This window comes from Gobio gobio (assembly GCF_949357685.1).
Source record: "Gobio gobio genome assembly, chromosome: 5".
Lineage (NCBI taxonomy): Eukaryota > Metazoa > Chordata > Actinopteri > Cypriniformes > Gobionidae > Gobio > Gobio gobio.
Window position 1 is genome coordinate 14,112,624 of NC_137101.1, and position 288,358 is coordinate 14,400,981.

The window sequence follows — 288,358 nt, forward strand, 5'->3', positions numbered from 1 at the left end:
ACAATTTGTACCAGGCTGTAAACGTGTTTTTCTGCTGTAAAGTTGGGGCATTTTAACATGGACCTCAATGAGATTCTGCTCCCGTCAGGCCCTTCTCCCATCTAGTGGCCAGTCGATGAATTGCAGTTTAAGTCACTTCCGTATTGGCTTCAAGAGAAACTGCGGGAGGTTGCTGCTTGGCAAAATTGCCGCTGCCTAAATTATTTATCCTATCCACTTTAGGCAGTAATGTGTCATCTCATTTTGAGGAATATTACTAAATGCAAAAATGCAGTAACCAGTAATATTAACTTCTCAATTGTTGTTCAGTAGGATGTAGGATGGTTGGTTGGTGTATTATTTTTCCCTCCCTTCCTCCACTGTGATTGGACGGCTGGGTAAAAAGGGACGTGTTGCTTTTTTAAAATTTGACTTGATAGTACGGGTACCTTATTGTTGGGCTCGCCCCTTAAATAAAAATATCCAATAGGAGGTCATGGTTGATTTTTGTCAACACTAGCATATAAATATTAATCTACAATCTGTTGTTAAAGTAAAAGTGACATGTTATTTGGCAACCAAATATGAAGGCAAACCAGGGGCCTATACCATGAAGCCGGTTTAGCTGGCTAGCCAGATATGTTTAAGCTTAGTTTGTGCCAATCCTGGGTTTTAGGTACCATTAAAGTGGTTTGGCTTTTAGCCGTGTTCATCTCCAATAGTAACTTACTCTCCACGGCTAACCTGCTCCAGGGCAGGTTATGTTCTGGATAAGACATCTCAAACTGAAATTGGACCAATCAGCTGTGAGCAAAGTGACACGCCTCTGATGCAATAAAGTCACTCCCTCTGTTTCTATCCAAAGTAAAGGTCACTATAGCAAATGGTTTTTAAAGACCAACGTGTCTGGCTTTTAACAATGCTTATTTATTTATAATAATACTTTTGAATGATTTAGATATCATTTATGTAATTATACCCTTATATATTTTAGTTAATCAATAATTAATAGGCACTTAGTTAAAATTAATATTAATAGCCTATATAAAGGTCATACAAATAAGCTTTAAAATCAATAAATAAAGCAATAAAAATGACTACGTGATCTTAAATGTTCAATTCTCTCTATATATCAACTAAACTAACTTCATAACTTTTACTTGCATTGACGTATAATATATTTCTTTAAGTTATCCTCTTTCATAGACAGCTCTTTTCTTCCCGTCTGTTTGTTTAAATTCTTAATATTTTTCAATCATGTAATATTCTGCAGAAGAGAGAAATGAATCTCAGTTTCACTGATCCACATCATGTGATTGGCTGTTCACTACTGATGTCACAGCTAAACTCCTAAACTCAGGATCAAAGCCTGTGTTGACAGAGAAAGCTGATGATCAGAATCATGGGACCAACAAAGCCTGAATAGATTGGTTTGGTTTGGTTTGGTTTTGTCAACTCAAAACTAATCCTGTAACCCTGAGTTTGTTAAACTACCATCATGGTACAGGCCCCATATATCTTCCATTAAGGATTATCACAGACTTTGTTTACATGCTGCTCATTTGCTAAACTCTCTGTCAGACCTTTAAAAGAAAAAAATCAGTACCTTATATTCACCAGTGATTTAGATTAACTTTTAAATTGTAATGTTTTAGATATTCTATATGTATTAATGTCTGTGTTTGTTTTTTCCCTACAGAATACGGGATGTGTTGGGTGTCATCAGAAGCAGAGCTCTGGGACGTGTGGACAGACGGTCACTGTAATGATGGACTTCTGCTCATGGACAGGTAATGTATATAATGTGTGAATGTGGTGCTAAACATGTAGGTTACCATCATTTTCTTTTTGGAGGGTCACCCCTTTGAAAAGCAAATGATGGGAACCTAAACAGGTGGGGAAGGGACGGCGGGCCCAAATTTTTATACAGCTAAAATTTATTTTCATTGTATAAAGAAGCATAACCCCTGTTGGACATTGTGACGGGGTTCGGGGGGGGACCCGAATCATCCCCGTCCCTTCATGCATACTCCATTCACCCGTATCGCGGAGATCTGGCTGGTATCGAACCAGCAACCTCTGAAACCGTGAGGCAGCGCTCTTACCTGTGAGCCACAGATCTCTTACTGAGACATGTGCTGGAACTTATATTTCACTTTTCACATGGAGGATTTTACAGTAAAACATGCTGAGGTGGGGTTTGAACCAGCAACCTCTGAACCCGTGAGGTAGCGCTCTTACCTGTGAGCCACAGATCTCTTACTGAGCCATGTGAAGGAACTTATATTTCACATGGATGACCCCTGTGATTTTACAATAAAGCATAGCATGCTGAGGCAGGATTTGAACCCGTGACTCCAGCACAACCTATTCCACAACTTATGTGTGTTTAGCCACTTGCACCACTGTGGCTTCCACACTGAGAGCTGGTGTTTTGGCCACTTTGTTTGATATCATGGCAACAATTTAACATAAGCAATAGTGGGATTTGAACCCATGTCTCCAGCGCAACCTTGGCATCAAAGAACGTGTGTTTAGCCACTTGCCCCACTGCGGCTTTCATGCTGAGCACTAGCGTTTTGGCCACTTTGTTTGATATCATGGCAACAATTTAACATAAGCAATAGTGGGATTTGAACTCCGGTCTCCTTGAATAAAGCCCATCGCTTTATCTACTGAACCATTGAGTCTGCTATGTTGAAAGGGCAGTGTGGAAGGGAATTTATTAAAAGGATTTAGTTGTTTGAATTAATGAAAAACATCAACAAGAACATGATTTGAACCCATATCTTCAGCACAACTATATCAGCAGACAATGTGTGTTTAACCATTTGCGCTATCATGGCTTTCACATTGAACGCTGGTGTTTGGGGCACTTTGTTGAATATAACATGAATTGATTACAATTGAATGTAAGCAATAGTGCACCAACATGCTGAAGTGGGATTTGAACCCATTTCTCCAGCACAATCCTGTTCACAACTAATATGTTTAGCCACTCGCACCACCATGGCTTTCACATTGACAGTTAGTGCTTGGGGCACATTGTTGACTATAACAACACTCAATATCAAATTTTAACATGCTGAGGTATTAGCAGAGGACATGTTTTAGCCACTAGCACCACCTTGGCTTTCACACAGAGTGGAGGTATTTGAGGTACTTTGTTTGATTTATTTACTAAAAACATAAGCATTAGTGGGATTTGAACATCTCTTTGTCGTTTGAGCCACTGATGTTTGCATTTTTAAAGACATGGATTTCATACATTTCTTAGACATTTTCATTTTTAGCATCTAGCTTAGTCAATTTTTGCATGTTTATAATCATTCTTATTTATAAACATGCAAAAATTGACAAAGCTAAATGCTAAAAATTAAACCGTCACCTAATCATTTCTAGCACTAGTTGATTTGTATGACATAATGTCTTTGTTATGACTGTATTTGAGCAAATTTTTGATGTTTTATGTTTTTATTTATAGGAAACAGCACAGATGGGAAAGTAAGGGAGTGTGAGCAAGACATGTCGGGACTCTTTACACAGGTGAGTCTACAGCTCTTAAACGTAGTGATGGACACTTTTGGACACTGCTTTATGAAGCTTTGACCAATGGTTTGTTTGAATCAGTGGTTAAGAGCAAATATCAAATTACCATTTGATTACATCAACTGCTTTGAAACATTTCTCTGTTTCACCACTAGGTGGCATGACCTGGTGAAAATATAGGGTTTTAACTGATCTCAGGTCAGTTTTATAGCTTAGGTTCAGTTTTAGTGACAAACTTGTATACATTAAAAATGGAGAGTGAAAGTTAATTGTCTCTTACTGGGCTGATTAGCCAAGCCCTCTTAAAAACACAAAACAAGCCTTACAACTTAATAAAACAACACAAATTATACAGACACTTCATTTTTAATGGTATTTAATGATTTGTACAGTACTGTACATTAACAATGGAAACATTTGCAATCGGTTTGTAAAAGGTGTCATTACATGTTTGCACTGCATTCTTGTTACATTTACACCATGTGACCAGCAGCTGTCGTCAACTTAATTATTTAAAACTAAGAACCATCCCCACTTTCCCACTAACTACCCTTTTTGTGTTTTCAAACAGACATTCTCCTACGCCCTGAGTTAGAAGAGGTCACGGCCAATCACTCGACACATTCTAAGCTGCGAGCGGTAAGAACATCTTGTTTTTTGCAGACGCTGTTTAGGCAAATGAACAACCTCAGTTTAAGTGACTTACTCAAGTTCAACCAGACATCATCAGAAGGTGACATGCTAAAATATTGCCTGTCCCAATACCAACACTTGAGCCTGATGTATTTCCTGTATTTGGCCCAAGTGTTTACGTTTTTCTCAACATCTGGTGAATTTGGGCCATGCGAGTTCCAAAACATGATGAATGATGGGATACGCTTCAAATATCGCTCTGATGTGGTATTAGATATAGTGTGGATTTAGTGTCCATTAAGAGCAATGAGCTTTGGTATTTATCAGACCTGGGACAGTCTTGTGCATTTGACTTCCTGTCAAGTGGCCAAAACGGCAAGTGTGGGTATTGGGACAGGCCTATAATCAACTTCAGGTGGTAGGTTGTGAGTACAGGCAAGACTTCCTCAGTGAGGACATTGTAAAGAACCACCTTCCTCCACCCATACCCCTTTTCCACCAAGGCAGTGCTGGTTTGGAGCCAGAGCCTAGTTTCAAATCGGTTCTTTGTCTCTCCACACCCAAAGCACCAGCTCCGAACCAGGAAAAGTGGTTCTTAAAGGAACACTCCACTTTTTTTGAAAATAGGCTTATTTTACAAGAGTTAAATAGTTGAGTTTTACCGTTTTTGAATCCATTCAGCCGATCTTTGTATCTGGCGGTAGCACTTTTAGCTTAGCTTAGCATACATCATTGATTCTGATAAGTCCATTAGCATCTCATTCAAAAGATGACCAAAGACACTTTCAATATTTTTCCTATTTAAAACTTGACTCTTCAACAGTTACATTGTGTGCTAAGACCAACTGAAAAGGCTGATGGCTAGGAACTACTTTCTCATTCCTGAGTAATAGTCGCAGATCTTCGCGGCCGTACCATGGCTGCAGCGCCGCAATGATTCGTTGGTATTCTGTGAAACATGGTGGTAGTTACACCTTCTACTTACTATCACAGCCCTTTACAACACACAGAACCATGGCTAATCACACAGCTAAATCCACAACACAATTTGTCGGCTGCAAGCCTGAAACTTTCTCTGCAACTACACGAACTTAGTGCCGGTCACATTGAAAGTTACCTAGCTGGGGGCTACTTTCAGGCGCTGTAATATCATTGCGCCGCTGCAGCCATGGTACGGCCGCGAAGATCCGCGACTATTACGCAGGAATGAGAAAGTAGTTCCTAGCCATATAGGTGTAGAAAATCGAAACTTTTCATTTTCAGTTGGTCTTAGCACACGATGTAACTGTAGAAGAGTCAAGTTTTAAATAGGAAAAATATTGAAAGTGTCTTTGGTCCTTTTTTGAATGAGATGCTAATGGACTGATCAGAATCAATGATGTATGCTAAGCTATGCTAAAAGTGCTACCGCCAGATACAAAGATCGGCTGAATGGATTCAAAAACGGTAAAACTCAACTATTTAACTCTAGGGGACTTGTAAAATGAGCCTATTTTCAAAAAAAGTGGAGTGTTTCTTTAAGTAGCACCAAAACATTGCTGGTCTAGAAGTAAGAACCGCTTGCGTCAGGGTTACCGTGACCAACAAGACGAACACAAACTTGTGACCGCCATTTTTGAAATAGCAGCTAATCGAGCTAATAGCTGCTTGATTGTAATCTCCGTCTATACAAATTAGGGCGAGCTGCGTGAATGTGTTGGATTTGCTGTTTTGCTGCCGATGTAGGATCGTAAAGCCATGTGCATCAATAGTAACGCAACGTTCGCCATTGTTGATGGAAGGTTTGTTCGAGATGCATCGGTGCTGCGCAGACCGATCGCCATATGACATCAAAGTACAACGAGAGCATACGACTCCTTATGCTTTTGAATTGCGTTTTTTGATATCATACGTTGATCGCATCTCAAACAAGCCTGGTGTGTTTGTGTTTCCCGCTGCCTTGCTAGCATTGCTGATAAAGATGAGATAGTATACAGTGACGTAAGAACTGGCTCTGTGGTGGCTCTCTATAGCATGTGGAAAGGCAAACTGGTTCTTAGAAGGCTTGTCAGTCGAACCAACTCCGAACTGGCAATAGCACTGGCTCTGAACTAGCACACGGTTCATTCTGGTGGAAAAGGGGTACCAGAGATGACACACTCATCCTCCTCCCATGATTCAGTTCTCCTGTAAACCTGTATTTCTTGATCCTGGTTCCAGCACTGCACATTTTTGTCTCCCTTATTTAATACATCTGATTTAAATCAGCAACATGCTCTCAGAGATGAGCATGAACTGAACGGGATCTATCAAATAAGAGAGACAACCAAAATGTGCAGCAATGTGGGTTCCCAGGACTGGAGTTGAGCACTAAAAATAGTCACTGTAGATCCATTCCAACAGAAGTCATCTAATAAGAAAGAAAGAAAAAAATATATAAAGAGGTTATTTACCAGATGTTGCATTGATTTGAAACGGCATGATCCCATAAATGCAGTATTCAGTGTGTACAATTTATCATTCATGACCCGTTTGCATAGTACTTGTCTCCATGGCCAAACATTTACTTTGCATCGACATATATAAAAGTATATTCTTCATAGAAATTGAAATTTTAGGTTGTTTACTGTGTTTGAATGCGGTCACATGATTGGCCTCCAAACTAATTAGGAAATTTGCCAATCTGATCTGATTGTCTTCTCATAGAGCCACATTCTCTGCCTGCAATGGCTAAAGGAATCATGTTTTAAACATATCAGTTGAATGAATGATTATTGAGTCACTCACCTGTTTAGTTACGGAATAAATGTAACTTTATCGTCACCTACTAGCATCGATGTAACCTCCAGAAAGAGTCGATGTAAAATCCCCACCACCAATAATCGGACAGTTTGTCTGGAACACAGACACATGGAGTGAAAAGTCCCAAATGCTGTTGGACTGAACATCAACTTTAGAACTAACTGATGTATTATATAATTAATCTAAAGTGTGTAAAAGTATACATGTCAGTGCATTTCTACCCTTAGGGCGGCAATTTAGGCACATTCCCACTGAAATGCATTCTCTTCTACATTGAGCTTTTACCACCTGCAGGTGTATAAAACCCATGTCCTCCTCCTGCTGTTTTCATATATTATTGCAGATACACTTTGGCCCCGTTCACACCGCAAGTCTTAATGCTCAATTCTGATTTGTTGCTCAGATCCGATTTTTTTGTTTGACTGTTCACATTACCTTTTAAAATGTGGCCTATATCTGATTCCAGTGTGAACTGTTTGAGGTTTCAAACTAACCCGCATGCGCAAAAGAACAATAACAATGACATCAGACGCAGCACGCTGTTGCACTAAAGTTCGGGAGGTTATGGAGGAAGCAAGCATTTTCGCTTTTATTTCAAAATGTTTGTGTAATGGAAGCCGTAACATTAATGAGCAGGTGCTGAAGAGGACAAGAACGAAGAGAAAGAGAGCAAAATTGGTTATTTTGGCCTTTTGCAGGTTTAACGGCTGACAGCTGGGTTTATCGCCCATAACACGGCTAATCTCGTTATAAAATGGGCAGGTGATGCGACCACGACCGCTTTGGTTGTTAGAATCATTTGCTTCTTTAAATTAACCTTTAAGACTCTTTACCTTCCTTTGGCACTGAAGCCACGTTCTTCTGTGTCCCCGTTCTTTCATTTCGTGTGCTATTTTTTTCAAAAACGGAGCGATTACGGTAGGATCCTTCTAGTTTAGCTTGAATTGAAGTATCTCCCCATATACTAATTAGGGCTAACACCTCACTCTCCCTCCAGTGACTCGCTCCATCGCTGTTCTCCATATCTAGTCAAGTTTTTAATGTTACTGTCTGTGTCTGTTGTGTCTAGGGCTAACTCGCCGGCGCATAATTGTGACAAATGTCGACGTAGATTGACAAGTCGCATCAAATCCGCCTTGGTTGTTCACACTGCGGCCGCATTGAAAAAAATCAGATCTGGGTCTGATTCAGGACCACATATGTATGTGGTCTGAATCTGATTTGAAAAAATCAGATCTGGGCAAGATTTGAGTGTTCACACTACCTCTGAAGAAGTCTGACCTGGTCACTTGACCCCAAAAAAATCAGATTTGGGCCACTTTTGCCTGCAGTGTGAACGGGGCCTTATTGTCCACAAGGGAAGCTGACACACTGATCTGATCTCATGCCTGTGCCTTTTGTGTTGATCTGGCCTGTATTAAATACCCAATCATAAATACTGCTTAAACCTGCTTGAACTGACACAACACGAAAGCATTGTTTAACTGTGAACAAACATGATGCATATCATTTTAAATAACTAAAGACAAACAAACAGCTACTTAAAACTTACAAAAAGAAGAAAATCGGAAGAAATTTTTTATGTGTTTACTCTTTGAGCACGTGCCTTTGAGTTGCACACATTTCATCTGTTTTACCTCATCAGTTCTGGTTCATTTTCACTGAAACTGGTAGATCCGTGTTGCTCTGCTGGTCGAGACCCTAACCAATTTGTCGGGAAACATATGAAATGTACATTTCAGTCTCACCTACACAACACCTCGCCGCCACCTCGGTTTGTCGTTTCAATTCTTATTGTCGATACATTTATTGACCACAAGAGGGAGCTGACGATCACCTGTTTGCCACTTGCCTTTCACACATTTAACCAAAATAAGGACTTTTGGTCGAGTATTAAAATGTTAAAATATGCGTGACGTTTTGGAATATACTCAGTGACCCAATTTGAGTATGTTGGCTTTATAATACGACTCGTAGAAACTGAAGTGCAGTTTTTCATCCGCTCCTCTAGGGGGCGTCAGCGAGTTTCAGGTTCAGTCTGACAGGCTTCGGGTGCTTGTCAACAATGACGCTTGTTACAGTCGCCAAAACACGTGCAGACCGTTTAAAATACATAAACTGCAGATGACAGCTCAGTGGCAGTATTTTAATCTCACTCAACAACACATATGTCAGCTCATAATCAAACAAATCCGACTCACGCTGCGATAAAGAACAGGAAGCAAAGATGCCACGCGACTCACCTCACCTCACCTGTAATGTAAGTAACTACAGATAAAGTGCTTTTCTCTTGCATTATCTTATCAGTCATTATTATGTGCTCTTAACTTAAGTCATTATTTAAGTTTTTAAATAGTTATATGTTGTTGCTTTCTCCATACATTTTATAGCAGGTCTCATATGTCAGTTTATGTGTTGCATTTATTGTGACTATAAAGTGAAGGAACATGAACTAAAACGCACAACACGTTCTTTTTGTTGTGGTCTTTAACATAAAGTCTTGTTGTTTGACAGTTATAAACTTCTATGAAAGTTTATCAGACTTTGTTTACATTCTGTTCTCTTGCTGAACTCACTCTCAGGCCTTTAGAAGAACCAATGAATGGGTTGTTTTTGCATTGCCTTTATAATCTTTGACTTAATATTGATATTCATATTAAAAAATGAAATCATGTTTTTCTTTGTTGTTGTAGTTTACTTTAGGTAATAATCTACTGTTAAGTACATATGACCTGTCAAGGGAATAGTTCACCCAAAAAATTAAATTCTGTCATCATTTGCTCACCCTGAGTAGTTGTTCCAAACCTGTAGGAGATAAACAAAGGAAGATATTTGGAAGAATGTTTGTAACAAAGCAGATCTCGGCAGCCATTGACTACCATAAATACTATGGTAGTCAATGACTGCTGAGATCTGGTTGGTTACTTACATTCTTCCAAATATCTTCCTTTGTGTTCGGCAGAACAAAGACATGTATACAGGGTTGGAACAACTACTCAGGGTGAGTAAATGATGACAGAATTACATTTTTTGGGTGAACTATCCCTATAACACTTCTTTATTTAATATATAATTAATTGATTATGGTGAATTAAAATCAGACCTTAACTGTAAAAGTTCCAAATAACTTTTAAGGTTAGTTGTTAGTTCAGCAGTCACGACTGAAGGATGGGTGTTTGTTTCTATGCAGTCTTATAGTTCTGTGGCCTGTAAGAGGGTAATTAAATTAAAAGAACAGTAGATTGAACCAAAATAGTATGACTGATAGCATTCATAATATATGTATTATTTCTTTTACACTGTACAGCTTTAGGACTTAAATTTATGATGCTGTCGATTACATTATTACTATTATTTAGTCTAACTTTTAAATTGTGATGTTTTAGAAATACTATATGTAGTAATGTCTGTTTATTTATGTTTCCCCTACAGAATACGGGATGTGTTTGGAGCGGACAGTCATCAGAAGCAGAGCTCTGGGACTTGTGGACAGACGGTCACTGTAATGATGGACTTCTGCTCGTGGACAGGTAATGTATATAATGTGTGAATGTGGTGCTAAACATGTAGGTTACCATCATTTTCTTTTTGGAGGGTCACCCCTTTGAAAAGCAAATGATGGGAACCTAAACGGGTGGGGAAGGGACGGCGGGCCCAAATTTTTATACAGCTAAATTTATTTTCGCTGTATAAAGAAGCATAACCCCTGTCGGACATTGTGACGGGGTTCGGGGGGGGACCCGAATCATCCCCGTCCCTTCATGCATACTCCATTCACCCGTATCGCGGAGATCTGGCTGGTATCGAACCAGCAACCTCTGAAACCGTGAGGCAGCGCTCTTACCTGTGAGCCACAGTTCTCTTGCTGAGACATGTGCTGGAACTTATATTTGACTTTTCACATGGAGGATTTTACAATAAAGAATGCTGAGGTGGGGTTTGAACCAGCAACCTCTGAAACCATGAGGCAGTGCGCTTACCTGTGAGCCACAGATCTCTTACTGAGACATGTGCCGGAACTTATATTTGACTTTTCACATGGAGGATTTTACAATAAATAATGCTGAGGTGGGGTTTGAACCAGCAACCTCTGAAACCGTGAGGCAGCGCTCTTACCTGTGAGCCACAGATCTCTTGCTGAGACATGTGAAGGAACTTATATTTCACTTTTCACATGGATGAGCCCTGTGATTTTACAATAAAGCATGGTGAGGTGGGATTTGAACCCATGTCTCCAGCGCAATAGCAGCATCACAGCACATGTGTTTAACCACTTGCACCACTGTGGCTTTCAGGCTGAGTGTTGGTGTTTTGGCCACTTTGTTTGATATAAAGGCAACAATTTAACGTAAGCAATAGTGGGATTTGAACTCATGTCTTCAGCGCAACCTTAGCATCAAATAACGTGTGTTTAGCCACTTGCGCCACTGTGGCTTTCACACTGAGAGCTGGTGTTATGGCCACTTCATTTAATATAATGGCAACAGTTTAACATAAGCAATAATGAGATTTGAACCCATGTCTGCAGTGCAACCTTAGCATCAAATAACGTGTGTTTAGCCACTTGCGCCACTGTGGCTTTCACACTGGGAACTGGTGTTTTGCCCACTTCATTTGATATCATGACAACAATTTAATGTAAGAAATATTTGGATTTGAACCCATGTCTCCAGCGCAACCTTAGCATCAAAGAAGGTGTGTTTAACCACTTGCACCACTGTGGCTTTCACACTGAGGTGTGGTGTTTTGGCCACTTCATTTGATATCATGACAACAATAGTGAAACTCTGGTCTTTTTGATTAAAGCCCAACGCTTTATCTACTGAGCCACTGAGCCTGTGGAGTTGAAGGGTGTTTTGGATGGGTTTTTATTGAGCGCTTTATTTTATTTGATGGAAAAAAGTCAGCAGTTGTGGGATTTAAATTCAGACTTTCATGATAAAAGGCAAATGATTATCCTCTGCGATACAAAATGTGTGATGAGGCATGGCTTGTTTTTGGGTCCTGTGTGAATTTTTATTGTTAAGAAAGGTAAATGATTACTGCATCTGCGGGATTTGAACAGATCTCTGTTGTAGTTTTGTTCTTCAAAGACTGGTGTTTAAACAGCACACCTTCATGGCTGGCATGTAAAAAAAACTACAAGGCTTTGTCTCACTCTCAGCTTGAAAGGGTCATTTTTATTCCATGGAAATTAAGAAATGTGTCATTTAAATTCAGAATTTAATGTTTGAAAAGTAAAAAGTTAGCCTCTGCACCACAGAGCTAATGTTTTGTTGTTGTTGTAATGTAATAAACAATTTTTTCAAGCTTGTTCAGTTTTAAGAACATAAATTAATTATTCCCTAGCACAATAACTGTGTGTGTATGTGGTGCTTTTTTGCATTTATTGACAGAATTGAAGTTAAACTAGTTATGTGTTTTAGTGATGGTCACAGCTCGCCGTGCCACAGCTACCCATTAAAAAAATCAGCTAGTCCAAGTGCTTATGATTAAATCTGCATCCTTTCAGCTAAAGCTATTTATTATCCACAGCTTGAGGATCCCACTGACTTCATCAATGCTCATCTCAGCTTATCTATTTATGTAGTCGATTACATTTAACTATTATTTAGAGTAACTTTTAAATTCTTTTAGATATACTATATGTAGTAATGTCTGTTTATTTTTGAGGCTCATATCAGGATGAGCGAGAGAGACACCCAGTGCTCTGTGTTTGTCATGACAGTTTACAGGGGTAGACGCTGACAACTGATCATTCTGAAATAAGTGGAACATTGTCCCAAATAAGATATAATGCATTCATAAAGTCATAGTGATACCATTGTCAACTAAAATAAGTTTCTAAGTAATATAAATGACCATTGACACAGCTTTGAGATGTATGATTTTTATTTTGTTTTTTATAGTACAACAGAGAAAAGGTCATGAAAATCAATTAGTTGAGCTTGTGACTATTTAACTGAAAAAGAAAAAAAAAGTGCTTAATGCAAAAACATCACAAGGCAAATCGTTTAAAAAGGACACATTATAAAATGATATGGTAACTTTATTTTCATATGAACATTGTGTTGTGAAATCCAAATGTAAGTTTTTTTCATGTCACAAAAAATAGCAGATGTAAGATATTGCGTCGCTAATTGTGTGTATTTCACAGGCTTTACAGGCAGGTGGCAGGTCAAATTCATGCAAGTGGGAGGAGCCACTGAATCTGCAGCTGTGACAGGTCAGTAAATTTCCCAGGATTCAATAACCTGAAACTCTTTAGGATAAAAATTGCTTTTAACCATAAAACCTTTCAATTCCATTGAGTACTAATATGAATGGGCCACATATTTATTTAATATACAGTAAAAATGGGCTCCTGGGTTACAAAAAGCAGCTCGTTTTTCAGTAAATGTCCAGATCAATGTCAGTATTTGGCGAGTACATGCACAGCGGAGACCGTAGAAACACCGTCTAGGGCACTGGAATGTGTGCAGCACTAAAAGTGCGAACAAAGCTTTCAGTTGGAACAATACATGTCTTCAAAAGTCATAAAATCACACTCTGGAAAAGTTCCCTAGGTCTTAATGTGTTTTTCAATCCTGTAAAGTTACTGCCCCCTTTGAAAGCATTCAGATGACTTGAACCAGGCTACAAGAATCTACACAACCACAGCTACACCTCTGAACTGAACAACTCCGCTTATAAACAAGATTGTATGAATGGACTACATAAATGGCAGATATCTGAGGGAGTTGTCTGATATGGAAAGACTGTGTTGCTTTACAAATCCAGGCATATAATAGACTTTAAGGGTTTCGCCAGAGTGGAAAGAGGTCAGTGGGAAGGTGTACATGGTCCACAGGCTGGGAGTAAAACGACGGGTCAGCGTGTCGGCCAACCTCAAGCGCAGGTTGCAGCTCGAGCACACAATGTGGTTTGGGCAGCAGGACTGCAAGGGTGCCCGCTTGGGTTGGTTTGAGGAGGAAGGGGAGGTTGAAGGCAGTGCCAAAAGCCTGTTGACAGCACTTCGGCTGCCGAGGCGGTCCAGGGATCTTCTCAGCGCTTGCTGTGTACCTTGCGCCCCGGCCAGCTCCCGCTGATACTGCACATCCAGTGCACGCAGGGTCCGCTCTAGCTGCATGCTCTGACGCCGCTGTGCGTTAGCCAGGGAGCGCTCTGAGATTGACATGAAATAAAAACAAAAACAAACATGCATTATGTCCATAACTAGCAAGCTCATGAAATACTTCAAGATTTTACAACACAACTCACTTTTCAGAAGTGTAAAAGAGTATACTAATGGATTAATGAATGCAGTATCATTTTATTTATACTTCTACCTCGTTCATTGTGTCTTTTTATTCCTGACAGAGAGATAAAACTGGACATCCCACGCTCGTCTGAAAGAGATGGAGATATGCAGGATCCAGAAAGTTGAGAACTCACATCATGTTTTACATTCCTTATAAATTGAGCAGTGTTGCACTACATTCAGTTTTTGAGAAAATATATGCATACACTACATTTATATATGAAATATATTGATTTGCTAAGGTCCATCATACATGCACCATGAATATATCAGACACTAAATAATATATAAAATCTGGAAAACAAGCAAGTTATGAATATATTCACTTTCCTTCATTTAATTTAGACTTGTATTTACTTACCCATGGATGTTGCAGCAAGCATTTAGTGTCCAATAGCTTCCAAAATACAAACTTTTTTTTTTAAATCTAAAGACGGAAAAAGGCTTTGCTGTTACTTAATGTAGGTTAGGTTACCTAACTGATGTTCTACTCGCTTAAGTGACAAAGCATCTCTTCTTAAGAAATGAAAAAGGATTTGGAGGGGCCAAGTAAGAAAAGAGTGGGCAGAACTAGTGAGAGAAAGGCAACTCCTCATAAACTTTCCAAAGGTGCTTTTACAGAAAATATTTCTTAAAAATCAGATAACACGTTGTAAGCCAATAAAGCTAGTTTATGGGTGAATAGTGTCAAGATCAGTGTTTACTGTGACACCTTGTAAAAGCAAATGGTGCTTCAGATTGAATTTCAAATGAAAATAAACGCACAAAAGTATTACAGTTTCCATGCACTTCTTTAATATATCAGTTTTTCATATTCACAACAAATACATTAAGCTCTTTTTCCTTTTATATAATACAGTCTTAAATATTTTTACACAGAAATATTTTCTCAGAATTTCATCTATCAAAATGTCTTTTCTTAACCTTTATTTCTTAAGTTGAAACATTTGAAGTCATTTCATTGTTTTTTTGTTTTTTTTATCTCCATGCCTCCTAGCAAACGGACAGTACTTCCTTTGTACAGCTATTTACAGATGAAAAGAGTCTCCCAAACATATGTATGATAGTTCTCACTTGAATGAACTTGCACTGGGGTGGGGGTTTAAAGTGCAGGCAAGGCAACAGAAAGGAATGTGATATGGACGTTTTTGGTGAAGGCTTTAAAAAGCAAATAAAAATGGGGTTTTGGGGAGTGAAAGAATAATGGTTTTAGAGGATATATATATCCTCCCCGAGTTGTAATTAAGTATGTCCCCAAGTATTCCAGTCAAGAAGGATCAGTCCTTCGCATGTCAGACCTCTTCAGTAACATTCCCATAGAAAATAAATACAGCACTCTTAAAATACACCTCTGCTATCTCCATACGCAACCCATGATAGGTTTTCCAGCTTAATCTGAGAACAAGTCCATTCACGTCTTGTCAGAAACTATACATGTGAAAAAAAGTGACCACTGTCACAACCAACAGGATCCATGGAGCTCCTCTCTCCTTAATGGCAAGTTTAAGTGGCGGAACCAATTCACAGAGCATCGTCCTTATAAAAATAAAAAGAGACTCAAAATAAATAAATCAATCCATCTCAACAGAAGCAAGAAGATGGTGCGTGTGTCCTCGCTTTTGTAACAGAGCACGAGTGGTGAACCAAGCGCAGAGCCTCAGTTATATGTGCAACATCAAGCATTTTGTGGAGCCGAAAGCAAAAATGCGTCATTTCGTACAAGAAAAAAAAGGAGGTGGAGCCACTTTTTTTCAATACGAAGAGGCCGAAATAATGAAAAGCATTCCTACGAGGCCACTTCCACCGTCCACAGTGTCTAGGCGAACTTCAGGGCTACACAGTGCTAGTGTCACTACAGCCCAAAGCTATGCTAGAGGGTTGACGCAGAAGTCTTTGGACCAACGTGAAACGAAGAGCCGCCGTTTAGTCGCACTTTGCGAGCAGGAACCGAGGAAGCCAGTTTGAATCATAGGGTGAATCGATTTGGTCGAAGATCCAGATAACCGTTCTCTGGCAATGGCAACGGTGGACACAGATGGCGTTAGGAGGTTGGATTAAGCTTTGGTTTTTAGTGTCCTATGGCCCTGCCTGCTTTTGAAGTGGATTTTCATTCATTTTGCAATCCGATAACCATGCTTTAACCTCTTCATATGACAAAATATATTAAGTCTTTAAAAAGGCAAAATTGCTTATCTGCATCAGTCATTTATACAAAGTGCACAGACAAACTGCGTAATGTCCATTTCAGCAAATCACAGAATGAGTGAGATAAAATGTGTGTATATGTATATATATACACACACACAAACACCTCTCCAAGAGTTTGAAACAACACTGAACAAAAAGTAATCAAATTAAAGCAATATAAATTAACGTAACTTTGCAGGCCTGCCTGTCTATAACACAAGAAAAACTATATGAAAACAACTAAAAACAAAAAGCTATGACCCGTGAACAAACATTTTGGAATGAAATCCAGCGGTGCAAGGTCCAAAGAGTCACATGACTTGTAGATGAAAAAAAAAAACATAATTTAACCATTATGACCTCAAAGGAATGGCTTCTAATAACAACAGTTAACCATAAAGTTGTAGTGAAAAGTACAGAAATACATCTGAAATACGCCCACATCTGAACTCCGTAGCAAGGCTTCATGTTTGCTTTATACAGTGGGTTTTTTCTACAAGAAACTTTAAATATGACCTTTGACTTATTCAGAAACATGACGTCAGCTACTATAAGGCTGCGAAACAAAATAAAACTGAATAAATCACATTCTCTAGAAGCGCAGAAAACGCTTTGATTTTGCCCACCTCGGAAATGTCTGATGGAATTTGTGCCGATCCAAAAGAGGCTAAAAACATTTACCCAGGCTTCTTTGCGTGGGGCATCCGTGGGGATGTGAAATGTAAAATAAAAGATACTAGGAGTTTGCCTTGACAAAAAATAAAAAGCAAAGAACCTACGGAATATATTTATTTAAAAAAAAGAGGTCTTTTCAATGGTTGCTTCATTTACCCCTGCTCATAAACTGACTGTAAAAAAAAAAAAAAAATCTGGGTCTGTTTATCTACAACGTATGACCCTGGAGAAAAAAAAAAAAAAGTATTATTAGCAACTCCAGCCATAGGCAACATTATGTTACAAACTCGTTGCAAGAGAAAGAAACGTTTCTAAATATCATTCAAGTTATCTCCTGACATCCAGCACCTCCACAACTGCGACTTGACGTCCTTGCTCTTATGCCAATTTTTCCATGATTCCATGCCACTGATCCAAATATGGACCCTGTTTTCTGATTGGCCAATGCTGTGTTCTTCCCCTACAGGGGTGGAGTGAAGGCGGGGCTTGTGCTCCAATATAATTCATCCCAACCCCATTGATCCTTCTTCTCGGGGTAAGATTTTTATCCCCCTCCGCAATGCCGTTTTTTTTTTCCAGTGACCAGGCATTGGTTTCTCACGTCGGCCATTTTTTGTTGTAGGCTGCATTATCGAGTTGTCCTATTTGATGTTTATGACATTTTTGTAAATTCAGCAATGACACCCTGCAGAGATCATTTTATTTTAAAGCAATTCCATTGAGGCCGTAGCTCTTCGGGTAAAGAGGAAGAAAAACAGCACATTCTTTGAAAACTAGTCCTTTTCTGTGTTATGGATGAACCCACCGTAGGAACACAAGACGTCGTAAAAACTGACAAGGGATGGAGTTTTAGGATTTGCAGCACTATTTAAACGCTGAGAATTCTCCTGAAGGGGGACACAAAGGACCGATTTGTATCAGTTTTCATACTAATTTATGCAATGCAATTCAAAATGCACAACAATGTTTGTCTATTTGTACTTGCCATAGCCACCAGCCTGAATGGGTGTCTTGGGGGAAGCGCAGGCGTACAGGCTGAAGTCCTCTGTCTGGAAGCCAGCGCGGTTAAGGGACGGTTCAGAAGCGCTGCGGTGGATCTTGGGCAGAGAGCGTGCCAATAACTCAATAGAAGCCAGGATCTGCCATAAAAAGATGAGAGATATATATACACATAAGAAAATAACAATATATTACAGTACCGGTCAAAAGTTTGGAAGCATTACTATTTTTTATGTTTTTTCTCATCAAGCCTGCATTTATTTGATCAAAAATACAGAAAAAAACCCCAGTAATATTGTGAAATATTATTACAATTTAAAATAATGGTTTTCTATTTTAATATACTTTCAGATGTAATTTATTTCTGTGATGCAAAGCGGAATTTTCATCAGCCATTACTCCAGTCTCACATGATCCTTCAGAAATCATTCTAATATGCAGATTTATTATCAATGTTGAACAGCTGTTCTTTTACCATTTTTATTCATCAATGAATCCTGAAAAACGTATCACAGGTTCCAAAAAAATATTAAGCAGCACAGCTGTTTTCAACATTGATAATAAATCAGCATATTAGAATGATTTCTGAAGGAGATTGAAGAAAATTCGAGTTCTTTTCAAATCAAACTATATCAAATTCAAAGCTGCATTCTGTTAATGACACTCTGATGCCATCTTGTGGCAACATTCTTCAACATGCCCTTGACAGATGGCAGGCAAATTGGAGAAAGCAGAAGTCAGACAGGTGTTCAAAACATTACCTGAGGGAAAAGAGGTCTCTCCTCCCGCTTTTTCTTCAAACAATCTGCCATAAGTCTCTTCATGGCCTTTGGGCAATTACTGCGCACTTTGCTCAGGTCAGGGGAAAGGTAACCCCGGCCAACCATAAAGATAATCTGGATAGGATAGATAAGCGGATTACATTTTCGAATATTCAGATATTTGCTATAATCTATTTATGTCATAGACACGTATATTACACATACAGTACATTAAAAATGCAAATTGATGATAAGGCATAAGTACAACTCATGATTATGTAATTTGGGCAAAAAAAGTCTCACTGGTCATAAATTTCGACCTGGTCATCTGAACTACTAAAGGGATAGTTCACCCAAAATACACCGATAAGTGGTTCACCTGGTCTCTGTTGTTTATGTTGGAATAAGGCAGAGCCCCTGACATGAGCTCATAGAGCACAATGCCGAACGCGTAGACATCTGACTGGAAACTGTAAGGGTTTTTATCCTGCAGTCTGATAACTTCTGGAGCCTGGAGAAGACCAATGAGTCAGTCCAGAAGCAAATATCAGTGCAAAAGAAATACTCATAGCTAGTGCCTTCACTCACCATCCACAAGATAGAGCCAGAAAGCTGCTCAAACTGGTGTGAGCCACTCCAACGGGACTTCACTGTAGCCAGACCGAAATCACCGATCTTTACCGTTAGATCCTCATGCAAAAAGATATCTAGGGAGGGGGTGTTAAGGCTAATATAGAAGCGCATGTACGTACACATAGGACAGTGATGTCCAAGCATATCAATAAAGACATTTTACAACGACAAATCAGTCCAAAGGATACTGTTACTCTTCAGATCTCTATGAATGATGGACTTGGCGTGCAGATAGCTGTGAATAAATTAATTTTAAAAGTGTTAAATTCATGCATTATAACCTGAACAGTTTAGTTTCATGATGGCAGTAGGTTTCACGCTTTCTATTGAAGCCAGAAGACTAAATGGATTCTTTATTCCTAAACATTACTCAGCTATAGTGATCATCTGTGATTTCTCTCTAATCGATCCAGTGACTCACTCCATGCCCTGGGCCGTCTGGCGGGCAATGTCAATCAGCTTGATCATCTCGAACTTGGTCTCGATGATGTGCAGGTGATGGTAGAGACTCGAGCCTTCACACCACTGTGTAACTATAGCCAGCTGGGGTTTGGTGGTGTAGCCCATGAAGAGCAGGATATTCACATGGCGGGTTTTCCTGTGGGAGATAAAGAATTTTTAATGAGCTATGGTAGAACAATGTTTTGGTGGCTCTAGGGGCTGTCAAAAGTTCAGGTACTTTGGTACTACATCGATACTTTAATTTATTTTACCTGTAACCAAATACTGGGTCAATCCGGTACCTGCTGATACCTGCTTTCAAACGTTCCTGTGCGTATTTGTGTGTTTTTGCTTTGGTACCGAGAGCCATGAAATTTGACGGTTCACTAGGGGTGTTGAAATTAATCGTTTTTTCGATGCATCGCGATGCACACAAGGACGATTTGGTATCGGTTCAGTAATAGACCATAACCGATTATAATGTACTGGCGCTTTTCTGACGTCATTTGTCACGTTTGTGCGTTGTCGCGGTAGCATACAATGGCAGAGGGAGGCGAGACGCGAGTCAGAGTAATTAAAAATGCTCAAACTACTTTAAAAGCAGACATCTCGGCACATTTTGGCTTTTATGAACAACCTGGTAAGCACGACCTAGAGAACGCGCGCTGTGTGTAAATCATGTCACGCACAAAAAAAATGTGCATGGGGTAATAATACCACTAACTTAATAAAACACGTCTGCCGTATTCATCGTGAGCTGTCAGTGCCAAGGTGGACCCAGCTCAGCCAAAAATTTATCAAATTATATCAGCGTTACAGTTCTTAAAGGATTAGCTCACTTTCAAATAAACTTTTGCTTATAATTTACTCACCCCCTTGTCATCCAAGATATCCATGTCTTTCTGTCTTCAGTCGAAAAGAAATGAAGATTTTTGATGAAAACATTTCAGGATATTCCTCCATATAATGGAAGTCAATAGACCCCAAACGGTTCAAGGTCCAAATGAGAGGTTCAGTACAGCTTCAAAGGGCTTTAAACCACATCAAACGGTACCAGACGATCAATAAGGGTCTTATCTAGCGAAACGATCTGTCATTTTTTTTTTTATAAATAAAGTTTAAGTTTTATAAGCACAAATGCTCACCTTGCTCTGTTGCGCCATCACATGTCGCCCAAAGTGTTGCGCGCTCGCGACGTCACGTAAAACCCAATTACGTTGAAAAGGTCACGCTAGACGCAGGCGCAAAGACGTTTGAATATGTGGATACGGTCCTCCTTCTGCTCATTTGTAAACACTGACTCGGTACTTCCGCCTGCGTCTAGCATGACCTTTTCAACGTAATTGCGTTTTACGTGACGTCACGAGCGGCTATCACTGAACCGAGCAAGGCGAGCATTTGTGCTTATAAAACAAACTTAAAAAAAAAACAAAAAAAAAAAACAAGACCGATCGTTTCGCTAGATAAGACCCTTATTGATTGTCTGGTACCGTTTGATGTGGTTTAAAGCCCTTTTGAAGCTGTACTGAACCTCTCATTTGGACCTTGAACCGTTTGGGGTCTATTGAATTCCATTATATGGAGGAATATCCTGAAATGTTTTGATCAAAAATCTTCATTTCTTTTCGACTGAAGACAGAAAGACATGGATATCTTGGATGACAAGGGGGTGAGTAAATTATAAGCAAAAGTTATTTGAAAGTGAACTAATCCATTAAAGGGCCTCTTTACACCTGGTCACTTAGTGCGTTTTTACAGGTCAGATATTTATCTGGTTTTTCAAAAAGATTTCATTTACATTTGGTCACATAAATGTATCTCATATAAATCCGATCTCCAATTCCCGCACTATATGCAGATTTATTGGAGTTCACGTCACCGAAAACAACAGATATGAGCTGCATTTTATTGATCATCAGCTAATTTCAAAATCTAAGACCGCAATAGGAGAGCGCACGGCAACAGCACTGGTAAGATCAATCGGTTTCTTTATTTTTCATGAATATGATTGTATTTTGAGCACCTGCGACTTGCTTTCGGTTTTATTTGCGGTAGTTTGTGCGCTGGCTTGTTGAAGAGATACGCTGCTGCTCGTCTGCGGCGATACTTGCTTCAGTAGTGCTGTCATATCTGGCTATAACATGTCATATAGCCCATAACGCTCTCACACGTAAATTTTTTTTAGCATTGTTGCGAGGAGTAAAATGTACATATTTGGTTTCAACAACCAGGTGCATTTAGACTTTAGTTTTGACTGTAATGCAGCCAGACCACCTCCTGAAGTGGCTTTTAGTATATTGTATATTTGTTCTAAATGCTCCTGTTGTCTTCTGTGCCCAGACTTAAGTTTTGTTTGATACATTCAAGAAGCGTGTTTTCTTTGAGCAGGTAAAATTAAAGGTTCAGTTCATATAACTGACTGACAAAATTATATACATGAGGATGCAGTGCATCGTGATATCGAACCAAATCGATGGCATGATAATCGTAATCGAACCGTGAGACCGTTGTAGGTTCACACCCCTACGGTTCACATATGCTAATTATTTTGTTTTATTTTGTAGAAACCATGGAAACACCTAAGACGGATTAAAGGGTTAGTTCACCCAAAAATTAAAATTCTGTCATTAATTACTCACCCTCATGTCGTTGGACACCCGTAAGACCTCCGTTCATATTCGGAACACAAATGAAGATATTTTAGTTGAAAGCTGATGGCTGAGAAAGGCTTCAGACAGGCCTCCATTGGCATTCAGTACATTGACACTTCCAAGATCCATGAAAGGCACTTAAAACGTCGTTACAAAATCCATCTCACCACAGTGGCTCTACAATAACTTTACGATGCGACGACAAAATTTTTTGTGCGCAAAAAAAAAATCAAAATAACACCTTTAACCAACTTGTTCTCGACTTCCGTGTGTGCCTCCACGACGCATGCGCGAGAATTTGACGTAGCGCCGGCGTTCGGGAATCCATGAAATACACACTTTAACCCCATTTTGAGAACTACGCCGAGACCTAAAGCACGATCAATGTAGAATCCAACAGCTTAGACACGCGCGTCTTCCTCTGCTCGTAAACAAATCGCTTCTGGGTCATGTGTCCGAACGCCGGATCTGCGTCATATTCTCGCGCATGCGTCGTGGAGGCACACACGGAAGTCGAGAACAAGTTGGTTAAAGGTGTTATTTTGATTTTTTTTTGCGCACAAAAACTATTGTCGTCGCATCGTAAAGTTATTGTAGAGCCACTGTGGTGAGATAGACTTTGTAACGACGTTTTAAGTGCCTTTCATGGATCTTGGAAGTGTCAATGTACTGAATGCCAATGGAGGCCTGTCTGAAGCCTTTCTCAGCCATCAGCTTTCAACAAAAATATCTTCATTTGTGTTCTGAATATGAACGGAGGTCTTACGGGTGTCCAACGACATGAGGGTGAGTAATTAATGACAGAATTTTCATTTTTGGGTGAACTAACCCTTTAATATATTATGTGTTTTATTAGACAGGTGAGCAACTGTTTATATACATTCATCAACAGAAAACCAATCATTGTTATAGCTCAACACAGTTAATCTTACTGTTTAAATCTCGTTTTCATGATTTACCGCGAGTACCATGTTTTACCATGCCTAATATCAATCTAGCTGACTGCAGTGTGCAACAAGTGTCTCATAGTAGCCGCCGAGCGAACGCACAGAGTAATATTATAACATAACTTTCAACACACTCAAATGTATCAATGATAAAACAGCGCTGCGTTATTCCACATACACATGACTGGAAGAAGCGGAAAAGCTACACCTTTGTTTTGAATAAGCGACCTCTAGAGTCGAAAAACTACATAGTGGCTTTAAGTTAAAAATTAAAATGTAGATTGTAATTTATAAAAATGTATTTTAAATGCAATAGCATTCGTAATTAAAATAACAAAAAACTACATCAGTTGACCACAATTTGTACAGATACAGTCCCCGCTTTAAAATCATGAGCAATTTTAGGCCTTATCTTACCTTAGGACACCCACTTCATTTTTAAAGGCCTGTAGCTGCTGTGGAGTGGGGGCTGTGACATTCAACATCTTTACCGCCACATCACCTGTGAGGAAGAGGAAGACACATTTAGCCTTTTCAGTACATTCCTTGTTAATCTGAGGTCCAAAGTCCGTTAACTTTCTCACAGGACCTACCGTGCCACTTCCCCTTGTAGACTGTTCCAAAGGAGCCAGATCCTATCCGCTGGCCCAGGGTGATCTGACCTTCTGGGATCTCCCAATCATCACTTGAGTCCCGTCGACCCAGAGTTTTCTACAGAGCAAAATATTTGACAAATAGATTAAAAATGACCCTTGGCCTGGACTAAATGTGCCAAGTTAGGTAAAAAAAAAAAAAACGTTACCATTTTATTGCGGTCCTCAGATGAAGACGATGGCTTCCGCTCCCTTGGTTGGCACGGCGATTTCGCCACCTTCACATTGGGCAGGGAACCAGGCAGGGAGGCAGGAGGTGTGGCCGACAGGCCTGTTGTGGAGCCTGGCATTGCGAGAGGTCGAGAAACAAAGTTACTTCAACAGGAAAGGTGAGAGCCAGAAAACAGAATAAGAGGGGAAGGAGACAGAAGGAAAGGAATAAAATCTTGTGTAGAGTCACATGGGGGAGAGAAAGAGAGGAAAGGGGCACATCACAGCCCATGCAGTGTATACAGGGGGCTGTGAGCAATGTATGCCTCAAATATAAGTATACTATCAAATCCTGTGCCACATTCAGTCTCTTTCTGAAAAGACAAAATCTAAAAGTAACCCCAAAAATATCTCCCACATATGTACGGAAAAGTATTGTAAGTAGGGATGCACTGATATAATAATTCTGGCAAATACCAGTGTTGTTATTGTTAACTGAATATAGTAAAAATTATTTTTGTTAATTGAAATAAAATATAAATATAGATTAGATTAATTTAGCTACTAAGTAAATAAGTTGAAGTACTAAATATGGTAAATCTGAAAAAAAGAAAAAAGCTTAATTGAAACATTAACAAAAAAATGACAAAAGCAATTAAAATTATTAAACTTTTATTAAAACGAAAACATATATATGAAAAAAATAAATAAATAATAATATATATATATATATATATATATATATATATATATATATATATATATATATATATATATATATATATATATATATATATATCTAGAATAGATCATATATAAATAATTCTAAAATAACAGTGACCAATACAATAGGCTGATAATTGTTTTCAAGTTATGGTTAATAATTAATAGAAGGCTCATATTAAAATCTTAAATGAATTTTTTTTTAATTAAATACCAAAATGCTAAATCATTTTTTATTTTAAATCATAAAATATATATATAATATACAGTATGAAATGCACATTTTGTGATCTGCTAAAGATTACATTTAATAGTGTAATTCAATTATTTTTTGTTTTCTTATTCCAGATTATCTGGAAGTGAGCTTTAGATAATGGCAAAGGCGGTCTAAATTTAAAAAGGATGAAATATGTATGCACATTTAAATATACAATACTGACCATTATCATTCAAAAAAAAAAAAAAAAAGAGTGACCTGTACTGAAATGTCTAAATTTGATGTATGTACCATTTTGGCCTTACTAAGTGAGTTTGTAGTGTCGAGTTGAGGAAAAGTGAGTGGAGCCCATGTCAGTAAAAGCGTGCGTGTCAGAGAAGTGTCAGACAGAGTATTCAACAAACGAAGAGGAGTGAAATACATCAACAAAACACACAAGTGGAAGACAGACAAACAGACAGACAGACAGACAAGCAAAGGACGAGACAAGGTGTGGGACACGGCCACGCACAAAGGCCTATCTACCTCTGAACACTGGCTCAGGCTCAAAATCAAAGACAATGTCATTGGGGTGGGAGGACAGAAGGGGGCTTGAGGTCCGTGTTCGGTTCTTCCTCAAGCAGCGGGCTGGGTGTTGCGAGGGGGCTGCAGGGGGGAGAGAGACAGACACGGGATCACTGGCCCCTGAAGCTCAGGTGCACTTCCTGTCACCAACTACAAAAATCCTGTGTCTACTCTCAGAGCTTGTTCAGAGATGATCAAGTGAATTACAGAGCCAGTTTTTATTTACTCCTGTATACAGTCAGTCCTTAAAGGGATAGTTCACTCAGAAATGATAATGATGTTATCATTTATTCGCCTCGTGTCAATTCCAAATGGCTTTGATTTTCTTTTTTGCTTTTAAATGTACATTTGTATGATGGAAAAGAGCAGCTTGGACATTCTCCTAAACATCATCTTTTATGTTCCACAGAAAAAAGAAAGTCGCACCGGTTTGGAACAATATGAAGGTGAGTAAATGATGATGTTTACTTATAATGTTCTGGGACATGTTTTGAAACAGAAAGGACAGGGGGTAGGTTTTGAGAACACTGATTAAGAATTAGTAGTTTACAGCAGGCCGCTATTGATAAAGAAAAGGGCAGAAGCAATTCACAAAGCGGGCAGGGGACAGAAAGGCCTGTTTGTCAGCTTTACTAGCAGGCAGGGTGAAATGGATCAGCTATCCCAAACTTCTAAGGCCAATGACACAGAGAGAGCACAAAGACATGGGATGACGGAAAGCCATTTGAATTCAGTGTCTTAGTGTATGTTTTCTGTTTCGGACAGCCCTTACCTCCATCTGACCTCGGTAAGCCATGATCACGGATCAAATCCTGAACAGGAATAACACAGATTAGCAGGGACTAGGGGAGTCCGGGGCAATTGCAACTTTTTTTACACTTGGTGTTATAAGAAACATTTATATTAACAAAAGACTTAAAATAAACAAGATAAAAAAAATTCCATTATGGAGGTGATGCAGTGGTTTAGGGCAACTGTAACACTTAATATAAATACATTTATTAAAAATAATATTAATTTAAAGAAATAATATTGATATAGTGCATCTAAAAGAAAAGCACGCATCGAATATTATTTTGTTAATATTTAGTAATATTACTAAATAGTTCACCTTTATATAATACTAATTTTGTTTGATTCAGGAAGTGGGACATACATTATAATTATTTAAAATGCATTAAATCTCTTTGGCTAAAACGTATTTATCAGCTGTTCTCACATCAATGTTGACCGGCTCGATGGTGTTGATATGGACGTTAGGGGCCGAGGAAGAGCGATCCCGCTGTCCAAACTGGTTGCGGTGGTCCTCCTCTCCAGGTCTGAAGGACTGTGGGATGGGGATGGATTTGGACGGGGACACAGAAGGATGGCACAGAGACCTGTAGATAAAAGACAGGAGAACATAATTAAATTTTGCATAGTGCATGATTAAAGTCACAAAAACACTGCAGTATATACTTGAGGCGACCCATGTGATTTCTTAACTAAAAGACACAGCATTAAAAGGTTAGTTTCCCCAAAATAAAAATTCTGGATGAGACGTTAAACCGAGGCCCTGATATATATATATATATATATATATATATATATATATATATATATATATATATATATATATATATATATATATATATATATATATATATACACACACGTCTCCTCTCCATCAATCAGCTGGTGTGTGGTGGGCGTTCTGGCAAATATGGCTGCCGTTGCATCATCATCCAGGTGGATGCTGCACATTGGTGGTGGATGAGGAGATTTCCCCCTTCTATGTAAAGCGATTTGAGTGCCTAGAAAAGCGCTATATAAATGTAACAAATTATTATTATTATGACCTTCGTTAACACTACCATACAGAAGTTTGGGGCAAATAAGTAAAAATGTTTTTTATTTTTAGATTTTTTTTAGATTTTAGACTCTATTAAATAAGTGATATTTTTTAACTTTCTGATTATCAAAAAAAAAAAAAAAACCTTCCACAAAAATATTTTCCACAAAAATATTAATCAGTTAATTTTTTTCAAGATTGATTAGGGGTGTAACGGTACACGTATTCGTACCGAACTGTTTCGGTACAGGGCTTTCGGTACGGTGCATGTGTGTACCGAATGGTTCCGAATGCAATCTTTAAAGGAACACTCCACCTTTTTTGAAAATAGTCCCCTAGCGATTGAGTTTTACCGTTTTCGAATCCATTCAGCCGATCTCCAGATCTGGCAGTAGAACTTTTAGCATAGCTTAGCATAGATCATTGAATCTGATTAGACCGTTAGCATCTCGCTCAAAAATAACCAAAGATTTTTGATATTATTCCTATTTAAAACATGACTCTTCTGTAGTTACATCGTGTACTAAGACCGATGGAAAATGAAACGTTTCTTGAGCAACAAATCAGCATATCAAAATGATTTCTGAAACATCATGTGACTGAAGAAGACTGGAGTAATGGCTCATGTGTACATATAGTCAATATAGTGCAGATGTGGACTAAATTCTTACCCAGTGGACTCGGATGGAGGGATGGAGGGGCACATCTCTGAAATGGGTGTCGTGCCCTCTGATGACGCCTCCTCCTGGGTAATGGGGTGGTGCACCAGAAATTTTGACGCCAACAGTAAACTGAACAAAAACATAAATAATAAGAAGAGCAGTACAGATATATTATGTATAATGAATTACCCACAGCACAAAAATATACATAAGATGCAAAATATTCAAAATACATTGAAAGTTAATATAGGAGAAATAAACTTAAGCAAAAACAGATTTAATATTTAATTGAAATATTATTTACATGCTTTGTTTCACTGCGCATTATGTGTGGAGCCAATTTCACCCTTTAATGGATAATGCAGAAGTGAAAAAAATTCCCAAGAGCACTCACTCCAGCTGATCGTAGTTGACACACATGAGCGGGACCTCTGTGCTGCAGCGCTGGTGGAACTTGTAGCCGCACGTCTGGCAGCGGAAGCCCTGAAACAGCAGCTTCCGGCAAAAGTCACAGAAGGCCAGCGTGAAGAAGGTCTTTCGCACCTGTTTAGTCACCGAAATAACCCTCAGAGTTATTACGAAGAATCTGGATGTTTCCAAAGCACAATATATTACAGTCAAGGTGGATGAGAAAGAGGTCAACGTATCTTTAAGGCACACTTTAAGAAGAGTAAAATCAAAAATAGAAATGACCTGTCGGCTGTTGACTCTCAACTGTTGGCTCGAACTTCCTCTTTGTCATTTCAGATTTATTTTAAACAGGACCTATTATGCAAAATTCACTTTTACATGGTGTTTGAACACTGATGTGCGTCCACAGCGTGTGTAAACAACCAGCCTATAAAAATCCACCCACTTTTTATAATCCCAATAAATTAGAAGCAGTCTCTGAAAATACACTGTTCCAGATATCCAAGCCCCACTCATGACTGGTGACAAACTGCCCTATTAGCATAGATCCCGCCCTGAGAGACATGCACATAGTCCGCCATGTTTATATCTTCGCTATAGCACCTATTGATATGATGTCTTCACCACATAAACATTAAAAATAGATTCAGACCGGCATCTGACCCACTGAGGACACAGTGAATGAATTTCTTTTATGAAGGAAATGTGCCGAAGAAATTAGGTCTTATATGTTTGATTCTGAAAGATGGGTCGATAACAACAGCTCAAACATCATATCCAGAACAAGTAAGCATCGCACTTCATATTTTGTGAATGTTTCCAAATCGCGTTTCTGAATATGCTTGTTAACATGCTGTACGGCTTATGTGGCTAAAGATGATTATATAAATTAGAACCGTAATTAAACAAAACGATACATGTTCTATGCATATATTCTTTGGCTCTGTAGGCATTCTACTACAGTTCCCACATGAGCGCCTGTACAACAATTTATAGATGATCATGATGGAACGTGTCAATCGATAAGTTGAATAGAGTTAACTCTGCAACAGCTACATAAATTCATCTAACCATTCAGAAATGTCCTGTTGCATTCTAAAACTTGCAACTCCTGTCTCTCATCTGTCCGACTCCTGTGAATACTGCGACTAACAATTTCTGACATTTTGGCTGTGTGAGATTCTCCAGTTTTGTTGTTGCCTGAGTATCCAAGGCACGAGCTGTAAAGGCTCCGCCCTCTTCTGGAAAGGGGGCGGGGAGCAGCAGCTCATTTGCATTTAAAGGTACACACACAGAAACTGCGTGTTTTTGCTCACAACCAAATAGGGGCACCATACTGTAATAAATTATCTGTGAAGTTTTTTGAGCTGAAACTTCACACACATTCTGGGGACACCAGAGACTTACTACATTTTGTAAAAAGGGGCATTATAGTTCCCTTTTAAGCCACAGCTTGTGGTCAGTTTCCTCATACTCACAAAATTATGGGTTGTCAGTGGCACATTCTCTAAAACCTCAACATGGAGCTCCTCCCCCGTCAACCAGGAAATGTCTGTGTCCCAGCCAATAGGCTTCTTCTCCCTAATGTGGGCGGGACAGACATTAAATGTGAAGTACGACTGGCAGTGTGACATAACCTTGTTATTTGTTTTGTTTTTTGCACAAGTAATGGTTAGAACAGTTATTACCCATCCTGAACCCTGTAGACCGCACAGCATTCTGGGATCAGGCCTCGCATCATCAGAGCCTTCTTTAAGGAGTCTCTCAGAGTCATCCCACAACGAGCTGGAACCTGAAACACACACATAAACCACTTACTCGAGTAACTTTCATCTCCTTACAGTGAGACTGTGGTTACGTCTGGGCACGTTTGATTTCTTGGCTCCTACTCATATGGCCGCTTCTCTTTGCGAAAACCAACAGAGACAAGCTGAGCAGATAATCAAAATAAAGGGGGTCACCTATATTTGCTCATTTCCCATGGACTCCCACCGCTCTACAATTTGGTTGGAGTGGAAATTCTTTTTAAAGCCCTGCCTGAAACCTTACTGTAAAGCAGGGGTGGGGAACGTTGATCCTGGAGGGCCACTCTCTGGCAGAGTTTAGCTCCAACCCTAATCAATAGGGATGCACCGATTGTTCGGCAAACTAAATTATTTGGTCAAAAATAGCATAAATTGCACTTTCGGTGTTCAGACAAATAAGTGCAAAGACAGAATAAATTTAACCGAACAATAACTTTTTTGATGACACGATCAAATATAGCAACCAGCGCGTGTGAGAGAGAGGCGCGCACGCTTCTAAATGCAGCAAACATGTCAGAAGTGTGGACGCATTAAAGTGTCCGAGATAGACGCAAATATGGCCGTTTGCAGACACTGTCTAAGCACCCTCAAATGCAAGCAAGAGCACCCTCAGTTGATACTGTAATAATATATTGTCTGTAGAACGTCAAATGTATCCATTTACAACGAGTTTCTGCAGCAGTGACAGGCTCGCAAAACCTCTCATGAACAAACAAACAAAGTGTAGACACGAATCGACGCAAGTAAGATATTTATTGTGCATTGTTAGCAGCTTCACTGAACTTTGTACTTTGTGAGATCGCGATGAACTGACATAGCGACAGCGTTTAGTGATGGAGTGGTCTTGGCTCGCTTTCGAGTCTGCAGTTTATATAATCCATTTAAATAAAACTAGTGTTTTTCATGTTGCAAAAAGGATTAATGACCAATTGCACGCTGCAAGGTTTGTAAGTGACATAGTGAAATAGTAACACATTAAAGCAATGTAAAGGCAGACTAATAGAAAAAGATATTTTTGAAAGTTTTTTGAAATTCTAAATAATGTTAAATCTGTCACTGTACACTCACTGCTGTGGTGGAGCCACTGGTTAGCCTACATCTGCACTTTAATAGAGCACCCTCAGTGATTTGATTATGATACCTGTAGGCATAATAGGCCTAAGATAAGATAAAAAACATTAAAAAAATTATATATATATATATATATATATATATATATATATATATATATATATATATATATATATATATATATATATATATATATATATATATATATATATATATATATATATATATATATATATATATATATATATATATTTTTTTTTTTTTTTTTTTTTGTGCTTTGTTTGTATAATGTCTGCTGGAATGCAAAAATTTTTTCAGTGTTAAATATTTTTAAATTATAGTTGTAATTTATTTTTCTTTTTTAAAAAAAGCAAGAAAAAATAGTAAATTTTTACTGTTTAATTTATGCAATGGTGAAAAAATTGGCAAAATAAATGGAAAAAAATACCGTTTGGTATTCGGCTTTCGGCCAAGTGTTTTATTATTATTATTCGGCTTCGGCCAAGAATTTACAATTTGGTGCATCCCTTCTAATCAAACACACCTGAAGCTAATCAAGGTCTTCAGGATTACTAAAGTTACAGCAAGGTGAGTGTTTTTTTCAGGTGTGGAGCTAAACTGTGCCAGAGAGTGGCCCTCAAGGACCAACGTTCTTCACCCCTGCTGTAAAGTATTGTCAAAATACCATCTCCGTTCGAACTTCTCAAATCCAACTGTGGGCAAAACATTACAGACATAACTTACCCCACTTTTCAGATCTCTTAACTGATATTCTGTCATAAGGCCAGTATTATATTAGTATTATTTACATACTATTATTGTATTTGTATAGTTGTACGGACAATTTTGATGGTACTTTTTTAGTTTTGCATGGAAGAGAATTTTAGACAAGCTTTTATCCTTATAGGTTTTTACTAGGGCTGTGAATCAATTAACATGTTATAATAAAATAATTACATCATGGCGATTATTGCCTATTGTATATATATATATATATATATTTGTATATATATATATATATATATATATATATATATATATATATATATATATATATATATATATATATATATATATATATATATATATATATATATATATATATATATATATATAAATTGCACAAACTTTTTACAAATAAAATCTAAACAGTATTCAGCAACAAACAATATCCAGCAACAACTCACCACTGTCCTCTGTTTGTTGGGCAGGAAAACCCTTACGATGGGTTTCTGGGGCGAGCGGGGATTCCCTCGTGCTGCGTCAGTCGGGGTCTGCAGGACCGCCAAGGTGTTTGGGGCGATGGGGGCACTCTGGGCGCCCTGTCCCGTCACATCCAGCTGGGTGGGTGTCGGCGAGGAGCAGAACTCTGTTCCATTTCCAATGGCCTCCAAAAGCTGCTGTTCCCGTTGCTGTAATGCATCCAGCTTACTAGTGTACTCCTCATAGGCCTGTGGCGTGGAGGAAATATATCATTAAGACTTTATGAACGTTTCGCATAAAAGCTCATGTTTTGAACCTATTAGAGGATAAAGATCTGAGGTTATGCATTAGCTGTTATTGCATACACAAGAGAAATTAAGAGAATAAATCCCTAGATAGGTAGCTAGCTACCCATCTAAGCAGCATCTTAACTGTCATGGAGTGACAATGTTCTGTGTAGGCAACAACACTCGTTTCATTTTCCACTGACATGTTGCTAAGCTAATGACACTGCTCTAGTAAACACAGGAAATATTGGGAAAAGTTATTTTTATTTAACTATTGGATCATTTCAAATAATTTCTTCCACTTAGTCCACCAACTTGCATAGATTTCTGCACTAGGTTTGTTGCAGTGCATTATGGTGTGGATACTTTAGATGCTGCCTTAGAATTTAACCAAACAAGACATCTTGAAGATGCCTAACTTTTAGAACAGCCTTTGCATTGGGAGTGTGCCTATGATGCCTTAAAATGCTGACTATTTAGGCAGCTCACTAGAGTTTGGGACAAAGCTCAAAGCCCAAGTTAATTGTAACTGTAGATGGAATCAAAACCTTTCACATCACGCCAATGACCGCAGCTCTTTGTCGGCCCAACTCACCTCCAGGTATATAGATGGCGGATTGTGTTCTCCACCAAATTTATCTAAAAGGGCTTCTAGGTGCTCCTGGGTTAACTTAATCATCTGTTTGATGTTCCATATCTGCAAAGAAATTGAGAGTTAGCAAACCAAAATTTCTCAGCTTGCTTTTTATGAGAAGGTTCCACTGATTGGGCAAGTGTTTGAGCAGATGCCTTTGAACTTCACCATAGAGGAGCTCATGACTGTGCTAAATCTAATAAACACAGAATCACTTGCTTGTCTCCACTAAGCTGTAAAAACTGACACTGGACGGCTGTCTCTGGCCCTGCCCACAGAAAATGTGAAATATTAATTAAGTCTGAGGTGTGAAGTAAGTGAAATATAGACAGTCCGCTCTAGCAAAGAAACTGCAGTGCACAACATGGCACTACCAAAAGGCCTGTTCACCCAAAGAGCGATAGCAATATTAGCGTCCACATTAACACACAATATTAATTTATGATAAGTGTTGTCTTCCGCTGCTTTAAAGCAGGATCAATTTTGATTAGCAATTCTGACGTTTTTTTAACGTTCATCAGCTAGAAAACAGCTAGTTTTGGAAGTGATTCCAACAATATTGTTTCTGTGCTGTTATCATTATAGTTATGGTGTGGACTGTTTTATTTTACATTTAGAATGATTTTTAAAATTGTATATTTATCGTTATCCTTGGTGTGAACTGAACAGGCCTTAACTATGTTTGCTTGAGCATCACAAACAACACTGGCTCAACCAATGGTATGCATTTGGGGGCGGGACTATCCTTGTGTCCAACCAATGGAAACAGGGGAGATCTTCTGGAAACCTGTTTCATGTCCTTTAAAGGGATAGTTCACCCAAAAATGAAAATTCTGTCATCATTTACTCACCCTCAAATTGTTTCAAACCTGTATGAGTTTCTTTGTTCTGCTGAACACGAAAGATATTTAGAAGAATGTTTGTAACAAAGCAGATAGAGCAACCATTGACTACCACAGTATTGTTTTCCCTACTATGGTAGTCAATGGTTGCTCTATCTGCTTGGTTACAAACATTCTTCTAAATATCTTCTTTTGTGTTCAGCAGAACAAAGAAACTCATACAGGTTTGAAACAACTTGAGGGTGAGTAGATGACAGAATTTTCATTTTTGGGTGAACTATCCCTTCAAGGCATAAAAATCACCTTTAACAGTCGGATCTGATACTGTAAATACACTATATATGCAAAATCTTCTGACGTTCACAATCCTAATGTTAATTTATACATCTGAGACTATTTGTCAGGAGATGATTCGTCTACAAATTTTTGCTGTTGAAGATCAAAGCACATTTTTAAAAAACTTATGGCGTGAATAATGTCATGTTTAGCTAGGTTTCCATCCACATATTTGTATGTAAATTTTTGGATATTGCAGGAAAAAAAGCACTGGATGGAAATGCCAAGAAGTTCATAAAATTCTAAAAATGTACACGTGTGCTCAATTGAAGCGGATATATATATTTTTTTTATCCAATGACTATGATGGAAACACATTTACCGAATAAATCCTCTAAAAACTCATGTGGCTTTGCCTGAACAGAGGATGTGATTGGATAACTGGACTAACCAGCGGATCAATCTCATTGCACAGCATCTCAAATGTTGGTTTGGTCATTCTGATATGCCTGAGACGATGTTTGTCATAAAAATGGTTGGGTGTAATGACCTCCCAGAACTGTCTCGCATGATTGCGTTCCCAAACACCAGGCATTTGCCTCAGAATGCAAGATAACATAATAGCGTTTATTGCGTTTCGTCTGTGCACTCTGAAGCGCAAGTAACTTAAGATGTAGGGGAAAAAGCCACAGTGGCTTCCTGGATTGCAGATACTGTATTTTGCGGCAATTTCCCAGGAATTAACGATTTTGTTCTCTTGAACACATTGGGTGGAAACGGTGCCTTTTTCGCAAATGTTTCAACTTTGCGCATAAGTTCAATGGAATCATATTTAGTGTTGGCAATTGCAATTCGAAATAAAAAAAGTACTACTATATCCAATATTATAAACGTTTCACTCATAATTCATAGCCTATTTTGCAAGCATTCGCACAAGGAAACATTAAAGCAAAGTGCATGTCCAAAAAGCCAATAAACATTTTTCAATTTTGCCAAGCAATACAATCAGCATCATAAAATACTCAGTTCACTGGAAAATGTCCCAGCCGAGTGAACAATCTGACAGTGCTACAAAGCTTTACAAGTAAACTTTATTATGATCCCCATTTGGAGACACATTTTTTTCCAGCAGAATGTCAAGAAACTTGGAATGCCTTTACACCCCCTTGAAATAGCACATTTAAGTGCATCTAACTTGAGTTCGGATGAAAAATCCTACATTTCGAGAGTCAAGCTGCCACTTGATTCCTAATCAACGGTGCAGATAAACTGGCTCTACTAGTCAAATTAGTGCAAGAAATAGCTAAAGGCACCTGTGACAAGGGACTTTCTCAGTAGTCTTGCCAGTATAAACTCCTGACATGCAAATATTGCTGACAGTTTCTTAAACAGACATTTGTTACAAGGCAAACCAAACCTCATGTGGTAATATACTCCGTGTTTCCAACATGATGCAACATAACCAAGACAGTTTAAAATAGCTCAATACATAAAATACTTGCAGGCATTCACACAGCTATTCTCCAAAGGGGCAGTTCACCCAAAAATTACAATTCTCTCAATATTTACTGAATCAGTATACACAGAATCAGACATTTTGAAGACTTTAGCCAATGAAATTGGTTATTTTTAGGTTAATGATTCCTTCAACATTCATGTCAGCAATGTGAAAGCTTGTTGACAATAAATATGTAGCCCAACATACAAGATTCTAGGTCAATGTAAAAGTTGGAGAAACTGACACCGCATAACCCATGTTTATTGGGAAGACATATGGCGTACCATTCGTGGTTATGGCCCTGACCATCAATAAAACTTGTAACTAGGTTTATGGACTGTTCAATCAGATGAAATCATGCTCCACTCTTTTACTTAAGAGCAAATTCAGTGCTCAAAACACAGCATGAGTAAAAAAAAAAAAAAAGTAAATATATAGTTACTATTATAAAAGAGCAAGACACGTCCCGTGTATAATCAGACCGTACAACCTTGTTACAGCAGCCAGCAGTAAAATTAATCTAATTATCATTTAAGCACTCCAATAATGATGATTTACACAAGCTGCTCTTTAATCCAACTAATCTGCCAGCAAAATAGGTAAGCCGTTTCCTGAATAACCACGTTTGTGACCTGTTCCATGACGGTGTAAACTTTTCTCTCTTTTTTTTGACTTTCCGAATTAAACAGAATGAATGGATGCCCTACTGGAAAATCCCTCTTAAGTCGGTAGCAGTGTTTTGAAATCTTGAGAGGACAGAAACCAGCTAAAATGTTCCACCAAAAAATAAAAAACAAAACACAGCTAGCAGTTAGTCAAACTGTTTTTGGAACATTCTAGTTGTTTTCTAGATTGTAGACAGCCAACAAACCAACTACCAGCTTAAGGTGGTTTCTGGAACATTGTAGATGGTCAACTAGTACATAATAACCAGCATGTTCCTAAACACAAGTTAAGCTGGATTTTGCAGCAAGGTGCAGAATGTACCCACGAATACCCCAGTGTGCAAAGGCCCCTTATTTCAGCAGCATAGGTGATTTGTGCAGACAGACAGTTGACAGCTTAGACGAAAGCAGCATAATGCAATGCATTTGCACGGGATCAAAAAACTGAATATAGAGCGCTCGCAGGACTCAATGCATGAGCACAATGACATCACTGCAGATTTAAATGTAAATGTAAATGTAAATGCATTCGAACGCAGACTCGCGCCAGCTGGTGACACAAAGGAGATAAAACAATGCACGCGAGCAGTTAATTTATTCCCCGTTGCATCTGTAGTTTCCCATTAATATGATGCATCGCAAGGTGAGATACGTAGCATGCATGCATTGCAGCGGGGTCTGGGGAGGAGGAGGGGGGGGAAGCCAATGAAACACGAACAGGCCTTCTGATAAACATTGGCTCAGAGAACTGCAATGAGAGAATTATAAATGGCGTCATTCGGAAATGCACCTTGCGAAAATGCATAAGCGCACGATATAAGATTTGGTCAATTTATATATTGGTGCATCATCCCGCTCCCCTGCAATGCATAGCATCCCCCCTACGATCCGTATTACAGCCGGTGTTTCCTGAACATCTCCATCCAGCCCAGCTCCGCTCAACAGCCAAGCTCTCCTTCAACCCTGACTCCCCCATTGTACCTCCTCGGGAATGTCCTGTTGACATTCGGGGATCGCCGCTCCTCCGGGACAGGCGGGTTCGAGTCCCGCGCCCAGCTCGTCCAGTCCCGGGTCCCGCTCCGGATCGCGGTTCATGCTGTCTCCGTTGAAGACGGGCGGTGGGGACTCGGCGCTGCTCAACGCCGCCATTTTAAACCACGAGAAACTGAGTGGAAAATAGAGGAAAGAAACAGAGAACGAGACAGGAGGGGGAGACAGATTCACCAAATGTAAACCCGTGGAGGGGTAAATGGGGATACTGGACGTCGACCAGTGCACTAATATTAAAGTGTAAATTCTCAAACGAATAAGTCCCAATTTTGTTTCTGCCATGTCTTTCATTCTACTTGAATTATGCTATCTTATATATATATATATAGTTTATCTGGTTGGTTGATTAAAAAAAGAAAAGAAAACAGTCATTTAAAGACTGTTTCATCTAGAACCCGATTTTAACTAAAGCTCTGCATATAAACTTGTGTATTACCTATATAAAGACTAAACAGAGTGCATCTAACATTACTATCATTTGGCCAGATGTGTACAAAATATTAAGAATACTGTATCTTATTTGAAACACAAATTTCTTTTTTTTAGGTATTTTAATATTATTTTTTTTATATTCTTACAAAGTAAACATAACTTTAGCATTAATTTCAAGATGAACATTTACTGAACAGAAGCAACTTTTTTAAAGGAAAATAAAAGTATTTTATTTGTCTCTCTCATATATTACTGGGAGATATAGAGTGACAACTGATATTTCTATGCACATTATGTAAGTAGTCTGCAATAAATATCTAATTGATTTATCTTACTAGCTGTCAAAATTGTATATAAAGAATGGCCATATAAATAACAACTGCATCAAATTGCATGTTTTTGTTCAGTTTGGGCCTCAGAATAAAACGTATGAGTTTTTTCTCTTTGAGTATAAGCTCCATATATCATGGTTTATAAATGCCTGATGTGTCAAATATAGCAAACTAAGCACTTATGCATATATTTTAACCTTTCAACAAAATATTAAATAAACTGGCCCATTTCACAAATTAGATTTTTCTGAATATAATTTTATACGGTATAGCTTTTCAGGGTTAAGAATGGGTACTTTGTCAAAATTTTACATAATTATCTAACCAAAAACATACTTGAAAGTGTATATATATATATATATATATATATATATATATATATATATATATATATATATATATATATATATATATATATATATATATATATATATACACACTCACCTAAAGGATTATTAGGAACACCTGTTCAATTTGTCATTAATGCAATTATCTAATCAACCAATCACATGGTAGTTGCTTCAATGCATTTAGGGGTGTGGTCCTGGTCAAGACAATCTCCTGAACTCCAAACTGAATGTCAGAATGGGAAAGAAAGGGGATTTAAGCCAGGCATGGTTGTTGGTGCCAGACGGGCCGGTCTGAGTATTTCACAATCTGCTCAGTTACTGGGATTTTCACGCACAACCATTTCTAGGGTTTACAACGAATGGTGTGAAAAGGGAAAAACATCCAGTATGCGGCAATCCTGTGGGCGAAAATGCCTTGTTGATGCTAGAGGTCAGAGGAGAATGGGCCGACTGATTCAAGCTGATAGCAGAGCAACTTTGACTGATAAACCACTCGTTACAACCGAGGTATGCAGCAAAGCATTTGTGAAGCCACAACACGCACAACCTTGAGGCGGATGGGCTACAACAGCAGAAGACCAAACCGGGTACCACTCATCTCCACTACAAATAGGAAAAAGAGGCTACAATTTGCACAAGCTCACCAAAATTGGACAGTTGAAGACTGGAAAAATGTTGCCTGGTCTGATGAGTCTTGATTTCTGCTGAGACATTCAAATGGTAGAGTCAGAATTTGGCGTAAATAGAATGAGAACATGGATCCATCATGCCTTGTTACCACTGTGCAGGCTGGTGGTGGTGGTGTAATGGTGTGGGGGATGCTTTCTTGGCACACTTTAGGCCCCTTAGTGCCAATTGGGCATCGTTTAAATGCCACGGCCTACCTGAGCATTGTTTCTGACCATGTCCATCCCTTTATGACCACCATGTACCCATCCTCTGATGGCTACTTCCAGCAGGTTATGCACTATGTCACAAAGCTCGAATAATTTCAAATTGGTTTCTTGAACATGACAATGAGTTCACTGTACAGTGTGGGGGGCCACAGTGTTACTGTAAAGTGGCCCCCACAGTCACCAGATCTCAACCCAATAGAGCATCTTTGGGATGTGGTGGAACGGGAGCTTCGTGCCCTGGATGTGCATCCCACAAATCTCCATCAACTGCCAGATGCTATCCTATCAATATGGGCCAACATTTCTAAAGAATGTTTTCAGCACCTTGTTGAATCAATGCCACGTAGATATACATAGATATACATACATATATATATGTATGTGTGTGTGTGTATATATATATATATATATATTATATATATATATATATATATATATATATATATATGAATGAATGTTATTGGCTGAAAAGTCAGCTAGGAGAGTAATTGATTAGGAAAATGGATAAAAGGATGTAAGTCATGGCGACCTGCAAAAAATTTCTTTGGAGGTCTGTACAGAATAAGAAGTATTTTCAATTTCAATATTGCATGAACATTTTTCCGATTTTTATTACAATTTAAGTATTATTACAAAACTAATACTTAGTAATGAAGTATTGTTTTCTCAGTTATTTGTGTTGCATGTAGTCGTTCTCAAATCTTGTAGTATTGTAGCGAATCTTGTAGTTGTGGTATTTGTATACTGTGTTTTCTTATGCAGTATCATCTTTTTGTGTATGCCTACAGCCATCTATTGTTGTATTGTACTAATGTAAAGTGTCCTTGAGCTTCAGAAAGCCTCAATATAATTAAACTCATTCATACGTTTGACAGATTAGACCAAAAAATAGGAACTCAATCTGTTGAACAAGAATATTTTAGTGATTAAGGAACGAATGACCCTTTTATGTCTGTGATTCTTGGAGAAAGATTTTTTTAAGGAAAAAAATTATATTATCATATTGGACATCATATTCCATATTTATCATATTCCTAAATTTCCATTATGTGTTAATTACAATATGTGGTGTATTGATTTGTGGGCACAAATCTAACAATTGCATAAGAATTAATTTATGTATCTAGGTCTAGAAATCATCTTTTCTTTCTTTATAACAGTCCATAATCTGAATACATATGGACTAAATGTAAATGTTGTCTTTTTATGCTGCTACGCATTGGCGTTTTAACGTGCATCTGTGTGTAAAAAATAAATAAAAATAAATCCCTTAATGCTTGTACACTAATATAATTCTATTCTTCCAGTTTATTCTTAGAAAAAAAACAACCTAAAAGGTGTTGGTGAGGTAATTTGATGATGTTCCAAGATGGAAAACTGGCAACACTCCATATAAGGCTAAATGAAGATGCAAATTTTACCCCCAAAAAAATCATTTAATTTACATCACAAACAATGTGTCTGTTTAGTTTTTTTTTCTTTCTTTTTTTTTTTCACAATCATCTCTGCTAATATGATGTTGCCACTGTAATAAACAATGTCCTGTTGTCCATACAGGTACAGTTTTTTCATCAGGTTCCAGTGTTCGTTCATAAATAGCTGAAATGTGTTGGTCTACTTCTTCTTTGTGGCTCTCTTCCCTTCTCCCTTCTTAGGTTTTCCTTTCCCCCGTAGTTTCCTCAAGCGTCTCATTTCCTCCTTGAAATCCTGGTGCTCATCCCTACCAGAATACCAGAAAAAAGTCATCAACAAAAACAGAAGAATTTAAAGATAAAGTGTTTATAAATGCACTATAATCTTGTGCCAGAGCCTACCTGAAAAGACCCAAATATCTGAGCTTCTGGGTCATTGAATAGTAAATCTTGTGTGGGGGGTACCAGTCATACACTTCTTTTCTCTGGGCCGGAGGGGGTTCTTTAAACAGCTCTACTACTCTCATAGACTTGGAGTCTGTATGACGGGACACATCTCCAAATATTCGGGCGCTCAGACGGGCCATGCGCAGGGCATAGCTAGAAAGACCAGCCATCTTCACCTGACCGAATACACAGATAAATGCATTAGTTAAAAGACTCGTGCATGCATTAATGGACAAGACAGATAAACAGGCAGACAGGTTTCATTAACTAGCTTTAAACAAGTGAGTTAGATACCTGGCAGATAATCGATCCAAATGTTGTCTGCTTACCCTTTATTAAAATCCCGAACGAAGCAGGTGAGGTCCAAAAATATAGACTTTAATATAAAGGCATGTGGACATTAGGTACCGAACAACACAGACTATTCAGTAATAAGTTTGAATACTCGTTTATGGTTAGTTGACAGTTCAACCTTCATACGCTCAAACACACATTGTGGACCATGAAAGATGCGCATGCGCGGAGCAGGTCAAGCGCTTCCTCTTATCTTACGCTCTCGCAGGTCCTTAAAACAGTAATATGTGACGTGCTATTTAATATATCAGGCAACATTCATTTTATTCACTTATAATTCCCCGGGTGAAATAGTATAAAAGCTAATGAGAAGACCTTTCTGTAATAATACGACTTATTGGTGCTACATATTTCATTGTTTATTTGTAAAAACTACACGGCTTAAAGGACCTGGCCATTGACGGCACTTCATTACAAAATAAATGAGATTTCGTGTAGTTAGTCAGTGATTCGTGACTTAATCTTAACAGAGCTAAATATTAAATTTAATTGAGTCGAAATACCATTTTAGCGTTTTTTATGTAACCTCTTTACTGTGGAAAGGGTCTTTTACGTCACAGGAAGTCGTACGCCTGCGTAATCATTCCGTATGCGAATATTTTAAAAGATAAAGTTCTTTCTTGGTAACTGCTTTACATAATCACCACACGTTTATGATTATGTTATGTAATCATTTAGTACCTTTAAATAACTTTTCTTTATATTTATTTAAATTGAACATGAAGGTATACACAGTTTCTTTATAGCTAATGTGTAAACAAGTTCATCTAGCCTACCTAAAACCATTATCAGTAAGTGAAGTATTAAGCACGGGGTTGTTATTATTATTTTATTCAAATGTATCTTAAATTATTTAAAATTAGTATTATTAAACCAGCCAAGGGATGTGTGGCGTACACTATTTGCGGTGATATCTTTGTTCACTAGATGGCGATATAGCTATGCATTAAAGACGTTCAAAAAAGAAAGAAAGCGCTGAAGCTGACATACATATATAAATAAAGTAATTGATGGACAGCTCTCTGGATTAGCATGACAATCACGTTTTTCTTTTCCTTCCAGAGGATGTATCTATTAACACAATTCTGGGGACAAAAAAAGGAACAAGATAACACATCCTCAAATATAGCACAAGACAAATTGCCTTGTGTATCGGCTGCATTTTTTAGATTACATTGTTCAGTTTTCACTGTTAGCAAATAAGTTCCAAACAAACTTTGCCTCCCTTAAAATGTAATTAAAATTTAGCCGTCAAGCTGTCATTCATACAGAATTCAATAAAGAAAATACATCTTAATTGGAATATGTAATAATAGTCATCCAACGCATAGCAATAATATGCAGTTTCAGACCCATTTTGCCAATTATGTTACATTCAATATCTGTCAATAGTAGCTATCGCCTAGAATGTGGCATAAAGATCCACTTAAATAGTTTTCCTCAGCTCTGTTCACTTCTAGATTTGAAGGATAAGTACCTGACATTATGTTCACTGAAATTATGACTTTTAAACGCATTTCATATATATTTTGTAATGCAAATAATGTTCTCTTTCGTTAATTTTATTGCATGCTGTTTTAGTGAGAAAACAGGTAACACTTTACAAATAAGGTCCCATTAAAGGCAGGGTAGGCGATTTGTTCCAGACACATTTTTGTTATGCTGGTTGAAAGTCTCTCCGCATCCTAATAGCAATCACTGTCGTCTGTGGAAGGCGTATGACCATAAAATGTTTGGCCAATCATTGCATTCGGTCTGAATACGATGTCCTATACCTGCCTGTCAACGTATGTGTTGTTTCCATACCTCTGCGAAATAGATGTCTGCGAACCGAGCCGGGCGAGCCCTTTTACAGTTCCTCCTGAACCAAAACAACAAGTTTATGCTGCAGTCATATACTGTCATTTGGAAGAGATGGAAACCTGTGACGTTATATTTGGAGCGGTTTGTGACTCGAATTTATGCGTTTCAATGGCAACACTTAACGTTGAAAAAGAAGTCAGGTGGTACAGGTCAGTGCTCTTTAAGTTGTTTATGTTCATTATTATTGTAATGTTATGTGCTTTGAGACACGAATGCGGTGTCTTGTCTCGTGAGGGTTTGCAAACTCAGCTGTGTGCGTTCATGTGTTTTGAACGAGGCGTGGCTTTGGAGACGGTCTGAAGGGTGGGTGGGATCTCATACTTTCAAAGCTAGCTTGCTATTGCTACTCCAAAAATTGCCTACTTTTAACATTAGTTATAGACCATCACACATTAGTGTGTAGTATTTATGAAGATCTATAAACAGAAATGCAATATAATATCCATAACTATGTTTTCAATGGTGAATGTACTGTACCTTACATAATGAACCGTTATGTTTTTATTACCTTAGAATGAGCCATTTCTATCTACATACACCGCAGGTCCCCTTACAGTGAAATCGCCATTTTGCACTGGCATGTTTCTACAGTAGCCTCAAACGGACAAACTGCTCTATCGAGCGCTAGCTACTCTCTATGGTCTTCGACGACAACATTTTTGTCTTGTGTTGTCCACCGTAGCTTCTCTAAGTGCTTCGAAAGGGAAGGGTGACCGGTTGCAATTGGCAACCTCACAACTAGATGCCGCTAAAATGTACACAGTGCACCTTTAATGCAGGAAACAACATTAACAATGATAAATACATTTGTTCAGTATTTATTGATGTTTGTTAACATGCAGTTTTTAATTGTTAGTTCATGTCCATTAACAGATACAACAATTGATTTGAATAATTTATTAGTAGCCTATACACTGTAAAAAATGATTGTTGGGTTAACTGAAAAAAGTAAGTTACCTGGTTGCCTTAATTTTGAGTTCATTGTATTCAATCAGAGTTAAAACAATGAAGGATATTGGTTTAATAACTAGACACTCAAAATATTATGTTATCTGAACCACAATAATTATTTACGTCGATTTCACAAAAGATAAATAATTGTGATAAATCATGAAAATATTTTTTTACAGTGTAAATGTTGAGATCAATGTTAGCCTAAATAAAATTAAGAAATGCTTTAGAACTTTTTTCATTGTTAGTTTATGTTAATTAACGTAAGGGAGAACAAATTGAACCTATTGTGTTACCAAACATTTACACTCTAAAAAATGCTGGGTTAAAAACAACCCAAGTTGGGTTGAAAATGGGCAAACCCAGCAATTGGGTTGTTTTAATCCAGCGAATGCGTTGCTGGGTTAAAAACCCAAGTTCTGTTGGAAATGGACAAACCCAGCAAATTGGGTTGTTTTAACCCAGTGAATGGGTTGTTTTAAAACAGGAATGGGTTGTTTTAACAGTTGGGTTAAATGTTTGCTTAAAACAACCCAATCGCTGGGTTTGTCCATTTTCATCCCAACTTGGGTTGTTTTTAACCCAGCATTTTTTAGAGTGTACTAACCAAGACATTGCTACCATATGTGAACAGTGTAAACATTTAGGCCTGTGCATACATTTAATAAATGGCCTAACCGTTGGTGTTCCATTATAACTGCCTCTTTACTAATGTATATCAATCTCGTATATATACATACACCTACACACAAAAATGTAAAGTACACAAAAGACCCAACATTATCTGAACCTTGTGTGGGCAACCCAATAAAACAGAAAACGTGTACAAGGGCTTCACCGACTGTGCTCACACACAGATGCCACCACTCTCATTCATTATTCAGCAATATACCTGACTGCTGTTGGTTCTGGACAGTGCATAGTGGTTTCAAATAACAACCCTTTATGGAAGGCTTTTGGTCTGGTGTATCGTTTTATAGCTCTGATGATGCAGAGCGACAAAATGAAAGATTCTGCAACCTTTGATTATTTATTCATGAAAGACACTAGTTTACTTCAGTATGTGTAAATCTAAGAGAGAATGCCAGCCAGGCAACTCCAGTTACAGTTCGACACGGAACCGAGAGCAGTAGTGCGACTCCTTTAAGAAGCCGCTTTAATAAACAATGAACATCTCATATTGACAGCATGACATCACCGCTGTTTTTCCCAGACAGAGGCAACATGCACGGAGGATGTTGGGGCAATATTGTCCGAGGAGGAAGATGCACCATCTGCCAAATGTTCTAATATCGATAGTCTCATTTAAACGTGAAGATTTTGAGACGCGGTGTCGTTGAACGGTTTAATATTTCCTGCGCACGGCATTTTTAAACGCGTGTCGCTGTTGAATGGGATTATTTGGCAGTGCACATCCTGTATAGCGTATCATACAGTCACTGCAAACGCAAAATGGGCTGGAGATGCATTATTGGAGTGGAGTGAACCCGTTTGGTCAGTTTTAATTGGGGTGAGTGCATCAATTTAGCTACTTTATCAGTCAAAGGGGCCCGTGCAATGGATGATAAGAGCATAGTAGCCTACTATATTCTTAAACATTCCTTTACAGGACTGATCTACTATTGTGATCATAATTAGCCTAGTATTTAAATAACACTTAGTTAATTGATTTAATGTCGAGTCATCTTAATGCATTTTCTCTTTAATAGCCAGCAATGTGATAAATGTTTTGTCCAATGCATCCTATGATCCTACATATTCCAGAGAGAATATGAGAAAATAAATCTGAATGCGATGGTGTAGGCTATTTCTATGAAATAGATATGTAAACCGGAAAGCAAAAAAATCTATAGTCTGTCAGCGCCTAAATGGGAAGGGTTGGGAACCGAAACGCTGTTCTTATTCAGACCGGTTTGATTGAACCTATTTAATACCGGAACCGATCCGTTTTCATCCAATTCTGTTATTTTAACGACCCTTCAGCAATGAACGTAATTAGAATTAAAGTAACGTCGTTAATTAGGCTGTTCTTCGGAACTAAAGTACTCTGACAGACAGTTTCCGCATTAATATTCGCTGAATTTACCGAATCGGCGCGCGACCAGTGCAGTCCGAGACACAGGAGCCGGTTCTTTTTAGTGAATTAAAAACATTAAGTAGCCTAGCATACCAAAAGCTGCCGAACTGAGTTGAACTGAATTGAAAATACACAGCGTGATCATTCTAGTCCGATTCCCAAACGAAACGAGAACCGAGTCGGTTCTTTTTAAATGAATCAAAAGCACTTGGTGGTCATTGGTCAACTTCTTAAAGGCATTTTTATAGGTAGAGCAAGTTGGAACGCATATTGTCATTTGACCACTAACGTTATAGCACAGTTAACAAATCGACAATTAGCTAAGAAAATGACTAATTAGACCCCTACGTTTTCTCTTTGGCTAACGTGGGATGTACATTTATAATGACGACAAATAGCCTACTATCCTGGTTATATTTGTCATTTTAGATGATTGCAATAGAAATCGAATAACTGTTGTTGCTATGGTTACCACGATTTCTCTAGCGTCGGCCACGGATGAAATCCCGCGCGCTCTGACAAACTTATAATGTAACTTTTGTGGTAACTAAAACGTTTGCAAACACAACTGAAACGTATAGGCTACTTGAAATGGTTAAAAATCTTCCTCTGCCTTTTTTTTAAAGGCTTGGTTCGCGTGAACGAGGACTGGACTTTAATCGTCTCGTCTGGTTTCATTCACTGGTATTGGATGGGAAGGGCTACGGATGAACGTTAAATAAGGCTTATATTTTCGGTCGGGCTTCAGCTCGAGGTCTTCAATACAAACAAATTCCACTGCACCGACTGATATCAGTTCTCTCTCTGTCCGCGTGCCCGGCGGGATGCGGGTGCACGTCAAGGAGCTCTCCAAGCTGTTGTGGTGCTGACGCGGCTCTGAGCGAACGCGAGCATGGCTGCTGGGAAGTTGCTGCTCTACGCCGGTCTGTCTCTGTCCCTCTGCGCGCTCGGGATGCTGGCCGTGGCTATCTGCTCCGACCACTGGTACGAGACGGACGCCCGGAGGTACCGAGAGAGGTGCCGAAGTTTCTCCAGCCGCCGGAAGGACCCGGGCTTTATTTACATCCCCAACAACAGCCTCCCTCTGCGGGCGAGCCGCTCGCGCCTGGACCGCTGGGAGGAAAAGCTGCTGCTGGCGCGGAACAGACGGCAGCTGTTCGCCATGAGCGCCGCCGATGAGTGCAGCAGGCAGTATAACTCCACCAACATGGGGCTGTGGAGCAAATGCCATCGGCTTGGATTTGATCAAGATATCGAGGACCTCATTCGAAAAGGTAGGACAGGGATGTTTTGTGTCTATCAATGTGCAATGCAGACGTGATATCAATCTTATATTTCTATTAGAGTGTTTGCAAGGCAGTATTGTACCGATATTCCTTAAAATTCTGGATAAGGTTTATTCTGAAGCGCTAACCCTAAAACTTAAGCAATTATTTCAGCCGGAATAGCTTAAAAGACTATTTGAACTACGGAGTTATCCATGTCCAATTTATAAACAGTATATCTAGATAAACCAATAGGCTGTTTCACCAATATTTTTAGCATATATTCACAATTTTAATAATTCAGCTATGGGGTCAACCGATAATGTATCTATCAATCAACATTTTACATACAGCCATTCGAACTTTAATCCAACAACAATAATAATATTATAAATCATTATTATTAACAACAACTTAATCATGAACGCCTGAATTTTTTAATTAATTAATTATCGGTTGACCCAACGTTATTATTTTGATTATATTGGTTAATATAGTCATTATGTATATTCTACTAAATTATTTAAAAAAAATACCTAGTTATAGGCCTATTCCTTTTTTGTTTAAATAAAAAAAAAATCCGTTTTGCGTATTGTCGTCGTTTACTGGATAACAAAAAACATTACAAAAAATTTGGCCATAAAAAAAATATATATCAGCTGATCTCTCTTTTGTAAACAAATTTGAGACTAAAGTTTTATAATTTGCCATTGACGTACACCGAGTTAATCAAATATATTTGTGTCCCTGGACCACAAAACCATAAGTCATAAGCCGCACGGGTATATTTGTGGCAATAGCCAACAATACATTGTATGGGTCAAAATTATTGATTTTTCTTTTATGCCAAAAATCATTAGGATATTGAGTAAAGATCATGTTCCATGAAGATATTTTGTAAATGTCCTACCGTAAATATATCAAAAATGTATTATTAGTAGTAATATGCATTGTTAAGGACTTCATTTCACTTAACTTCACCCTCAGATTCCAGATAGTTGTATCTCAGCCAACATGTCCTATCCTAACAAACCATATATCAGTGGAAGGATTTATTCAGCTTTTTTATGATGTACAAATCTCAATTAAAAAAAAAAATTTACCCTTATGACTGGTTTTGTGGTCCAGGGTCACATTTGAATATTCAGCATTCAAAATGCGATAGCTGTGATGGTGTCATTGTAATATTTGCATTCTGAATTGTGGTTGGTTTCGAAATTCTTGCATTTATTTCAACAAAAAAAAAAAAAAGACAGTTTGAAACTTTAGTAGTACTACTCTTTGCTACCCTGCAAGCACTTGTACTACTGTCAGGAACAGCATATCTAGTGCATATCTCTTTGCAGTGCAAGATTTACTAAAACACTGAAACGTTGTCATCCATATACACACATTGATGTCAGCCTTCTAAACTGGAGACCCACACCATAGACAATACTGCCCCATTCATGTGCATAGACACGAATAATGTGCAACAAACAGAGATGGTGAAAAAAAAAAATGGAGAGTTCACCACTCATGAATTAGCTGATGAGTCCTTTTCACATGAAGGTGCAAAGCCCTATGGCTTGTCTCACATTCTGGGACTTATTATCTCCCACCAAACTAAGTTAATTTACTCCTCAATGGTTAGAGGCATAATGAATATATTAATAGCTACACACACACACACACACACAAGGATGTCTATAAATATATCCCGAGCCTCAAACTATGTCAGCCCAAACACCGTAGGCTGTGCTTCAGTCAAGTTACACCAAAACAACAGGCCCAGAGTTGCTGAGACTCGCGTACTCTCCGGTTACACGCTAACCTCTTGTCTGCAAATGTGCGCATGTTCTGGGAAAGTAACAGCACAAAATGCCCTCCAAAAAAATCAAAACAAGCTCAATTCTGCTTATTTGAGTCGTGTCACCACCGCTGGTACCTGTGCCTAATGTGTGTGTGTGATTACGTAACAGGGATTTTGTGGTGAAGAGGTGCCCCTGTAGTGCTGTGTGTTATGGCTGTGTGCAGCACCAGCCGATTGTGTATTGCACCATCAGCAAAAGCTCATTTAACTCTCTCGGGCACCTGCCAGCCACATACTGCGTGTTGATTCGGGGTGGGGGTTGCATTGACAGAATAATGCAGTGTTATTCTACACCATCTCTGCCATTCACCTTGGGCGATGGGTGATGATGCAAGTAGCATTTTGCCTGTGTGTCTGAGATATAATGAGGAGTGAAGAACAATATGTCATTAGCTGACGGCTGTTTTTTTTTAATTTTATTTTTTTTTGAAAACATGTATTGCACAGATAAACAGCTGTTTCTTTATCTGCGCATGCTTTGTTTGGTAAATATTAGTCAATAGCCACGCGTCTTTATAAATAAATGTGTGAATGCTACCGTTACGTTTCGTTTTTTATGATTATTCATATCATTATCTAGGTTGCAAGCACATCGTTTTATGAAATGTGCTGACTGTGCTCATAATGGCATTGCCCATCTCTCAGAGGAAGCTTATTCTCTGTCTCTACCCAGGATCCTCTCATGGGAGAGAGAAGGAGGAATAGAATGATGTATGAGAGAGAAAAACAGTAGTGCACAGATAAGGGGTCAGAACCTAAAGGCTTAAAGAGGGGAACAGTCATTCATTGGGAATGAAAAATGCTCCATTTAATCTTGCTATTGTATTTTTTGTGGGAATTTAAATTGAATTATTTTTTGACAGACTCCAGCTTAATTATTAGCAAAGATAACTAAAAGTAAGCCATTCGAAGAATGATTCCTCTTAATTAGGTTAAAAAATGCTGATTGATGAACACATCAACAGTAACAAAGACAAGATGAAAAATGCACATCTAGATTTTAATTATACTGTTTCTGAAAATATGACAAGAAAAAAATTGTGCTGTCGAATTAATCATGACACACAAACACACATGCATGTATATATTTAAGAAAAATGTGTTATATTTATATATATGTATTATATAAATGATATAAATATATATACACATGCATATATTTCTTAAATATATACATGTATGTGTGTGTATTCAAATATACATAATAATTATACACAGTACACACACTTATATTATGTAAATACAAACTTTTATTTTGGATGCGAGTAATCACTTAACTGCACTTAAATGTGTGTGTGTGTATGTGTATATATATATATATATATATATATATATATATATATATATATATATATATATATATATATATATATATATATATATATATATATATATATATATACAAACATAAACATACAGTATATAGAAAATTATATTAATATAAAATATAAGTCACATTGTGAATCTTATAACAATGCATGCACTAAAATACAATGAAAAACTGTTTTCATATGTTGTTGGTGAAATGCATATACAAAATATTTTGTTTCATTTTGCACTTGTCAACTAAAATATAATTTTTGGCAACTGAAATGACTTTTAGTCAGTATAAAACTTTAATTAAATTTGTTTTAATTAATATACAAAATGTCTGAATATTTCGTATTTACTAAAATGTAATTTTTTTGTTGAAAAATTCTTGAAATCTCGGTAAAAAATAAAATGACTATAGCATTCTTATTCTCACAATAGCAGTTGTTTGCAGGTGAATTGTGTAGAAATTACAGTTCACTTTTAAGAATTTATTAGCACCATGCTAGTGTTACTTTTATCACCGGTATTATTGAAGATTTCACATTGTAGCACAGAGGAAATTATTTATGTTAGTAGTTTGTAGAAAGACAAACCTGCGCGATGGAAAGGAAATGATGCGAAAGATGGCGGCATCTGGAGTTTGTGGAAAATTGAGAAAGGCTGTCTGAGTGAGAGTGTGAGAGGAGAGTGAGATCATGCAGAAAGAGCCAACCCATCTCATTGTCCACCATCTGTCCTTGCTTCCCAGAGGGACACCCATCAGGGATGATGAAGACATTTTAGACCTAGAACACAATCACAACGACAGGAGAGCGAGATCCAACCTCCCACCATTAATACAGGCGGTAGGGAGAGGAAGAGAGAGAGAGTAGAGATGGGAGAAACCACAACTCATATGCAGTTAGCAGCAAAAACGTATTACGGACTGGGCCAGTGTGACTTTTAGATCTCAAATGAGACTTTATTTTGCGCATTTGGACATTAAATCTCACCTGTAAGAAGGGCCCTCCAAATCCATTCTTGGTTAGGCTAGAGCGAAGACAAGGATTGTATTATACGTGAGTTCTCAAAGGATCTGGCTTCCTTGTTTTCAGCGTTTAAATTGGATGCCATGGGAGGAAGACGCCACACCTTCACGGTTTAAACAGTAAGCCACACCGGGACTCGGGCGCTGACACTAATCAAATATACAGGTGTTGGTGTGGGATGCTGGGTACATCTTCTGGGAACAAGGAATACACTGTGCAATGGAGTTTTTATTGCTTTGAATTTCCTCTTACAATGATTTTATTCCAATGCATATTATATCACAGGAATTGGGTGTGACTTTCAATAAAGTGTAGAGAAAAGGGAAAAGCGTTCAGTAATTTTAAGGCCAGGAGGCATTCAAGATCTTTGGAGGAAATACGCTGAAATAAATGAGGTATCCAATAACCTCCCTTTTCATTTTCTGTTACGGCTTTCATTTCCAACAAATATCCGTATAGTAAAATGCGACTTGACAGAGTGCCTGGACTCAGCCCACGACCAGCAGATTATGATTTGGCCTCAAAGTGTGTAAAGCACCCTCATTAGTGAGGGGAGAATATTTCTCGCTTAGTTCGAATAAGACGTACAATTGTGCATTTAAGATATGACAATTGAAATTAGCACCCTGCTTGATAACAGCTTGAGTTATATCACTTTTCCCCTCCTGTTTGAAATTATGCTAATGTCATCATTGGCTACTATATCGACATTTTCATCACACCATGAAAGCTCTCCAACCGGGGAGATGTCACATGGTTCTTCAATGATTTAGCATGTGATTTGAGTGTGAGTGTGTGTACTAATCAGAGACATTTTGGGGGGGGTTTATCACTGGGTTTCTGCTAAAGGACTAGCCTAATATGCTTTAAAAATGCTCCTTTTTCTATTCAAGGCTATTTATGAACATCCCAAAATGCAACATTCAGGGTTATGTAACGTGAAATACACATCTATTGATTGATATATGTTATGATGACAACAAAATTATTAACTTGTTGAAAAAACATCAGAAAAATGAGAATATTAAGAATTACTTGATGGACGTCAGTGCATCGAGAAAGTAATTTAAGGGTACGTTTACACTAGCCTGGATGCTAGCCGAACTTAGCCCCACCCACAACATTTGAGGTTGGGAAGTTCGCTCTGGACTTGATCTGTTGTGGAGCAACTATGCTCGAACCAGAGCTGTTCGGACCAATCAAATTGTCAGGGCGAGCTTTATACGATGATGGACAGATGATCAAAAGTAACTTAATCATTCAAGTCACCAAAGAGCGTCAACTATGTGTCGCTCCATTGTTTTGATTGGTTGTAGGTCTATCCAATTGAGTGGAGAGGCATTTTCGTTCCTGTTTAGGTAGAAACACGCCTCATAATCACAGCCCAATGGAGCAGTATCAGACTCATATTCTGACTAGAATTTAATTTAGAATTTACATGACAATGATGTACTAAAACTGAAAGGTTTGTCCTTTGCATTTTTAAAAAGTTTCGCCAGTAACAGTAACTGACTATGCTACTTTGTAAAGGAAAACGACACGCCTATAGACTGAACACGTAATACGCATGTGCATGACATTAGCGTTTTCGCTAATTTACACGGAGACGATAACTATTGTTTTTAAAAACTTGCACTTTTAAACCCATTTTCAAAAGTTTGCATCTTCAGTCCTCCAAAACAGTGTTGTGGTGTAAATGAGTGGCCAAAATGCATAAAAACGTCTGTTTTTAGTTGAAAACGGTGTCATGTAAATGCCCCTAAGTTATTTTTTTAAATTTTTTTATTATTTAATGTTTTTTTATTAGTTGCAAAAATAACCAAGTAAGCCATTTGAAAGATAAATTTTGTTTAAAGTATGATTAGTGCACTCCATGCAAAAAGTCTCTAGCTGTGTCTCATTTCGAAGGCCTCTGGGAGGTCGAATTTGTTGACCGCATACGTCGTCAAATATGAATAATTTCAAAAAAATAACCATTATAAAATAGTTATCATTTCTTTATGACTTTTGAATGTATCTAAACATCAAGGGCCCTATCGTATATCCGGTGCAATGCGACGCCGCAATTGTTTTTAGATAGTTTCAGCCCGACACAGTTATCATTTTCACGTCCAGCGCCACATGGTTTAAATAGCAAATGCACTCGCGCCCATTTGTTCGCCCATGGGCGTGCTGGTCTGAAAACGAGGTGTGTTCAGGCGCATTGTTGGCGCGTTGCTATTTTGAGCAACTGAAAACGTCTGCGCCATTGCCCAGCAAAAAACCTGGTCTAAAGTCAATAGTGCAGTATTTTTTGTGTTATTTAAAGGGCGCATTAGTAACATGCACCTATAGGCGGGTGCACAGCGCGCGTACACTCTGCTTATTACACACACAGGGACGCGCAGCAGCACACAAACATGCCAAATATAAAACATAAAAAATAAAAGGATTCTTCTCTGGAGAAGCGTTCAGTCTTTCTGCTCGCAAATTCCGCCATGGTGCAAGTGCAACTGGCTTTTAAAGTGAATGAGAGATGAGACTCTGGTTGGTTTATTGCACATTACGCCCAAAACACACCCATGACTCATTAAGAGACTAGGGACAACCCTTTTGAACCATGCGTCTGGCACGCCGACCATTTTTTCCGTCGTTAAACTAGCAAAAGTGGATTCGGACACTCCCTAATCGCTCATATCATTAAAACAAGGCCCTATATCACATGGTTTAAGATGACATTTAAGATGACAATAAAGTCAGCATGAAAGAAAAATGTACCCTTTTTTAGTCTATTAATCCACATTCCTGGTCTTATTATGCAATTCATCGGAGCACATTATTCAACATAAAAAAATGTTTGTCTTTCTCCAAAACTTCTGAAATGACTTTCCTCTTCAGGTGATGTCACCAAGTCCTTTTGTTTTTATTTTGAAACCCTCTATCCTCCAAACATACGTCAATATTCTGCTATGTAATGCCTACTCAATCCTCATTTTCTGATTAAAAAAACAACGAATTCACCCGATAATGTCACATTACACAAGATTTGAGAATGTCATTTTAGGCTGACTTTAAAACGATTCCTCGATAAATCTGTAATTTCACAACCGTGCCTGGAAATCACTCTGGAAATAAGCCACCAGAATACTTCTTCCTAATTAAAACGTATAATTATTTTCCTGTCACATCGCTGTAGGGCTGTTATAATTTGTCCCTGAATGCTAGAAAGCACAAGCCCTGCTGCTAATATTGAGCTGACAGCCGTCTGTGTTTCCACGGGTCTGATAAATGTGGCCGTTTCATGTGGCGCCACACCGCAGAATTGATATCGCCGAATGTTGCGCGACCTCAAGTCATTGTGAGCCCTGTTGTTTGTCTTTCTGTTTTCCCTGATGAAGCCTGGCACAGGTCTCCTTCTCACAATCAGCCCTGCGAGGTGAACAAAGCGGAGGCGTGGGGGTTGCCGCGCAGGGAAGTGGAGGAGGATGGTTGGAGGCAGTTGAGACGCTGAAGAAATACCAGTAGTAAGGCTGCACCTGAAAGACAGAGAACAGATGTGAGAATTGCAGTGGTACTGTTGGTAAAACGTCCAGTCAGATGAATGCGACTGCTTTGTGCAATTACAAGCAGAAGTGGAGGGATAAAGAATAGACGGCGAGGGCTGTTAGTCAAGAGGAAATGACACTCTGTCTTCCCTCGCCCCTCCCCCCTCGTTTCGATTCGTCTCCCTCCTTCTTGCAGCCCAATTTATATTCTGGCACGGAGATTAGTCTCCTGAAAATGGAGTGCTGATGATTTCACCACCAAAGGATTGTACACTGCAGTGAAGTGAAGGATGGAATGAGGTAAAAGAAAGACCAAAAAGATGCGTTTGACTCCCTCCTCATTCACGTCCACCACCGTATTTGGAGTTTCCTTTTACAGAAATCATCAAGAGCGTTGCTATTTCACCCCCGAATCATGGCATCTCTGTGGTGTTTAGTTGCTAGTCTTGGATTTGCTGTCTGTGGGAAATGTTCTTTTGGAGCAGATCAATCATAGGGAATCTTTGTAAGCTGAGCCATAAGACGAGTAATGCATTTGAAATGGTGAGACAGACATTGATCCATTCAGTTGCTCATTAGTTTGTCATTGAATTTGGGAGAGTGTGATAAACACCGGATGATCTTCACTCAATATGAGAGGGTCAATGCCAAAGCGAACAGCCTTGGTGCCGTTTAAAACATGAAAAAGTCTAGGCCAATCTCCTGCATTTAGATGTATAATATGAAAATGAAAATGCAAATAATATTTTTTGCCTGTTTGGCGATTCAAAGTGAATGAAACCATACCAGGGCAATGCAAAATAGGTCATTTGAATATGATTAACCAAGCTGGTAACCGATGTTGATTTCAAACACACCCCTATTTTGATAGCTCCACCCCACACATTCGTAACCCAGGCAACGACAATGGCTGAATCTGCTGTGCCAGCCGGCCGAGGGTATGATGTCATCAATAAGTGAAAGCAATGTGTGTTACTATGGTAGTCCAGGTCCTACTTGGCGATTAAAAGTGAATGAAACCACACCGTGGCAATGCAAAATAGGTCATTTGAATATGATTAACAAAGCTGTGGTAACCTACCCCCTAGCAGTTGAGTTGTCAAGAGACCATTTCACTTGTTGATACCAATACTATTTGTATCATTCTATCATTTATCATTAAAACCACAGCAAAAACTAATATGCTTTGGAACTTACCCTCTATTTAAAAAGAAAAAATTGAAGCAAATGTTGCCTTCGAGTGTTATTGCTTTAAGTGTTTCAAGTAATAACTCAGGTAACCAATGAGTAATAAAAAAAGGAAAGGAGTGATACACCCCCCCCCCCACAACCCCCCCTAAATATATTCATTTGATAATAAAATTAAAGATATAATAGACATCTACAGGTACAGATGCTGTAGGAAAAATGTTAGCATCAACTTGATATTGAAGTACTGTTAACATCGCTACCAAATGACAGCAAACACTAGTACGGTTACACTAATAAGTCAGTAAAAGCTTAATTGTGTATTATTTTCTAACTTAATATGCAGAGACAACTATAATTAATCTCTAATCTCTATGTGCACACAATTTATCATCATCTTCATTTTCTTAAGTATTTTATTTACCAGTAAAAATGTCCCTCAAAACATCATTAAAACAAGACAAATTCGCTTGAGAAGCAAAACTCTTTAAAATAATAGGATTATTAAAAAGATTTGTTGTTTGTTTTCTCAAAATCTTGATTGAATCTTGATTGATATTTCATACCCCGCTGGCAAAGTATTTTAAGGCCAAACTTCAGTAAATCTTGTCGAATTTATGCTAGAACAATATAAAACCATAACAGCCGCATATAAACTGCAAACAACAAAACACTAATTCTCTAAATTTACATATTAATGTGCATTTAAATAAGGTTTTATTATCTTTTTGCAGTTCTCCAGTAATTCTCCATTAAATGTAACTTGTTTTACAGACGTGCAGATAAAATACCAATTAAGAAGTTTTTTTTTTTTTGCCCTCCTCAGTCTTTACTTCCTGTTATTGGCTATGAGTCTAAATAGGGTCGATTGAGCGAAAGCTGGAATCCAGACCTGATCTCTGATGTATAAGCTCTCCCTCCTCCTGGTGGACGCCCTTCCTCTTTCTCACCCCTTCTTCCTCACATCCTCTCATTTGATCAATGGTTCATCAGAAGGGCTGGACTTCAGTTGGGTTCAGCTCATGGTGCAATGACACCAATCAGCGATCCATTCAGGCCCCAGAAAGACAAGACGCTTGTTAGAAGCACTGTGGGAGAGAGCAGGCCGATTCTAATGAGAACCACGTCCACCGCAGCTGCCGGGTTGAATGAGAGCTTTCAGGAAGCCAACAAAGCAAGAATTATGGCACACGGAGGAACCGCACAGCTGCTCTGCCTCTTGGGCCGAGCGTGTGAAGGGCGTGCGAGGTGTCTCAGCTCGCCCCGTGGACCGCGCGAGCCATGTTAAGGTGTTTTACGCTGTGAGTGACGGATGGAGGCAGTTTGTTTTTCTTTCCTCACTGAGGCCGACAGATAAGGCACAAGCAGAAGGTTGAGTGACGTCATCTGTCAGGATGTGTGGAATAATTCTCTTGCTTCTGTTGTCGTGGCAACGTGAAGACACCTGACAAATGCTATTCTGCTCTCTGATGCAAGCGTTTGCGTTTTTTCTTTCTTTCTAATTGCTTTGGTATTTGCAGAATGGGCCTGGAGAGACAGGAAAAGACGTGTGTGTGTGTTTACTTTTCCCTATGAAAGGTCAAACATCTACCTGAATACATGAGTTTGATTGTTGCACTATCAGTGCATTACATCAGAAATGGGATGTCATACCGCCAACTACTGTCAAACCTTTTTTTTTAAGATGATACACATCGCCTACTATGTTTTTACTGTGTGGGTGAATCTTATGAAGCCTGTCAAGAACATGTCTGGGTCATGTTTCACCTCAAAATCACAAGACACTAGAAATTATTTTTTGCTTAAAAGAAAATGAAGCCTATTTTAAGCCCATTATGATTTGTTTGGGTATCGTGACATTATTCTTTATTAAAATAAAGTACATTTTACCACAAAAACATCGTAATCAAAATGTATTTCATGAATTACACACATACATACATATATATATATATATAGTATGTATATACACACACACACACAATTGCATATATACATACTATATTTGTTTTGTTGGGGTTAGTTCACCCAAAAATGAAAATAATGAAATTTATTACTCACCCTTATGCCATTCCACACCCGTAAGACCTCCGTTCATCTTCGGAACACAAATGAAGATATTTTTGTTGAAATCCGAAGGCTCAGTGAGGCCAGTATAGCCAGCAATGACCTCTCTCAAGATCCATTAATGTTCTAAAAACATATTTAAATCAGTTCATGTGAGTACAGTGGTTCAATATTAATATTATAAAGCGACGATAATATTTTTGGTGTGCCAAAAAAAAAACGAAATAAGGACTTATATAGTTATGGCCGATTTCAAAACACTGCTTCATGAAGCTTCAGAGCGTTATGAATCAGCGGTTCGGAGCGCCAAAGTCACGTGATCCGAATCATGATTCGACTCGCTGATTCGATACGCTCTGAAGCCTCAATATTGAACAAACATATATTAGGAGTACACTTTGGTAGCTGACGCTTGAAACAGACAGTGGAGGAGGTTTAGACACTCCAGGTGTTTAGGAGATTTAACCAATCAGCGGCAAACTTATCGGTGACGTCAAAAAGGACGCTAGGTGGCGAGCTAGAAACTTCCCGAACAGTCAGCAAGCGGAGTTAAGAGAAATACACACATCACATCTTCCTGTATCTAACCTTCAAAGTTTACCTTCTGTGTGTGCGTTCATGATAAAATACCACACTCATACTAATACAAAGTAAAGATGAGAATATTCTGAATCCTGTGATGTGTTTTGATTGACACCCTGGGGCGAGCACAATCTCCTGAGTACAAACTTCTTAGTACAAACTCCTTTACACCAGGCTTATACGGTGTGGAAATGAATGGGTCTTTATTATAGCTGAAGTGAATGACAATATAATTGCAAATGGACAAGCAAGCGAACATGACACATGAGCATATTCAAGCAAAAGCCAGCATATATTTGTTCTATGAAACAAAACAAAATCAATGTTACTCGCCTATCGAGAAGAAATAAAGCAACCTTCGCTCCTTGAGTTCTCTCCAGCGCTGGAAAGCTGATACTTCTTGCCTGATCGTAAGCCTTCTTTTGTTCCACAGACATCTTCCAAATATTTTTTCATCTGCCATCTCTCTTTTTCTGTCGTCGCTCGGCTAATGTCCGTCCTGTGTCGTGTCTTTTGAATAAAGACGTGCACGGAGCGCTCTCTTCTCCCTGTCATTAGTAGACACGCCCCTTACTGCTGATTGGCTATACGTTTGTTTTGGTCCTCGGCCCTAGACACTTTTCAAAAGCATTTTTGAAATACCACTTACCTCACCTTTAAATGGAAAAAAACTTTGTATTATAGCACTTTTTGATGTGATGCAATTTCTATTTTATTAAATGCAATGCAATGTCATGTTACAATAAATAGCATCATCAAGAACATCAAGAATTATAACAAAAAAAATATTAGACAGTACGTTAATGAGAATTTGTGGAGAGAATGTGTGCAATTGTCATGACAATCATGTCAAAATAATATTTTTTTAATGGGTTAGGCTTCATTTTGCTTGTGCAAAATATAATTAAAAAAAAATTATAATGATGAAATGTGATCAAGACATGTTTTTGTGAGTTTCACCCATGCACTACTGTGAATATACACATTGATGTTAAAAAGTCACAACACAGCAGAGTGCGTATGAATTTTGATCAACATCTCTGAGAAGATTTTACTTAGATAAAGCACAACATGCTGCTTAAATAATCGATAGTTGACTAGTTGTCCAAGAATGAATGACCTATCCTTACTGTGATATGAAATCTACATTAAGCATTCATAAAAACACCCTCCATCCACGACTGCTTCTTTATAGTTATTGTATCACCGCATGCTCAAAAGGTGTTAGAATGAAGTGAGGTGGGAAATCGCCCCAGACAAATTAATATGCTGTGTTGACAAAATCGAGCTCGAACCTTTTTCACCCGTGTCACTGTTTAAACGCTCCTTTATACTTCATTTACTTTCATTTTGACTTTGTAAGCACATTTTCAAGCTCTTTCCGCCACTGCAGCATCTGGTGCTGTTGTAAGGCACTTGATAAATGCATCCATACAACTTTCAGTTTTCTAATTATCAGCTCTCACTTTGAAGTCAACAGGAAATCAGAACTGACCCTATTTACTTTCTCAACTCATGTTCCTGGTCTAATAGTGCAGTATTCATAATTTCACGTTATTCAAAAGAAAACAATGTTTTGCCTTTGTAATCTTTAATCAAAATCTAATAACTTGCTCTGCCTCTCAAACAACGTTCCATTTCGGCTGAAGTCACTTTGGCTGTGTGGTTAATGTTAACCTATATCCGAATAGCTATATAGATGTTGTTTTATGCAGCTTTTTCAAAATCTTACTCATAGTTAGCACAATCATTAACACAGTAAAGTGAATGGCAGTAATATGCATTATTTTGATAAGTGGAACTTGACCTTTTACCTTCACATCCCAATCCCAAACACAATCTCGATTCCCAACAGATAGGGAGTAAGGCCGTAACTATATTTTAGACATTAGGGAGAACCAAAGTTTTGTTTTGTGTTTGCTTTGGGAGGGGGTATTGGTCTTATTGGTTTATTTAAAGGAACACGCCGGCTTTTTGGGACTTTAGCTTATTCACCATATCCCCAGAGTTAGATAAGTCCATACATACCATTCTCATCTCCATGTGTGCATTAACTCTGTCTGACCGCTAGCCTAGCTTAGCACAAAGACTGGAGGTAAACAGCTCCAGCTAGCCTACTGCTCAATAAGCAGTGTTGGGCACGTTACTTTAAAAAAGTAATTAGTTATAGTTACTAGTTACTTCTTACAAATAGTAACTGAGTTAGTAACTGAGTTACATCATTATAAAAGTAACTAATTACCAGTGAAAGTAACTAATGTGTTACTTTTTTTTTTCTTCAAATGTTCAAATATGTCAAATAACTTGGATGCCCCCAATATTAAATATGTTAAATGAATGAATTGGACACTAAATAGAATAAATTATTATTATAAAACATTGTACATTAATGTACACTATTGTAATGTTGCTGTGGGACAATGTGAGAGACACCTATCAAATTCAATATATTATTGTAAATATTATCAGTAGACCTACTATAGTGTACATATTGTGTAAATATTATCAGTAGACCTACTATAGTGTAAATATTGTGTAAATAGTATCAGTACTTCTTTACTACTCCTCTGGTAGTGGAGCTCACGTTATCACCTGGGTTTTTAGCCACTAATGTTGTGGCTGTGATGACGTGAGGCTTCATTAGATTAGAAATAGAATTACTTGCCACTGACGTGGAGAGACTCTTTCTTCCTGGGCATAAGCTGCACGTTACATAAACATTCTTACCTTTCACCTCAACGAGGGAAAAGTAGCGGTTTTACTTTCAGTTTGCGAAGCTACCTTTGAAGTCGTTGGACTGCCATCGCTGACTGCATATGCGTGTGCGTCATAGGTGTGTGTGTGAACTCAACCTATCAACCTCAACCTTGTCTCCAACCCACCAATCATCATCAGTTATGTGTACCACCCAACCCAACCCCCAACACGCATGGCTGGCGCGCACACACACACACACACACACACACACACACACACACACACACACACACACGCGCGCGCGAGCGTTGCAGGTCCGACTGACAGAGAGCCTGTTCGGATGAAAACCGCTTCAATGAGCTCAATTATAGTAACGCCGCATTTTTTTCCTCAGTAACGCTAACGGCGTTGTAACGGAAGAAACAGTAATTCGTTTGATTACTCGTTACTGAAAAAAGTAATTCCGTTAGTAACACCAACACTGTCAATAAGTGACAAAATAACGGCAACATTTTCCAATTTACTTGTTGTGATGTTTATAGTTACATTGTGTGCTAAGACCGCCGGAAAATGGGCTAACTTCCGTCAACATAACCAACGTGACAACCCACTTGCACAGAGAGCGTGCTGGGGATTTTCAGGCGCTGCCTAATATCATTGCGCCGCTGCACCCATAGTACAGCAGCAAAGTTTCTTGATTATTACGCAGGAATGAGAGTATAATTCCTAGCAATATCGGTCTAGAAAATCGCAACTTTTCATTTTCCGTCGGTCTTAGTACACAATGTAACTATACACATCACAACATGTAAATAGGAAAATGTTGGCGTTATTTTGTGACTTGTTGAGCAGTAGGCTAGCTGGAGCCATTTACCTCCAGTCTTTGTGCTAAGCTAGGCTAGCGGTGGGTGCTAAACTAGGCTAAGCTAGGCTCCATGCGTGCCATAACTCAGACAGAGTTATGGCACGCATGGAGATGTGAATGGTATGTATGGATGGACTTATCTAACTCTGGGGGATATGGTGAATAAGCTAAAGTCCCAAAAAGTCGGCGTATTCCTTTAAAGGAATTAAATTATTAAAGGATTAAAAGGAATTCAAGGAAATAAAGAAAAATAAATAAGAACGGTAAAAGTTCCAGTTCTATTGTAGTTATGAGGTAAACTGTTTGCAAATAATATATTTTTTAAATATGCACACATTCACTCTTATTTTCGTCTGCCTAATATGTAAAAATGCAAAACATATCTTGTCACGTCAAATTCAGTTATGATTTACATAAATAATGTCATATTTTCAATTCAAAATGGTGAATGTAGCTACTCTGATCTGAGACGCGGTGAAAACTAGACATCAACAGAAACAACAGAACACAGTTTTACACACAATCCCACAAAAGACACAAAATCAAATAAAGAAATACATAAAATATTAACTCTTTTACCGTGTTTGCCTGGTAACCAACAGTAGAATAGTCAGGAGCTCATGTATATCTGAATTCACGTTCGCCATTCTGTTGGCGCTAACACTTCCGGGTTAAATAAGCCAGGAAGAGTCGCATGACAATCGATTTAAACAAACTAGGTAACAACAAAATCCAAAACCACCATAAATAAAGAAATTGGCACACATGCACATAAATACACATTTGAATCATAAAGAAACTGAATTAAACATGAACCCCTGAAAACCACCAAAATAATCATACATAACCCACAGCTGACCTACCAGTGTCAGCTACAGCGAAATTTCATTAAAAAAATGTCAAGTAGTTTGCATCACTTGATATTACTGTTGGCCGCTGAACTTTTTTTACCGTAAAACAGTTGTAAAATGTTTAGCTACTTAGGACGCACTCTTTCACTGCTATAACTAAAGTGTCACGTTGGAATTCGCACTAACAGTAAGCCCCGCCTTCTTTGATTTGATTGGCCATCTCACTCATTCTGACAGTGACGAGTGCTGTTAGACCACTGAGGCAGACCAACCTAAAACGTGACATTTTACTTTTGTCATTCTAGCGACAAACAAAGCGGTGTAATGGAGTAAGTTACAGCAGAGCAGCATCAACAATATAAAATATTGGGGGGACTGTGTTGGTGGCCCTGATAGAGAGTCAGAAAAGTATAACCCGATTCCTGGGACCAAATTCCGTTTTCTCTACAACTGACTGCAAACTTCCATTCAGCACTTAATTCTGATATGGAATGGCCACTTTTCATGATCCAATTATTTCCCAATGGATAAAATCCTACCTTACAATTTTTCTTTTTTACTTGAAAATATCACATTACAGAAGTAAAATTCCGGATGTAGTTTCAGGTTGAAACAATGTTAGCCAGTTCAGTTGTTTTTCCTACACTATAGATGACATCCCGTATTCCATATTAAGCCTAGAATTTGCAATAGACCTTTTAGGTCCATGTCAAAGCATAAAAGAATCAACAGAGGGCAAGCTCGCCAACAAACCCGTCTTTACTATTCACTTGGGTGCATTTAAGCTTCTCTCCTCACTGTCTGAAAAGGCCCATGTAATCAACACCAGGAAGCCGGATAAGTAAAGCCAGCTTTCTTCCGTTTCTTTTTGATGCATTAGCGATAGCAGCATTAGCATTTCAAGCTTCCTTATAGAAGAATGTGGCCAAGAACACGGCACGTACCCCCTTTAAATGCGAGCAAGCGCCTGATAGCTACCTATTAAGGATCAGAGGGACTTTGATCTTCTAAGCAAAAGCACAGAGAATCCGGTCTCCAACCCTCTTTGCTACTGTAACTCAAATAAGCCTTAAAATTCAGGTCGTCAGCCTCTGATATCCACCCTCCAAGGCCAAAAGTGACTGTCATGTATTAGACATTATCAACATTATCAAGCGGAAATGTGTGAGAAATTATATTGTTTGACTGCAGTAGTGGCATAATCACTAGTATCTAGTATCTATCTTCTCCAGTGCTGTCTGAAATCAAGACGTGTGATTTAAAGAGCAGGGAATTCAGTTAAACCTTTTATACAGGGTCAATCTAGCTAGATTGCTAGATTACATAAAAACACTATTTGGGGGGAAAAAAAGCATTTTTCCCCATTGATGACAATTCAAAAGTAGCTAGGACCTCTGAAATAGAATTTAACTTGAAATTAATTAAAAGTAATTAATATAATATAAGTAATATAATATATGTAATATAATATAATATAAGTAATATAATATAATATATTTAATACAATACAATACAATATATATATAAATATATATAATATAATGTAATTCAATGTAATGTAATACAATATAATACAATACCAAAAACATATTATTATTATTATTATTATTATTATTATTATTATTATTATTATTATTATTATTATTATTATTATTATTATTATTATTATTATCATTATAAGCCATTTAGGCAATATGTTTTTTTTGTATACTTCTTAAAAAAGAGAATAGCCTGTTTTGAAATATTTCTGGATTATTATATTATATTATATTATATTATATTTATTATTATATTATATTATATTATATTTATTATATTAATTATATTATATTATATTATATTATATTATATTATATTATATTATATTATATTATATTATGTTATATTATATTATATTATATTATATTATATTATATTATATTATATTATATTAATTATATTATATTATATTATATTAATTTGATTTATTATATTAATTCGGCAATTGTTGGTGTAAAAGCCTTTATTTAATTTATTCATTTAAAAATAATCAAATAATATCAAAGTGAAGTAAACTGTAAAACGTTTTGCTACAAACCAGCGTGTTTATAATTAAGACAATACATTCAAATAATATGTACAGAAATAGCAGTTTGCAATATCAAGCAGAATAACGAGCTGTTTTGTACAATAACTGTAAGCGAATGACACCGGAAGCCAGACGCATTAAAATTACAAATGGCCATGACCACTCTTACCTGAAAAATAATGTGGATAGTGGGCAAGTTTTAGGTGGACTCGCATGATCATTTCTTGGTTCTGTAAAAATGTCTGCGTCCAGACAGAGGGTAGCAACAAATATGTGATGAAACGTCTAAAACAGGAGACAGTCAGTGGGGAGTTGATGTCTCGGCACACCTTTATCAGACGGAAAGCCTCAGGCGAAGAGCAGACCACTCAGATGAGCAGACGACTTACGGATGTGAAACTCTGAACATCCACCTTTTTTTTCTCACATTCCCAAAGGTCTGCTGTCCAGAGGGCAAACTGACAAGCAGAGAACAAGAAAACAGCAGAGGATCGATATTGCACGACAAATTACACCACAACGCATGCGGCAAAGGGATTTGTGTCTGTGCAGAGTTTGAGGATCGTAGAAAGTGTGGACTAAATAAAAATCAAGAGCACAGCATTATGTTTCCATTTTTACCTGGAGAGACGGAGGAGGAAAACAACGAGAGTACTTGGAGAAGGGAGATGGAATTCTCTCTCGCCTCAGGGAACTGCCATTAACTCGTTGGGCTGTAGGCAGGCGGTCATACTGCTGTTGCTAGGTGCTCGCTTCTCCTCTGCACGTGAGAGCAAACCTCCTGCTCCAACTGTCCACTATACACTAAAATCCATCTTTGTGGGGCGTGCTCATACTTAAGGATAGTGATTTTATAAAACCCCTAATTTTAACTATTAGAGTATCTTCTTTTGTGGACTTGGAGGTTTGATCTTTTGACAAGCTAGAACACCCTAGTAACCACCTAGCAACAAAGAACCGTCTGGAACACACCAGGAACCAAATAGCAACATCCTAAAACCGCTTAGAACACCTGCTTAGAAACACCCTGACAACCAGCTATAACACATTCAGATTGTGGTTGAGAGTTTGCACAGGCAAGCACCACACCACAAATATAATATAGAAAATATAGAATCATAAAATATATATTTTTAAAAAGTTTAAATATACACTGTAAAATAAAAAGTTGCTAAAATGAAATACTACACTGAGCAACACATTCTTTGAAAAGCTATAATTGCAGAAAAAATAACACCTTACAAAATGTATTATTTACCTCATTGTCTTTTGCAAAGTGATGCATTTCCATAGATTGGCAATAATATTGCTCAAAAGTTTGTGTTTGCACACACATACATACAGCACACATACACAGTACACACACACACACACCTTCCTGTTGCCTCATTATGAGGGAAAATGTTGCCCTCACTCTCTTTCTCATTTGCTCTGCGGGTCCCCAGCTGATACATAATTGAATATACGATGACGAAGTTCGTGAGAAGGGCAACCAGTGACATCCACACACCCAAAACTGAAGTCTCAGGAGGCCAACAGTCTCCTCATCACTGCTTATTTAAAGGCTGTCAGTCAACCTGCAGTGAACACCTTGGGGATATTACTGCTGTTTGCACATCACATAAACCAAATGATCTCTTTTTACCTTTTAACAACAAATACCAGACATGCAATTCACAATAGGATATGAAAACAGTTTAATATGGGGGAATGGTTTAATTACTAAAGCTGAGAGCCAATGACACAAGTACACTTGGCACATTCAGTCTAGATCCTCTCACAATATAGTACAGGTCAAAAGTTTGGAAACATTACTATTTTTTATGTTTTTGAAAGAAGTCTCTTGTGCTTATCAAGCCTGCATTTATTTGATCAAAAAATACAGAAAAAAACGATATTTTGAAACATTTTATTACAATTTAATATAAATGTTTTTTTTATGTGAATACACTTTCAAATATAATTTATTTCTGATGATGCAAAGCTGAATTTTCAGCATCATAACTCCAGTCTTCAGTGTTGCATGATACTTCAGAAATCATTCTAATATGCTGATTTATTATCAATGTGGGAACAGTTGTGCTGCTTAATATTTTTTTTTGGAACCTGTGATACTTTTTTTTGAACATTGTGATACATTGATGAATAAGAAGTTGAAAACAGCATTTATTCAAAATAGAAATCTTTTCTAGCAATATTTACTATCACGTTTGATCAATTTAACACATCCTTGAAGAATAAAAGTATTAAAGGGGTCATGAATTGAGAAATAAACTTTCCCTTGAGCTTTTGATTTATAAAAGGTCATGGTAATATAAGAATATCCTGTAAGTTTCAGAGCTGAAAACTTCCTTGTTAGTCAAAGAAAAGCTTTTATTGACAGCTGGCTCAGCAAACGATCAATGTACAAATGTGCGTACAAATTCTGTAGCCCCGGCCACCATGTTATAGATAAATAACATAGGCCTACATGGAGCGAAACCAGATCGAACCTCCAAGCAATAAAGCTTATGGCATGTTTCAAACAGCTTCCTTCGGATTCCAATATTAGGAATGCATGGTTGAACTTTATTTTTACTGAAGATCCAGCTCACGTGGGGAAGACATTGCATTTGTTCGCTTCATTTCACTGTGGATTCGTTTGTTAACAAGACTGGATTTGCTGACAGGATGAGATTAAAAAACGATGCTGTGACTTCTGGATCTGACAGGAATGATGCAACACAATTATGTGATTAAATATGTTTTTTTTATATGAGATAGTATTGCATTGTTACGTTTGATATCTACTGATTATGTACGTGTCTAACTAAACATAACTTACCACGCTGTCACAGGCTGGAGTATCCTTTGTATTTGAGGTGTTGTTGGTTCATTGTTCTGCGCTTCAAAAAATACAAAACACAATTGTGGAAGTTTTGATCATGCTGATTTGTCTGAGGTGAAGTTTTGCTGATGCACGCAATACATGGCTTGTGGGTGCGTGTGTTTGTGTTTGTGTAAGTTATGCACGGTTCGCAGTTATATCCACCAATCGGGCCGGCCAAGTAATAAAAAATAACATTCCAATTCAGAGATAAATCATTGTGTTTGTTTGATAAAGACATTTTGCGAGCCCTGGGGGCGAATCATTCCGGTTCCCGTTTCTCCACATTGTGTAAGGGAGCCGTAGCTCATTATAATATGCAAAACTCTTATCCAATCATAGCAGTGGGCATTTACTTACAAGTCTTCAATGCGACACGCAAAACCGAGCGCTTAAAGAGCTAGGCTCAAAATCAGGGTAGAAAACTACCCTATTACTATTACTTATTCATTATGATGTTTTTGAATGTAAAAACCACACGAACGTCATAAATTGACCACAGACAACAGAATAAAAATAAAAAAGCCAGTTCTTGACCCCTTTAATTCCTTTCAAAACTTTTGAATGGTAGTTTATATTGTTACAAAAGATAATATGCCTACACCTAACAATAATTTAACTGATTTGAATAATTTAAATTAATAATGTTCTATGTGTATGCCAGGTTAAAGAGATGCATTTTAGTCTAGATTTAAACTGACAGAGTGTCTGTTTCCTGAACAATGCTAGGAAGACTGTTCCAGAGTTTAGGTGGTAAATATAGGAAAAGGATTATCAACTGGCCAGAATTTTGAGACCACAATAAACGTGAAGGACTATAATGTTTTAACAGCTCTCTCTAGTACTGGGGAGCTAAAACATTTAATGCTTTGTAAGTAATTAGCAAGATTGTATATTATGTATTAGGGGTGGGCGATATCTCGATATTTAAAATATATCGAGATATTTTTTAAACACGATATGTATTTTGACATATCGTATATATCGATATATTGTTTATATTTAATTCTGATTACGCCACTTTGCTTGTTTGCCTTCTCTGTGCTGTGCTCGCCCCCGCTCGCTCGCCCCCCGCCTCCTTGCTTTTGTTCCCCCTCCCCTCGCGTGTTGTCATGGCGGCGTCTGCAACCAGCTCGGAGGCTACAGAACTCGTCTTAAAAACAACTGGCTCCATTATATGGAGATACTTCGGTTTTAAGGCGTCAGACGAACAGCAGACATATGTCTACTGCCATGAATGCCGACAGTTGGTTCTCAAACACTTGATCCAAGATACAGTTTACCTAGGCGGCATTACTTTGCGAGACAAGAACTCCCGCGACTGTACACTACGGAGAGAGAGCGGCTTGCTTGCTGGAGAAGGTTACTTACTATGCCCTTGATTTGAGTTGTTTTATTTTTGAATGAAAATTCATTATTTGCATGCGTTTTAAAGCCTTGCGCGTAGGGCACCATGCGCTTTCCTGAGCGCGCGCACTAAAAGCCTGTCAAACAAGTGATTACTGGACTAAATCTTACTGCGCTAATACTGTCAAATACACACAAGGTTAACACAGTCGGTTATGTCTAAAGTGAAAGTAAAATCGGCGTGTGTCTGAATATTAGATGCGTGAAAGTCTTAAATTGACAGCAGGGCAGCCTAGTGAACACACTGCCGCTTGTCCTTAAAGGGACAGTTCACTCTAAAATGATGTCATTATTTACTCACTCTAATGTTGTTCCAAACCTGTATTAATTTCTTCTGTTGAACACAGACAGCTGATGGTAGCAATTGACATTCATATTATTATTTCCTACAATGGGGACCAGCAACTGTTTGGTTTCCAATACTCTTCAAAATATATGTTATGTCCAACAGAAGAAAGAACTTTATTCAGGTTTAAAACAACTTGAGCGCGAGTAATCAATGACAGAATTTTCATTTTTGAGTGAACTATTCCTTTAGTGGTTAATAAAATAACAAAAGACAAAATCACTCACGGTTCTTGACTGAAAAACTAATACAGTAGCTTTAATAAGAATCAATGTATATTTTATAGGGAAGTCTATGTAGTGTTTTATTTTTACATTTATTAATTCAATTTCATACTTAAATGCTGCTGTACAGCTCTGAGCTGCCAGTGTAAATCTTTATAAATTTATATTTATTTTATATTATACAGTACACTAGGAATGTGTACAAGGTTTTTTAAAAGTAAAGTTTTAAGTTTAAGTAAGGTTTTTCAAGTCTTTTAAGTAAAATAAAGAAAGAGTATTGCAATAAAAAAATAGTATTTTTTCCTCCTTAAGCTCTTGCTGTTCGGCTAAGAATAGAATAGCAAAAATCTGATTCAACTAGCCATCAGAACCGAACCGAAAACCGTGGTAAAAAAAACGAGGTATGTATTGAACCGTGGACTTACTGTATTGTTGCATCCCTACTTTGTTCCTACATGAACTGCCTACCTCTTTGCACTTCAATAAAAAAAAAGACTTTGTGGTATTTGGCATATTTGTTTTTGCAATAGTTTTTGGGGGTTATTTTTCCTGTAAAGATATCGAGATATATATCGTATATCGAGATATAGCAAAATATATCGAGATATATTTTTTGCTCCATATCGCCCAGCCCTATTATGTATACAGAAAACGTATATTATGTTTAATAGGGAGCCAATTCAGTGTTGACAGAACTGGGCTAATATGGTCATACTTCCTGGTTCTAGTAAGAACTCTAGCTGCTGTGTTTTGGACCAGCTAGCGTTTCTTTATTAAGCGTGCAGGGCAACCACCCAGTAGAGTTTTACAATAATCTAGCCTTGAGGTCATGAACGCATGAACTAACTGTTCTGCATTTGTCTTTGACAGCATATGTTGTAATTAAGATGGAAGAAAGCGGTTTTGCAGGTGCTAGAAATGTGGATTTCAAACGAAAGACTGGTATCAAAGAGCACACCCAGGTTTCTAACTTATTTGTAATTTAGGTCTGAATGTGCCAAGTCTACTAGTGTCATTGACTTTCAGCTTTAGTATTTAAACCGTTCCCCCATTGCCATCTCCAAAATCTCAGCACTACACCGAAAACCAGCAGCTATACTCTGTTATTACACCGGCATCAAGATCAACTGGGAGCGTCAGATATAGAAACTGATTTTTATGTTGTTTCTGTTTGACCTCTGCTGTGACAGCTATAAATCTACCTGTGAAATCAGGGAGAAAAAAAGGAGAGATTCATGCGAGAGAATTCAGGAGAGGGTGGAGAAGTTTTGCAGGCTGCCACAGTAGCGGTTCTCTCTTCGCTGGTGTGATGAGGGGAGAAGCTGATAACTGTCTGGCGGCTTGTATCGCTCAGAGACTGGCTGCAGCAGGGTGCCCTCTGGGTAATTGCCTTTCCCCTGGGCTCTCTATAATGCCTCTGCTGCTCTCCATGCATGAACATGAGCGCAAAAACACACTTACATAAACACTGACACACAACCACTTGTGACGGCAGCAATATATTCAGAGTTTTAATATAATACAGAGAGGTTCAAGGACACGTAACAAAAACTAACAAGGGCAGATTGTGATAGGCACAATGTTAATGAGGTTCACAGCAAGAATTACAGCTTACAAAATGCTCTTGGAAACTTGAAAAATCTGACAATTTAATCAAGAGGTAGCGTAGGCGGAAACTCAGAAAAAAAAAATCAAAGCACAGATGAAACCAGAAAGCAGCCCAATGACTGTTTTCAATGGGATGGATTTGGATCCAATCTGCAAAAATTCACAGGCTCGGCTCGGTCTAAGGTGGAGCCCAACGGAAACGACAGACTGCCAGTGCTTGGCTAATTTGGTCTGATTGTGTGTTTTGCTTTCATCAAGTGCATTTTGCAAAGGCACTCAAAACACAAACACATTAGGAAACCTCACGCGTATTGTGAGCAAACTCTCCCTCTGAGTGCCAAGTCCATAATTATCAACAATCAAAGATTACAATTGCCTATCTAATCTGGAGATTATTTATGGACGGCCATTAAGAGTTTTGTGGCATAAATTTGGCATGTAATAGGCAATTGTTGATGGCAATTTTCTTCATTTTTGTTCAATCAATCAGCGATTGGGCTTTAAACCAGACAAGGTCCCTCACTCCACTAACAATACATTACAAACCCGATCAACGCTATTAAAGTCACATTGGTTCAGACTAAAGAATCAGGGGACACAATTAGGAGGAGGACAGACTTGAAAGTTGATGATTTTGATGATGGTCCCTGATGGACACAGTCCATTGATTTTGTTTAACTCATTTCACTTTTGCCAGGAGGAGCTGTACGTGATCTGAATGGCCACCTGATGCACATAAATCTGGCCCCCGGCACTGGGGAAGTGACTTTCAAAGTGTCCTAATTTAACAGTAGAACTATAGTCAAGGTATCCTTAATTAGCTACACTCAGTTAGTTACAAAAACTAGTTAACTACATTGAAACTATTTAGGGAGGATATCTTTTAAGAGAGAGAGAGAGAGAGAGAGAGAGAGAGAGAGAGAGAGAGAGAGAGAGAGAGAGAGAGAGAGAGAGAGAGAGAGAGAGAATATTAAATAAAGCAAAGTAAAATTAGTCATCTGATTTATATTAAATAAGCTGTATTAGTAAAATCTAAAAAGGCTAATAATTTTTTTAAAGAATATATATACACTTTACACACTTTAAATCAGGGTCCAATTATCACTATTAACCAGAGCCATCACAAGGGCTGTGCCAAAAGTGAGTTAAAAGACATAGCCAAAAGTGAGACTGTGCGTATTGTGATGCTGTATTATTCTGTTTGTTATGTATTAGTAACTTACAGTAACTTACAATACTGCTCTTAACATTTGCGTGTGACTGATTCATGCTCATACACGTCAAGTTCATCGAGAGCTTTATTCAGTCCATTTTAAAGGGCACCTATTTTGCCCCTTTTTACAAGATTTAAAATAAGTCTCTGATGTCCCCAGAGTGTGTATGTGAAGTTTCTGCTCAAAATACTCCATAGATAATTTTTTATAGCATTTTAAAATTGCCACTTTTGGGAAACGTGCCATTTTTGTGTGTTTTTGTGTGTGAGGGCGGAGCTTCAAGAGCTCATTCTTCGGTGTCAGGAGTCAGGACACACTATAATGTCAGAAACTGCAAATATATGCTGCATGGAGATAGAATGTATATTTTAATTTAATTAAGGTTATAACTTATGTTGTCTTTTATCCACTATATTAATACAAGCCTGTTGTACCGGACCCCATCCGAATGATGGCCAAAACTTTACCAATTTGACGTTTATTGTACTTCACAAAAAATATGAAGCGTCCGTTCTCTTACGAGAGGTTCTCTCGTATTGCGTAAGTTCCTTACGCTACGGGTATTCTTTCTTCGAGATTTCTGAAAAACCCAAAATTATCCTTAATTTTCTAACATTGTCAACGCAGTGCGGCAGCCTGGCAGACCATAGCAGGCTATTCCAGCGTGCTATTGGCTGCTCTGCTGGCAACTGCAGCAGCCTATCGGTGAGCCCGCGTGACGTGGCGACCAATGAGGGCGCTTCGCGCCCACCTGGCTTCATTTGCCTACAGGTGGGGCGTGGCCACGTGTATATAAGCAGGGCTCACGGGCTGCATATTCGATTTTCTTTTCTTCAGCGAAGCCCTTCGCATCGCTGGATCTGGAACCCGCCGCCGTGACCGCGCAGACAAGCAAGCAGAGGACAGCGCCTGAGGAAGCCGGTAGCATCGCGCCACCTTCAGCCATCCGTGCCTGCTCTGCTATCCGGCAGCCCATATCCTTTACGCTCAAGTGTTGTCGCTGCTGCTTCACACTTTTCACAAAAAGAGCCGAGCGTTTGATGCAAAATGTCTCGTTCCACCTGCAGCTCGTGTCACGCGCAGCTCAGCTCCGGGGACCGCCATGTGATCTGCGCTCTCTGCCTGGGCCGTGATCACGCCGCCGCCGCACTTCTCGCCGGCGGATGCCAGGAGTGCGAAGAACTGACGATGTCGACCCTGCGGGCTCGACTCGTCCTGTTCGACGATGATATCCCTCCAGTCCCTGCTACGCCGCGCAGAAAGAAGCGCCGCTCGCAGCGGACTCCGGAGTTCGCCGAGAGAAGCTCGCCGGAACCTTTCCCGCCCGCTTCACTCTCGCCTTCCCCGCCCCCACCCCAGGCCGCCATTTCTGTTGCCGCCTCCGGGGATGAGGCGGATGCGGCCGCGGAACGCGCCGACAGCTGCTCCATCATGGCTTCCGACAGCGAGGACTGGTCTTCCGCGACCTCTTCAGTCCGGGGCTCCGGACGCTCTCGAGCGGGTGAGGACGCCGAACTTTTGCGCCTTCTCACCCGGGCTGTCGAGCAGCTAGGCCTCGAATGGGCCCCGCCCAAGGTGGCAGCGCCGAACCGACTTGACGGATGCTTCCTAAACAGTCGCCGCCGTGCGCCCACCTCCAGGACTGCACCCTTTCTGCCAGAGCTTCACGAGGAGCTCGCAAAGTCCTGGAACGCGCCATTCTCCGCGAGGGTCTCGTCTCAGGCTTCTTTGACGCTCTCACAAGTTGACGGCGCGGCTGAGAAAGGCTACAACGCTATCCCTCCGGTGGAAGAGGCGGTCGCAGCGCACCTTTGCCCGCCTTCCGGTTGGCGCTCAAAGGCTGCCCTCCCGTCTAAGGCCTGCAGAGTGACGTCATCGCTGATCGGCCGCGCTTTCGCTGCCTCCGGTCAAGCTGCGTCTGCTCTGACTCTATGGCCGTGCTGCAAATCCTCCAAGCTAATCTCCTCCGCGACCTGGACGAGAAAAGCTGTGACGCTGAGTTAATCACGGATTTGCGAAGCGCGACGGATCTCTCCCTTCGCGCCACCAAGACCGCAGCACAGGCCCTCGGACGCTCTATGGCCTCCCTCACGGTAGCTGAGCGCCACCTCTGGCTCACGCTCGCGGACATGCGAGAAACAGAGCGCGCGGCCTTCCTAAATGCCCCGCTCTCTCTGTCTGGGCTCTTCGGACCAGCGGTCAAGGGGATCGTCGACCGTTTCTCCGAAGTGCAGAAAACGACGCAGGCCATGAACCTTTTCCTGCCTCGACGCCCCGGTGCTAGCAATAGCTCCGTTGCTCGCCGTCCTCGTGACCAGCCAGCAACGAGCTCCGCGCAGCGCCCAGCGCGGCCCCCCTTCGTCTCAGCGAAGACCGAGCGGCCGCCCCAGATCGCGCTCTTCCAGCCGTGGTAAGCCGCCTCCACCTCGGGGCCCCCGGCCTAGGATCGCGCTGAAGCCCGAGCCTCCAAAGTCCTCCTAGCCAGAGGCAAGAAACGACGGTTAAGTCCCGCCGCGGCCGGACCACCGTCAAAACTCTCTTTCCTGTCAGCCCCCACCACTGTGGCTGCTGCAGATGGATTTCACGCAGCCAACGAGCCGGCAAAAACGCCTTCTCGCCTGTCAATAACCGCCGTTTTTACGGCGAACCAGAGAAATCACAAAAGTTGCATTATTTCTGGTTGCACGGCTCACGCCGTATGTGTTTCAAATGCAGTAAATGTGCCCACTTTTCTGTGTTCACCCCTGCACACAAGCACTATAAACCCCGTGTCCCCCACTCACATAAAGCGGCCACCGGCCGCTCGAGTGCTAGAGTTAGGTCACGTGTCCGCTTGTTTGCGTCCACGACTAACCACCACACGCGCTGTCACACAGCCACTCTTAACCGGTCATGTTCCACGCGTAAGAGTTGTGCCCGCTCAAACGCGCTCACACATTTTTGCGAACATTATGCCTCAGGCGCCACGCGCCGCGCCACACACCATTTGTTTTCCGTCCAGGGTGGCCGGAGCGATGAGTGTAGGGCCGCACACAAGCCACTCCCCGCTCGAAGCGGCAGAGATGCAGTGTGTAGGGCGGCAGCACAGAGAGCGCGCGCACTGCGCCCACCCCTCCTATACAGGCCGTCAAACCCGCGAAGCGCAGCGTTTCGAGCCCGGAGGCCATTCTATCCTGTGTGGCGCACGCGAGAGCGTGGGAAGCCATTCCAGGTGTATCAGAATGGGTGCTGAAAACAGTGAAGCACGGCTACACTCTGCAGTTCGCTCGCCGCCCTGGCCAGTTCCGCTGAGAGCAGACCTTCTCTCTCAAGCAGGAGGGTCAGTTTGGCATCCCCATCCAGAGCGATGGTCTCTGCATGTATGGGTGACCAACGGATACCCGTTGACCTGCCCGAAGGGGTTATGAACACGATTTCACACTCTAGAGCCCCCTCGACGAGGCGGTTATATAGTTCTAAGTGGTCGGTGTTCACTAAGTGGTGTGTTTCCAAGGGATTGGACCCACAGCAATGTGGGGTCCAGCGGGTGCTCTCCTTCCTCCAAGAGCTTTTGGAATTGGGCAGGTCCCCTTCCACGCTCGAAGTGTATGTGGCGGCTATAGCAGCGTTCGCTCAGACGACGCTAGGTAGCACGCTAGGAAGGAACGAGCTCATCATCCGTTTCCTCAGAGGAGCCAGACGGATGAATCCCCCGCGGCCCCCGTCGGTTCCTATATGGGATCTGGCCTTGGTCCTAGAGGCCCTGAAGGCTCATCCCTTTGAACCGCTCGAGACTGTGGAACCAAGGTTCCTTTCGCTAAAAACCGCGTTTCTGATAGCTCTGGCTTCAGTGAAACGCGTGGGGGATCTACACGCGCTCTCAGTGAGCCCGACGTGTATGGAGTTCGGTTCTGATGACTCTAAGGTCATTCTCAGACCGAGGCATGGTTATGTCCCCAAAGCGATCGGCACTCCCTTCAGGGCGCAGATTATCTCCCTCTCGGCTCTGCCAGCATCCGATGAGGGGGACGGTGGCAATATCCTCTGCCCTGTCAGGGCATTGAGGGTTTATGTCACACGCTCCGCCGCCTTCAGGCGTTCTGAGCAGCTATTTGTTTCGTTTGGTGGGCGCACTAAGGGTCTCGCCTCCTCGAAACAGACCCTGTCCAGGTGGATAGTGGACGCGATTGCAACTGCATACGCTTCCAAACACCTGCAGTGCCCGCTAGGTGTCAGAGCACACTCCACCAGAGGCATGGCCTCTTCGTGGGCTTGGGCCAGAGGGATTTCCATCCACGATATCTGTATGGCGGCAGGCTGGGCCTCCCCGTCTACGTTCGTGAGATTTTACAATCTGGAAGTTCCTGCCTTACAGGCGAAAGTGTTATCAGTTCAATAGGGCTGTTGGTTCTGCCCAGTGGTTCTGCGCAGACATAGCTCACATACTGGTAGTAAGTTCGGTACTAGGCTCATGTGAATTTGAAGGAGACCGGCGGTGCCGTTCCCTCATTTACGAGACGAGCTGTTGTGAGTTTGAAGGTGACCGGCGGTGCCGTTACCTCACTCATATAACAAGATATTGTGAATTTGAAGGCGACCGGCGTTGCCGCTCCCTCATTCATGAGACAAGGTGTGGTGAATTTGAAGGAGACCGGCAGGTGCCGTTCCCTCATTCATGGGACAGGGTGTTGTAACCACCCGTCGGAACCACCCGTCAGTTCGAATGAAGTGTCTGTATATGTGGTGGCCCGTTTTCTTTACCGGCCACCCTGCCCGAGCAGTGTTTTTTCCCCGGTTCCCTGGGATACATATGCTGTATGCGAGGCGCGCACGGCGTTGACAATATGTTCCCGTAGCGTAAGGAACTTACGCAATACGAGAGAACCTCTCGTAAGAGAACGATACTCGGACCATCAGTGAAAGCAATGGTTCAGCAGAACGAGTGTACCCTTCTCTATCTCTAGATGTTTTTTTAACGTTTTTAAATCTGAAAACTCTGTTTTACTGACTGAGAAATCACTTCAGATGGTTCAGTGAGAGAGCAGTCCAAACGAATGCGAGTGGATTCAGACCATTTTCCAAATGCGTTTGACCAATTCTTAATTCACAACATAATTTAAGCGTCAAAAATATGTGTGCAGTTCAGTTACACAGCTGTGTACTGAATATACGAAGCAAAGCAAACTTTTTTTCTTAAATATCCACAGCAGCAGTAGTGGCCTCGCACAAAAAAGTCGCACAGGGCCTCGCACCCCTCCTTGCCTCAATAAACTCCTAGTTACTGCTTATAAATAGTTAGTAAGGTAGTTAAGTTTAGGTATTGGGTAGGATTAAGGGAAGTAGAATATGGTCTTGCAGAATAAAGCGTTAATATGTTCTTTATAAGTACAAATAAACTGGCAATATCCTAGTAATATGCATGCTAATAGCTAAGTAGTTAATAGCGAGAATTGGACCCCAAACTAAAGTTTTATATATAGTCTTAAGTTTGTTTAGTCTTTTTAGATTTGACTAATTTGTCTTAAAATTTAAACAAATGACAGCTACAGCCAAACAGTACCTCAATTACATTTAAATACATTTAATTGAAATATAAAGGCAACTATTATGAGTTATTATTATTATTAAATAAATTATACAAAATCATTGTGGCGAAAAGCAGCATTTAGATAATATTTTAATACTTAGAATGTGTGCAATTTTATGTTGGGACTCAGCGAATAATTTTGTAAACAAACCAATTAGCTAAAATGTTCACTTAACGGTGCTATAAGCAATGTCACACGTTTTTTTAGGCCAAAACATTTTTTGTCACATAGAGCAAACATCTCATTATCCGCTAGCTGCCTGTCCCTTGAAAACACTTTAAAAAACGCGGTCTCTGTAGTCAGCACAAGCTCCAGAAATGGCAACAAAAACAAACTTTGGCAGTCTGCACAACGAAAAATAATAAACAGTGCTCCAGCCAATAACCAACAATAATTATTTGGGGGTGGAGGTTCGCGGTTAGTGCACATGCACATGAAGGGGGGTGCGTAGAAGAGAGAAGCATAAAGAGCGAAGTTCGAATTATTTTGATATGGCCGACAGCACACGACCAAAGAGATGACGTTCTGATGAACGACTTGCAACGAAAAGGGAAAAGGAGAAGGAACGCGCAAAGTCCCGAATTTACATCGGATAAGCCTTCGAAAGGTGGCGAGAACTCCGGCGGCAGAAGGGCTTCCAATCAGGAAGCACGGAGGGGAGGGGGAGGAGGAGGAGGAGGAGGAGGAGGAGGAGGAGGAGGAGGAGGAGGAGGGGTCTAGCTAGCCTCTGTTTTGTTTGACAACACTTTGAACGTCAACAAGAAGTTACTCCACCTGGGATCGCTTAGAGCATCTTTAAGTTAGCAGTAACTTGTGACCTGCTTTCTGGGAAAAGTACCTTGTTACTAGTTACTCAACTTCTTTGTGTGACATGATCAGCAGACAACCTTGTCTGTCAGACAACTTACTCAGAAACCTGAAGCCTTCCGAATCTCTCATAACCAGCATTTTCAAGTCACCCGGTCAAGCAGCCTATACATTACTTGTTTAATTTCCTTTTTCCAACCTCGGTCTCTGATGTTAATGACCTACGCTAGAAGCAAAACAGACTTGATAGATTTTAGGTTACTTGAGCCTGGCATAGTTTCCAACAGCAACTGAAACAGAATCCACATTCGGCATCCTGTCGGCAGCCACCGGCGACACTACAGTCATTAGGAGCTGCATACTTTCCCGATCTTGTTGAAAAAGTTGAGTGTTTAATGCTTCTTTCCACCTCTTGAGTTTCCCCAGGAATGAGATTCATTAATTTGAGCCCAGTATGAAGTGATCGAGAGAGTCTCAGTCAGCCGGTCGCAGCTTTTTCTCCATCTCCACATCGGGTCTGTAATTGAATTCCTGCTCCTAACAGCGGGTACAGGGGTGTGTTAATGTGGTGTGTGCTGTGAGCTGAAGTACACTGGAGTGTGTAAGATGTGTTATGGAAGAGCACAGAACTGACACTGCATGACGGATACAGAGGAGCAGAGAATATGGTCTCTATTTTCAGTGGGATACAAATTCATAGATCTTGTTCAGAATGATTGCGGATAATTAACTTCACAGGGGGACGGCTTGTGTTTTTTTGATGGAAAAGCACCTAAAGTAGGAAAGAATTGTTCCTCCATCTTATTCTCCAAATTTTTGAGACAATCCTTCTGGGTTTCATGAGCACTGTACCTTAGTTTCCAACTGTCGTCATCCATTGACAGCTCAGTCACTCTCTGGGCCAGTCATTAGAGGTTTCTCTTCCTCTAGAGTTTTCAACCAGGGCTCTATGGAAAAGATTTATAAAACCATATGAATTTTCAGTTACACTTACAATACAGTTAAACAATTTTAAGAGGCCATATTATGCCCTTTTACAAAGTCTTGGTTTTATTTTTGGGGTCTACTAGAATAGGTTTTCATGCTTGAATGTTAAATTTTTCACATATTTTACATTATCTCTGAATCTCTATTCCCAGTCTGTCAGTAACACTCACAGTAACAGTATCTATAGGGCTTTTCACACTGTGCTTAACCCCCGGGTTATCGTTGTTCTAAACACCGTTTTCAACCCCTGGTAAAAGAACGTTTCACACTTATAATTTAGGGTGTGTTCACACTTGTAGCTTGGTTCATTAGCTCGCGACCAAAAAACCCCCCCAAGAACATTTAGTCCTGGTCCACTTAGCATTCACATTGGCACTGAAACCTAAAGATAACCTAAGAGAACCTAAAGGCATAGGGATATGTTCACAACCTGATTAGTAGGCTTTTATTATGTATATTTCGCGACAGAACTTACCGAACATCCAAACCAATGCTGTGTGCTGGGCTAAATCACCTCGTTGTATGTGCTTAGCCTTCGTATGAGGATATTTTGACCAGCAGTGAAGTGAACTCGTGAAGATCTTATAAAATGTGAAAAGGATGGGAAGTAATCCCTCCGTCACACCCAAAAATGAATATCTGATGCCTGTCCCTAACTGTGATGGAAAACATCATGACTATAGCCCTATTCGGACGGTAATTGTTTCTCGTGAATGAATCCAGAATGTCAGTGTTTTTCTCACCACCACCACCCGCGTAAAAATCCCAGGCTGAATGTTTTTAGACAAACACCAAGGTCGTTGGGTAATTTAATTGCTGTCCGAATCCACATCTCTGAGTTTTCAAGAATATATCACATCAAAATTCACTGTTTATATCCTTTTTGACCACTGCAGAGCACCGTACTGTTACGCATCACTGTAATTTGGATGCATTTTAAAGATCTAGACTTGTATTACTGAAATGCTGGCAAGTATTTACAAGAGCAATATATTTCATCACCGCTCAAAAACTAAAAAGAAGAAAAGCACGTAAAGATTTGAAATGGGCCGTTAGTACGGAGCAATTATAAAATAACCAGGCAGCATTATGTTTACCTCATGTAAATAAGAGGCTGTTATTTCAGCTCATTTCCTTTATTTTGAGATAAAATACAAGACAGAAAACTATTTTAACTGTAATGTGCGTTTACATATCTGTAAATCATATCATGTTATTGACTACTTGAGCAGCGGGTTCCCATGTGCGCAGGATCGCAAAACTCGCTTTTCCACCGTGAATAAATCACCATCCGAATGCACAAGTTTTATCACTGAGGTGATATGCAAGTTTATTTTTACGGACGTCCACATGAGAAACAATTACCGTCCGAATAGGGCTTACGATGAGAAAAAAACAGGTATGCGTGAGCATTCTGTCCTTTTTAGGGTCGCATCTTGTGACGTCATGTCCCATTTACGGTTTGTTTACATGTCTTTGGTTCATGTTGCTTTCATATTTCATTCAAACCGCACCAGAGTTTGTTTAGAAGTGGACCAAGACCCACCTTCTCGGTCCAGGGATCAATTTAATCTTACCAAACATGCCAAGTGTGAACACACCTTTAGAAGCGGATTAGGTTGAAACTATGCATTGTTAGAATGTTACAGCTAGATGCTTAGCAACAGAAAACCAATCACATACTCATATTTGTGTGCTTTGTACAGTCACGGAAACACATTGTACAGGTGCTGGTCATATAATTAGAATATCATCAAAAAGCTGATTTATTTCACTAATTCCATTCAAAAAGTGAAACTTGTATATTATATTCATTCATTACACACAGACTGATATATTTCAAATGTTTATTTCTTTTCATTTTGATGATTATAACAGACAACTAAGGAAAATCCCAATTCAGTATCTCAGAAAATTAGAATATTGTGAAAAGGTTCAATATTGAAGACACCTGGTGCCACACTCTAATCAGCTAATTAACTCAAAACACCTGCAAAGACTTTAAATGGTCTCTCAGTCTAGTTCTGTAGGCTATACAATCATGGGGAAGACTGCTGACTTGACAGTTGTCCAAAAGACGACAATTGACACCTTGCACAAGGAGGGCAAGACACAAAAGGTCATTGCAAAAAAGGCTGGCTGTTCACAGAGCTCTGTGTCCAAGCACATTAATAGAGAGGCGAAGGGAAGGAAAGATGTGGTAGAAAAAAGTGTACAAGCAATAGGGATAACCGTACCCTGGAGAGGATTGTGAAACAAAACCCATAAAAAAATGTGGGGGAGATTCACAAAGAGTGGACTGCAGCTGGAGTCAGTGCTTCAAGAACCACTACGCACAGACGTATGCAAGACATGGGTTTCAGCTGTCGGATTCCTTGTGTCAAGCCCCTCTTGAACAACAGACAGCATCAGAGGCGTCTCGCCTGGGCTAAAGACAAAAAGGAAAAAAATTGGTCCAAAGTTATGTTCTCTGATGAAAGTAAATTTTGCATTTCCTTTGGAAACCTGGGTCCCAGAGTCTGGATGAAGAGAGGAGAGGCACACAATCCGCGTTGCTTGAGGTCCAGTGTAAAGTTTCCACAGTCAGTGATGGTTTGGGGTGCCATGTCATCTGCTGGTGTTGGTCCACTGTGTTTTCTGAGGTCCAGCCGTATACCAGGAAGTTTTAGAGCACTTCATGCTTCCTGCTGCTGACCAATTTTATGAAGATGCAGATTTCATTTTCCAACAGGACTTGGCACCTGCACACAGTGCCAAAGCAACCAGTTCCTGGTTTAAGGTCCATGGTATCCCTGTTCTTAATTGGCCAGCAAACTCGCCTGACCTTAACCCCATAGAAAATCTATGGGGTATTGTGAAGAGGAAGATGCGATATGCCAGACCCAACAATGCAAAAGAGCTGAAGGCCACTATCAGAGCAACCTGGGCTCTCATAACACCTGAGCAGTGCCACAGACTGATCGACTCCATGCCACGCCGCATTGCTGCTGTAATTCAGGCAAAAGAAGCCACAACTAAGTATTGAGGGCTGTAAATGCTTATACTTTTCATGTTTATACTTTTCAGTTGGCCAAGATTTCTAAGACTTTGTATTGGTCTTAAATAATATTCTAATTTTATGAGATACTGAATTTGGGATTTTCCTTAGTTGTCAGTTATAATCATCAAAATTAAAAGAAATAAACATTTGAAATATATCAGTCTGTGTGTAATGAATGAACACAATATACAAGTTTCACTTTTTGAATAGAATTAGTGAAATAAATCAACTTTTTGATGATATTCTAATTATATGACCAGCACCTGTATATAAACAGTAAATTCAGCTTTTGAGAGGGAAAATGTCAAATGCTGGCAGAAGTCATGACAATTTGACATTCTTACCTTTGAACTCACCCTGCCAACATTTTCACTGGCCTCACCACAAAATATAAATGTTTATTTTCAACACATTCTTACGGATGCTTTCCTCATCCATATTAGCCAGATAGATGATGAACATGATGTAGAATATGTCACAGAAGACAAGACAAGGCCTAAAAATGAATGTAATGCAAACTTGGAAACACACCTTTACACAAAATCCTGCAGTATTTGCTACCTATAGCTAGTGAGAGCACATATTTCTAGTCACACAGCCAAATATATGTTCATTTGACAAGCAGGCAGCTTTTGCCTTCAGTGAGATGGTAATCCGTGAAGTAGTTACAGTGTACAAATGGACTGACAGCACCGTAGTAATTGCCCATCTGTGAGGTGACATACAGGAAGGAAGCAGTCATACCAGATTGTGGATAAAGATGGCACGCACCATGGTGCCAGCCTACAAAGTCACTGTGTTTATGGATAATTTTTTTCTTTCTGCTATTCCTACACCTTCCTGCTCAGAAAGCCCAAGACCAAGCAAGAAAACATGAACATATTGCTGCATGTGTAACAACTATGGCGGTCAATAGATTAAAATATCAAATCTCCATAAATCACTTGACTTTCTTGGCATTCACACGATTCATCTCAAATCGTGAAGTTTGCAAATATTCATGCTGATGTGTCCCCTCAACATTATTACCGTCCTCTAACCTCACCACAAATAAAATAGGAATTATGAATGTAATGCTTGCATATGACATGTTAGTTGCAATTAAAAGAAATTGTCATTATAATTATAATGAGACCAGTGATGCAAAAATCATCAATTTCTGATTTCCCGTGCAGAAAAAGGGAGATTTTACATATAATTTAAATTTTTAGCGATTAATTAGGTTTTAAGGACACATAATCAGCTATGCAGAAATCTTGACAAATATATTCAACTTTGGTGTTTTCCATCATTAGGTTTAAATATAAATGCGTCTTTATAAAAAACAGCAATGCTTTTAAGAAAATGTTTGCTTGTAAGCAATGCTTGTAAGAAAATGTTTTTAGAATGTGGGACATTCTGAAATATTATCAGAGCCCAAGAAATACCCATTTAATTTACCACAGAAATAATATTAACTTCAGCAACTAATAAATTCATCCATGTAAATAGTGAGAAAATAAGCCAAAACGTTGGATATTTTCCCATTTTATCCATTTGATTTGATATCCACTCTGCAAAGCTTTCAGTTTATTCTCTTCAATAAAGCTTCTTACATTTCATCATGTTTAAAGATGCTAATAACCGAGATTAAATTAGTGCTTCTCGTCTAATGAGAGAATTGTAGTGAAACGCACCAGCAGCATCTGCCATACCTGTTTAGAGACTGGTGCGAGGCTATTCCTCTCAGGCAGTCAGCAGGGACGCCGAGACTGAAATAACTTGATTAATGTATGGCACTGCTGTCCGCCAAAGCCTCCTGGCAATGACGTATTTAAAACAAACAGCATTTCTTCTTGTTTCCCCCTTTTAGCTTCCAAGACTTGGCTTTGTGGAGAGACAGACTGGCATTGGATTTTACTCATCTTGTTTGCACATGCATCGATTGATGATTTTCACTGTTATTGAGTTGTTTTATGCTCAGGGCCTGCTTAGCTTGTTATAAACCCAAATTAGTTCAGCCAGAAAACTGATATCAGTGGCATCACCACGTCGCGTGACATTCAGCACAGTGTGTCTCAAGCTTTAATTGCTATCGGACACCATTTTTTGCTGCTGCCGCTCACTCAGAAATGAGTCAAAAGATAATCTATGGGGCGTTTTGCCCTACCGCCATTTTAAAGCTGTTATTTTACATTACAGCGACTAACACGCACACTCTGATAGAGATGGATGTGCCGAGGATCTATTCGTCCTCTTCAGGGGGAAAGGCGCACGGCTGTAGTTCCCAGAAAGGCTTCATTTCAAATGGCTGCACCCGCACCGTAAGAAGGACTTGGCAGCTTTTAATTAACAACGAGGTTTGCTCTGGGAAAGTGGAAGATAACGTACCACTCAAAGTCGGCGCGAAGCATGCAGAGAAAGACGGATGGAGAGAGTAACGTTCTGTTCACATTAATTAAACGGCTGGCCGACCCGGCTTCACTAAAATAGTGAGAAAGGAGCAGATCAAAAAGGAGGGAACACAAGCTTTCAAGCTCTAGGAAGTGGGGCAAAAAGGCTCAGGGCGGGTTTATGCATACTTATTGACTCTCAAACAGCTTTTAGCTTTGCATAATTCAGCCTGTATGTGTAACACGTTACAGTATTAAAGGTGTATGCAACCTTAAACACTCATGGGGTTTTTATTGGCATTGAACGATAAGATGTAGAGATTAATATTAAATGTATGTATTTTTGAAATGCTCAATTCCCCTGCAGTTGCATGCCAAACTACTTGGTGTAAATCCTTGCTCATCCTTGCGCACTCTGCGGCAAACTTATGGGATTTTTGGAGGGCAAATGCTCTAATTGAACCAAACAGCACTGATAAACCCATTGGACAAACTGTTGGACAAGTAAACTAGTTATCCAGGGGGTCGCTCAGTGCCAGCAACCGGTGCACACACCGGTGATGTAGTTTGGTCTGCCATTTTGCGATCGCTTTTTTCATTATACAGAAAGTTCTATTTTTGCTGTCGACAAGTGATTATTTAGCATGCAATGACAGTTATACAACAAAAAAAGGGGATCCCTGACTTCTTAATGTGCATAAGTGTATTTACACAGGGATCAAAATAGTGGAAAATGATATATTACAATCATTTTATTAAATACCATTTTAATTTTTATGAATATTTAAGAATACTCATTCCTTGAAAAAGTAATTAGACCCTGAAAAATTTGAGACAGATCCTCCCAGGAGACAAGCTTGGCCATCAAGTCTTGTAGTAACGTGACTCTCAGCAGAGTAATTGATCGAGTGGCCTCCCCGACTCTCTTGCCCTGGAAATTTGCAAGCCAGTCAATCAATTAAAGATCTCAGTGGGTCGACGGACCTCGATCGGAAAATGTGTATATGCGTGCTTTGCTTAACACATTAGGCTTAAAGTTCTTTTCAACATGGCTGGAAAAGATTTATTAGAGATAGCTTAATTTCTCTCTGGCTACCAAATTCAAAGGACTCTAAATTGGCCTTGTAAGTGCCTAGCAGATGTAGACAGCAGTCGCATGCTTTCTGGAAATATGAGATTTAAGCTCAGTGTCTAAATCTAATGAGCATTTTTAGGCCATTCTCCTGATGGAAGGAAGTACGCAGTTCGAAAATTTCATTGTCAAATTGGACAAAACTACTTTTTAATGAAACTTATGCAAAAGAGTTTTATGGGTGGTAAAAATGCATTTATAGGTGGTACATTTTCTTAATTCATCCGACATTTAGCAGTTAATTTTGGACCCTGCTGCTAACTCTCTTTTAATGGCATGATGGCATTTTTGCAATTATATTGGCATGACAGCATGGCACACTGTGCAGAGGCAGCCCATGTTGTTAGGCATGTATTAGTACTTAGGAAGGACGCCAAGAAACTGTCTGTGGGACTAAGGAGCAAATATGCCTTGCTAAGAGAACACATGTTGACAAGACTTGACCCAATGCTGCTCCTTATTTCCACTTAATCAATTCATGTGTAACAGTGCAGCGCTTCCAGAATGCCGGCTTACCATTGGCCGACGCTGTTCATGTGAGCACCACGACGCATGCGTATGCGCCACTCTGCCGTAGAACTAGGAAGCGCTGCACTGTTTACACTACGTCAACAGCGTAAGAGTCTGACAGACTAGAAGAAATTGTTGAATAAGGTACTTATTTTAGTTTGTTTTTTTGCGCACAAAAAGTATTCTCGTCGCTTCAAAAAATTAAGGTTGAACAACTGTAGTCACATGGACGATTTTAACGATGTCTTTACTACCTTAAAACTGGGACCAAAAACTAGAGGAAGAAGACGTTGCAAGTGATTGCCTGGAGCAGAGAGTGGACTTTCGGGATATACAAGACACATTCTTCTAGATGGCTAGTGAAATGGAAGTGTAGGGTGAGCAACTGAGATGTGTTTCTGTCTTTGCGGCGTCCATAGTAAGCAGATGGAACGGTAAAGCACTGGATCCTGAGGCTTTTGATTTTCCCTGACCCAGATTTTCATCTCACTGCCTGATTTAGGTGTGCTGCGCTAATGTTTGAGTCATAATGTGTCAGCTCTCTTATATGTCAACCTTTTGTGTAGGTTTTACACTTCAATGATCCCAGTAATGTTTATTTTTTCCAAAATTGGCTTAGCTTTACAATGCCACAGATCAAGTGTGGCTTCTAGAGACATCACTTTAGCAATGGTGTAACTTCAAGTCTGACGTGGTCAAAGTAAAATGCTCTGGCAGGATCGCAGCTCAGCAACCCTGCGTATCTATCATGAATACATCCACCCCCACCTTTCCAGCTGCTCTACATGCACCTACAACTCTGTTCCTGCTTCAGATGACATCTGTGTGTGCCTAGTGAATGGAATATATTTGTTTATCCTCTCCGCAGCCTCATAACCCTCTTGGATCAGAGCCAGTGCAAAAATCCAGAAAGACCAAGCTAATGTCTGCATTCTCTCGATCTCTCTTAAAGCAAAGCAAAGTAAATTGCACATATTTATGGACACAATAGGAAAAATGTGGGTGTTTGGAAAAGCAGGAACGAAAGTTAGGGGAGGTAAATTGCCTCCGGTTGATGTGACTCTTGAACTAAACCTCACCAAAGGTCAAAAGTGCAGTCCCTTGCCTTTTTCCATAGACCTCATTCAGGCAAATCCCACGTCTATCTGGAGTTGAGATTCGAAAGGTTGCCTCTACCTAAGGGCCAGGTTTGACATTTTCATCCCCAAAAAACAGGAAATATCCCACTTCAGTCTCCTCAATGCATTTGGAAGTGTGGCTAGTTCTGCAATCCTGGAGTCTATTATGACCAACTGAGATGAAAGGTTTTGCCTGGAATTAGATTTGACTTCCTGTGAGCCTGCTTTATCTACACACTGCCAAATACAGGACTGCTCCCGGTCTGACAATTTGTGGACAATCAAATGTGCACTCCTGGCAGGGATTTTCAAAGTTTAAGCTGAAATTCAAGAGTACTGTCTTATGAAAAACAGACAGGCAGAACATTACCAGTAGTCTCAGGCTTAGTCCCGCCTTAGACCTTCCCATGCACATGAAAATGGAAAGCACTTTTTCAATCTGGCAAACTCAGATCTTACTGACTGACTTTTTGCAACGAAGTCGTGCTTGCAAGTTACTGGGTTGAAGTGGGAGGCTCAAATAATAACCGGATACGCAAAGTTGTCGGTTACTGAACCCTTAAAAGATATACTATATTGCCAAAAGTATTGGGACACCCCTCCAAATCATTGAATTCAGGTGTTCTAGTCACTTCCATGGCTCAAGGTGTATAAAATCAAACACCTAGGCATGCAGACTGCTTCTACAAACATTTGTGAAAGAATGGGTCACTCTCAAGTGAAGTCAAGCGTAGTACCGTGATAGGTTGCCACCTGTGCAATAAGTCAATTCGTGAAATTTCCTCACTACTAAATATTCCACCGTGAACTTTTTGTGGTATTATAATGTTAGTGGAAGCAATTGGGAACAACAGCAATCACAGAGCGGGGTCAGCGAAAAGTCAATAGCTACAGACCTCCAAACTTTGTGTGGCCTTCATATTAGCTCAAGAACAGTGCGTACTGCGTAGTGAGCTTCATGGAATGGGTTTCCATGACTGAGCAGCTGCATCTAAGCCTTACATCACCAAGTGCAATGCAAAGCATGGGATGCCGTGGTGTAAAGTACGCTGCCACTGGACTCTAGAGCAGTGGAGACGTGTTCTCTAAAGTGATGAATCACACTGGCAATCCGATGGTGGTTTGGCGGTTTGGTGTTTGCCAGGAGAACTGTACTTGCCTGACTGCATTGTGCCAAGTTTAAAGTTTGGTGGAGGGGGGATTATGGTGTGGGGTTGTTTTTCAGGGGTTGGGCTTGGCCCCGTAGTTCCAGTGAAAGGAACTCTTAATGCTTCAGCATACCAAGACATTTTGGACAATTTCATGCTCCCAACTTTGTGGGAACAGTTTAGGGATGGCCCCTTCCTGTTCCAACATGACTGTGCACTAGTGCACAAAGCAAGGTCCATAAAGACATGGATGAGCGAGTTTGGTGTGGAGGAACTTGACTGGCCTGCATAGAGTCCTGACCTCAACCCGATGGAACACCTTTGGGATGAATTAGAGCGGAAACTGCGAGCCAGGCCTTCTCATCCAACATCAGTGCCTGAACTGAGAATGGTCAAAAATTCCCATAAACACACTCCTAAACCTTGTGGAAAGCCTTAGTTGAAGCTGTTATAACTGCAAAGGGTGGGCCGATTCCATATTAAACCCTACAGATTAAGAATGGGATGTCATTAAAGTTCATGTGCATGTAAAGGCAGGCGTCCTAAAACCTTTGGCAATATAGTGTATCTAGAGTTAAGTTTGACCCACTTATTAGTAAGTTAACTAAACAAAAATGTGTTATAAAGGCTATATGAGACTACATTACTGTGAACCACAGATCAAATTCATCTGTCTAACACCACACACACACACAACACAAACTACCTTTTGCTTGCAAAAACGTTGATGTCAAGGATCCATGAAACTAAGTGACTAAAGGAGTGACGCCACAAAAACAACCTGTACACTCCAACCATGAACACCACAAACATTCAGTTCATTCAAAGAGACCATTAAGATCTCCACAAGATGAGTCCCACAGGAATAACCATCTGCTCGTTTAACAAGTAGATAGCAACAAAAAGAGAACACTGCCCTCCTGACCTCTTGATTCTGAACACAAAGCTCAGCAATCCCAAAAGTGGCTTTATCATTAGATCCCATGTAAAGTGCTTCATCAATAGACTACTTAACATATAGATTCTAAGGCCGGTGGCAGATCATGCCCGCCTGATTGGCAGAAATCCAGGTTACCTTCTCATATAAACTTTCACCACCACTTAATTTAGGCCAATGCCAATCTTGAACTGCAGTGTACATTCTCATTTATTATTTACAGGCAATATGCAGCTTTTCTATTTGCTGCTCTGTAAGAAAAACACAATCTTCTGTCCAAACAATCCATTTTTGGACCTCTTAATTGTACTCTTTCAACAATAATAAAGGGTTTCCAGCCACTTGCTTTCTTTATTTCTTCAAGAATTTCTCCAGAATGTATATGCTCCACAGTTTTATCTTTTCATAGCGTGCAAACAGGACTCAAAATTAACACTCATCAAGCACCTCCAGAGAGATAAATTTAGCTTTGGTGAGTAAATACAATCTGGCCAGTTGGCTGGTACATTTATTGGGAATTACTACATGGTTCAAATCTTAAAGATGCAGCCAGTAATTACTTTATAATGACACCTAGGGGTGTAGATATGGCATCACACAAAACAAAAATTTTCAATTAAAATCTTTGATGACATTGTAATCTTTTATATTTATTTATTCCACACAAAAAAAATCTTCAATTACAAAAGGTTACCAGGATAAAGCAATTAGAAATCCAATGGTCATGTGATCTCAAAATGGCATTTTGCCAGCACGGGTCACATATTTAAAAACTCAAAAGTGCTATTATTTTATTGTGTAAAATGCAGGGACATTGTGGGACAATTTATAGAGTACACCTTTAAATGTAAGAACAAGATGATTATAAAGCAGACTTTTTAGCCAGACAATTTGGTTTCATGGCCAAACATGCTGAAAAAAAATTCAGCTGCAACATTTACCTCAGTGAAAGTAGTAATATTTTTGGCCAATGAACATAAGAAAATTAATTAAACAATGTAAAATATAGTTTGTGGCTGATAATCTTCACCTGGTGTGGAAAAAGGTTAATGTAACTTGTGCTATTGTCTGTTAGCATCATTAGCATCCCCTATTCTTCACTTTTTTGACTATCTGGATCCCCCCAACATCATTAGATTTCCTCCGGTGTATATATAACTCTAAAAAGGAGATGTAGAAAAGAGATGTGACAACTTTTCAACCTCCAGACAAAGGCTCCTCAAACTAAATGCATCTCACGGGAGCCTCGAGTTAGCATTGCGAGTACCATTATCTATTTGCTGCGCACGTCAGCAAAAATATTTAATGGCAGTGCGAGGTTTTCTCCTACAGAAGTGAAGGACAGTGTGTTGGCAGCCATTTTCAGACCTTTAATTAAGCAGCTCTGCGACAGTGTCCAGATACTATCAGTCGGTAACGTCTGCCTTCACTTCCATCTCCTGCTCACAACAGATAATGATAATGCTTCTTTTTAATCGTCTCGTTCTTAATTACATGCAAACTGACCAAGACAAAGACAGCGACTGGCATTCACAACACCCTCTAAAAGCTTGTCAAAGACTGAAAATTGACTTTAAAAGAGTGACAATTAACTCTATAAACAAGGTAATAGCCTAGTTAAAAAATTAATACCATTATGAAGAGAATGCTGCATGCTCTAGCATATTGTTTACGACTGATTAGAGCTATTGCACGCCCACAGACTTTGAAGATTATATTGGCTATTTATTTATTTTTCCACTGGATCAGAGTGAGTTCTGCCATCCTCTTTGAGTTTGAGCCGAACAGCCGGCCAGCGTAGACCACACACCAGCCCGGATTCATCCATCTTCATTCTCTAACGCAGTGGCTTGAGGGCTTCTGCCATACTGATTCTGGTGAATTACAAGAGACAAGCCACTCCTGAGGGAAGCCTTCATGGCGCTTCAAAGACAGCATGATGCTGCGGAGTTTAAAACTCTCAACATGATCCATAGCAAACCAGGCTCAGTGTTCCCTATTATTACCTCCTGACGGCATGCCGCACTGTTTTCCGATGGATCTTCAATCGCAAAAGCTGAATATTAAGAGTACAGTTGTGTATAGGAGGAGGTTAATGTGTACTCAATATGGATATGGGCTTAACATTAACACTGTTCCAGTACAAACCACTAGTCTATTCAATTGAGTCATTCTTATGAACCGATTCTTTTTGATGATTCGTTCTTATCATTTCACTTCATTGTAGAACTTTGGAAATAAAACGGTGGGGCATGCAAAAATGTACCATATCAAAAGTTGCAACTATAGTTATAAAACAATAGTTATTGATGATGGACAAGAACAATTATTTATTCATTATGATGGTACTTTGGCAGATATATAAACTATGGTTCAAAATATGGGGTTTGGAAAGAAGTCTATATGCTCACCAAGGCTGAATTTGTGTGATCAAACATACAGAAAAAACAGTAGTATTGTAATACCATTTTTAATATATTTAAAAATGTAAGTTATTCCTGTGATGGCAAAGCTGAATTTTCAGTCTTTAGTGTCACATGATCCTTCAGAAATCATTATAATATGTTGATTTGATGCTCAAGAAATATTTATTAATGAATATATTCATTTTTTTTTTTAACTTACTGACTCCAAACTTTTGAACAGTAGTGTATCTATGAAAAATGTGATTTACAATAAAAATGAAAAACACAAAAGGACAAAAAGATTTGTAAAGGTATTTACACTGTTTGAAGAACATTAATTCATTCATCATGCTTGTACACATGCCTAATAAAATGTAGTTTACTCCAAAAAATCATAAACATAAAATGCAGTCATTCGTTTGGCACTTCTAAGTGATGACTCAAAGGAATGATTGAAACGAACAGAATCAAATGAATGAAATCACCTAAAAAAAAACAGCACAGAAATGTATCACAATCACAGGAAACTGGCTCTGATGCTTTTCGCTTTTAGTCTGCAGTGTGGGTCAGTTATATTGTATAACTTTGGAGGTTCATTTTATTTCAATTGGTTAATTTATTAGACTCTTTTATCAAACGCTACTTGATAATAACACAAACAGGTTAGTTACTTGGTCAGTCCCTCGCGGATGACAAAACAGCTTTATCTTCCAGCCATAAAACAATCAGCTATATTCAAGCTTACTGTAAGTTTAAAGGACATTGCTGTTCTCCAGCATCCACTGTTAACTGTAAACAAGATTGTCCTCGATGACATCTGCGCACTGGCAAAATTAACTGCACATTACATACATCATCATGTCGTGCTCAGCCGCTGCATGAAGCATCTCTAAATTAATTTCACTTCACTTGTAAAGCAGAGACAATCTATCTGTCACGTTCCCTGCAGCGACTGAACTACCTGCACAAAGCTTCCGCTGATGTGCTGTGTTGTAATTATGGAGACAATGAAACATCAGCTGGGTCAGTGAATACATGACCGTTATAACACCCCCCCCCCCCCCCCCCACCCCCCTTACAACCAACCAATGCACTTAACTGGTGTGTCTCGCTGTTAATCCAGCCTGGTTTGGGTTTTGGAGGGATGGACCTCAATCTGGGTCACCAAATAATGAGGTCAGGGCGCGTACTGCACCGCAGCGACCATCTGGCAGCCCCACGTGCCCGTCTCTGCCAGCGATATACAGGTCTGGAGGAATAAACAGAGTGGGCACAAAGAGACATGTTACTCTGCTCTGGAATCAAGTGTGTGAGAACATTTTTGCCTTTGGAAGCATACTATATATATATATATATATATATATATATATATATATATATATATATATATATATATATATATATATATATATATATATATATATATACACACACACACACACACACACTGATCAGGCATAACATTATGACCTAATATTGTGTTGGTCCCCCTTTTGCTGCCAAAACAGCCCTGACCCGTCAAGGCATGGACTCCACTAGACCCCTGAAGGTGTGCTGTGGTGACACCTTTCTATCAGAACCATGCATTAACTTCTTGACCAATTTGATTTATATTAGCTCGTCTGTTTGATCGGACCACACAGGCTAGCCTTCGCTCCCCACGTAAATCAATGAGCCTTGGCCGCCCATGAACCTGTCGGCCGGTTCACCACTGTTCTTTCCTTGGAACACTTCTGATAGATACTGACCACTGCAGACCGGGAACACCCCACAAGAGCTGCAGTTTTGGAGATGCTCTGACCCAGTCTTCTAGCCATCACAATTCATCACAATTGTCCAATTCACAAACTCGCTCAAATCCTTACTCTTGCCATTTTTCCTGCTTCTAGCACATCAACTTTGAGGACAAAATGTTCACTTGCTGCCTAATATATCCCACACACTAACAGGTGCCGTGATGAAGAGATAATTAGTGTTGTTCACTTCACTTCAGTGGTCAATTATATATATACATTTTTTTTTTTTTTTTTTTTTTTAATAATACATTTAATATTTAAGCAAATTAATAATAAAAACCTCTAAACTATTTAAAAAGTAAGCCAGTACAGTAGAGGTGTTATATAGTAACAGTAAATGCCATAATTTTCTGGTTTTCATGAATGCGTCCATATTCGTTTTAGATTAACTTATGACAAACAGATATACAACAGATGTATTTGCCGCTTGGTTAATCCATTCAATTTACATAATTTATTTTATAATACATTCTATAAAATTCAATTTTTTTTCCATATTTCTTTTTATAGACTTTTATGATTTAAGTTAAGTAGACGGTGCACTGAAAGTCCCGCTTAGCTTGCACAGAAATTGCAATAAAAACAAAAAAATCCAAGGGAAATTAACTCACATGCACACAGTCATTAGCACTGTGCTTTTCCAGCTATGCTCCTAACTGAAAAATAATAAAGCCACACATGCATTATGTCAGCCATTACACCGTGGGGGCAAAGAGAAAAAAAAAACAGATTGTATGATGACACGGATCTTTGAAGTCCATATGCACGTGGGTGAAGCAGAATCTTGACTCATAGACAGAGTTATGCCAAAAGCTCTCAGTCTTTATCAACAGCCGTTATCTTGATCATAAGGACAGAGACCACCATGAGGCACATTTATAATTAGATTGTGGAGTGTTGGGTCAAACACAAGAGTCAGCTAGATGATAATGCGGCTCTGGGACTGTTAGTGTCAAGCATGGCTTACCCCAGCTTTGATAAAGCGCTCATATCATGCCTTCTGTTGATCTTTTGCTACAGTATGTCACAAAGGTCTGTTAATGCACAATGTCTTATGAATTGCAACACTCGTTCTCTGCTTTTTATAAGACACTGTGCAATTAGAGGAAAGAAAACATAACTACTAAAGGTGAAAATAGTAAAAAAAAAAAAAAAAAAAGTTTGATATTCATAGTTTGAATATTTACATGATTGACTATCATTACTTTTCTAAACACTGGTTGGACATGAGACATGTCGAATCGGCTGAAAAATATCCGACGAGGACCAAAGTCAGCCGACGGTGCGGAACACACAGAAAACTTAGTTGGCCGACGCACGAAAACTGCCCGACGGCCGACCGCCGGCTTGGTGTGTTCCGGGCTTTACTTCAGTAGAGTGCTGAAAAAAGACTGTTTACTTAATCCGAAGTTTCCTGATAATATTTTATTTCTTTTAGCTTTAGTACATTAGCTATTTTTCCATCCAAAGTTGCGAATGTAACTTATGCGCAAAATTGTAATATCGCATAAAACATTTGCGAATAAAGCACCGTTTCCAGTTGAAGAGAACGTAATCGTCACTTTCTGATAAACTACCGCTAAAAATCACTTAGAAACATAGGAGAAGCCACCATATATAATCATTTTTGTATATAATAAATTGGTTGCGAAACTCGTGCGTTTCAATAAACTTGTTGTCTTACTTTCAGAGGCAGATGCTGCTGTTTGGGAACGCAGTCATGTAAGACAGTTCTAGGAGGGAAATATACAGAGCATCTTTGACAACAGACTTCTGAATGACCAAAACAGCTTTTCAGATGCTTTGCAAACAAGATTTTTCCACTGGTTAGTACAGTTATGCTGTTACATCACGAAAGTCACATGAATTTTTTTTTTAATGCGCAATGAGAAATTTATGGATTTCCATTGTATGCATAAATGCATTTCCATTGTAGTTTATGCGCATGTTTTCGTATCGGATAGAAAATGTATCCGACTCAAACGAGTGCATACGTTTTTTATGCGCATCTTGGCTACTAGCTACTAGCTAATAGCTACTAACAGTACAAACGCCAATTAATTAATATTTCGCATTGGTCTCACCCTCTATAAATGGACTTGTACATGAAAATAAATAGCTGCCTTTATATTTTGGGAAGGGGTTCCTAAAACCATCACTTTCGGCGATCCTTAGCATCATGAAGTTTGTTTAGTGTATATCCAGAAAAGGGAAGATTACATGGACCGTAATTAGAAACAAACCCCAAATCTATCTGTCATTCTTCTGAGAAACAGCTTTGGCAGTGTATTTGACTCGAACACTAAGGCAACAGGAACAGCGTAATGATGACTAATGCTTGCCACTGAACAAAGGGAATTGCAGCACATGGCAGCAGCACGGCTACAGGCCTGTAGCAGAGGGGGAGTTTATGATTAATGGAAATAAATATGAAAAGCATCACATCAGCCCCGGCACCTGATCACTCTCGCCTCCACAACTGCGTTACTGCTTAGCAAACAACTACATCACTAGAACGGATAAAGCCCTCAGTTCAGTGTGCACACTACACTCCTGTAGTGTCAGCAGCAATGACGCAGAATATCTCCTGACAGAGAGGTCAAGACTCAAGATTAATCCACTGCTGTAATTTTACATGCCTTTTTTTGACTCTCTGAAGGCCTAACCTATAATAAAGCGGTCTATACATATTCAATATTTTATGGGGATGTACAATTACATGTCAGATGTTTATATTAATTTATTACACAGGTCTTTGAAATACTTGATTCTGATTGGTCATATGTGGCTTTCTGTGGGGGAAAAAATGTATCACCAAAATGAAATGTAAAAATATTTCGCTTAGATTAGCTTGATGTACTACAATAACTAAAACTGAAATAAAAGACAATATAGACATGTTTTATTAAAATAAAACAAAATTACTAAAACTTTAACTAAAATGAAAATGCTAAATATGAATAAAAACTATAAAAGTAGCTCAATGATACTAAAATAACTCAAATAATTGATTCCCTATTTGTTTACTTATTTGTTAAGTAGCCAGTCATTATCACTAAAATAAAGTTAAACATTAAATAGACCTATATGTAAACAATTTGGTTAATTTTATAGCCTAGTACGAGTTATTAAATATATAAACAGTTGTGCTAATTGTGGCACACGGTTTTGTTATCTACCGTTTTATAATGACATGTTAGAGCATATTAACTTCTGCTCTTATATTACATAAAAATTAATGTGTTACATAAATCTCACTGTGCCACTTTCAAAGAGGAGATAACGTTAATCCCTTTTGCAATATTAAAGCTGCAACACTGGTGACTTTGCATATACCTCAGTGATATTATGGTGCACCACACAACATTGATCCAGTTTACATGTAATACATACACTGGACACATCATTGATCCCAGGCCAAGTCAGAATTCAGGCTATTGTATTTGTAATCTGTTACCTTATTGACATGCAGTTCTTCCTCAAGTTGAACAGTCCTATCTTAAGGAGTTGTCAATATTGTGTATCGGAGGTTTTTCTTGGAAAGGTTTTGCTCATTAGCAGGCATGCATCAGCCAGAGGGTGTGAAAAAGGGAAGTGAAGGGCTCATGAATTATTGACAAAGACATTGGAGAAAAAAAAATCAGAGAGTGACATTCCAAAGGAACCAGAGGAAATTCAAAGATGAGGTTCAAGGGTGATTCATTTTGTGACGGTGCCTCCGCACTTCAGTTGGCAATGTGCGAAACGTGTCGCAAATGGATTATTTCAAATGCATTTATTTATTTATTTATTTTGAAATTCGGCTGAGCAGACACATTAGTTGTGGATAATGGCAGTGATTAATCCTGGAGTAAACAGCTGAAAATGCCCTTGCAGGGACAAAAAAAAAAAAACCTATCAGGGAAAAAAGAAAAGAAAATATAAATGTCCTTTTTCACTCTATGATAGTTAGAACAAAGTGAGACAGGCTGGAGATTCATAAATAAGTAAGAGACTCATCCAGTCTCCCAAAGCCCTGCATGTCTGCAGACTTTAGATTAGTAAAATGAGTAGAAAAGCAGACAGCACAGGAGAGTTTGCCAAAGAAATAGTAGCCTACTTGCTGAGTCTCTCTTATACTGTATATAAAATTGTACAAAATTAGGCTGCCCTTGTAGAAATATACACACATACTAGCCTATTTAACAATTGATTGATTGATTTTTAATTATTAATTGTAATTAAGGCAGTACTGAAGGCAAAAAGTCCAAAGTACTGTAGCAAGGTATACCTAATAAAGTGACTGGTGAGTGTACAATAGAAGATTGGAAAAAAGTTGTCTGGTCTGATGGGTCTTGATTTTTGCAGCGATATTCAGTTGGTAGGGCATCAACAACATGAAAGCATGTATCCATCCTGCCTTGTATCAATGGTTCGGGATGCTGGTTGTGTAATGGTGAGGGGGACATTTTCTTGTCACACTTTGGGCCTCTTTGTACCAATTGAGCATTGTTTAAACGCCACAGCCTACCTGGGTATTGTTGCTGACCATGTCCATCCCTTTATGACTACACTGTGCCCATCTTCTGATGGCTACTTCCAGCAGGATAACACTCTCTGTTACAAAGATCAAATCATCTCTAACTGGTTTCTTGAACATGACATGAGTTCACTAAACTCAAATGGCCTCCACAGTCACCAGATCTCAATCCAGTAGAGCACCTCTGGGATGTGGTGGAACGGGAGATTCGGATCATGGATGTGCAGCCGACAAATCTGCAGAAACTGCGTGATACTATCATGTCAATTTGGACCAAAATCTCTGAGGAATGTTTCTAGCACCTTGTTGAATCTATGCCACGAATAATTAAGGTAGTTCTGCAGGAAAGACTCGGGAGAATTATATCGACAATAGTGCATTTAATAATAGCTCAGCAAGCTAATAATATACAAAGTCAATTTGGCGTAGGCCCCGTCCTTAGGCATAATCCGAGGGTATCGGATCTGCAATTCCTGCCTGAAGACAAGGGCAGGGGCGCAGCCGACCCCCCGGGAGGTATGGACAGGACCATCCTGGTGGTGGTGGGGAGGATGGGGGTAATCGTCGCTTCAGATCTGCGTAATCGTCACTTCAGTATCTGCAAACTCAAACATGTGTAAGTACCAGGCTTTTATACGGTGAGCATGAGAATATAATTGGGTTAGAATGAAGGCAATAAGTGACGTAGTAATTGAGTCTTCCCAGCAGAACTTATGCTAGAGCTTTCATTTCTAAAGGCAAAAGGGGTCCAACCCTGTACATATATACAGTATATAGGCTATCTAAATTAATTCAATAGTGTATTATGTAATTTAAATGTATGTAATTTAAAAAAAAAAATGATTGACCTAATATACAAAGAGGAAGACAGACAGCAACTGCTCTATGATGCCCAAGGAAGAAAAACTTAAATCCGCCAGGCTGCCAAAGACCTAAAAAACATAAATAAAAAATAACTCTCTCAAAAAAGATCAAAAACAGCCCTGGTGCTAACATCGAAAGACGTCAAGTGACCTTTCATTGACTGGCTCATAGCAGGATCGCAGAGAATGCTGTTAGTGTAACTTAGAGTGTAGCTTAACATTAACGTAGATTGTTCTGTAATTTTTTTACTTGACAAAACACAAACAATCTATTAGGTTTCCACTACCATTTATGCAATGTTAAAGGTGTAAAAAGGGATGGAAGCTCACAAGTCAACAATCCTAATTGAATTGAGCAACTCTGTATTTGAGTCACACATCCAAATTAAAGTAAGTACTGTGCTCCCAGTGACACTGCCATTGTGCTATGCCTTTAGATTTCTGGAGTGTTTAAAATCTATTCAACTCTCCCAGGCTTTAGCCATCCAAAAATCTATACCTAGGAACACTGCTGTCTGGTCAGCCTGGAAGAAAGATTGTTTTGGTTTACACTCGGTCGCTGACCCGATCAGCTTCTGCTCCACAGGGATGCATAGGGACAAGAACAATCTGTCTTACAAGCCTGCATAATGGGAGATGTTCGTGGAGTTGCTCATTAAACCTAGTGTAAGCCGTGTTTAATGATGAAATTTGTGATTTTATTTTGATGTTTAAAAACCCTTTTCTATCCCACATAATATGCAAAGACAGCCTGTAAGTAAGCCATTGTTGATAGATTTTCCCACAAGGTGTAAATACTGTGGCACTACACATAGTAAGTTAGGAATAATTGACGACGGACAGTTGAATTATTAGAAATAATAAAGCACACCCGAGGTGGTAACCACTGTTTGATTTGAAACAAAGAACTTTGTAAATGTTGAAAAAGCTCCCCGGGATGCTAAAAAATGGGATCTGTACTTTCTCAAAGAGAAGGAAAAAAGGGAACAAATGGTGTGAAAGTGTGAAGATTTGCATTCTGATCGTGCTAAATACAGTGGAATGAAGTGAAAATATCTAGGAGGAGTGTGTGGGATGTATATCTGGGAAATCTCCATTGAAATCAATACATCCTCTTCTGTTGTTCTCCTTGTCAATGCAATAAGTAGACTGATGGTTTCTTGTTATATTTGTCAGCAGTGTTTTTAGATTTTATTTTGACGTTTAAAAACCACTTCTTATATCCCACATAATATGCAAAGACAGCCTGTAAGTAAGCTGTTGTAGATAGATTTTCCCACAAGGTGTAAATACTGTGGCACTACACATAGTAAGTAAGGAATAATTGACGATGGACAGTTGAATTATTAGAAATAATAATGCACACCCGAGGTGGTAATGTGGTCACGATGCGAAGCGGAGTGGCCGTTACACCTCAGTGGGCATTATTTTTCAATAAATCAACAGCCCGGAGTGAATTATTCTGCTTATACTACGGTTACCACACCTCAAAACATTGTTCAGATGATTTATTTCAAGACATTTGTCAGGTTTTGTCTAATTTCTTACACATCTAAACCCAAGCCTCCGTTGCTAATTCTGAGACGTCATTTTAGAGCTAGTAACGAAGGCTTGAGCCATTGATAGCAGACTAATGCAGTTATTAATGCAGTGAGTTATTAGAGAGAGAGAGTGCGTTACCGCAGTTTCAACTGTGTTCGGCAGCAGCGTCTACTTATACGAAACTGTAAGAACAGTGCCGTTAATACCTCGCTAGTGAGAAAGGTCATGCAGCGCTGACAACACGTTTCTGTGCAAGTGTGTTGATACTGTATGTGTGTGCGTTTGAGTGGGAGAGCGAGAGAAAGGGAGTATGCGCTTTCCTTACATAATAAAACGTAAATTTTGTGGCAAAAAACATTGAAATAATTTTCGTTTTTATCCTATTGTTTACTATATTTATTTTCTTAGTCAGTGTTGTTGTGGGTTTTTCTGTTGTAGGCTGTAAAGACATTTGAAATAACTGAAATCATTTGGCTAAGTGATATGGAACTGTAATGTGGTTAAGACCTGCCTGGAACTACTTCAGTGTTTTCCCTGACAAAAAATTGCACATCTTAGAACGTTCGTCAACCAATCACATTCAAGCATTCAACAGCCTCGTAGTATAACAACAAATATGATATTAGAAAATATAATAGTAAATAACAAATATTATATTAGTAGAATATATATATATATATATATTAGTGCTGTCAAACGATTAAAATATTTAATCGTGATTAATCGCATTAATGCCATAGTTAACTCACAATTAATCACAATTAATCGCACATTTTTTTTAATTCTAAATGTCCCTTGATTTCTTTTTGTCCCATTATTTTTTCTTATTTTAATGCTCTTATCAACATAGAAAAGTGGATCGGCTTGCTTTGTTCAAATGTTTGTTTTATTGAAAACAACATTGGCATACTGTAGTGTTCGATTTCACACCAACATTCTCACTTGAAGCAGTCATTCACACTTGGAGCAAATAATCGCTCACACAATGTAACACTGTCCATCAATAAAAGGGTGAAAAAAAATACTTTGTTGCACAAACAGCCCCTTCAACAGCCCTTTCTAAGGGATCAAAACAGGGTGATACAAAATAAAATTACAAAGTGCACATGCAAGGTAAACTAGGACTCCGCCTATAGTGCAGTTAAACCAGGGGTCGCCAACTAGCGGACTCCGGTCCAAATCCGGACCGCGAAGCCTTTTGACGTAGGCTAATGAAACAGTTAACGTTGCAATGCTCACTGTTGCGTTCAGACCCAGACGCGCGGTCAAGCATGCAGGTGCGTTCACACCGGACGCGAATGACGCGACATGCACGCCGCTTAATTCGCGCCGCAGAATGTCTATTTGCGTCTTTGCATTGACTTAAATCACTCGCGCAAAACGCTTCATTTGCGTCCGGTGTGAATGCACCACCAGAGCAGAAAGCAGCGCTCAAGACAAGCACTTTTAGTTGAAGACCCCTGAGTTAAACCATGGCATAATACGTTTCTCATTTCGGCGTCTCACGCTTGCCATCCACGTCTACTCTTTTAATGGCCCACAAGTGTGGGCAGCCGCAGCGTGCCTGATGTTTTGTTTCCGGTCTAGCTACATCCGGAGTGGTGTTGTAGTTTTTCTAACGTTACTAGTTGCTGCAACAGCATGTGAAAAAACTACAAAGTTTGTTAGACCAAAAAGAACGTTAATCTCGCAATAAAAAAATTGACGCCGTTAAAATAGGTTTGCGTTAACGTCGTTAATAACGCGTTTAACTGACAGCACTAATATATATATATATATATATATATATATATATATATATATATACAGTGAGGAAAATAAGTATTTGAACACCCTGTTATTTTGCAAGTTCTCCCACTTAGAAATCATGGAGGGGTCTGAAATTGTAATCGTAGGTGCATGTCCACTGTGAGAGACATAATCAAAAAAAAAAATAATCCAGAACTCAAAATGTAAGATTTTTTTTTTACTATTTATTTGTATGATACAGCTGCAAATAAGTATTTGAACACCTGAGAAAATCAATGTTAATATTTGGTACAGTAGCCTTTGTTTGCAATTACAGAGGTCAAACGTTTCCTGTAGTTTTTCACCAGGTTTGCACACACTGCAGGAGGGATTTTGGCCCACTCCTCCACACAGATCTTCTCTAGATCAGTCAGGTTTCTGGCATGTCGCTGAGAAACACGGAGTTTGAGCTCCCTCCAAAGATTCTCTATTGGGTTTAGGTCTGGAGACTGGCTAGGCCACGCCAGAACCTTGATATGCTTCTTACAGAGCCACTCCTTGCTTATCCTGGCTGTGTGCTTCGGATCATTGTCATGTTGGAAGACCCAGCCTCGACCCATCTTCAATGCTCTAACTGAGGGAAGGAGGTTGTTCCCCAAAATCTCGCAATACATGGTCCCGGTCATCCTCTCCTTAATACAGTGCAGTCGCCCTGTTCCATGTGCAGAAAAATACCCCCAAAGCATGATGCTACCACCCCCATGCTTCACAGTAGGGATGGTGTTCTTGGGATGGTACTCATCATTCTTCTTCCTCCAAACACGTTTAGTGGAATTATGACCAAAAAGTTCTATTTTGGTCTCATCTGACCACATGACTTTCTCCCACGACTCCTCTGGATCTTCCAAATGGTCATTGGCAAACTTAAGACGGGCCTGGACATGTGCTGGTTTAAGCAGGGGAATCTTCCGTGCCATGCATGATTTCAAACCATGATGTCTTAGTGTATTACCAACAGTAACCTTGGAAACGGTGGTCCCAGCTCTTTTCAGGTCATTGACCAGCTCCTCCCGTGTAGTTCTGGGCTGATTTCTCACCTTTCTTAGGATCATTAAGACCCCACGAGGTGAGATCTTGCATGGAGCCCCAGTCCGAGGGAGATTGACAGTCATGTTTAGCTTCTTCCATTTTCTAATGATTGCTCCAACAGTGGACCTTTTTTCACCAAGCTTCTTGGCAATTTCCCCATAGCCCTTTCCAGCCTTGTGGAGGTGTACAATTTTGTCTCTAGTGTCTTTGGACAGCTCTTTGGTCTTGGCCATGTTAGTAGTTGGATTCTTACTGATTGTATGGGGTGGACAGGTGTCTTTATGCAGCTAACGACCTCAAACAGGTGCATCTAATTTAGGATAATAAATGGAGTGGAGGTGGACATTTTAAAGGCAGACTAACAGGTCTTTGAGGGTCCGAAATTCTAGCTGATAGACAGGTGTTCAAATACTTATTTGCAGCTGTATCATACAAATAAATAGTTAAAAAACTGTGATTTCTGGATTTTTTCTTTTAGATTATGTCTCTCACAGTGGACATGCACCTAAGATGACAATTTCAGACCCCTCCATGATTTCTAAGTGGGAGAACTTGCAAAATAGCAGAGTGTTCAAATACTTATTTTCCTCACTGTATATATATATATATATATATATATATATATATATATATATATATATATATATATATATATATATATATATATATATATATATATATATATATATATATATATATATATATATATATATATATATAAATAAAAATGTGGTTACGTGTTGGATCGACATTTTATGACCAATGAGACTAGTAGAGCTCCACTGCAAGCATATCCATTCTCAACTTGTGACACTAATGATTTTTTAATCAATGTGACACTAGAACTTCCCCCGGTAACACAACATAGATTTTAGCTGGTCTAGTGGTTCCTGGAAGAAGGAGATAATGGATGACAGAGTAGAGCATTGGGACTATAATTCTCTTTTCTGGATGATACGGGCTGCATTTTCTATCTGCAGAGTTTCATAATCAACAGGAAATGATATCCTGGACAATAGTGCAAGCTGGAATGATTGCTGGCGTGTACCGTTATGGCACAGAAATATGTATCATTATCTTTGTCAGCCCTTTTTCACTGCTGATCAGTGCATGTGCGTGAGCTCTGAAGACACATGAGCACATCATCTTCCTGTCTAAAGGGGAGGATGTGTGCAGGCCTTATTTTAAAGGCCACATCATTCTCAAACGCGATTCAGAGTGCTCCCAAATGAAATAATTTCAGACACAAGGCTGCATAACTCATTCCTCAAAGCTTGAGAGATATGCTGTCGATCAAAAAGCCTCAAAATACACGGAAGAAAAATGAAGGAATTCAAATGTGACAAGCTACAGGAAACCACTGTTTGATTAGAAACAAAGAGAAACACAATCGCACAACTTTGTAAATGTTGAAAAAGCTCCCCGGGATGCTAAAAAATGGGATCTGTACTTTCTCAAAGAGAAGGAGAAAAGGGAAAAAAATGGCGAAGGTATGAAGATTTGTATTCTGATCGCGCTAAATACAGTGGAATGAAATGAAAATCTCTAGCAGGAGTGTGTGGGATGTATATCTGGGAAATCTCCATGGAAATCAATACATCCTCTACTGTTGTTCTCCTTGTCAGTGCGATAAGTTGACTGATGGTTTCTTGTTATATTTGTCAGCAGTGTTGGGGTAATGCTTTACAAGTAACATGCATTACATAATCAGATTACTTTTTTGATGTAACAAGTATAAGTTTACCCTCTAATACTTGAGCTACTTAAATTATTATTTATTTTTTTTACTTTTTACTTCAATTCATTTGCAATTTTTTTTTTCTTCAAAAATTAAGAATTAAAATTCTCTCTGTTCTCCATAACACAGTCACTAACCAGCAGCCATATCACCCTGTAACCCAAGTCTGGTTTCCCACTGAAGCTAAGCAGGGTTGAGCCTGGTCAGTACCTGGATGGGAGACCACCTGGGAAAACTAGGTAGCTGCTGGAAGAGGTGTTAGTGAGGCCAGCAGGGGCTGCTAAACTTGTGGTCTATGTGGGTTCTAACGCCCCATAGTAATGGAACACTATACTGTAACCAGCACCGTCCTTCGGATGAGACGTTAAACCAAGGTCCTGACTCTTTGCGGTCATTAAAAATCCCAGGATGTCCTTCGGAAAACAGTAGGGGTGTAACCCCGGCATCCTGGCCAAATTTGTCCATTGGTCTCTGTCCATCATGGCCTTCTAATCATCCCCCTATCCTGATTGGCTTCATCACTCCACCAATGTCTCCTCTCCACCAATAAGCTGGTGTGTGGTAGGCGTTTTGGCCCAATATGGCTGCCGTCGCATCATCCAGGTGGATGCTGTACATTGGTGGTGGTTCCCCCTTATGTGTAAAGCGCTTTGAGAACCTAGAAAAGCGCTATATAAATGTAACAAATTACTTAGACATGCACACTCATGTGTGCGTGGGAGAAGACAAAAAGTACAAAAGTACCAAAACGTGTTACTTTAAACTTTCAATAAATAGAGTGGTACAGTAGGTAATATAACCTGTAATGTTATGAGATCTTTTGTATACATAGCTCTAGGCGTCGGGAATTATTTGAAGTGGTCAGAATATAATAATATCTGATTTTAAAAATGTTATGTAGCATATGTTGTTTAAGTAATTGCGTTAAACACCTGCAAGGCCTGGAAGAAAGCGAGACTCGCCACGTGAGAAAAAGAATAAGTAACACAGCACATTACTTTCCATAAAAAGTACCTAGGTAATGTAATTAGGCAGTAACACAATATTGTAATGCATTACTTTTAAAAGTAACTTTCCCCAACACTGTTTGTCAGCATTATTAGACATGATTTATGATTTCAGCATAAACACGATTAATTTCTGCTTTGTCTGTTCATCCATGAAGAAAACTGAATTTACTAGTACTCAAACACATTTCTTCTACTTCTCTTCTTGCAGGGTCCATTGCAAGATGCTCCTATATCAAGTACCACTATTCCTCAGCAACAATACCCAAGAATCTCTCTTACAACATCACCAAGACCATACGTCAAGATGAATGGCACTCTCTGCGTGAGTACATGGCTTTACCTTTACATTTGAAGATGCATTTAAATGTTACTTCTGTGATTAGAGGGAGAGAGACTAGAAGTTACATTCATAGTACAAATCAGAGTATATTTTAACCATTACTGCTGAGACAAGCACTTTGCAAACAGTACAAACAGTAATCATCCCCAGCCTAGTGATCTCATTTGCTCAGACCCTACTTGCTAAGGTCAAGTCAAAGCCAGATATGGAAGTTGTAACACAACTCATTGCAATTTCATTCATTTATTTCGGGCAGGCTCTCAGTAGACCTAAAGATAGGGATGAGGGGATTTGTTGTTGCTTTGTGGAAAGAGAAAGTAGGGTACATATCTCAAAGTCAGACGTACCTCGTTGACCCACTTTTGCCCTGTTTCCACCCTCCCCAAAATGGAAATTAAGAGAGAAGTGGTGGGAAAATGCTCTAATACAGAGAGAGGGCCATTAGTATACAATCCTATCCACAGGAAGCTCAGCAAACCTGTAAAACCCATTATTCGCAAAGTTTTACACAAGCCACCCCTTGAGGGTTTGGTTATTAAAGATATATTTACTATTCATAAATCAATTTTGCTGCCAAATAAAATATAACAAATATTACACATAAATAGTTAACAATATGAATGGTTATGTATAAGCAGTGTGCTTAGAAAATGAATTATTATTCAAATATATTAAATGATAAAATAAAATAATTATTACACATCAAGTTTATTACTGTTTAAATATAAAATATTATTAAACATATTACATTAATAATTACACATTAATAGTTCACTTAACATTACTTTTATTTATAAACAGTGTATATAAAATTAAATAAAATTTCCACTTGAGACATAGATCAAAAGTCTAAAGACATTTTTGAGTTTTAAGAGCATATTTTAACTTCCAAAGTAATTTTATTCACAAGATGTATTTAATGCAAATGCCAGAAAAAAGAATGAAATAAATCCATTGTAATCATTTTATTTTAGGCATTTATTTTAGTTTTGTTTTGCATTCATCTTGCCAGATTTAGCTTTAGGAACACATTTTCATTAGTTCAACAAGAATTATAGTTTGAGAAAGCCTACAGTAAAACAAGCTCTTCTGCTCTTTCCGTTTTGGCTGACAGCCATAGTTGTGACACATGGTTTTCACTACAGTTTACAAAATTTACACTGAGTGGGGACTGTGTAAATCTGCACAAAAGGCCCTCTCCTTGGAGAGCATTGGCTTGCTTGAAACCCTCTTAAGAGATGTGATTGTGGTTTGAAGCTGCCGTGTATCACGGACAGAAGAACGAGCGAGATACAGCATGCCCTCAAACTGTCATGTGGTCACACTCCACTGCGCTGCAGAGATCAGCCTCTGTCAGGTGACTGGAGAGACACCTTTCCTTTAACTCCAAAACCCACCAGTATCTACACCTCCATCTCTCTCGCTTTCCTCATTTTCCAAAGCTCTAACATGGAGGGCTATGAAAGCAGAGATGCATAAATGACACTGCAGGAAAGATACAGAGCTCTCAGTGCAGTCAAGTGCAACAGATGAAAGATCTCTGTGGCGCCAAACATTTCTCACGGTTTCTATTTTGCTCAGTATCTGGTTCACGTGAACCTATGATTCTGTTTACATTTCGATATCAGAAATGTACCCTAGACCTGCAAGACTCAACTTTAAACCATAGCGTTAGAGTTTATGTTAAAAGTTTATGTTAAAATATGGGCTGATACAATATAAAAACATGACATAATATAACTGTAACCAATAAATGGCTGATATTACAATTCTATACTAAAATTAGTTTTAAGTTTTTTTAGTTATTAGTTTTTTAGTTTTACATTTCAGTTTTAATTATAAATGTACTGTACCATTCAAAAGTTTGGGGTCTGTATTATTATAATTTTTTGTTTTTTTTACATTTATTATGTTCACCAAGGATTCATTAGTTTGATCAAAAATAAAGTGAAATATGGTGAGATAATACAATTCAAAAAGGGCTGTTTTCTATTTTAATATATTTTAAAATGTAAGTTATTCATGTAAGCTGAATTTTCAGAAATCATTCTAATATGCTGATTTGATGCTCAAGAAGCATTTATTATAATTTTCATGAAGAAAAGCTTAAATTTTCCAAATGAAAAAAAAAAAAAAAAAAACATACCGACCCCGAACATTTTAAAATTGGTTTTAAAGGGATAGTTCACCCAAAAATGAAAATTATCCCATAATATACTCACCCTCAAGGCAGGTGTATATGACATTCTCCTTTCAGATGACAATTGGTTTTGTGTCCTGGCTATCCCAAGCATTGTAATGGCAGTGAATGGCCGCCCAAAATTTGAAGCCCAAAAAAGTGCATCCTTCCATTATAAAAGAAATCCACACGGCTCCGGGGGGTTAATAAAGGCCTTCTGAAGCGAATCGATGGGTTTGTGTAAGAAAAATATCCATATTTAAAACTTTATGAAGTAAAATATCTAGCTTTTGGCGGACTGCCTTCGCAGTTCAAAACGCTTACTCTACATCTGACGTCATCGTTACGCTTTTTTCGTAAGTTGTATATGGAAGGTGATCTGAAAGCTAGATATTTTACTTTATAATGTGTTATTATGGATATTTTTCTTACACAAACCCATCGATTCGCTTCAGAAGGCATTTATTAACCCCCCAGAGCCATATGGATTACTTTTATAATGGATGAATGCACTTTTTCAAATTTTGGGCTGCCATTTACTGCTTTTATAATGCTTGGATTAGCCTGGATATTTTTTTAATATGTCTCCGATTGTATTAATCTGAAAGAAGAATGTCATATACACCTCGGATGGCTTGAGTATGGGGTAATCTTCACTTTTGGGTGAACTATCCCTTTAAGATTATATTTAATTTTGAGTTATTATTGTTTTATAGATTAACTTTAAGTGAGGGTTTAATGACTGCAAAGTTAAATGTTAAAAATGGAGAAAATAAGCATGCAATATATCCAAAATCAACAGACATCGATAAATAAAATAAAGAAAAAACTAAAATATCGGCTGATAATTATATTGGGCATACCGTATCTAGTTCACACATTTCTCATACACACTTAAGCTTCGACTGGAACATGTTCACACGGTATTTAGAGTCTCCCAGGGCACATTCAACGAGTCATTTGATTCAAGCTTTCTGACCTATACTGTAAAGAAAGATGTGGAACAGTCAATCTCTTGGTTAAGGTCAGGCTGAGATGTGTAATGTTCTTATTACAGCTTACACAGCTGCTCCAACAAATCAAACAGTATAAATGAAGTCATTTCCTGTGGTGAGGCAAACCTAAATGGTAAAAAGAAAAAAGAATTAACAGAAGACATGGCCTTTATGGCTTTGACTCCATTGAGTGCCATATTGATTTTGGGGGCCAAGAGAGGTCAGGAGATCAAGAACTCTCCATTAGTGGACATTGAGAAGTAAATTACTCTAGTACTGTCTGGGAAATGTGTCTGAACCAACACTGCCAAAAAAAAAAGGGCCCAACAAGATCACAAGATGTCTGACCCGGCCAGTGTTGAAGGTATTCGATAAAAGCTTGTGTTTTGTTGTGATGCCTAGAATAAACAGAACAGGTAAAGCTCGTATTCGAGTTGTTTTTGCTCGTGTTTCTCTCAGATGGGAAGCCAGACCTGACATTTCATAAAGTGTGTGTAATTGAACAAAGGGAGGTAGAACATTTTCTGCGCTCTCATAATGCTTATCTGCTCGTGAGTGACATCAGCAAAACTTCAGAAGGCTGTGGGATATACACAGCACTCATTTGTACCCGTCAGTCAACACGCCAGGAAACCGACTATACCAGCAAGAAAGTCACAAAAAAAGACGCTACTTCTATTATGCAGAATATGAAAGCGAAGCCAAAAAAATCTCTTGTTTTTACCGATGGACAGTGTATTCAGCTCAACACAGCAAATGCTTTTGGACGTTTCGTCTTTGGATGAAGACAGCCTGGTTCAGTAACTTCAGAAGCTTAGGGGTTTTGTAAGATCAAAAGGAAGCACCAAAAATGAGCAGCAGGAAGCTGTCAATGAACATGACAGGAAATAATCTGCCGTGATGCGTAAAGGTGCCCAAAGAGGCGAATTATGATCTTGGTTTTCCAAATCCTCCAGATCTCAGTGCACTCAACTTAAAAACTGCTTATAGTGCTGCTTATAGACCAAAGAGAGGCAACCATTGGATACACATTTAAAAAAAAAAAAAAAGCTAGTCTACTATTATTATTATTATTAGGGTCAATCGATTAAAATTTGTATTTATGTAATCAAATTAATTACATGATATGCTGAATATGACCATATTATTTGCAAATATCATGCGGTTAATCACATGAATCAATATTTTTCTAAATTAAACAGATTTTAATTAGATGAATAAATTACAAATGTGTTCATGTAATCAAATTACATATGCAAATTAATCACAATTAATCACATATGCAATTAATCATTATCAATACTTTTAAATTAATAAAAAAATCTATTTATTATTATTGTAATTAAATAAATTACATTACATGCTGATTAATTCAATTAAATCACACAAATAAATCGCACTTAAAACTTGCAAATAAAATCACATACAGTATATTAGTACATTATTAGCCGAGAAAAGCACCAAATGAAGTAGGTCTGTCGCGATTGGTCGATACAATCGACTGCGTCGACGCTGTTAATTAGTCGATTGTTGGGTACGATATGTAATTGTATAAGTACCGGTACTTTAATAATGACAGCACTCTAATAAGAGCAATATTCCTTAAAGCTACACTGTGTGATATTTTCCCCCATCTAGTGGTGAACTTGTATATGACCATCCAGTTAATTTTAGTTTCTGTTCCTTTCAATTCCGATTTCGTTTTAACTCCTACGGTGGCCGATTTAGTCCAAGATTAACACGGCTTCCAGTTCGACCTCGTCCACATTCGACACGGTGCCATCGAGTGTTAAAACGCGAAAGACGAAGCTTGAATTTACGGGTATGTCCCTCTTTGGCTAATGTACTTTCAAGATGGAGGGGCAACATGGCGACCGGCATTCGAACCCCTCACCCGTATGTATTTTCAATGGCATATTATAAACTTACGAGAATACTTTATTGCTTGAAAGAAGTAAAAATACATTAATGAGCACATATATTTTTGAAAGAACTAAGTGTTTTTAGCTAAGAATAAACTAAAAAAGTTACACAGTGTAGCTTTAATTTGCGTCGATGTGTGACAGCAGGAGTGAGGACGTGTGTGTGAGCTCTGCTTCCACCGTTCACTAAAAAAATGGAAGCAGAACAGTCAAATTTATACATGCAGCTCAGGAAAATGAACGCAACAGAAAAGTGCGGCGCGGCCGGGATGTGGACGCACACGCCTTTCACTCAGAAAGATCGCGACGCCAGTTTCGCAGATTATTGGGTTTGAATGGTCAAAAATTTGTAAAAATGCATGTCCTGGGGAGTATTCGGGTAAACGCAGTCGGCAGGGCAGGGCAGGGCAGGAACATGCCGGCCAAGTGAGTTTTTAGGTTTTTTTAACCCTAAAACAATTAATAGTAAGTTCTGTAATATTATTCAATTACTTTTACAGTTGTTTGCCATGGTATCGATTCAGTATCAGTATTGAGGTATTTTAGTCTGGTATCGTATCAAAGTCGTAATTTTGGTATCGTGACAACACTATTCTATATAAAAAGTATTTGCTGATATTCCCTTTTTTTGTTATGTTGGTTTACAAATTTGTACCTTTTTACATTTTTACTCTTTTAGTTTTACATTTTGTCATGGGCTTGTTTATATTTATACCTTTTTTATAGTACACTACTGAAGGCCAACGTTGCAAGTTAAATAAAAAATTTTTAAGTAAAATTGTTGAAAATGATTGTGATAAATTAGTCGATAGATTAATCGATATAAAAACAGTCGTTAGTGGCAGCCCTAAAATGAAGATTATATAATGGCACTATAAATGGCAGACAAAGGTATTTTAAGAGATTTCATGGAAAGTGACTCCGTACTAAATGAACACAGCTCTTATTTTTGTATACTTTAAAGCTACTGTACAACCTTCACTGAAGCCGTTTCTTACACAAAGCATTAGTTTGATAGCCTGATGATTGTTGTCTTGGGACGCTGCTAAAAACAGGACCTGTAATGACATACTAACATCCTAAGCGGTAATTTAGTCTTTACCCCAGAGTGGGATACGCAGAGGAAATGAATTGCACTTAATTGACACTGCTGTAATCAGACACTATTAAGGTGGGATTGAGCAATTTGCATCATCTCTGTACTTACATTTAGACTACTTAAACATTAACCACCTATGTATTTATTGTACTATGAATGTGACCACAGTATTCACAACTGATTTAATCTCCCCTACATATGACATTTCCATGTTCTCAGGCATTAATAAATGGTAGTTGGAAATAGTGTCATCATGCAAACCATGATGGGCCTGACGTTAACAAGGACACCATTACAGCGCACACCAGAGGAGGAGGCTGTCGAGAAATCTCTCAACTGCGATTTGGCATTTTGACATCCATGATCATTATATTTTCTTTCAAAGCTGAGAGACCTTTTCCTCCGTGCTAGGTGAGCCGTCAATAGCCATTCTGACAGTTAGAGACTCTGATCTTCTGTTGACCTCTTTCATTCAACCGTCAAGGAGCAGAGATGCACAAAAGAACAGTATATGTAATTTCATGTTGACAGAGCAGAGGGTGAAGTCCACATGAAATGGTATTTGCGACATATTTCACTTTTGTAATGTGATGTAAGCAAGCTATTTAATGGGAAAAAAATGTCGAACAGGACCATAGACTAAAAAAATATGGACGTAGTGTCCCTGGCGTCACCCATAGGTTTCTGAAGAGCTTAGCTGACCATCGCCATCTTGGTAGCGCGTCACTCCCGGACGCTAAGGTACCTGGTTGCTGAAACCACGCCCGCCTAGCTTGACCATAGTGGCAATCCACCTGTCACTCAAGTGGCCGCTTGGGCAGGACTTGATTCTGTCCAACAGGAATTTATTGGATTGTGGAAAGTGCTTTTTATATGACAGTAGGGCTTGATTTCTTTTTTTGTTTTGTTAGACCATGGAACATGTACACAAAAACAAATATGGTACATTTTGTTTTCATGTTGAGTAAAAAAGTTTAAGATTATTTCATTTTGGTAGATGACAGAAACATTTGAAAGGTTTTAGGATGAGAACGATGATTAGATGAACCACACTGGAAATTTGTTCCCCGTTTTTAGAGAAACAACTTCCACCTGAATCAAAATAATGACTAAATCCTTGGCTAATGAGAATAAAAAGTCTATTAATATTGCAAAAGTGACCTTGGAGGGATGTTATATGGATGAAAACCACCTCTACGTGAGAAAGCGGTAAATAAATGTGCCATTATCAGGTGCCAAACAGCCTGCCGTAATATTCATATTATTCAAATCCTTATTTACAACCGTAATCCTCTCTGTACCAGATAACCTTGCTGCATAAACATGTAGTAAAAACCTTGGTCATTTTGGAGTTGTTTATAGAAACCTAAACAATGCAGTTTATTTTAACCTAAACAATGCAGTTTATTTTAATTACTAGCAAGACAAAACTCTTAAAAAATAGTCTCTTAAAAATGAGCATTTCGGCAGAGAAATCCTCAAGCCTCTTTGTTGCATGCATTCGATAATCCCTTTGCTATTAATTACAAACTGCGAGTTCTTTGTCCTGCCAGTTTTAGGGACTGCATCATTTTGACTCACAATTATCCACACTCTTGCACCACATCTTCAACTGACAATTGAACGGCAGACTGCGCCGCCTCGACACCCCCCTGAATGATTGATGGGTAATACAATCAACAGACTGTAAATTAACAGGAAAAAATTGAATAAAACGAGCAAAGCTTAGAGCTTTAGATCGATTGACTTTACACATATGCTCACAGGGCATTTCAGATTAACCAGAGTTCCCTGTGGGTTTGGTTGTGACCGCTGCGTCCAGAAGGGCTGTAATCTGTCAGACGGCCGCCTAGTGATTAGTCTGTGGATGGCCGAGCTGAAGTTGCCCGGTGGCCACGAATCAGCAGCTTACTTTGATCTCTGAGCTCGGATGGAAAGAAAACTGCCATATTATTGCATGTGCTGTTTACACTTGTAGTGCCAAAAGATGGGGACTTAGTTTAAAACCAGAGAATAATCTCCATACTAAAATGTAGGCAATATTCTTGCACTGCCTAAAAATGCAATTCAATTACATATACAAAGAACTGAATTTCTAACAATGGTAAACCATTAAAAAAAATCTGCACTTCACCATTAAACTCGCTATGCATAACCTCTATAATGGTGGCATCTTACAGACACAAAAAGCTGTTGTCTATATTTCAGTGAAAAAATGTTGGCCAGATTATAGTGTTTTCAAATAAATCGAGCTCTTTTTCCCTCTCTCAGTCAAATAGAGGACACTGACTCATTCTTTGGCCCCTCTAAGCTTTAGTGTTTAGTATTTGCAGATTAAATTAGGTCATGAATTAAATGTGACGAGATAAAACATGGTGACACTGCAGCCTGTACTCTAAAAAAAAAAATCCCTGTAAAATTTACAGTAAAAAAACGGAAACTGTGGTTGCCAGAACCTTACCGTAAAAAATATGGTAGCAACATTTTAGGTTTAACAGATTTAAGTTACATTTACAGTAAATAACCGAAATAAACATTAATTTATCAACATTAAATGTAACATAAAACCCTAAAGTACATAACTGATTAGAAAAAACTAAGAAGAAACAGTTATTTCAACGAAGTGTCACGCAGGGAATTCTGGGAATTTCAATTTACGTTTTTTTCACTGTAAATTACACAACAACTTGTTATTTTTCCCTTCCAAAAACTGTAAATTTTATGGTATTTTACTGTTAAATGTAAGGTTAAATCTATTACAGTTTCTGTTCACCAGTAAATTGTTTTTAACCGTAGCATTTTTACAGTCTTTTACCGTTAAAATCACAATAAGATTTCTTTCTGTAGAGTAGAAGTATACAGTAGGAGCCATCAAGGTCAAGCATTTGAACCCACCGTGCCTTTTTGGCCATGTACTTCTTCTGCTTTTCAATTCAAATGCAAACAAATGCTGTATCCTTGAGATTCTCTTCCATCATTAATACATCTAGGGTTACAGTACTTGTCTTCATAAAGACATTTTTAACAATAACATTTAAACCTTGATAGACCCAGCATGAGATCTGAAATATGTTAGGTGATGATGTATGCTTCTGTATAAGTCAGTGATTTCAACTTTATAAAAAAAAAACAACTTCAAGTCGCCATGAAATCAGCTTTAGATACATTTCCTACTGAAGCAGGAAGTTTGGCAGCGACATAGTTTATATAAATGGCTTGTCTCTTTTTTTTAAAAACATAGCCAATATACTTTAGGTATATTACAGACATAAAGAAAATCCTGTGAGCATTTTATTGGACAAAAATCTGGTTCAGGATGAGTCATCAATATTTGTAGTCCGTTTTTCCAGAAAAATGAAATCGAGGCAGATTTTAAAAGTGGCTCCGTTTGACAAAGCTCTCATTTTGATTTCATGGGGGCTTAAATAAAAAAAATGATGAAAATATGAAAATCTACTGTAACAATAATCCTGAAAAGAAATCAACCAATCATAACAAAGCAACCGCCTGATGATAATCGAATCAGTTTACTACACTCTCATAATGTATACATTTAAATAGTTTGCTAGAAATGTCAAATATATTGTATTATATTGTATAAATTACTCCAAGTTTGTAGTTTTATATCATACTATTTTGATTCGACTATGTCGTTCGCAATGGGATGCGTAGTTCATTAGCTCTTAAAAGCGTTTTCTCAGATTTTCAAATACCTTTTGGCTTTAAATGAAATGTAAAACCGTGATTCATCCCACAGCTGGTTGGTTTGGTTATGACTTAGAACTCTTTTTTTTTAATCCTAGTGGAAAGAAAAATGAATGGGACATACATCCGGATATACATATACATAATATACATACGGATGTAACGTTTAGGAAGGCTGAACAAAGTGGACGTGCAATCCGGATGAAAATAACTGCGTTTCGTCGGCAACAACATTCCAGCCTACTAACTCACAATAACTCTTCCCCACAGCAATAAAAATGGCCTCGCCCCCCTTATTTAATATTCTTGGAGGAGGGGTTTATGTAAATATTGTGACTGGTGATGTCAGCAACCCTGGAGGAATGTCTGTAGTCCCTACCGGCCGTTTGCTGTAGTCCTTAGAAATTGATTTCTTTAAAAGCAAATATCTCCCTTTGCTTTAAACTTTGAACGTTGTAACTTTGCAGATGTTGTTTATGCTCAAACAGCAACATTACACACTAGCTAAAGTTAGAAAAGTGAAATCGTGTTTTACCACCCCTTTAACATAAACAGACTTGCACCTGACTTGAGCATGAGGAGACATGACAAAACTCACCAACAGCAGATACTGAAAACAATACACGGCAAACAAACATGGCTAACTTGAGGGCTAAATACAAAACTATGGGGAACACATGACCTAAACAACCAATGACAAGGTAGAACTAATGAGCATGAACCAATGAAACAACAAGAATGTGAACAAGATATCAGGACAATGAACCAATCAGAACATGACACATGAACAGGGGAAGCAGAGATCACATGACATAAACACATGAACCAATAAACATGATCTTCTAAATAAAGGACATGACATAATAAACAAACTAAGTACATGAAAACATGAACAAAATCTAAACAGACATGACACCACACCAAATGCTGCGGAAAAGTGGGTGGTCACTGTTGCTTGCCCCTATAGATGACGTCCTTTACTGATCCAGGAACTGTCCCTAAATCCCTCTTGTTCCACCGGGAGAACTTCCTGTCCTCTAGATTAGCTCACACAAGAGAACAGAGGACTGTAGCCAATTAAAAAAAAGGTAGGCATGGATGAGAACATAATATCTGAGCATGAATATGCCTACTAGAGAAAAGCCTCTGGCTTTGTTGCTGTAGGTGATGGCATCCATAGAGACTCTCCTGGATTAGTTGAACTGCTGGACTGGAGCTGCGGCTCTCAGTTCATTAAGCGCTTCACTGGGAGAAGTTTAATGACAAACGCTCTAATGGTCCTTCCACAACTGACGTGGTGGAAAGTAAGGGATGTATCGAGCACTTCAAAGGGCCTAAGAGAATATTTTCTCCCCTGGAGTCTGACCTAAAAATAGGTGTGCACGTATACACCACATTCATGGCTTGATTAAAATCCATTCACATCTTATATAGTGGTGTATGGTTGCACTTTGAATATGTAATCTTGTGAAAACATGTCCAGGTCATATTTCACACCAAAATCTAAAGAATTTTGTATTTTCAGCATTTAAAAAAAAATGCCTTTTCTTTTTGACTTTGGGGTGAAATATGTAATATCCATAACCATTTGTACTCAAAGGACCAAATGCATGCAAGTCCACAAACAAAGTGGAGGACTAAAAGAGAACTGCTTGTTAAACAGAAAGTACAATGATTGAAAACCGTGTTTCATCAAATCAGCGTGCTTGGCAGCGCGTTTTGAGCATAATCACTATCGTTAATCCACCTGATACATCTCTATATTTGTCTGTATGGATAATCTGTCTTTTTGCTATGCATGAGTGTTTCCTCTCTGCCTCAAAAAATAGCTTCATTCTCTTCAGCTTTGCCTCGGAGGGGGCTGAGCAAGAAACCAACTACATTCCTCCAAGCATGTAGTGACAATGATGACTAACTAGCCCGAGAATTCAAATCTCTAGATCCCAGTCCTTGGAAAGCCAAGCAGTACTTTGCATTTCGACATCAGATTTACCCTCTTTGCAAGGCCATCTCACAAAGGCTTACAGCGTTGCATTAAAGTAAAAGCTGCTCTCCCCGGAGCAACGCTGTCTGTCACAATCAACATATTAGTAAGCATGAGTAAGTAACTATGGGGTGCCCAGTCACCTAAATTAATAATTTAGGACTGAGCACGCAATAGAAGGGTCAAAATGTCTTAGAGCACTATAGTGAAAGACTTTTCTATTGCTAATATGGAATTACAAAACTGGATAAGAAAATGTTTTTAGTGTTTGGTAAATCCAACTTTTGCATTAATGACAGCCACACTGAAGCTGAAATATTACATTTCTGGAAATCCTAAAATATCTCCAGGTTTAAATTTGATTTCAGTATTGTCTCAGACTTTTACACTACGCTCTACAGTATGTATGAATAAAAAAGTAAATAAAAATAATGAAATAATTTTATTTATAGTATATTTAAAATACAAGTGTATTTAAAAAAAAACAACGACTCACTAAATAAATGGTCATGCCAAATTATTTCATAAACTACACCATGTATGCATCAAAAGGTTATTTAAAATAAGAGTGTAAATAAATAAATAAATAAATAAATAAATAAATAAATGTGACCCATGCCACAAACCCAGTCATAAGGGTCAATATTTTGAAATTGAGATTTATGCATAATCTGAAAGCTGAATAAATAAGCTTGATGTATGGTTTGTTAGGATAGGACGATATTTGGCCGAGATACAACTATTTGAAAATCTGGAATCTGAGGGTGCAAAAAATCTAAATATTGAGAAAATCGCCTTTAAAACTGTCGAAATGAAGTCAATGGCAATGCATATTACTAATAATAATACATGTTTGATATATTTACGGTAGGAATTTACAAAATATCTTTATGGAACATGATCTTTACTTAATATCCTTATGATTTTTGGCATAAAAGGAAAATCGATCATTTTGACCCATACAATCTATTGTTGGCTATTGCCACAAACATACCCGTGAGACTTATGACTGTTATGACTGTAGTCCACGGTCATCAAAATATTTCATAATAACGTTAGCCTCATAGCATAATTGCCTAAGTCATTGTTTGGCCAAATATGATCTGGGCAATTATGCTATGAGGCTAACGATAAGTTACTCTGTATATTATGTATAAAATTATATTATATTTATATTTATTATATTTATAGAATATTTAAAGGAAGAGTTTAAATAAATAAATGGTCATCAAATTATTTCGTATTATTTTTGATGTGCAGTATTTACATAGCTCACGATTTTAAAATAAGTGTAACAGTACTATCCTCAATGTCATGTCTGCTGGGTTTTGGAGTATAAACAGCATATTTAATGCAAACAAATCCAGACTTTAAATGGTTTATAGCATCATGTCCTTTGTCACCTTGGAGCCTGGCATTGATCAAGTGTAGGTCTGACACATGGAAGGTTGTGTTAAGGCAGGATAATTCAAGATCCATTTCATGTGACACATAATTGAGCCCTCTGCCCTCCTGAGAGGACCAGACTGCTAAATACATGAAAAAATCCATCAGGCATGTTCCTGTTTGTTTTGACATGCCTCAGTTCAGCAGTAATATTCAGTTTAATTTGAATTTTCCAGAGCTGCAACAGTCCCATTCTCTTCTTAGAAAGAAGCGCACAGATATGAATGTTCCTGGGATAGGCAGGGTGAGAAACCGAGTATGTGTGTAGACCGCCTGAAACTGTCTGAGTAAAAGAAGGAAGTTGGAGGTGTGCCATGTGTTGGCTCAGCAACCCCCAAACTGCTTGTTCTCTTAAAGCGAGAGAGAGAGAGAGAGAGAGAGAGAGAGAGAGAGAGAGAGACACACACATTACTGTACTCGCAATTGGCAAGAAAGAAAGACTGAAATAGTATTTTCTTGTAAAACTCCATTGATCTGTTTTATTTTTAAAGGGTTAGTTCACCCAAAAAGGAAAATAATGTAATTTATTATTCACCCTCATGCCGTTCCACACCCGTAAGACCTCCATTCATCTTCGTAACACAAATTAAGATATTTTTGTTGAAATCCGATGGCTCAGTGAGGCGTCCAGGCATCAATGACATTTCCTCTCTCAAGATCCATTAATGTACTAAAAACATATTTAAATCAGTCCATGGGAGTACAGTAGTTCAATATTAATATTATAAAAGCGACAAGAAAAATTTTTGTGCGGCAAAAAAACGAAATAACGACTTGTATAGTGATAACCGATTTCAAAACACTGCTTCATGAAGCTTTGGAGCGTTACGAATCAGCGGTTCGGAGTGCCAAAGTCACGTGATTTCAGCAGTTTGCCGGTTTGACACGCGATCCAAATCATGATTCGACGATTCGATACGCTCCGAAGCTTCATGAAGCAGTTTTGTGTGATAGTGATAACAAATCGGATACCACTATATAAGTCGTTATTTAGTTGTTGTTTTTTTGCCGCATAAAAAAATACTCGTCACTTTATAATATTAATATTGAACCACTGTACTCACATTAACTTAAATATGTTTTTAGTACATTAATGGATCTTGAGAGAGGAAATGTCATTGCTGCCTATGCAGGCCTCACTGAGCCATCGGATTTCAAAAAAAATTTCTTAATTTGTGTTACGAAGATGAACAGAAGTCTTACAGGTGTGGAACGTCATATGGGTGAGTGATAAATTACATTCAACTCAACTCAACTCAACTCAATTTATTTTTATAGCACTTTCAAAGCCATTAAAATGGACCAAAGTGCTGTCCATAATTGGTAAAAACAGTAAAAAACACATATAAACATATAAACACATATAAAAATAAAATGCAAGTCGTACCAACATCAAATAACAGCACAACAAAACACCAAGAAGAACATAAAATTTCTCATAGTTTTCAGACCTAATCAAATGCCATAAGCTTGATAGAAAAGGTGAGTCTTCAAGTCTGTTTTAAAGATATCTATACTTGGAGAGGATTTAATATATAAGGGTAACACATTCCACAGAGCAGGAGCAGCGACAGAGAAGGCACGATCACCACTTCGCCTCAAGCGAGACCGTGGAACAGTTAGCAGCATGCTCTGAGAGGAGCGCAGTTGGCGTTGGGGTTGGTAAGGGATCAACATGTCCTTTATGTACTGGGGAGCCTGGTCATGTAATGCTTTATAGACAAACATTAATACCTTGTACTGTATTCTGTATTTCACCGGTAACCAGTGAAGTGATATTAATGTAGGTGTTATGGGATCCCATTTTTTGTTTTTTGTTAAGATTCTCGCTGCAGCGTTTTGAACGTACTGCAGACGAGCAACGAGAAATTCATTCATGCCAAAATAAAGAGCATTACAATAATCCAGCCGTGACGAAACAAAGGCATGTAGAACAACCTCTAAGTCCTTATTTAAAAGGATGGATTTCAATTTCGACAGTTTCCTTAACTGAAAAAACGATGTTTTCACAACACTTTTAACTTGGCGGTCAAAGCTAAATTCAGAATCGAAAATGACTCCTAGGTTCTTCACATGACTATGAAAGTGACACATGACTATGAAAGACATTACTTTCATTTTTGGGTGAACTAACCCTTTAACTTCGAAAAATAATTTGGTTACACTTTATTCCACTTTGGTCCACTTTAGACATTCTACTAATTATAAGTAACTTGTCAACTAACTCTCAGAGTATTAGTAGACTGTAGTAGACTGTTAGGCTGTGTGTCCACCAAAGTGTTTTTTCACGCAGCTCGCTGGCGTATTCAATTGTTTTCAATAGGAGCGCCGTGTTTTTAGAACACCATGAGTGTAATGAGGCGCTGAGCGAGTATTTCAAGCTCAAGCGCTCAAGCGTTTTTTACTGGTCGCCGAGAGTTGAAGAATGTTCAACTTTGAGCAAAACGCAGCGCTCATCACTGTCACTTTTCACCCAGCCATCCAATCACAGTGAAGGAGGGGCGGGACAAATACAACAACGACCAACTGCCACATTCTGCTTGTACAACGTCAACTGATGAAAACAGGCAGTATAATAACGGAACAAAATAATTTTAAACAAGAGCCAGAGCAAATACTTTACATTGTATCTGCATTTTTATATAGAATCAATACAGAAACAAACTATCTGTGAAATGAGATACTAGTACACATCCGCGGATATTCCGTATCATAACAAGCAAAGAGTCTCAACTGAAGAAAAAAAAACGCTGCCCTGCCAAAACGCTCTCAAGCGCCCACAGTGAGGCGTTTTCAGTAGAGCGCCTAGCGTTTTCAACTGGCTAAAACGCTTTGGTGGACACACGGCCTTAGGGTTCGGTTAAATAGACTAAGTTGACATGTAGTTACAAAGTTATTATAGTTAGAATGTCTAAAGTGGACAATCTAAGTAAAATGTTACCAGTCTTTTTTTTTTTCTTTTTTTTTTTACAGTGTAATTAAATAATTATATAATGGTTGTTATTTGTTGATGAAAGGTATTTTAAGTGTCATCAAGCATTACTATTATTTTTGCTCATGGTTTTGAGAATAAACCAACAAGCCTAAACATCAAACTTCAGCTCGTAACTCATCCTGCACAAATAAATGCTACAGACCTTATGAACTCATAAAATTACTTCTGTTCATATTTAAAATGTTATACCAGGTAGGTAAAAAAAAATGGCTGAAAAAAAAGAGAGAGATGCATAAAATCTCGTAGATATCATAGATATGAGCTCTTGACTTGAGTTGGAACGTAATCACTAAGAACACACTAACTACATTTCAACATCCTAGCAACCATCAAAAAAACATCCTGGAAACCACCCACAACATCCTAGCATCATGGCAGTGACTTTTGCATGAGCAGTCACCACTGTTTTCTTCAAAAAACATTAAAAGTTCTTGTCTTCAATTTCAGTTTAATCGTTTAAGGGCATTTTCACACCTGTAGATTGTTTGTTTTGTTCCGAAACAGGGACTTATTTGTTACAACGTTGCATTTTCTTCTTGGTTCGGTTCGCTTTCACAAGGCAACATTTCAAAGCGTACCAAAATGTTTTCACGCAAGTCACATGCGAGTACAAATGTCCTCTTATTAGTCACCTCTGTGTCCTCATCAAGATGATTGACAACTTTGCTCCATGAGCTTATTGTAGCTTTATTTGTAACGGTTGAGGCACACAAACACTATATGAATGTAGCCGTCATTCCCGCTGTTAAATTATATACTACATTCATATTTATACTGCAGCAAATTCAAACACGCTCTCTCTGGATCTCCCAGCGCTGTCTAGAGGTTAACTGTGTTAAGACACACACAAACACTATACAAATGTAGAGCAGGAATCAAGGCTTCATCGGGACAGCATTCTCGCATAGAGAAGCGCAATTACACAACATTTTAAGATGAAGAGGTGCTATTTTGGTTTTCAACTGTTATAACTAATGTTCTCACTCACAGAATCAGACACTACTGCTATTTATATGGCACATTTCCCGTTAAGTATTATAATACCATTTGGTCCGTTGGGTCGGATTGCTTTCACAGCTCAAGCGAACCATCCCAGAGTTTGTTTGCAATCGGGCATGAGACCTCCTTGTTCAGGCACGATTGCCGTGTTCATGAATGCCTAAACAAACCGAACCAATGGAGAAAATGCACCAGGTTCCGAAACAAACGCTCAGGTGAGAAAGCACCCTAAAAAGTAATCTCAAAATGGTCCTCTTGTTATTAGAAGCCAAAAAAAAAAAAACACAAATTCAGAATGAACATGAGTAACATTAATAAAAATGCTTTTTAGCGCCGTAGTTCATTGATGCTATGAATGTAAAATGATGTAAAGGTATGCTTGTGCATTACCTCTAATGGCATACCAAGAGTTCATGCACTCTCACAACTAACAGGAGTGCTTCCTTTCCATAAATGAGATGTTTGTTTGCACCAGAGCACTTCGGTGTACTATAAATTGGTTTTAATTGATAAATATCTTAATTTTTATTGTGACGGGGTCGTAATTCAGTTCTGCACTGAAAAGCTGTTGCTAAACCACCACAGAAATAGGTGCTAAGGATGCGCTTCAGCTCTGCGGCTAAGGCTGATTATAGCATATAGGAAAGTATAATGAATTGAGCATAGATGAGGGCCATTACGCTGTCATAGTAATTATGAGAATCATCCCCAACTCTCAAAATGTGACCGTTTCAGTCGTTGAACTTCATGACTTTCATTCATGAGATAAATGTGGCTGGCAGAACACAATGTACAGTGCTGTGAAGGAGCCCTTTGGAGAAATTTGACACTGGATATGAGATATTTGATGGCAATTGTTGTGATCCTGCTGTGGCCATCTCCTCTTATTGATCATCTTCATCAATAAATGTGTCACTTGTCAGCGAGTCCTTCTAAATGATCGTCACATTTTTCTACCTAGAGTGGCTGTAAAAAAAAAAATGTTTCAGATTCAAACTCAACCGTTTAGTGGAAGCCAGTTTGACTATGTGACTATGCCACTGCGACATATTTCTAAATGAAAGGAAAGTTGTCGGATAGCTCATGTTTTCTGACTTTCTTTCTTCAGTCGGAAAGAAATAAAGTTTTTTGAGGAAAACATTCCAGGATTTCTCCACATAATAGACTTGCAACCAACGGGTTGAAGGTCCAAATCAATGCAGTTTCAAAGGGCTTCGAAGGGCTTCAGAGGCTCTGCACGATCCCAGATGAGGAATAGGGTTTTATCCAGCGAAACGATCGGACATTTAAAATAAAAAGTAATATACTTTTTAACCTAAATTGCTCATCTTGCGCTGCTCTGTGGCGCGACAGTGATTACATAATTACGACGGAAAGGTCACGCTAGACGTGGCGTGTTTACAAAGCGCACATGCAAAGACTAATACAAACGTCCTTTAGCAAAAAAAGGTAAAACAACGATGTCAATGATGTACTTCCGCCTACGTCTAGCGTGACCTTTCCGACCTGATTATGCAATCGGTGGTGCTCCGCATGAGCAGCGCACAATATACAATTGAGGTAAAAAAGTATATACATTTTTTTCTTTTTTTTAAATGACAGATTGCTTCGCTAGATAAGACCCTATTCCTCGGATGGGATCGTTCAGAGCCTCTGAAGCCCTTTGAAACTGCATTGATTTGGACCTTAAACCCGTTGGTTGCCATTGAAGTCTAGCTTAGAAATCTAGACGCACCCTAGCGGCAGCAAATCTTATTTGCAGCCAGGGTAGTCTAGCAACTCTCCGTTGGCTTGCAAAAAAACGAACTCTGGTCAGGCCAATCACATTGTGTTTAGAGTCGGTGGGTGGGCGTAACCTTGTAAACAAGCTAATTGTAAACAAAGAAGCTGCCGAACAGCGGCCTTTCGAACCGGCTTTGGCCGCGACTGCGGAAGACTTGGAGTTAAGCTTTTCTTTGAGAAAAGAACAAAGAACGGCACTGAAGACATTCTTAAGAAAGGAAGATGTGTTCGGAGTTTTGGCGACCGGATACGGTGAAAGTTTAATCTATCAACTAGCTCTGCTTCACTTTCTTTGTTGCTCTAATTGGTTGTAGCACTATCCTATTGCGTGCAGAGGGATTTTGAAAGGCAACCGTTTATCCCGCCCCTCGGATTGAGCCCTGCCAATGGTGTGTTCCCAAAACCAATATCTTGATTAGGCTTGTCAGGATAATTGAAGTCTATTATGTGGAGAAGATCCTGGAATGTTTTCCTCAAAAAAACGTAATTTATTTTCGACTGAAGAAAGAAAGGCACGAACACCTTGGATGAGATGGGGGTGAGTAAAATATCAGGAATTTTTATTTTGAAGTGAACTAATCATTTAAGTAAAGATCGTGTTCCATGAAGATATTTTGTAAATTTCCTACTGTAAATATATCAAAAAGTTATTATTAGTAGTAATATGCATTGCTAAGGACTTCATTTGGACAACTTTAAAGGCGATTTTCTCAGTATTTAGATTTTTTGCACCCTCAGACTCCAGATTTTCAAATAGTTGTATCTGGGCCAAATATTGTTCTATCCTAACAAATACAAATACATATCCTAAATCCTATCCATACATCAATGGAAAGCTTATTAATATAAATTTTAAAAAATGACCTTTATTACTGGTTTTGTGGTCCAGGGTCACAAATACCCAAATATACTTCTGCGGATTTCTACAGACTTTCATATGTATCGGCTAATAGAATATTAGTAAAATATGTAAAACTGGAAAATTACAAGATTCCAGTATGATTGACAGGGAACTTGTGTATTTTTCACAAATAAGATCCTTGGCTTCAAGGATTCACTGACTGAGTTGACCAACAATGCAACGCCATAAGTGAAGATAAATTCCTCTACCCTGCCTCATTATGACTCAACTCTCAAAACTGATACTCACTTTGTGCTTTCTCCAGCAATATCACCATCATACTCGTGGCTCCATCTTCCCCCATTAAGTGCAGCAGTAATCTGGTTAGTCACATTGCACAGTCTCTCGGTCCACTGCCTGGCAAATCCCAAAGTAATTTAGACTTAAAAGAAGAGGAGGTGGTTTACGTTGCTGTGACTGGCTGCCACATAGAATTTCACACCACTGTGTTTTGTAATGCTTCACTGTTGTTTACTGTCATTAGATCAAATCCCGACGCTAGCTTTCGCCTGCCGGAGACTTGCCACGGTGTTGAAAGGTTTAAACAGGGTGCAAAACACCCACTTCAACACCCTACTTAATCTGACATTAATGCTCATTAAAATTCAACAACCTTTAGCCTAGGAGCAACAGCATAATCATGATGCAATGAATATATAGATGAAATGCTGTTTTAAAAGTGAATACTCAAAAGAATTGGTTTAAAAAGATTCCAATGTGTTGTCACTAAACTGCATTGTTCACATTTCTACACTGACTTCATTCATTTGAGGAATATCTGCTGTGACGACTGAGGCAGGAGAGAGATTCTCTTATATTGTTTTCTCTCTCGTTGAAATTCAAGTGATCCTGGAATGACTGAAATAAAAGATATTCACACAAAGCTGACTCTTTACCACTCACATAATCTGGTCTGGAAGGCTGCAAACACAGACAAATGATGCAAACATCCCAGACTTTTCTAAATATCAGCATTCTTGGAATGCTGCCTGGCCAATCAAATTAGGGAACCGGAACAAATTAGATGAATAAACAAATTAAGAATGGTTCTATAACTGAACTAATCTAATAAAATATAAAATAAATAAAACAAAAAAATAATAAATTAAATCTAAAAATCCACATAAAATAAAATAAAAAGCATTTTAAAATAAAGTAGCAGGGAGCTTCAGCAAGCTTATTCAGCATAACATCAGTCACGGTCACCTTTTTTACCACCTCACTTGTCAAAGGTCATTTCGTGAGATCACCTTTTGGCCCGCTTCCACTAAATGCTTGTTACAGGAACTCGCATTAGCCACTGGGGTAAGACTGCAGCAGACTGGCTCAGTAAGGAGCTGAACAGAGAGAGGATTTTACCATGACCGTTATCCCAAAATGTTTTTTTTTTAATTCACACCCCTCCCCACATCATCTGTCTGTTGAACAGCATTGAAAAAGAAATGGGTCACTAAGCGAAATGGGTCACTAAGCATTTGTCAGACAAACCCAATTTGATGTGAGCTTGTGTCTGCAAATCTGCATGCAAACTTTTCCCCCAAGACAAAACATTTAGTAGACAAATATTATGATGCAAATTAAAAAATAACTATGTACCTAAATCCCAAGAGACAAGGAAACAAATAAATATGTTCTTCCAGGGCTGGAACTGAGCATCTAAGTTAAAACAAATGCAGTACAGACAAAACAATATATTCAGGCAAACCCAAACAAAAAGAAAGGGTCGTTCACAAAGGACACACTCTTTGTGTTATTTTTTTAATTGTTGGTCAGTGTAAACATGCAAGACTGATGTCTTTGATGATATTTTTTCATAGTCTTGCACGTTGTTTTTGAGACAGCGAAGATTTTTTTTCTGTTTGAACAGCCCCTAACAGACAAAACATGGGCAAACAAAAACACAAACAAAAGACTGTTTCGGCTTTGAAGTGCTAAACGTGGTGTGTATTTAGTGTTTGTCCTCTGTGCCGCAAAAACACTTGGACCACATGAGTCATCAAAAGCCCTTCCCTGTTCTGCTATTATGTATGAATGCATTGTTTGTCCATATATCTGGCATAAAGCCATCTCTGGATTAGAGCTTATGACTGCTTGATTTAGGCCACAGAGACTCGAGATTACCAACGTGAAACAAGGATGCTTCGTGTGTATAGTAGATACAGACTTGTCTGATTTTAATCAGATTACATTTGGTAGATGATGGGGATTTCTGAGGCTATAGGAGACAAGAATAAAGACATGTCTGCACTTCACAATAAATATACAGTCTTTGTAAGACTTCAGCTTGGAGAATAATACAAACAGAAACACAGATGCCACATACGACAAACCCTGAAGACTTTTGACCTACATGTCCAATCCCAGATGAATTCAACAGAACACATTTGGACAGTCGAAAAAACATCCTTTCCTTCCCCCAACAAAAACAATCGAAAATCTAAATTACAGATATTATTGTATGTCCTGATCAAAGGGTTAAGGTTCAACTGGTTAGCATGGCCCAGTTTTCAGCATGGCCTTTCTCCATTTACAGCCACTCAGAAGTAATTGTATAGTCTTTGAAATTATTGATACACTTTTTTTATTTCGTCAACAACATTGAATACAAGCGGGGGGAAAAAAGCATCATGATTAGGGGTATAACAATACCCGCATGTCATGATTTGATACATATCACGATATTTAACACACTACGGTATTATTGCGATACTCCAAGACATATGGTTAAAAAAAAAGTTTACTGTTGATTAAATCGCTAAATTTGGTATTACAGTGAGGGTGGAAATGAATAGGCATGGACTTGGTCCACCATAATAAAAAAAGATGAGAACACAGAATTATTTTAGACGAATATGCTTGCACTCTCTCACTGACTAGATATATTTCCAATAATGTCACCCACTTTTTACTGGTAACAAGACATGTGGCATTATCAGGACCCACAAATGTTTTTGCATCATTATAAAAATTGCATTATTATACATTGTATTCAACATTATATCTAGTAGTTTAATGTAGTAATGACACCAAGGGCCCTATCATACACCCGGTGCAATGTGACGGCAGGCGCAACATCTTTTTTGTTAGTTTCAGCCCGACGCAGTTCTCATTTTCATATCAAGCGCCAAATTGTTTGAATAGCAAATGTACTCGCGGCCATTTGTTTGGCCATGGGCGTGCTGGTGTGAAAACAAGGTGTGTTCAGGCACGTTGCTATTTTGAGCAACTGAAAACGACTGTGCCATTGACCAACAAAAACCTGTAAAGTCAATAGCGCAGTATTTTTTGTGTTATTTAAAGGAACACTCCACTTTTTTTGAAAATAGGCTCATTTTACAAGTCCCCTAGAGTTAAATAGTTGAGTTTTACCATTTTTGAATCCATTCAGCCGATCTTTGTATCTGGCGGTAGCACTTTTAGCATAGCTTTGCGTACATCATTGATTCTGATCAGTCAATAAGCATCTCATTCAAAAAATTACCAAAGACACTTTCAATATTTTTCCTATTTAAAACTTGGCTCTTCTACAATTACATCTTGTGCTAAGACCAACTGAAAATGAAAAGTTGCGATTTTCTACACCTATATGGCTAGGAACTACTTTCTCATTCCTGCGTAATAGTCGCGGATCTTCGCGGCCGTACCATGGCTGCAGCGGCGCAATGATTCGTTGGTATTCTGTGAAACATGGTGGTAGTTACACCTTCTACTTACTATCACAGCCCTTTACAACACACAGAACCATGGCTAATCACACAGCTAAATCAACAACACAATTTGTCGGCTGCAAGCCTGAAACTTTCTCTGCAACTACACAAACTTAGTGCCGGTCACATTGAAAGTTACCTAGCTGGGGGCTACTTTCAGGCGCTGCATAATATCATTGCGCTGCTGCAGCCATGGTACGACCGCGAAGATCCGCGACTATTACGCAGGAATGAGAAAGTAGTTCCTAGCCATATAGGTGTACAAAATCGAAACTTTTCATTTTCAGTTGGTCTTAGCACACGATGTAACTGTAGAAGAGTCAAGTTTTAAATAGGAAAAATATTGAAAGTGTCTTTTTTCATTTTTTGAATGAGATGCTAATGGACTGACCAGAATCAATGATGTATGCTAAGCTAAGCTAAAAGTGCTACCGCCAGATACAAAGATCGGCTGAATGGATTCAAAAATGGTAAAACTCAACTATTTAACTCTAGGGGACTTGTAAAATGAGCCTTTTTTCAAAAAAAGTGGAGTGTTCCTTTAAAGGTTAGTAATATGCGCATATAGGCGGGTGCACAATGCGCTTACACTCTGCTTATTACACTCACAGGGATGCGCAGCAGCAGACAAACAATCTTAAATATTAAAAATAAAAGGATTCCTCTCTGAAGAAGCGTTCAGTCTTTCTGCTCGCAAATTCCGGCATGTAAATAGCGAATCCGCCATGGTGCAAGCGCAACTGGCTTTTAAAGGGAATGGGAGATGAGACTCTGATTGGTTTATTGCACGTTACGCCCAAAACACACCCATGACTCATTAAGAGACTAGGGACAACCCTTTTAGACCATGCACCGGGCATGCCGACCATTTTTCCAATCGTTAGCAAAAGTGGATTCGGACATGCCCTAAGTGCACCAGCATCATGCACTTCAGACCATGTGCTCAGATCGTTAAAATAGGGCCCTAAAACTCTTTAAAATACTTTTTTCCTCACACAGTCATATATGAACTATACACAATACAGATTGTTACTATCTACGATACATATTCTTGCATTTTTCTATTTGCGATATATTGTGAAACAATATATTGTTACACCCCTAATTATGATAATTAAACAATTTTAATTAAAACATAACATTTGATGAAAATATGATTAAAAAAACCACCACAAACTATTAACAATTTACTAATGATGTTTGCTGAAGAATAAAAATCTAGAAAGAAGATTATTTCAAGTAATCCGATTAGAGTCAATAAATGAATAAACAATATTTTTGTTGAAAAATTTGATGGAACGTTAGTCTAAAATTGACAAGAAAATATTCCGTAGATTTAAAGGATATTTATACTTATAAAGACTGCCTATGAGAAAAATGGGAGTAAACCGCTGTCAAACTTCCTGGGGGGCTGCGCGCAAGCCAAAGAAACTGTAATTGAGATAAATGGAAAAGCTAACAGATCACTTTCTCCAGGTATTACAGACCTCCTTGATCCAGACAGAGGTTGTTTCAAACATAAAGTCACCTGTAGTGAGCTGAAGATAAGGACCAGTTTTCTAGTTAAAACAGCAAGACACCAAACAAAGTCATTTCGGTTGGACACAGCTGTCTGGCCTCCACTGGCATCTCGTTGAGAAGTCTCACAGCTTCATCATCTCTCTCTCTCACTTTTTCCCTATGAGATGGAAATATCCTCACTCTGCCGGAGCTTGTGACTGGTGTTTGGAGGAACGAGCGTCAGCGGTTGGCGTCTTATCAGCTCAGTGCACGCAGTCAAGGGACAGTCTGGAACGCCCAAGGTCACCGCTGCCTCGCATCTTAGAAAGAACAGAAACAGCAGAAAACAGCGTTTTGGATGCTTCCTTTCTTTGAATGATAGCGCCACCAACGCTAAGGGAATGCGTTTTAAGTTTCTGCTTAAAATTCAACCCAACTTCCTCTGGTATAGCTTGTTTATGGTGTTGCAGGCAAGATGAGGGCTGAATGCGTTAGTTTATGCATATCCTATTGGCAGCTAGTGTTCCCTACACATATATTTACTCCATAGGACATGCCACAAACCAACTGGCGTACCCGATACTTCAAAGTGCATAAATAAAAGAGAACAGTGTTTAAGTGATGACTAAAGCAGCCAAAAAAACATTACTGAAATCCGGTTCCAGTGCCTGATACAAATACTTAGTCATGGGCGTAGTCATGAGTATGTGCCCCGCCCCCAAAAGCATAATGTAATGCGTCTTGTCTTATGAGGAGTGCAGAGCTGTTCAGATACGGGGTTGAGGGACGTTTTGCCACATAGCTCTTGTCATGGGATGCTGGTGGGTTTTCACACCTGCACAGCCGGTGACAAATCATTCGCACCGATGTCAGTGTCTCTCACCTCTGTTATGACATATGACAAGCTGAGTGACACTGCCCCGCTGCACTGTTCCCATAGTTCCTTTCTCAGCTTCAGCTGCCAACATAATAGCAACCCACAGATCCTCAACACTGCTTATTGCTTGTGTGGTTTAGCCAATCAGGTGATGCATGACATGTGACACGAGGCAAGGCAAACATGGTTAGATAAAGCACAGTCAAGTTCAAATAATACAAATATAAGGAATATAAGAGGTATAAGATAGGAATTAAACAAGCTAATTTAATGGAATATGTTTAATAATAGTATATAAATAATACTAAAATAACACTCTTGTCCAGTACCAAGTGTACACCTTTAAGATTATAAAGGGATAGTTCACCCAAAAATGAAAATTCTGTCATCATTTACTCACCCTCATGTTGTTCCAAACCTGTATGAATCTATTTCTTCTGTTTAACACAAAAGAAGATATTTTAAAGAATGTCAGTAACCAGACAGTCTCAGGTCCCCATTGACTTCCATAGTATTTTTTATTCTCTATATGGAAGTCAATGGGGTCCTTCAACTGTATGGCTAACCATATTCTTCATAATATCTTCTTTTGTGTTCAGCAGAAGAGATAAATTCATACAGGTTTGGAACAACATGAGGGTGAGTAAATGATGACAGAATTTTCATTTTAGGGTGAACTATCCCTTTAAATGTAGGAAATTATATAATTGAACAATCAATATTGATACAAGGACATGAGGTATCAATGCAATACTGTAAGAAATAGTATCACAATATATTAATATGCAATCTTATCAGCACATTGTAACAGACTAGCTGTATACAGAGCGCCTGATGAAGGAGATGATTAGAAATACACATCTTTAACACGATGACAAACTCAGGAGAATAACAGCACGTAAAAGACAAACTATAACTGACAAAGGACTAAACTGAACAGGGAGCATAATCATGGATAATCAGGAACTAAATAAGACACAGCTGATGATAATTAAATCACAGGAACAAACAGGAGCATAACCAAAACTAAACAGAGCAGGAAAACATCAACTAAAGGAAACGGAACAGAATATCAAAATAACCATAACCGTGGCACTTTGTCCCATGTTGTTGTTTAACCTAAATAAGTGTGGCAGTTTGGGTTAGAATTAAGTCCGACTACGCCACCCGGAAATGGCCCGGGAACCCACAGATGAATTTAAATACTCAAAGCGCGCAGATACGCAGTGGCTGAGTCAGATAACAGACAATGACGATGATGGTATAAAACAATTTATTCGAAAACACCATTCGATAAAACACAGCACAATCTTTAATGAGAAATCCTAAAACCAGATAGGTCCAACACACACACACACACACAAACACATACACCTACCACTTCAGAACCTGGGGAATTCGTCCTGACTACTAGGTCAACACAGCAAACACTCGTGCTCTCTCACAACACTCCACACGCTGTGAACACTGCAGACTGTCAATCAAACCACCACCACACCCAGAAGACTTCAGGGACCACAGGTACCCCAGATTCTGAAGGGAAGAAACAAAAATCAATCAATATGACAAAAACACACACACTTTCCACGTAAAATTGTCAATGAAGCATACAATCACATACGGCCAGAAAAGGCCAGCCCTTCTCTCAGTCGCAATATCAGCTACTCTGCTGATACTTGTGACCAGTAATCAGAAAAATAGCGGGCTCAATAAGGGATCATTCCCTTATACTTCAAGACACGACTAAACCCAAAATCACAAACAGAAAATCAATTAAACACAGAAAAGAACAAAAAAAAGAAATACAAAACCAGACGAAACTACTAATAAACACCCAAACATCAGGGTGCCACCGTGGATCTTCGTCGCCACAAAGTTACCACCCACTTCTCGTCCTCAGTCCAAAATCACAGCCCCAGTGTGGATTATGGCAGGCTGCACGTCCGCGTAGACCAATTTGGGTGTCGTCCTTCAACGGATGGAAACCGTCACACTGTCGAGTTAGAATTCTCGTACGAGTTCATAGAAAGAGCACAGAACAAGAGACGGACGCACGAGACGGCGCTTTACGAGAGAAACACCACCCAGTCCGTCCGAAGTCGTCCAATGTCACACGCAGATAGGAATAACAGAAAGTAGCATAAGCCGACAGCGTCCTCAAAGTCTGCCAAGCCTGCTGCAACACCTCCACGCCATGTACCACTGATAAAATATAACATTAGGTTTAGGAGGTGATCGACTGTTAGCTTAGGCATACAACCATTGTATCACATACCTGCGGTGAATAACTCACGCCGAGCAGTGCACTCGATGACGTGCAACAAAAGGCTCGCAATGATAGCGTTCACTCCCCGTGTCTGCCGTTCTCCTCCGCCACACTGCAAATTTAAGCGATTCCCAAATCACCTTTCCTGATCCAAACATTCACTTGTACATGCACTTGCCACTAAAAGCCCTTACCTCCTGAACCAAAACAGGCGCCCCAGAATGACGTCACTTCCCAGACCCGGAATAGTAAGCGTGCCTACATGCTCGTCGCATCTCTTTTTATATACGCGGACACACCATATTTGGGAATTAACCCTATGAGGGCTGATTACATCACCACAATCTACCCCCCCATTAGTCATCGTAGTCCCGACGATGAAGAGCACTACTGGTCCCATGGTCTGAACCACGCCGGGCCCAAACTAGAACTGGCAGAAATATGGTTAACTTCACTTCCTACCGCTCGCGGCAAATGGTACCGATTGGAGTGCTGACCTGCCCCAACACGGCCTGTTCTTCTTGTGGCACCCCCTAACATAGTGGGAAGTCCCGAAACTATGGGTTCTAACTCTAGCCGAGAGCTAGCGCCATCTCCACGTATTCCCTCGACAGGCTGGCTAGTGGAGTCCTCCGTTCTCGGAGCTAGACTAATCCTGGCCTCTGATAGAACTCCACTCACCTCTACACCCCCTTGAATAACCGACGGGGCCTCTACCACCACACGGGCTAAATCCCCGTCCTCCGATTCATCCTCTATCTCAGGGGGTGACGATGGCTCAACATGCCCTGCCAAAGATTCAGTACATGCTGGGATATTCTGATTACGAGGTTTCAAAGACGCACGATGAACGTGACGAACCTTCTCAAGGTCCTGCACTGGTGCCACGGTGTACACTGACCCACCATCTCGTGGGGTCTGGACTACTTGATATACCGTCGAGCTCCAAAGGTCCTGGATCTTATGACGTCCCACAAAGCCATGCTCGCGCAGATAGACCAGTTGACCCTTAGACAAAGGCTGTTCCCTTACTTGCCGATCGTGCTTGGCCTTGCGATGTTTGGCTGCGGCTTGCAGCCGCTCACGGGCGCCATCAAAAGCCACCTGAAGCCGGGACTGGTGCTCTTCCACCCAATGATGGACCCTACCAGCCACTGGCTCCTGCACCCGACCCAGCAGGAAGTCCACCGGCAATCTAGGCTCCTGCCCAAACATCAAATAGTAGGGGGCTTCTCCAGTGGCTTGGTGGGGAGTGGTGTTGTAACAAAACAACACCTGGGGCAAACAAGATGCCCAGTCCCTCTTTCTCCCGGTGGGCAAAGTCCGCAATAAATTGTGCAGAGTCCGGTTGAACCGTTCGCACTGGCCATTACCGGCTGGGTGGTATGGGGTAGTGCGAGACTTGCCCACCTGGTAGAGGTTACACAGCTGCTGGATAAGGCGGGACTCAAAATTTCGGCCCTGGTCCGAATGGATACGGCCTGGAACCCCAAACTTATAAAACCACTCACCCACCAAGACACGAGCCACGGTCTCCGCCTGTTGATTCTGAGTAGGAATTGCTACCGTAAATTTACTGAAAACGTCCGTCATCACTAGCACATTTTCCTGCCCAGAATGGGAGGGTTCCAAGACCGTGAAGTCAAGGGCCACTATTTCATTCGGGCGAGAGGCCAATAAGTGGGCCATATAGCTCCGAGCGACTGGTACAGCCCCCTTGGCCTGTTGACACCGCTCGCACCGCTGCACCCACTGGGCTACATCGGCCGACATCCCTGGCCAGTAGCATCGTTGCCGCACCAATTCCAAGGTGCGCTCGATGCCCTGATGCCCATGACCCTGATGTAATTGGTTCAGTACCTCAGGTTGTAACACGGCAGGCAGCACCAGCTGAAGCACTGCTTCGCCACCATCGGGACGATGGACCCTTCGGTATACCAGACCCTCCTGTTCCTCTAGACGGTCCCACTGCCGAAGTAATATTAGCACCAGATTAGGTAAGGATCGTCTCTCATGCGGCCCTGGGCCTCGCCCTTGGCGCCAATACCTAAGAGCTACACCAATAACGGGGTCCTCCTCCTGTAGAGCCACCAATTCTGTCCCAGATCGACCCGGCATGGCCTGGATAGCCCTCATTGCAATAGGTTCCATCGGACCTAAAACCGCCGCACGCCTCAGCAGTTCGGGAACTACCATACCCGACTGACTATTGTCCCTTGCGGGCTGTTCCCCCGAAGGTAACCGCGATAACGCATCCGCATTCTGGTTAGACTTGCCTGATCGATACTGTACTACAAAATCGAAAGCCGCTAGTTCGGCTGCCCATCGCTGTTCCGTGGCGCCCAATTTCGCAGTGGCCAGGTGACTCAGCGGATTATTGTCCGTACGGACGATACATCGATGACCCAACAGGTATTCACGAAACTTTTCTGCCATCGCCCATTTTAAGGCCAAAAACTCGAGCCGCATGGAACTGTACGTGGCAGTATTACGCTCCGCTGGCCGAAGACTTCGGCTAGCGTAAGCCACTGGCCTCACCTTGCCATCGACCTCTTGGGAGAGCACCGCCCCTAACCCTACATAGCTAGCATCAATCTCTAAGATAAACGGGAGTTTAAAATCCGCGTATGCAAGGACCGGCGCAGTAGTGAGTTTCTGCTTCAAAGTCCGAAACGCTTGCTCGCACTGTTCTGACCACCACGGCGCCAATTCCTGGCTCCGATTCCTCACTTTCCCTTTATTTGCCTCGGTCACCAGCCGATGCAACGGAGCTGCCACCTGGGCGAACCCCTCCACAAATCGCCTGTAGTAACTAACAAAACCCAGGAAGGTCCGCAGCTCGGACACGGTCTTAGGGCAGGGCCACTGCGCTACGGCCTCGACCTTTCCTGGGTCTGTAGCCACCCCCTGGGACGATATTACATGTCCCAAGTATTGCACCTTTTCTCTGAAAAACGCACACTTTTCCAGCTTAACTTTGAGGCCAGCGTCTCGTAGGCGACCCAGCACCATCCTCAATCTCTGCAGATGGTGTTGCACGGATGAGGAGTACACAATAATGTCATCAAGATACAATAAGACAGACTGGTGTCGCTGGTCGCCAAAGAGACGCTCCATCAGACGCTGGAAGGTACCGGGTGCGTTGCACAGGCCAAAGGGCATACGATTCCATTCGTATAGCCCAAAGGGTGTGCAGAAGGCCGTTTTATAACGATCCGATTCAGCAACAGGGACTTGATTGTACCCGCTGGCCAGATCTAATGTGGTGAACCAGCGGGCCCCTGTTAAAGAATCTAATGTTTCTTCAATCCGAGGCAACGGGAACGAGTCCTTTCGAGTCTTAGAATTGAGTTGGCGGTAGTCTATGCATAAGCGCAGGCTACCGTCCTTCTTCTTTACCAATACTACCGGGGATGCATATGGACTGCAACTCTCCTGGATCACCTGAGCATCTAACAGCTGGCTAATATGGGTCTTAACCAACTCATATTCCGACGGAGGAATTCGTCTATAGCGTTGTCGGACTGGAGTCTCGTCTACTAAAGGGATTTCATGGGACAACAGGTCAGTACAACCAAGATCTCCTTCGCCAGTGGAAAACACACTCTGGAATTCCCAAAGGAGCGCCCTTACCTGTTCCTGATCTTCGTCCGACAACCCTTGTAGCTCTACATTTTCGACGCACTCTGCCCCCGACACAGCAATCTTATCACAGGTTGCTGTCCTAACAGTCGCTGTCGACACCTCAGTCAGCCCCACGGGAGAATCCACAAAATACACTTCCTGCAGCTTCCCTAGGATCGTGGTAGGATATAAAACAGCGTCAAGTATACCGACGTTAACCACAGGTACTAGAACTGTACCACCGCTCACACGCACTAAAGACGGAGAGGCTAATAAGCCCACAGGTAACCCGGTCTCCAGGGGCTCAAATAATACTGTCTTACCACTAAACACAGACGAACATGTAGCAGTTACAAATTTCAGAGTACCGCCTGGAACGCGACATACTCGACGCCCCCGGATTTTGGTATTACCTCCACACGTAAGACCATCCACTTTTTGACAGGCTTGGAAGGCCTGAGATAACTCCGTATCCCGCGTTACTAATGGTAAATCAAATAAGGCTGCTCCATGCTGCCCGAAGAGCTCGCTATAGCAACGACTAAGAACATTCATTCCTAGAATACCGGGAATACTCAAATTAGCACCTGGGGGGTCACGAACCACCAATATTCCACACCCGGATACGGTACGACCACATAGTTCAATATCTAATTCTAGGTAGCCGATGTAGGGAATTTCCAGACCATTGGCGGCTCTGAGCCGCAACCAGTGGCATGACTGCAACCGATCCTGGCCCCATGGTTCAAACCATGACCTAAAACAGCTCTCTGTAATGGTCGATACCATGGAACCAGTATCTATCAGGCAGGGCACTGAGACACCCCCAATCGTGACAGCAAGGTGTGGGCAAGAGGAGACTAAACGAGACGTGGAGACACTATCAAAGAACACACGGGAGCCATTCATAACCCCAACCGGACCGTGGCTCTGCAGCCCGGTGGGGACTAGTTTTCCGACTGGTTGGAAAAGCCGGACCTAACTGGCCTTACTTCGCTGGATAACGAGTCAACATGGGGATGAGCTGGAGGGCCAGGAGAGCGAGGTTGCCGACTACACTCTCGAGCAAAATGACCGGGCTGCTGGCACCGACGGCAAATCACGGACGCAAAACGTGGCGAACGACCGCGAAACTGGGGACTTTGGCTACGGGCTAGAATCTGAGTAAGTTGATCAATTTGCTTTTGCTGTTGATGCAGCATTTCCCGTAATTCCCCTAATTCTGATGAGCGCCTCCCATGTTCGGAGGTTATCCCTGTATCGCCTTGAACCCCACATTGGATCCCGTGCACCAAAGGTGCAGATTGGCTCCGACCCCTGACACCCCCTGGCATCCCCTCTCGTTCCCAGCGAATAGCTTCCCCTCGCGCATCCAAAAGTGTTGCAGCAGGCTGACGCCGTACTAGCTGTTTTAATTCCCGGCGTAACGCATTATCTAGCACACATTCAATAAATTGATCCCGTACTATGACGTCTGCATTCAAAATAGCATGCGGTGACTGATGTCTAAGTTTATCGAACAGACCCAACAGTACCAGGGAGAACTCTTGTAACGTTTCTCCCTCCAACTGTCGCCGTGAATAAAAAGCCTCTTGAAGTGCAACATAAGATACTGTGCAACCATATAGCTCACGCAATGCTAAAATTATTTTTGCTGGGTCATCTTTGTCCATACTTGGTCGATATCTAATTTCATCTCGAGCCTCTCCTTCGAGATGATCAAACAAAAAGAAAGCTCTTTCAGCAACAGTCATCGTCCGCATACGCATACATGCCTCTGCTTCCTCGACCCATTCTTCAATGCCTATACCAGATCTACCATTGAATTTCGGACAACGGCGCTCTCGCGGAATAAACACGAAGCGTTCGACAGTACCAATGTTTGAGTCAACGGAACTGGGCGTTACCGGTCGCGACGCACTACCAGAGGCTGTGCCAGGATCAAGCAACTCAACCGGTGCCCGTTCCTGCCGCAATCTCTCATTATCAGCCTTTAACTGAATCACAAGATCTCTCATTTCCTGTAACTCAGCCTCCATGACTAAATACTATATGGGGCACTTACCGGACGAACATCCACCGTGTTATCACCACTGAAACAAAAGAAACAACAAAAAAACAAAACAATCACCGTGTCTGAATCTGTACAACAGCCACAAAAACCCTGCCGACCATACGCCAAATGTGGCAGTTTGGGTTAGAATTAAGTCCGACTACGCCACCCGGAAATGGCCCGGGAACCCACAGATGAATTTAAATACTCAAAGCGCGCAGATACGCAGTGGCTGAGTCAGATAACAGACAATGACGATGATGGTATAAAACAATTTATTCGAAAACACCATTCGATAAAACACAGCACAATCTTTAATGAGAAATCCTAAAACCAGATAGGTCCAACACACACACACACACACAAACACATACACCTACCACTTCAGAACCTGGGGAATTCGTCCTGACTACTAGGTCAACACAGCAAACACTCGTGCTCTCTCACAACACTCCACACGCTGTGAACACTGCAGACTGTCAATCAAACCACCACCACACCCAGAAGACTTCAGGGACCACAGGTACCCCAGATTCTGAAGGGAAGAAACAAAAATCAATCAATATGACAAAAACACACACACTTTCCACGTAAAATTGTCAATGAAGCATACAATCACATACGGCCAGAAAAGGCCAGCCCTTCTCTCAGTCGCAATATCAGCTACTCTGCTGATACTTGTGACCAGTAATCAGAAAAATAGCGGGCTCAATAAGGGATCATTCCCTTATACTTCAAGACACGACTAAACCCAAAATCACAAACAGAAAATCAATTAAACACAGAAAAGAACAAAAAAAAGAAATACAAAACCAGACGAAACTACTAATAAACACCCAAACATCAGGGTGCCACCGTGGATCTTCGTCGCCACAAAGTTACCACCCACTTCTCGTCCTCAGTCCAAAATCACAGCCCCAGTGTGGATTATGGCAGGCTGCACGTCCGCGTAGACCAATTTGGGTGTCGTCCTTCAACGGATGGAAACCGTCACACTGTCGAGTTAGAATTCTCGTACGAGTTCATAGAAAGAGCACAGAACAAGAGACGGACGCACGAGACGGCGCTTTACGAGAGAAACACCACCCAGTCCGTCCGAAGTCGTCCAATGTCACACGCAGATAGGAATAACAGAAAGTAGCATAAGCCGACAGCGTCCTCAAAGTCTGCCAAGCCTGCTGCAACACCTCCACGCCATGTACCACTGATAAAATATAACATTAGGTTTAGGAGGTGATCGACTGTTAGCTTAGGCATACAACCATTGTATCACATACCTGCGGTGAATAACTCACGCCGAGCAGTGCACTCGATGACGTGCAACAAAAGGCTCGCAATGATAGCGTTCACTCCCCGTGTCTGCCGTTCTCCTCCGCCACACTGCAAATTTAAGCGATTCCCAAATCACCTTTCCTGATCCAAACATTCACTTGTACATGCACTTGCCACTAAAAGCCCTTACCTCCTGAACCAAAACAGGCGCCCCAGAATGACGTCACTTCCCAGACCCGGAATAGTAAGCGTGCCTACATGCTCGTCGCATCTCTTTTTATATACGCGGACACACCATATTTGGGAATTAACCCTATGAGGGCTGATTACATCACCACATAAGTAAAGATTAATTTGTCAACATCATATTCCTTCCAGACCATTAAATAAAACCTCTTTCCAAAACGTCCCACATAAAATTACATTTGCGTTTAATAATGTTTATGAGCACTTGTAATTTATCATCAGGCATGTGGGAGGATGTTAGGATGTTAATCGTTTTCTTTTAACGACAATCAAAACCACCAACTCAAATGTAGTCTGCCGATCCTTTGTATACATCTAGACCGCAGTCGCATAGCAGTTCAATGCTAAAAGATGAATTCCTTGAACTGGTTCCATTAATCTTTTTTTATAAAACTTAAGATGTAATTAGTTTCTCTCCCCTCTCGCTCTCTCCCGCTCGCTCTCTCCTGACCTGAATTCATTTGCAAAGCCCAGTCAGCTAATAAAACGACATCAAAAACCTCAATGGACACTCAGGTCTTCTGAAGTCTGACTAAAGGTGAATAGTGTACTGCAAGTCAAGTGGTCATCAGAGATGGTTCAGAGTAAGAGTTAAGAGGTGAGAGGGGTTCATGTAAGTGGCCGTCCATTAATCAAACGGCCAACTTGTAATTTCGTCGGGAGAATTTGCATGCGTTTCATTTCAGTGATTTTAGTCCAAGAAAAACTATATCCTGAAAGGGACCATTAAGAAGCAACAAATACAGTGGTGAATAAAATCAAATAAAAATAAATAAATAAAAAATAAAATTAAGGCATGGTAGTAAATAAGAAATATTAATAATAATGAATAAATTAATTAATTAAAGGGTACATAACACACACAGTTTCTGCCAATCTCATGTTAATCTTGAGTGCCTATAAAGTAGTATTGCATCCTTCATATCTCCGAAGAGTCTTTAGTTTTATCATATTTATAAAAGACATATGCTGTACCGATTCTTTCCGAAACCAGCCGAACTTGTGAAGGCGTGCAGTGGGTGGAGCTAAAGAGTCACAAGCACACACACACACACGCACGAAATACATCATGGCACTATCCGTGGATAACTTTTTGATTCACTATACGTTCGTGTTGTTTAAATGATATGCACTTTCGCGCCAATTGACCGTTCGCAAAGACCCACCCCCTTTAGTAACTGTTGCTTTGTCTGACAAGCCATGGTGCTCTCACACCACACACGTTCTCGCGTAGAGAAAATACATCGCGGAGCAAAGAGGACACTGACAACACGCTGACAGACAGGACAGAGCAAGTTACTTTTGATATGAAACAAAGTCTAAACTTTGAAATTGTCATTTTTTTTAAAGAAATGTAAACAATAAATACCGTTTTGTGGCTCTTTAATGTGTCGTGATCGCTGTTGCGTCTCAGTTAAAGCTGCTTTGAACCGATTATCTCTTCCTTGTAGTTCATTGATAAGCACAAAATAAACATGAATGAACACTAAAAGAAATGTTGTTTCAACCGCGGAAAGACGTCAAGTCCACGTTCATGTCCACCAACGTTAATCTACTAACTCTCCTGACTGCTTTGTCGGACAAACCGGCAGATTCGGCGCTGTGATTGGTCAGATCATCTGTCAATCAAACTTGCGGCGAAGGGTGAATTGCCAACAAAACAGACATTAAATGCAGTTTCACTCACCACCTGCGGCTTTGACTCATGGGAACAAACAAACACCCTTGCAGAACTCCGTTGCTGCTCCGGAAAAACAAACTGCATCCACTGTTTCCTTAACGCTGGATTCTTTGCAAAGCTTAACAAGGTTATCTTTCCCTCACAACCAAAAACACACTTCTTTAGTCTTAGTGATTTCGTGGTCTAAAAACAAAATGACAGTGCTGTCGACGGCTACTGTAACCCAAACGAAGCTCGTTGATGGGCGTGCTCTCGCATACTCTCGCATACTCGAAAAAAACTTGAGAGTGTATTTGACACAGAAATATAGAAAAACAAACATGTTTAGCATGAGAATCCAACTCTTTAACAGTGTAAATAAGTCAGAATGCATGAAATAGCTTTAGACCCTCCCTTTAATTATATTTTTTTAATAAAATAAAATAAAATGATTCTTCTTCTTCTAAAAAAAAAAAAAAAAAATTGGTTTTCCCAAGCGAAAGGAGTGTGACTTCTCATTTTTGGGTGAACTAATCTTTTAAGTCTCCTGAGCTATGAAAGAGCAATTTATGTGCAAAAACAAATGTTCCTCTGGGATTGCAGAATCAATTGACTTTCAGTGTTCTTTTTAAAAGATCACACTAGAAAAGGAGACGAGCCACCTGACAGCTGTGAATGCATGAAACCGTACGGCTCTCCATCCAAATTTCCTTGATTGGTCAACAGCCACACTATGCTCACAGAAACCAAGGCGCCATGCTAATTTTTGCAAATGTAAAAGCTGCTCTGTCTCCCTGATTCCGCCTTCCTCCCCTCCCGTCTCGCGCCCTTCGTGTCTTTCAGTCCTGTGGGCTTTGGCCATCCTGCTTTAAAGCTGTGCTATGATGTGTATGGTGCCAGACTGCACTATTGGGGATGCCAACTGAGAGAAGAGGTGACAGTTTAGTACACAGACAGGAGAGAGACAAAGCCATTTAAACACACCGCAGGGCAGATCGTCCTTTGGGCTTTTAGCTCATCTATGGTGTGTGTGTGTGTGTGTGTGTGTGTTCATCTGCCATTTGCCTGAATGCCAGATAAAGCCTATCTAGTTTCAAAGCATGGCGTTGTTTGTACCTATAAATTGTTTTTTGCATGAGCTAGCTGCATTGACAGCTTGACACATTGTGTTAAAAGTCACACTGTGCATTTGGATGACATGCACAGACATCTTACAATTACTCTAAAACAATTAGTAAACAGATGCACAGTTGGTTGCTTTAAATTTGCACATTCGAATGCAGCAGAGCCTCAGTGCGCACAAGACAAGATCTGCTCTCTAAACAGTACAGAAAATGCCTACAACAGGATTTAAATCGAAGCATGATGCTTAATCTCATTCATGTCTGAATAAGCAAGGAAACACCACAGATGGTGAAAGTCTACTGTCCTACATCATGTCTTTAGACCCCACAGATCAGACTAGATGACCTGTAAAAGATTGTCTTGATGTATATTTCTTTCTATTGCATGCACTATGAAATCGAAGGATTGCTTTAGTTTTTTGGGGGTTTAGTAAGTGACTATTACTACATAAAAACTGTATAATATATAATACATTTTTTATATTCATAATATTTAATATAAATAATACCATATTTTTTATGCAACAAATTACTTTCTTAATTTCATGTAGTGCTGTCAAATCGATTAATTGCGATTAATCGCATCCAAAGTAAGAGTTTATGTTTACATAATATGTGTGAGTGTGTGTGTGTGTGTGTGTGTGTGTGTGTGTGTGTGTGTGTGTGTGTGTGTGTGTGTGTGTGTGTGTGTGTGTGTGTGTGTGTGTGTGTGTGTGTGTGTGTGTGTGTTCGGTGTATAATTATTATGTATCTATAAATACACACATGCATGTATATATTTAACAAAAAAATATATTTATATATAAAATATAAATTTGTATATACAATATAAATTATATAAATATATGTACATGCAAATATTTCTTAAATGTATACATGAATGAGTGTGTCTTTATATATACACATAATAATTATACACCATACACACATATGTAAACACAAACTTTTATTTTGGATGCGATTAATCGCGATTAATCGATTTGACAGCACTAATTTAATTGAATCTTTATTCCATTTTATTCTATGGACCCAATTACTGCATTATAAACAGAAATATAATATTGTGTAATATTTATAATAAGTTTCCTAAATATCTTCCTTTGGGCTTTGCAAAATATCATGCGGGTTTAGAGCATTATGAGTCAGCAAATGATGACAGAATATTCATATTAAGGTGAAAAGATCCGTTAAAATGTTACATGAATATTTAAAAAAAAAAAAAAGATATTTGATAATATAAATACATAGAAAAACTGCTTATAAATGCAATAATTTCTATAGTGGCTACATTCGTTGTATCCATTCCAGTAATATTGTGTTCAGGAAACATGTTTGAAAACAATAATATTTGGTCTCTACAGGCACAGAAATCACTTTACATTCAACTACTATATTGCCATCATATATGCATAATTTTTTTTGCAGAGTAAAGAAATGGTTGTCAGGGGCATCATTCCACACATCCAAAAGACAAAAAGTTCCACCATTACTGTTTACTAATTACTAATTTCACTGTTTTGGTGCCAAAATATGTCATGTATTTTGCCTGTGATTCGTGCAGAACACAGGAGCTTTGCATGCAGGCGGTTGGAGGAATCAGTCAAAAAATGTTGCACATTATTAATTTGCCGGCAAAACAAATCCAAAGGGTTTTAGCATTTAATGAGATGTGTATTATATATTCAATTCAACCTCAGCCTTTTGTGAAAATGACAAGCGCTAGGAAATCTGTCACTGTTGCCACATGTTAAGGACTATAGAGGACAGCCTCGGTTTTACAAAATGCTGTCAAACACAGAGATATGGTGCAGGTGTCCATTTCTGGTGGCTTAAATTCATTTGTTTCTATAAGCTACAGTATATGCTGAAGACTGAATTGATGCAGGACTTATAATATCCTTAATATTCACGAATAGTGACAGTTAAGGTATTAATAATGTATGTTCTCATTTCAGTTCAAAAGTATTTAATTGAGTCTGAAGACATTTCAACCCGGCCCCCATGCATACTATAAAAGTACACTACTAGAGTACCATGACTCCGTCATAGGAAGAACGGTGTTACACAAAAGCAACTAGAGGGTTAAATATATTTCATCCATTTTTATCCCTAGAAGCAGTGCAGATATTAGCAATCTCTCTGTCGTCAGAATTTTCTCCCTCCCATCATTTCTTTCAGCTTAGCTTGGTGCTCAGTATGCAAATCCACTGCCGTGTGCGAGCGATCACGCATCGGTCCAGTTGACAGCAGCATGCAAATGTGCCGTCCCATAATCCCAACATGAAACATAGAGCATACAGCTCCCTCACCCGTCATCACGGGAGACAAGCGGGAATGAGTGGCAGTAAAGAGGAGGAGAGGTGACTGACCAGGATGTATTTGCCTTTAAGCCCCTAGCGGCAAACACTTTTGCCAGCGCGTCACAGCACGTAGCCTTGCTCACGCGAGCGCGGCAGAGCTTTCACATCTGCATAAACACTGTCAAACGGCTGTCACATCAAATAGCTCTGCGTTTGCCTGTTCTGTCCCCTGTTGTTGATTTTGTGATGACTGTGTGGAAAAAGCACATGAGGGACGGATGCAGTGATTGACAGCTGGCAGAGGCTTCTCCGTTCCACTCAGCATTTTCCATAGCTGTGCCATTCTGCTGTCAGACTCACCCATGACAGGGTTTGGTTGATTAAGCAATATACCACGAGCAAGAGTGCTGTTGTACTGAATATTAGCATGACCGTGCTATAGCTTATTTATAATAATGCTGATATTTAGAACATAATTGTGAGCAGACCAAACATATCAACATGTCAAATCCATTTCCATGCCAAACACTCAAAGAGTTGTCATGACAGAAATATATTTTTTCTAAAAAAAAAATCAGGCATTGAATTTTACCAAGTACACATAGACTGAAAGCTGGTCTGAAGCGGATTATGTTCCCCTTTGCCTAATCATTCTGCTCCAGCTCCTGCTTACTTTTTACCATGAGAAACCCAGCATCAGGAAAGAGACAAAATATAGACTTGTAAAAACCTACATCTCGTTCCGGACAAAATTTGGTTCCATTCCGTACCACTTATATACTTTGGTCTGGAACGCTGCAAATACAGACAAATGGATTGATAAAAAATAATATTAATGATAATAAAAAAAATGAAAATATATACACACCGCATCAGGCATAACATTGATCATCTCTTCATCAGCAAGTGAACATTTTGTCCTCAAAGTTGATGTGTTAGAAGCAGGAAAAATGGCAAGTGTAAGGATTTGAGCGAGTCTGACAAGGGCCAAGTTGTAATGGCTAGACGACTGGGTCAGAGCATCTCCAAAACTGCAGCTCTTGTGGGCTGTTCCTGGTCTGCAGTGGTCAGTATCTATCAAAAGTGATCCAAGGAAGGAACAGTGGTGAACCGGCGACAGGGTCAAGGCTCATTGATGCACATGGGGAGTGAAGGCTGGCCCGTGTGGTCCGATCAAACAGACAAGCTTCTGTAGCTCAAATTGCTCAAGAAGTTAATGCTGGTTCTGATAGAAAGGTGTCAGAATGCACAGTGCATCGCAGTTTGTTGCGTATTGGGCTGCATAGCCGCAGACCAGTCAGGGTGCCCATGTTGACCCCCGTCCACTGCCGAAAGCGCCAACAGTGGCCTGGTCTGATGAATCACATTTTCTTTTACGTCACGTGGATGGCTGGGTGTGTGTGCGCGTCACTTACCTGGGTAACACATGGCACCAGGATGCACTATGGGAAGAAGGCAAGCCGGTGGAGGCAGTGTGATGGGCAATGTTCTGCTGGGAAACCTTGGGTCCTGCCATCCATGTGGATGTTACTTTGACACGTACCACCTACCTAAGCATTGTTGCAGACCATGTACACCCTTTCATGGAAACGGTATTCCCTGCTGGCTGTGTCCTCTTTCAGCAGGACAATGAGCCCTGCCACAAAGCAAAAAATGGTTCAGGAATGGTTTGAGGAGCACAATAACGAGTTTGAGGTGTTGACCTGGCCTCCAAATTCCCCAGATCTCAATCCAATCGAGCATCTGTGGGATGTGCTGAACAAACAAGTCCGATCCATGGAGGCCCCACCTCGCAACTTACAGGACTTAAAGGATCTACTGCATCTTGGTGCCAGATACCACAGCACACCTTCAGGGGTCAGTGAAGTCCATGCCTCAACGGGTCAGGGCAGTTTTGGTAGCAAACATGTCCCAGTGCTGGTGCCCTTTTCATCAGCACTCTTGGAACTGGAACTATCTGTTGTGTAATTAAAAATAAAGTGCTGTATGTTTGTGCATCGGGCTGTGAGCATCAAAAATCATGCTGTGTGACAGGAGTAAAAAGTTGATGCTCCAGATGTTGCTTTGAAAACCAGTCATGCACGATTTATGAAGCGGCATAGTTAATCAGATCGAAATTCAAGCCATGTTGAAAGCAGTCAGTGCATTAAAAAAACCACAGCGAGTCTTTTCTTGAGTTGCATTGGAAATGAAATCAAAAGGTCTGCCGCAAAAGTGCTGAGTTACATGCCTCTCAGCACCCGTGATGCTTCGTCACCAGAGCCTTCATGCGGCATCACGCAAATCGACACTTTATTGATGTAATGCACAGGACTGCGGCGCAGTCTGAACGATAGGCTGTCATCGAGCTCCCGCCATCAGCCCTGCTGCAGACACGCACGACTCCATAAAACTGCTCAACCTCGACACTTCATTAAAAAACACTTTTATTTTTTTCCATCTCTGCTAGTCTCCCTTTCAATTCTCTATTCTATGCGAATGGTGATTGGCGGGAGTTATTCACAGGGTCGGTTTCAATAGACGACTCATCTAATCATACATGCATGTCCTTTTTATCTGCGCTATAATGCATTTCCTGCATTATCACTTTCTTTTTAAGCAGCATAAAGTCCTGAGGTCAGAGAGGACGTTTGATCCAGACAGCATTTTTAAGCTTCCTTATTCCAGTGGTGACCGTATATGCAAGCTCTATGATGGCGAGATATGGATTAAGATAGATCATTTTACTGCACTCCCAGAACGGCATGTTTGTGGTTGTTCAGTTTAACCTTCTGGTCTGTAAGATTTGACCCCTGATTTATCAAAGAACACAGCCAGCATGCATAAATTCAGATGCTGCTTTCTTCTCTGAAACAAGCAGATCTTATTTGCTGATAGCACCTTTATCTCTGAGCCTAACAGAAGGAGATTATAAAGCATAAACTTAACTAACCTTATTTCCTGGCCTGAATATTGATTCAAAACAATGCCTTTAACCATATATATATTTTTTTCATTTAGCAGATGTTTAACTAAAGTGATTTACAGTCTGTGTATTTCTGTGTAAATTGTTAATTGAAAAAAAAAAAACCAAGTGTAAAGTGCTGTATTCAACTGAATGCAACTATTTACACAAGGATTGTTTTACAATTAACAATTTTGCACACAACAAAAATTCTGAAAGGTACTAGAAATGTTGCATTGCCAGACATATTTGTGTTACATTACCAAGCAGCCATTATCTACTTTGTCGAAATTACATAAAAAATAACCTTTTTCAAAACAGAAATGAAGTCGGAATACAATGATAGTGTAAATTGTATACAACATTCTCAGACTGGTGCATCTAAATAGTGATTGGCTCCTTTGTAAGACAGGACTATGGATGGCATATTAAGGGAAACAGTTTCTCCCATTTATATAAGTGGCCTTGGAAACACTGAGGTAAAGCAGCAGGAAGCATTAGCGTATCATTAAATGTAGAACTTGCCCTCAGCTGAAATTGATAATCTGTCATCATGGTGCACTGCTAATGGTTTCTACTTCAGGAATACCCACATTATTAAAAACACATGCAAATTCATGTGCTTAACATTAAATATGATTCCTGATACCTGAAAACTTCCAAGTAGTGCTCACTGCAGAGCCAAATGACATCTGGACATAATGGGTGGAGCTTGACCTAATTATGTTTGGGGATAGGGTAAGGTTAGGGTTAGGGTGTGGCTGGACATTTAAGCTCCACCCATTACATATAGAGAGGGGGAAGCTGGACGTCAAGCTCCACCCATTGGCTCTGCAGTGAGCTGCCTCTCAAAACAAAGAACCTGAATTGTACATTTGCCTTCATTGTCAACAAAGTGAACATCTTATTCGCCGTATCCTTTGCTTACTGACCAAAATACGCAGGCACAATCATTGTCCTCAAGGACATGTTGACTTCCGCTCGGCAACGCTGCTGATGGCCAGTCGATAGCGTCACGTCAGCGCAGTGCTTGACTGAAGTGCCAGCTGTCCGTCACTCAACTATTCCCACAGTGGGTCTCTAAGTGAGTTCTTATTGACATTGCCATGTCCAGCTGCAACCTCCCTCAGCCTATAGCCTCAGTCCATCCCCTATCACTGACACTATCACTTTACACGGCCGGACTGGCAGATCCCACAGGATTGACAGCAACTCTGACCACTGGGGAGCAGAAAGACAATGTCAGTCAACACTTTGCCAGTGCAATTTCTTCACAAACAAGCAGTGCCCGCTGAGCTATAAAATAAAAGTTTTAGGAGAAAATTGTCTCGACTGTTGTGCACTCCAAACCATGAATGATAATATAACTAGTCTTTAATAATCAAAATACTTCAGAGAATACAAACGTACACAACACATTAAACAATGATGATAACTGACAGTGAGCTGAACAACATAGGGAGTATAAATACACAGATAACTAAACTAGACACAGGTGGGACTAATAAGTAACCAAGATAACAAACAGGGAGGAATCAGTAACTAAGGAGATGGAAACTGTCCTGAAAGGAAACACAAGCACATGAACGAAAACACAATGGGTGCGTCTCATTCAGTTCCCTAGCTCCTGAGCTCGTGAATCAGTATATCGTGTACACAACTTTGGGCACTGGTTAGCACAGTAAAGGACGCTGGCTCCCTACACATTGGGACACTGATGACTCTATTTCCGGCTATGTGACAACGTCCTCATTGTACAACATCATTACTTTCTGACATTACTAATGTTATTTAAAGTACATTATGATAAAATACATATGCTTGTTACATATACGTGCAACATTGCAGCCTTAAACAAATTATAAATGTGAGCTAGATAACGATGTATGTTTATGCTGAAATATAATCAAATAATGGTTTCTATTTTTAAAAACACATCGCGTGTCGTTATGTGTAGTGAGTTGGCTCACGTGGTTTAAGTTGTGCTGCGGAACTTCCGTTAAGGGAGCATAGTGAGCATCGATGCACCCTGGGTTTTGCGGTGCATTGTGGGACTTTTTAGGGAGCGAACGTTTCAGTTTTGATTGAGACAGCCCTTAAAATGGCCGACTCCCTGATCAGTGCACTGACTACTGAACTAGGGAGCTGACTGAGATGCACCCGAAATCACATTCTCTCTTGAAAAGGTACTTATTTTGAATAAGTATTACTTCATGACTGCTGAAAAAGTATGTTCTATATAGAATGAATGTAATATGGACGTACTACTGTCGCCATGTATTTGCCTCATGGGATAGTAAAGTGTCCATCGTATGCACACTTCAGAATCTCACCAGAAGTAGTAAGTCATCCTTGCACTTTTTGCTTACTCTTTCATGAGTAGCCTAGTGTGAATTCGGACATGCTTCTTTAGTTGCATATTGTTTTTCGCCTACTAGCCAATGAAACTCAATGTGACCCTGGCAAAAGTTAAATTAAAATCTAAATGAACAAAATATGAAAAATACTATGTAGAATGCACTTTTAGAAGGAAATTATGAATTACATTAAAATCTAAATGAACAAATAACAAAACAGGACCTCTTTATGTTGCATTTTTAATCCAGCTATCTCTAATTAAATTTAGTATTTTCAAGACTTGTAAGTCGTGCTAACTACTTGCAGTTTTACATCCTCTTTACCTTGTAAACTGTTGCACACATGCTCCTCTTGAGTATACGGCAAACAAGTATGATGTTCTTTTAGCTTCTCCCATTGTGTCTTCTGTAATCTAATTTTAGTTCGCAATTGTTTTCTCCCCAGCGGCGGTTGACAAGGGGTAATGAAATTAAGCTCTATTACCTTCAGGGGCCATTCCACACACGGAGAGAAAAAAAGAGAAACATGGCAAAAAAAAAAAAAAAATTGAATCCCTTCCCAAAGCCAGGAGAGAAAAATGACCACATGCTGCAGTAAAACATGCCGACTCATTTCAATGAAGAACATGACATGCTTTTTTAGACTGAATCATTTTGACATATTGGATTCAGCGAAATACAACCACTTGAGGATAACAAAAGTGTATTTCCAATAAATACTGAAGGGGAACTACTGTCCAGAATAATGAAACAGAGAAAAACAAAGCAAAGAATGTGGCTGACGGCAAAACTTGACAACTATTTTTTTTTGTTATTGTAAAACTAAACAGCGTCTTGGTGCCATTCTGTGTAAAAATGGTAGTTTTGGCTGCTTCTAAGAGCTTCTGAAGAAGAAAAGAAAAATCACAAAAACTGTTCCTTGGCTTAGCGGTTTGCGCAGAGCATTAAGCCTTGGTGCTCATGTGAGAATCGCAGGTTTGATTCTGCATTATGTCGAGCCCCAATCCGTCAACTAAAACATGTTGAAGAAGACAGAACAAATATTCGCCAAAACACACTTTCAGATATGACTTCAAGGAGCAGATTCAATTAAAATGAGTGTGCGACAGAAACAATTCAGGCTGATAACCACCAAATCCATATTTTCACTTTTACTTGATTCTCTAAATGAATAAACATCACCACTATCCACTCTGACTCACATCTCAATATTTGCGTTCTAGTAAAAAATGGCAACTGTCAAACCAGTGCGAATAAAGCTGATGCGCATTATTCCTCAAGCAATATCCCCGCTATCATTTCATTTGTTCCTTAGCAGTCACATTTGCATGTGCTCTCTGTAACATCTCATTTCCAGACAAAAGCGTTCCTCTAACAATGATGCAACTCTCCGAAGCACCCTCCCCAAAAGGTCAGAGATGAAAAGAGGCTTGTGTTTCCCGCTCTGATTCGATTGCCTGTAAACAATGTTGCCGTATGACTTGAGACACATTTGACATCATCTAAATGGGACGCCGACAAGGGCTCTCAGGGTCTGGTTTGGCTAAGACGGCACAGGGATTTAGCCCAAAAAACGTGTTAATTTTCATCACCCTTTCCTCTGGAGACCTCGAACAAGACGCTTATAGATGGTTGGCATGCAAATCAGTTTCTCCTGAGCAGGTGCGACCATTAGTTTCCTGTCAGAAGGGAGCACATGGCCATTTTCTACTCGACCTCCTGTTCATAAAGTTGCCCTTCATTTACCATCATTCAGTTAGCATATGTTTTTAAGACCCCAGGTTTGTACATACTGGACTACAAGGCTTTGAGAGCTGCGTAATCCCGATTCGATTATGTCACAATTTGTTTCCCAATTCGATTACGGTGTCATTCACCATGAAGAGTCCAACATCAATCACATTTCCCATTAGCTTTCGATGGCACGGCCATTATGTGGTTAGATCATGCGGTTAGTCTATATTTACTTCTGTTAGAGGGATTGTAAATAAAAATAAAAAAAGTCATGATTTATCACAGGATGTTTCACAGGATGTTTACAGACAGCACAAGGGTCTGATCTGGATGTCGGAGCGGATGTGCAATTATGCATGAGGTCTGTGGATTATTCAGGGAATTGTGTTCAAATTTGAACAAGAATCTCTGCTGCTAACAGAACTCAAATTGGGAATAAGGAGGGGAAAGAAACTTCATTTTCAAGGTGATCCCAAGTGTAATATTTAGGTTGAAAATTAGTTTAGATAAGTCGATATTAAATCATATTTACTTGCTTTATACACCTTTTTTTTTTAAGTTTAAATAATCTTTTATCAAAATTGTATTACTTTGAAACAACTTTATCACTGGGTTCGTTGTGATATGAAACTTTTCTCAATCCTATAATTTACCAATGGATTACACCTTTAATTGTTTAATATTCTGTTATTCACTCAAAAGTCCCTCACATTATGGAAATAAATGTTGCGAAAGCCATTTCATAATGGTATTTTGTTGACCTAAGTGGGGAACCCAAAAATTACATCATTTACTCACCATTATGTCTTTCCAAACCAAAATGGGTCTCTTTCTGTGGAACACAAAAGATGACATTTTGAAAAAATTCTGTTTTTTTTGGTCAATACAAGGAAATCAATGGGTTTCAATGATTGGATCCCAACGTTCTACATATTGTGTTCCACAACAGAAAAAAAAAAGTCAGGTTTGGAAGGTGAGAAAACAATCCTTTTAAGTATATACTTTTAGTATTCACCACTAAAACAGTGGGTAACAGTTTCAAACCCTGACTATACATTTCATTTTGAGGAAAAATAATCTCATCAGGTCCAGCCCTAAGGGAGCAGTCCATCGTTTTAGGTATTCATGGTATATTCCAGAGTGGAAAAACTGCATTCGAAAGATCTGACATTTCAGGTTGTGAATTCCGAGAAATCAAACTTCAGTACAGTCCATCCTCCCTATGCATTTCTCTCACTTTGATTAAAAAGTATCTAATTGGCAAAGATCCTGTGTAGCACATAATTATACACCCTTCCCCCTTGGAGATTTTGAAAGCACACATTTGCTTGCAGTACAGCGTTTACAGTCTGCCCTCTCGTTCAGCGCTCGAGAGTGAGCGGAACAAAGATCTGACAGAACCTGACACATCTGGAAGCCCAGCAGGTTAAGAAACACAGAGATACAAAAATGACAAGAATATCAAACAAAAGGAGAGGGCCAACTACAGAGACTTCTCCGGGCCTGTTTCCAGAAGGGCTGCCTGTCTAGTGTACTGTGCTCTTCTACTCTCAATGCCATCCGTTCTAGTTAACAAACATTTTGAACGATGCTGACAGTCTGGTTTAGTATCAGTCTGCAGATTGCATAAGAAGCCCTTTCACAATCTCCACGCATCCTCCCCTTCTTTCACATCTGCTACGTACATGAATCATTTCTGAAAAAGCACAATGAAAAGTTACACTCGGTATACAAAACAGAGACCCACCATTGCAAAACATGTTTAAAGCAATTAAAAATAGCTCATATAGTAAATATGTTTACAGAAAATATTTATGATCTAAATAACATGTCATAGTGACACAATATGTGACCCTGGACCACAAAACCAGTCATAAGGGGCCATTTTTTGAAATTGTTTAAGATTTACACATCATATGAAATCCTTCCATTGATAGGATAGGACAGTATTTGGCCGAGATACAACTATTTGAAAATCTGGAATCTGAGGGTGCTGGAATCTGAATATTGAGAACATTTGTCCAAATTAAGTACTTAGCATGCATTTTACTAATAATAATAATGCATTTTTGCTATATTTGCGGTAGGACCTTTACAAAATATCTTCATGGAACATGATCTTTACTTAATATCCTAATGATTTTTGGTATAAAAGAAAAATCAATCATTTTGACCCATACGATGTATTGTTGGCTTTTGGCACAAATATACCCGTGCGACTTATGACTGGTTTTGTGCTCCAGGGTCACATATGATCTCTGGCTACTGACTATTTCTGATTAATCTGGATATAATCAAAATATAAATATATAAATCTGTGTAAATATGACAATGAATATTACAGCAATGCAGCAATCAAAAATGTAAAGATTATTCATGCAACAGAGAAAAATGAAATAGGAACATTAAAACAAACATGTCCTTAAATTAAAAAAAAAAAAATGTAATAAAAGTCTCACTGGGAAGGCTTTAATAAAGTCAGGGGTGACAGGGGTGTCAGTTTGCAAAACTTATGTCAAAATAAACAAAAATGCACAAACTTGATTTTTGTAACCAGTGGCTCCCTAAAACATTTACTTTGCTCTCTGGGGCATAAAATGCTTCTCTCAACATGAGAAATCAAAGCTGTCATTCAGATAGCAAACAGAATTTCTAATGTGAATCCAACCAAGAAAAGCTCCTTAATTTATGTAAACCGGTTTCTCTTGCATTTCTCCGGAGAGATGAAGTCATTGATGACCACAAAGCTAAAACGCTGCATGCTGCCAAATATGGATATAACTTGTGTATCATCTATAGCAATTTACATGACTACACATTAAACATGAGCACCTATTGTTTCAGAACGCATGCCGTTGCCTACACGCTGACTGATGCTACTCCGTTTCTACAATATAAGAGCCTATATTATGATGTAACAAATATTGTGTGGACTCCAATGTAAGAAACTAAAATAAGGCTGTTCCCAAGTAATCTTTCCCTGCAGTGTTTGTAGCCTGACTCAGTGTTTAAACAACACCCGTGTGAGCTTTTTTTAAACCGCAGTGTGTTTGATAGTACCTGACTTGACTACTGTATCTTATTTTTAAACTCATTTTCAATAAGGAAGGGATCGATTTATAACTTAAACCTTGCTTATTTCAACCCAACTGTTCCAATGTTGTGAAGGCTCTGCTCTATTTTATTGTGGCAGTCTTGCAGTAAACCATATCTAAGGGTCATAACTGAGTTCTCTCAAAGGACTGCAAAGTAAAACAGTTTCAAGACACCTAATAAGTGCGAGAAATACAACCGAACATTAAAGTTGAGATGGCAAAGGTCCGTGAAACACTTCATGAAGCATTTGAGACACAAACTATGGTCATTTCAGTCTAAAAAAAGTCATTTTGTGAAATACACTGAAATATAAATTGTGAGAAATAAAAGTTGCAAATACAAGAAAGTCGCAGTTATGAGAAACAAAGTTGTAAATAAAAGAAATAAAGTTGCAATGTGAAATATAAAGTTGCTGTTAATAGAAACAAAATAAAATCACATTTACTAGAAACAAACTTGCAGTTGGTAGAGTCACAGTTATGAGGAACAAAGAAATAGTCAAATTGTGAGAAATAAACTTGAAAATATGACAAATAGTCATAGATATGAGAAACAAAGTTGCAGTTGTAAGAAATAAAGTCACAATGTGATAATTAGTTTTACAAGGAACAATGTTGCAATTGTAAGAAAAACTCACATTGTTGTGAAATAAAGTTGAACATTTGACAGATGGAGTCATTGTGAGATATGAAGTTGCAGCTAACAAACCAGTAGCAATTGCAAGAAATCCCATTCTGAGAAGTCACAATGTCGCAATTAACAGAGGAAACACTCATGAAATCTGGCACCTTCAGTTAAAGTAATAACAAAAAAGCATCTGCTGAATTTCCTGTCACAGAGATGTGGGAATGATGAATTGCGGTTTCATACATATCTGACATTTTCGATTTGATATTGCTTTGATGAAAAAAGAGAAGCTTTTAACACCTCATCTCTATTAGGAAGCATAAAAGCTCTCTTACAGCATGCTCATCTAGTGTTGCGTCTGCCCTGAGGTGAACTCTGTGACCCTTTCAAAGTTGGCTGGCATAAACCACCGTGTCCGGCGTTTTGGGCCTGCCAGCTCTCCTGTACTGTGAGAATTCAACTGTGAGATAAAAAAAAAAAGAGCAAACCAACACAAATGCTGTGACTTACCCTCTAGCTAACGGAGTCAGCCCTGTCATACTCAGCGTGTGGCCGCACACTCATATACACTCGCAGTGGGGCAAGTGCAGTGTATTGTTGCATGATTTATAGACTTTGTGAACTATATTTGCAGTCATATTCATTTTTTTTATTATTCTGCTACAACAAACAACCTGAGTTGAAGCATATTGTCAAAGGAAACGAGCCCAACGTACATCGGCACTCCAATAGTGTTTAAAAAGCATCTCATGATTCAAGCTGGTTGAAAAAAAGAAGCTGTGAATAGATAAGAATATAACATAATAGTATAAAATATAATACAGGGCTTACAGAATCCCTCAAGCGCTCATTAAAATGCGTCATTTTGCCCTCATCAGCTCTGAGTCATGTGTTTGACTTGCCTTATTTCTCGCCGTCCACAGATCTGCGGAGGATGACGGCAGGATTTATGGGAATGGCGGTGGCCATCATCCTCTTCGGCTGGATCATTGGGATGCTGGGATGCTGTTGGGACCGTGGCCTCATGCAGTATGTGGCAGGCCTGCTCTTCCTCATGGGCGGTAAGTCAACAAAAAAAAAAAAACCAGACAGACAATATGTGGTTTAAAGTATGTACACGGCTGAGTCAGAGTTTTAAAAAGGTATTTAGAAAATATTTAGAAATGGCAGCCTGTTTAAGATATATAGCTTATTCTATATAATTATATTACTAATGCGGGGATGGAAACATTTCCCTGACAAGAAAATGAATTATTATTTATTAAATGATGCAACGTTTCAAGAAATTCTACATTTGGTCGAGATTCAACATAATCGCTCAGATTAATTTGGTACAATTTATAATAGCTAAATATATAATCTAATAATTAATAAAATGTGAATGCAATGATTTTCACCTTGAACACACTCTTCGTATCTCCTGCTTCTGCTCCATCAAACTTGTCCAAGATGGAAATAGATTGGGAATCTAGGATTAGTGATTTTTTACAGCAAAAAAAGGCAAACTTTTGGATAAGAACTACATTTGGTATTATTACTACTACTATTATTATTATTATTATTATTATTATTATGGGGATTATTAGAAATTATGCATTCATTGACTTCCATTGAACTGCTGGTTTCCCAACCCTGTTCCTGCAGGCACACATTTTGGATGTTTTACTTATCTGACCTGTTCATTTTAGATCTTGGAGTCTCTACTAATGAGCTGATGAGTTGAATCAGGTGTGTATGATTAGGAAGAATTTGGAAAGAAAAATGTGTACTGTTGATGTGCCTCCAGGAACATGGTGGGGAAAACCTCTCTCAAATGTTTTTTCCATCCAAATTAATCCATCCTAAAATCCATTAAATAAAATAAATTTGACTAAGAAGCAAATTATTTTAAATGTTTGTTGAAACCCTTCAAAGAGGAGTCAAATATATAGGCCACACACACACACACACACACACACACACACACACACACACACACACACACACACACACACACACACACACACACACACACACACACAGATGAGCCAAAAACATTATGACCAGTCACAGGTGACGCGAACATCATTGATCATCTCTAAGGCCACATATTAGGTCTGGGTAAATTAGGGGGTAAGCAAACTATCAGTTCTCGTAATCAAAATGTTGGATGCTAGAGTAACGGGCAGGAATAAAGATCTGAGTGAATTTGACGAGGGCCAAATTGTTATCAGAATATCTTGTGGGTTGCTCCCGGTCAGCAGAGGTGAGAATTTACCAACAGTGGTCCGAGGAGGGACAAATCACAAACTGGCGACAGGGTGTTGGGAGCCAAAGCTCATTGATGCACGAGGGCATCGAAGGCTATCCCATCTGGTCCGAGCCAACAGAAGGTTTACTTTGGCACAAGTCACACTAAATTTTAATGATGGTTATGGGAGGAATGTGCATCACACTCTGCTGTTTATGGGGCTGCGTAGCTGCAGACCAATCAGAGTGCCTATGATGACCCCTGTCCAACATCGGAAGTGCTTTACTTTGGAGTAGACCAGGTACATCCCGTCATGACAATGGTGTTCCCTGGTGATAGTGGCCTCTTTCAGAAAGATAAAGCATGCCACACTACACACATTGTTCAGGAATGGTTTGAGGAACATGATGAAGAGTTCAAGATGTTGGCCAAGCCTCCGAATTCCCACAGCATCTGTGGGATGTGCTGGACCAGCAAGTTCGATTCACGGTGGTTCTACCTCACAACCTACTGTACTTGAAGGATCTGCTGGTAACATCTTGGTGCCAGATAGGGCACTTTCAGAGGTCTTGTAGAGTCCAAGCCTTGGTGAGTCAGCGCTGTTTTGGCAGCATGTGGAGGAACAAGAGCATTTTGTGCTATGCTGTCATAATGTTGTGGCTCATTGGTATATACACACACACACCTTGTCTGAATGCAAACGGTGTGTCCAGTAATATATGTGACCCACCACAAAACCAATCATAAGTCGCACGGGTATATTTATGGCAATAGCCAACAATACATTGTATGGGTCAAAATGATTGTTTTTTCTTTTATGCCAAAAATCATTAGGATATTAAGTAAAGATAATGTTCCATGAAGATATTTTGTAAATTTCCTACTGTAAATATATCTAAAAGTTATTATTAGTAGTAATATGCTAAGGGCTTCATTTGCACAACTTTAAAGGCGATTTTCTCAATATTTAGATTTTTTGCACCCTCAAATTCCAGATTTTCAAATAGTTGCATCTCGGCCAAATATTGTCCTATCCTAACATCAATTGAAAGCTAAATTCAGCTTCAAAAAATGTACCCTTGTGATTGGTTTTGTGGTCCAGGGTCACATATAGTGTTCGTCTCAAATGCTCTTAGGACACTAAAGCAAGTGTAATAACATCCACTTCAGCCATATGACATCAATAATGACATCTATCGTCTTTTCAGAGCTGCTTTACAGCAGATTTAGATTTTTTTTTTTTTGTACTCTTGTTTGATTTATTTATTCTTTACTCTTGTTTGATGCAATTTTCCGGTTTATTACTGTGCAGCTGCTTTGAAACAATCTGTACCGTATAAAGCGCTATTTAAATAAATCTGACTTAACATGATATACTGCATAGTGCAGTAGTCAATAATTCCTACGCAAGTCACCCTAATTAGTGACTGACATCCAGGAAGCCAGCATTAAAGCAATTATGTAATATCAATTATCTCCTGATCTCTTATCTCACTTCACGGCAACCAGTATCAAGGCTCTCGTCTTTTGAACGCACCCACAAGCTCATCACCTCACTACACAGATGCTCAGAGCGATCAACACAGCCTGTGGCCTCGTTACTGTGCATTTTGATATTCTGTTAACGCCCGTCGAGCACAGGAAGCGGCTGACTTGTTTTGCGTCACTCTCTCCGCTCCCATAAGTGCGGCGGCGGCACCATAGAGAGCGAAACGGAGACGCAATTAAGATGTGCGCTGGATTAATGTGATGCCCTGTGCCTGAATAATGAGATGGCAATTAAAAAGCCAATTAAGATGCTAAATTATAAAGGCAGAAGGAGCACTGAGGGTCAGATTATGGCAGGATGAATCACCTCTGAATGTTGGCTCGTTCACATGACGCAGGAAAATGAGTTTGTTAGAGCTCTTCATCGACTAGCATGTGACAGCGTTATCTATAGCCTACTTGCGTATACTTGTACTTGCTCGACTTGTGTGAATAGAGCTTGTAATATATGTAGCTTGTGGAAAAAAGGAGCATGATTTAATGTCAATGTTATGTAATAGCATGCAACATAACACTAGATTTGTTCCAAAACCGAGTAAATATTGAGTTCTATGCAACATTTTAAGGTGCATTTCCAAAGAAATTACGATTACAAATAGTATAGTAGGCAGCGTAAGGATTATAGCATGACTGAAACTAAAATGTTAAAATTAAATTAAAATAATACTCCAATTGGAACCAATGACTTGCCTAATTCACTTACAAATACAGTATATAAGATTTTTTTTAAAAGAAGTCTCACCAAGGCTACATTTATTTAATCAAAAATACAGTAAAAAACAGTCATATTTTGAAATATTATGACAGTTTAAAATAACCTTTTTGTTTGAATATATTTTAAAACATAAAACTGTGAATTTTCAGCGTCATTACTCCAGTCTTCAGTGTCACATGATCCTTCAGAAATCATTCTAATATGCTGATTTGCTGCTCAAGACATTTTCATTATTATTATCAATGTTGAAAACAGTTGTGCTACTTAATGTTTTTTGTGGAAATGTAACCCTCCTGTTCGAACCACCCGCTCAATGCGGGACTCGAACCCAGGTCCGCCGGCATGAGAGTCGGACGCTCTAACAAGGAGGATAAAGGCTGCAACCTCAAGCGTCAGTCACTAGAGCATCTCTTGAGATCAGAGGAGTGAGGTTTATTCGCACAGCGACTACTAGCTGGCCTCCGTTACACTCACCCCCCTAAACCTCACTCCTATCCGGGTCACGGCACCAATGTAACCCCTCCTGTCCGAACCACCCGCTCCAAGCGGGACTCGAACCCGGGTCTGCCAGCATGAGAGTCTCCTCTAACAAGGAGGCTAAAGGCTGCAACCTCAAGCGTCAGTTGCTAGAGCATCTCTTGCGACTACTTAGCTGGCCTCCGTTACAGAAACAGTGATAAAAGATTCTTTGATTAATAGAAATATGAAAAGAACGTTGTTTTGAAACATTATAAATGTCTTTACTGTCACTTTCGATCAATTTAAGGCATCCTTGCTGAATTAAAATAGTAATTTCTTTAAAACAAAACTTTTAAAAGGTAGTGTATTTGAATAACTTGTGATGTTTTTGTTCTCCAGTCTTCTACATTTCTTTCATTTTTGTGTATGTGGTCATAGCAATTCTAAAATGATGACAATAATTATATAAGCAGCAAATGGAAGTCAATACAGATCCAAAATAAAGTGGGATGCATAGTTGTTCATAGACAGCGAGTCAACTATAATGCATTCATAAAGTTGGATAAAAATGTACAGTTTTATTTTATGTAAACCTCTGCAGATTTCGACAGAAGTGGAACTCTAAATGGAAAAAGGAAATGTATTAAATTCAAGCTGGGATGTTGCCTTAGAAAGCACACAGCAAAGAAACTCATTAGCTGCTGAAATAATCTGATGATTGTCTTTCTTCTTTTTTTTTTCTCAGGCACATTTTGCATCATTTCCTTGTGTACCTGTGTAGCAGGCATCAACTTCGAGCTGTCCCGTTATCCTCGTTACATATACGGCCTCCCAGACGACATCAGTCACGGTTACGGCTGGTCGATGTTCTGCGCCTGGGGCGGTTTGGGCCTGTCCCTCATCGCCGGCTTCTTCTGCACACTGGCGCCCTCCGTACAGCCGATCCCTCGCTCCACGTGCCCCAAATCCCGCCAAGAAAACGGCACCGTGTGTTAAGAATCATCCTCTGAAAATCCCCGAGCCCTACGTGTGCAGCTGGACAATGGGGGGACAAAACGCATCAAAAAAGACCATAACTGAAGATTCCAATCATAAATTCATTTAGAATCATTTCTAATCTCACCAACCAGGCCACAAATGCCATTTTTTTTAACCACGTGTGTGAACTTACAACTGAGTGTCCTGATCGTTTAAAAGAAATTAAAAATACCACGAATAATTGTAAAGATAATATATTGGTGGGCCTTTCCGTCGTCGATATCCTGCACAGAAAAAGTTTGTTCTGTCAATGTTGTGACTTCAGTGAGCACAAGAAAACAGTGATGAATGAAGTAAACAAAACGGACAATATTGCTCATTCTGACGCTGAACGGATGGATATTGACATTGTAAACTGACGCCTAAAAACTGCCAAACCTGGAGACTATGGTATTTGTATCTGGACGGCACAATGTGCAAGTATGGAGGTCCAGTGCCAATGTTTCAAGCCCAGGAGCTCAGACAAATCAGAAGCATCAGGACCATGAGGCTCTTTCACATGAGAGGACAGTGAATTTAATGCTTCTAGGATCTGTCGTGGTGAAATCTGCTGATTTGTCTCGGGCCCTGGAGACTATCACAATGCCTCTCGGGATGTGGCGGAAGGATCTGCTCGTGTATAAATGGGCATCTCTGGAAGATTTCAGGAATTGGAGATGCCTGCTCGTGACGTTATATTGCTCTTGCTGTACAGCAAATTGTAAAGAGAAAAATAATACCTATAATACTCCAGAAGAGAAAAAAAATATCTGAATGGGAGGGACATTGGAGCATTTTCCATGTTTCATTTCTTATTCATGTCCAAATGGTATCAGTGGACATTTCTAACATGCTTTCAATTTCATTTTTTTTTTGTAATTACAGTCATCATCGGTGTGAATGAGTGTGTAGGAAGCGAGTGCAAATTCTTTATGTACTGTTGATATGTGTGGGTGGGAGTGTTTTGTAGTCTCCATACAACCCACGGAAAAAAAAACTTCTAACAGAAAAATAATAACGCATAAAATCAAAAACCTGCCTTGGGGGAAATCAGGTAGGCTCTTTTGTTGAACCAAGAATTACTGGAAAGGAAAGACGCTGAACACTGAACACAGTCCCTGTAGACACGACTGACGTAGTACACACAGAGACGGAAACACAACTCAACATCACGCTGTTACTGCCTTAAGCTTGTCTGCAAGGAGGCATTTATGCCATTTGATGGGAACGCATGCTGACTTCTCTTCAGAAAGCATCTATGCGCTGACAAAAGAAATCCTCATTTGAATCCAACTTCCTGCTCTGTTTAACCGCGCGTCTCTTCACTCAAAGGGAACTCCCAAAACAGGATGTGGTATGTAAGTGCCTCCTGATTACATGAGAGATGCACAAAAGAGGTGCATCTGTGACCTCGAAATGGAGGACGGGCGGCAAGCACAAGCTTGACACAATCTCTGAGCCAATATGCGATTGGTTTCCCTCTAGCCGTTTGCATTATTTCTCTCCTCATGCATTCGTTCTTGCAATCAGAAACTTTTTAATATCCATATCAAAAAACAACCACTTGAGCAGCCATAGCGTGTTATGACGGGACACGCGCGTCGAGGGTCATTGGCGAATCGGCACACTCATTCAACCATGCCAAAAACCTACGCTTTGCCGCAAGACCATGTTTACAGATTTCTAGAAGGGAGATTTGCCAAAAACACCTGCCAGGTCTTGTTTAAAGACTTTCTCAGCTCCTTACATTAGCGTGATGGTCACGGCTCAACCAGCATTTAACCTGGTGTCCGTTTAAGTTTGTCATGTCACTGCGGTACTAAGAATGTATGCTTGCATATTTAAAGACCCCGTCAAATAACTGGAAGTCATCTATATTATATGGAAGCCTGTTTCCACCACAGAACAAAAAAGGTAACTGCGAGAATCTCTCGCAATAAGAGTTTATATCTTGCAATTTGGACTTTATAACTCACAATTCTCAGAAGAAGAAAAAAAATCATAATTGTGATGTATAAATTCTGAGGAAACTATGCTCTGATAAAAAAGAAAAAGAACAAAAGTAACAATTATCTTTTTTTTAGTCCGTGGTGGAAACAGGCTTTTAAAATATGAACTCATAAACTCCTAAAACCAGAATTGAACCGATTTAACGGGTCATGGAAAGAATCTTATGGTGTAAAAAACCCTATGATTATCAGGGAATTGTGATTTCCAGCCCTGGAAAAGTCATGAAATTAATAAAAACTGAATCATAAAACACAGTACACACAATGACGCTCCACTCTTTAATCCTTAAATCACAAATTACCCCCAAAAAAGTTGAAAACTGGACATTAAATTTAGTCAAAACCATTTAACTCTTTCACCGCCATTGACGGAATTTTCCGGCTTCCCATGTTTTCACTGTTATACGATAGGGGGCGCTATGACTCATCTTCTAGTACTGAATCTCCGGATCAAAAGACATGAAAAAGCAAAAACAAACGATAGCATGGCTGCATCCGAAAACCTAGCCTCGCTGCCTTATCAGACAGCGTTCGTGCAAGAAGGCACCACACGAAACTTATTTCGGACAGACTTCTTAGGCAGTGTAACCGTTTAAAGATCTACAGCAAAATAGAGAGAGCTTTGGTGAGGACTAAACAAATATTTAATTACTACATTAGTAATTTCTCGTAGGAAATGAAAATGTTGGTAAAAAACATACATTTACACACAAATTGACCAGCTCAACTGTCACAGAATGGAAAGCACAGGATTGTGGGATATCAAAGGCAGCGAAGGATACAAATATGCTGCCTTCAAACATAGATCAAATGAAGGTCTCTCAGGAGACACGAAGTGAAGCTAGCATTAGAATCGGACATGCCTTGATGCCTTCCTACCTTGAAATGTGTCCTCCGAAGGCAGCATTTTCCAGGTTTCGGACGCAGCCCACATATGTAATCATATGCATATGTAAAATAACGTGATCATCAATATTAAACAGCATATAAATCAAAACTAATGTTACAGAATGAAATGTCGACCCGTGCGAGCTACAGGACTATGCACACTTTGGGGTGTTGATGGACTTGATCTTCTCCATCTATTTTAATCATTGTTCTGAAACAAAAACACAGTTTTCTTTTCAATTCTGCTTTTTTTAATGAAACTTACCAACGGTATCTAACCAAGTCGCACTTATTTGTACAAGGTGGCTAATTCGTACAACCTCACTCATATGAATTTGTACGATTCGTGTAAACCGCAATGACGGGTTGGCCTAGAAATCTAGACGCACCCTAGCGGCAGCAAATATAATTTGCGGCCAGGGCGTCTAGCAACTCTCCGTTGGCTTGCGAGCTGGAAAAAACAAACTCTAGTCAGGCCAATCACATCGTGTATAGAGTCGGTGGGCGGGCTTAACATAATGAAGGCAGAGTTGCAGCGGTTCCGTGTGCTACTTGTAAACAAAGAAGCTGGCGAACAGCGGCCTTTCGATTCGGCTTTGGCCGCGACTCTGGAAGATGAAGCTTTTCTTTCAGAAAAGAACGACACTGAAGTCATTCTTAAGAAAGGAAGATATGTTCTGAGTTTTGTCGACCGGATACGGCAAAAGTTTAATCTATCAACTAGCTCCGCTTCACCTTCTTCATTGCTCTGGTTGGTTGTAGCGCGATCCTATTGCGTGCAGAGGGAATTTGAAAGACAACCGTTTATCTCGCCCCTCGGATTGAGCCCTGCCAATGGTGTGTTCCCAGACCCAACATCTTGATGTTGCTCTGGCTTGTCAGGCTAGTGACCGGTAGGTCATTCGTACGAAATACAAATCGGGCAACTCGTCTGATACGAAAAATTTAGCAAAAATCGTACAACTTGGTTCAAATTAGCCACCTTGTAAAATACGCACGAATTGATTGGGTTACCCACATTCAAATGTTGACAAAAAAGAGTGCATAATGCTAGGATAAGGGTGTTTAAAAGCAGAGGGTCTGTCTTCTTTTGATGTATTCCATGTTACTAGCAACGTTTTTCAAAAACGCTGGCGGCGAAAGAGTTCAAATGTATCATTTCTCTCTTCCGGCACAACAGACCGAAATATTGATGACTTTCATTTCACTCACATGTATATTCGTGGTTATAAAGCTGGGGTGTCCAATCCTGCAGCGATTAGCTCTAAAATCCTGCCTGGAAGTTGCTAGTAATCCTGAAGACCTTGATTGGCTGCCTCAGGTGTGTTTAATTAGGACTGGAGCTAAACATGAACGTCGCTTCCCTCGAAATCTGAAATATAACCTGCGGCTAAACAGCAAGAAACAAAGCATCATGGTTGATGCTTGTACTTTAGCTCCTTTAACAACCATCAATTGGTTGCAAAGAAACGACAAGTCGTCATCCATTTTGAAAGTGCTTTCATTACATCGTTCATGACACAGGTTGCCATTTCAGAATTAAACATCCCAACAGCTTCCAAACTGCGCATGTCAAACTAGTCTTTCAACACGAACATGGCAATGAACAACCACAGTTGACTGAAATCTCTCCTCCTCCACTGTGCATCGATGAAACATGATTTATGAGCGTTCAGAGGTTTCTGACGTATATATGGGTGCTCTGGGTGATTTGTATCGCAGTATTAAAGTAAAAAGACGTTGTTGCATGCTGACAATGCGGTTGGCCATGAAATGACAAACACCCAGCCACACTCAAAGAACTTCAGAAGACTTCTCCACACTTTCCAGAAGCAGAGCCCGAAGACAAACCGACGAAACAAACTCCACAGTGCTTGATTACAATGTGCATGCAACAGAAAACATGCATAAATACACAATAACAATCTGTTTTCAGAGGCATCTCGCAACAAGCCCATCTGGCCTTATATAAGATAGTGTTCCTTGACACACTTAGGAGGAAAATATTTATTTCAGTCCTCGGATTACGCTCCCAGGCAAAGACATAAATGGGGTCAGCCGCTATTCTCTCAAATAAAACCAAAACGCCATCCTTGCACGGTCCTACTTGAGAATTACATGATATTTCAAAACAGTTTTCCTTCTTTAACAAAGCAGAAAGGGGTGTTCAATCACGGAGTGTAAAGAAGGGCAGATGCTTGCATCGGATGCCAAGAATAAAGACTTTCAATTACAGCTTCATTGGCAGAAAGCAGGTAGTGAACATAAGCTTTCTATGGATCAATGTGATGCTTATAGCGACATATCTCAGTCGGTCTTATAAAGTGGGCATTTTAAGGACTCTCCTCAAAGAAAGATCATAAAGCGTTGGGCTTGTAAGTGACGAATGGGCTCAGGATCACAGATTCCCTTATTCATGAACACACTCCAAACATTATATTCACACAAATGTGTTTACATCACAGCCAACAGTTGTCAGCCTTTATTTATTTTCTTTTATTTTTGAGTGGGGTGGGAAGGGAAACTTGAGTGGGAATATTTTTGTCTTCAAAATGTAAAAATATAAATGAAAAAAGTAGTAGAATCGGTGAAACTGCAACTTTTTTAATGGGACACTGAAGACTAAAGATTCATTGGGTCTTTTCCATCAGTAATGTGTCTGTTGCGTACCTGAAAAAAAAAAAAACAACTGAAAAAAAAAATGTTTAAGAAAAAAAAAGAGAGAAAATAAATCCTGGAAAATGTTAAAACTGTGGAATGTAATATCATTACAAAAATAAAATCTCATTGTTGTGTTTATTTGTATTGTATATTTCTACTTAGCTTTAGGAGTGTATATTTCCAGGCAATGAAAAGTCATATTGCAAAAATAATTGAAATTAAAAAGGGGTAACACTACAATAATGTTCAAATATTTAATATTAGTTAATGCAGTAGCCATCATAAACTGATATTAAAAAAATATTTTTTTACAGCATTTAAAAACGGTTATTGGTACACTGTAAAAAAATGTATATGTATATGTATGTGTGTGTGTGTGTTTTTTTAAATATAATTATACACAGTACACACACTAATATTATGTAAACACAAACTTTTATATATATATATATATATATATATATATATATATATATATATATATATATATATATATATATATATATATATATATATATATATATATTAGGACTGTCAAAAGATTAATCGCGATTATTCACATCCAAAATAAAAGTTTGTGTTTAGATAATATATTAGTGTACTCTGTATAATTATTATGTATATATAAATACAAACACATTCATGAATATATTTAAGAAATATTTGCATGTATATACTGTATATACATTTATATAATTTATATTATATATAAATATTTTATATATAAACATAATACATTTTTCTTAAATATATACATGCTTGAGTGTGTTTTTATATATAAATAATAATTATACACAGTACACACACATATATTATGTAAACACAAACTTTTATTTTGGATGAGATTAATCGCGATTAATCTTTTGACAGCCCTAATATATATATATATACACATACAAAAAAAGTTTATTAAGTATATTTGAATTGAATACACATACATACAAGAGATATTTGCATGTATATATATTTATATAATTTATATTATATATAAATATTTAAAAAAAAAATCTTAATATACATGCATGCGTGTGTATTTACACATAATTATACTCAGTGTTCACATATATTATATAAACACAAACGTTTTATATTGGTTGCGATTAATCGTTTGTCAGCACTAATATAAACATTAACCTAGATTAATAAATGCTGTCAAAGTATTGTTTATTTTTAGTTGATGCATTAACTAATGTTAACAAATGTTAAATTTTGTAAAGTGTTACCAAAAAGAAAAAATGGTTTAACTAGAGAGAAAAAAAAAAAAAAAAAGACAAGATGGCCGTCTAGCGAGACATAAAGATCAATAAAGTTCACATGCTGACATTTAAGGCAGGGAAGACCACCATGGCAACAAATATGATGAGGTTATTATCTGATCAGCTGTGCAGACCGTTGAAATGAATCCGGAAAGTCGAGAGAGAAAAGTACAAGGATGAAAAACAGATGAAAGGTGATAGAGAGCCGAGAAGGCGACAATAACTAACAAGCCCTCGTGCTGGAAACGTTGGCAAAGAACGAACAAAACAAAAACAACTTACTCATTTAAAGAGATGAAAAGCCTGTGTTTGAGGATTGATGAATACTTCATGAATGCATTTAGAGCAAGTGCACTGCTATGAATAAGCACCTCTGATTAGGATGGGCCCGTGTGTTCTCCATCAGGTCCTTGAGACAATGAGTATCGACGGCGGGCGACAGAAACACAAGCATTTTAACTAGAGAGCATTTCGATCACTGCTCAGAGACGCCCAGAACAATGCTTCTCGACACAAAATGGGTCACAGGCCTAATCTGAAGGGGGAAACAATGCAAAATGCTAATTATACAACGCAACTAACCACATAAAAATACACAGGCAAATACTAAATGTGAAGAGAAAACACTTCTGATATGTTTTATTGTTGACATCAAAGTCCAGTCTGAAAGGGAATCAAACAGGGCTTCTGCAGGTTTTATGAAGGTGAATTTGGAAAATAGGGAAGACAATACTAAATGTAAATTTCTAGGGAAAAACATCAAAACAACATCTAGTTGTATTAGCAACACTTCAGAGTTTGAAAATACAACTTCCAACAGATACTTTTTTATTTATTTTACAAAAAAAGTAGCATGAATCGCTCTGCTCCCAACCACTAGAAAATGGGAATATATTTTACTGTACCTTCTGATACACTGCAATCAAAGTGCTGTTCTTCCTCAGTATTTTGGTCTTGTTTTCCAGTGGAAATGTCTAAAGATTCTTAAAGCAAGATGCGTTTACTGGAGATACAAAATGACAAAATATGAAGTCTTGTTTTCTGTGAAAAGGATCAAGATGAAGTGTTTATGGTTAAAACACTTGCCAAAAGGCTCATAAAAATCAACGTAATTCACAGGGAAGTTTTCATACACTGTAAAAAATCATCGTGATTTTAACGTAAAAGACTGTAAAAATGCTACGGTGAAAAACAGTTAATTGGTTAACAGAACGTTTCCGTACTATATACGGTGACTAACCTTACATTTAATTTACAGTAAAATACCGTTAAAACTACACTATGTAACTTTTCCGTCCACTAGAGGTCGCCTGTTCAAAACAAAGGCGTAGTTTGATGACGCCACGTTTGAGCGCAGAATCTCGGGACATGTGGTCTTCACCTCACAGCCGGTGGGAAACAGTCAGGATAGGACTCGGGCAGAAATCATGTTCATGGATGCGATTATTAACGTTACTGTAGTGAAGCAGAGCAGGACCGAGTGTTGTGGAGCTGAGCAAGGCCGCAGGAGCGATTGAAGAGCGGGACTGTTATTATGGCATAGTCACCAGCGGGACTTTTATTATGACACAGTTGCCGGCGGCACTTCCTCTTCTCCAGTGCTGAGTGTGAGGTAACGCAACTCTGTTTATCGTATTAGATATATCTGAGTGTGTTGAAAAGGAAGTTATGACGTTCGCTCGGCGGCTGCTATGACACTTGTTCACAATGCAGTGAGAGTAAAGTGTTTCACTGAATAAAACCGGAAACCGAGGGTGACGCAGATATGACTCAATCGACAGGCGACTCCCTCACACGCATAGCTCACACGTCCCGGTTCCTTGGTTAAAATAGCAATTTTCTCACGATTTACAAATTGTTGAAAACATTTGGGATATTCTAAGTACTCAACTGAACAAAATATATAACACTGGCCTAGTGGTTTCTGGATGTTTTACTGCAAAAATCCTACATAGTTCACCTTTAAATTTACAGTTTTTTGGAAGTGAAAAAGTACAAGTCATTGTGTAATTTACAGTGAAAAACCGTAAATTGACATTCCCAGAATTCTCTGCGTGACACTTCGCATTTGATGTATTTTCGTTGAAAAAACTGTTTCGTCTTAGTTTGTTCTAATCAATTGTGCACATTAGGGTTTTATGTTACATCTAATGTTGTTAAATGAATGTTTATTGCATTTTTTTAATTTAATGTGTTACCATGATGTTGTTTAGTGTTTGTGTGAACGACTGTGCTCCTTCTATATAGTATTGTCCGCTTAAAAGCTGCTTGTGATGAGCTTTGATTCATCATGTGACTCTCATCACCACTGTGATTGGTGCTTGTCAGTATCAAAGGTGCATAACAGATATTAGTATTTCAATAGGTCGGTAATTTAACATTATTTCAGTTAATGCAATTTTTTACGGTACATTTTTCATAGAGTACATATAATTATTACAATATAAACTTTTTGAACTGTAAAAGAAAAGTTTTTTTTAACCGTAATTATAACATTATAAACCATTAAATTATATGGTGCTGTCCCGTAAAACCTAAAACGTTACTTTTGCTTTTACAGTAAAGTTCTGGCAACCACAGCTGCTGGTTCTTTACCGTAATAAATTTAATGGGAATTTTTTTTACAGTGTAACTCATTGACAGATGTTTGTTCTTGTTTAAAGCATAAATTTACAATTTACAAAAAAACTATTTAAAGGGTTAGTTCACCCAAAAATGAAAATTCTGTCATTAATTACTCACCCTCATGTCGTTGGACACCCGTAAGACCTCCGTTCATATTCGGAACCGAAATGAAGATATTTTTGTTGAAAGCTGATGGCTGAGAAAGGCTTCAGATAGGCCTCCATTGGCATTCAGTACATTGACACTTCCAAGATCCATGAAAGGCACTTAAAACGTCGTTACAAAGTCCATCTCACCACAGTGACTCTACAATAATCTTACGATGCGACGACAATAGTTTTTGTGCGCAAAAAAAATCAAAATAACACCTTTAACCAACTTGTTCTCGACTTCCGTGTGTGCCTCCACGACGCATGTGCGAGAATATGACGCAGATCCGGCGTTCGGACACATGACCCAGAAGCGATTTGTTTACGAGCAGAGGAAGACGCGCGTATCTAAGCTGTTGGATTCTACATTGATCGTGCTTTAGGTCTCGGCGTAGTTCTCAAAATGGGGCTTAAGTGTGTATTTCATGGATTCCCGAACGCCGGCGCTACGTCATATTCTCGCGCATGCGTCGTGGAGGCACACACGGAAGTAGAGAACAAGTTGGATAAAGGTGTTATTTTGATTTTTTTTTGCGCACAAAAACTATTGTCGTCGCATCGTAAGATTATTGTAGAGCCACTGTGGTGAGATGGACTTTGTAACGACGTTTTAAGTGCCTTTCATGGATCTTGGAAGTGTAAATGTACTGAATGCCAATGGAGGCCTGTCTGAAGCCTTTCTCAGCCATCAGCTTTCAACTAAAATATCTTCATTTGTGTTCCGAATATGAACGGAGGTCTGATGGGTGTCCAACGACATGAGTAATTAATGACAGAATTTTCATTTTTGGGTGAACTAACCCTTTAAAGCATTCATTTTCTTCCGTTTTTCAAGACTTAATATTACATTTGCAGCTCAAGTAAATGCATCTTGATTTAAAGATGTTTAGATATTTGTATTTGAAAGCAGGACAAAAATACTGGGAATTATTATTATTATAATTTTTTTTAATGCATGCAATATTTCATGCCATAACTTTTTAAATATAAGACTTTCTTCTCTGATTTAAGGCCTTAAGTTGTGTAGGGGCGTATTAAAACCTTTTTTTTTAGACCTTTTTAAGACCAGCAGAAACCCGGTCAAAAAATATGATTAGGTTGTGGTTCAGATCAACGTTATTTCAGTATTACAATATTGCCAAAAGTTTTGGGACGCCTGCCTTTACATGCACATGAACTTTAATGACATCCCATTCTTAATCCCCAGGGTTTAATATGGAGCTGGCACATCCTTTGCAGCTATAACAGCTTCCACTCTTCTGGGAAGGCTTTCCACAAGGTTTAGGAGTGTGTTTATGGGAATTTTTGACCATTCTTCTAGAAGCGCATTTGTGAGGTCAGGCACTGATGTTGGACGAGAAGGCCTGGCTCGCAGTTTCCGCTCTAATTCATCCCAAAGGTGTTTTATCGGGTTGAGGTCAGGACTCTGTGCAGGCCAGTCAAGTTCCTCCACACCAAACTCGCTCATCCATGTCTTTATGGACCTTGCTTTGTGCACTCTCATGTTGGAACAGGAAGGGGCCATCCCCAAAGTTCCCACACAGTTGGGAGCATGAAATTGTCCAAAATGTCTTGGTATGCTGAATCATTAAAAATTCCTTTCACGGGAACTAAGGGGCAAAGCCCAACCCCTGAAAAACAGGCCCCTATGGAAGGTACACTTTCCGGGTGCTGGATTACCCCCTTGGCCACAACGCGACCAAACTTGGTGTGTGTTGACAACCTTGACCTGAGGGTGCAGTGCTCAGTACCTGCTTTCAGCTCAAGTGCCACCTAGTGGTTAGGAGATATGAAAAATGTATATCTTTGCTCATATTACCCAATTTTCTCATATTGGCCATTTTTAATGTGTCATAAAATGCTATACTTTATAAACACATTGGCATATTGTTACAAAACTCGACATGTCTTCGGCACCATGTCCTGAAGGCACTCAAAATTCAGGAAGCACCACCTTCAAAAAATTATAATGAAATTATTTATAAATACACATTCATGTATATAAATACAGATTTGCACTTGTATACTGTATATATTTTTATCTAATTTATGTATTAACAATTTTTTCTTAAATATACGCATACATGCATGTGTGTATTTATATATACAAAATTATACACAGTACACACACACACACACATATATATTATAGAAACAAACTTGGACACTATAATTGATTTGACAGCTCATATATATATATATATATATATCAATAAGGCATAACATTATGATAATATTGTGTTGGTTCCCTTTTGCTGCCAAAACAGCCCTGACCCGTCAAGGCATGGACTCCACTAGACCCCTGAAGGCGTGCTGTGGTAAAGGTTTATAGCTTTATTTCAACTAAAATTATTTTTAAAACTTGTAGTTAAAAATATCAACACCGCTTCAGATTTCTTAACGGTTCTATCAATGATTCACTTAAAAACACCATTCAGTTTCCAAAGGATGAGATTCTAATGTCCTTTTGGAAGCAAAAATGTAACTCAAAAATTGGCCTTAACTATATACACTCACCTAAAGGATTATTAGGAACACCATACTAATACTGTGTTTGACCCCCTTTCGCCTTCAGAACTGCATTAATTCTATGTGGCATTGTTTCAACAAGGTGCTGAAAGCATTCTTTAGAAATGTTGGCCCATATTGATAGGACATCATCTTGCAGTTGATGGAGATTTGTGGGATGCACATCCAGGGCACGAAGCTCCCGTTCCACCACATCCCAAAGATGCTCTATTGGGTTGAGATCTGGTGACTGTGGGGGCCATTTTAGTACAGTGAACTCATTGTCATGTTCAAGAAACCAATTTGAAATGATTCGAGCTTTGTGACATGGTGCATTAACCTGCTGGAAGTAGCCATCAGAGGATGGGTACATGGTGGTCATAAAGGGATGGACATGGTCAGAAACAATGCTCAGGTTGGCCGTGGCTTTTAAACGATGCCCAATTGGCTCTAAGGGGACTAAAGTGTGCCAAGAAAACATCCCCCAGACCATTACACCACCACCAGCAGCCTGCACAGTGGTAACAAGGCATGATGGATCCATGTTCTCATTCTATTTACGCCAAATTCTGACTCTACCATCTGAATGTCTCAACAGAAATCGAGACTCATCAGACCAGGCAACATTTTTCTCATTTGTCTTCAACTGTCCAATTTTGGTGAGCTTGTGCAAATTGTAGCCTCTTTTTCCTATTTGTAGTGGAGATGAGTGGTACCCGGTGGGGTCTTCTGCTGTTGTAGCCCATCCGCCTCAAGGTTGTGCGTGTTGTGGCTTCACAAATGCTTTGCTGCATACCTCGGTTGTAACGAGTGGTTATTTCAGTCAAAGTTGCTCTTCTATCAGCTTGAATCATCGGCCCATTCTCCCCTGACCTTTAGCATCAACAAGGCATTTTCGCCCACAGAACTGCCGCATACTAGATGTTTTTCCCTTTTCACAACATTCTTTGTAAACCCTAGAAATGGTTGTGCGTGAAAATCCCAGTAACTGAGCAGATTGTGAAATACTCAGACTGTCCTGTCTGGCACCAACAACCATGCCACACTCAAAATTGCTTAAATCCCCTTTCTTTCCCATTCTGACATTCAGTTTGGAGTTCAGGAGATTGTCTTGACCAGGACCACACCCCTAAATGCACTGAAGCAACTGCCATGTGATTGGTTGATTAGATAATTGCATTAATGAGAAATTGAACAGGTGTTCCTAATAATCCTTTAGGTGAGTGTATATTAAACCTTAACCTGTATTTAAAAATGAAAGAATATTTCATTCATTAAAAAAATATTACTGGCCAAACATGATGTTAATATGTAACTTTACGGTCACATTTATTTATATGTAATATTACCGTCATAGCGTTAAACTAGTCAGTAACTACAGTAATTTAAGTCTCAGTCAGCTGATCTATGTCATTTAGGATTGCGCTGCTGAATAAGGAGTGCAGGAGTATTTTATTACAGTATTTAATCTGCATATTTCTGATCTGATTTAAAAAAGAAACCCAGTTGAGAACCACAGGCCTAGACTAGAGCGCTTTTCAGGTCCTGCCTCATTGAACTAATTACACCATTAAATAACGCTGTTATACATATGCAAATCATCTTAAGGTGATAGAACGGAAATGAGCCACTCAATCATTCGGTCTCTATTCGGTTATATATATATTGACTCAACCATGCTACGTATGAATGCATTACGTATCCGAGTCATTATAACGGAGGCCCTGGAGAAAACACATGCCCAGTCGCTGCAGTTTCAGTATTGCATACTTGTTGGCAGCTTCCACTGCCAATTAGATCAGCACTGCAGTAATTTAGGCACGAGAGCATGACAGAGTGGCTCTGCTGAGCGTTTGAAAGCGTAGCGCTCGGTAAGCGCGCTGCAGACGCCTAATGCACTCTTGACATTATCTAGGAGCCGCCGCCTCTTTACCGAGATAAAGTTAATTGGGCCGCTCCGAATGTATTTGAAGGCTTGCGCACTGGAGGTTGGTATTGACACCCACTAAAGGGAACAAAAAAAAATTAAGTGAAGTGCCACAAACCCTCTTCCGGACCTGATCTCTCAAAGGAGCAATCGGCGACAAGCGCTGACGCAAATGAGGAGGATGTGTCCGAGCACTTGCGGGGCAGAGCGAGAATGTGCGACAGAGCCTTTCATCACGTCTCAGATCGCTGGGAGGAAAGAAAGCTAATGGTTGATAGACAAAAACTTCCGACTCAAGCGTGGCATTTCATCTTTTATTTAAGATTTAGTTTTTAATTTTCCTCCAGACCTGTAGAGAGGTACAATTTCTTTCAGCTCTTCGTTTCTCTTACATTTTAGCACTGTGTAAAACCCAAAGTTAAACTGTATTGGTTTCGTCGTTGTCGAGATTTAATTTATCCATTCCTCTTGAATACTGTTGAATACCGAACGGTCGGCAAGAACCTACACAGCTGATACAGGATTAAGACCATTAAAAGAAAATGGAGAAGGTAATGGGGGGGAGGGGGTTTGGTGAATGACAAACAGTGTTAACGGTCCCGAACGAGACCCCTGTGTATTGCCAGAACCTCAGTTGCCCAGTAGAGCCGCTATCCCAGCTTTCCCTTTTATCGCTTTTGTGGGAGAGAAAAAAAAAAACGTGCAAAGTAACTGCTACAGACAAACGGTATAATCACAACAATATAAATCACCCTCATGAATTCCTCACCACGGCATAATTCGAAAAGCCCTTTAACCCTGATTCTTTTCTCCACACACCCACCAAATCGCAAGTTTTCCACTCTGGGAAGTTTCACGCTACGCATTCACACTTAAAAACGTTGTTTCACTCGGACTCTAGATCTATTTCCTAAAACTCTGTACACCTCGCACACCTTCAAGTTTCTTCAGGGAGCATAGTCGGAGAGCGTAAACACTGATTAGGCCACGTACATCGAGGCAGCTATGAGAAACACCACACGGTGGCGTCCCGTGTGCTACACGAGCCCTGCGCTTGAAAGGGGTTGGTGTTACCCAGCTCTCGATTCCTCTTAATTTCGCGACGTGCCGCCCTCTGATACAGAGGTTAACCGCGGCGTTGCGATCTGAAGCGGACGACCCCCGGACCAACCAGGCAATTTGGCGGATGGGTCAAAGGCAAAGGCCAGCATCCATCTACAGCTAAATGCCGCATTGAGAGCGGGCACCACGTTTGTGACCCCTAAAATGCATCTCCCTATTAACAAGGGCGCATAAAGGTAGAACAAAGTTAAAGGCCAAAGATCCTTGGTAAAAGTGCTTTTTGCTTCCCCATCATTATGCCTTTGATCCGTCAGAATAATGCAAGTCAAGTACCCTTTTGATCAAATAAAAATTGAAGCCCTGTTGTGATTTTGGATATATCTACTTGATTGCTTAGCGGCATGGCTTTAAGGACTCTCACAGGAAGCAGCTCTGTTGTGCAGATGGATGAACAGGTGCTGTTCTTTTTGGTTTAGCTTTGAAGGCAGACTCTTATTTCTAAATCAAGACACTTTCCGTTTGATTCTTTCCATTTGGTTCCAATGGAATTTCTGGAAAACACCTCATTTATGATGCCTTTCTTTTGAGTACTGGCATGTAGAGTTCCAAAAATGATTACGTTACGCATTACTCAGGAGTTTGTTTAGGTCTCGTATCGGTTGAAAACCTACTAGTTATGCTTTGCTGCGACAACTGGCTTATTTATGTGACTGTTTGAATTGGGAAAGCTGGAACAGAGCACTAGGGCAACAAGGAAAAAGAAAGACTGAACCGAGGTAAGAACACAAATCAAGGAAAAGGGACAAAAATGAGCGCGAGACGAAGAGAGAAAACAATACATAATCTTGTTATTTTGTTAATAGCTTTGCACTGATTCATTTGCCGTGTTTGTCGGCGGTTCTTCGGATAAGGGGAATAGGATTTCACAGTTCCTAATGGCGGTCCATGCCGGCACTCTGTAGCAGATCTGTGGAGGCCTGGGCTGAGGCTCTGAAGGCGGCCTGGAATCCTGGGGGAGGCGAGTGGAACTGGGTGGCGGGGTTGGCCGTGGCTGTGGTTGGATAAGGGGTCCAGCCGGCTCTGTGGGGGAACTGGGCTCCGAAGGGGCCGCTGTGTGGGGGCTGAGGGGGCACTGTGGAACCGGAAGGGACATCCATCTCTGTGAGCGCCTGCAAGGATTTGAGCCAATGGGGAGGATTGTCATCCTGCAGAGAGTCCAGACTGTTGCCTGAGGATGCTGGGATACCTGAAAGGGACAAAGTGAAATCAACATATTTAATGTGCCAGGATCTTTATTTTTGTATCAACATTGGCTCCATATGGTTTTGCAAAACAATACATTTGAACTTGCCGAAAATGGGATTAGTGAAAATGGATGATTTTTCTTCTATCCTTTTAATGAAGCTTTTGTCTTTATTATGATATAAGAACAAAAATATCAAAATTAATTTATCATGATCATCACAGTAATGTATTCAAGTCATTATACATTGAATAAAAAAATTTGGAAAAGCAAAATGAGCATCACTCCATTGAAACTGATACAAACTAGGCCTGTCGCGATTGGTCGATACAATCGACTGCGTCAACGCTGTTAATTAGTCGACGTCAATATTTTTAGTCGACTGGGTAAGTTGGGTAAAATATTAAATTGTATTAGTACCGGTACTTTGACACAGCACTCTAATAAGAGCAGTATTTCTTAATCTGCGTCGATGTGTGACAGCAGGAGTGAGGACGTGTGTGTGAGCTCTGCTTCCACCATTCACTAAACATTGGAAGCAGAACAGTCAATATATACGTGCAGCTCAGGAAAAAGAAAGCAACAGAAAAGTGCGGCGCGGCCGGGACACGCTCGTTGCCGGACTCTGACCTGAAGCGCGCGCAGCCACACACATGCATTTCACTCAGACAGATCGCGACGCCAGTTTCGCGGATTATTGAGTTTGATGGCAGGGCGGCCAGAGCGAAGTTTGACGCTCTCGTCGGCGGCAGTGTGAACGCACAGTTAGGCCTTTTTTGGATGCTGCTTTTGTACCAAATCATCATTACAATCACCTATTTGACATCACCTGTTTAAAATCACATCATTATTTAACACTTTTACCTCATTACTAGCCCTAAATTGCTCCTGCCCCTTTTTTTAAAATGTGTTACAGGTCTGTATGACAGGAAAGGATGCATATTTACAAATGACATGAAGTTGACCAGACAAAACATGAAATATTTTGTGGTCATATTGTCTGCAATGAAATACAAGTCAAAGTAAATTTAGAAATCACTTCTTTTTTTTTTTTTTGCGTTTTCCATACTGTCCCAACTTTTTCTGATTTGGGGTTGTATGTTGGTTTACAAATTTGTACCTTTTCACATTTTTACTATTTTAGTTTTACATTTTGTCAAGGGCTTGTTTACATTCATATTTTTTTGATAGTACACTACTGAAGGCCAACGTTGCAAGCTAAATTAAATGTTTTTGAGTAAAATTGTTGAAAATTGTGATTAGTCGATAGATGAATTGATATAAAAATAGTCGTTAGTGGCAGCCCTAATAAAAACAAAGTTATGAAAACATAAATCGTGAATATCCAGTGATATAAATCCCTATAAACAATTGCATACTATGCTAAACAGGACTGAGCAACCGTTTGCTTCATAGGAATCCATTCATCATGTAGGCGACATTGAGGACATTTTTAAATCATTCGCCATAATGGGATTAACTACATAAGGAAACGGACCGTTTTTGGGTGCTTTTGCACCACTTAAAACAAGCCAGCCTGCTGTGAGCTATTAATTCTAAACCCCCTGTGGATGATGGATGCTATAGGCAGCCGCTGAAAGCACCCAGACAACATCCGTGACATCCATACAGATTGCAGCTTCGACCTTAGGGAGCAACAGATACGACGCTGCTATCTCCCTTCAACCCGGGAGAGAAAAATGGCAAAACTTTGCTTGAAGTATTGATTACAAAATAAGCTGCACAATTCAGCTTGTGTCAATCAAACAGCAGATGAAATGTTGCTTGAACAATAAGATAAAGAAGAACACTATAAACGCACACTGCATATTTAAATCTCTTTGTATATTGATTGTTGGCGTTTGTGCAGTATTTTTATCTGTGTGATATCTGATGTAGTCCACATGGATGCTTTAGACCGCCTGAAAAGTGCAGGAGATCGAACTGATCTGAAACGAGTGCCCTCTTCTGTGGCCCTTAAAATGGCTTTACATCTCTGACATTTTTAGTGAAAAGGTTACAGTATAAATGTTTAAAAGGGCCTAAATGCATTATTCATTTTAGCTCCCAAAAGGCACAATTTGAACAAGCCCAGTTTTTCCTGAGGTCAGGTAAATTTGTTTTCACAAACGTGCTTTGTGCTTTTAATCCCGCCAGAATGGAACACGTCCACGTAATTCTCACACAACATCAGTAAAGATTGAAAAAAGGCAATATTAAAATCACATTATAGATTATAGATTATGAATGAATGTGTAACTTTTCCTTTGTGAACAGAAAATGGTGAAAAAGGGAAGGAAATATCTGCGTCCGAAATCGTGAACTATGCGAGTAGGTACTACATTTGAATTTGAATTTATTTCGCAACCATTAAACAAGTACATTGATACATCCATCATGTTGTCGTTATCATGTGACCTACCAGCGTCAGTTGCGTCTCTTCACCTTCATTCATAAATCCTCTCCCGTGGCCTCATGGGATAGTAAAGTGTCAATTGAATGCACACTTCAGAGTCTGACCGAAAGTAATAGTTTATCCAGGTACTTTTCGCCTACTATGAATTCAGACATACTACTCTGTTGGCGTACGTTTTTTTTTACATACTATATAGTCGGGAAGACGCAAATATCAAAATTTGGGGGCATTTTACAAGGCAAATATTTGTTGTGAAGGTAATGCCGTCCGTACCTGTGATGATGGCAGGGTCCATCCAGCTGGCTGTGCCGTCCCAGCTAAGGCTGTGTGAAATGCCGCCCGTGTGGTTCACGCTAGAGGAGGAAGATGATGATGAAGACGAAGACGAGGAGGAGCTGGGCAGTCCACCAAAGTTGATGTTGATGTTGGGTAAAAGTGCTCTGAGCCCGTCCTGCCACTCCTTCACATTTAGACTTTCTACCGAGGTGCTGTTTTCTGTTCGGGAGGGTGATGGTGGGGTATCCAAACGCCCATGCGCACGAATGCACCAGAAGAGAAGAGATGGGGGGACAACAGGAGAGATGAACAGGAGAAGGAGAAAGAGAAAGCAATTATCAGTTTCAACATTTTACTTTACAAGCAGCAATTGTTTTTGTGTTGTACGTGTGAATTTGGTGATTCGTTTTTGAAGCGAATTGTAAAAAACAAACACTCAAAAACAGCTGAAAGGAGCACAACAGTAAAGTAGGACTATGTTTAGACTGACAAAATTAAAAATGCGAGGCTCATGCTGTGAAAATGTGACGCAATCAAATCAAGTGATTAATTCAATTATTTGGCATATAATGACTGGTGATGTCAATTTAATTGAATTCTCTTGCGTTTCATTCAGGACATAGCATCAAAAAAAATCAGCATTCCTAAAAGCTGGACTTCGTATTAATAGCTGCTTCTCGAATAATGATTTATACTTGATTTAGCAAAAACAACAGGTGATCTTTGGCTCCCTTCTGAGTCTACTTGCCCTTTCTAATGGAGGAACAATCATTATAAAGCTCTTTACAGTCCCGTTATTATTCATTTAGTTTCTCATTTATTTTTTCTCTCTGTCACACTGAAGGAGAGACGTGCCGCTTCAATAACGCAGAGCTTCTTCTTTCGGCTGGACCCAGGCCAAAATAAACCTTTTCTTCCCTCATCAGGCCAGTATTCTCCTAAGGTTTGCTTTTGCCCACAGGGACGGAGAAACCAAGCAGCAAAGATGATGAAGGAGGGAATAGAGAGAAAGGGAGAGCGAGAAAGAGAGAGAGAAACAAACAAGGAAGAATCGCAAAGACAGGGGAATGGAGTGAACGAGATAACCCTGGCAGGGGAAAAAAAACAAGCCTTTAGCCTCTGAGCTTGACTTAAGACTCTGCAAACTTCTCTAGGCTCCTTCTAAATAGATATAAAGCACAACATATAAAGAGTTGAAAACTTGACCATTAAATGTCAACATGAGTGCTGGCTTAAATGTATATGTATATATATAAAACGTGAAACTATGCCCAGCAAATAAGAAAATAAACTGTCTGGGACAAATGTCAATTATAGGTTGGGAATCAGAATTGAGCATTCCAGAAAGTTGCGCAAGACGACATATTTAATAATTCATATTGAAAATAAGCAGAAAGTTGGGAAGTTCTTTCAATTATAATTTCAATTCTTTCAGTTCTTTCATTTTGTTAAAACTCCTGATTCAAGAATTTGTTTGCATTACCCAAATGCCCAAATCTCTGCAATGAATTACAAAATGGCAATAATGTTTTAATAGAAATGCAGGTAAATATTACAAATATGCCATTTTTTATTTTACTGATGTAGTCATAAAATTAAACTAAAATATTCAAAAATGAAATCTAAATTTATCCATTTAGTAAATGTTATATATAATAATTTTCAATAAATGTTCAATTCAAAACTACATTATATTTCTTGTATTAATTTTTTTTTTAATAAACATGGGCTTTGACTATTTGAATATTTTATTAAACAATTGGATTAAATAATTTGAGAAACAAAATTGTTTTAGGAAAATTTCAAAGAAAATGCATACATACATACATACTATAGAGCTAAAAATATTCTATAATATACATCAAATATATATATATTTATAATTATTTTAGATTATTATAGAATATGTTTAGCTCTATAGTCCAGCCCTAAACCACACTACAAGTATACTACCACTAGCTAGATGAAGTCTACTGGGACAGCCTGCTGTGAAAAGGTCTTGAGACAATAGAGGTGAACCCAGGCCAAGACCCCAGCAGCACTGATACTGTCAAACAGGTCATGCTTGTCATTTCATTATTTTACATCAAGGGAATTTAAGGAGCAGACGGAGCTCCCCCTCTGAGCACGGGCAGGGGTCAAACTATCAATGCTGGAAAGTCAGCTATGGGATTATTACTCCATTAGTCAGTTAAAACCAGACATAATGGGCCTCAACCAAGAGGTCAAGGTTTAGCTGGTTAGCATGGGCCAGTTAGCCCCTGCTAGGAGATGTAGTAACTACATCATTTGAATGCAAAAAGGACGTTTCTCCATTGGCCTTTCGAGTTTATGCATTACGGCGAACACTACAAAACACTAATATTTCATTATATTACAGTCAGTGTTTTCCCAGTGACCGATTCTTTTTCTTAGGTACCAAATTAACGGTGATCGAGCCTCAAACACAAGTGACACTCACTTGGGAAACGCTGAATTGGTTCTGTAGTCGATACCGCCAAACCTAGTCAAGTCAAGTGTGAGAACGAGCCAATATGAGAATCTAGACACTCAATATCAACACTTGAAGGGGACTGGGCTTTAATGAAACACCTCTGAAGCAGGAGATAAGATGAATGAGGTGTTGAATAAGGTGTTCTTTTAAAACCTCTCCACAGTTCTTACTTCTGATTGGAAAATACTCGTCTAGCCAAGTGTGTCAGGCATTAACACAATCACCCATGTTACCATTTGCATACTCAGATAAACAAGTGTCATCATGTTTTATTTATGTGGATGAGACAAAAGCTAAACTCAGAATCATAGCAGGAAAGTGAAGGAACCTAATTTTTCTTGAGGGGCTGTAAAGGTTGTAGAGTAGAGTAGGCGTTTTTGCTTTATTCGGCTTTCAGTGAATGTTTGCTTTGCAATTCACTTAAGTGATGAACAAAATATATCAACTAGGCTAGGGTATTGTAATAAAACATTAAAAATGCACAAATCACCACAGTTACATATAGTAGTTATTGTGGCTGGAAATCCAACTAAAAATATTTTCTATACACTACTTAAAAGTTATTCTAATACCTGTATTCCACAAGGATGCATTAATCAAAACAGACATTTAACTTTCTCAAAGAAACCTAAAAAAAAAAAATATGAGATCACGGTTTCCACAAAAATATGAATCATAATTAACTGATTCCAACATTGATAATACAGAGAAACGTTCCTATTGCAGCAAATCACCATTTTTAGAATGATTTCTGATAATTATATAAATTATATTCAAATAGAATATTTATTTTAAATTGTAATAATATTTCAGAATATTGCAGTTTTTACTGTATTTTTGATCAAATAAATGCATCCTAAATGCACTGAATTCTTGAAGCATCACAAAAACAGTTTCACATTATGAAACACATGAGTTTGAAACAAAAGACAAAACACACACACACTCATGTATTACTACCATACTGTCCTGTCCCAGACCATGCAGTGGCATCGGCTGATCATCACGTCAACTTGGATTATTAAAAAGTGTTACATATCTCATCCGTTTTAGTTATTTTTTTAAAAGCATTTTAAATTAAATATTTAAAGTAAATCATATTCTGCAATAGCATATTATAATTTCGTTAATGCTAATCAAATACACAAAAATCAATAATATTATTCAGAATTCTTTGTATGGGCACTTCTCCCCGATGAGCGCGTGTGCACATCAACCCGAGCGAGAGCAAAGAGCACGTCCATCAGCGAACTTCGTTCGGGTTACGGAAGCCATGGGCTGCGCTGTCATTTTGTTTTTAGACCACGAAATCAACAATGTCACTAAAGAAGTGTGTTTTTGGTTGTGAGGGAAAATAACTTGCTCAGCTTATAACCCAGCGTTAAGGAAACAGTGGATGCGGTTTGTTTTTCTGGAGCAGCAACGGAGTTGTGCAAGTGTGTTTGTTTGTTCCCGGTCATGAGTCAAAGCCGCAGGCGGTGAGTGAAACTGCATCAAATGTCTGTGTTTTGCTGGCAATCGGATATGCATATAATATAAACAACACGAACGTATAGGGAATCGAAAGATATCCAGGGACCATGCCATGACGTATTGTGTGTGTGTGTTCTCTTGACTCTTTAGCTCCACTTACTGCACGCCTTCACGAGTTTGGCTGGTTTCGGAAAGAATTGGTACAGCGTATCTGTCTTATATAGATATAAGTAAAGACTCTTCGGAGATATGAAGGATGCAATACTACTCTATAGGTACTCAAGATTAACATGAGATGGGCAGAAACGGTGTGTTTTATGTACCCTTTAATAATCAGCTTAATTTGTAGTTCTCATTTGCTTACTTCAGTGATGCTCAAATTACATCTAAATCTACATTTTCCATGAAATCTCACTCTCACTCAAACACACTTTTAACAAGTTATGAGTCTGCATGTGTTGGCCATCCAGCCTATTTTGGTATCTCGATTTTTCTTCGTAAATAATGCAGCGTTTCCCTCCCAGGTCCTGGGCAGCTGCATCCTCTGGAGGACACCATTTCAAACAGGGAAGATCATTTCTCTCACTGAGACTCATGGATTGAAGAAATAAACAAAACACAGCACAGCACAACGGAGTAAGAAATGAAGCCAGTATTCAGCTAGCTCTTCATTGTTTCTACGGGTAATGAAACCCTGAGGTCACTTCCAATTTCCCATCTCTTCTTTTTGCACCAACTGAAATGCAAGTTAATCTAATCTTAAAAACTAGAGTCATGCTGAGAAACAAACAGCATGTTAACAAATGCTACACTTCCACAGCAGTGTCAGCAGATTAGATCGTTTCACATAAAAAGCCTTTAAGCTAGACCGCAAGGAAACTCTATTTAAATGAACTGAATTCCTGAAAGATCAATCCAGGATGGGGTTGGGGAGTAACTAACCGACGCTACAGACTTAAATGCATTTTTCAGTTGCATGACAGTAGCTCAGCTGCTTTAGTTTTAGCTTTTACAGCAATAAGCTACTTTTGTCAAACAAACAGCCATGCAGTGCAAAGAAAACACCATTATAAATCACTTGCAGTATTTTACGTTTGTAGTTAAATGATGCTGTTCAACATGTTTTGAAATTAGAGAAATTTGTTGTTCCAGTTTTACTTTTATTAATGCTGAAAACCCAACTGAGACGCGTTATTATTTGTGTTGCTAATATAAATACTGCTTTTTAAACGACTTAAAATGCATCTTCAGTCCCAGGATTTACTTGTCCATGTTGTTATGGTATCGAACTGAATGACGCGTTTTATGATATTTGATTTTTACAGCTTTGCTCCTAGCTGACAGGTTCAGGTAAGGGCTTGAATGAAATGTCAAACTGCAGCCTCTTCCCCCTGTCTTGTTCCTCAGACAGATAATATAATACTGGTATTTGATATTTTCTTGAGAGTTACAGGCTGTTCTCACATTAGAAAATCAAAAATGAATGCGTTTTTGTTTCGGCGCATAGTTCATGTTAGGACAATCATCTTTTCAAGTCAAACCGAATTAACCTGGCTAGACTAGCTACGTTAAATAAAAGCACTTATTGAAGTCAGAAGTCCAGCCCAAAATCCACAGAAACATACCTAAAATGATAAGGGTAAGAAAGAAAGTGGCCCATCGTGTATTACATGCACACTGCAGCTCTGTCATGAAGATGTCCTCAGGGGGATGATGTCGACATGCTCTACAATTTGTATCAGCACTAAATGTGACACCGATCTCACTGCTATCCTTCAAATCATGAGGTTTCAATCCATAAGCGAGCCATTGGCAATCACCAGAATCTTATATGATGGAGCTCTGATGATGTATGTCGCTGAATGATAGGAAAATGGTACCACACTGCCCACCAGTGGCTGAGTTTGCAACGACAGATACCCATAATGCAAACAAAGCAGTTTGCATATATATTTCCCATTTGTCAATATCTTTTAGAAGTTAATTTAAGATAAAAAATATAATTTCCTTCACATTTTTAGTTATTTTTGATATTATTATAATATATAATATGTATTAGGGTTGCACCAATACCACTGAACAATGAGTCAGATACCGATAGTTAAATTTTTAGTACTTGTCCATAACTACTATTGATACCTGCATTTTCATTGACATTTTTTTTTTTAAATACTGGGCAGAGGAACCAAAAAAATATGAATACAATTTGCTGGCTTAGCAAATAGATATTCCTTCAGTTATTTTCATGTCTAATTATGTAAAATGTATTTTAGGAGCTATGGTTACTTTGTCTGTTAAAATTATTGCTCCATCATATTTTATCTTTAATTTCGAATATATAGAGCTGTGACTGATTTTCTCTTCGACTTTTGTTGTTAGATTAACATTGAGGACAAAGACAGCAGTAAGTTTATAAGGCTACTGTCACTTTAAGAGCTGCACATATCCAACATACTGTTACATATGCGTTCTCTCTCTTCATAACCGACTAGGTTTCATTTTGACAATTTTGTGTGGGCTTAATTGTGTGTAAATTTGTCTGTTCAAGTGCAAGAAGACATGAAAGAGAACTCAAATCAATAGGCTATTCGAGCGCTGAGAGGCGGCTTTCTGGGCGTGCGCTTCTGAAGTTTGCGCACAGAAAACTTCTTAAACGTTGTGATTACTGTACAGCCCTTTTCTAATAATTCAGGGAACCACTTGTTACACGCTACATAAATCACGTAATAGTTTGTTTTTACTTGCTCATACGATTTAGTTTTACTCAAAATTACACGTGCTAGGTAATCGATTGAGCCAGTAACAGAAGTGTGCGTGAGGAGATATGCTCCTCGTTTTACTTTCTTTGCTTTTGCTATATTTTAACCGAACTACAAACATTTTCCAGCGATGTCTGTAAAGAAGGGATGCGGATGACAAGCTCGCTGTGCGTTTAATCCACTCGGCGTGTTTCGCTTATCAGCTCACGTACAGCAGCTACAGTGTGAATATTAAATTTGTTTAATATAATAAAATCTGTTAATTAGATACATTTACTTCAGACATCCTTCTCTGATATTGCCACTGTGCTCTATGTTTGCTCTGATGTCCGTGTTTCTTTGTCTGGAATTAAACACTACACGTTGTGTGGTATCGTTTTTGGTATCGGAGTATTTTAATCAGTAAGTTTAAGACACATATATATACACACAAAAAATTTGTAACTGGTATGCACACAGATCCCAGCACCGGTTTCGACTAACCTGTCATATGGATACCTCCAAGCCCCGTACTGTGATGATGATGATGCTGTTGTGGCGCCAAGTTCAAGTCCAAAAAGCTGCTATGCTGGGCAGCAGATGGGCCCCCGGTGTGGTTCAAGTGTGGGAAGTTATTGCGCATGCCCATCCAACTGTGGCGAGAGGTCTGCGTCTGGCCGGGAAAGCTGAAGGAGTTGTAGACTGTGCGGTGTGGGTGCTGGGAGAAGCCCCGTGAGGGCAGGCTGGAGTTTGGGGAAAAGTGTGAGGATGTATGAGGCTGAAGTGCGCTTTTCATGGAGGGGGTGTTGTGGAGCGGGCCGAGTAAAGGCCCGTGGGGGAAGCCTGGCGCTGAATTTGTGGCAGTCATGGGCAAGGAGGCTTTATCCTGCACTGAGAGCTCTTTCTCTATGAGGTCAGCCAGTGCCTTCCGGGTGACGTCAAAGGGGTCAAAGCCGAGGTCGTCATCCTGCTGCTTGGTGGAGGAGCCGAAACCGAAGGCCGCTTGCCAGTCCGTAGAGGACGACACTGGTATGGTATCTGTCAGAATGAAGACGCATACATTAAGTCACATTTTGCTCTTTCATGTGGAATGAGTAAGTCTAAACGGGTCCAGGTACCTGACGTGAAGAGGCTCTGTGGTTCTGGAGCAGTGGGCCAATCGGAGTTGTTGTGAAGGGAATTGGAAAAGCTGGGCAGGCCACTGGGGATGGGATTGGGGTGCCGGAAGTTGCTGTTGTCTGAAAAGAGCGATTGTGACTCGGCTGCTGCGCCATCGAAAGGCGACCGTACTGTCAGCCCTGCTACACAGATAGGCACAACTAGAGAGGACTTGGTCAGGCCAGGAGGGGGCGATGGGGAGTCGTTGCCAGAAATCTGAAGAGTTTAGTAAGGAGGAAAAAGATAATATTATTTAGGTGTACAGCTTGCCATTCTGAAAGGTAAAGAACAAACATGCAATAATGAACTTACTTGTGATGTTTCTCCGTTACTTATACTGAAGCAGTCTGAAGGTTTGTTATTTGGGCTGCAGGAAAATAATAAAAACATGAGAATCAATTACATTCAAATACTACCAGCATAACACCAATGTGATCATTTAGAAAGACGGAAACCTTTCATTAAAAATAAAATGTCCAAAAGCCTTAAAATATTAGCTCACTCAAAAATGAAAATACTGCCATCATTTAAATCACCCTCATGTCATTCCAAACCCGTAAGACTTTCGTTCATCTTCAAAACACAAATGAAAATATTTTTAATAAATCTGATTTGTCCCTCAGTTGAGGGTACCACTTTAGCCGCGTTTCCACCGCAGGAACTTTCCCCCGGAACTAGGAACTTTGGGGGGGAACTCGGTGTGTTTCGACCGCAAGAACCAGGGTCTAAATGAAGATCCGGGTAAATATTTCGCCCTCCAAACGGCCCTGCTTGCGAGGTGGTACTTTTAAAAGTTCGGGAACTTTCGGGGGTGGGACTTGGGCGCTGAACATGCTGATTGGTTGAGCTCTCGCAGCATTTTTTTTTCCACCACCATTTTTACAAGTCTTTTGCGAGGTGGGTTCTGCGTTCAGTAAATATTTTCTTTGCAACAATGGAGTTCAACAAAAAATTCGACCGATGGACCGACGACGAGGTTCAGGCTTTATTGAGCATTTATGTAGAGGAGGACATCCAGCGGGAACTGGAAACGGTGACCCGCAATGAAAAGGTATACCTGAAGATATCGACTCGGTTCCAGTCACACTGGAAAACAGTGCAGAGAGAAGTTAAAGAAATTAAGACAAGATTACAAGAAATTAAAGGTTCATAACAACAGGAGCGGTTCCGACCGGCGTATCAACAAGTGACCGCATGGACGCGTTGTTGGGACACAGACCGTCCTTTTCTGGTGCAGCGGTAACGAAAGACTCGGCTAGTGCGTTGTTGGAAACCATGCAGGAATCCGAGTGGGTTGAAGGTAAATATCTCATCTTGGTATCATCTATTAAACTCGTTGCAGTGTTTAAACATGTTGCAGTAACTTTTTTCAACGTGCTTTTCCAGACGTAACGAGTGGCCCCAATGAATCGCAGGCAACGGAGACCAGCGTGTTTTCCCCCGCAGTCACCAGTACGTTAGCCCTCGTCCTGTGTCTCCTGCCGAAACACACACACGCTGAGGTATAAAGCTGACAAAAATGTGTATATATTTAAAAAATGATGTGTAATCCTTAATGGTTTAGTAGTTTTGTTGTTTTTAATTGTAAACTTAAATTGCCCATGATAAAAATTGCACACTGGGCATTGTTCAAGCTGGGCAAACAATTGTTCATTATTTATAGTGAAAACACTTTAAATAATTAATTGATGGTTTCTATTGTTTCATGGTTGCCTTGTGTATTAATTTCCATGTGTTTCTGTGCAATTTTTCTACTTAGAGAAAAGGAAAAGGGACTGTGACTTTCTTGATGCACTGAGGGACATGGAGGATGCTAACCGGGCTGTCCTGCAGCATGGACAAGAACAGCATGATCAATATATGCAGCTGTTACTTGAGAGCCAGACCGAGGAGAGATGAGGAGGCAAGAGTTGGCATTCCACCAGTCAGAAGCGGAAGAAAGCAGACGGCAACAGAGGGACTTTCAGACCGGGTTTCGGTATGTTCTTGGACAGTTTGTCCAGTCGTTCAAGAAGTAGCCACAATGAGCCGCTTGAATGAAGCATTTGCACTACCACATTTGTACTTTATATATTGTACGTGTTGGCACAGCTCTTGGACAGGTTACTGAAAAATACACTTTTTTATTATATTGTTGTTTTCACATTTTATATTTTCATTTTATTGTTCTAGTAATTTGTCTTTGCACACTTTTATTTTAATTTTGTAAGAACTAATCTGTCTAAAATAAAGTAAAATGTGTCTTTAATTTCCACATTCTAACTATATAACCACATTCTAATTGTATTCATATAGTGTAGGAAGCCAATAAAGGGCTGCTGCTCGCAAGTCTTTCTGATTATGCACATAAACATATCTAGAAAACCCAAATATTATATTTTTAAATGTATAACTATGTGAATGTAGTATAATAACTTATAACCACAACTTAAGTGAGGCCTTAAGTGTGGTCCTGCTTCATTTCAAATTTGAGGAAGAAGTCTCTAAAATTATGCATTTAATGAAGCATAATACATAATACTAGTCATGTGATTTTTTGTTTGTTTTTGTGAATGTTATTGTGATAAAAAATAAAATACTTGCAGTCTAGTACCTAATCTTTCAACCGCTTAATTCAGTCTATTGTTTTCATTCAATTAACTTTTCACACATCTGTCATGAATGACTGAAACCTCATTATCCTTTTATAGAAAATATTTTGTTTTGGAATTGAGCTATTACAACACATTCAGATTTTGGATTGCCCATCATCCCATTTTGCATTAAAATGGTCAAACCAGGTGAAAGTGCACGTTTAAATAAGCAGTGTTGGTAATGTGTATACATAACCAGCAAAAGCAGCGCTGCTTGCATCACCTCCACTTGTTATTGTGGCAGATAGTATCGCGCAAAAATGATTACTGTCCGTCGGTGACTGGGAGGAGCAGTCGCGCGCATTCCCACGTCACCGGACTAATTTGACTAATCTTCCCGGTACTTTAGACCGTGGTGGAAACGCAGACAGTAGCAGGTCTGGGGGAGAAAAAGTTCCTAGGAAAAAAGTTCCTGGTACAAATAATTCCGGGTAATTTCGGTGGAAACGCGGCTTTTGTTGCTTCAAAAAGTTCATTAAGAGATCGTAAAAAACTAAACTAATTAATTGAGCGGTTTAGTCCAAATGATAAACAGATTGAATTTAGGCTTTTATTCATATATAAATATTGATCAGAGAACAAAAGCTCAGAGTGGTAGATGCGTAGACTGTCAATGGAGGGACAAATCTCTCAGATTTTATAAAAAATTATATTTGTGTTCCGAAGATGCAGGAAAGTCTTAAAGTTTTGGAACGACATGAGGGTGAGTTAATGATGACAGAATTTTCATTTTTGGGTGAACCATCCCTTTAAGATGTTTGGGACAAAACATTCTTAAAATGTCACTTAAATGTCAAATTAAAAAACAAAACAAAATGTATTTGAATTTTACTGTCTTAAACACTGTAACCTTGGTGCCATTAAGTCTTTGAGAATGAGATGAAATGTTTTAGACAATTTGGCAAAGAAAAAGGCTGACAGAAGAAGGCACAGTTCAGAAGTTCACAGGCTGGCTACCTGACAGGGTCACAGTTTGACGAGAAGGGGGGCAGACCAGCGACGGGGCCAAGGCCCAGCTCTGTGTCCAGACCGTCTAGAGTCATGTTTTCAGAGTCTGAGCCGCCATCTAGGGGTGGGGTCTTATGGTGTTCTGGAAGCCCATTGGGCACCTTTCCTGTGGTTTGTAACGAAGGCCACGCCTCTTTGTTGTTACCGTTGGAACTGTCATAATACAAATGCAAAATTAACAACAAAACTATGAGATGCTCCATCTACTTCATGCAATATAAAAACTTTAGCTGACCAGATTATAATGACTTTATATTATAATGAAATTATAATAAAGTTTGAACACACATACCAATTCTTTATAAAACTTTTCTACATTTTAGAATAATAAAGTAATGGAAAAATATGAAATAATTCCCATATATCAATGCACGTTATTTCTGAATGAATGAATGAATGAATGAATAAATGAATAAATGAATAAATATATATATATATTTATATATATCAAATAAATTATTGGAGCTGCTGTGAAAGGTACAATTGAGCACTAACCACTGTGATGTGCCCGATTTGCCCTTTGTCTTCTCCCCTGCTGAGTTCTGCAGGAAGGTGGGGTTTGTTTTGTAGAGCTCCTGTAAGAGTTTCTGTTCATATTCCTGATGTTTTCCTGCCTGCAATGTCAAATGTCAAGAGTTCAGATGCAAGACCATCGACGTCAGTTAAGAGGTTGCAGGAGGCTGCAACGTTACCTGCATTTCTTCTTTTGTGAAACTAGCAGCTTCGTCTCCCAGCTCGTGAAGATACATGCAGTCTGGTTTGGGACACTGCATGCTTTTTAGAAAATAACTGCAGTATTTTGTTGTACCTAACGAAGCCTGCGTGAAAAAACAAACAAACAAACAGGCATATTTAGATATATTGTACAAGCAAAAAATAGATATATTGTACAAGCAAAAAATATAGTCGTCTGGGTTAAAAATATATACATTTCTCGCTTTCAAACAATTAATCGATTAAACCGATATCAATGCTTAATGGCAGCCACCATTAAAACCAACCAAACAGTAGAAAAATTATAAAAAATTTATTATAAAAGCTTCCTTAAGTGTAATTTAAATGCAAGTAGCATACAAATTAGATCATTTTAACCTTTAATATTATACAGGGAGTGCAGAATTATTAGGCACGTTGATTTTCAGATCATATTTTTTTTCCAGGCACATTTGACCAATTCCAAACCACAGTAATCCTAATAACTACTATTGATTTAGTATTTAATAATGTATAAGTGATATATAATTGTTCATGAAGGCTGGAAATGAAAATCACCTTATATTCAGGTGTGCAGAATTATTAGGCATGTTTTCTTTTACAGATAAATAAACTCTTGAAGGACCAGCACCACATCCTCTAGTACCACTGTTTGAAGAATTCATCTTCCAGAATCTGGCAGTACGTTTTGGGAGTTCATTTTAGTCCATCCTGAAGTCCGTTTTGCAGAGATGGACTAAAAATGAACTCCCAAAACGTACTGCCAGATTCTGGAAGATGAATTCTTCAAACAGTGGTACTAGAGGATGTGGTGCTGGTCCTTCAAGAGTCACTCTCAACCTATCTGTCCATAAAGCCTATAAAAAAAACTTCATGTATTTTACAACACTTCAGCTTGTGATTCTTATCTAGTGGGGGTCATTTTTTAGGATTCTTTACCTAACTGAAGTCTCTGAGATCCTGACACCTTGCACTTCTGGAGACTCCAGATCGGTTGCAGCTTTGGAAAATGGTAGCGCTGGAGACTAAAGGGTTCCTGATGGTTTCACCCTTAATTCTTCACCTTAAAGGTCCCATGGCATGAAATTTTCATTTTATGAGGTTTTTCAACATTAATATGAGTTCCCCTAGCCTGAATATTGTCCCCAAGTGGATAGAAATGTTAATCGGTGTAAAACCGAGTTCTGGCTGTCTTTCTCTGCCTTTGAGAAAATGACAGGCCAGACGAGCCAATCCTGAAGTCTCCTGGTTTGACGTCCAAGCAGGAACGGTTTCCTCCCTTTCCTCCGCCCAGAGAATCTGGCACGCCCATGCAAGCGCTCGAGAGATCATGGGTTGTGAACGAGTGAACACTGGCAGTTTCTCAGTGTTTGGATGTACAAATGAAAACAGAAGTCTTTTTTCAGTTCCTTCTGATCTGTGATCCGTGATTTCTGATGTGTAGCTAATTATTTATTATTCGTGCACACACTGCGGCTTCTCTCTCTCCAGACAGAACGGTGTTTTCGTGTTTTCTATCTTGTGAGTCAGTGTTTTTGTACGTCCTCGTCGCGTCTATCGGTTCTAAAATGTGCATACAGTCGGGAGTTTCTGCTCAACATCGGCGTCACACACGCCGAAGCTCTGCACTGGCCGTTGGCCTTCAACATCCCCGACCCCCAGTACTGCATCTGGCCCACAGCGGAGGCACCAAACGCGGCGTGAGATTAAGCAGAAGGAGGGTAAGCGTGAGCATATCCGGGCTAGCCAGCTTTCCCCACAATAAACTGGATTACATTCGATTACTGCTGTTGTGTCTTTGTTTGCGCTGTGTACTCAACGCGTGTCATTGACGCTTTTATTTTATTTTAAAAATAATGCTATTATCAACACTTACTTTTAACTCATTCATCTCGCTGTAATGGTACTTTGCATGTGTTACAAAGTTGGTAATAATGATGAAGACGGACTCGGTGTGACTGGGACTCGTGTTTATTCAGAACTCTCAGATACAAACACAATAAACTCGTGCTGACTGACAGCGCTCTCATAACTCAGTAGTTACTATAAATAACTTTGTTAGCAATCGCTGAGCTCCGTCTCTGGTACATTAGTGATGTCCGGTTCGCGAACGATCTTTCTTTTGAACCAGTTCTTTTTAGTGAACCGAATCGGTTCACCAAATCGGACTGAATCGTTCTAAACGGTTCGCGTCTCCAGTCAGCGCTGATCCATAATTTACTAAAGTTACTAACTTTCTGACATGAGTGACAGTCCCTCCGACTAGAAATAGACTAATAACCTGAAGTATATGCTGTAACTAAAACAGTTCAGACATGCTGAGAACTGATGTGAAGTGAACTCCGGTCCATCCGTTTCTCTGGCAGCAGCTTGTGCCTCGTAGACCTCGTTAAACCACGCCCCCTCCGCTCATTTAAAATGCAAAGATGTCAGCCAATCACAACAGTGGGCGTTTTTACTGAAGTCTCACAGCAGACACGCCTCTTGAAGCAGGGCCTTCAGCCACAGGGCAAACAGCAGTATAGAAAAAATGCCTTTTATTTCTAAATTATGACATTTTATGATGTAAAAGTCATACTAACAATATAAGTACACCTCAGGAAACATTATAAAATAATAGAAAAATGCCATGCCATGGGACCTTTAATTCTTTTGCAGTTAACAGGTGTCTTTACTTCACCACATGTTTTTGTCAGATCCTGCTGACCCAACGAGCATTTCACTGTCCAATGGTCATGCCTTAACTGCAATGTCTAGTATTGCATTAGTATTGCATCCTTCTCATGGGCATTTAATACTTTTTGACTTTTCAGTCTGAGTTAAATCTCTTTTTTGGCTCAATTTATCTGTAAAAGAAAACATGCCTAATAATTCTGCACACCTGAATATAAGGTGTTTTTCATTTCCAGCCTTCATGAACAATTATATATCACTTATACATTATTAAATACTAAATCAATAGTAGTTATTAGGATTACTGTGGTTTGGAATTGGTCAAATGTGCCTGGAAAAAAAATATGATCAGAAAATCAACGTGCCTAATAATTCTGCACTCCCTGTAGTGATGTACCAACTGGGGTTCCCTGCATAATTTACAGCATTAGTTGAGATTCTATTCCTTGAGGAGATTTGCCACATACTGGTACCTAATAAGCCCCAATTAATCAATATCGAATCGAACTGCAAGCAAATTTGTTTCAATGCCTACCCATAACTGAACAGTTCTACTTTATATTGAACTATTTTTGACACAAAGTTTACCTTAAGTGTTCTGCCGTCTACTACAACATTGTTAACACATTGTATAGCTCTGAGGGCATCTTCTGACCGAATGTAAGTGACGTAGGCACTGGCGCTAGGACCCTAAAGACAAAAATAAAAAGCATATTAGATCAGACAAAACAGAAATGAAGATAAAATAAGCATCAATAAAAATTAAAAAAAGCAAACAAAAAACATGTTCATGGAAATTATGCAAAATATTTGAGCAGGCAAGAAGAAAGCAAAGCTCACCTGTGAGCCAGCATAAGAAGTGCTGTTATTGATGACCACTTTGTGGATCTTTCCAAACTTCCCGAAGTACTCCGGCCTTTTTAAGACCTGCAATCAGACATCAATTATATATTTAAAAAGACCTGATTGCTGTTTGGAGATCATCTACAGCACAAGCAAATGCAGTTTGTTTATTTGAGTCTGATTATCATGATTGATCGGAAGGATATGACTCATCACCATTTATTACATGAGAGAGCCATATGAAATCTACTCAATATACACTATCAGCACTGCGGCAAATATCATTTAACAATTTAAAACACATTTGAACAACAAAGATTATTTCTACTTCTTACATAAGTAAACCATTTTATGCAACGAGGCTTTTGAGGGCGAGATAAAAACAGGATTTGCGTGAATGACATACTGTATTGAGAACCGACCACCAAAACACTATGAACAGGATGTCCACAATGTTCAGCCAAATCAGCACTGAAAACGAAGTGTGGCACACAAGTAGGTCTCTAGCGAGTGAATGACATTTTATTGGCGGAGGGGTCCGCCTAAACGGCATGGTGCTTTTGAGATTCTGGTCACTCTTGAACTGTGAAAGCAGTCCGGATGTTTCTTTGCGGTCTTTGTTCGAGTAAAGCAACTTCACTCGCTTTCTGTTTTTTTCTTCTTTTTCACACCCTTGGTGTGAAATAAACAAACGCACAAAGACTGATATGTCAAGGGACTATTAGTACATAAAAGACAATTCAGATAAATCCCATAAATCAAAAGACCCCTCTGAAAAACAGTCACTAATATAAATGTGGTTTTTAAGCTCTGTGCTCCTAATATCATTCGGACTGGAATTAGAAGACATGTTCTCACTCTCTCACACTGAATAACTTGTTCTCTGCTGAGAGCTATTCAGGGTACATGACGTCAGCTGTAGAGTGAGAGAGTGTCAGAGAGATAGGAGCGAAAAGAGAGTGAAAGCTGTTTTTCGTGGGCTGTTAATGCAGGCTAAGTGCAGCTAGTGGGCAGGTAGCTTTCTCCCATTTTCCCAGGAAACCATTTAGTTTCGTTTTTTTTTCAGTTGATGATATATGGCATAAAATCAAATCTTCACATCTTCAAGAAATTTCTTGCAGCTAGATGGTAGAAATCCTGTACAACATATCAAGCCATATCAATGGGTAATAGTAGATTTAGTGAACATAGGTGCTTTCCCATGGCAAAGATGCTTTGAAAGCACCAATATATATAATATTTTCATATCTGACAAAGTATAAAGTGAGAGTGACGCCACAAGGCACATTTTAACATTGACACCAGTAGTTACTATCGGTCGGCAGATATACAGCTCTGGAAAAAAATTAAGCGACCACTTAATATTGAGAAATCAATGTCAATCTTATTTTTTTCCAGAGCTGTATATTGCCATGGCCGAGATATCGGCCGATATTTGTCATTTTTAATATTATCAGCATCAGCCAATACATGACGTAGGCAGGGATTTTGTTTATTTATTTTTTGCAATATATTTTACCAGCGCTGGGAACCCAGTACCTGAGCTCCAATTCTCAATCTTCATTAGGTTACTGTCTTTGTTCTCTCAGTTCTCTCTAATAATAGGAAGGCAAATGCTTTTACATATAATACACTGCATTTAAACATTATATACACTGTGTACTATATGAAAAATTAGTGTTGCCTTGTCTTTAATATGATTCCCACAGTACACCAATTTACCAGATTATTGAGTGCACTGTTGTTTGCTTTTTATTCATGTTTTTAACAATTTCTTTATTATTTGAAAATGCAATAATAGGACTACATAATACAATAATTTGCTATTGTTTAAATCTGTTTATTCTACTGATTATATTTTTCAAATTACAGAAATTGTTGTGCTTGTGTTATTATCTTTAATTTGAATGTGATGTGACAGTCAAACCAAAATTTATTCAGACACCTTCAACATTCTCACATTATTAGTTTAGAAAATGTTAATAAAATATGACGAACTCAGAGCTGAACTCTTTAGGAACAAATGTATCTTGATAATGTCAGTTAACTTTGATAGAAAGGTAATGTAATGGATTACAATCAACCAATCAGCTGTTCAATTTAAAGCAGCACTAGGTAGTTTTTGCTCTCGGGGTCCCCCTACAGTTGGGAAACAGTATTGTCCACTACTACAGTCGTAAACTGTCATTCTACATCAGGGGTGCATTGCACGTGCATTTGTTGACATGACAACTATGATAGCCCTGAACACTGCAGGAGTTCACATGCAGGTGTTCTGCTTGCGTCGCGTGTGAAATGTCTTCATCCCAGGTAACGTTACAGTGGCATATGTTTCAGCATGTCATATGAATATCATTTCATGGGCTTTATTTTTTTTCAAACGCCAAATGATCGCGATGCTCACGTTTACAAGCCAGCGTCATTATAGTAGCCTAGTCTATTGGTTACCGTTTTACAGAATCTATGATACTTCAATTCAATGTTTGAATGGTAGGTAATAACCATATATCGTCAATATTACAATATCAAGCTACCATAGATGAATCTGCAAATTTGAAAAATCCATTTGCATTATAGCTTGAGGCAAGACAAATAAACAGATATCACAGACATGTTAGGTATCCTAAAATATGATTTTGTACATCTTATGTATTTACTTGCAAGAATGTAGCCCCTCCTCCTTCAGTTCACGCCAACGAGCAAACGCTGGCCCAATGTTGATCCTCGTCCTGCCTTTAATCCGATCACTTTCTCGTTTCCTCTTTTAGCTTTCCTTAGCTTTCCTCCGACAAAACCTTTGCTTTCTTATTTTTCTGTGCTGCTTCGGCCATGACTATAACATTCGGCAAACAAATGACAGTTGGGTTCGCACGTCCGAATTTAAGGAAGTGGGGGTGGTGGTGGAAGTGATGTATATGCCGTAAAGCAGTCGGTTACTACCCGAAACCCGAAGTTTAAAAGTACGATTAAAAACGATACAGACCCCGTCAGGCTATGGCAGACGTGTCATTCAACCTATTGTAAGTCGATGTATCATCACAAGAGTCTTGAAAATATATTATAAAGGTTGAAAAGTTACCTAGTGCTGCTTTAAGTACACAATTAGATAATACCAATTTAGGTCAACCAATTACCAAGCAATGCTTCATTTTGTTCAGTCTGTGGTGTAAAAGGTCGCATTAGAGAAAAAACACGCAAGCAAAACATGGTCAGGTCAAAGTGTCTGAATAATCAAGTCATGAACGTCTTGTTTCAGCAGCTAGCACAAAAGCTCCCTGACCTTCATTTTTTAACACTTAAACACATAAACACTTAAGACCTTGATGGGGCATCCACAGAAGAAGAGAAAATGCAAAAATGTGTACCTTTCTATATCTTGCTTGCAGTGAAACATTTCTTAAAAATGGAAACCATATGTGGGTGAATTGAGCGCTTACTACCAAAAGCCACCAAGATTAAGCTTTGGTGTTTGAATATGGACTTCCTGAGTTGTTTATATTCAATGTGAACAACATCAGTAACACAAAGGTCAGGAAAGCATTGAGTTTTGCTGAATCACCTCGGGGTCGGCGAGTCTCTGTGAAAGGCCCACCACAAACACCAAGTTTCTCTGGACGACTCGCACACTGGAGAGGTGCTTGCGGTTCTCTGTGATCTTCTGCTTCCGCTCATTCTGCTTCTGCTTCTTCTCGTTCTTTATCCTCTGAAGTTCCTCTTGAGAGAGAGGTTTGTACACCGCAGGGTCTTCTGGATAGGGCTGAACCAAACATAAGATTCTAGACGTAAGATGACTTAATTCTAGAAGATGGATCTTGTTTCACTAAATCAGGTTATGACAGAATAACATAAAAAAAAGTTTATTATCAGAATTTAAGCCAATATTTATGGCATAACAAAATTAAATAAATGCAACACAATTGAATGTCAAAATCAGAAAGATCTGAGATCTGAAAGAAATGCTAAATTTGAATTATTTTTATATGTAACAATGCATATTAACAAACAGCAATATTAAAATGCATAAATGTGTTATTCAAGACTTCACAGCGTTCAGTGTTTCCCACACATAGACTAATTTGTGGCGGTGCACCACAGAATCAACACCTGCCGCCACTTATTGCGTGTTGTTATTCTTTTTTTTTTTTATGCAGTTTAAAACACGCAGCGTATTCGTTCAGCAGTATGCCCTTTCCCTGCTCTCCCTCCGTCCCTCACGCGCGTCTCTCGCTCTCGAACTGCCCAACCTGCTTTTGATATGAAACAAAGTAAGCTTTTTTTTTTCAAATACGAAAAGCAAACAATAAATAGCATTGTGGCGCTAATGTGTAACAGTTAAAGCCAGAGGCGTTGAAAAACAGAGTTGCAACATGTTCTCATTTCCCGGCGGCACGCGCGGTCACGTGGTTCATGGAGCTCTCATTAGTTCCTAACAAACCAGCGCTGTCAATGCATTTGAATGGATAGACAACAGTTTCACTATACAGGTATTTGCAGCAATTTTTGGTAAACAGTACAGCATAGTGTGCATTGATTATTACGTCAACCACATTTACAGGATCATTTTATTATGGAGAGTGATGGAGATGCACCATTGTTAACATTAATGTAAATGTTTTTCTTGTATTTAGCCCTCAGGTATTCCTTACTAATTGGTCACACTCATAAGGCCTGTTCACACCGGGCCGATTTTCGCGCGCGTTTATCGCCGACGTTTAACGCCTCGTGACTAAACAATGGGCGCCAATGTGAGTGTTCACACCAACGCGTAAAACGCCAGGCGTAAAAGCGTCATTTAAAAAAAAACGCCTCGGGTTCGTTTTTTTATTTTGACGCGGCGCGTTAAAAACTGGCCGTCCAATGAGATCAGCGCTTTTGTTCACGTGCCTGGAGCTGCTGAAGTGACAGTAAAACACGACTTGGTGGCGCTCAAGCACAAAACACTCTTGCCGAGCACACATTGATACGACGAAGAAGTAGTAAGTAGACAAAGAAGAAGATGGGCTGCTAATGCTGCTTGCCAGTTAGCAAAAAGTGTGTGAATGGTTTTGCCATAGACATAATATATCTGTGGTTTTGGCAAGCACGTAAATACTGTCTCTCCTCTTCTTCTGTGTGACAAGCGAGTGTCAGAAGCGTAAGTGCCGCAGCACCACCTTGTGTACCGGGAGCGCATCTACTGAATGTGCACGTTCACTCGGCGCATCGCCAATGAAAACCGCTTGGGTGTGAACACTCAAGACGCGCCGAAAAACGTCACGAAAAACGCTGGCGATAAGCGCGTGCGATATTCGTCCCGGTGTGTACAGGCACCTCATTGATGGTCAAATGTGACAATACAAATTAACTATTTTTCAATGAAATAAATGTTCTATATTTTAGTTTAATAATATTTATTGAATATTTTGAGGAGGTCTTATGGTAATAAATAGGCCTCCTATTTGTGCAATAATTATTGTCCATTTAAAATATTTTTCTTCTTATATTTTTCTTATTTATATTACAATTAGTATAGTAATTAAGGTTTAAATAGAGAATTCCAATGCAAAGTGGCAACCCCCTCTTCAACCCCCGCCCGCCACCACAAATTGGTTTCTAATTTGTGGGAAAAACTGGCGTTTAATTTTTAAATGCAAATTTAAGATGTCTTAATATGCTGCTGATTAAGGATTAAGCACCCTGGAGTTATCTTTAAGATCATCCACTGGAATGATGATAATATTGCATGATATATGCTGCAATAAACATGGATATAATAATGTGCATTAAGCACATTAAGGTTAAGGAGCTGCAGTAAACTGGACACTACAGGGGCTGGTTTTAGTGAGTGTCTGGGAGTGTTTATAAAACGAAAACAAGCACTGGAGGCCTGTTGTTCGGCACATGTTCCCTCCACAGAGCCGTACAGCCCCGATAAAATCAGGCAGAACCTGAGGCAACAGCAGGAGCGTGAATTATTCCAGCAAAGTTCCCTGGGATGCTGAATGCTAGCCATTAAAACGTCTCATCTCCTGGAGCTCCCCAACGGAGCAATTTCTTAGAAACAAATGAATGTGCCACGGGATCCTCTGCTTATTTGTTACCTTTCTGCAGGCCGGGCAGAGGCCGTTCTCGTCTGTGCGTATGCGATGCCAGCAGAAGCGGCAGATCTGGTAGCCGCAGGTGCAGGGGAAGAAATTGACGTCATCAATCTCCAATGGTTCCATGCACAGTGGGCACTCCATGGGATCCTCCTTCACCTCAGGGCTGTGGGACATCCTATGGCACGGCGCAGAGAAAAGAGCGGGGTGTTCTCACAGTTCAGGGGCAGAGCTGATGAGAAAAAAAAAAGATTATTTAAAAATTTTATTAATTCATATTTATTTACATTTTAATTAAGTTCGAAACAAATAAAAGCTTCTAGATTTAGAAATGCAGACAAAAGGGTGTAATTAAGCAAAACCAAAAGCAAACTAGAGGTTGCATCAGAGAGTCAATAATGAGTCTGCTACTAGTATGTGTTTGTGTGTGTGGGAGGAGTTTAAAACCCAAGTGATAAGAGGAATTGAAGGCGTAATTGGAATCGACAAGTACAAACACCCACACAAACAATTGCAACAGTTGCAATAATAAGCATATGTATCCTCTAGGGATCATCCAGTGAACTAGTTGTCTAAATGTGTAGGTGCAGATTCAGCAATTACTGAAAATGAGGTTTTGGACCCTCGTATGGAACACAGATCTGTGGGCTCATGACAAGGTTTGCTGAACGTAGGACGTATTGGTTGAAAACCAATCTAATGTCTCTGTGGTGTTATGTGTGGGAATGTGACGGCTAGCATCTTCATCTAGTGAAAACTAATGTCAGTGTCCTAGTTTGCTAATTTAAATGGGGGCTAATTTAAAGCTAATTTACCTCTTAGTGCCAATCAATGTTCTTTTGGCCATATTTGTGGTCACATTCTGGTTTAATGTCTTTGTTTCTGCTGTACTTATTAGCTCTTCTGTATTAACAACATGGACAAGCAAAACAGTGGTTTGTCCGAGACACTTCCGTTCCCTGGAGGCACTTCCCTATGGGGTTCATTTATCAAACAATGGTCTGAACGAAGCTCCCAAATGGGAACAAATACAGGACAGCCTTGTGCTCAAACAAACCGGAATATAAAGCTTCCATGGAGAGACTCATCTATGCCACGTTAAACTTTTGCCAAACACATTATAGAAGCAGAACAGAAGTGCCTTAAAAACTATAGTCAGGGCTCCAGACATTTTGTGACAGTTTTGCCTACCAATGTGACTAAATTTTGTTAGAGGTGACACTAGTGAGAAACATCAAATGGAAAAGGCAAACGAAACGGCAATACTCATTTGAGCTATGCAGCGAGGAATGTTCATCAGCTCGGACCAATGATAGTGCAGTGCGAGCTCAGAACAGATTTACTCGCAGGCCAATCGTGATCATACAACACAGTTGCTAAACACTGGAGATCAAGTGAGAAGCATTCAAATTTAGCACAGAATTCTGCTATAATAAACCATAGATATCAAATGAAACATCACTGACGTGGAAACCAGGAGAAAAATTGCGAAATGGGGGGGTGGGGAGACCCAGGTGGATCGGAGGAAGGTGTCTATGTCGGGAGGGTCTGTTGGTTGTGCTCACTGGCAGTTGTGGAGCGGCTCCCAGACCTAGAGAATTGTGTATATCTACAATACATTTTATTTTATTTTAATTATTATTATTACTACCATTACTATTATTAGAAAATTACTAATGCTACCACTACTCCTACTATTATTATCATGAATATTATTGTAGTTACTACTACTACTACTATTGTTATTATTATTGTTATTATTAGTAGTATGTTTACTACTTCTACTACAACTCTATTACTGGTACTATGCTTGTCTTAAATTGCCTCTATGTATATCTATAGCTCTAAAATATCCCACTGCTTAAACTTACCAATGTACCTGCATACACCACTATATCGTTATCTATATTACTCTCTTTGTTTTAGGGGTGCTCCGATTGATCGGCAACCGATCTCTATCTGCCGATAATCGCTTTGGGATGATTGATCGGCGGTCTCCAAAAAGGCCGATCTCATGAACCGATCTCATGCTGACGACACATAAAAACCCCCACCTGCCGTGAGAGCTAGGGGCATGATATGCAGCGACACAGTCTCATTCTCTTTCCGGCGCGGGTAAAATAATTATAATGCTGAAGGTGAGGTACAATTCATATTTCTATATTAAATAACTTGCGCAGTCATTTGAAAACTTTCTGTGGGACGCAAGTTCACAAACAGCGCGCGTGAATCACCACGTGCGCGCGCTCTCTCTCCCTTTCAAAATGCTCAAATGGCTTCACATCAGCGCATCACATCTGCACTAAAATCGAGCTGCACAGTTGACACAGGATTTGCCACTTTGCACAATCAAGGCAGTGTCGCATCGTCACTAAAGTTTATAATTTGCATTTATTTTTAAGTCTTGCCAGTGTTCAAACCGCTCAGCACTCGCGCGCACGGTCTGGAGAGACACACACACACACACACACACGCCATCTCACAAAAAGCTTGCGAGTACAAATTGCGCTGAAATGGTCAGATACACAAAAATGTATGTACTAAATGACCGTCTTGACGAGTATGCACGTAAACCCAGTTGTGACTCGCGAGTGAACGTTTGTGCAACTGCATGTAACCGTATCTGTGTTCGCTCTTAAAGTGACAGCTGTCGAATAAACTGCTGCTGTCTCTGAGTTTCTCTTTGTCTTGTGTTGTTTGATGAACCTTTATGACACTCACTGCTCTTGAATTACTAACTTTTGCAACCTTAAGTGTAAGGATTAATCTATAATTTATTCAGGGAAGACCAATATTAATTTACATTTGATTTCTTATTAAATGTCTTTAGTATTTCTTACCTCAATACTAATGTTAGACCTACCTGAAAAATTGTTTTTAAAAACAAAAAATGCACTGCATGATCAAATAATTAGGTGAGATAATTATATACATTTGTTATATACATTTATTTGGGAAAGATGGCCTACAGTAGCCTTAAGTGATCTCATTTTCTAAAATAAACACTTGGTGGTTCTTCAAGATCTTGACTCAGTTAATTTAGAGTTAGTTTCATTTCTACAAATGGTGCAAACTCTGCAAGATTATAGATAAAAGATTGCCATTCCCCTGCCATTCTGTGATCAGCAGTGATCGGCAATCGGCAGATCATGATCTTGGTGATCGGTAATCGGCCCCAAAAATGCTGATCGGAGCATCTCTACTTTGTTTTGTTTTTCTCTCTTCTGTATGCGCATGTTTGTCATTGATCTATTACCTTGTATAAGCTACTGTTTGGTTAATTTGCAATTTCACTCAAAAAAAAACCCAACATTGACCATGTATTTAATGTAGTAACGCTAACTGTAACCATGGTATTGTGGCAGAAATAGTCGAATGTGTTTATATTATTCATTTCAGAAACTTTTTGAGAGTGGAACTTAAGCACTTTTCAAGGACTTTCAAGTGCTTCATACAACTTTTTCCAGCGCTTCAAAGTTGTAAATATGATCTTATTTAAATGTTATTTTAACATGACTTAAAAACATTTACACAAAGACTGTCCCCGTTTGTAAAATTAAAAGATGCATGAAAGCTAACACTTGGTGGCTAACAAACCTTTATTTAAAAAAAAAAAAAACCCTGCTTAATTCTTATTGTCAAGCCCAGTACAGTAGCATTCATACTACTGTTCAAAAGGTTGGGGTCAGACTTTTTTTTGGGGGGGGGGTGTACTTTCATGAAGCAAGTATACATTAAATTAGTAATGTAAAGACATTTATAATATTACAAAACATTTCTAGTTAGATTTGGAATGAGCCTGAATCCTATTCTTCTGAACTCTCTATTCAAAGAATGTATCGCAGTTCCCACAAAATTATGAACCAGCATAACTGTTTAACATTTATAAGAAGAAATGTTTCTTGAGCACTAAATCAGCATATTAGAGTATTAGTTCTGATGGAACATGTGACACAGTAATGATGCTGAAAATTCAGCCTTCTCATCACAAATGACATAAAATTAAAAATAGAAGTGAGTTATTTTAAAATGAATAATATTTCACAATATTTATATTTACTGTAATTGATTAAATAAATACAGCCTTGGTGAGCATTAGAGACTTTTTTCAAAAAACATCTCAACCTCAAACTTTTGAGCAGTAAAGCCTCATAACTAACAGACACAGACTAAAAGCAATCAAATGTCCAATTTTGATTTCATGAATCTTTATGGTCACTCCGTCAGTAGCGGAAGCACCAGGAGTGTGAAGAGGAGCCGGTCAGTATGAGTTGATGGGGGGTGGATGGGAAAGGGAGCATTCTAAAAATATCCATACTGGGCAGGCAGAGTACAGCAGGAGGAGTCAGCCCCTTGAATCTCCCTTTAAAAGGGAAATGCTGATTGAACGCAGAGGGCGGTCTGCACTACATGTAGGGTAATCAGCACTTCCGCAGATCGACAAGGTCTCACCCCACCATCTCCTTAACGTGCCGATATGGAATTAGAAACAGGGTGTGAGGTTTTTTTTGTCATCCCCACGAATTGCATGGAGAAGGAATTCCCACTGTCAGTGAGGATGAGATTCCTTTCCAATAGAGGCGGATATCAGCTGCGGGTAATGAAAGCTTTCCGCTGGCCCCTGCTGGGGATGATGCATAACAAATATTTAACCATCACTCTCGTAAAAAAGGGGATTTGATTTCACCACAATGATTACAAACCCCAAAGACACACTCAAGCTGTGCAGGGAATGATTCCTTCTGGCATCCAACATCACATGCACATGTTGTGAAAGAAAGATGCATTATAAGGACTGAAACTCCAATAAAAAGTCACAATTGACCTTTGAACAGTAGCAGAGAGCCAATTCTGATTGTAAAATGAGTGTGAACGCATACCAAACTGGATTAAACTAAACAGAAATCTGTTTATTGTGATTGTTGACCACTAAAGGGAACAGAATTACCCACAAATCTCTTCCGAGCAGACAGACTAACAAACATGTTTGCAAGGTACTGGGAAAGCGTAGGGACAAACAATGATCTAAGGCTACAGTGTTTGAGCTTTGGCGATGATAGATGTTTTCGTATATACATTAACCCAGTGTGCCATGAGAGCTGAACACTGAAAGGACGTCCCGAAGGACACTCAATCCGGTGTGCAGGGGTCAATGTTGAATGACCTTTCTTCAAAGCATACAAAGCAAAACTTTCAAACTGCTAATTGCAGGCCGATCGGGCTTTCTGTGTGTTTCTCCAAACCTCACTGAGACCTCTTCAAACTGAATTAATTCAATTATTTGTTGCCTGAGACCCCGAGAGATGAACTGATCACTCACTTGTAGTACTAATAACTATAAACATGCATGTTTGATGGTCAAAATAATTCAGAAAACTTTTGCCAGAACCTTTAATAGAAAGCCAACACTGAGGCGTCTAGAAAGAAAATCGAAGGGTTTCACAAGACATCATAAAAGCCATTTTACGACAGAGTGCTAGTAGCCACACAAAGGATCAGACTGTACAAAACTGCAGCTTTCAACAAAAACCACAAAATAAAGCCTTGAAGACTGACTCAGAAAGTCTTTTGTACCCTTTTAAGCGCGTTTCTACAATAGACAGTTCATTTTATGTGCCAGGCAAATCGATGGCCTGAAAAGTGGTGAACATGCAATTACACCTATTAGTACACACTGATTTCAATGAAACATCCTTACACACAACAACAAACTAGTTTAACTCAACTACACAGTAATAACGCTGCTATACATTACAGGGATAGTTCACCCAAAAATGAAATCAATTACTCACCCATATGTTGTTCCAAACCCGTAAGACTTTCTTTGGAACACGAATAAAGATATTTTTGATGTAATCCGAGGAGGTTTTTGAACCATCCATAGACAGCAACGTCACTGCAACTTTCAAGGTTCAGAAAGGTAGTAAAGACATCGTTAAAATAGTCCATAGCCCCGTTTCCACCAACATTACTAGGAACAATTTGTCTCAGGAACTTTTTCCCCCAGGACCTGCTGCTGCCTGCGTTTCCATCGTTGTCTAAAGTACCGTGAAGATTAGTTCGGTGACGTAGGACTGCGCGCAACTTTCCAGTTCCCACTGGATTTTGTCCTTCGCATTTAAACTTAAAGCCTGAACCTAGACGTTAGATAATCAGTCGTATTTTTTTAACTCCATAGTTAATTCGAATAGTAAACAACTCTTACTGCACACACCGCAACAGACTTTTCACTCTAAAAAAGAAAAAAAAAAAGGTTCTATATAGCACCAAAAATGGTTCTTCATCGTAATCATAGAGGGACCACTTTTGGTGCTAAATAGCACCATATCTTAACATGTTCTGTATATGGTAGCGGTGCTATATAGCACCTCAGTTGTGCTATATAGCACCTTAGTCAAAGAACCGGTGAAGAACCTCTGAAGAACCAAAATTGGTGCTATATAGCACTTAAAAAGGTTCCCCTATGATTACGAGCCAAGAACCATTTTTGGTGCCATATAGAACCTTTTTTTTTTTTAGAGAGAGTGTAGGTTGAAATAAAATGCTGCGTGAACTCAACCAATCAGGATGTTCAGCGCCCAAGTCCCATACCGGAAAGTTCCTGAACTTTGGAAAAAGTACTACTTCGCAAGGAGGGCCGTTTTTTGAGGGGGACTTTTTTATTTAGACCACCCCATTTAAGTACCACCCCAAAGTCCCTACACTCTAAAAAATGCTGGGTTAAAAACAACCCAAGTTGGGTTGGACAAACCCAGCAATTGGGTTGTTTCAACCCAGTAAATGGGTTGTTTTAACCCAGCGGTTGGGTTAAATGTTTGCATAAAACAACCCAATCTTTGAGTTAAAACAACCCAATTGCTGGGTTAGTCCATTTTCAACCCAACTTGGGTTGTTTTTAACCCAGAGTTTTTTAGAGTGTAGTTCCTGGGTAAAGTTCCCGCGGTGGAAACGGGGCTCATGTGACTACAGTGGTTCAACCTTAAAAGATGTGAAGCGACAAGAATACTTTGTGCGCACAAAAATAACACCTGCAGCGCTTCCGGGTTCTGCGTCAGAACGTCACCTCATTGGTCAGCTCCTGCGTCAGCATCAGACGCATGCGTTGTGGTGCGCACGTGAACAGCGGAGTTCACCAATGGTGAGCCGGCGTTCTTCTGATGTAGAACCTGGAAGCTCTGCACTGTGTTTACTACATCAACAGTGTAGGAGACTGACATAGACTAGAACAAATTGTTGAATATAGTCATTATTTTTATTTATTTTTTTGCACACAAAAAGTATTCTCATCGCTTCACAACATTAAGGTTGTAGTTGTTTACTACCTTTCTGGGCCTTGAATGTTGCAATGACGTTGCTGCCTATGGATGGTTCAGAAACCTCTCGGACTACATCAAAAATATCTTGATTTGTGTTCCGAAGATGTACGAGAGTCTTACGGGTTTGGAACGACATGAGGGTGAGTAATTCATGACAAAACTAACTCTTTAAGACTGAATTTAAAACACTGTGAAGTTTAATTTGTAATAAAATAAAAGGCTCAAAAACATGCCTTTTGCGAGGTCAAACGCAGTACGCCAACACACTTAGTGAAGAGATAGACAGTTGTCTCAGCTGGCATCGTTCTGATGTCATAGAAGAGAGTAGCTGAAATTATCATCAGAGTGGGAGTCGTGTCCATTTGTGGGCTGCTCTTCAAGAGCAGATGGAAGAGGCACTGGCGAGGAATGAAAGATATGTCTGTACCACAAAAAGCTATTCTGGGCTGACAGAATAAAAGCACAAAAAAAACAATAAAATAACACTTTATGAGACAAAGGGTGCATCCATTTTCGAACATATCTGACACGGCCCACAGCTCAGGACACGGCATGGCGATCAGTCAACTAAAAAGCTTTAAAATTACAAAATGATCTCGTTTCAGATCTTACTAAAGCTGAAAGTAAAAGACTTTTTCCTGCACCAGGATTGTTCGGCCTGAAAGGTGCAACTTTTTCAACCAACTATAAAGACGAAGAGTTTCTAAGGAAATGAACACCGAGGCAAGATGTCCATTCAGGATCACATAACAGCAGTGACCCTTGCCAGAAAAGTGTCTCACAAACATTGTGTCTGGCACAAACAATGCCTGACAGCGCACTGGAACCGGGCCTAGACATCCCTGTCCACTTAAAACCTGCTCCCAAAGAAGCACAGCCCAAGCAATACTCTCCGTTAAGGTCCGTTCACACCAAGAGCGATAAATAAAATGATAACAACATTAGCATCCATCCAAACAAGCAGACATTTAATTGTTTATTTATTGAATATTGTTCAGTTTATTCTAAGTGCATGCTGGAGTTATGTCTCCTGTCACTTTAAATGCTTGAGCTCTGAAAGCAGAATGGATTCTGATTGGCGATGTTTTTAGCATTCATCAGCTGGAAAAAAAAATTCTGAAAGTGATTACAACAATATATTTTTCCTCTGTGCCATTATCGTTAGTATTGTGGTGTAGACTCTACTATTTTATATTTAGAATGATTTTTTAAAACTATATTGCCATTGTTCTTGGTGTGAACGGGCCTTTACTCGCCTTGTTCTAAAACAACATCTGAAACTTACTATTTTAATAAAAGTATCTGCTAAACAGATAAATGAAATTTAATACAATGTGACTGGGGAGCCCACAGTGTCGAATCAAAGCATGCAAAGGCAAAGCATTTAAGAAAAAAAGTTCACCCAAAAATGGCAATTCTACCATTATTTACAAATTCTCACGTTGATCCAAACCTGTATGACTTTCTGCTCTCAAACCAGACAGACAGTCTCAGCCACCATTCGCTTTGATTACATCTTTCTTTCCATTTCTTTCCAACCAAAGGTGCTGCTGTCATTCTGCCTAACATCTCATTTTGTGTTGCACAGTAGAAAGAAAATGAGTCATATGGGTCTGGAAAAACATGACTTGAGTATTCATTTCTGGCTCTGTCTATTTCTTAAAATATGCTTGCATCTGAAAGACAAAAAACACACAGTAAGCTCAAAAAGGCCACTGCTGACAAAACAGTATTAATAGTGCACACTCAACACAGTAACTAACTACAGAGTTCAAGAACATGATGCTGTCACCAAACACAAAAAAATATGCTCTTTTCAGAGACTTCATATGATTGCTTGCGGAAAGGACAAGTTGCATTTGGTCAATAAAAAACAGTGGCAATCACCTCCTGTCAGTGGTCTGAATGAGCACGCATCTCACACACACACACACACACACACACACACACACACACACACACACACACACACACACACACACACACACACACACACACACACACACAATAATGAAGGGTGCGGACAAAAAAAGAAGAAGAAATTCTCTTGCAGTAACAGAGCAACGTCAATGTCATAGAAATATTTGACGTCACATCTGTAAAATGATGTTGTATGGAGAAGAAACAGCAACTTCCTACTCAAACAACAAGGAAATTCCCTATGTAAAAGCACACAAGAATGTACAGACATGAATTGTTTCCTTGTTAATGCCTTTAGGGTGAACCAGCTAAGCTAATACACACAGAAGTTATTCAAGAGGCGAAATATACACTAACATAAGTGTACGTATACTATATACACTGTCTCCAAGTCTGAACAGCAAAAAATAAGTCAGTGTTTGGCGAAGCCAGGATTAATTTTCGTGTATTTCATTAAAAGCCGGTCAAACGGTGCGGCTAACGGCTAACTTACTCGGCTACTGGACGACTAACGTTAGTCTGTCAAGACTGATAAAACACACAAAAATACAGGCATTTCCACGAGAAATGGAAGTTTGGGGGAGAATGAGGGATGAGATATGTCATAAAGAGGTGAATTGAGAGAGGAAAGCAGCTGAATGTGGAGGCGGTGGACAAGAGAGGCCTTGGTGGGATACTCACCCTGTCTATCTGTACAGACAGATTCACAGCAAATAAAATCTATCTGAACGGCCCAGGTCTAGCACAACAGGTCGCAATATAATTTCCCGGGTGGTTTGTCACTGCTCCTGTGTGATTTGATGCGAAAACACCAAGCCTGGTTTCTTACAGCCTCTCTGTTGAGCGGTAGTGCCTCCTAACCACCATCTTACATTGAAATAGGGAGGGGGGCGCGTCAAGTTGTGACTTTCCAGCGCATGCGCAGTTGATGATGGACTTACGCTTTTGTGGGTAATGTAGTAGTGTAGTGTGTCATACATACATTCCGAGGCAGTGGAAATGTTTAGAGAATCGTACAGTACTTTGTAGGTTTTATTTTGTAATTAGATATATGATTTGATGTCAATATCCCTTTAGTTATTCATCCTTGTTATTTTGTTGCTTATTTGATTTATAAGTTTGTATTATTAGGATATTTTTCACAGATTTGTCTTGCTGTTGTTATTACTGTTATTTTGTATTTAATTGTTGTGTGATTTGTTACTAAACAAAGCTAAACAAATCTATACTTTGAAGTTTGATGGGTATTTTTTTCCTCAGAAATATCAGGTCACATTTTTATTGGAGCAAACTTAAATTGCAAAATCTATTAGGCCTAATTGCAATGTTTGTAAATACAAGTAAAGTAAAATATAGTAATAAATGGCTTGATATATCTGTACATTATACCTATTATACTTTTACTGTTTTATGAATTGATGTTTCAAAATTGTTTTACTTTTTAACTTTATTGGAGCAAGTTGTCACTTGTTTCAATTTTACACATTTGCACAGTTTATTTATTGAAATATTTGTTTGCCAATAAAATGGCTTCATATTTGTGCATTACCTTTCACACCTTTCTTGTTTTATGAATTATGTTTCATAATTGTTTTACTTACTTTGCTGCTTTGTCACAGCAAAATCACACGTGTTTTAAATGCTATACATTTGCAACATTTATTCATTGCAATATTTGTTTGCAAATAAAATGGCTTTTACACCTTTGCTGTTTTATGAATTGTTGTTTCAAAGTTATTTGTATACACTGACAATACATAAACCTATTAAAAAGCCCAAAATAAAAATGCATATAATAACAATAACAGTGTAAAAATGGTGTGCAAAAATGTGACAGCTAGCCTGCCAGTATCTTATATTTTTTCTTTTTTTATTCCTGAATGGTGAAATATTTAGTTGTCCACAATTAAAGGATTAGTATTGAAAACCTGAAAATCATTGTCCTTAAAAATAAGTCTGTACCATTTCTGAAGTTCAACAGTAGGTGGAGACACAGGCCAATACTTTTAGAAGAATACATTTCCTGTACACATTATCTGGGGTGGCTATCCGAGTAGATGAGTAGAATAATAGAGATGTTTCATTAAAGACAGTGAATTAAGTTTCTTTTTTCAAAAATCACATATTTATTCACACTATTATGACATTTTCAAATACAATAAACAGATCTTCATTCTTTTTCAGGCAGGAGAGGACATATGTCAGCAATGTCTGTTGCCACTTCCTTCAAAATCTTGCTCTGGTCCACGGTCTGCAGAATAGCTCTAAGATTACACCAAAATACGCGCTGCTTGCGTTCATCTGCGGGCCACTCCAGGTATGTTTTCCGCCTTAGCAGCGTTCTTAACTTTAGAAACTTCTTGGGCAGAGAGTCTGTCGGTATTGGCTCCAAAAGAACGAAGACCAGAGAGTCGTCATTCACACTGATGGCCCTGTGCTGGGCGAAGAACAGCTCATAGTTGCACCATTCGCTTTGCACAAAGCTTTTGGACAGGACGAAGAGGCTCTTGTAGCTGTCCTCCACACAATGGATTATATTGTCCACAATCCACTTCCCAGGTTCAAAATCTCTCTCATGGACGCAAAGAGACAGGCCAGACCTTTCTAATTCAGGTACCAGCTGAGAGCCAACCCAGACTGAGTCCTGCTGGCTGTAGGAAATGAAGGCATGGTAGTGGAAGGTGGCTTTGAGCAATCGTTCAGCCTTCTTGTAGCCTCTCCGCTTCATTCGTATCCACACCCAAAGCATTTTGGTGTACCAAACAGCATCACAAGCATAAACGGTGATGGCCAGAGCAGCTCCGGCCACAAATAACATCGGCAGAACCACGGCAGCCTGCAAGCCCGTTTGACAGGACAGCCACCTGTACTTATACGTCTCCAAACGCCTTCCAGAGAACGATGGTGGGGAGCTCCAAGCGTAATCCTGTGGCCAATCTAGGAGAAGTGACTTGTTAAACTCCGTCATGAACCAAAAGGAATCACAATCACAGCTAAATGGATTGTGGCCGGCTTTTAAAGTCCTCAGCTTGGGAAGAACTTCCATTGATTTCTGGCTGATAAAAGTAATTGCGTTTTGGTCAATGTGCAGACTTACTAACGCAGGAGCCCAAATATCCGGCGGGAGGACCTGTATGCTGTTAAAACTCATATAGAGGCATGTTAGTCTGGGAAGCAATGAAATAATATTTAAAGGAATAAAAGTTAAGCCTGTTTTCGAGAGGTCTATCTTCTGGAAGTGTGGTGATAAGTAGCGAAACACATCATTTCCTAGATTGTTGTTGCTGAGACTTAGTTCAGTCAGGTGGGACGGCCACAAACACGGCTTGTCTATGGAAATAGAGTTGAAACTCAAGTCAAGAGACTCTAAGAAATTCATATCATTGACGTGTTTGGCAATCTCAGCGAGGTCGTTGAAACGGTTATGGCTTAGTGAGAGTTTCCTCAAGGCTGGAAACACTTTGTGTGATGAACAGCCAATCCACCAGAAGCCGCTGTTATCCAAGAGGTTGTTTGACAGGTCCAAGACTTTTAGTGACTTTATGGCTGAAATTAGATTGCATGGTAGAATATCCATTGCGGTACCTGAGAATTTCAGGTAGGTTAGTTGGTTGATTGGTTCCACACTCATGTTAAAAGTAGTGTAGCGGTACTGATGGTGACGCACACCATCGAGTATGATTGCGCATAGATTCAAGGTGTGATTCTGTACTGGTAGCTGGAAGCCATCAGGAGTGTCCTCATTGTATGTAATGTTTAAAAACGCAATTTCCTCAAAAGATGAGTCCCAAATATTTTTGACCAGGTAGACCATCACAGAGCTGTTCATCCAGGTGTCTACGATGCTTAAGTTACTGAGGACACGCAAATCTTTCAAAGCCTCGAATGGGTCGGTCGTAATGCTACACTCGTCTGGAAACAACTTAATGAGCTGAATTTTTTTTGTTTGTGTTTGGTCAAAATCCATGATCATGTCTTTGAAAATGTCGAAACGTTGACAAAAAGTCACTTTCAGTATGACTTCCTGTAAGGATTTGAGTTGCGAAAATATGCCCTTTTCATAGCTTTGCAATTCTGTTCCATCTCCAAATATGATTTTTTTCAAACTGATATTTTGAAGAGGAACAAAGTCATCCACTTTAACAGTAGTAGCTATTGGACTACCAATCGCAAGAATGGAAAGGTAATTTAAGTTACCAAATGAGTCTGGAAGCTCATAGTTGGGATATGGATTTCTGGAAAGGTCTAGGACCCTTAGTTGGGGCAAATGCAAATTTGGAATGATGGTCAGATGGTTGTAGGAGATGTTCAGGACTTTGATTTCAGAGTTGCTGCTGAAGGCATCAGAGGAGATGTGTTGAAGTCCACAGTGTGTGATTTTGAGGAAGCAGAGATGGGTTAAAGCAGACAGGTCACCATGAACAATGCTGGAGATGTTGTTGTGCGACACATCTAAGTAATCTATGTTATTTGACAAATGTGATGGTATTCTTGTTAGATTATGATTGGAAAGATCTTTTGTGTGCTCAGTGGAACAATATCCGAAATGTTCACCAAGAGCTTTAAACGGAAGCACTAGGAGATATGAGATAACAACAGTCCAGATGGTGGAAGACATCCTGTGAAAATAAAAAGATTAATATGTGTTAAATTTAAAATAATATTCAATGATTAATGAAACACGCATACATTTTTGTTTGTGCTAAATGTGTAACTGAATAGCTAATGAACACACACACACGATAAAATACTATAAAGTAACAATAAAATTCAATAATATAATAAAATATTATCTTTCTCATATTTCACAACACACACACACAATTACATTATGTAAAGTAATAATAAAATATAATAATATAAAGTATAAAATAAATGTTATTTTTACATATACCACTACTAAAACACCAAATGACTATTATACATCTGCTTTGACAAGAAAAAAATAATAATAAATGCTCATTTACCTTTAATATGAAACATTAAAATGAGATGATGTTCAATAAAGAATTTTTACGATTTTCCTCCTGTCCATTTACAGCTTGAGCTCTGCTGTGCACATTATTATATGACTTTATAAAGACACTCTTGCACATGGTATTAACCATACTTAAAACATTGCACAATGGCATTTTTCTCAGAATTTGATACTTCTCTAAATGCCCAACACTGAACTTCCCTAAATGCCCAGGGGAGAGACCTTATTTGGGTAAAAGTGTGCAATTATTATACATACAGTTGCACAAATTATGGAACATTTAATGACGGGAGTAATGTTACGTAATGTTACTGCATTAGTTGTGCTTATTACTAAAAAGTGAAAGACAAACAGATCTAAATGCAGCAGTTGATTTTATTAAACAAAAAAAGTTGCTGCCTTAAATTAAAGGGGTGGTAAACCACGATTTCACTATTCTAACTTTAGCTAGCGTGTAATGTTGCTGCTTGAGCATAAACAAAATCTGCAAAGTTACAACGTTCAAAGTTTAAAGCAAAGGGAGATATTTGCTTTTAAAGAAATCAGTTTCTAAGAACTACAGCAAACGGCCAGTAGGCGACTACACACATTCCTCCAGGGTTGGTGACATCAACAGGCTCAATATTTACATAAACCCCTCCTCCGAGAATAAAAATAAGGGGGGGGTGAGGCCATTTTGTATCGCGGCGCTGTTGTGGTATAAGTTAGTTAGGCTGGAGTGTTGTTGCCGCGATGCCGAGGAAACGCTGTTATTTTCATCCGGATTGCAGGTCTGGGGTACTTGCTCTGTTCAGCCTTCCTTGGGACGGGGGTGCGTTGCAGAGCGTTTAACATACAGCATGTTATATGCACGTGTGTTTGAGTCAGCGGGGAATCAGGCGCGCGCAGGGCTCCTGCAGCACATCTAACAGAGGAAAACGTCCACCGTCTTCGCGATTTCAATGCCAGATTTGCACAACGTCAGCTGCGTGAAAAAAACACTGCCGGTGCGTGGATGCACGACGCGCGCGCTGCACATTTCACGGAGGACAACACAAACTTCCACAAACTTCGCAAGTTCAATACAGGATATGCACAACGGCTTGTCCTGAAAGCTGGATTTACAAACAGAAGCTGTTTACGGGCCACAACCTGTAAGTCTGATCTATTTTTCATCGATGTGTTTTCCTGTAATAGGTTGTAGCAAGGAAGTAAACAGATGACAACGCTGTTCTGCAAACCAGTCTGTTAAATGCTCATTCATACTTAACGTTATCCGACGAACACCTAACGTTACAAACACTAACGTTAAAATCTCAACAGCGAACTTGGCATTAGTGTAAATGATTCTTTGATTAGAGCTTTTATGTATTATTTATCTACAGGCATGCTAAACATGGTTCTGTGTGTGATTTGGCTAAGTTACTAGTTAAAGCCAGTGCTTAGTGTTCGTTTTGGGTTAGTTCTTGCGACAGATATTTGGCTATAATCGTTCTAAAAATACAAAAGTTAAAGTGCCATTCAGTAGCGATCATTATAGATCCGCAGTCTTTACTCTTGAGGAGTGAACAGGTTCTGCTCGATCATCTTCACTCAAATGTTCTGGGTCTGATTCGGGCTCATATGGTTTTATTGACGCCGTTGTTTCTAATACTGACCAGAGCCATAGAGAGAGCCTCTCTCTCTATGGCTCTGATACTGACCAAAGCACAGCCTCCGGTAAGGGGCGTGACGTTTCCGACAAACGTGCACTAGGCGGTTAGCGAATCACAACACACTGGGCCAGCTAACCAATCAGAGCCCACTGCGTATTTTTGAGGGACTGGCTTCATACAACCCGGAAAGCATCAGACCGTTTTACAAGGAGGGACAGAGCAGTGTAGAATAAAGGTAAAATATATGAAAAATAAGGCAATTTTTTTTAAAACGAAGCATGAACACATGTTACAGTGCACCCCACAAACACAGTCAAGCCTTCAAAAGAATGTGTTTTACCACCCCTTTAAGTACAATCAACTTGGATGCTTAAGTCATTTCAAATTAAATTATATTAAACCGACTTTAAAAAATTAGTTAAATCTTGTATAACTTAAAAAAGTTAAAAATTGCTTAACTTATTTTGATAAGTTAAAGCAATGTAAAAACATATGTTGTCATAACTTATAGATCATATATTTTTTTTACAAAACAAAACACTTGTAACACGCAGGGCCCTATCATATACCTGGTGCAATGTGATGTCAAGCTTGACGCAAGTGTTTTTTGCTAGTTTCAGCCCGACACAGTTATCATTTCCATGTCCAGCGCCACGTTGTTTAAATAGCAAATGCACTTGCCTGGTACGCCTGGTGCGCTGACCATCTATTCCGTCGTTAAACTAGCAAAAGTGGATTCGGACACACCCTAAGTGCACCTGTGCCATGTGCTTCAGACCATGTGCTCACTCGCTCAGATTGTTAAAATAGGACTCAAAAAACATGAACAGAACAACCGATATAAATGTACAACAACAAAAAGATCAACAGGTGTCCGAAATAATAATCAAATTAAAAATTTAAAAAGTTAAATATTTTCCTTTACGTTTTTTCGCATAGATTATCCATAGCATTTTTTCATAGTTCACACAGAGACAATACCGGTATAGTTTTCAAGAACTTGCACATTAAAACCCGATTTCAAAAGTTTGTGTTTTCAGGCTCCCAAAACGCCATTGTCATGTAAATAAGCGTCCAAAACGCATACTTTTTTTTTTCTCCAGTTTTTAGTTGAAAATGATGTCGTGTAAATGGCCCTTAAATGTATTTCACACATTTGGTTAGTTTACTTTCATTATAATGTCTTACCTTATTACTGCACATTTCCATATACTTCACTTCCTCATAGTAATGCTTATCTCAATCTTAAAGCAGTTGCAACACTTTTTGTCAGTCCTCTCTAATTTCTATTCTATTCTATTGTATCCTATTCATATGTGTATATGAGAAAGCACTACAACTGCTTGGCCACTTTTATTGAAAGTGTTAACGCACAATGCATACTACAGCAATTCCCATGAAGGAAATGTCAGAGATTAATAATGAGATTTAAAATATTTAACAGCAGTCACAATGATGGTGATTTCCGGAGAAATTTTTTTTTTTTTAATTAGTTGTAAAAGGGAAGGGTGGAGGGACTTTCCTCAACACTGTTTCATGTTCATGTGTCCTGTTTGTCATGTGATTCTTTTGTGCCCTCATGTGATCATGTCATGTGCTTCCCTATGCTGCGCTCCAGTTTATTTTTATTATACCCTTCACTCGTTAACTTCCCTCCGTCTCGTTCACTCGGATGTGCGTCATTGCTTACGTTGCATGAGTGCCCACTACTGGAGGAACATTTACAATGGACTGAACTGGAACGTCCTAAGCCCTTGATCACTTCGAATCCACAATGGAGTTGATTTATTTTTTTATTTTTTTCCTTGACGAAATTGTTTAATGCAGCATTCTATATGTATATAGGTGTATTTGAGTTGTTTTAAACGTTTTTAAAAATAATAAAAATATCATAGAGTTGTTTGTGATGGGGTAAATTAAACGCGATATGCGGTGACGTCACAATCATGTTGCATTGTGGTATATGAAGCTGCCTGAAGTGTACATATGAAGTAGGTCAAAATCGAGGGAGCAAGGGTCTGTCCATATAAACTTCCCTTGTCCACTTCACGTAGTGGAACGCACTTCAAAATGACGGCGGGGATTCCCCCGAGGGGAAGTGCCTAGGGAAGTTTGCAAGTGCGTGTCTAAAACTGGAGTGGAACGCAACACTAGTCTCTTGTGTTATGTTGTTCTCATTGGTTGTTTTAGGGCGTTTTCACACCTACCTTGTTTGGTCCGGATTTTCGGAATTTTCTGTTTGGTCCGAATTAAAGTTACAGGTGTGAAACCTCCCCCGTACCACGGTCCGGACCAAACAGACGAAATTTGGTCCGACGAAAAGAGGTAGTCTCGGTCCGGATCAAACTGAACAAAGGTTCGGTTCGTTTCTAGTGTGAAAGCATTTTCTGTATGGTTCCTACTTTCAGACCATTTACAGGAAGTTCCTGTTTATTTTTAATATTATAATGTTATTTTTACATTTCATCTAGGCTACATTGATTATGAAAAGTGAAAAGATGCGCAATCTGTCAGAAGACAGAAGGTCAGAAATGATTTTGAAAGAAATTTTGTTTGATTTTGCTTAGAAAGCCTTTCTTTAATGTGAATTTCGTTTTGTATAAATTGTATCTTAATTTTAATCAACGTTTCATCAGATAATTGCCTGAAATTGAATAAATAAGAAGCAAATAGTCTATAGCAGACAATAATGGGAGCGATCACATGCTTTGCACATGTACTGGAGCGCGTCTCAAATAAACCAGGCTACTTGTCTCACAAACATGAGAAATATGTGTATATAAAGCTTGAAATGTCCACTTTTAAATGTAACGAAAAGAAAATAGTCAAGCAGTGCGCACTGTTCAATAGTGGCAACGATAAGTGTCCGTTCATTCATTCTTGTCAAAGATGCTGACGTCAGACGCACGTCCGTTTACAAACCAATCAATGTCCATATGCAGCCCAAATAGATGATGAGGAGTGGACGCAAGTGCGTCATGTAAAGTTCTTTAGTGCGCTCGCATAATTGCAATGTGGAACCAAACCAAAACTAACCGAATGTATAAAATGTATCAAAACATGAACTTCGGTTCGGAACTTGGTGTGGACTTTCAGGTGTGAAAACGCCCTTAGTCATGTGTTCTCAGTTCAGTTCTGTCATTGGTTCATTGTTCTGATTGTTCACAGGTGTGTCTTGTTTAGTCATTAGTCAAACGGATACAACCGTTTGGCGAGGGTAGCCGCGTGCAGGCGGGGAGGAGCTGCAAACGGAGACGTGAAGTCACATACTGCTTCCCGCAGTGACGCTCGCACTCTTTGCACACTTTATCACAGCTGAAGTGAAATAAATGCAATATTTGTCAATACACAGATCTTTCAGAGACATTATTGTCATGTAATACTTTATGCACTGCTTAATACAGCGTCTGTTTGTAAAAGAATAAAGTTCAACATATAAGCCTACACTATCAATGAAGTGGGGTCTACGTTTTTATCAGTTTTATTTCAAGATTCAAGATTCAAGAGTTTTATTTGTCACATACACAGTTATATACACAATATACAACTGGCAGTGAAATGTAAACAGGTCCGCTCCATGGACAGTGCAAATAACAGTTACAAGAACACAAGGGAAATTAAAATAGAAATAGAATAAAATTAGAATAAAAAGTATTAACATAAGTAGAGTTATAAATAAATCAAGTAAGATAAAAATAGGAAATAAGATAAAAATAAAAAAAATAAAAATATAAAATATAAAGTAAGTGGATATGATAAGTGAGATAAACTGTAGACTTAAAAATAAGTGGTTAACATAAAATATATATATATATTTATATATAGAGAAGTATGATGTGCATGCAATAGGTATAATTGCAAATCGGAGTATAATTTGCAAACAGGAGTATGATGTGCAAACAGGTTTATTACAGGTTGTTACACAGTAACAATAGGAACGTAAAGTGCAGTGCAATGGCAGTATGTGAATGTTAATGTTTAAACTGGATGTTTATGCGTGTGCGGGGTGAAGTGAAGTCACGTGACTGAGTTCAGGAGTCTGATGGCCTGGGGGAAGAAACTCCTCCTGAGTCTTTCAGTCTTTGCCATCAGGCTACGGAAGCGCTTACCAGATGGCAGCAGGGTGAAGTGAGAGTTTGCAGGGTGATTTATGTCTCTGATGATTTTGGTAGCTCTACCTCTGCAGCGTTTGGTGTAGATGTCCTGCAGAGACGGGAGAGCTGAGCCTGAGATGCGCTCGGATAAGCGCACCACTCTTTGCAGGGCTTTGCAGTCGTGACTGGTGCTGTTCCCGTACCACGCTGTGATGCACTGAGTCAGGACACTTTCTATCGCCCCTCGATAGAAAGTTTTCAGGATGGCTGGTGAAACCCTGAATTTCCTCAGCTGGCGCAGGTGGTACAGGAAATTCAGGGTTTCACCAGCCATCCTGAAAACTGGCTGGTGAAACCATGTTTATTTCGATAAACATGACAATATAACATCGCGCCTACATGAAAGGAGGTTTTACTGTTATAAAAAACAGATTTGTGAGCATTAGTGGAACTGAAGGTTTTAGAATAAACACGAAAGATACGTGATCGCTGTCATGCGGTGAATCTGGCCAATCGTGGAACAGCTGTGTCGTCATCAGAGTCTGTGCAGTCCGGTGCAGCCGCTCTAGAGAAACTGCACCGGCTGTATTAGCCGACTGCTCTCGAATCGCTCTCGCTGTACTTTGATGTCATATGTCACTGTCACGTGGCGTCGGCGCTGTCTCAAGTCGGACTACATTTCTAACCGGCATGCACTGCTTCAAGTCAGCCGCCGATCGGTCATCGCTGTATCAAGTCGAACAAGCCTTTTGTGTATTTAAACCAAGCGGCAACCTCCCGCAGTTTCTCTTGAAGCCAATACGGAAGTGACATATACTGCAATTCATCGACTGGCCGCTAGGGACAGGCTCCAGAAGGGAGCAGAATCTCATTGAGCCCCAAGTTAAAATGCCCAACTTTACAGCAGATTAAAACATGTTTACAGCCTGGTACAAATTCTGGTTTTGGTCTATACGGCTAATTTTGCCTTTCATGACAACTGTGAGGGGGGTGAATTTTTTTATTATATAAAGCATTAAAGTTCTGCATAATTAAGGGCGTGGCCACTTTGAGTGACAGGTGGATAGCCATTTATCTGCTGTCTGTTAGTAATCGCCTTACTTCAGCTCCGCCCACGTCCTGCCTTTTTGCCCATTTTCTGTTATCCGGGAGTGACATCGCTGTCAAGATGGCAACGGCCATCTCGTCCATACTTTGCGCTTGAAAACTGCTCATCAGAATCCTATGGGTGACGTCATGGACATTACGTCCATATTTTTTTACAGTCTATGATTTAAACCCCCATGTTTACCATGTGTCCTTGTCGAGTATTGTTCCCTGTAACCCGCTGTTGGTGTGTGTCTGTCATGGTTTAGTCAAGTCTGTTCATGGATCAAGTCAAGTCTGTTCTAGTCTGTTTCATTTTGGATTTGTAAATAAACTTGCCTCCAGTGGAATACGTTACAGAAACATGTTTACATCTGACATGTCATTATGCACTTTTAATAAATGGACTAAATAACAAAAAGTTGAATGATTTAACTTATATCTCCAAAATAAATTACACTCGGTGCTCAGGCATCTTTTAGACTTTGGTAGAATCCACCTGCAACGATAAATAAAATGGTGTCTAATATGTGTAAGGAATTGCTTTTATATTATGCAGTATTATATTTCACTGTACACTTACAATGCAACTGCATATTAATAAAGCTTGAGTATCTTCACATTTCTAATTAATTTTAAATCATTTGAATGTAATTCAACACATTCATGTTTTATTTTCTGAAGTTAAAGGGATAGTTCACCCAAAAATTAAAATTGTCATTACTTACTCACCCTCAAGTTGTTCCAGTGAGTTTCTTTCTTCTGTTAAACACGAAGATAATTTAAAGAATGCTGGTAATGGGGGAAAATACTATGGAAGACAATGGGTGCCGTCAACTGTCTGGTTACCAACATTATTTAAATTATCTTCGTGTTTAACAGAAGAAAGAAACTCATGAAGGTTTGGAACAACACGAGGGTGAGTAAATTACATTTTTGGGTGAACTATCCCTTTAATTGTGTAAGGTTTTGGCCCACCTGATTTCTGTGACAGTCCTTTCAACTGGCACTTTCCAAGGGTGATATTACAGGAATACAATCCCAGACACCCCGCACAGTCCAGCTGGTTACGACACGTCTTTGTCTCAATGGCACTGCAACCAGACTGCAGATAAAATATGAATAAGGTCTTTTTATTAGCACTAAAGTAGGAGAAGCTGTGCTATTTTGTTAATATTACTAAATGTTTGCTGTTTTTTCTGGTTTCAAAGTGAAAAATGTATAAATACTTTTGTGCATTAATTATACCAAAAAGATTCACACACATGGTAACTTGTCTTACCGTGTCTGAGTTGAACTGACCATGGTCATTTTGACGAACACGAATAATCCCTGAGCTGACACTTCCAAAATAATCAGAGGCAAATCCGCTACTCTCAAATTCATTGAGGTTATCTGAGCGGGGTGGCACATGTTTTTCTCCATTATCATCATCAGCACCCCAAACTCCATCAGCTTTTCTAAATTTCATTCCTAGCAGGCAGGACGCTTGCACCAGAAAAAGAACAAGAATCCAGTTACGGTTCATAATTGAATTCTCAAGAGACCTTCTCAAGCTGCAGCTTATAAAGCATAACCACCAGCTCAGTCTCGTCATGTTTGATGTGTTTTTGGAATTATTTTAGATGACTACATCTGTGTTCTAAAAACAAAACATACTAGATAATTAGATACCATGAGCGAAGACACTATAACTGAGCAAATATTACATAGAATATGTGCACGGTTCCCCTTAGTGACGGTCATTAAACACAGTATGTTCAAGAGGACTTCTATTAAAAGATGAAATTCCAAACAAATGACTGTATTTTTCTATTTGCTTTGGTAAAAAGATTATTTTCAAGAATTCCCAGCAAAGCATTACACTATCTGTCTGCCGTTTCTCTTTTCTTTCTCTTGGCTTTGTTTGAAGGGTGCAATATTTGGTAACTAGGCACTGGGTTTTGGCCTTTAAACTCGTCATAAAGTTTTAAGTGGGAGAGGTGACAGGCAAGACTGGTTGATTGACATAAAACATAAAACAAGGCAAAGTAATGACTAACTCTGTCTGCTTTTCAAAGCCATTGAAAATCAGTCAGTGGTTACCTAGAAATAGATGATATCACTTATAGTGATAGCTGACTTATTAGCTTGGAGATTAAACTTTACTCATTGTGCATCAATTTAAAAAAAGTTAAACCATCATAAACATTTGAAGCTTTGGAGCACAGACTAAAGTTTGGTCTCATTTGAAAGATTTTTGCTAAAGAAAAAACAATTTTATATAAAATATATATTTAATAAAACATATATAATATTTAATTGAACTCAAAATAAATAAACTCATAAATCTAAACAAGTTTTGTTGCAAATTTGAGGTTGATATCTCCTAAAATAGCTGCATAATTTATCCAATTGGCTCTATATAACAGGAATAAAGTGAGTATTTACATTATAGGCCAAAACTAAGAAAATCTGGTTAAAAATAGTTAACATTTTAATTCTGAAGCCTTGCCAACAGAATGAAAGCCTATTAACAAATACTGCATCATTTTATTCTTAAATGGCCCTGTGATTCAAATTAGCAGTTTTAATGGGTTTCTATGGGGATATTTTTGTCCTTAAGGTCCTAAGTGTATCTATTTTGTGTACCTATAGAGTTAAATAGATTTATTAAAGAATAATGGGTAAAATTACAATAAAAAATGCACACTTGGGACAAAATGTATGCAGTTGGCATTATCACAGGCAAAATTATCAAGAAAAAATAAAACTGAAAAAGACAAAATGTCCATAAGGAATACAAGTATAAGAACGCAGATCGAATGATGATCGTCCTACATGTTAAGATAAATATTTTATTCCAAATATTGACTCAAAAGTACCACCAATTTGTTTACAATCAAAACAAACAAAAATTGTTCTCTTGAATTAGAAAATGAAAAGGTCACTAGTTACCACCACATATATTCCGAAACGTACAGCAGGTACAAGCATGTCAAGAGCCAAGACAACAGATAATCTGTACATTTGAACAGGTGAGCAAGCATGAGCAACACACACACACACACACACACACACACACACACACACACACACACACACACACGTTGTGTTTTTGTGTTTTATTGGGACATTCAATAGACGTATTAGTTTTTATACTGTACAAACTGTATATTCTATCCCCTAACCCTAAACCTATTAACCTCATCACAGAAAACTTTCTGCATTTTACATTTTTAAAAAAATCATTTAGTATATGATTTCTAAACTGTTTTCCTCATGGGGACCAAAATGTCCCCACAAGGACAAGGATCTCGGATATTACCATCTATGTAGGCCACATACACGCACGCACGCACACACACACACACACACACACACTATTATCTCTGTCATAAAATTTGTATAGCGTCCTACAGAACTGTATTCGCGTGTGTGTGTGTTGGGGGGAGGGAAGGGTGTAACACAACAGTAACATAACAGCCACGTGTTGGAATGTTTTTAGAAAAGCACCTGCCTCGTGCTGTGTCTTCGTTTTTCCGAAAACACCCGATTACGATGCGGCTTTTCTATTCCGAAAACACTCGATCACATAAGGTGCCTTCGGGTTTCCGAAAATAGCCGAACACAGAGCGGCCGCTTTCCGGAAGATCCGGGTGCTGGGGCTTCAACATAAACAGCAATGGCGGAGGCAGCGGCAGCGTCAACAGCGGCTCCAGCAGTTATCGGAGGCTGGACGAAGCACGTACCCTGCAGGTTAGTGGAAATTCGCCGCGGAACGCGGTTATTGGCATATTTAACGGTCACAGATATAAAAGGCAAACGCCTGTTTGTGCGTCGATGGCGAGGCATCGGATAGAGCCGCTGTCTTTGTGCTGAACTGGATGAGTGTGTGTTTGTTGTTGTAGCACACCGATCAGCCATCAGTCCGACAGCGGCTGCTATTTTGCGGTCCTTTCTTCCCCTCTCTCTCTCTCTTTGAGTGTGTTTATCTCGGCAACAGCCATGTTTGTGAAAAGACAACACGGCACTGCATCCACCACATATGGCAGTCAGTTTGACAGCAAGAGTATTCAAGGAAGCCATTAAAAATCTTGAGTTTAACAGTCTGGGCAGCAGCAAATGTGTCAGTGTCAGCCTCGATGATTTATGTTTATGAATTCACTTATCGGGCTTTATTCTAGTCTAGTCATGACTGTACAAAACGAAGCTTTTTTTAACCTGCATATCTAATGGTATAAAATGCCAGTAGAGATTTCAAACACAAGTAATGTTTACATTAGCTCTGTTGTCAAATATAACATGCACATATGAAGGGTTATTTTGGTCAAGCTGTTTATTATGCAGTAAATGATGTGGGCTGTGCATCTTAGTCATAGTCTTTATAAGGCGCCTTTGCTTATTAGTATGACATCTTGATCATTTTATGTTGTATGCCAGCCTTTGTTCATGCCTTCAGCTGTCTAGAAGCCTAAAGTGGAGTCTGTATGAGTGTTGTCATATGGTGCCAAACAAGCTCTAGTCTCAAAAAACATCTTCATTTATAGGTATTTCATGCACGGCCTTTGCAAAGAGGGTGACAACTGTCGATATTTACACGACCTCAGTAGCTGCAAGCCAACCATGATCTGCAAGTTCTTTCAAAAGGGATGCTGTGCTTTCGGGGACCGTTGCAGGTAAGAGACGTAATGATGCAACGTATTGCATATTTGATTAGATCCTCAAAATGTGCTTCTAAACAACTGGGAGGATCTTGCATAACGTCAAAGGTAATGTAATCTGCATTTCCGTGTTCAGGACTGTAACACGTGAGTGTGTTTAAATGTAGTAGAAGTAAGGAAGGCTTCTGAGAAGTGTTGTGTGTTGCTTCATTACGTGCCTGTGACATCCGAGACGCAGATTTTTCTGTAAACAAGTTGTTGAGTTTGTCACTTCCTTAAAGGAATAGTTCACCCAAAATTAACATTCTGTCCTCATTTATTCGTTTCTATACCTCTACGAGTTTCTTTTTGTTGAGGAACAAGTTTTGAAGAGCATTTTTTTTGTCCTTAAACAGCAGTGAACACACACTTTAATTGTATGAAGTCATACAGGTTTGAAATGCCATGAAAGAATTTACATTTTTGCCTGAACTGTCTCTTTAGGAGATTATATGTAAAAGTAGCTACTAAAGGTCAAGTTGTTTGCGTTTAAAGCATTTGTTAAATTTGGCGTTTTAAGAAAAAAGGCCTGCAAATGGAGCATTTGTGTTGCAGTTATGCTGTCTATCGATGTATATTAAAAACCAACATTAATGCTACACAAATGCAAATGGCCTGTCGATAGGCCATTTCTTTTTGAGTGCACTTGCCATCTAAAGGTATATAAATGGCAACAAGTGCATATAAACAGACCACCTTTGGCCAATGCAGTCAAGTGCAAAGCGCTCGAAGCAGTGTAAAAATTAGCCTGCGAGCCAGACAGTGCAGACAATGTTTGTCTCATATCTGTCTGCGGTCAAGTGTGTCCCCATAGTAACTGCTGCCCCCAGCTCGGCAGTATGGGAATGTCTTTGTTTGCCGAGGCTGTTCTATGACAGCATTACATCTGACCGAGAGCTCTTCTTGCTCGGCTTGAGAGGATCGTTTCCTGTGGTTTCAGGGTCTTGAGCTTAAATATCTGATGTCTGGAGTCTAGATTGATGTCTGACAGAGTTGTATTGTCAGCATTGAGATTATCTTTGGGAGGTGCAGTGACGCTTTTGTCCCCATATGGGGTTTACCGCATTATTGTTCCTGTGTTTTTTCTGAGGGAGGGAGAGTGTGCGTAGAAAGGGCCTCAATGTATGCTTCATTATGGATGGATTCTCTTTGCTGCTTTGTGTCTATCTCTGTCTCTTGCTGTCTCCTTCTATGTGCCCTCCCCCCACCACCTCCACCTCCACCAATCTGGGGGCCAAGTAGAGCAGCACACTGCAGCCTGCATGGAAATTACATAACCCCAGTGTGTTAACATGCATCTCTCTCTCTCTCTCTCTCTCCTTCTGCTGCTGTTGCTACCGCTGTCAGGTTCATTCGGTTCACACCGCCATTCTGCAGTAGCCACTTGTGCTTCCACCGTTGTCATTTATTTATGCAACCCCCACCCCCACATCCACATATATAGGCCGACACGTGCACAAACTGGGCTAGAATAGGGCTGAACGACCCAAGAGGTTTGAGGGGTCTCTGGATGCTTAAGGAAAGAAGCATTGAAGCGTGTTTTGTTGGGGAATAATGAGACGGATGAAGGTCAGATGCTAAACTATATGATATGACAATGTGATCAGGTTGTCAGCTATTGTAAATAATAGTATGCTTTGAGACTATCACATTGAAGTTTTTTTAAATGCGTTTCCTGTAATATAATTTTATTTTATTTAAAAATGGTATTGTCATTTTTGTTGTACAGTTATTTAAGATAACTATATTTAAATTCAATTTTCTGTAAATAATATAATAAAAAATAGGGCTGTCAAACGATTAATTGCGATTAATCGCATTCCAAAATAAGTTTATTTACACAGTGTGTGTACTGTGTATAATTATGTATATTTGAATTCACACATACACACATATATATTTAATAAATATTTTCATGTATATATATATTTATAAAAATACGCATACGTCAAATGCTTGAATGAAGTTGGTTTTAATAAAATGTATAAACAAATAAAAACAATACCAATATGCAATCGTTTTTTTTATTTTATATTACTCATTACCTGTAATATGTGCAGCTCATTACTTATTAAAAATGAACGGTACACTCATGAACATGGGTATATTTTTAAATTGCTGAATTGTATTTAAAATTAACCTTATCTTGAGGAATTCAAATGGATTGGTTATTGTCTTAAACAATCATTGCATGTGAAAACTAAGCTCTTCCTTTTAAACAATTATATTGTCTGAAACATGACTTGAGATTCAAACAACCCCAACACTGCATTAAAACATGCACTTGTACACTAAGGACAGGTAACTATTAGTAAGGAGTTTACAGAGATTATTTAGTTTTTGAAATTTGTAGCCATGGCGTTTCAGTTAGCATGCTTGTAGACAGGTTTCACTGTCAAACCCACGCAGAAATGTTACGTCTTTAAATGAATCACCTCTGTAAGTGGCTAACTGCTGCAATTATAAGTGTGAACAAGACATGTACTCACCATGGTAACCACACATACTTCCAAGTTTGTGACCGTATCCGCTTCAGAAAAAAAAAAATCACCAGTGAAAGACACACCAACACCTAAGACAGGAAAGAAAACTAGCTGCTTAATGATTATAATGTGCTAAAATTGCTATGTCTGAAAAACTTGTCTGAAAATTGAATAACACTTCATAACTATAACAAATCAAAGGCAAGCTTTGCACATTTTCAGATATACTACTTAGGCCTAGGGGTGCAGTTTCATTGCACTGCATGCATGGCTTACCTAGTGTACCAGTCTACGCTTTATTGTATTTTCATAAAATTTGCATTGTGCCCCAGGTATGAACATACCAAACCTGCCAAGCAAGACGAAGTCCCTAGTTCTAAGCCGTCGGTGCCGCTGACCGCTGCTCCCCTTGCTGGCACTCCTGATCCCGTTTCTGATGGGCCAGGTGGCACGACCGACGCCCAGGAGAAGCCCCAAGGCTCGGGGGCAGTGGACTGGGTCAATGCTGCCGAGTTCGTGCCAGGGCAGCCCTACTGTGGGAGGGGTGAGTGTAGCAGGGAAAGATGTTCAGTTGTCACTGCCAAGACAATCTGTGAAAACACGGTGCCAGCAGATAAGCCAACCATTCGGTGTACAATATGAAGGCAGTTTTACAATAATGCTTTTATATTCGGTTTGCTTGGCGAATGCCTTAGCTCGTAATAATAATGCTATCACTGTTGTGGTACTGTTTTGTGGCATGCTTCTTCGTTGCCGTATACAAGAACCAAAGGAACGGAATCTCACTTCCTGGAAAATAAATTTGACAAAACGTATCTGGATTCACTTTCTCTGATTCTTTTACAATCAGATTAGGCTTGAGGTGGATGCTTTTCAATATAATTTTATGGTAAAACTTAGCAGGTTCAATTCAACATTTCATGAAATAAGCATGAATTTTTTTGTACAGCATTTATAAATCTAGATTAATTTGTAGATATAATAATATTCAAGTCATTTGCTCATGAAATATGAACTAATGTTAATTTATACTGTTTAAAGGTTAAACGTATTCGCATATCGAAATTAACATTAACCAAGATTAACATTTACAAATACTGTAAAAGTTTGTGTATTGTTAGTTCATGATACATAATGCGTTAACTGTTACTAACAAATGGAACCTTATTTTAAAGTGTTACCAATTGATTTTTACCATGGTATGGAATGTTGCATTGACACGTTTTATCCAAAGCATTCAAGCTACACATTTTATCAGCATGTGCATTCTCTGGGTATCTAACCCCATGACCTTGGGAGGAACGCCAAGGAATGCTGTGATGACGCACAATGTTAACCATGGTAAAATAACTAATCGTTAAAACTGTGGTAAAAGTTCTGCAACATAATATAAAAAAAAATTATGTTCAATAAATAGTTGCATTTATAAATAATTATTTTGTGTTGCAGTTGTTATTAATATATACAACTAAAAATATTAAAAAATAATTTTCTTCAATTGAGAGGAAAAAAAGAAGCTAAAACCATAAATATTAGATGACAAACTTTGGGGAAAAAAATTAAATCTTGCCTTGGCTACTAGCTGAAATAAAATATGTTGAATTGCAAAAATAACTAAAACTGAAATAAAAATCATAAAGCTAAATGGAACTTTTAACCATTTGACGCTTACGATTACGCCAGTGTGATTAGAACATTCAGTGTACAGTATTTACTCTATTCTTCTCCCAGCTAGAAAAAAATACTAAAAATTACAAAAGCACATAAAATTACTAAAATGAAAATATAAAAGCTGATTCAATATATATAAATAATACTAAAATAACACTGCCATGCAGAAATGTAGCCCATTAACCCAACTGTAGGCTCTTTACAGTTACCAAGCAATGTAGCAACTTAGCACATTCTTATAGAATGTGTGGCCACAGGTGTGCATTTATCGCCATTTTATGACTACTTTAGATGCAGCTCATACAATCAGTACTAGCTGTTTTATAATGCAGCATAAATATTCAGCCCTTTACTAAACTTGGACTGACCCGGCCTGCACACACAGCAGATCTCAGGCTGTGCTCCACCAGTGTGCTCTCTTGTTCTAACTGGCCCAAACCCACTTAAGGGGTGACTTCATCAGCAAAGAGCTGAAGGAACAGTGCTGTTTCTTTCATAGTCTCTGGGTGGCAGCCAAAACTCCAACATTCAGGCAAGCAGGTGCTTTTCTTCCAGCTTTACTGTGGTAGACCACATCACAAAACTGGTCTTTAGGTTGACTAACATTGTTTAACACAGATTGATATTCTTCAGCACCCACACGGGTCCGCTATGCATTATTGTGTTCCTATTCCTTTCCCAGGAACTTAAAAATCAACCTTTTTTTTGTTCCTCCCGCAGCTGACCCAGTGCTGTGTGAGGGGCCTGGTCCTCTCATCGAAGAAGAGTATGAGAAGGACCAAGCTAACAAAGAACTGAAGAAACAGCTTTGCCCATACGCCGCTGTTGGCGAATGTCGCTATGGCCTCAACTGCGCCTACCTCCACGGCGACGTTTGCGACATGTGCGGCCTACAGGTGCTCCACCCTTCCGACACCTCTCAGCGCTCGCAACACATCAGGGTGAGTAGTGGATTGACGTCCTGTTTTCATTGTCTTTTTTTAGAGTAAAATCTCACCCCGTTTGTTATTGGCAGGCCTGCATCGAGGCTCACGAGAAGGACATGGAAATCTCATTTGCCATCCAGCGTAGTAAGGACATGATGTGTGGCGTGTGCATGGAGGTGGTGTTTGAGAAAACCAACCCCAGCGAACGGCGTTTTGGCATCCTCTCCAACTGCAGCCACTGTTACTGCCTCAAGTGCATCAGGAAATGGCGGAGCGCCAAGCAGTTCGAGAGCAAGATCATAAAGTAAGCCTGTCCTTAAGATAATTAAACGTGTATTAAGTTGAATAGGTTTCTAGGGAGGTCAACTCTAATTGTCCACCTCTTCTTTTAAAGATTATTACTGATGTAAAAGGGAGATTCAATTTTATGTCAAATTAATGTGTTCCCCGTCAGGTCCTGCCCAGAGTGTCGAATCACATCGAACTTTGTCATACCAAGCGAATACTGGGTGGAGGACAAGGATGAGAAGCAGCAACTCATTCAGAAGTACAAGGATGGCATGGGGTACACACTTCTGATACAAGTTTACTGCTTGTTTACTGTAACAATGTCAATTCTGTCATATACTGACTTCTTGAACAATATCTTGGCCACTTTTGTCCATATAATGAATTTAAAAGGAGGCTGTAAAAAAAAAAAGACAATATGCACCATAAATGTTTTTCCACTTGACTAGTGCACTATATTCCAGTTCTTGTGAAGTCATACAATAGCTTTGTGTGGTAAATGTACCAAAATGTAAAGGGATAGTTCACCCAAAAATGAAAATTACCCCATTATTTACTCCCCCTCAATCCATCCTAGGTGTATATGACATTCTTCTTTCAGACGAATACAATCGGAGTTATATTAAAACATGTCCTGGCTAATCCAAGCTTTATAATGGCCAAAGGCCAAAATTTGAAGGCAAAAAAAGTGCTTTCATCCATTATAAAAGAAATCTACATGGCTCCGGGGGGTTAATAAAGGCCTTCTGAAGCGAATCAATAATTTTTGTAAGAAGAATATCCATATTTAACATGTTATAAAGTAAAATATCTAGCTTCCGCCAGACCGCCTTCTGTATTCAACTTACGGAAAAAGCATAAATGCGAAATTCGCATGCAAAATTTTCGTCCGTCAAAAAAAAAAAAGAGGTTCGATTTTCTGCGTTTTTCGCATCCATGTAGCCAGATTTGGTCACAGGTCTCCCTCACAATCATCCCTACAGTGCTGATGCCCAACCTAAAACTGCTGGCAATGGTGGTGAATGAATCGCCAGTGCTCCGATACCTACAATTATATATTATTGTATCAAAAATACTACAAATATTATTATATCACAGCTATAATTATAGCACACCAAGTCCCTGTAAACAGTGTGTGCGCGTGCTTAGACATACTGCCAGTCTCTGTACAGGATCAATTGATTCACGGAAATTGGTGGTCTTCTTTTTAATATGTGGCTCCAGTATCGCTAACAAAGCATCAAACTGAGCCACTGACATTCTAAAGTAAACTTTGAATCGGTCTGGATAATCCCGCAGCTCCTTGATAAGGAGGTGGAACTCTCCTATACGCGATCGCAGGAGTGGATGGACCCAATATTTCCTCTTTCTTTTTAAGAAGAGAGATAACCAAAAAAATCGTCCTCACTACTTGAAGACACCATTTTGTATTGTTTTTGCGTTTTTTTCCGTAACTCATTCATTAATACGCATTGGACTCAGGGTGCAAGGTCTCTGTGCGTGACGAATTTTTCAGATCACGAAATACGAAAATTTCAGACTGTGTGCAAAGGCCTTAACTGGCATGACGTGACATCGGACGTAGCGTAAGCCTTTTTGAACTGCGAGAGCTGTTATACTTTCTGCGTAAGTTGAATACGGAAGGCGGTCTGGCAGAGGCTAGATATTTTACTTTATGAAGTTTTAAATATGGATATTTTTCTTACACAAACTCATCGATTCACTTCAGAAGGTCTTTATTAATCCCCTGGAGCTGTATGGATGTCATATACACCTAGGATGGCATGAGGGTGAGTAAATTGTGATCTTTTTCATGTTTGGGTGAACTATCCCTTGAAGTAACTGACTAAAAATCTTCCCCTCCACTGTAGCTCTCAAATCAAATATACCTGTAATAAACTCTCTTCATCAAATTTGACATTTAGTCATGATCAATGCGAGAACCATCGAAGCATTTGGCTTCAAGGCAAGTGCCATTTTTGAAAGGCATACAGATTTTGTAGTCCTTTAGTTTAGTGAGTAAATGACAAATGTCTTTTTTTTTTTTTTTGGTGAAGTGTCATTTTAAAGCTGAAGCGTTGTTGTAAAAACCCAAGGGTTTGTGATTTGCTTAGCTAATACGTTTTATCCATATTCATACCCAGGAGTAAATCTTGCCGATATTTTGATGAAGGCCGTGGGACCTGTCCGTTTGGAGCCAACTGCTTTTACAAGCATGCTTTTCCTGATGGCCGCCTGGAAGAGCCTCAACCCCAGAGGCGACAGACCGGCTCCAATGGAAGAAACCGGGTAAAGCTTCTACTGAAGCCCAAGGGCTATTTTGTCTCGATGTTACTGCCAAACTGCAAATTTAGTTTCGGCTGGCGTGAAAGCATATCGAATTTGCATAATAATGTGTAACAAATTCGATCATTGCCATCTGATTGAGCCGATAATGGAATCTGTATTGCAGAACTCCAGACGGACGCCACTGTGGGATCTTTTCGACGAGCGGGACAACAGCGACAACGAAGACGAGGAGATGGTGACGTTCGAGCTCAGCGAGATGCTCCTCATGCTTCTGGCTGCCGGAACCGACGACGACGTCACCGACTCCGAAGATGAGTGGGATTTGTTCCACGAAGAGTTGGACGATTACTATGAGCTATACCTATAGCAGGGCTCCATCCGTCCTTCGCTAACTCCCTCCTAGACTAACCGTCGTCCCAGTTTACTCTATTTCTGTCCCTGTTAGAAACTAGACAGGACTGTCTTGTGTGACTGATGGGCAGTAGCGTCTTTTTTCCCCTGTGTTGTGGCAGTGCCTTTCAGCAGGCCATTAAAAACAATGAATTCATTTCAGATACAATAAATGAATATAAAACACATGTCAAAAGACAAAAAAATAGCTCTTGTGCTAAAATATTTTCTAGAAAGCCTTCTCCATTCTGTGAGTCTGTTCATGTCTGGTTAATGTACTAGAATAAGTATAAAGAGCATAAACAAAAGTAATTAAAAAAATTGCAAGAAAGGACACTAAGTTATATATGAAATTGCAAAGATATAGCTAACAAACCTCGCCCGAGTTGGTCTGCGGTGTGGGTTTGAGATGTTTATCATTGACTGTGAGGATACAGCAACTGTGTATGACTTCACTAACTGGTGGCTGTTAATGCTTCTGATATTTTTGAAATATCCCTCTTCTCATGCACTGATTCTAAATGGGTGGGAGGTGGTGGCGGCGGTGAGCTTCCTGGATTTCACAAATGCACTCGTCAACATTCATGCGGACAACTCGTAACATTTATCCCTAAATGTAATGTCCTTTTGTTCCCCTCTATTAAGTTATCCACTGACTTTTTTTTTGTACCTGTTATAAAGCTGTACCTGATTAGCTGTGGTATCCCATGGGAAGTCCCTATGAACTGAGTGCGCTGAAATGTTGTGAATCTGGACTCCCAAAAGCAGACTTAAATGCATTCAAATACGAAGCTGAATGTTCATCAGTTTAACTGTCTATTAATTGTACATCTGTTTTGCTTCAGTGAGTATTGCATATTAAGCTCAGCTGGCAGTAGTCAAACCACAAACACCCAATTGTTATTCGGTTCTTGTCGAACTTGGTTGATATGCATATGTTTATACAGAAATGTGCTTGTTTTCTATGGTTCAGAACCATCCAATGTAACTTGAAATTAAAGTTTATTATCAAAGTATTATTTTTCTGTGGATTTTTATTTGAATTGTGTCAAATAAAATCAGGTTGTGTTTGTGTGATTGAGACTAGCCTGCTATCACGGTGTGTAATTCGGCTTGTAAAAAGTTGAAGATGGGTTAAAAAAAGTTAATTCTGGCCTAAAGGATATTCTTCTTTTTTTTCTGTAAATACATAAATCCTAAAAGTAAAAAAACGGTTCTTATTGCCTTTTTTTACTTTTAGGATTTATTTATTTACAGGAAAGAAAAAAAAAAGAACATCCTTTAGAATTACTATTAGAATTCTGACAAAAGACATCATTTTTAACATGAAACAATCCTCAGACTCCCACATTAATAACTGATAAATAATGTATAAATGATAAAAGTCATACTAGGCTTCTGATGTCTTGCATCAGGCTTCTGTGAGTGATCGTGCTTGAATGCACATCACATCTTCAGACAAATCTGACTGTATAAAAGAACCACTTTTGCATTTGTATGGAAGCTGCTTTGTGAAAAAGCAATCATGCAGGGGTGCAGCTAAGGGGGGGGAAAGTTAGGACAATTCTAAGGGCCCACACACTTTTGGGGCCCCCAGAGATCAGTTTTATTAGTAGTAACAGTACTAGTAGTAATGTATTATAAATGTATAATCTACCAGAGTTACAAATATAAAAAAATGATGGTGCATTTCCGGCAAAATCCAGCAAAACGCTCCACTCATGAACCGCTCACGCTCACCGGTAAAACTACGTTCACTCATATCCCACTCCGACATGAAAATTCTCTGTGCTATAATTGTTGCAGTCATTAAGGTATTTATTTTTATATTTATGTTTAAATATTATAATGTTTTGTTTTTTTATGTCTATGTTGTCAATCTATGTCGATTATGAAAAGTGAACAGCATGAGATAGGACACATCATAAGATGAATGGAGTTGATCAGACATGATTGTGACCACTTCATTAAGTTTTGTTTTCTATAAATTGTATCTTAATTTTAAACAATGTTTCATCAGCCAATTGGGGCATTCTGGGTTGAGCGAGCGGAGCTTAATTGGTCAGTATTATTAAATTGCAGACAAAGATTTTGGATAGCTAGGTTGGTGTGGTAGAGGGCCCAACATCAAATTCTTCCATATGGCCCAAAATTGCTAGCGCCGCCCCTGCAATCATGTATCATAAATAGTATCCTTAGTTTATCTACATTATCCTTTCAGAAACAAAACAAATAAAAATAAATGCCATGTGTTTCACGTTATTCCAGGGATGTCCCATTTTCATAGAGTATTAAACATTTATGAAAAATTGTTTCACCAAGTATGCATATTGTGCATATAGAGGAAAAAACAACTTGGGAATAACGAAATTAATACATAGATCAATAATTATTTTTGTAACATTTAACGTCTTTACTGTTAAATGGTTATTTTTGCTGAAATCGACGTATCTTGAGCTTATTAATACAAAAAAAACAACATTCGTTTTTCTTTCTCATTATAAAAATATTTATAGATTTAAACGCAGCACTAATTTTAAACGTGGATGTTATTTTTTTTTTAGTTTTCTAACTATTTTAATCATTAACTTGCGTTGTTTATCAGTTGTTATTTGGAGGGATTGGGTAACGTTAAATGCACTCCAATCCAACGTAGGCAAATTCCATAACGGGATTTCCTCCTCTGCCCCCTTGAGCGGCTATCATTACACTAGCACAGCCAAAACAAGTCGGGAGGAGAAGGCATGAATACAATGACTGCTGAAATCATAAAAGACATCTCCCAGCCCGACTCACCTGTCTCCTCAGCACCAGAAAACGGACAGCTGTTGTTCATCCGAAGCGTCGCGTCCAGGAGGGACACGCAGACCACCAGCGGCAGTGCCAACCTCGAGGAGGGCAGCTCCCAGCCCCTGGTCTCCTCTGCCACAGCTCAGCCTCAGTCTTACACCATGACATCGAGCGAATTCATGCAGTCCACCCCTCTGTTCGTGCAGAGGTCCAAGAAGAACCTGTTTTATAAGATCCTCTGCTTCCTCGTGCTCGTTCTGCAAGGAGGCATGTTGGATTTCTACCTCATCGTCTTCACGGATCTCTACTGGTGCTCGTGGATAGCCACGGATTTGGTGGTTATATCGGGATGGGCGATCTTCTTCATGAAAAACGCCAGGAGCAAGCGAGAACGCGCCTGTGGTTTCCACCAGAAGAGCTCCATCTTCGGGTGCAACCTCGGCGAGTTCACCTTCGCGTACTTGGCATGGCTAATCTACGTGATCGCTTCCACCCCGAAAGTGGTGCTCGTTCTGGAAACATCCATCCTGGATCTTATTGCCCTGAAGGTGCCGTTTGGCATCACTGGCTTCAAAATAACCATGTTGCTCTGCGCGCCTTTGCTTTACTGCCTCATCAACTCCATCATTGAAGACCCGAATGGTGCCACGCGCTTTCACTCCCAAGGCTGCTTCATGAGCACCTGCTTAGACATCCTGGACAGCTTCACGCTGGTGGAACTGATCCTGAAAAACGAAATCGCCAACATATACCTTAGGTACACGGTCGTATCCGTGTATTTCATCGCATTGGGCGTTCCGGTTATTTGGCTTTACGAGTTGACGGCCTCAGAGATGAACTGTCGCTGGATTTGGGCGAGGTTCTTCACCGGCGTGCTGCTCAACGCACCGCTGTTGGTGGTCAGATGTTTCCTCGTCTTTGTTTACAAAATGCCCATATCGGTTTTCATGTTCAAGAACATCTTCTTCTTGGGGTGCAAGTGCCTGGAGCTGGTTGAACAGTGCGCGTCCTTACGAGGTGTCCGGAGGTTTGCACGTGGACGTGGGGGTAACACAGCCCAGTTCTCCCATTGCGTTTCCGAAAACGACATGTGTCCCCACGGCTATGTGAACACGCTGGCTGTCAATACTCAGTCGTAGATACTCTTCACGGACTAACGCTGACCGGAGGCCACGTCCCACAACAGTGTGCATCAGCAATTTTGAGGGGAGGTACTACAGGTGCTTGTCAGGGCATTACATGAAATTATAATTAAATCGAAATAAACCAACTAAATTTGGTAAAAGTCCAATTATGCGGTGGTTTAACAGTACAGTAACCACAAATGTTAGCAAATACACGCTCGCGAAACGACGTAACTATAGCAACAGTCAGCTCCGGGCGTTAAAATCGATAAAACGTACTGTTTATCAATTTATTTTATAATTACAAACCACAAATTAATAAAAAAAAAACAGCTTTTAAACCAACGTCTTCAACGTCTTTGCTAAATGAGCCTAAATTTACATCTTACTACATTTTCACAGGTGTGCATAATATAACAAGCACACACACAAACAGTTTTAATGTAACGTTAGGCCAAACTTGTTAATTGTCTGACTCTTTTGAAAAAATACTTTATTTAACAAAATTAGAAAAACAACAAAAACACCGACAATTAGGCTACCATATAATATAGGAAGCAAAAGTAGGATTCTGTACGAATCCTGAAAAGTTAGGTTCATTAGCTATACAAGCAAAAAGCCATTTGTCAGACATTCCCTAAAATAGGTAACTAATGTACATTATTTACGTTGTATGTGTGATCTAAAGTCTTTAAAAAAATGCTTATAAACATGTTAGCTAGTATTTGAGATGTTTTGTGAAAATTATGTCGAATAAATCCAACCTAAATCCACATTTATGCCCGTAGTACCTCTCCTTAAAGGGATATTCACCCAAAAAAGGAAAATGTTGTCATCATTTACTCACCCTCATGTTGTTCCAAACCTGTTCAAACAATTGACGCGAGCCATTGACTTCAATTGTATTTTTTCCTACTATGGAGTAAATGGCTACCGTCAACTGTTTGATTACCAACATTCTTCAAAATATCTTCTTTTGTGTTCAGCAGAAGAAAGAAAGAAATTCATACAGGTTTGGAGTAAAATGACAAAATGTTCATTTTCGGGTGAACGATCCCTTTAAGAACACCCTGTCGTTCTCCTCCTCCACTCTCAACAGGTGCTACAACCAAACCACTCAATGTGCCAATGAAAAACATTCCCACCTTTGACCTCTGCAGTATATACTTAATGTATTGGGATGTGACTGTAAACCAGTGCTTATATGATGATACGAGAATCTATGATTTGCACTTGTTTTGTGAGGCACTTTAATTACGTGAGGACTATTCAACCGAGGAAATGGTATAAGTGCAATGTTGTATAATTTATTTTCTATGTAAAAATGTCCTCAATTTAGTAGGCTAACGTAGACAGATGTTTATAGTGTTTTCAGACACCTTGTCAAGAGATGTTCCTAAATGCACTTATCAAAAGTGTAAATATGCCTTGTGACTTGTTAGGCTTGGTGTACACTTCAAATCGTGAATGTGATGTAGTACTTTCCTATTTGAAATACTTTTGTCAGTGGCAATGGGACTGGAAACTGTCGAACAGTGTATGATACGGATTCGTGATGTTCCTTAATGTTAATAGGCTAAGCATATTGAGGATAATGACCAAACTCCATTGCTGCTCCCAACCAGCCATATACCATCGTCAGATTTTACAAGGCTACCTCTCTTTACAGAACCTCATGTTTGAAATCATGAACCAGTCAGTTTATCTGCTCGATTCCAAATGCTATTTCATTCATGCCAGTAAATGAGGTGTGATTATCACAATTAATAACATTTGGACCAACCAAGCCAATTGTGATAGAGCTGATAGACAGATTGCGAGAGGACACAATCCATTCATCTACATTTGTGTCTAAATGAGATTCCAGATATGTATATTTCCAAGCTCTTTAGTTACACTAGGAATTACACCAGGAACCTGAACAAAAATGTCAAAGCCAAATCATTTGCTTAATATCCAAATCTCACTCTAATTCTTGAATGGACAGTTTGCACAAAAATCAGGTAATGTCAAACCTGCAAGACTTACTTTCTTCTGTTTAACAAAAAGAAGAATGTTTTTGTGCATATAATGAAAGACAATGCTGGTTTGGACCCCGATGACTTTCAATGTATGGACAGCAAAAATATTTTTCAAAATATCTTATGAAGAAAGAAATGCATCCAGGTTTAGAGTGACCTGAGGGTGAGTAAATAGGTATAACTGTGAGAAGAAAACTTGTCCTGTCACTTTTAGTTGAAACAACAGAGTATTATATATTCTAGTGTAACATGTAATTACTAACACTTGTGCATCCTTATTCTAACATATTATTACTCTTGTGCTTTGAGGATTGGGGTACAGGGTGAGCTAAACGTGTTAAATATGCAGGCCGAAAGTGCATTATGGGATTTTTGTGCCTCATTGCGCAGTATTTAACCTGACAAATATATACCACTGCATACTACGCATGTTTTTTAAACTACAGGTTTTAGTGTATGATATTACATAACTTTTTTGATAAGGAAATCGACTTCCAACCCCACCTCTCTCTATTTATCCATAATGTTTTACAGAGAATTTTCTTGCAAGGGCTTTATTTTGCAAGTTAAGTTACTGTTTTGTTTACATAAGACATTATTTGCACTGTAACAGCTGCAAGGGTCTGGAAGTATCCTGGTTAAAATTAGTCATTTGAGGTCCAGTTGGATGGAATTTGATGCAAATAAAGCAATTCTTTATCTAAATTATAGTAAAAAGCACACAACAGAAGATTACCAAAGACATCTACTCGTTTAATATTATATACAAACTTCCATAGTAGATGGTTATAGCTGTTAAACTGGAATAAACTATAAAAAAATAACTTGTGCAATATAATACAATAAAACATTTGGTCTGAGCAATTAATATGAAAAAACAGGACAAATGTATCATTTCAAGCCCAACCAAATTACTTAGACTTGTGTTCAGTAGCTAAACATAAGCTTAATCATGTGCTGTGCTGTTCTATATCAAGCTGTATGACAAGGTACATGTTCTGCTCCACAGTAAAAGTGAACCAATCACAACTTTGTGTTCATGTCTAATCATTTGTTATTGATGTAACACTTATGCCCAGTTTCACAGACGAGGCTTAAGCATAGTCCCAGACTAAAATGCATGTCTGAGCTGTTTAAAATGAAAGCAACTTGCACTGACATATCTTCAAATGTGTCAGTGTCATTGTTTTGTCTCAAGATCCGCACCAGCAATGTTTATTTAAATTTGAACTAAAGCCTAATCCTGGCTTAATCGAAACCCTGTCTGTGAAACTGGGTCCACATTCTTTATAAAAAAGATGATCGCTGAACCCATCATCCATCTAGTATATTTCCTATTGTCCATCCTGCAATGACACCGACACAAATAGTTTGAATGTTTTCCATAGACAGTTCAAGAATGTTCTGGCAGTTTGTTGAAGAAACTTGAAGAGATGGGGCTGTTATAGAAAAGTTCCATTTGTAACTTGGCTAGAGAGGCAAGGTCTTCCTGAACCTTGGACTCTTCTCTCACTGTGGAATACCGGGAACCGTATCCCTGATCGGACCCTCGTGATGGTCTCGTCTCATAACCTCCCTCCATTTCACTTTCCTCCATCTCCACTGGCTCCATTGAGGGTGGAGGTGCTGCTAATCTGCTGTCCTTCAGATAATTATCTGACGGTTCTCCCATTGAAAACGCTATAGGAGGATGTGATGTTTCCACTGGAACTGGTCCAGCAAGGAGATATGGGTGGATTTGTGGGTCCACTGGTGTCACACTGGGTATTTCAAGAGGATGTTCCACTGCTGGATAATAGGAAAGTACTTCACTGTTATCTGGATGGACTCTGGGATTAATAATCATTATGGGCGACTCTTCAGGATTCTGAATTTGGGGGATTACAGCACAAACACTCTGTGTGTCTTGATGGATGTCCACCTCTTTCACAAGGATTGGGAGTCCGTTGTTATACACCGGTACTAATTCATATATTGTCGGCATGGGCACCTCAAAAAGTGGATCAATTTCTCCTCTCACATCCTCCTCGCTGCTCACGCACTCTTTCTCAAACCAGTCCGGGTTCTCCATTTGGTGCACCTGGAAGGCTTCGATCGCATTCCTCAAGGCTTCGCCCGAGGGGCATTTGAAGTACTCGTGCTTTCCAATACCTTCGATACAGTGCACCGTCCCTTGCTGATACTTCTCCACATCCAGGATACGGAAGTAGAGCTCCTCGAAATGCTTCATCAGCTTGTATTTGACCGCAATGTCAAACATAGACGGCACATCGCCCTCACTGCATACATCGTCAAAGTAAGCCACCAAATACTTCCCGTAGGAAGCCGGACGCTGCATATCGGGTGTTATCAGCTGAAGGGCGAGAGTCAGCATATCACCAACCGGAGAGCGCACATCCTCCCGGAGGAGGATGGGAGGCTCGCCGCAGATTGCCCCCCACTTGGCTTGCACTCCCCGGGAGCAGAGGACCAAGATCTTGTTTGACGACTGCTCAATGTGCCTCTTTTTTTGCTCAATCCACTGCAGCCGGCCAATGGTGCCGAGCCATGTCGTGTCAAGTAGGTCCAGCACAACATCGGTGCCGCATTTAGCCCGCAGGAAGGCACAAAGCTTCAGCACTATGTCTGTGTAAAGGGGATGATCTCTGGAGTAGATGATCAATATGGATCGTGGGCCGGGTAGAACTGGCGGTTCTAGAGGTTCCACTGGCTTTTCATCACCGCCATCTTAAAATACATTTTAAAAATGAGAAACACAGATAACCCTTGAAATTTACTGCATATTAGATGTATTTTTTTCAGTCTTCCTAGCACTGCTTATGTGGTTAACCACAGGAAGTTACTCTACAAAAGATATCACTGCCACTGTTGTGTAACACATGATAAACATCACAGGCTGTAAAGATATAACATATCCTTCTTAAACGTCACTGCTTACCTTTCTGTGGTTTCCTGTAGCGCAGATAAATGGCAAAAACACCAATGCCACAAATTAGGAGGCATAATCCAACAACGCAAAAGATCCAAAGTCCTGAGTTCTCAGGAGGGATTCTTATTACTGAAAAACATGTATAAAAATGAGTAAAGTGGCAATATGCTTTTTACTGTATTTTATCTTACTAATTCAAAACGTTGCTCCATACACACCAGGACCACATATGTTAAAACTATGGTTCTTTCGACGACAGTCGTTGGCACACATCTGAAAATATGGCTGGATCTAAATTGGAAAAAAGGCACTATTTGTATACATTTTTACTCTAATATTACTTCATTAATGGTGTAGCACACGTTTAGGCTTACACACCTGAACATCGAAATCGCAACATGTACGTGACCAGTATTCCAGGTCATATGTCTCATTTAGTAATGTCTTGCTCTCCTAAACACAAAAAACACCCTTTGAAAACAGTTTCATGTGCAGAGTCAAATCATTCAGTCTTATTCATTTGGATAGATTTAAACATACATAGATAAAATGTCTTACTTTATAAAGAGTCTTCATTTTGCTGTCCCTACCGCACTTCACAAAAACGTTGTATTTGTCTGCATTCTCTCCAGGAGTAAACGCAACATACAGAATATCCTTGCCATTTAGACCTGTAGTCCTCCCTACAGTAATATTGGGTTGCCATGTATCCCCTAATAGAAACATCAAAACAAATGAATCTCATTTATTGGTTTAGATGTGCACATTTACTATTTGATTAAGATAAACCAAAGTTCTCTCACCTCTCTCAAAACATATTTTGGACTTTCGCATCAAACGATCGTCACAACCTGTGGTTACAGATTGAAACTGAATATAAACTCTCGTGTAGATCTGAGCAAAGAATTTTGTTTAATTCAGCACTTACCTGGAACATCAACTGTTCTGTTGACATTGTAACTGGTGTGTTCTAAATTTGGCTTGGGAAGGTTGGAGACAGTCACTATATATTTACTGCCTGGATCCACCACAACTTTATCCAGAGAAAAAGACCACTAAAATAGAATAGATAATATTTCAGTATTTGTGAATAAATAAATAAATAAATAAATAATTGAATCAATGAATCAATCATCTTGCCTTTTCACCAGCAGCACTTCTCATGGCCTTAAAATCCTGGAGGAAATTGAAATGAACACACAGCTGTTGATTGGTGGACGATTCTATCACACTAAGCTCTGTTCCTTTCAAATAGCTTGTGCTTCCTACAAAAAAAAAAGGAAAAACAACAAGATTATTAAACTTGATGACTACAATCTGTAAATGCCAATTGGAAAGACAAAATTAAACTAAGATCCCTTTTTAAACCATGGCTGTTTGAACATGTTATTGGTAACACTTTACAATAAGATTCCAGTTGTTAACTACTAAAATTAGTTAACATAAACTAACAATGAAAATTAAACAACATGTACTTACTATAGGGTAGGATTAGGATTTGGTTGAGGGTTAATTGCATGTCATTATGCATAATATTAGTATGGTAAATACATGTAACATATGTAACACTTTAAAATAAAATTGTATCTGTTAATATTTTTAATGAACGTTTGTATTTTTATTAACTAAAATGAACAAAGATGAATAAATGCTGAAACAAATACATTTCTCATTGTTACTTAATGCATTATATGATGGTATAAAAGGGACCTAATTGTAAACTGCTACCATGTTATTCTAGTATTGTTCGACATGTTTAGCATTAGAAACATCATCATAGCTTTTAATAAAGTAAAATGAAGGTTTAAATGTCCAATTTAAAAGCATCCCTTTGCTTTAAACGTGTTTTTACCATGGCAAGGAATTGAAATGGATTTCTCCATATCCACACAATGTAACAAACACATCTAAATGATAATCATTACTTGTTGTAATGATAATACAACAAGTGACCCACCTTCATCCTTTGCTTTCCATTCTGCCACAATCACTGGCTCCCAATCGTCTTTCATATTTCTTTTCACATCAACAAACACTCTAAAATCATCAGGGCCACTTGGAGTGAAATCTGAAGGAGTGAGCCATCCTTTATACATGCAATTATCTGTGGGGGAACCATCAAACCATCAGTTAAATTATAAAATACAATAATAATATACTTTTTTTTAAATGAAAAGATTAAAGAAAAGACAAGTACATACTAAACTCTGCTTTGCATGGTACTTCCTGGAAGAGAAAGAAAGGAAAAGAAACAACAATGGATGACACAAATATGATTCTCATTAAACACTTTCGACCCCCCACAAACGGCCGAATATCAGATGTCTAAATAAACACATGAGGCATATAAAACATATATATAAATAAATATATAACACTTTTTTGGGTATCAGGTGATCTTTATGCATTGTCTTACCTTTTGTGTACAGTTCAGAGAGAGCCCATCATCCATAAGTCCGAGATTCAGCACTACAGGTATGAAGGTGAAAAACACAACACCTTTCAGGTACAAGAAACTCATGATCCTACATAAACCTAAAAGTACAGCTGAAAGACAAGTTTAAGACAAGTTTTAATAGGCTAAGTTCGACTGAAAGAGTACAGTAAACAAGGTGGCGTAGGTGCAGGAAACAGTCGACCTAAAAAAGCTTCCTGGAATCAGTGTAATATGCAAAGCAACATGACGCACACCTCGTGTACTTTGGATACGCGCGACGCGACGCAGCAAAACTGGAACAACCAATGAGGAAAGCGGTGCAGTTGCGTCGCGTCATAAGATGTGTACTGTAGGCCTACAGTTCGCGTCTTGTTATGACAATGATAAAAATTGTTGTTACTGTTCTTTCATGAATTTAATAATAAAGAAAAAAATGAATGCTCACAAATCTGTATTTTATAACAGTAAAACCTCTTTTAATGTAGTTGATGTTATATTGTGTTATGTTTATCAAAATAAAACTGACAAAATTTTGTGCGACATAGCAAGACTCAAAAAGTCTCCTGCATCTTTGTTTTATGTTAGTTTGCATTATTATTATTATGAACTGTTAATGCATAATAAAAGAGCCAAGACAATTAGGCCTAACGCCAATAAGCATAACATTTTTTCCAAATAATGAGTGTCAGCACGAAAAAAGAAAGTTAAGAAAACGAAACCATGAAAGCAACCATGTAAATAAATAAAGAATCGATCAAATGCACATGTAAACAACTTAAAGGCCTATAGCCTACTGCACCATAAAAATCAGTTATTCATTTTTATTTTATAAATAGGCTACCTTTATTAGATAGATACAACACGTTTTGTATAAATGTTAACGTTATCTTAAAACACTTTTAGCAGTTCATTTAGCATGTCACATTAGAGTAAAGCAGCACTTTTTTAAAATTAAACTTTGGCACATTTTTATTTTTACTTCTTATTGTTTGCATCATTAAAGTTGACATATATTCAACAGTTATTTGTATATTGTCAATAAATATTTATTTGTATGTTGTTGCGTCTGTAACGGACACACACACACACACACACACACACACACACACACACACACACACACACACACACACACACACACACACACACACACACACACACACATACAGACAGTATGTGCGCTTCTGTTCTTGAAGATAGGCAACGATTTGTTTTGAACATTTTAGAGCAAAATGTCAGAATGTCAAAATGTAATTTAAAATTAACGTCTTTTTGAATTGTGGGGCAATCCTGATGTTTGGGAAAGCAGATCGTCTGATATTTGCTTATATTGTTATAATTAAATAGGGGGGGGGGGGGAAATATAATTATAATTATAAAATATAATTTGTGAATTGTATTATTTCAGAAATGTGCTTTTATTATAATATGTAGAATGATTTGGTTGAGTGGTCTGTTATGCTTAATAATAAACTGTATCCGCGACTTTACGTTCTCCGATTTATTCACCAGCTGCAAATGCTAAAAATAATAATAAACAGCACTAGTTTTTGTATGAACAATCATGGATTTAAAAATGCATAGTAACTCTTTGTATTTGTAATGAATGTTCAGTTTTAATCCAACTCACAAACGTCACAGACTCCTTTAGACTCCTTTAGAACGTTCGGTGAGTATAACAGTGAGCGCAACGGCTTATGCTTTTTGTAGCGAGTCGGCGAGTGTGTGAGTATGCTGTGCTTTTTAATCAGGGTTTGGGGATCTGAATTTTAATATTTTAATAACTCTGAGAAGAATCTGCTTAAACTGGGATGTTATTGTCTCGATGTACTGTACATTCAGGGGCGTAAATTTCCTCTAACAGTTGGGGGGGGGGGGGGGGGGGGGTAAACATGAAATTTCTCAAGAGCAATTTTTGAAGGGGACACAAATAATACAGCCAAAATCGTACTTGTAAGGATATGTGTACCACAAAAAAAATATATAATAATATTTAAAAAAAAAAAAAAAAAACATTTTGTGCTTATTTGGGGTTTTGGTGCACTGAAAAATGATCTAATGTCCGTTTTTCTTTTCTCTGTCATTTTATCTGACCAACAACACAAAGCGATAGTTGTTTAAATATGAGTAAGGTTCCCCACGCAGTCATATTATAATTATTAAATTATCTCGTATCCTACACATAGTATTTTATACTATGATATTCAGATCTTTAGATATTCAACTGCAGCAAGCCCAACACAGATCTGGCGGAGCGGCCGTCCGCATATAGGCTACTTTAGATTTAGAATTAGCGCCAATGCGAGGGCGGGTTCGGGTTGCTTAAATTATGGGTTCATTAGCCTATTATTCTTAATGAAAAACACAGCAAGAAAACAGTACAATGACACACTCCCTTAAATAGGCACTTTTACATGTCGCTTTGAAACCAAATGTTCCGCGATCATCTTGTCTGTCAGCTGTTTGCTCTGGTGATTAATGAAATCTGACTCTCGTTCGGCTCGTGCTGTATTGAGCAGACACGTTCAGTTTTTAATTGTTGTGTCTGTTCTCTAACTAAACAAAATTATTTTATTACTATAAAAATGAAAACAACGGTGGCCCGGGGCGGTGCCGCGGTGGGCAAGTGATGTTAACAGTGTTTTGCCTAATCTGTATTAAAGAGAAAAGAGTCCGAAAGAGTTCATCTGATGTTTAAAGTGAATAAAATAGTATTGACAGCTTACTGGAGTTTCATAACTGCTGTCTGAAGGGCTTGTTGTCTCCCCAAACTTGTGTTGTAGTTTTTTTTACGTTCTATGGGTAACGTTAAGTTAGTTGAGGTGCGCGGTGGATCAAACCACTGTGGGGCAAGGGGGGAGGGGGGAGGGGGGAACTCAACATTTTTCTAAACTTAAACGCATTTTTTTGTCCTGTTTGCTTTTGTATTGTTTTACTACTTATACATGTATTTTAAGTATATATCATTATATTATTTACAATACTCAGCATGGTTTTTAGGGGGGGACAGCCCTCAGATTGGGGGGGTCGGGGTCCTGTCCCCCCCGTGATTTACGCCCCTGTATTTAGATAAATAAATGCTACACAGTGGCAGTTTGTGTGAAAATGTGAGGCTGATATGTAAACCAATAATGATCAAACCAGTTTTCTGTAAATGTTGATCATTTATATTTCATTGACCAACCGATAGCAGATACTGTATGTATTCGGTATGTTTACTCAACTCATCGCTTCCTTTTCTCTTTCTTTCATAGTGTTTCACAGTTATATATTGTTAACGTCTATAGTTCATCTTTCTCCAACATGTCAACTATTTCCACCATTTTTGAGAACGTTAAAGAGCAGTCATCTGAATATTCAGATGAGCTCATGGAGGCCCTTGCTGCAGGACGGTGGTGGGCCATCATGGAGGTTTCCGATCCCATCCCTGAGGAGCCTGAGGAGTATGGGAACTTCAGCTCTGGCCAGTGTTGGGGAAGACAGGAAGCACCTGTGCCATCCAGATCCACACAGGGAGCATCTGTGCCCGCCAGGTCCAGACAAGGAGCACCTGTTGCATCCAGATCCAACCAGATAGCACCTGTGCCATCCAGATCCAAACAGATAGCACCTGTGCCATCCAGATCCAAACAGATAGCACCTGTTGCATCCAGATCCAAACAGATAGCACCTGGTGCATCCAGATCCAAACAGATAGCACCTGTGCCATCCAAATCCAAACAGGGAGCACCTGTGCCATCCAGATCCACACAGGAAGCACCTGTGCCATCCATATCCAAACAGGAAGCACCTGTGCCATCCAGATCCACACAGGAAGCACCTGTGCCATCCTTATCCAAACAGGAAGCACCTGTGCCATCCAGATCCACACAGGAAGCACCTGTGCCATCCATATCCAAACAGGGAGCACCTGTGCCATCCAGAGCCACACAGGAAGCACCTGTGCCATCCAGATCCACACAGGAAGCACCTGTGCCATCCATATCCAAACAGGAAGCACCTGTGCCATCCATATCCAAACAGGGAGCACCTGTGCCATCCAGAGCCACACAGGAAGCACCTGTGCCATCCATATCCAAACAGGAAGCACCTGTGCCATCCATATCCAAACAGGAAGCACCTGTGCCATCCAGATCCACACAGGAAGCACCTGTGCCATCCATATCCAAACAGGAAGCACCTGTGCCAGCCAGATCCACACAGGGAGCATCTGTGCCCACCAGTTTCACACAGGGAGCACCTGTGCCTGCTGGGTCCCACCAGGAGCCACATGTGCCCATCAGGTCCCAACAAAGAGGGAAACTCATAATCCCAGAGTACCTGATTAAACATCTGAGAGGTGCCTCTTTAGAAACCGCCATGCCTGCCAAGTCACAACAGAGTGACTTGTGGCTGCATGGACCTGTGCCATCCAGATCCAAACAGATAGCACCTGTGCCATCCAGATCCAAACAGGAAGCACCTGTGCCATCCAGATCCAAACAGATAGCACCTGTGCCATTCAGATCCAAACAGGAAGCACCTGTGCCATCCAGATCCACACAGGAAGCCCCTGTGCCATTCAGATCCACGCAGGAAGCACCTGTGCCATCCAGATCGAAACAGATAGCACCTGTGCCAGCCAGATCCAAACAGATAGCACCTGTGCCAGCCAGATCCACACAGGAAGCACCTGTGCCATCCAGATCCACACAGGGAGCACCTGTGCCCGCCAGATCCACAGAGGGAGCACCTGTGCCATCCAGATCCAACAAGCCTCTAAGGGCACCTTTGGCTCCCACGCCAAGTCCAAAATGTAATGTCCCGGAGCCACCGAGGCAACAGAAGCCTCTAGCCCCTTCCCCGAGGATTGAGCCTGTCCGTTGCCAAGCAGTTACTGACACGAGTCCCGAGTGGAGAGATGTTCCAGACCTTGATCTCTGGAGCAAAGAGCTGCTTAGGCTGCGTCTAAAAAATGCCCCAAAACTCGTACCTGCCTCAAGCCTCAGAATACCGAGGCAGCAGAGGGAACAGTGGGAGCAGGAGCAGAACATCCTAAAGGAAGTTGACACCCCACAGTTGACATTGTGTTCCCCACAGCAACCAACCAGGTCTCTCCAGGGAGCGCCCATGCCCAGTTTGAGCACAGAAGCTCCTGTAAGTCCCTTCTATCTCTTGTATTTACTTATTTTAAGATTTATTTAAAAAGTAAACACTGCCTTCAACTATGCTACTATGTTTATTAGGTCCTCTATTTAAAATCCTTTTATATTTCAAAACGATAAAAAGATACAGCTTTAGATTTAGTCTAAGAAGCACAAACCTGTCCAGTATTGCACGATTATATCTGTTCCTTCAACGGGCACCTCAACAAAAATGATGTGTGGAAATTGACAACTATTAATCTCCACAGATAAACACTTCAAAACGGAATCAGACGACTCTGAGCAGCCTTCAGCCCAGGACCCAGCTGACCCGGAAAAGAGCTTTGGTTAGTCTCTCCTATCTCTCAGTTTTACTTAGGTTTAGAAATTAAACGCTTTAATCCTTTTTTTTAAAAACAGACCCCTCATATTGAAATGGTAGAAGCAAGTGGTCTTTAGATTAAGAATCACTCATTAAATCTGGATTATGTTTGTTCCTTCAACAGGACAATGCAGGTGGAGACCAGTCACCCCGCACAAAAACACAGCGAATGGCAATCGAGGTCAAGGACAAGCAGCCAGATCCAGGCAGCATAGACAAAATGGATCATTTATGTGACATATTCACAAAATTTTGTGTAATTTCAAGTACATGCCACATATAAATGCATGTATTATAAAAAAGAAAAAAAAAGAAAGAAATATAAACTGTGTATTTATTTATTTGTCAATGACAACACACATTAATCAGCACTGGTGTCATATAAACAAATCATTTTCATCTGTCACTGCACTGATTCAATTCACACACTGAGCCAATAACATTGTAACAACATATATAATTCATATTTTCCACAATTTATGGCTGAAGACAATAGGTATATATTACAACTGATTCACCATTTCAGAAAACTTTTCTTGCAAACAATCAGATAAAGGTTTGTTTTAATTTCTTTTTTCAATTGACAAATTTAAAGACAAGACTTTTTCTATACTTTACGCTTATTAGTGGATATTTGTTTTTATTAAAAAAAAATTAAATAAAACAACTATCTAGGCTACTTTTAGGCAGCTTCTTTGGTGCATTTATCTGATAAATGTTTCACTGGATTTGCTGTGCATTAAAGTACAATGTACAGAAAATATCGAAATATCTATTCATAAATATGTATTTCTATAAATTATGCCTTAACTTTTTGATACACATTTATTATTGTTATTATTGGTATTCATTTGTTGTAAGTGTTTTTATAGGCTATTATCACTGTTATCTGAAAATATATTGTGGTACTGTGTCCAAGTTTTGAACTGTTGAATAAGAAAAATGAACTATAAAAAACACCTACGTACCAAATCCCTCCAACATTGCAATTCATCATCCTGTGGATCCAGTTCAGTTCAAACGGAATATAACTGATCTGGTTCATCAGCCCTCATACAGCAGTGTCATCAGGTAAACATCTTCCGATCAGCTGCCGCAAGATGGCGACAGAGAACGCTGTGTACTTGCGTTCAGAATGAAGCAAATGTGAGCATAGGAATGAACATCCCATTTTATGGAATCGGCTCTTTTCTCACGGGTGAAGTGAACAAGAGTGTCCTGACCAAATTACAGGTAGGACAACTTTTTACTGAAGTAGTGCTGGGTGGAAGGATTCCACTCTGGATTTCATTATGTCAACAATTTAACATTTTTAACCATTGTTTTGTTTATTTTATGTAGCCTATAACATTTATTTTTTTCCAAAATCATCACGTAATAATGATGTGTGTATATATATATATATATATATATATATATATGTTGAATTATTTGTATTAACATATGTAGCCTAACTATTTGTATGTTTTATATTGTTCATAATAGTATTAATACAGCTATTTATTAAACACTGGTGTCTTTTATCATATTATTGTTTGTCTAAAACACCCTTGATGTGGCACTGATGTGGCTTACTGTTTTAACAACTAATAACAGTCATCTTTACAGTGGTTGCCATATATGACTGGATAAGGATGATATGCTGACGTTTATGGAAGGAGCCATCATTGAGAAGAATGATGACGGCTGCTTCGAGAGAGATTGCAACGGCGTCACTGGTCTGTTTTCCAGAAACTATGTGGAGTTGATCATGCACTAAGCCGACTAAAGTGACCGTAGCTAAAAATCATTTAACCAAATGATGAAATCATGAACTCAGTGTACAAGGAAGGATACATGTTTGTTCCTGACAAATGGCCAATCATGAAAATCTATGAACTTTACTTTGTGGTGATGGGTGGATGTGGGCAAACGGGATGGACTAACTATCTAGAGGAAGTGTAGATAAAATTAAAGTTAGCCTGTGGGGTCTCCGTAGTGAATGTCAATCACATTATCTTCAACAGTCAATAATACATGTGAACATGTAAAGTAGACTTTTTTTTGTTGTGTTAGTTGGTAAAGGGCGTTTGTATTAGTCCTCGCATGTTCGTTTGGGGCGGTACTTCTGCCTACGTCTAGTCTAGTGTGACCTTTCTGACGTGATTGCGCAATCCTTGGCACGTCGCAGAGAAGCGCAAGATGGGAAATTTAGGTTAAAAATTATATTCATTTTTTAAAAATGTTTTTGAAAATGACTGATTGTTTTGCTAGATAAGACCCTATTCCTCTTCTGGGATCGCGCAGAGCCTCTGAAGCCCTTTAAAGATACATTGATTTGAACCTTTAACATTTTGGTTGCCATGAAAGTCTATGATGGGGAGAAAAATCCTGGAATGTTTTCCTCAAAAAACTTGATTTCTTTTCGACTGAAAAAAGAAAGACATGAACATCTTGGATGAGATGCGGGTGAGTAAAATATCAGGAAATTTTCATTTTGAAGTGAACTAATCCTTTATACAGTCCCTCCAGAAAAACGCGATTATGCGATCGCGTGATTTAATGCATAATCAGCCAAAGTCCGCATATTCATGCGGGGGCCGCATTCTTTCAAATACGCCGCACTTTCGCCGCATAAATTGCCTATTTCCGCGTGCAAAATATGCGGGGCTATCATGATTTCATAATCCCCGCATTTTCGTTGCAAAAAAAGTCATATATATTAGCAGAAAGTTGAAATTTTTTCGTTTACTTCACACAAGAGCCGCCATTTCTGCCTATTGCCATGGGAACGTTTTGAAGTGACGTGATTACCCGACGCGAACGTCATCGAAAAGCTTCAAACCCCGTGGAGAAACCATAGATACCGGTGAAACCATGATGAAGCACAAACTCCCATTGGCCAACAAAAATAACAGCAAAAGAGCAAAGCAGTTTCCCTGTGTTCCCTGTGCTGACTGATTTCAAAACACAGCATCATGAAGCTTTGAAGCGTTATGAATCAATGAGTCGATTCAGCGGTTTGAAGCGTTATGAATCAATGAGTTGATTCAGCGGTTTGAAGCGTTATGAATCAATGAGTCGATTCAGCGGTTTGAAGCGTTATGAATCAATGAGTTGATTCAGCGGTTTGAAGCGTTATGAATCAATGAGTTGATTCAGCGGTTTGAAGCGTTATGAATCAATGAGTCGATTCAGCGGGTTGGATCGCCAAAGTCACGTATTTCAGCAATTTGACACGCGATCCGAATCATGAATCGACTCGATGATTCATAGCATCATGATGCTGCGTTTTGAAATCAGTCATCACTATATAAGTCGTTATTTAGTTTTTTTTGCACACAATAACTATTATCGTCGCTTCATAAAGTTATTGTAGAACCACTGTAGTGAGATGGACTTTGTAACGACGTCTTTAGTAGGCTACCTTTTATGGGTCTTGAGAGTGTACATTGTGCCAATGGAGGCCTTTCTGAGCCATCGGAATTCAACTAAAATATCTTAATTTGTGTCCAACAACATAAAGGGAAGTCATTAATGACAGAATTTTCATTTTTAGGTGAACTAACCCTTTAAGAGATTGCACTTTGTGCATTGGAAGCACTCAAATGTCTGTTTTGTATAGCGACATCTGTAAAACAGGAAGTTATTTATTAATTTTTTCAGAAGTTGTAGCATATTCCTTTTGTAAAGCTACAGAACTTGATTGACTAAATGTTTTGTAAATTTGAGCCATTATTAAGGTCTTCAATAAAACAATATGAGAACTTAAATATTCCAGCACTTTCTGTGATGTAGTGCTTTTTTTCTCTTTCTCATCAAACCGCAGTTTTTGCAAGTTCCCGCAATTTTATTGCATAAAATTGCATAAATATCCCGCATTTTTCATCGCATTTTTTAAGAAAACGTGCCGCATAATCAAGGATTTTTGCCCGCAACAATCACAAAAAAAAGCCGCATTTTTCTGGAAGGACTGTTTATAAGGTTTAGTGGCATAGGTTGCCTTATTTTTTTCATGTTGGCTCAACTTGTAGTTGTCTTAACAAGAAGGTTTAAGTTAAAAAAATGACCTGGTACTCATTAGATGAACACAAGTTTTTAAATTAATTTTCATGGAGCTAATTAGTTGAGTTAACTTAAAAAGTTGAAGGGAAAAAGTTGCCTTATTATTTTAAGTTTGTGCAACTATTATTTAACAGTGTCATGGTGTTTTTTGTGCCATGGTCTGTAACGAGTAACTGCCGTGTTGTATTGTACAGTACAGTACAGAGAGCAATATTGCAGCATTGAGCAATGTACTGAAAAGTCACAGTCTAGAGATCTGAACTGGTCACTGCTTTGAGCTGTTTAGTAATGTCTGAGAAGAGATTACAGAGATATCATTCAACTATATCTGACCACTGTCAGCCATTTCAGGAGCCATTTTTAAATCGAATGCCTTGGCACTTTTTTTTTGTCATACTGAAACATTTGAAGTGTTCCAACTGAATTCCATCTGCGCTGAAGCTCGTCTCAGCCCAGAATTTGTATTTATAATGTTAATTGAACTTTAATTGTACAGTCTATTATAAAAAATCATTCTATGTAAAACCTGAGTCTGTTCATTTACCATTTTGTGGCTATTTGTTACTTTTTAGAAGAATGTAGAGCAAGATTCAAACTTATATCAAACAGAATTTCATTAAAAAAAAACAACAACTACAAAATAGAGCTAATAATTGTCTTCACAAAAATTAAAAATGGTCAAAAATGTTCATGACCTCAGGAGGTCAAACTAAATATACAGTTAGAGCTCAAGTGTCAGGCTGTCTACTTGAAAAAATACCTCATTTAATTTAAGTGAGCAGCCAGTGAGGTTTAAGGCCTTGGTTGTTATTGAGCACTTGATGCAAAAGTACATTAACTAGAACATCTTACAGTGAAATCAAAGACGTTCGGCCTTTCATAGTGTGGACAGATGTTTCAAATATCTTCATACGGAATTCCATGGCACTTCCTTATTCTCAAACAACCATTCATTTTCCACATGAGGGCGCTGCTTCACCACTGTATATTGTTTTATACTGTATATAATATTGTACATGAGGACTGTGTATTGTATGTCTTTTTATCAGGCTATTAAAATTTTTAGTTTCTAGTAAAAATAAGCTCATATGGATATTAATAATCTATATAGATGTCAGTTCTGATAAATGGAGTAATCTATGGATTTCTTATAGGAAGAAAGTGAATAATTGTATGGAAATATTATTGAATAAAAGTGCATTATAATGTAATTTCAAATGCCACACCAAAGCTAAAGTAACTCTCTATGTTCCATTCAAACACATATTGACAAATTATTCCAAGAGCTCTTTGAATATTTCACTGGGAACAAGAATTCTTCTCATTTTTAGACCTCAAACCTTCTGCTGAAGAGAAATGAGCTGAAACAGAAAAGACGAGGATATGCATCTTCTCAGATGATCTGTAACAGTCCCAATGTCTCTCTCTGTACTGCATACTGCACTAATGAAGCAGGCTATGAGGGTCAGACAACACACTGTCCCAGTATCAAAATCCTCAGTGGCATCACAGAATGAGGGCTACCCACACCTAGCCCAGGTGCGCACACTCCTGTTTTCACGTGCTGGCCGGAGATTAGAGGAAGCTACGACCGCTAACATGCTGCATCTTGGGATTTGAAGGGAATTGTTTGGACACTTCCATGCAGGCTGCAAAAAGTTGGACAAAAACATTGAGTTTTATTAAAAAAATACTGTCTCTCATCTCATTCATCATTCCGGCACCTTAGAAGTTACAATCAAACTTTTGTGTTACAATCTCACAAAGGCTACACGCATCTTTAGTCTCATAGTAATCCTGTATTGATTTATCACTAAATTATACTTCAACTGAACTTTAACTCACTTAAAGGGATAGTTCACCCACAAATTAAAATTACCCCATGATTTACTCGCCCTCAAGCCATCCTAGGTGTATATGACATTCTTCTTTCAGAGGAATACAATCAGAGTTATATTAAAAAATGTCCTGGCTGATCCAAGCTTTATAATGGCAAGACCAAAAAAAAGTGCATCCATCCATTATAAAAGAAATCCACGCGGCATCAGGAGGTTAATAAAGGCCTTCTGTAGCAAAGCGATGCGTTTGTGTAAGAAAAATATCCATATTTAACACGTCATATAACTTGCATGAACTGCGTGAGGCATTACACTTTCTTCGTAAGTTGAATACGGAAGTGCGGTCTGTCGGAAGCTAGATATTATACATTATAAAGTTTTAAATATGTATATTTTTCTCACACAAACAAATCGATTCGCTTCACAAGGACCCCCCCAGAGCCATATGGATTACTTTTATAATGGATGGATGGATTTATTATATGGATTTATAATCAAATTTTGGGCTGCTTATAATGCTTGGATTAGCCAGTACATTTTTTAATATAACTCCCGAATGTATTCGTCTGAAAGAAGAATGTCATATTATATACACTTGAGGGTGAGTAAATCATGAGGTCATTTTCATTTTTGGGTGAGCTATCCCTTTAAACTTAATAATGTTTTTAGAATATAAAATAATATAAGACTTTCCTTACGTCCTTATGACGGCTATGTACTGTCAGAAACTGCACTTAAAAAAACAATCGGGTTAAAGCATGTCACATTTATCAGTTCTCTGTGATGAGATCACCAGTTTTAGTACACATATATAGACCCGTGAACTGATTGTAGCTGGATATTGAAGAAACCAATAAAATGGCTGATTATGGCTGACAAGTCTGTGCTTTGACTGAATGAGTCTCATATACAACAACACGGCGTATGCCAAGCTGGTCTGCAAATGGAGCGAAGAAATGTCACACACTGGTAAAATCCTTTTTATACTTATAAGTCTGAAGCATTCTTTTTTAATGTTGATTATAGTTGGGGTCAAAGGCAATTTGGAAAATTACACCACTACAAAATTTAATCCGACCAATGACTCACTTCTTTCCAGCAGAATGTGTCAAAAGGGTCTTAAGCGTAACCATGAGAGTAGTGCTTTGGTCATGACACACTTATCCACAATTAAACCAGGACAGCTGAGAATACACATCAAAGCTGAGCTATAGGCCATGAAAACTAGAAGAAAACCCCAATAACTGCATGTACATTTCTAGCTCAGGCCGCAATCTTAAAAGTAAAGGTTCCAAAATGGGATGATGCCATAGAAGAACAATTTTGGGTTCTCAAAAGAACCTTTAAGTGAACATTTTCTTGACATTTTAATAATATAAAGAAGCCTCTTCCAAAACTGAGAACCTTGAAAGGTTCCATGGATGTTATTCATGTAACCATATATGGCAATAATATAGAGTATTAATGAGTATAATGAGCTAATGCATTGCACAAATGCATATGCTTACTGGAGGTGAATCTTCTGAAATAGGCAAGAATATGCCCAGAAAAAAATTATAATTTAGTGCTAAAAATAATCTCCTTCTCCCCGTTCTATCGGAGGTGTCAGACACCGATTTCTAAACTAATGTTCTACTTAAGCATTTAACAGTCAATGAAACGTGGAAGTTGTCAAAATCAGAAAAGCTGTGATTGTTCGGTAATGCCAGAAGTGCACTTAAGCATTCAGACAAAATGGAAGTCGGCCATACGTGTTCTTTCTAAGTGCCCTTAAGTGTTCAAAACACTGCCAACAGTGATTTTACCTCTCAAAAGTGTAGATGAAGTAGGCCTATATGAAAAATGCAACTACTGATCACTTTGAAATGAATATGCCTTGATTTCATTTATCAAAGATAAGGTTATCGTGTGTGATAAATATGATGGATGCTAGGAGGAGCTGATTAATAACATAACCTAAAGCAGTAGTTTAAATCTGTGTCTGTATGCTAGTATACTTAAAAAGGAGAGTATAAACAGCCATTGACACACAGATACATACAGTATACACCGGGTCCAGTTGGACACTTATTAAGCCACATTTAAATGAATGTAATTGCATTAGATAACAAAATATTAAACTATTAAAGCATTTATTTTAGCACAAAGAATCTCATCAGGCAAAATATTTCACAAAATGTTGGTGTATTAGGGTTTTAAAGACGGTTAAGGCCAGGACACACAGAGACGAATATCGCGCACGCTTATCGGCAGCATTTTTCGTGACGTTTTTCGGCGCGTCTTGAGTGTTCACACCAAGCCTGTAGTGCTCCAGTCAGAAATTGAAGCTTTCGCGCCTCGATCGCCCCCCGGTGGCCGGTCCCAGTATAGCTCCTAAACCCCGCCTCTCCATGTATTTGAATGGGCGCGAGACACACTAAACAATTTAATTACACTTCAAATAATTGTTTCCTAAAGATGGTTTCTGTAATTTTAGGCTGTTTTTATTACAATAATTTCATTTCAAGTGTTCGTTTTTTAAATAAGTTTAGTTTTAGTGAGTTATTTGATGCTATAAAAACGGGGGGTGTGACGTCATGATTGACAGCTGAGATTGACGGCTTCTCTGAGTGAACTTGTCACTGAGGCACTAACGGACTTTTTTCTGGATTTTTGGGAGGAGATTGGAGCTTTAGCTTTAATTTCTACACTTCCATAACTGTTTATTTCATACCAACATAATTAATTGTTCTGCATCTGCGAGAGTGTGGGCGGGCTTTTGATAATCGCGCCTCTACTTTCTGTTCTCTACTGCGCAACTCCGGTCCCGAGATCGCTACTGCGCAGACTCGGTCCCAAGATGTCAGCGCCGTGTTCGGGCCTATGAAAGCTTCAACTTTGGTCAACGGAAGTCAATGAAGTCGCGTCGTCCATATTTTTTTACGGTCTATGGTTCACACCCAAGCGATTTTCACTGGCGATGCGCCGAGTGAACGTGCACATTCAGTAGATGCGCTCCCGGTACACAGGGTGGTGCTGCGGCACTTTACGCCTCTGACACTCGCTTGTCACGCAGAAGAAGAAGAGAGACAGTATTTACGTGCTTGCCAAAACCCCAGATATATTATGTCTATGGCCAAAACCATTCACACACTTTTTGCTAACTGGAAGGCAGCATTATCAGCTCATTTTCTTCTTTGTCTACTTACTACTTTTTTGTCGTATCAATGTGTGCTCGGCAAGACTGTTTTGTGCTTGAGCGCCACCTAGTCGTGTTTTAATGTCACTTCAGCAGCTCCAGGCATGTGAACAAAAGCGCTGATCTCATTGGTCGGCCAGTTTTTAACGCGCCGCGTCCAAAAAAAAATAAATAACGCTAATAAAAATGACGCTTTTACGCCTGGCGTTTTACGCGTCGATGTGCACACTCACATTGGCGCCCTTTGTTTAGTCACAAGGCGTTAAACGTCGGCGATAAACATGCACGAAAATCGTCCCGGTGTGAACAGGCCTTTAGGTTTAAGTGTCCTAATTTTTAGGGCAATAGTATGCACTCATCACATATAGGCCTAGCAAGATTCATCAAAACCAGTACTTAACGGTCACATGCAGGACAGACAAAGCCATTATCACTTGGGTCGACGAATGACATACCGAGTAACATACTTGATTTATTTTAGATTCAATTGTTTATTTCGGATTTCCTCTCATTTTCTTTGCACAGTTCTTTTGAATACTTAATCGTGCTGTATACAAGTTTTTGACTGTACTAAAGCATAAACATACCATAATATGTTTGCCGACATTTAGGAAACATGCCGAGTGCACTTGTTTCTCTCAAAAACAATGCTACAGCCAGTTATTATATGTCTGTTTTTGTTTTGGTTTGTGAGATACCGTTGCCAATTTACCCAATAGTATTTCGGCACCACAGGTTGCCAGTTGGCGGGAAAACACAACGTTGCAGCCATGCAGCCATGGAAGCCAGCAAACAAACTGGGTCAGAGATTGCAGATTCTACATGACCTAAAAAACCTCAGTACCCACCAACCTGATGAAGGGGGGCATATTAAAACGCAATATCAACTCATCGTAAATCAATAAACTAACTCAAACTTAGTGTGTGAGTCTCCTTGCCTTCCATTGTCAATTGCGCTAGTTCCTGTTGTGTGTGCTCAATCTGGCAACCTGTGTGTGTGTCGAGTGTGAGGAGGAGGGGGCAGGGTAAACAACTATCTCCAATATTTAGAAATTGGACTGCAGTACGCTAGCTGTCAATCTTACATAATGCACCTTTAATTCTGATTGGTCCAGGGGGCAACCGGAGGGACAACAACTAAACACAATGGCACATGACAATATCTAAACAGGTGCATATACAGTGGGGAGAACAAGTATTTGACACACTGCTGATTTTACAGGTTTCCTACTTACAAAAATGTAGAGGTCTGTAATTTTTATCATAGGTACACTTCAACAGTGAGAGACGGAATCTAAAACAAACATCCAGAAAATCACATTTTATGATTTTTAAATAATTAATTTGCATTTTATTGCATGACATAAGTATTTGATCACCTACCAACCAATAAGAATTCCGGCTCTCACAGACCTGTTAGTTTTTATTTAAGAAGCTCCTGTTCTCCACTCATTACCTGTATTAACTGCACCTGTTTGAACTCGTTACCTGTATAAAAGACACCTGTCCACACACTCAATCAAACAAACAGACTCCAACCTCTCCACAATGGCCAAGACTAGAGAGCTGTGTAAGGACATCAGGGATAAAATTGTAGACCTGCACAAGGCTGGGATGGGCTACAGGACAATAGGCAAGCAGCTTGGTGAGAAGGCAACAACTGTTGGCGCAATTATTCGAAAATGGAAGAAGTTCAAGATGACGGTCAATCTCCCTCGGTCTGGGGCACCGTCCAAGATCTCACCTCGTGGGGCATCAATGATCATTAGGAAGGTGAGGGATCAGCCAAGAACTACACGGCAGGACCTGGTCAATGACCTGAAGAGAGCTGGGACCACAGTCTCAAAGAAAACCATTAGTAACACACTATCCTGCAGCACACGCAAGGTCCCCCTGCTCAAGTCAGCGCATGTCCAGGCCCGTCTGAAGTTTGCCAATGACCATCTGGATGATCCAGAGGAGGAATGGGTGAAGGTCATGTGGTCTGATGAGACAAAAATAGAGCTTTTTGGTCTAAACTCCACTCGCCGTGTTTGGAGGAAGAAGAAGGATGAGTACAACCCTAAAAACACCATCCAACCGTGAAGTATGGAGGTGGAAACATCATTCTTTGGGGATGCTTTTCTGCAAAGGGGACAAGACGACTGCACCGTATTGAGGGGAGGATGGATGGCGCCATGTATCGCGAGATCTTGGCCAACAACCTCCTTCCTTCTAGCCTAGAAATCTAGACGCACCACCCTAGCGGCAGAACATTTATTTTACCGCGAGTGTAGTCTAGCAACTCTCGGTAGACCTGAGAGCTGGAAAAACCAAACTCTGGTCAGACCAATCACAGCGTGTGTAGAGTCGGTGGGCGGGCTTAACATAATGACGGCACGTCACGGCAGAGTTGCGGAGGTTCTGCGTGCTACTCGTAAACAAAGAACAGCGGTCTTTTGAATCGGCTTTGGTCGCGACTCTGGAAGACTTGAGTTAAGCTTTTTAGAGTTAAGCTTTTTATTTGAGGAAAGAACAAAGAACGGCACTGAAGTCATTCTTAAGAAAAGAAGATATGTTCGAAGTTTTGCTGACTGGATACGGCGAAAGTCTATCAACTAACGTTAGCTCGGCTTCACCTTCTTCTTTGCTCTGGTTGGTTGTGGCGCTCATTGCGCTATCCAATTGTATGCAGAGGGAATTTGAAAGACAACCGTTTATCCCGCCCCTCGGATTGAGCCCTGTCAATGGTGAGTTTCCAGACCCAACATCTTGATGTGGGTCTGGCTTGTTAGGCTACCTTCCCTCAGTAAGAGCATTGAAGATGGGTCGTGGCTGGGTTTTCCAGCATGACAACGACCCGAAACACACAGCTAGGGCAACTAAGGAGTGGCTCCGTAAGAAGCATCTCAAGGTCCTGGAGTGGCCTAGCCAGTCTCTAGACCTGAACCCAATAGAAAATCTTTGGCCAGCGACAGCCCCGAAACTTGAAGGATCTGGAGAAGTTCTGTATGGAGGAGTGGGCCAAAATCCCTGCTGCAGTGTGTGCAAACCTGGTCAAGAACTACAGAAAACGTATGATCTCTGTAATTGCAAACAAAGGTTTCTGTACCAAATATTAAGTTCTGCTGATGTACTTATATGATGTACTCTAGTTCTGATGTACTTATGTCATGCAATAAAATGCAAATTAATTACTTAAAAATCATACAATGTGATTTTCTGGATTTTTGTTATATATATTCAATTTCAAGTCCCTCGAGCTTTCATACAAACGTACATTTTGAAGTAATCATTCCTCACAGTCACACAGCCTGTTTCATTAACTTACTATAAATACTATTAAAGTGTGAGATTCTGACAAAACATTCAGAGGCTGCATCCTTCGGAGGCTGATTGTCGAAGGTCGAAGGCTGTCCCAAATGAAAGGCTCCTTCAAATGAGGCCTCGAAATGCACCCTTCGTTTCCCGTCAAATGAAGGATACAAAAGATGAATCCTTCGTGGCCTTGCCTACCCCAGAATTCATTGCGAAACTGGCGCTATTTTGTCTCAGTTATTATCTATGTTAGCGAATGACCATCAGAGGACTTCAATATTAATATTACAGTAATGTTGCTCAGCTGTTTTGTACATTGAAGTGGACTATTTTCTTTTTAGCAGAAGCTTTAGCCTCAGGTAAATCTTTCATTTAAACTCAAATCAATATCATTTCCAAGTTTGTATTTATTTGTTGATTAGCTGTGTAACTCTCTGGTTGTACATGATCTCTTATCTCACAATTACTGCTATCTTGTGCGTAAAAAGAGATGAAGACAGAGGAATGAGGACTATTACCTAAATTATTTGTCAAACCAAAGCTTCGAGGAGCCAAAACCAGTCTCCAGATTTCTTTCAGTACATACCATTATGCAACCAGACATATTTCACATATTTGTTTAATCCAAGATAAACAAATAAAGAAAATTCCTCTATCTGATTAATTAATTATCAAATTCTTCTTTAAAAAGTTAAATTCACAACATAAAATTGTCTGTCGTTCCATTAATGTGGAATAGTACCAAAATAACTGATACTGTCAGGCACTACACTGATATTATCTCTCTGTTGTTGATTGCTTGCTCTTTTGGCTGGAATGGACCAGAATATTTTTTTGATAGGTGTGAGTGCTATAATCTCTGCATTGTTGCCTCCCCCCACTGCGCTATGCTCTGGGCCTGGAAAAGAATGGAGTCCCACAAGGTCTCCTGAAAGTAAACTTTGTGTCCTGAAGGAGACTTGGCAGGGACGGCAGAATTGGATAAGACTGCTCACACTTTAGCTCCAACAATTACATAACATCTTACATAACCTAACTTACATGTTTGGTTTACCTAAACCTTTGTGGAGTTATTTAGCAGACGAAAATCAAAATGCACCTCAACAACGTCCCAGTTCCTCCACCAATGGCCTTCAGTGAAGCCTCAGCTCAAATCTACAGGCCTGCCTGTCTTTATTCTGTTACTCGTTGCTACATTCCCAGCATACCTGAGCTGGGTTAAACCCAGCACTGCTGTAACGGCCGGGCGAGTGCCACTGCTCCTTATCTCAGCACACATACCTGCAGTCTGGATGTGTGGCTCTGGCAGTACGCTCCAGTTGCGACTGGCTATCTGTGCCATCTCTGTGCTTGGTTCCCGTCAGTGTGCTAGTTTAAACGCAGCCGGTGGGGCAAGTCCAAGGTTACCTTTAAACCTTTAAAAGATGTGTGAGATTTATGGCGTCTGTAAATAAACAAGTCTGTCAACTTTTCAAGCCACTGCTGTGATACAGCAAGTCAAATCTAGATGAGTAAAAGTTGGTAAACAAACTTTGAAGTCTGAAAGTTTGAAAAAACTCTGACAAGCTTTAAGTTTAAATTGAATTGTCGAAACTGAAGTATGGGCCAGCAGGGGAACAAACACATTTCTTGCATGATTTACCACATTGCTAGCATGCTTTAACATGTTTGATAACATGTTTTTTTCATGTTGCTAACATGATTTAACATTAATTAGCAGAATGCTAACACATTTTAGCATGTTGTTAACATGAATTAGTATGATCCTAACATGCTTTAACATTGGTAGCATGCATTTGCATGTTTGCTAGCATGAATGAGCATGTTGCTAGCATTAATTACCATGTTGGTAGCATAATTATAATGCTGCGAGCATGTTTTAGCATTTGTGTTAAAATGAATTAACATGTAGCATGTTTACTAACATGATTTAACATTTTGCCAGCATGTTTTGGAATTTGGAATTTGGAATGTTGCTAACATTATGATTTAACAAGTTTCTAGCATATTTGAACGTTACCATTAATTAGCATAATGCTAACATGATTTAGCATTTTTTTTATCATGAATACACATTTTGCTAGCATGTTTTAACATGTTATCATCTTGAATTAGAATGTTCTAACATGCTGTAACACATTGCTAGCATTATTTAACATTTTGCTAGCATTTTGTTAACATTAATTAACATGTTATAGTATGATTTAACATGTTTCAACATGAATTTGCATGTTTGCTCGCATGATTTTGCATGTTTTGCTAGCATGAATTACTGTTACTAGCATGAATGAGCATGTTGCTAGCATGAATTAGCATATTGCTAGCATTTGTTTCGCATGTGTTAATATGAATTAACATGTCGCATGTTTGGTAACATGATTTAACATTTTGCTAGCATGTTTTAACATGATTTGGAATGTTGCTAGCATTATGATTTAATAAGTTGCTAGCATATTTGAACATTACCATTAATTAGCATGATGTTAACATGATTTAGCATGTTATTAACATGTTTTAGCATGAATTCACATTTTGCTAGCATTTTTTAACATGTTGTTATCTTGAATTAGCCTTTTGCTAACATGTTGTAACACATTGCTAACATTATTAAGCATGTTGCTGGTAGCATGATTTAACATGTTGCTTGCATGTGAATTAAAAAACATGTTTTAGCATGATTTAACATGTTTCAACATGAATTAGCATTAGCATGTTTTAACACACTGCTAGCATGCCCTAAGCTAGTTGCTAGGCTTTGTTAGTGATAGGTAGGCTACATAGTGGATGAAGCTTAAATACTCTATTAGAGTTATTGTTTTGAAGTTTTTGACCCCCTCAATGAAAGCGTATTATGATTTTTAATGATTTCCATTAATTTTTTGGGAAACCATAAGTTGGATCAGTTTGAAAAGATATAGCTACCCGAGTCAGAACAGTCTGAAGGTCTGAGCCGACTTTAGTGGTTGTAGCTTCAAAGCTCTAGGATTTTGGCTCAGAAGAAGAAGATGATAAATTGAGAACTATATTGTAATATTAAATACATTGGAATTGTTCTACACTTTAGGTCATTAATAGTAGACTATGCACTCATGACACATAGGCCTACACACAGGCAAACCTTTTAATGGATCAACTAGCGAAACCTTGACCTCTTGGATCCACCAGCCCCACTTTCAGGTAGTGTAGGAGAAGATCAACCACCTAAACAGATCCTAGTAAATGACTCAACCTGCTAGAAACCATGTAAAGCCAGCACGTGAGCTTTAAGTATGTTAGCATTATTACGCTATAAATTTAACAGCCCTATACTTAAAGAATCTGTAATCTCCTTGTGTATTCCCCACCAAGCTTTCCATCTTCTTATTGTCATCTGAGCACGCAGAAAGCCCATATCCTTGTCTCCACATTGCGTTCCATACATGTGCGCTAACGTGATAATGTGTCTTAAACAAATCACCCTCCCACTGAACTCAACATATATCAGCTTCTCGTGCCACTAATACAACATGCATGAATGCGGCTCACGTGTATTAATGCATTAAATGTGGGTCAATAAAAGTTTACGACAAAGTCCAATCTTTTTGATGTGGAAGCCAAAATCTGTTTCCCTATTCATCCAGACTTAGCTGATAGACAGAATGGGATGCATTTAAAAACACAGTGTAAAGATTAACACTATAACATCAGTATCACAACACTGGGTCCTCGTGCAAAAAATGAATCAAAGAATAATTTTCGCCTGTGCTAATCAGATCCATATGTTAGGCCTTTATTCCGCTGGCCTCATCAAAGAGATTCCAGCCGGCTGCGGCGAAATAATCCCTTGGCCCAGCTATGAATTAGCTTTCAGCTATTATGGTTTATGGTGTGCATGGCACTTTCTCTTCATCTCCTTCTCAGGCAACGTGTTATTTTTGTAAGTGAACACACGCAAGGTGCAGTGACGGTGGAAATGAAAATACAATTGCATGTCTCTCTTAACATTAGCAATCCAGCAGCGTATGGATTCCCACGGCTAACTCATCTCATTCTGAATTCCAGCGGATGTGCTGTTAATTAATAGCTAATCAGTCCTAGCGTTCATTAGCGTGGCTTGTGTACACACTTATGAGAGATTGATTACATCTGCATGATCACTGAGCATAGAAGGGCCATTCTACAGAATTGCTGCAAACTAAAAACACATTTAAAAAGCATTTAAGTATTCAAGTCTTTTTAATATGCTTCTATTATCTATTGAATCCCACAATAATATTTAATATATATAATATATAGCTTAATAAAATCACAATTTGTTGGATACTTTCAATTGGGAGGTGGCTGTCCCGAACCCTAACCCCTAAATTTTAACTTATGAAAATATGGAAATATTTTTTGTAATTTTTTCCATTCTATTTATTTTTTTTTTTTAAAGTGAAGTAAAAAAAACAACACATTCATTTTATATATTTCTTTGTAAGTCATGAAACTGATATGAACCCCCCCCCCCACATATTCATGTCACTTCTCTCTCTCTCATTGCCTCCCTTTCATAGTAGATAGGTCCCCATCATTTTGAGGTAAATGTGTTCAAAAGTCTGAAAATCTGTGTAATTTTAAGGAACGTCACAACCAAACACCTTTTTTTCTGTGATTAAGCTAACTTTTTTGGGTGTTATTCCATAAAACTTTGTTTTTATGTGTGTACAACTGTTCAGAACTTTGCTAGCTAACCCTGTGCTGATTAGCATCTTTGAGCTAGGCTCAAAAGTATGTAAAATTGTCACTACCGAAACATGAGGTGAAGTTTAGGTTGTGACATCATTGCTTTTTGGGGATTATTTGATTAAAATTTAGTTTTAATGAGTGCACAACTGTTCAGAACTTTGCTAGCTAACCATGTGCTGATTAGCATCTTTGAGCTAGGCTCAAAAGTATCTAAAATTGTCACTACCGAAACATGTGGTGAAGTTTTGGTTGTGACAATGTTTTTTGGGGATTATTCGATTAAAATGTAGTTTTAGTGAGTGTACAGAACTTTGCTAGCTAACCATGTGCTGATTAGCATCTTTGAGCTAGGCTCAAAAGTATGTAAAATTGTCACTACCGAAACATGAGGTGAAGTTTAGGTTGTGACATCATTGCTTTTTGGGGATTATTTGATTAAAATTTAGTTTTAATGAGTGCACAACTGTTCAGAACTTTGCTAGCTAACCATGTGCTGATTAGCATCTTTGAGCTAGGCTCAAAAGTATCTAAAATTGTCACTACCGAAACATGTGGTGAAGTTTTGGTTGTGACAATGTTTTTTGGGGATTATTCGATTAAAATGTAGTTTTAGTGAGTGTACAGAACTTTGCTAGCTAACCATGTGCTGATTAGCATCTTTGAGCTAGGCTCAAAAGTATCTAAAATTGTCACTACCGAAACGTGGTGAAGTTTAGGTTGTGACATCATTGTTTTTTGTGGATTATTCGATTAAAATTTAGTTTTAATGAGTGTACAACTGTTCAGAACTTTGCTAGCTAACCATGTGCTGATTAGCATCTTTAAGCTAGGCTCAAAAGTATCTAATGTTGTCACAACCGTAACTTCACCACATGTTTCCGTCGTGACATCATTGTTTTGTTAGGGACAAAAGGGAACACAATCGTTTATTTGTGGAAAATAAACCAAATTTTAGTACAGATATGCAAATCATTAGTATTTTAGTATGTTTTATTATGTAAATAATTAGTATTTTTTAGTATGCGAGATAAAATTCTATAATGTGATGTGGTCGCTACCAAAACATTACTGTCACTACCGAAAATGTAGTTCACTAAAATCAAATATATTGAGGTAAACTTAGTAATTTTATTTTTACACATTAAAAAGATGAAGAAATTAATGTTTCTTTAAAACTTTATATAAAACATACACTTACATTGAGATGAGGACTCTGTAGCCTAATAAAAGCTGCTTCATTTTGCATGAAGCAGGTCTCCTCATGGAGGCAGCCATTTTGAGATCACATGACCAGAATACTGTTGACTTGATCTTGGTAACACCCCTGTTATTGAACACTATCACTTGCAGAATAAATTAATTATATATAGTATATAATAATATATAAAATAAATACAAATAGATACAAATATTATAAACAAATAATAAAAAATACTGAGTACTCTGTAACTTACTGAATCAATCTAACTAACTATATTAGGTAATTAACCCTTAAATGCATGAATGTTTCGCCAATCATTATTACATATTCGGGTCTTTACCGACCCGGGTTTATAACTAACACGGATGGATCTCTACCTGTCGCAATAATATAACACTCTCCTGATATTAGAGTAGCAATTACAGATTAATAAATTAAAGCATATTTTGTTACCTTTTGGTGCTTGGAAGGGTTTCGTAAGAGCTGATGTTTTTAACCATCATCACTGTCCTCGTCAGAGATAATTTCCCCAGTATATTCAGCATCTATTCACGATCTCAAACATATTCTCAAAATAATTTTCAACATCATCAAAATCAATGATTTGATCACAGCTTCTTCACCAGATCCACCATCAAGTGAAAGCAACACTAATATCTGATTGCGTTCACTATTTGCTCTGAGCCATTTCAAGTTTTGCTGATGATACTTCCTATTCTTTTGTTTTCTGCCTGCAGTAACTATGAGTGAAACGTCACTCCATCATTGTGTATCAGACATTGCCACCTTGTGGAATAAAGCTGAATTGCACTTATTCAGTCATCAAACATTCAATTATTGTTGTGCAGAAAAAATATACTTACACACACCTCAAGGTCGTTAGCGACCCTATACAATCTTTACAAAAAATGAGTGGCAAAACAGGCATTTCTTTATAATTGTATTGCTTTTTTTCTTGTTATATTGTTCGAATAATTAATTGATTGAGGAATACTAAGAAGGTTCCCAGACTGCAACATAGTGTCTGCCCAGATCCGGGCCATATCTGGTACGTGTGGATTCCACGTGTACCAGATGTGGGTCGACACTATGTTGCAGTCTGGGTTGATGTCTAAAAAAATGAACGAGGAGGAGGGTAGTGGAATAACGTCCCGGGTCACTAAAGACCCGAGGTATGCATTTAAGGGTCAAATTAGCTAGTAATAACCAAGTACAGTAACAATTGCATATTTTCACTCACTTCAAAGCCACAATATGTAATTTTTCGCTGCTGGAGGTCACTTATTCAAAACAAAGGCGTAGCTTGATGACGTCTGGAGCTTTTATTATTGCACAGACAACCACTTCCGCTTCTTCCGGTCATGCGTGCACAGCACCTTTTTATCATATTAGATACATTTGAGTGTGTTGAAAGTTATGTTATAATGTTACTATGTGCGTTCGCTCGGCGGTTACTATGAGACACTTGTTGCACACTGCAGTCAGCTAGATGGATATTAGGCATGGTAAAACATGGTACTCGCGGTAAATCATGAAAACGAGATTCAAACAACAAGATTAACTGTGTTGAGCTATATAACAATGGTTAGTTTTCTGTTGATGAATGTATTCAAACAGTTGCTCACCTGTCTAATAAAACACTTAATATATTAAAGCGTCTTTGGTGTTTCCATGGTTTCTACAAAATAATCGAGGGTAATGCGGGTATGATGTCATTGATAAGTGACGCACGGACATGGTCCATGTTCTGATTAAAATGGATTATTCCTCAGAATTTAAACATTCTTGGAAACATTTGGCATATATTGTAGGTAAGTACACAAGTCAACAAAATATATAACATTGTTCTAGTGGTTTTTGGATATTTTAATCCAAAAAACGTACATATTGTGCCTTTAAGTGTGATACACACAAAAAACATACTGAAAATAAAAATAGAGTTTGACACTAGAATAAACCACATTCTGAAGAAGCTGGAGAATGACACCATCTACTTATACATTTAAGATTTCACATTGATGATTTATTCATAAGCTTTGAGAGAGAAATGTGAGAATCAGTCTTATACCAGCACACCTGCTCTACGAGTCTCGTTCCCTGTGAAGGTAACACACAGTAAAAGAAAGTCTGCGATGGTACACGGTATGTTGCGGTTGGGTAATTTTGCGTACCGGGCTTTGCTTTGGTCAGGTGTTGAGATCGCTGAAGATCCAGTGTTTGCCAAGAACAACTGAAGAGGGGTCACGCACAAGTTCACATGTGTGGTTTGGACAGCAACTCTCTCAGAACCGGTTGCTTGCTTTCCTTCCAGCGACACCTCTCTTCTGCTGCTCGTCCTTCCACATGTTTGCACATGTAAACACACACACATCGCCCATCCACTCCGCAGCCCAGATGCTTTCAGTGCCTCTTTACTGGGTGAATGATGATACGAGAACATGGCGTGATAAACATATTATTCATCATGTCTCGTGACTAAATTTAAAGAGCTTATGTGGGAGGATAAGTCTGAGGTATGACAGCACGTTTGTTTTCTTTTTACCCTGTTGACTATACAGTACGAGAAGTAAAAACACAAAATATCAGATTCAGACTGATGTAAAATAACTCCACAAGTAATTTGCAATTCATGTTTCAACCACAGTTAGCAATAGAGAGGCCAAGGTTCTGTATCAAATTTGACTATTCATATTTGTATGGAATTTTGCAGTTATTATTAATAAATTTAGGCTGTCATATGATTAATCGCATCCAAAATAAAAGTTTGTTTACATAATATATGTGTGTATAATTATTATGTAGGCCTATATTTGAATACACACACATACATGTTTATATTCAAAAAATATTTGCATATATATATATATATATATATATATATATATATATATATATATATATATATATATATATATATATATATATATATATATATATTTTATATATACATTTATATCTTAAATATATACATGCATGTATTTATATTTACATAATAATGATACATAGTACACACACATTATACATAAACAATCTTTTATTTTGGATGCAATTAATCGTGATTAATCGTTTGACAGCACTTCTATCTATCTATGCACGTTATTGTTTTTTTTGCCATCGTAATGTTTCCCCTCCCACTTGATGACATGTTTTTTATTGGCACAAAGGCGGGACCATCTGTCACTCACATGAGATCACAGCAATAGCAAACAACGATCCAAAGATTCCAATCAATCGACAAAATGAAGTCCCACCCCACTGGAAGCCGTTTAATTCGGATATACATCACAATAAAACTTCTGTTTCATGCTGACTTATGAATGGCAAAGTAAGGTATTTCTGCGCAAATAGTGACAGCAAACAGAATAATGAAAATAAAGACTGCTGTCAAACTAATTTAAAACAATTCCACCTCCACATCCACCTTTGTTTGGCTGTCTCATCCCAACTCGCACCATTGCCAATGTTATTACGTTGGGCCCAACTGAGCCACTCCAATTGGCACCACTAGAGGCACCACTTCTTTTAAAACACCACAAGTCTAATGCAAATGGTCACACTAAATTCTGATTGGTTGACAGGTCCAACAAAGATGTCCTACACATAATGGTAAGCGAAAAATATATGTTTAGGCATATTAGTTGGAAGAAATGCGGTTCACAAAGCATGACTTAAAAGTGAAATTCCCAGCACATTTAGCTGTTTGACTGTTAATCCAGGAATCAATGCGTGATGACAAGACCCTCATAAGCAAAAACATTGTGTTTCATATCTCCCTTTGAATCAATGCTGTACAATCAGCCATCTGCTCCTCTCCCTTATGTTGATAGAGGTTTCTGGTCTTCACTAGCTTCTGCTGATAACTAGAAAGACCCAAACCACACTTAACCTGACTCAAATATTACGCAGCATAACTTGCTGTTCTCGGAAATCGTCTTGTTGGATGTAGGCCAGACGTCCAAAAGGTCAACGAAAAAACATGATAGCTTGTCTTTGGCCTTGTCTGTTGCCAAAAGAATGAGTTTTGTCTCATCTGTTTGCTTGTGTAAAGCAGGCCTCAAATATACCTTACAAAATAACAAGTTTACTTTAAGGTTGTTTTATTAAGTACACTTAAGTAAAGTTCAAGTATATTCTTTAAGTATACTTTATGTAGCAAGTATATCAATGTATAGTAGTATACTTGTAAGCGTACTTGGGACAAAATTGGCCCACTTTTTAGTGTATAAAAGTATGCTTTTATGTGTAACAGTACACTGTAAAAAAATAATAATTAAAAAGTAAGTTACCTGGTTGCCTTGAAATTGATTAAATTTAATTAAATTAAAAATTTGAGTTAATACAATGAACATTTGAGAATCGACATCACCCTTTACTCAAATATTTTGTAAGCATATTGCGTAACTGTGTGTTTTATTTGTAATAATGCAGTGAAACATGCCAAATTGTGCTATTTTCATGATTTATCACACATTTTTTTATATATTTATGTGGTTCAGATACAATAATTTTTGAGTTTCTATTTATTAAACCAATTTCCTTCATTGTATTAACTCAAATTTTTTATTTCAATGAACTAAAAATGAAGGCAACCACGTTACTTATTTTTTAAAGTTAAACCAACAATATTTTTTTTACAGTGTACAAGTTCATTTCAACTCTATATATTACAATTTACATTCAACTGACTTACAATTCTGAGTTGAATCTTGTTTAACTTAAATTAAAAAGTTGAAATTTCTTAACTCATTTTGAGTTAAATTAACTTAAAAACATGTTGTCATAACTTATTGATCCTATAATTTTCTTTACAGTGTAGTAAACTGAATACCCAACTGGTTTATTATACAACTATAGTTTTTTGTTTGTACTGCAACTATACTAGTGAACATATTATGTATACTGATAGTTTACTAGTTTTATAACTATTTTTTTAGTTTATGAAAATACACTTTGAAGTATACTGCTAGTTTAGTAGTTTTCTTTAAGTGAACTTAACATCATACTTATGGTTTACTATTTATATATTATTTTTGCACTTTAAGTATACGGTAACACTTTAATATAGGGAACACATTCACTATTAACGGAGTAACAATTAAAGAAGTGCCACTGCCTCAATAAACTCCTTATTAATAGTTAGTAAGGTAGTTGTTAAGTTTAGGTATTGGGTAGGATTAAGGGATGTAGAATATGGTCATGCAGAATAAAGCATTAATATGTGCTTTATAAGTACTAATAAAAAGCCAATATCCTTATATGCATGCTAATAGGTAAACTAGTTAATAGTGAGAATTGGACTCTAAAATAAAGTGTTACCAAGTATACTACTGTGTTCTTATTTTGGTAGTCATGTTTATACTTGAAATATAGCTTTACCTGTAGTAGATTTAAAGTAAATTCCTATGTACACACCCAGTGGACTACACAAAAATTGACATCAGGAGCATTTTTTCTTTATAAATCACTATTTTCAAACAATGTAAGTTCATGAGACAGTATGTAAAACTATGTGAAAAGAATATTGAATAGGCTACTCAATCAAAAGAGTGAACTCAACTACAAAGCAAAGTAAACTTAGAATTCTTAATTATCCTTTTAAGTATAACACGGTCAAAAGATTGAGTACAAGTATAGGCCAAATACATTTAGACTTTTCTGTCAATGTCAAGTATACTTAAGTGTAATTTTAAAGTGTAATTTTAATGTTCATAAAAAGTAGACTCATTTTTTTTTAGTTTAAAAGAAGTATACTAATAATAATACACTTGAATACATAATTTTTTTGTAAGGGTATACTTTCAGAACAATGCTTGATTTAGATTTTTTTGTATATAAAATAAAATTTTCTGTAGAAAAATCTGATGCTGGTGGATGACATGATGCCGATAGGCGGTTGTTCTGGCTGGTTTTTACTCAAATAACCACACTGAATGCATAGCATGCACTACATCTGTCTCCATACTCATCACATTGTATTTTGTGTACAGTATGCAACTTTGGAATCACCAGATTATTAACACGTTTTCACAAACATATATGCAACCAAAGAACATTGCATACTGGATCCCACAATGCAATTCATCCGACTTGACCTTTCATTGCCAGTGTGACAGCAACATCAATTGATCTTTAATAGCATGAGTTTACTTTTTTAAAAAGTAATACTAAGTAGTATACTGTGAATTATGCAAGTATCCCATTACACACATTATTTAGGATTTAGAAAGTAATTAGCATTTTGCACAATACTGCATGTACAACGTATATGGTAATTTGTAGTACAAATTAGAAGCAGACAAGTGACTCATCGTTTATTTTGTTGGTGCCTTTCCAAAATCTGAGTCTGTTCATCATTATCTCCTGACTGTAACACGCAAACTTGCTACCTGAAGCAAATCTGTTGCACAACATTAAAGATAATGCCATTTCTGGTGATGATTTCAGATAAAGTATTCAATACTGGATGCCTATCCCTTATGCTTTGGACAAAGGTCAGTCGTTTCCCAATTTTGAGGAAACATAGATTTAGATGTGAATTCCTAGATAAAAGAAGATAAAAAAGATGCTTCGTCAGCATTGTCACATCATTTTAATGCACATACATTTATATTTTTCAGGAATTTGAAGAGATTTCAAAATCCATAAACGACACCATTAGTTGCCGGCATCATAGATGAAACATTTTATCAATGACTATATAGCAAGCTAATCAATATTTCACAACTTCAGAGATAGTGTCGTTACTTTTTATCCCCTCAAATCTGCTGTTTAAACATCCTAAAAAGTGATTAAAGAAACATTTAAGGCAAAGAGCAGAGATGTGCAGCTGTACACAAATGTAAAAAACATAGGTTATATTTTGCATAAATAAAAATAAACGTTTTGCATTGTGACAATTTAGCACATTTTCTCATTACCACAATGCATTTTCTAGTTTTTATCTCTTACGGTTATGAGAATTTATGAGGTAATCGTGCTTAATTGTCACGAAAATATTGTTGAAATGCAAAAATCATAATTATCAGGCTTCATATTCAGGTTTTGGTTTGACTTTGGGGTGAAATGTGTCCACGTTCTTGATGTGTTTTATGAAAAGCAGTGAGGAACTATACAAACAAGCTTGATGTCATACATCAGTCCTGTAACAATTGTCCAAGTTCGTTCTCAAACCGATTTCCGCCGTTTTCCGAAGACGTTGTTTATGAGTTTGGCCATAGACTTTGAACCGCTGGGGCGGCGGCGGCGCTCCTTGGCTTTGCCTCCCAGGCTGGCATTGCGCACAATCTTTGAGAACATGAGCACCACCTCCTGGTAGTGCTCCGCAGCAGACAGCTCGTAAAACTGGCAGCGGCTCTCGGACGCCAGCCTCTGGCCTTCCTCCCTGTCCACCTCCCGCACGTGGCACAAGTCTTGCTTATTGCCCACCAGGAAGATCACAGAGTCCGCGTCCCTGCGGTCAGAGGAGAAACAACAGTACTTAAGATGTTCCATTGTTTTCTACTTGCCAACTTTATCAACTTTTAAAAGTACACCATGTCTAAATTTCTCTTAAAAGGCCACCGAATTCAGAACGCAACATCATTTTGATTAGATAAAAGTCACCATGAAATCAAAATGGACAATTCTTATTTTTTTTAATGTTTTATTATAAGTGATTTATCCGTTCACATAATTATAATTTTTTTTTTTAAATCATGTGCCCTAATAATCTTTAATGAACATAACTTCCCTGTAAAGTAACATATAAAGTAACAGTTACTTCCCGCAAGTAACTGATGCCAGTTTACTGGCTTGAGGGCAGACAACCAGTCACTCATATGTAATCGACCAATAGCAAACCACAACCGTCCAACGATCCAATCAATTCCTTATGGACAAAATCAAGTCCAGCCCTAAATTTTCTCTTGTTTGCGAAGCAGTTTCCCTCGGATGTGTCACAATAGGGAAGAAAAGTCTATCGCAACTTCCGTTTCATGCAGAATTTTAGAGAATTTTCATTTGATTTTAATTTGATTTGCTGATGTTTGGCTCCGCCTGCCAATGCTTAAATAATTCACTATAACCAAAGTAAAAAGGAAAAGCAGGAAAAGCCTGAAAGCGCAATTTATTTAAAGGATTAATTCACCCAACAAAATGAAAATTCTTTCATTGATTACCCTAATGTTGTTCCAAACCAGTAAAACCATCGTTCATCTTCGGAAACACAAATTAATAGCCTGGATGCCAGACGAATTTAGCCCCGCCCACAACAACTGAGTTCAGGAAATTCGTTCAGGACTTTATCCGTTGTGGAGCCACTATGCCCGAACAGGAGCTGTTCGGACCAATCAAATTGTCAGGGCGGGCTTTATACAATGATGGACAGATGATACACAGTAACGTAAACATTCACGTCACCAAAGAGTGCTTGGGTTGAATTCGTACTAATCCTAAACGGCGAACTTGTTCGTATATGCATTCACCTATACTATTTCTCTCAAAAACGTTGATTGTGTTGGTAAGTACTCCGTGTATCCTTAAAATCGTTTTACAGTACCGGCAAAGATCGTTTACACTCATCTTCTTCTTCCAGTGTGCATGCAGTTGAGTTCTGTTGACAACTATGCGTCACTCCGTTGCTCTGATTGGTTGGAGGTCTATCCAATTGAGGTCTTTCCTGGTTCGGTTGAAACACGCCCCATAATCACAGCCCAATGGAGCAGTATCAGACTTGTATTCTGACTAGAATGAAGATGTCAGGCTAACGAATTAAGATATTTTTGATGAAATCCGAGAGGTTTCTGAACCATCCATAGGCAGCAACGTCATTGCAACTTTCAAGGCCTAGAAAGCTAGTAAAGACATTGTTAAAATAGTCCATGTGACTCCAGAGGTTCAACCTTAAAGGGATAGTTCAACCAAAAATGAAAATTAGCCCATAATTTACTCACCCTCAAGTCATCCTATGTGTATATGACGTTCTTCTTTCAGACAAATAAAAGTTATATTAAAAAAGTCCAGGCTAATCCAAGCATTAGAATTGGAGTAATAGTGGCTCTGTTTTTTAAGTGTTTTGAAAGTGCATCTGTCCGTCAAATAACGTGCTCCACGCGGCTCCGGGGTGTTAATAAAGGCCTTCTGAAGCGAATCGACACGTTTGTGTACGAAAAATATCCATATTTAAAACTTAATCAATTAAACTTTCGGCCGACCGCCTTCCGTGGAAAAGTGTTGAATGTTGAAAGTGAAACTCAAGATGCGTATGTGACGTCATGACGAGCGCACCTGGTCACGCTAGTCTTTCGATCAGCAGGGGAACTTTCAACAATTTTTGCATAACTTGAACAGGGAAGGCGGTCGGCCAAAAGTTAACTTTATAAAGTTTTAAATATGGATATTTTTCTTACACAAACGCATCGATTCGCTTCAGAAGGCCTTTATTAACACCCCAGAGCTGCGTGGAGCACGTTATTTGATGGACAGATGCGCTTTTTATGGAATTCAAAAACAGAGCAACTATTACTGCAATTCTAATGCTTGGATTAGCCTGGAATTTTGTGATATAAGAAGAATCGTCTGAAAGAAGAATGTCATATACACCTAGGATGACTTGAGGGTGAGCAGATTATGGGCTAATTTTAATTTTTGGGTGAACTATCCCTTTAATGTTGTGAAGCGACGAGAATACTTTTTGTGTGCAAAAACAAAACAAAAATAACTTTTATTTTCTTCAAAACTTTCTTCTCTTCCGTGTCAGTCTCCAACACTGTTAACATAGTAAACACAGTGCAGCTCTTCCGGATTCTACATCAGAACGCCGGCTCACCATTGGCCAGCTACTGTGTCAGCATCACACACATGCGTTGTGGTGCTCACATGAACAGCGTCAGCCAAAAAACGAGACGGAGATGCACGAAGATGAACGAAGGTCTTACATGTTATAGGTTTGGAATGACAAGACGGTGAGTAAAAATGAACCCTTTAAATGATGAAAAAACGAATAAACCTGAATTATAATAAATCTTCATTGAAAACACAAGCCCATTCAATATTCCACTTATTTCGGTTATAAAGCGATTTCATCTCCAGGGCATCTACTTCATCAATTTCTCAATAGTCAAGGATAAACTAAAAATAGATATTTTTCATTGAATTTCTGAGTCACCAGCTCATCCGCCCATCATCACCACCCACACAGTCAATTCAACGATTCTCCTCAATGCGAACCGGAGCTGGTAAATTATGGACACCCACATAAAAGCAACACTCATATATGGACAGAAATAGGCATATCTTATGTTGCCCGAGGATGTTGTTGTGAACCGTGTGTACCTTTTAGTCCCTCCCAGGCGATGCTCTCGGATCAGGTGCACTATGGCTTTGGCCGTGAGGAAAGAGGAGCGATCGCTGATGTCGTAAACGACCACAAAACCATCGGCCCAGTGGATCTGCTCATTGAGAGTGGATTTCCCCTCGCACGGCTGCAAAGAAACACGCATTACGTCTCAGGCTCAATACAAGTTAAAGCAAAAATCTGGCTTATAGTGATGCACTTACAATGAATGTGAATGGAGCCAATCCATAAACATTACAATACTCACTGTTACGATAGTATAACCAAAAAATACACTAAAAAAAAAAAGGGTTCTATATGGCACCAAAAATGGTTCTTCGTCATAATCATAGAGGAACTTTTGGTGCTATATAGCACCATATCTTAACATGTTCTGTATATGGTAGCGGTGCTATATAGCTCCTTAGTCAAAGAACCGGTGAAGAACTGCTGAAGAACAACTGAAGCACCAAAATTGGTGCTAAATATCACTTAAAAAGGTTCCCCTATGATTATGAGACATTTTTGGTGACCTATAGAACCTTTTTTTTAGAGTGTAAATGGTATTATTTGAGTGTCTAACCACTCAATAACCTTTTGTGTATAACTATTTACCACAGCAATATTCATTTAACTCCCTAAACATCACTGATTACACAAAATGGGATTGTGAGAGGAAAAGCAGGATAATCAACTGGACCCCCAAGATGCACAGATGGCATCCAATCACATAATGGGCAACAGACTGATTCAATAATTGGATTTTATCCACAGTCATCCTTCTAGACTGTATTTACCTCATTTATTACATTAATAATATACATATAAAGCTCAAGAGGACAAAGTAAAACACGCTTCATCTCATATTAACTCTTGTGTGGTTATATAAGGCTAATATCCCAAGAATAATATAAACGTAATATAAGACTAATATATAGTGTTGCAGGGCAGATGGGATAATGAGCAGCGCTGATTGGTGCATTATATAGAGCTGGCTGTGTCTGGAGATTGTGGAATGATTATATGAGCAGCGAAACCCGCAGCTCTGCAATACTCATTAATGCCAGGAAGACAGATAATACTTGCTTTCTATAGGATACACACTAAAAGTTAGTAGGTTAACACTGTTTGTTTATGATGATGCCATGTCTCTGGGAAGTGTCTAGACTAGTGTGCACGGAATGAGGTGCTTACATGTATACAATATGTTTTTCTTCGCTTACAGTTAAATCAGTCTACCTGTTCAAACAGGCAAAGGTTAAGTAATCTTAAAGAAAGATCTGTTATGTTACTGAAATATGCACAGTAGTCCTGCTCACTAAACCGCATGGTGCTTTATGAAGTTATTGCATTGATTACTCCTTCTACACAAGTACAGTTACATGTACACATACCTGAGAACAGGGGTCATAAAGTTCAAGATTAAGCTGTCTTCCATCAATAGACATGCGCTTTCTGTAAATGCACTCTGTAAAGGCAAGAACAGATCACATCAGACACCGCATGTGTTCTGTACACTTACCCAAACCAAATGCACCCTCTAAAAAAATAGGAAAAAATGCAATCTGAAAACAATATCGCACATACCTGATGATGATGCATACTCTCCAATGAATCGCCTGGTTAGAAATCGAACAATAAGTGCTGTGAACGTGAAGAAGAGTACAAAAGATGAAACAAAACAGTCACACACAAATTATATATATATATATATATATATATATATATATATATATATATATATATATATATATATATATATATATATATATATATATATATGGGTTTAATATATAATTAAACAAATAGTTATTTTTTCTAACTTTAATTGCATAAAAACAAAAATATAAGTAGGGATTTTTTATATCAAATAAATAGTTATAATTTTTGCATGGATAAATATTTGATGAAGATGATAAAGCATTTAATTTAATATAAATACCTGATTTCCCGACACCCTCGGATCCCAGAACTGCAACTTTTATGTCATTCATTATTCACAGAAACGCGTCCAGATCTCAAAGGAATAAAACTCAAACGCGCGTAGCCTACTCAGTTCAACGCAAGCTCCACATTTCAGTCACTGACTGGCACGCTTTTAAAAACACTGAAGATGGAAAGTAAGAAGGGACTGATGCATCCTCTGCTCGTTCAGACCCGTGTTGATCTCGCGCAGGTGTTCGCCAGACTCGTATGGTAGCGCTGCCTCTCCAATTCT

At 39.0% G+C, this 288,358-nt stretch overlaps 9 protein-coding genes across 12 annotated transcripts in view; 3 read left to right on the forward strand and 6 right to left on the reverse strand.

Moving 5' to 3' along the window:
• Positions 1 to 15,014: 15,014 nt before the first annotated feature.
• On the reverse strand, positions 15,015 to 38,205 carry braf (B-Raf proto-oncogene, serine/threonine kinase). 2 transcript variants are annotated; one of them, XM_079818108.1, is made up of 20 exons: positions 38,010 to 38,205; positions 33,709 to 33,810; positions 32,811 to 33,074; positions 30,436 to 30,539; positions 30,226 to 30,328; positions 28,731 to 28,879; positions 28,346 to 28,465; positions 27,063 to 27,222; positions 26,616 to 26,655; positions 25,805 to 25,924; positions 24,339 to 24,472; positions 24,130 to 24,247; positions 23,954 to 24,038; positions 19,919 to 20,095; positions 19,686 to 19,732; positions 19,453 to 19,571; positions 19,244 to 19,375; positions 18,865 to 18,999; positions 18,090 to 18,243; positions 15,015 to 17,991 (listed from the first exon to the last, which is right to left on the reverse strand). In XM_079818108.1, exons 1-20 carry the CDS (start codon positions 38,175 to 38,177, stop codon positions 17,969 to 17,971), a joined length of 2,454 nt encoding a protein of 817 aa, XP_079674234.1. In that variant the 5' UTR covers positions 38,178 to 38,205; the 3' UTR covers positions 15,015 to 17,968. The 2 variants fall into 2 exon arrangements, with proteins under 2 accessions (XP_079674234.1, XP_079674235.1); XM_079818109.1 differs by lacking the exon at positions 25,805 to 25,924 and having other exon boundaries at positions 38,010 to 38,193.
• A 2,464-nt stretch (positions 38,206 to 40,669) lies between these two features.
• On the reverse strand, positions 40,670 to 42,464 carry mrps33 (mitochondrial ribosomal protein S33). 2 transcript variants are annotated; one of them, XM_079816967.1, is made up of 3 exons: positions 42,277 to 42,464; positions 41,903 to 42,123; positions 40,670 to 41,808 (listed from the first exon to the last, which is right to left on the reverse strand). In XM_079816967.1, the coding sequence occupies exons 2-3, from the start codon at positions 42,115 to 42,117 to the stop codon at positions 41,703 to 41,705; spliced, it is 321 nt and encodes a 106-aa protein (XP_079673093.1). In that variant the 5' UTR covers positions 42,118 to 42,123; positions 42,277 to 42,464; the 3' UTR covers positions 40,670 to 41,702. The 2 variants fall into 2 exon arrangements, with proteins under 2 accessions (XP_079673093.1, XP_079673094.1); XM_079816968.1 differs by having other exon boundaries at positions 40,677 to 41,808; positions 42,242 to 42,464.
• Positions 42,465 to 46,215: 3,751 nt separating this feature from the next.
• tmem178bb (transmembrane protein 178Bb) lies at positions 46,216 to 168,210 on the forward strand. Its single transcript, XM_079816955.1, has 5 exons — positions 46,216 to 46,625; positions 47,819 to 48,466; positions 108,675 to 108,788; positions 161,124 to 161,261; positions 165,898 to 168,210. The coding sequence occupies exons 2-5, from the start codon at positions 48,085 to 48,087 to the stop codon at positions 166,146 to 166,148; spliced, it is 885 nt and encodes a 294-aa protein (XP_079673081.1). The 5' UTR covers positions 46,216 to 46,625; positions 47,819 to 48,084; the 3' UTR covers positions 166,149 to 168,210.
• Positions 168,211 to 180,498: 12,288 nt separating this feature from the next.
• Positions 180,499 to 217,169, reverse strand: cnot4b (CCR4-NOT transcription complex, subunit 4b). Its single transcript, XM_079816589.1, has 13 exons — positions 216,918 to 217,169; positions 207,004 to 207,232; positions 204,483 to 204,680; positions 200,921 to 201,007; positions 200,669 to 200,770; positions 197,386 to 197,511; positions 197,189 to 197,307; positions 196,643 to 196,846; positions 193,365 to 193,419; positions 193,013 to 193,268; positions 192,399 to 192,932; positions 185,187 to 185,408; positions 180,499 to 182,500 (listed from the first exon to the last, which is right to left on the reverse strand). The coding sequence occupies exons 2-13, from the start codon at positions 207,175 to 207,177 to the stop codon at positions 182,187 to 182,189; spliced, it is 2,391 nt and encodes a 796-aa protein (XP_079672715.1). The 5' UTR covers positions 207,178 to 207,232; positions 216,918 to 217,169; the 3' UTR covers positions 180,499 to 182,186.
• A 1,179-nt stretch (positions 217,170 to 218,348) lies between these two features.
• LOC307126148 (toll-like receptor 1) lies at positions 218,349 to 221,342 on the reverse strand. Its single transcript, XM_079816546.1, has 2 exons — positions 221,204 to 221,342; positions 218,349 to 220,855 (listed from the first exon to the last, which is right to left on the reverse strand). The coding sequence occupies exon 2, from the start codon at positions 220,852 to 220,854 to the stop codon at positions 218,407 to 218,409; it is 2,448 nt and encodes an 815-aa protein (XP_079672672.1). The 5' UTR covers position 220,855; positions 221,204 to 221,342; the 3' UTR covers positions 218,349 to 218,406.
• Positions 221,343 to 231,475: 10,133 nt separating this feature from the next.
• On the forward strand, positions 231,476 to 241,773 carry mkrn1 (makorin, ring finger protein, 1). Of its 2 annotated transcripts, XM_079816594.1 has the most exons (8): positions 231,476 to 231,766; positions 232,558 to 232,686; positions 235,526 to 235,737; positions 237,585 to 237,805; positions 237,880 to 238,094; positions 238,245 to 238,355; positions 240,223 to 240,367; positions 240,531 to 241,773. In XM_079816594.1, exons 1-8 carry the CDS (start codon positions 231,693 to 231,695, stop codon positions 240,732 to 240,734), a joined length of 1,311 nt encoding a protein of 436 aa, XP_079672720.1. In that variant the 5' UTR covers positions 231,476 to 231,692; the 3' UTR covers positions 240,735 to 241,773. The 2 variants fall into 2 exon arrangements, with proteins under 2 accessions (XP_079672720.1, XP_079672721.1); XM_079816595.1 differs by lacking the exon at positions 232,558 to 232,686 and having other exon boundaries at positions 231,665 to 231,766.
• Positions 241,774 to 243,470: 1,697 nt separating this feature from the next.
• tmem121b (transmembrane protein 121B) lies at positions 243,471 to 245,164 on the forward strand. The gene has a single exon (XM_079817392.1). It carries the CDS (start codon positions 243,502 to 243,504, stop codon positions 244,684 to 244,686), a length of 1,185 nt encoding a protein of 394 aa, XP_079673518.1. The 5' UTR covers positions 243,471 to 243,501; the 3' UTR covers positions 244,687 to 245,164.
• Positions 245,165 to 247,426: 2,262 nt separating this feature from the next.
• Positions 247,427 to 252,286, reverse strand: il17ra1a (interleukin 17 receptor A1a). Its single transcript, XM_079817267.1, has 11 exons — positions 252,038 to 252,286; positions 251,823 to 251,847; positions 251,579 to 251,725; positions 250,762 to 250,886; positions 250,550 to 250,676; positions 250,425 to 250,472; positions 250,180 to 250,334; positions 250,000 to 250,074; positions 249,840 to 249,912; positions 249,631 to 249,750; positions 247,427 to 249,419 (listed from the first exon to the last, which is right to left on the reverse strand). Exons 1-11 carry the CDS (start codon positions 252,140 to 252,142, stop codon positions 248,086 to 248,088), a joined length of 2,334 nt encoding a protein of 777 aa, XP_079673393.1. The 5' UTR covers positions 252,143 to 252,286; the 3' UTR covers positions 247,427 to 248,085.
• Positions 252,287 to 281,261: 28,975 nt separating this feature from the next.
• Positions 281,262 to 288,358, reverse strand: part of rergla (RERG/RAS-like a) — a 7,146-nt gene continuing 49 nt past the window's right edge. The window contains exons 1-5 of the mRNA XM_079817346.1: positions 288,083 to 288,358; positions 287,728 to 287,784; positions 287,535 to 287,608; positions 286,140 to 286,288; positions 281,262 to 283,278 (exon numbers count right to left, since the gene is read on the reverse strand). The exon at positions 288,083 to 288,358 is cut by the window's right edge and continues 49 nt beyond it. Coding sequence (XP_079673472.1) covers positions 282,993 to 283,278; positions 286,140 to 286,288; positions 287,535 to 287,608; positions 287,728 to 287,784; positions 288,083 to 288,134 — 618 coding nt within the window. The 5' untranslated portion in view covers positions 288,135 to 288,358 and the 3' untranslated portion in view covers positions 281,262 to 282,992. The remainder of the gene's footprint in view (positions 283,279 to 286,139; positions 286,289 to 287,534; positions 287,609 to 287,727; positions 287,785 to 288,082) is intronic.

Coding starts and splice junctions, on each gene's coding strand:
- braf (XM_079818108.1), bottom strand. CDS start 38,177: ATGGCGGCGTTGAGCAGCGCCGAGTCCCCACCGCCCGTCTTCAACGGA. Junction 30,329..30,435: donor GTCTACAGGGTTCAGGATGG/GTAATAACTGTT, acceptor CGCCCACATTAG/GGAGAAGAAGCCTATTGGCT. Junction 20,096..23,953: donor AATGAAGTGGGTGTCCTAAG/GTAAGATAAGGC, acceptor TATCTCCCACAG/GAAAACCCGCCATGTGAATA.
- mrps33 (XM_079816967.1), bottom strand. CDS start 42,117: ATGGCTGGTCTTTCTAGCTATGCCCTGCGCATGGCCCGTCTGAGCGCC. Junction 41,809..41,902: donor AGATATTTGGGTCTTTTCAG/GTAGGCTCTGGC, acceptor GTATTCTGGTAG/GGATGAGCACCAGGATTTCA.
- tmem178bb (XM_079816955.1), top strand. CDS start 48,085: ATGGCTGCTGGGAAGTTGCTGCTCTACGCCGGTCTGTCTCTGTCCCTC. Junction 48,467..108,674: donor CGAGGACCTCATTCGAAAAG/GTAGGACAGGGA, acceptor CTCTTCTTGCAG/GGTCCATTGCAAGATGCTCC. Junction 161,262..165,897: donor CCTGCTCTTCCTCATGGGCG/GTAAGTCAACAA, acceptor TTTTTTTCTCAG/GCACATTTTGCATCATTTCC.
- cnot4b (XM_079816589.1), bottom strand. CDS start 207,177: ATGTCCCACAGCCCTGAGGTGAAGGAGGATCCCATGGAGTGCCCACTG. Junction 201,008..204,482: donor AGAGACTCGCCGACCCCGAG/GTGATTCAGCAA, acceptor GTCTGATTGCAG/GTCTTAAAAAGGCCGGAGTA. Junction 200,771..200,920: donor CTTCTTATGCTGGCTCACAG/GTGAGCTTTGCT, acceptor TTTTGTCTTTAG/GGTCCTAGCGCCAGTGCCTA.
- LOC307126148 (XM_079816546.1), bottom strand. CDS start 220,854: ATGTCTTCCACCATCTGGACTGTTGTTATCTCATATCTCCTAGTGCTT.
- mkrn1 (XM_079816594.1), top strand. CDS start 231,693: ATGGCGGAGGCAGCGGCAGCGTCAACAGCGGCTCCAGCAGTTATCGGA. Junction 231,767..232,557: donor ACGAAGCACGTACCCTGCAG/GTTAGTGGAAAT, acceptor CTTCATTTATAG/GTATTTCATGCACGGCCTTT. Junction 238,095..238,244: donor TTCGAGAGCAAGATCATAAA/GTAAGCCTGTCC, acceptor GTTCCCCGTCAG/GTCCTGCCCAGAGTGTCGAA.
- tmem121b (XM_079817392.1), top strand. CDS start 243,502: ATGAATACAATGACTGCTGAAATCATAAAAGACATCTCCCAGCCCGAC.
- il17ra1a (XM_079817267.1), bottom strand. CDS start 252,142: ATGAGTTTCTTGTACCTGAAAGGTGTTGTGTTTTTCACCTTCATACCT. Junction 250,677..250,761: donor GAAGTGCTGCTGGTGAAAAG/GCAAGATGATTG, acceptor ATTCTATTTTAG/TGGTCTTTTTCTCTGGATAA. Junction 250,473..250,549: donor CAGAACAGTTGATGTTCCAG/GTAAGTGCTGAA, acceptor CTGTAACCACAG/GTTGTGACGATCGTTTGATG.